The following is a 288358-nucleotide window of genomic DNA, read 5'->3' as shown; positions in this document are numbered from 1 at the left end:
TCCCGGAGATGGCGCAGGCGGCTCGGGCCTTGCTGCTCCGGAGCAGCGGCGGGTGCACTACTCGGACCTGCCTGACGATCTACCTCTGGGGGACCACCCGACCTCAGGTACTGTGTCCCCACGAACCCCAGAACCGTCCAGCCCCTCCTGTAGCAGCCCTGCCAAGTCCAAACTCAGGCTGGATGTACCAGACCGGGCCTCGACTACAGGCCACACAGGCCGCACAGGAGCCTCCCTGATGCCAGTATCCCTGTGACCATCTCCCTTTGCAGCCTTCCCCACGCTAGGCAAGCCGATCCTGGACACTGCCCTTAAGGACATGATGTTCACCCTGCACACGTCCCTACAATCGGATATAATGACACTTGCCAATAGATTCACCACAGAAATACACTCCCTGGGTGATAGAGTGCACAATGTGGAATCTTCCATGACAGCCATGGTAGATACCGTTAATGACTTAGTTGAAGCACACGAGGAAAACCTCACAGAACATCAGTGGCTTCAAGCCAAAATCGCAGACCTGGAGGACCGCTCCAGGCGAAATAATTTAAAAATCCGGTGCATCCCTAAGTCAGTCATGCCAGCAGAGCTACACAAATTCGCACTGGACTTATTCACTACACTGATCCCTGGAGCTACCCCTATAGACCTCACGATTGATCGCATACATAGGGTTCCAAAGCCACCTTTTTTATCCCAGCAAGTTCCCCGTGATACCCTGTTGAGAGTGCACTTCTATCACATCAAGGAAAATATCCTACAAAAGTCTAGACAGCTGGGTCAATTCCCAGATCCGTACTCCAACATCCAGATATTTGCCGACCTCTCCAAGCATACTTTGGACATGAGGAGGCAGTTGTCCACAATAACCAAAGCCCTCCGAAATCATAACCTCCCCTACAAGATACAAACACCCCTCCAAGATACTGGTGGATAGGAATGGCACCTCTCATGCTATCACTAATTTACAGAGAGGCTTGGTACTATTGCAATCATGGGGGATCATACCTGAGGTCCAATCTCCAGCGGGAGCCAAGAAGTCTCCAAGCAGAGTACCACAGCAGTGGCATACAGTGCCCTCCTGTGACCCAAAAGAAGCCTGAAATGGCACCGCACTACTCCTCTATGACTTAGTACCTTTTGATGTTCTTTTCAGTTTTTGTGCATACTGGATGTTAGTCCGCAATGGCGGGCATGCTTGGAGCTGATAGGCCTGATTGGCTACTTGACTGTTTACCCCCACCAGGAGACGGCTACATATGCCGCAGTTCTCCGCTTTGTTTGGTCTACATATGTTGTCCTCTTTGCTGGACTGTTTTGTTCTCTGTTCTTTGTCTCCCCCTTTCCCCGCAAGCAGGCACCTCCATCACTCCTACGCTGCATGTTTTGTACCAGCTCACCAAGAACCCTACCTGCACATGAGACAGTGGCAGCTTTCAAGATCCCTAAAACTTCCCGGCAATCACCGGACTCGGAATCATCTGGTCTCCTATAGCAAACTTGGCCTCCACCTCAACGCCTTCATAACTGTGAGTAGCTACACCACACGCAGACCCTTTGGTTAAAATCCTATCAATGAACGTTAATGGCTTAAACCACCCAGCCAAGCGAGCCTCACTATGGCGGACTGCGACACGGCACCAGGCGCAGATTATCTGCATCCAAGAGACTCATTTTTTGGACTCCCATGCACCTACCTGTACACACAAGGACTTTCCAACTGTCTTCACGGCTTCCTGCCCCAAAAAGAGGAAGGGGGTTATGATTGCGATCCACAAGTCACTAGACTTTTCCCACATAACTACCATTGCTGATCCCAATGGGAGATATCTTATCCTCGTCTGCACCATCGACGGCCTCACTATGACTATAGCCACAGTGTACGCCCCTAACATCCGGCAACTGCGGTTCCTAAATCGCACTATCAAATCGATCAGGAATGCCCAAAAGGGCCCTTTGATACTGTGTGGGGACTTCAACCTACCACCGGATACATTTTTGGACACTTCAGCAGAATCTACTAGACTGCGGATGTCCCTGCAGGGATTCATACACAAGAATGAACTATTTGATGTGTGGCGGTGCCATCATCCCTCCGACAAGGAATTTTCTCATCACTCTGCGGTTCATAATTCTTATGCACGCATAGATGTAATTTTGAATGATAGAGCGATTTTACAGAGGTCCGTGGACTCCGAGATAGCCCCTATCACTTGGTCTGATCATGCCCCAGTCATGATCACCTTTAACATCTCCCCCACCTCCCAGGCGCCCAAACCTTGGTGTGCAAGGGCTGATATCCTTAAGTCCCCAGCAAATGCGGACAGCCTTAGACGCTCCATATCAGAGTTTTTCCAAATGAATGTGGGGTCGGTATCGGGATCCGTGGTCCTCTGGAATGCCCATAAGGCATTTGGTAGGGGTATATTAATGCAGCTGCAGCATAGGATGAATAAACAAAGGTCACGAGATATTGACAGGCTTACACGGGAGATAGTGTCATTAGAATCCAGGAACCAAGCTGCACCCACGGTAGATCTTAAGCAGCAGCTAGTGGCGCTCAGGCAGGAACTCAGGAGCCACCTGTTAGGCTCTTATGAACGCAATCTCCAGAAATCTAAGGCAAAATACTACACCACTAGCAACAAGGCAGGCAAACTCCTTGCCGCCAAAATAAAAGGCCAACGTCTTAAAAGTAGGATCACCTCCCTCCAACATCCCTCCACAGGTGCTGTGCTCCAGGACCCCAGGGACATCACAAACGCATTTAGTACATACTACGACACCCTTTATAACCTTCAAGCAAACCAACCCTCCTCACCCACACCAGAACTCATAAATGCCTTTCTAGACACAATCACACTTCCCTCCTTGACCCAAGAACAACTGGCCCACCTTAACGAGCCCTTTACTGTTGAAGAGGTGCACTCTGCAATTCTGTCCTTACCATCCGGGAAATCACCTGGCCCGGATGGTATGATTAACGAATACTACAAGCAACTTAAAGACATACTAGCCCCCCACCTATGCTAAGTCTTTAATGAGGCTGCTTCGTCCTCGTCATTTCCTTCGGAAATGCTTAAAGCCACTATTATTACTCTCCCTAAACCGGGTAAAGAACCTACTGCCCCACAGAACTTCCGCCCGATATCGCTGTTAAATACGGACGTTAAAATATATGCCAAGACGGTTGCAACCAGATTAATGCAGTACCTGCCACAGCTAATCCATAAAGACCAAGCGGGTTTCACAAAGGGTAGACAATCAGCTGATGCGACGCGACGGCTCATCAACGTCATTCACTCAGCTCGCGCCTCTCGAACGCCTTCTCTACTCCTTTCTTTGGATGCGGAGAAGGCGTTCGACAGGGTGCACTGGGAATACTTGCGGGCAGTGCTCGGCCGCTTCGGTATTGAGGGCAGGATGCATTCGGCGATAATGGCGCTTTATGCCAGCCCTTCGGCCCAAGTATTGGCAGACAACACACTCTCCACCCCGTTCCTAATCACAAATGGGACGAGACAGGGGTGCCCCCTGTCTCCTCTCATTTTTAACCTGGCTATAGAACCTCTGGCCCAGAAAATTCGCTCAGACCCCAGAATCACTGGCATCCCGGTAGGTCCCCAAGAACACCGCATAAGTCTCTTTGCGGATGACGTCATCCTTATGGTATCAAACCCATCTACTTCCCTACCGCGAATCAAACAAATTCTTGCAGATTTCGGAGATATTTCCCTATACAAAGTTAACGAGAATAAATCGTATATCTTAGACCTCGGGGTGGACGGCACTACCAGGAATCTCATTGAACGTTCGTTCCCATACAAATGGTCAGATTCGGGTGTAACCTACCTGGGGATTAAGCTAACTAATACCACTAATAACTTGTTCCCGGCTAATTTTGCCCCTTTTAAGTCCCAATTGTCTGAGGAACTCCAGTCCCTCTCCAAGTTTGAATTCACTTGGTCGGGGAGACTGGCAGCCTTCAAAATGTGCACCCTGCCCAAACTCCTATACCTGTTCAGATCCTTGCCTATCCCTATTCCCATGTCTTACATAACCTCAATCCAGGGTATGGTCTCCAGATACCTCTGGCAAGGCAAACGTGCCAGATGTGCAAGGAGTATTTTAATGAGATCTACTGCTGTGGGCGGTGCAGCCATGCCAAACCTGATAGACTACTACTGGGCCTCTCTACTATCACAATTGAGAACTTGGTTCCAATCGACCCCCGACAACATTTGGGGCTCCATGGAACAGGCCGCCACCTCGCGTTTCAACCTTTGTTCTTGGCTCTGTAGTAGAAAAAGAGGTGCGGGTCTCCCCAAACACCTGTCGCCAACTGTCAAAGCTTCAGTGCTGGCATGGCTTCACTTGACGCACACTAAATGGAAAGATGCCCCGCTTATGGACATTGTCCTTCCGATCACAAGTGTCCTGCAAATAACCCCAGATATTGATCTGTCTGCTTGGCAACGAACTCCCTCTATTTACCTACACAACCTATATAGCGATGGCACCCTGAAGCCCTTCCCACAGCTTGCGGAGGAGTTACATATAGATCACAAAGAATGGTTCCGATATAAACAAATTTCTTCCTGCATCTCTCATAACCCTCAACTAAGAGCTAGAATTCCAGTGAGGGCCTGGCACTATCTCACGGCACCTCACCAGACCACGAAAGGCATATCACTTTTTTACCCTCTGCTGGGTGAAAAGAACGTGCTTCTTAAAACACGGCCTATCATGAAATGGGAAATGGATCTGGGGGAAATCTTCACCCCGTCCCAGTGGCAAAGAGCACTGACCTCGAGCTACAAAGCCACGTTAAGTGCATCCCTAAGGGAGCTCCACCTCAAAATATCCCTTAGATGGTACCTCACGCCATGCGCCATAGCAAAATTTGCCCCCTCGGCCGATTCCACCTGTTGGAGAGGCTGTGGAGCGCAGGGAACCCTAAAACATATTCTGTGGGAATGCCCTCCCATCCTTGCTCTATGGGAGGAAGTGTTCGCGCTTATGGCCAAACTTATTCAGATACCGATATCGCCATCCCCTGCTCTAGCACTGCTACACTTGTCTATTGACCGAATCCCTCTAGCATTACGTAAACTAGTTATTAATATACTGCTAGCTACCAAAATTAATATCACTAGACGTTGGAAAGATGTCCACCCGCCTTCCCTAGCGGAGGTAATACATACCATACAACTGCAAAAAAAGGTTGGAACTTCTGATGGCCCCTTCCCATGAAAGGTACCAAAAAGAGCTAATGTGGTGGAACCCGTGGACGCAATGGTACTCTATAGTTCCAAACCCATGAATGTTTAATCTGTAGATGATACTAAGCTGTGCCACTAGAGGGCACCAGAGATACATGTGTCGTGATTGTAGTTAACACTCTTACTGATGCTGATAATGGAAATGTTGCTTCCTGTTTCATCCTTGCCATTTTGTTTGAAGGCATAATTATGTATCGTACATACTTGCTTGCCCCTTTTTCCCTTCCTGTTAACCTGTTTGTTTGACAAAATGCAATAAAAACCATTTGAAAGAAAAAAAAATCTCTCCAGTGATGATAGAATCATATAAAGAAGATTTCTACCAAAAAATCGATAGAGCACTGAATGAGGGAATAATATCCCAAACTCTATGGAACTTCATGCAAACTAAGCACCCTAGGACACTAACGTTTTATGCACTGCCCAAAGTAAATAAAGAACACAAGAAATCCACCTGGAAGACCAATTATTTCAGGAAATGGCAACATCTCAGAAGCTACCAGTCAAGTAATTGACGCATATCTGAGGCCCCACGTCACCAATTTGATGTCATACATGAGAGATACAGTACACCTATTGCAAATATTAGATTGCATGGTGATACCAGATGACGCCATCCTAATAACAGTTGATGTCGAATCACTGTTTGCATATATACTGTTCTCCTCTTTCGCTAGAAAGTCCTGTTCCCAGGCTCCTTGGTAAATGTTGGCATATGAGGGTACGCAACTTGTACCCATTGCCACACCTCATGTTTGCAAGTAGTATGAGCCATCAAATATAAAGAAATTGTCATTATAACACTATTTCAATATGTTTAGTGACCCTCTTAGCCATTTAGTATGAGGCACCTACTACCATTTATCATACTTGCTCTGCTGATCCCCAGTGCAGAGCTGCCCTGTGCCTGATTTGGGACCGTTCCCAGACTATAGTTCCTCACCTCAACGACAGTTTTCAACTGTTGTTGACCCGTGACACTTTGTGTCTTTCCCCCCTACCCCTCCTCTAGCGGTAGTTTAATTCAAATTGCTGATTGAGGTCGACTAGGGGACTTCTACCTACCCTCCTCATCCTTGTGTTTTTTCCCCAGCCCCCTTTTCCCCTCCCTTCTCTTTCTGCCTGCCTCTCCCTTTTCTGATTTTTTTTCCTTTTTCTACCCTTTTTTCTCTTGTTCCCCTATTTATTTTTGTTCCCTCATCTCTCCCCCCTTCCACTTTTTCCCGTTCCCTTCTATTCTTCTCCCCCTTCCCTCCCATTCTCCCCTTTTTCCATTTCCCTTCTCCTAATCCCTGAATCAGTTCTTTTCTTGAGTGGACGCCATCATGCCTGATCCGGAAGTAATCAACACGCATTCTCTCATCCAATGCTCAGGGCTTAAACATTCCCGAAAAGCGCTCACAATTTTTAGCTGAAGCCCTAAGATTACGGGCCCAAATTCTACTTGTGCAGGAAACTCATTTCAGAACAGGTGATCCGCTTTCCTTTTCTAATAAACATTTCCCCACCACGTTTCACGCCATGTCTGAAGGCTCCAAGTCACGTGGAGTCTCTATTCTGCTCTCCAAACAAGTTGACTTCCAGCCTTTAGATGTTAGAGCGGATCCTGAGGGCAGGTTCCTTTTTGCTAAGGGCCGCCTCAACACCCGTCCAGTAACCCTGGCCAATATCTACGCACCAAATAATAAACAAGTTCCTTTTTTTCGAACAGTATGCCAAGAACTCGCAGACTTTATTGCGGGTCTCTTAATACTTGGAGGTGATTTTAACGTTCCTCTTAATCCCCTCCTAGACTCTTCGACTAATGCCTCCGTGTTACCATTCCGAGCACTGCGTCAAATCCGCCTTCAGCTCCGGTCTTTACATCTCCATGACTCCTGGAGAACACTTTTCCCTAATGATAGGGATTACACCTTCTTTTCCGCCCCCCACTCGAAGTTCTCAAGGATTGATTACATTTTTCTCTCTCAGCCAGACCTGCAATTTCTTTCTGATGCCTCCATTGAGCCGAGGGTCCTTTCGGACCATAGTCCTATAACTATGACTCTTTGATTCCCTGAACGCATTACGAGGACTAAAACGTGGAGATTGAACCCCTCTCTTCTTAAAGATGGAGTAGTTCTTTCCAGTTTGACCTCTAAACTTAAAGAATACTTTGAACTCAATGATACTCCCGATACCAGACCCCTGGTTCAATGGGAGGCTCAAAAGTGTGTGATTAGAGGCGAGTTTCTAGCTATAGCTGCATCCCTGAAAAAAACACACCAACGCGAACTGCAGGATCTCTACTCCCGACTGACCACCCTTGAGACGTTATACAAACGGTCCCTCGCTCAATCTAACACGCCTTAAGGACCTACTAGGTCTACAAGCGCATCGGAGGCTGGTATTAAGCCGAAAAGTGTTTTATGAACGCGGAAATAAGAGTGGTCGCCTCTTGGCCCGGGCCACCCGTGCCAAGACTGGCCTTTCCTCGATCCACACGATCAGAGATTCCTCTGGCTCCCTCCACTCCTCTAATGTGGATATCGCTCGCCAATTCGAGGAATTCTATAAGGACCTATACAATCTCTCCTCCACCCCAGACAGCCCTTCTCAGATTGCCTCAAGGAAAACCCAACTCGAGAATTTTTTCTCTTCCCATGGCATGTCTCCCCTCTCTGCTCAAGATGCCGAGGCTCTTGAATCTCCCATCACCACAGAGGAGCTCTCTAGGGCTCTCCGCGAGATGAAACTGGGTAAGGCGCCTGGACCAGACGGGCTCCCTCTCCTTTACTATCGGGCTTTTGCAGACATACTTAAGCCTCACTTTGTTAGAGCTTTCGGGAGTTTGGCGGAATCCCAACACCATTCCACATCACTACTAGAGGCATATATCACAGTCATCCCGAAGAAGGAAAGGACGATACGCTTGTTTCTAGTTACCGTCCCATTTCTCTTTTAAATGTGGACGCCAAACTCTATGCAAAAATTCTAGCGAACCATCTTGTCCCGCTCCTTCCTTCCCTGGTCTCTTTAGACCAAGTTGGTTTCATCCCGGGGAGGGAGGCGCGGGACAACACTACTAGGGCATTGAATATCCACCATTGGCTTACTTCCCGCAACTTCCCCGGGTTTTATCTTTCCCTAGACGCAGAGAAGGCATTCGACAGAGTGGCCTGGGACTATCTTTTATCCATGCTGGCATCTATAGGATTGCAAGAGAGAATGATACTGAGCATACGTGCATTGTACACCAATCAGATGGCCCGAGTGCGGATTAACGGCCACCTGTCGGACGCCTTCCACCTTTCCAATGGTACGCGTCAGGGTTGTCCCCTGTCCCCCATCCTCTTTGTACTCTCCCTGGAACCCTTCTTAAATATGCTCCGCTCAAACCCAAATGTCCGTGGGATCCCAGTGGGCGATACCACCCACAAAGTGGCCGCCTTCGCGGATGATATGTTGCTTTTCCTCTCCCAACCACACGTCTCCATACCCAACCTACTACAAGACCTAACACTTTTCCGCTCCCTTTCGAACCTAAAAATAAACTACTCTAAGTCCATGGCCCTAAACGTCACCCTCCCTGCTCCAGACATGGAAAGATGCAAGGCCAACTTTCCTTTTCTTTGGGCGCCAGTGTCCATTCCTTACCTAGGCATTCATATACCTCATCGCCTTGAATCCCTCTTTGACACAAATTACAGGCCTTTGCTCTCATCTATATGCCGCGATTTGCGGACCTGGAAGAATCTATGCATTTCATGGTTTGGCAGAGCTGCTCTGCTCAAGATGTCCATCCTCCCTAGGCTCCTATATCTTTTTCAGGCAGCTCCCATTCATCTTCCGTCATCATTCTTCTCGACTCTCCGGGCTAGCAGTTCTCAATTTCTATGGGATGGGAAACCTCCCAGGATCAAATTTTCCAGTCTATCGGCCCCGAAGCACAAAGGGGGTTTGGGCATCCCCGAGCTACAAAACTATCATAAGGCCTGCATCCTGACCAGACTTCTGGACTGGAATCTCCACTCCTCTTGTAAAGCGGTTGTTACTCTTGAGAACACCTTCTCGGAGATCCCGCTTCACCTCTTAGCTTGGATGCCCCTCTCCTCGGTCTCTCCGTCCCTTAAACGCCATCCTCTAATTGGCCCACCACTTTTGGCCCACGATAGGTGGAGGAAGAAACTCCAGATCAACCCGCAAGCTGGGCCCCTGACTTCTTTGAGGATGAACCCCGCTTTTCCACCTGGCAATTCACTGAACTTTCTACGACACGGTTGGCCCCATCAAGAAATATTAGCCCATCAATTCTTTAAAGATGGGAATCTCCTGTCCTGGGAGGAGATTAACCGGTCCGTGGCCCCTTACACTCTCCCACTTTGGTCCTACTTCCAGATACGTCATTTTCTCTCCACGTCAGCCGCCTCGGGGGAATGGTCAAGACCCCCGACTCCCCTAGAAGCTATTTGTAACCGAGCCAGACCCCAACGTCACCTGATTTCTGAACTTTATGGTCACCTACTCGATGCCCCTTCGGTGTCCCTGGCCCCCTTCGCACAAGCTTGGTCCTGTGACCTCCAAATCTCTCTTTCTGAGAAGGACTGGGAAATCATATGCCGTTCTGTCCATCGGGCCTCTGTCAATGTTACAACCCAAGAGAATGGGTATAAAATCCTAACACGATGGTATAGAACACCGGACAGAATTCACAAATTCCAACCAGGAGTTCCTGACACCTGCTGGAGATGCCAGAGTGAACCCGGCACCATGCTTCATATCTGGTGGAATTGTGCCATCATTCGGCCCTTTTGGGAGAGGATCCACAGATTAATACGTGAGGTCACGTCCTGTGATCTTCTCCTAACTCCTGGTCATTTCCTTCTTAACCATACCCCAGATACACACAAAGCTCGCAAGCCAATTCTCGCCCGTCATATGCTGAACGCTGCCAAGCTGTGCCTACCTTGTCACTGGAAATCGACCTCCATTCCATCGTCTAGGGAGTGGTTTCTTAGACTCAATGGAATTGAGGAAATGGAGGAACAAATTAGCATTTCTAATGACCAAATCCACAACTTCTCAGCCCAATGGATAGATTGGATCCGGTTCAAACACACTTCTACATACAAAACCATTATGGGGACCGGGAGCCCACCACCGTGAACTCAAGTAATATACCGAGGCTTGAGGCCACTTCCGTGTCCTACTCTGGTCTCTACACCCATTGTAATGCTGATCGCTGATTGCTGCTGATCATGTATCGTCCTGCTCTCCTTTCTTCCTATCCTTCCCGACCCCGTTACTTTTTTTCCCTTTATTCCCCTTCCTCTTTCCCCCCTATTTCCACTTCTTTATCTTTTTTGTGTTCTCTTTTTATTTTTTTTTTCTAGCCCCATCCCCCTCTTTCCCTTCCTATCTTCCCTGCCCAATCTGTTGTGTGTCCCCTTTATCCAGTTGCAACGACCTTCCGTTTCATACCCAGTGGGTCCTTGCCTAGTCTTTGGCCGAATACAACTCTTACTCTACATACAACCTGGCTACCGATACCCAGTATTTGTTGCCGCTGTGGCACATGATCCCTTTTCCTTGCATGCCCTCGGTTAGACGGGTTCCCCACATTAATGAGACCCCCGTCTCACAGGTTATGATAATCACATGGCCATATCTTGTATGTTTATTATTCTCCTGCACTCACCCGCTATGAACATATTGTTGTATACCCTAGTCGTTATTGCTACGTTATGCTACTATGTGATTACTATATCACCTTTCTGTACACATTTCATGTAGCTGTTCTCATGTACTGTGTATATTTTGTATGTTTTCTACTTAAAATCTTAATAAAAATTTATTATGGAAAAAAAAAACAAATATAAAGAAATTGTGGCTTAGGATGAAGTCCAGCATGAGTATAATAAAGTCATTGAATCTTCTATCATGTTGGCTTTGTTGACTCAGTGTGTTTTTGATAGTCTCCAGGCCTTTTTTATGTGAGATATTTTTATACAGTCCAAATTGATCCAAAGTGTCAATATTTTGTGTGGCCACCATTATTTCCCAGCACTGCCTTAACCCTCTTGGGCATGGAGTTCACCAGAGCTTCACAGGTTGCCACTGGAGTCCTCTTCCACTCCTCCATGATGACATCACGGAGCTGGTGGATGTTAGAGAACTTGCGCTCCTCCAACTTCTGTTTGAGGATGTCCCACAGATGCTCAATAGGGTTTAGGTCTGGAGACATGCTTGGCCAGTCCATCACCTTTACTCTCAGCTTCTTTATCAAGGCAGTGGTCATCTTGGAGGTGTTTGGGGTCCTTATCATGTTGGAATACTGCCCTGCGGCCCAGTCTCTGAAGGGAGGGGATCATGCTCTGCTTCAGTATGTCACAGTACATGTTGGCATTCATGGATCCCTCGATGAACTGTAGCTCCCCAGTGCTGGCAGCACTCATGCAGCCCCAGACCATGACACTCCCACCACCATGCTTGACTGTAGGTAAGACACACTTGTCTTTGTACTCCTCACCTGGTTGCTGCCACGCATGCATGACACCATCTGAACCAAATAAGTTTATCTTGGTCTCATCAGACCACAGGAGATGGTTCCAGTAATCCATGTCCTTAGTCTGTTTGTCTTCAGCAAACTGTTTGCAGGCTTTCTTGTGCATCATCTTTAGAAGAGGCTTCCTTCTGGGACGACAACCATGCAGACCAATTTGATGCAGTGTGCTGCGTATGGTCTGAGCACTGACAGGCTGACCCCAACCAGTGTTAATTTTGGCAGCGAATTTCAATTTAGTTTTAGTCTTAGTCTTAGGACTAAAATGGCATTTTAGTTTTAGTCCCATTTTAGTCTTCTGCAAGTGTTTTAGTTTTAGTCGTATTTAGTCGACTAAAACATCTTACATTTTAGTCGACTAAAACGTCCTACATTTTAGTCGACTAAAACGCCCTACATTTTAGTCGACTAAAACGCCCTACATTTTAGTCGACTAAAACTAATTTTAGTCATCTAAATGGTCATGGTCAGGTCAGAGAGGAAGCCTGTAATGCTTCTGCCTGCAGTCAGTGCAGTGAGTGCACAAGCAAATTTTGTGGTCTATGCACTTCAACGACAATGAAATCTGTCATCCTCGGGGAGACCCTGAATATTACCGGCTCCACAAAATTCGGCCCCTTGTAAACCACTTCAATCAGCAGTTTGCAGCCTTGTTTACCCCCCAACAAGTTGTCTGCGTTAAAGAGTCCCTGATTAAGTTTACTGGCCGCCTTGCTATGAAAAGGTTGTGTGGTTGGTTGGTGCCTCAGACCAAGGGGGGTGGGATTTTAATGGCAAGTGAGGTTATATACAAGGTATAGAGTAAAAATAGTATATTTATTTAGAAAAGAGATAATTTACATGAATCATAGATAAATAATGCATTCATTGCGCTGCGTTATAGACCCAGGGTGAATGAGTGAAAGAGGTTGGAAGTCTTGTGACATGTGTGGTATGGTGACATTTATTGGAATATTTGTCTCTGTTCTTCTATGCTTTTGGGCTTGGAAGATTGATCAGAGATAATTTCTGGCGCGTATCCAACGCGTTTCGGCTTTTAAATAGCCTTTATCAAGGATTATTGTCACCATTTCTATAACAATAATGAAATATAAATTAGTAATTAGGTATACCGCGGGTTTTAACCGTTGGCACTTAATAAATATGTATACATACATTTCTTTTATATTCTGTTCCATGTAAAGTTCATTTGTCCCTTATTTGCAATGAGAACCTTGGTGGATGTGTCCTGAAATGGTACATAATTGGGGTTTATTTGTTCTTAGACCTAATAAATTAGTAAATAAAAAGATGTTTGTAAGGGACTTACAGTTGTTGTGCTGTAAGTGGTGGGAAATGGAGCAACCAAGGTTGGTTTAGACTCCAGAGGGGTGATTTTTAATGCCTCAAAATCCCATCTTAGCCCAAAGGGCATTGTACAGGGAGAGGTATATATCCGTCTGTTTTGAAAGAAAAAATAATAATAATAGTAATAATGAAATACCATATAATATACGATTCATCAAAGTATTTATTTAAAAAAACTATGGAAGAAAAAAGCTTGGAAGTTTTTTGTCTCTCGTGGTGGAAGACACATCCCCTGTTGGACTTACATGTCTGGCAGTTTCCTGGTACCAAATTGGGCAGCACCTCCTGTGTCTTTCCTTCTCCCTCTCTGCAAGGGAAGTGAGGGTAGACGCTGGTTCCCCGGCCTTTTATGCAGGTCCGCGTGCTTGCATGTGACGTTCATCACGCGGGTGATTCCCTATTGCGCATGCGCCGCTGGTTGGCGCACACGCACCTCAGGAGGCTCATAAAAAGTGCTCGGCAGCCTGCAGAATGGTCCGTAGCAAGTGACAGCGGAGCTAGCCCCCCTCCAATGCATTTCCACTTAGGAGTCGTCCACTGGGATTGTAGCTCCATTCCCAGTAGATGACTCCTAAGTGGAAACGCGTTGGAGGGGGCCTAGCCACGCTGTCACTTGCTACGGACCATTCTGCAGGTGGCCGAGCCCTTTTTATGAGTGTTTTACATCTGTTTGTTTTGTTGTTGATGTAAGTGTTTGCCTTCTTTTTTAATAAAATTGTATTGAGGGTAATGCACCATCAGCTCCTTTTTTTCCTTTCAGCGTTATCTCCTTGGCCATTGTGCCTTGAGCCACCGGAACCTACAGTTGTGAACAGGACAAATTGTCTGGATATCCCAGTGAGAGCATATCACTCTTTGTTATCCATACATTGGATAGTCTCTCAAACAATGTTAATCTGCTGAAACTTATACATAAATAGATAAATGAATCCATGCAAAAGTGACGTGATGATAGGTGCAGATGCTGGTGTTTCACATTAACAGATGTACAGGGTGACCTTTTACCGCAAAACACTTCAATAATGACATTCAAACTTGAAGGTGACAATGTGGTGAGATGGTGACACACAGTGGTAAAGATGGATTCTTACCAGAGATCAGGGAGATATGAGCTGAGACTGCTGGAATAGGAAATCCAATGTGGTCTTCCACCTCCTCAAAGCCACCTTCCTCCTCTGACTCCTCTTCTCCAGACTCCTCTCTCTGCGTTGTCGCAGGTCCAGCAATCGACGACACTGGTGGTGATGGTGACCACAACTCTTCCTCTACATGCTCATCTACGGCCTGATCCAGCACTCTTCGCAGGGCACGCTCCAGAAAAAACGCATATGGGATGAGGTCGATGATGTTGCCTTGGGTTTGACTGACCAGGTTTGTCACCTCCACAAAAGGACGCATGGGCCTACAGCCATTGTGCATGAGTGTTCAGTAACGCGGCCAAAAAATACCCAGCTCCGCAGAGGCTGTCCTCTTTTTTTTTTTTAATTACAAAAAATCTGTTCTTACCAGTTTAATCTCTGTTTTGTCCCCTTTCAGGGGTCGTGTATGGAATAGATTTTAGGAACCGGGAGATGGAAAAAGATGGTTGGTCTGTCTTCTTACTTCAAATTTGGGGCACTGCGCGTACGCCGTGCAATGTACTGTGCCACCGTATATGAGTGGTGTGTTAAGTAGTACTATTCTTATCAGTATCCCTGTTACGTCCCCTATCAGGGGCCAGTGTATGGAATCGATTTTAGACAACCGCAAAGAGTTGTCAATAGTTGACATAAATTTTATTCTCTTTATGCGTCAATCTTGGTGTAGTGATGACTGTGCTTGTGCGCACGTTTGGGAGATTGCAGGTGATGGCGGTTTTTCAATGCCTATGGTCGTGCTGAGGTAGTTCAGTGACAGTTAAGTGACCCAGAAAACAATGATTCTGCAGTAGTTTAATCTCTATTTTGTCCCCTATCAGGGGCCGGTGTATGGAATAGATTTTAGGAACCGGGAGATGGAAAAAGATGGTTGGTCGGTCCTCTTACTTCCAATTTGGGGCACTGCGTGTGCGCCGTGCAATGTACTGTGCCACCCTATATGAGTGGTGGGCAGTGGGCACAGTACAGTCTGTGGGCCTGACACCCACTGGCAGGCAACTGCAATTATATTACAGAGAAAAAATAAAATGACTTTTTTATCTGCAAGGTACTGTGCCACCCGATATGAGTGGTGTGCACACAGTACAGTCGGTGGGCCTGTGGCCTCTCACACACGGGCAGGCAACTGCAATATACAAACCCGATTCCAAAAAGTTGGGACACTGTACAAATTGTGAATAAAAACAGAATGTAATGATGTGGAAGTTTCAAATTTCAATATTTTATTCAGAATACAATAACATAGATGACATCAAATGTTTAAACTGAGAAAATGTATCATTTTAAAGGGAAAAAAAAAAGTTGATTTTAAATTTAATGGCATCAACACATCTCAAAAAAGTTGGGGCAAGGCCAAGTTTACCACTGTGTGGCATCCCCTCTTCTTTTTATAACCGTCTGAAAACGTCTGGGAACTGAGGAGACAAGTTGCTGAAGTTTAGGAATAGGAATGTTGTCCCATTCTTGTCTAATACAGGCTTCTAGTTGCTCAACTGTCTTAGGTCTTCTTTGTCGCATCTTCTTCTTTATGATGCGCCAAATGTTTTCTATGGGTGAAAGATCTGGACTGCAGGCTGGCCATTTCAGTACCCGGATCCTTCTTCTACGCAGCCATGATGTTGTAATTGATGCAGTATGTGGTCTGGCATTGTCATGTTGGAAAATGCAAGGTCTTCCCTGAAAGAGACGACATCTGGATGGGAGCATATGTTGTTCTAGAACTTAGATATACCTTTCAGCATTGATGGTGCCTTTCCAGATGTGTAAGCTGCCCATGCCACACGCACTCATACAATCCCATACCATCAGAGATGCAGGCTTCTGAACTGCTGAGTGCTGATAACAACTTGGGTTGTCCTTGTCCTCTTTAGTCCGGATGACATGGTGTCCCAGTTTTCCAAAAAGAACTTCAAATTTTGATTCGTCTGACCACAGAACAGTTTTCCACTTTGCCACAGACCATTATAAATGAGCCTTGGCCCAGAGAAAACGCCTGCGCTTCTGGATCATGTTTAGATATGGATTCTTTTTTGGCCTATCGAGTTCTAGTCTGCAACGGGGAATGGCACGGTGGATTGTGTTCACCGACAATGTTTTCTGGAAGTATTCCTGAGCCCATGTTGTGATTTCCATTACAGTAACATTCCTGTATGTGATGCAGTGCTGTCTAAGGGCCCGAAGATCACTGCCATCCAGTATGGTTTTCCGGCTTTATCCCTTACGCACAGAGATTGTTCCAGATTCCCTGAATCTTTGGATGATATTATGCACTGTAGATGATGATAACTTCAAACTCTTTGCAATTTTTCTCTGAAAAACTCCTTTCTGATATTGCTCCACTATTTTTCGCTGCAGCATTGGGGGAATTGGTGATCCTCGGCCCATCCTGACTTCTGAGAGACACTGCCACTCTGAGAGGCTCTTTTTATACCCAATCATGTTGCCAATTGACCTAATAAGTTGCAAATTGGTCCTCCAGCTGTTCCTTATATGTACATTTAACTTTTCCAGCCTCTTATTGCTACCTGTCCCAACTTTTTTGGAATGTGCAGCTCTCATGAAATCGAAAATGAGCCAATATTTGGCATGACATTTCAAAATGTCTCACTTTCAACATTTGATATGTTATCTATATTATATTGTAAATAAAATATAAGTTTATGAGATTTGTAAATTAGTCCATTCCTTTTTTACTCACAATTTATACAGTGTCTGAACTTTTTTGGAATTGGGTTTGTATATATATATATATATATATATATATATATATTAAAAAAAAGACTGATGTACCAGCCCTAAAAAGGTCTTTTTGGGGTGCTGTCAGGTCGCTGTCCTTACAGCAGATGGGTCTTTGAGGAATGGAGTGGACACAGAACACTGGCCTAGCTATTAATTCAGCAGCAGCAGCAACAGCAGCACTCTCCCTGCTCTAACTAACACTGCAGCTTCACAATGAATCTAAGATGGATGCTGTCCTTGCTTTTTTATAGGAGGTGGGAGGGTCTGGGAGGGAGGGTATGCTGATTGGCTGGAATGTGTCTGCTGACTGTGAGGTACAGGATCAAAGTTTGCTCAATGATGATGTATAGGGGGTGGACCGAACATTGCATATGTTCGCCTGCCTCGGCGAACGCGAAGAAGCGATGTTCGCCGGCGAATACTTCGGGACATCTCTAACTGTATATAACTTCTAAACCTCATATAGCCATCTACATACAGAACACTGCCTTGGGAGACGGTAATAACAAGCTACTCCCATAATAAGACATGGCTAATCAGGAAAAACTCCAAGTTACTCATAGATATTGGTAATGGACAACTTGTGTATCATTCTCTGTGTCCCCTTACTCTCTAAGTCAGCTACTTTCTTTGCCTGTGACACGGATAGAAACAGGATTTAACACACGATAAGTTACCGATTTCATGCAATGTTCCTACTCAATATTGGAAGCTATGTACTTGGTTACACATGTTATGTTGTTTTATTCTATCTCTTTGTAAATCCCAATAAAATTCCTAGAAAAGAAAGACAGTGTATATTTATATATAGGGAAAATATTAAAATACCACCAAAAGAAAGCTCTATTTGTGCAGAAAACATGATATAAATATCATTTGGGTACAGAGTTGCATAGCTGCGCAATTGTCAGTTAAAATAATGCCGTGCCAAAAAGCAACAAAATGGCCTGGTCATGAAGAGGGGTAAATCCTCTGGAGGGCAAGTGGTTAAAGGGAACCTGTCCAAAAAAAAGTATCACAAAGATGATTTTTTGTCCTCATGTGATAAAAATGACAGTGTAAGAAAATAAAGTTACATCCAAGCGCTTAAACCACCTGAAAAAATTATGACCCCACCCCCACATACACACACATACAGAAATAAACACAGATGGAGGGGCACCTGCACACAAAAGCTTTAATTGTGCTACATATGTTCTATATAAGCACGCATGCTGGAGGGGAAGAAGTTATCTGGTATGAGTGGATTGTGGGTGCAATGTCCGGCTCCTGCAGACAAGTCCTTCAGCTTTCTGCCCATACATCTGTACAGGATTTTTGTTAGAAAGATGGAGGACTTGTGAATGGACTACGAGTGTCCTGATCACAGTCCATTGATACTACAATTCTACGATGGCAGACAGGACTTTAGTAAACAGGTAGTTTATCCATTCACAGATTTGGATGGAGCCTGAGCTGATTTTAAATATGTCTATGGTAGCAGGGGGGAACCCCTACCACTGGCGGGGGAGGGGGGTGAGGGGACATGTGCTGGAACATGTTACACCCCTAATACAGATGTGCCATGTAACATGTTCCAAAAGGTGAACTTAAAGTATTACCCATGAAAAGTTGAAGGTACTAAATTATGTCATAATTTCAGGTGCAGGCAATTTTAAAGGCTTGACATACTGGGGATCTATCTACTCAGTGCAACCTCATCTTTTATATGCGACCAATTAAGTGGGTAATATATTATATATGAATGCCCTAAAAGTAACTAACATTGCATATTTTACTAAAAATAAAAGATTGCATTTGGTAAACCATTGCACTAGTATCATGTGACAGAAAAAGATAATACAGCAAGTAGAGTTGAGCGGACACCTGGATGTCCGTGTTCGGCCGAACTTGAAAAAAAAGTCCGGACCCGGACTTTTTCCGAACTTTACCCGGACACCGAACCCCATTGAAGTCAATGGGGACCCGAACTTTCAGGCACTAAAATGGCTCTAAAACACCAAAGGAAAGGGCTAGAGTGCTGCAAATGGCAGCAAAACGTAGTTAAGAGCATGGCAAGTGCTCTGCAAACAAATGTGGATAGGGAAATAACTTAAAACAACGAAAAAAAAACCAGAAAAATAAAACAATGTTCTTCATCTGTGAAGGACGAGGCCCATATGGAGTAGGAGGGAGGTTGAGGTGGTGGTGGATATGGCGGTGTCATAGGCGTGCGCACAGGGTGTGCCGGGTGTGCCTGGGCACACCCTAATCACCTAGGGCACATTAGCATTATCGCTCTGTTTGCCAGTGAGGAGATGGGAAAGATCTCCCTCGGACCTGCTCTGCTCTATTTCACTTTGCCAGCAGGGAGAGTAATGTATCGGGGCCATGTACATGTAGGCAAACACATGCATGTGTATTTAAACTTTGGGGTGCACACCCTAATGCAATAGGCTGCGCACACCTATGGGCGATGTAGGTGGAAGCGGCGGTGGAGGAGGATGAGGTAGCCAACACTGCTTTTTTTCAGAAATTTTAAATGAGGGTACACCCCAAAAGAGTGAGAAAGAGCAAAAATGGAACAATGGCTGGGTAAGGTCGGTATCCATCTCTATTCTGCACAAGGTACGGAAAAGTCCCGTGGGATCCATGCCTGGTTCATTTTAATGAACGTGAGCTTGTCCACATTGTCTCTGGACAGGCGGCTGCGCTTGTCTGTGATAACGCCCCCAACTGTGCTAAATACCCGTTCAGATAATACACTGGCTGCAGGGCACGCCAGCACCTCCAAGGCATAAAGGGCAAGCTCAGGCCATGTGCCCAATTTGGAGACCCAGAAGTTGAAGGGGGCAGACCCCTCATTCACTACATGTAGGCGTGTGCACACATACTGCTCCACCATGTTGGTGAAATGCTGCCTCCTGCTAAGACGTTCCATATGAGCTACTGGTGCTGCTGTTTGTTGTGGCGTGCTGACAAAGCTTTTCCACATTTCGGCCATGCTAACCCTGCCTTCTGAGGTGCTGGCGGTGCCCTGGTTGCGTTGGCGACCTCTTCCTCCTCCTCCTCCTCTGCCTTGTGCTTCCACTGTGGCCCCGCTGTCAGGTGGGAATGCCAGCAGCATCGCGTCTACCAGCGTGCGCTTGTACTCGCGCATCTTGCGATCGCGCTCCAGTGAGTGAATTAAGGATGGTACGTTGTCCTTGTAACGGGGATCCAGCAGCGTGGCCACCCAGTAATCAGCACAAGTTAGAATGTGGGCAACTCGGCGGTCATTGTGGAGACACTGCAGCATGTAATTGCTCATGTGTGCCAGGCTGCCCAGAGGCAACGAAAGGCTGTCCTCTGTGGAAGGTGTATCGTCTGTGTCCTCTGTATCCCCCCAGCCATGCACCAGTGATGGCCATGAGCTGGACTGGGTGCCACCCTGCTGTGAACATGGTTCCATCTCCTCCTCCATCTCCTCCTCCTCATCCTCCTCATCCTCCAGAACTGTGCCCCTGCTTGACAATTGTGTCCCTGGCGTTTGTGTGTGCAGGAACTCACCCTCGGAGCCCCTTGCAAATGACTGCCCTGAAAGCCTTGGAAATGTTACCTCTTCATCTTCCTCCTCCTCCTCCTCCTCCCCCTCCTCCTCATCCTGTGCCACATCCTCTTCCATCATCGCCCGAATTGTTTTTTCAAGGAGGCATAGAAGTGGGATAGTTAAGCTGACAACGGCGTCATCAGCACTGGCCATGTTGGTGGAGTACTCAAAACAGCGCAACAAGGCACACAGGTCTCGCATGGAGGCCCAGTTATTGGTGGTGAAGTGGTGCTGTTCCGCAGAGCGACTCACGCGTGCGTGCTGCAGCTGAAACTCCACTATGGCCTGCTGCTGCTCTCACAGTCTTTCCAGCATGTGCAAGGTGGAGTTCCACCTTGTGGGCACGTCACATATGAGGCGGTGAGAGGGAAGGCCGAAGTTACGCTGCAGAGCTGACAGGCGAGCAGCAGCAGGGTGAGAACGCTGAAAGTGCGCACAGACGGCCCACACTTTCTGCAGCAGCTCTGACATATCAGGATAATTGTTAAGGAACCTCTGCACCACCAAATTCAGCACATGCGCCAGGCAAGGGATGTGCGTCAAACCGGCTAGGCCCAGAGCTGCTATGAGATTTCGCCCGTTATCGCACACCACCAGGCCGGGCTTGAGGCTCGCTGGCAGCAACCACTCATTTGTCTGCTGTTCCATGCTCCTCCACAACTGTGTGTGGTTTTTCCCCCAAACAGGCAAGTTTAAAAACTGCCTGCTGTCGTTTACCCCTGGCCGTGCTGAAGGTGGTGGTGAAGGTGTTACGCTGACCGGATGAGAAGGCGGTAGAGGATGAGGAAGCGGAGTAGGAGGCGTTAGAAACAGGAGGCAAACTGAAGCGCCCTGCAATCCTCGTGGTGGAAGGACATGCGCCAAATTGCTATCCGCCTCAGGCCCATCCGCCACTGCATTTACCCAGTGTGCCGTTAGGGAGATATAACGCCCCTGACCGTGCTTACTGGTCCAAGTATCGGTAGTTAGGTGGACCTTGGCACAGATGGCGTTGCGCTGTGCACACCTGATTTTTTTCCCCCACTTGGTTGTGCAGGGAAGGGATGGCTTGCCTGGAAAAGTAGTGGCGGCTGGGCACGACGTACTGTGGGACAGCCACCGACATAAGGTTTTTACAACTGTGCGTCTCCACCAGACGGAATGACAGCATTTCAAAGGCCAAGAATTTTGAAATGCTGGCATTCAGGGCCAGGGATCGCGAGTGGGTAGGGGGGTACTTCCTCTTCCTCTCAAGTGTTTGGGAGATGGAAAGCTGAACGCTTCCACGGGACATTGTGGAGATGGTTGGTGACCCAGGTGGTGGTGTTGCTGACAGATCGTCTGTTTGCGGGGTGGCAGGTGCCGGTATCACTACAGATATGGATGGAGCGGCCGAGACTGCAGCAGAAGAGGAAGCAGGATGAGCCAGAGACGTTTCTTGGTTTTGAAGGTGTCTACTCCACTGCAGCTCGTGCTTTGCACTTAGATGCCTGATCATGCAGGTTGTGCTCAGGTTGAGAAAGTTTATGCCTAGCTTCAGGCTCTGATTGGACAGGGTGCAAACCACTCGTGTCCTGTCATCAGCACATTTTCTGAAGAACTTCCACGCTAGAGAATTCCTTTGAGCTGGCTTTGCTGCGCTCCTTCCCTTGCTGCGTTGGGCAGTAGCAGCCGTAGTGTCCATGTGGGGTCGAGGACCTCATCGTCCTCCACATCATCTTCCACCCAGTCTTCACCCCTGCCCTCCTTGTCGGTCTCCACAATTCTGAGCCCCGCAGCAGTTGGCACCTGCGTTTCGTCATCATCAGAGACGTGCTGCGATGGTCCTTGCATGTACTCATCTTGAGAAATAAGTGGTTGGGCATCGCTGCACTCAATCTCTTCCACTTCTGGGGCAGGGCTAGGTGGATGGCCCTGGGAAACCCTGCTGACAGAGTCATCAAAAAGAAGAAGAGACTGCTGTATGACTTGGGGCTCAGACTGCTTGCCTGATTTGCAAGGGGATGAGGTGAAAGACGGTTGGACATTGGCTGCAGGTGCCAACCCTGACCTTTCTGCAGTAGACTGGGTGGGAGACAATGTGAAGGAACTGGAGGCACTGTCAGCAGCAAACCAATCTACAATCGCCTCTACTTGTTCTGGCCTCATCACTTCTAGAGGCGCATGATGCCCTACCAAATACTGCTGCAGGTTCTGTCGCCTACTCACACTTGAGGAAGGTGTTTCACTTGTGCGTGTAGCTGGCACAGATCGACCACGTCCTCTCCCTGCAACATGAGCTCTACCAGCAGCACCACGACCCAGGCCACGGCCCCTATTTGACGGTCTCCTCATATTTCTGTAATTTATGATCTTGCCCTAGAAAGGTGTTTATTGAATAGTGGAACAAAACAACAACAGTATTGCACGGTGTATCTCACAGTCAAATATGCAAACTATGCCGCAATTTAATGTTTTTTACCCCAAAAGGGTGTATATTGAATAGCGGAATAGGAAAAAGGATAAAAAAAACGGTGTATCTCACACGTACAAACACAGACTAGGCCCCGATTACAATTTTTTGTACCCTAAAGGCAGGATGAGGAAGTGGAGTAGGAGGAGTTGGGAACAGGAGGCAAACTGAAGCGCCCTGCAATCCTCGGAGGTGGAATGAGATGCGCCAAACAAATTTAAAAAGGTATATCTCACATGTACCGATACAGACTATCCCACAATTTAATTTTTTACACTCAAACAGGGTGTATATTGAATAGCGGAATAGCACAAATTTTACAAAACGGTGTATCTCACACGTACAAACACAAACTAGGCCCCGATTACTATTTTTTGTACCCTAAAGGCAGGATGAGGAAGAGGAGTAGGAGGAGTTGGGAACAGGAGGCAAACTGAAGCGCCCTGCAATCCTCGGCGGTGGAAGGAGATGTGGCAAACAAATTTAAAAAGGTGTTAAATTTTTTACACTCAAACAGGGTGTATATTGAATAGCGCCCTGCAAGTTGCTATTCAGTAGGAGGAGTAGGAGGAGTTGGGAACAGGAGGCAAACTGAAGCGCCCTGCAATCCTCGGAGGTGGAATGAGATGCGCCAAACAAATTTAAAAAGGTATATCTCACATGTACCGATACAGACTATCCCACAATTTAATTTTTTACACTCAAACAGGGTGTATATTGAATAGCGGAATAGGACAAATTTTACAAAACGGTGTATCTCACACGTACAAACACAAACTAGGCCCCGATTACTATTTTTTGTACCCTAAAGGCAGGATGAGGAAGAGGAGTAGGAGGAGTTGGGAACAGGAGGCAAACTGAAGCGCCCTGCAATCCTCGGCGGTGGAAGGAGATGTGGCAAACAAATTTAAAAAGGTGTTAAATTTTTTACACTCAAACAGGGTGTATATTGAATAGCGCCCTGCAAGTTGCTATTCAGTAGGAGGAGTAGGAGGAGTTGGGAACAGGAGGCAAACTGAAGCGCCCTGCAATCCTCGGAGGTGGAATGAGATGCGCCAAACAAATTTAAAAAGGTATATCTCACATGTACCGATACAGACTATCCCACAATTTAATTTTTTACACTCAAACAGGGTGTATATTGAATAGCGGAATAGGACAAATTTTACAAAACGGTGTATCTCACACGTACAAACACAAACTAGGCCCCGATTACTATTTTTTGTACCCTAAAGGCAGGATGAGGAAGAGGAGTAGGAGGAGTTGGGAACAGGAGGCAAACTGAAGCGCCCTGCAATCCTCGGCGGTGGAAGGAGATGTGGCAAACAAATTTAAAAAGGTGTTAAATTTTTTACACTCAAACAGGGTGTATATTGAATAGCGGAATAGGACACATTTTACAAAACGATGGTGTATCTCACACCTACAAACCCAGACTAGGCCCCGATTACTATTTTTTGTACCCCCAAAGGCAGGATGAGGAGTAGGAGGAGTTCGGAACAGGCAGGAGGCAGACTGAAGCACCCTCAAATCCTCGGCAGTATGAGATGCGTCCCACAAATTGGAAAGGTGTATCTCACACGTACCAACACAGACTATCCCGCAATTTAATTGTTTTTACCCAAAGGTGTAGATTGAATAGCGGAATAGAAAATATGATATCAAAAGGTGTATGTATCTCACACGTACCAACACAGACTATCCCGCAATTTAATTGTTTTTACCCAAAGGTGTAGATTGAATAGCGGAATAGAAAATATTATATCAAAAGGTGTATGTATCTCACACGTAGAGACCCAGACTAGGCCCAAATTACTATTTTTTGTACCCCCAAAGGCAGGATGAGGAGTAGGAGGAGTTCGGGACAGGCAGCACCCTCAAATCCTCGGAAGTATGAGATGCACCCCAAAAATTGGAAAGGTGTATCTCACACGTACCGACACAGACTATCCCGCAATTTAATTGTTTATACCTAAAGGTGTAGATTGAATAGCGGAATAGAAAATATGATATCAAAAGGTGTATGTATCTCACACGTAGAGACCCAGACTAGGCCCAAATTACTATTTTTTGTACCCCCAAAGGCAGGATGAGGAGTAGGAGGAGTTCAGAACAGGCAGCACCCTCAAATCCTCGGAAGTATGAGATGCACCCCAAAAATTGGAAAGGTGTATCTCACACGTACCGACACAGACTATCCCGCAATTTAATTGTTTATACCCAAAGGTGTAGATTGAATAGCGGAATAGAAAATATGATATAAAATTGGTGATTTATCAATAGCACATGTGAACAGCAGTGTCTTATATCAGTCAGCTCTGCTGCAGGCTATGGAGGGGGAAAAAAAAAAAAATTCCCCTTTTAAGTTTGTAATTTTTAACTAGATTAGTACAGAATATGCCACAATTTAATTTTTTTAACCCAAGGGTGTATATTGAATAGTGGAATAGAAAAAAGTGTATAACTTTTGAAATCACTCAATAATAGCACATGTGTGAACACAGCAGTGTATTATCACAGTCAGCACAGCAGCACTGAAGGAAAAATGCTGCACACAGTGACTGATAAAAAATACTTTTTTCTCCCTCCTTCTCAGTGGGCAAAAAGATTGTTTTCACTGCACCCCACACACAGCAAAATTGATGTGGACCACTGACACCTGCCTATCTCCAGACTCTCCCTAAAAGGATCGATAAGATCGGTCACGGCAAACCCCCCCCCCACACTGCAAAATCGATTGTTGTAGAACACTGACCCTAAATATCTCCAGCCTCGCCCTAAAATGCCTATATCTCGCCCTGCCTGCAGCACTTCAACCTGTCCCTCAATTCTATTTCGGACACAATATGATTTTTTTGCCTGTCTGTCCCTAATCAGCAGCCAGCACGTATGATGTGTGCTCTGTCCCTGTACTACAGCATAATGACGCAGCGGCGCTCGGTCTCGAACTTATAAAAACTTGGTCACATGCTTCAGATGGCCAATCACAGCTACTAATACATTTGTAGGCATGGCTGGGATGGCTTAAGGCACACCAGTTAAACGCTTGTTGATTGGCTGTTGAAAGCCCGCCATGAAAAGCGCGCCAATACATACAAAACCCAGAAATAAAATGACCGAACACGGATTTTTACCCGAACATACAGTAAAGTTTTCGGGTCCGTGTTCGGGTAACAAAAATCCAATTATTCGGTACGAACACGAATAATACAGTCCTAATAGCAAGCATTGTTCCTCCAGGGTCTCTGCTGTCATAAAATATACTGTTTGGGGGTTTTACATAATCTTGAGGCCTAAAATTATTGTATGTGTGCAAAAATAAAATAAAAAGCTCCAACAGTGAACTTATTAAACACCTCTAAACTAAACATGAACCTAAATTGGGGGTGATGTTTGTGTGGTGGAAAGACGTGTCTGGGCACATTGTGTTCCAATACTAAACTGACCGAGTATAAAAAGATACGAGTAACCTTTCATTGAACCCTCTCACCTTATACTTTATTGTGTGTGGAATTATTTCAGATTTTTTGTTCTTTATTTTAAAAGAGAAATCCATGTCATGTAATGCTTGAGCCAAAATGTAGACTGAGATATACACTCTATAGGATGATAACTCCTCAGATAAATATAAACCCAGTGGAAGTTTCTCCAAATTGCAGTTCATAGGATGTGATTTAGTTATGAGTGGAATAAGGACATTTTTCATTTTGTTTTTTGAAAAGCATCCATATTGAATTATGAGAAAATCCTCCATTAGGGGGTCATTTAAGTGGCTGGAAGGATTAAAACTTTTAAAATATTCCTGCATTCTTGTTATGTTCATATAGGGGGAAGTGAACACCAAGCTGCAGTTACTGATATGAAAAAAATACATTCCACTCATTGACCAAGAACCTGGTAGAATAAATGTTTTCTCCGTGTGATAAGGGATATTATTCATCAAAAACTGGTAATAAGTCATACTAACTGAGCCACAAATAATAAGAACTTCCGTAGTTGAGGTTCGCAGCTCTGCAGGAATTTTATTAGAATTCTTTACAGACACCAGAATCTTGAATTCAATACAAATTCCATGATTAGATAAATGTTTGCTGAGGTGTTGGATCTCCCTCTCTCCGTATTCATCATCAGATGTAAGGATCCCGACCCAGTTCCACTTCATCCTTTCCAGTAACTTTGCTATGGCCACATATTGCATCTCATCATCCGGAAGTGTCCGGAAAAAGTTTGGATACATCTTTCTATCAGTCAGTAAAGTGTCTCTGGCTCCATAACTAATCTAGGAAGAAAGAAAGACGTCTGTATAAATAATGTGTAACTCTTAATATCTAAATGGAATAAAATAATTTTTTTTTTAGAGAGCAACAAACAGAAGTTGTCATCTGAGCTTTCTATAATAGGGTTGAGTGAACCCGAACTGTAAAGTTCGGGTTCGTACCGGAATTTAGGGTTTTTGGTACCCGGACCCGAACCCGAACATTTTACTGTATGTTCGGAATCGAGTTTGGTGTTCGGCAATTTAATTGTGCATTTAAAAAAGCTGCAGGGCAGCCAATCAACAAGCGTTTAACTCATGTGCCCTTAGAAGCCATCACAGCCATGCCTACTAATGGCATGGCTGTGATTGGCCAGTGCAGCATGTGACCCAGCCTTTATATAAGCTGGAGTCACATAGAGCCGCATGTCACTCTCCTCTATCTAGTTTAGGGAATGGCTGCGGCTGCTGCTATGAGGGAGAGAATAGGAGTGGACAGAATTAGAGTAGAGCGTACACCTGGATGCTTTATTCTTTAATCAGAACTCAGCTTGCAATCTACATAGATTTTGTTGTGTGGGTGCAGTGCACAATCTTTTTACTCTGCCCTGAGCCCAGTGACAGATAAAAAAATAACTTGTATCCGTCTGTTAGATAGGTGGGCGGCGGGGGGGTCATTTTATGCAAGCTCAGTGCACCAGCACTGCATACGTGCTTTTGTGACATTGTTGACACCCTTTTTTGGCAAGACCCTCTTGCTGCATCTGTGATAAAAACAAGCTTGAAATACTTCAATAATTTTTTAGGCTATTCAAAAAACACCCATTTAGGACAATACCCTCCATCTGGGGCCTCTGCCGCATTATTCAGTTTGCATTTTAAGATATATAGCTATAATTTTCTGGGTTTTTAAAAACACCCTTTTTGGGCTAAAATCCACAATTTTATAGCCCTTGCTGCATCTGTACATGTAGAATTCAAGTGTTATATACTGCTGTCATATTGTGTTGGTAAAAAACCACCCTTTTTGGGCAAAATATACAATTCTACAGCCCTTGCTTGCTGTCTCTGTGATAAAAAAAAAAAAGCTTGAAATACTTCAATAATTTTCAGGCTATTCAAAAAACACCCATTTAGGGCAAGATCCTAAATTTGAGAAATATGAGGAGAACGTCAAATAAGGGACGTGGCCCTGGTCGTGGTGCTGCTGGTGGAGCTCCTGTTGCAAGGAGAGGACGTGGTCGATCTGTGCCAGCTACACGCACAAGTCAAACACCTTCCTCAAGTGTGAGTAGGCGACAGAGCCTGCAGCAGTATTTGGCAGGGCCTAATGCAGCTCTCCGAATGTTGAGGCCAGAACAAGTACAGGCGATAGTAGATCAGGTTGCTGACAGTGCCTCCAGTTCCTTCACATTGTCTCCCACCCAATCTCCTGCTGAAAGATTAGAGTTGGCACCTGCAGCCGATGTCAATCAGTCTTTCACCTCACCCCCTTGCAAATCAGCCAAGCAGTTTGAACCCCAAGTCATGCAGCAGTCTCTTCTGCTTTTTGATTACTCTGCTAGCAGGGTTTCCCAGGGCCATCCACCTAGCCCTGCCCCAGAAGTGGAAGTGATTGAGTGCACCGATGCCCAACCACTTATGTTTGAAGATGAGTACATGGGAGGACCATCGCAGCACGTCACGGATTATGACTAAACATAGGTGTCAACTGCTGCGACTTTCGGAATTGTGCAGACCGACAAGGAGGGCAGGGGTGTAGACTGGGTAGAAGATGATGTGGAGGACGATGAGGTCCTCGACCCCACATGGAATGAACATCATGCAGGTGACCTGAGTAGTTTGGAGGAAGAGGCGGTGGTCGCACAGAGCCACCAGCACAGCAGAAGAGGGAGCAGGGTGCAAAAGCAGAGCGACCGTCCCCTAGACAGTACTCCTGCTACTGCCCAACACAGCAAGGGACCAAGCACACCAAAGCCAGCTCCAAGGAGTTGTCTAGCATGGCAGTTCTTCAGACAATGTGCTGATGACAGGACACGAGTGGTTTGCACGCTGTGGAATCAGAGCCTGAAGCGAGGCATAAACGTTCTCAACCTGAGCACAACCTGCATGACCAGGCATCTAAGTGCAAAGCATGAGCTGCAGTGGAATAGACACCTCAAAAACCAAGAAAGTTTTAAAAGCCTTATGTTGGTGGCTGTCCCACAGTACGTCATGCCCAGCCGCCACTACTTTTCCAGGTGAGCCATCCCTTCCCTGCACAACCAAGTGGGGGACAAAATCAGGTGTGCACTGCGCAATGCCATCTGTGGCAAGGTCCACCTAACTACCGATACGTGGACCAGTAAGCACGGTCAGGGACATTATATCTCCCTAACAGCACACTGGGTAAATGCAGTGGTGGCTGGGCCTGAGGCGGATAGCAGTTTGGCGCATGTCCTTCCACCACCGAGGATTGCAGGGAGCTTCAGTTTGCCTCCTGTTGCTAACTCCTCCTACTCCACTTCCTCACCCTCTACCGCCTCCTCATCCAGTCAGCGTAACACCTTCACCACCAACTTCAGCACAGCCAGAGATAAATGACAGCAGGCAGTTTTAAAACTTGCCTGTTTGGGGGAAAAACCCCACACCATGCAGGAGTTGTGGAGAGCCATGGAACAACAGACCAATGAGTGGTTGGTGCCAGTGAGCCTCAAGCCCGGCCTGGTGGTGTGCGATAACGGGCGAAATCTCATAGCAGCTCTGGGCCTAGCCGGTTTGACACACATCCCTTGCCTGGCGCATGTTCGGAATTTGGTGGTGCAGAGGTTCCTTAAAAATTACCCCGATATGTCAGAGCTGCTGCAGAAAGTGCGGGACATCTGTGCACACTTTCGGCGTTCTCACCCTTCTGCTGCTCGCATGTCAGTGCTGCAGCGTAACTTCAGCATTTCCGCTCACCGCCTCAAATGTGACGTGCCCACAAGGTGGAACTCCACCTTGCACATGCTGTCCAGACTGTGCGAGCAGCAGCAGGCCATAGTGGAGTTTCAGCTGCAGCACGCACACATGAGTCGCTCTGTGGAACAGCACCACTTCACCACCAATAACTGGGCCACCATGCGAGACCTCTGTGCCTTGTTGCGCTGTTTTGAGTACTCCACCAACATGGCCAGCACCTCAGGAGGCAGGGAACCGCCAGCACCTCAGGAGGCAGGGTTAGCATGGCCAAAAATGGAAAAGCTTTGTCAACACGCCACAACAACCAGCACCACCAGCTGATATGGAACCTCTTAGCAGGAGGCAGCATATCACCAACATGGGGGAGCTGTATGTGTGCACATGCCTAGACGTACTGAATGACGGGTCTGCCCCCTTCAACTTCTGGGTCTCCAAATTGGGCACATGGCCTGAGCTTGCCCTTTACGGCTTGGAGGTGCTGGCCTGCCCTGCAGCCAGTGTATTATCTGAACGGGTATTTAGCACGGCAGGTGGCGTTATCACAGACAAGCGCCGCCGCCTGTCCAGAGCCAATGTGGACAAGCTTACATTCATTAAAATGAACCAGGCATGGATTATTATTATTATTACGACTTCTTCGTACCTTGTGCAGAATAAACATGTATACCGGCCTTACCCAGCCATTGTTGTATTTTTGATCTTTCTCACTCTTTTGGGGTGTACCCTAATGGGATAGTAGACAGGACTCCCTAGATTATTAATACATAACAGATAATAAACTTACAATAATGAGACACCACACAACATCTGGTTGGAAAATTTTTAAAGCTGCAGCCGTTTGTTATTTGTTTATTTAAACAAACGTGATAAAAGATTTTCAACAATATTATAAAACACTGAAAACAACCCGATCACTACGACCCAGGTTGTAAGAATAAACAAATTCAACTTAATAAAATTATCCAGAACAACATTAATACACAGAACAAATTGTGTATATATATATATATATATGTATATGTATATGTATATGTATATATATATATATATATATATATATATATATATATACATATATATATATATACACTGTCCCCCTTTGCATAACACAAAGGTGACCCTACAAATAATAATACTGGCCGCTAAAAAACAAGGGTCAACACCACAGCTTCGTTCCAGTGAGGTGGCTGAGCCCTTAGCTGCGGGGGTCCCTCTTAAATAGCCCTAAACCAGGGGTTTAGGCGGGATTTTTAAGCAGGAAGAGGGGAAAACTCAACTAATTTCCCCAGATACAAGGGAATTTGAGCAGGAACTGGCCCAATCTCCCCAGATACAGGGACAAATTTGAGCGGGAACAGTGGCTGAATAACCCCAGGTCATAAAGGTCAACTAAACTTTCCCCAGCAACAATTTTACCTCACCCTGTGACTGCTAATAACTAGCCTACACCAAGTTATAATCCCTGTCCACATCCCATGAGGAAAAGGGAGCACAAAATGATGCCCCTTTTCCTTTCATTAAAAAAATAAAAATAATTAAAAACCAGTGTTGGCTACCTCGTCCTCCTCCACCGCCGCTTCCACCTAAACCACTACATCCACCGCCACCTCAACCTCCTACTCCATATGGACCTCGTCCTCCTAAATCAAGATTATTATTTTTTATTTTTATGTATTTTATGTTATTTTAAGTTATTTCCCTATCCACATTTGTTTGCAGAGCACTTACCATGCTCTTAACAACATTTTGCTGCCATTTGCAGCCCTCTTGCCCTTTCCATGGCTTTTTTAGAGCCATTTTAGTGCTCAAAAGTTGGGGTCCCCATTGACTTCAATGGGGTTCGGTTTCAGGGTCAAGTTCTGATTATGTTCGGGTCCCGAACTCAAACTTTTTTGCGAAGTTTGGCCAAACCCATCGAACCCGAACAACCAGGTATCCGCTCAACTCTATTCTATAATAGATCTATAAGAAGATTGTAGTGGTGATTTTATTTCACCGGACCAACCAGATGAAGATAGAAGAGTAAATGTAATATTACATAAAGGATTACCGCCATCAGTGAAAGCTGATAATATGACATAAAGGGGGGAATTTATCAAAACTGGATCAGCCAGAATCTGGAGCAGCTGTGGATGGCAACCAATCAGACTCTATCTTCAGCTTGTTTAGTTAAGCTTTGAAGATAAAAGATAGAAGCTGATTGGTTGCCATAAACAACTGCCCCAGATTCTGGCTGCTCCAGTTTTGATGAATTCTCCTCTAAGAGTTCTTCCTCCTGTAATCCCATCTAGGGGTCCCTGCTCATCAGTTACTGGACAGACACTCCCACTGCAAGACTGATTTGGGCTTTAGCTGGAGGTGGACAACCAAGTATAAACCCAATTACCAGCTCAGCTCCTGAACCTGTATACCCTGTATGGACCAGAACAATGTTTAATGTCTATTCACCCATAACTCTCATTTCTTCAGATAACAAAGTAACATACTATACAGGTATATATATATACATATATATATATATATATATATATATATATATATATATATCAGTTTTTGGGCTAAAAATGTGAAATTGTCTTGCAAAAAATATTTTATTTAAGTTATAGACAAAACTAAAAAAAAACACTTCCATCTACTGTGATCCGACTTTTCAATACCTTCCTTGCACTGTGTACAAACATTGTATCAATCCCCAAAAACTACTTTACCAGCAACTACAGGACATATAAGATTCAGACCTACAAGGCTTGATACTCTATATACTGTATACAGTATATATGATAGAATTATGCAGTGCTTCCACTTATACTATATATCCATACCACCACCATGTGCACAGTAATCTCCCCGACTGCTCAATGGAATATGAAATAATACAAAAAATCAATAACAACAAGAAACTTGTGTCAAAATGCAGGTGGGAGGCTTATTGGAATCTGGAAGCCCCTTTTAAAAATAAGGGGGCCATATTTAAAAATAAGTTGCTGGTGTTGGTTGAGAAGGCCTGGCTCAAAGTCTCCGCTCAAATTCATCCCAAAGGTGTTCTGTTGGCTTGAGGTCAGAACTCAAGGCCAGGCCAGTCATGTTCCTCCACCCCAAACTTGCTTGTCCATGTCTTTATGGACCTTGTTTTGTGCACTGGTCCAATTAATTTGGTGGAGGGGGTATTATGGTGTAGGGTTGTTTTTCAGGGGTTGGGCTTGGACCAATGCACAAAGCGAGTTTTGGGCGGAGGAACATGACTGGCCTGCACAGAGTCCTGACTTCAACCCGATAGAACACCTTTGGGAAGAATTAGAGTGGAGACTACGAGTCAGGCTTCTCATCCAACAGCATTGCTTGACCTCACAAATGCTCTTCTTGAAGAATGGTTAAACATTCCCATAGACACACTCCTAAATCTTGTGGACAGCCTTCCCAGAAGAGTTGAAGCTTTTAAAACTGCAAAGGGTGCATTAACTCAATATTGAACCCTATGGACTAAGACTGGGATGCCATTAAAGTTCATGTGTGTGTAAAGGCAGGTGTCCCAATATTTTTGGTAATATAGGGTAAGCCAATGACATTGGTAAATTCTGCAATTCCAAGCTTCCTAAAATACTACTTCTATATATGATCAACAGGGGACTGAATTGGCAAAAGTTCAGGCATTCGTTCAAATGCCAAAACAGTCAAAGATTGGACTGAACCATTCTACCATCCCTTCACTGCACTGCCATCTTTTTTTATAACAATGTTATACTTTGTGACGCTTTGCCACAAGGGCTTTTTGTCCCCCTTTGACCCACCTCACCATAAAACGACTATCTGTCCTAACCGTATGTAAAATAGAAAATTCTGCTTTTCTTACCTGGGTGTAACCATACAGATTCAGCAGCTGTGCCATTTGGAGAGTGGTGTCAGAATGGAGATCTCCAATGAAACCAACCAGAGCCCCCCGCTCCATACAGGAATAATTTGGAGCTTCCATTGTATGTCCAGACAATATATGTAGAACATCTTTTATAGCTTTGATCACATATCCACAAGAATCATACACATGATATCCCAGAGTTATGTTGGGAAGAATATCTGGATTGCTGTTTATCTCATCAATAGCAAATATAAAAGCCCGGAGATGTCTGTATTCTCTATAACAAATCCTGCAGACAATGGATAGTTTAGCAATGGTCTAAGCACAAGAAACTCTTTATGGCAAATTGTATGACACATTTTAATTTTAGATCTATGGTGGGATTGGTGGCTGTGTGCATTGCATTGTGAAACACTATAGTGAAATTCAATCATCCCTGCACTTATATGAGGTATAGAAGTGGTTGGCAATTTAGGAGGCATAGAGAACCTCAGCTTCAGCCCCTGACATCACCAAGTAACTGCACATTATATTCAGTAGATGTAATGCTATGGAAGAGGGTCAGAGAATGCAGACTTAGTAGAGGAAAGGGTCAGAGACAGGGCTGGTTGGAGCCTGCAGACATGCCAAAGAAGACAATCAAGCACTGCAATTTGAGGGGGGGGGGGCAATATACCAATACCATAATAAAAAAAGTGTCTCTCCCTACACAGTAGTTTCAGCTCCCCATAAAAGCTCCCGCTCATACACATTATGGCTGATGTAAGCTCACCTTTTTTTTTCGTAAAGCTGGCCGGATTATTGGTTCTCTTATATTATTGGCTTTTGTGACCAGGATAATGACTAGGGAGGAGCTTCCGCTTCGGTTGCAGGTTCGGACCAAATGTTTGCTTGTTTGGATGATAGACAAACAGCTGAACTAATTTTGTGTTTGGCCCGGTCAGACCTCCGGCAAGGCTGGAAGAGATACATTTTGGTATCAGTATTACTACCACTGATAAATGTGACCACTTCCCTTCTGGCTGCTTATTAGGAAACCGGCAGCCGCCAAAATAATCCGCTCTGTCCCTAAATTGTGTTATCAGCATAAATCTGAAATGTTGGAAAAACTGATGATGGATTTAAATTGTGAGATTTTTAATTAATGGACATGTCAAAAACTGTGGTGTGGTTATTTGTTTACTTTTTCTATGAATGTGTAGGGGTACTGTGTACAGCTTACTCATTCACATAGGTGAGAGGGTCTGTATCTGGGGTTTCCAATAATCCCCCCCCAGCATGCAGAACCCCACAACCACCAGGCCAGTGTAGTGGGAAAGAGGCTTGTGTCCTCATCATTCTGGTGCTTTGCCAGTGGGACCCTCCTAGCAAGGTACCCCCCATGATGAGGGCATGTGGTCTTCTATTGTTCAGGCGGGGAGGCTGAATTCCTACTTCCCTTTTCCTGACCTGACAGGGGCTTGATCATATACAGAATGTGTCAGGTGTGGATTTTGGTTGGAACCTATTGTTTGTTTTTTTGCCTGGAATGTCCCCTTTAAATCAATACCAAACTCAAATGGTCTGGTATGAATATTTATGGGGGGAGGCCATTTTTTGGGGGTCCCCCTTGACATCCATATCTGACCCTCATTGGGGATAAGGGTCATCTATGCAACCTTAGGGGGAATTATACACTTTTTTTGTTTTGTGTGGGGTCCACCATTAATACCCATCCCAGACCCTCACCTGGGATAAGAGTCGGCCATAGATTAGGTGAATCCTCAGCTGTTTGGTGGGTGGCTGAAGCTGTAATTTTCCGGAAATTTAAACTAAATTTCTTTCATTTGTAAATGTTAATATTGCTGTAGTAGGTTGGATACACCATGCAGATGTGCCCCTTCACTGGCAGAGTCAGGGCACCCCCAAGGAGTGTTAGTTTTTTTTTCCTGTTCCCTCTGCTTATATTCCCTCAAAGAGTCTAATTAACCCCCCCCCCCCCTCCCTTTTAATCCTTTCATTGTCAGAAATGCATTTGTGTGAAATAATAAAATGTCTGATGATTAGTTAAACCCCCCAAATATTATTTATTTTATGACAGCAAAGACCCTGCAGAATACAATGGTGGTAGCTCTAAGGTTTTATGATATTAGAGGAGCTGTTTATGAAATAAACACTTTCAGTAAAAAATACAATAAAAGAAATCTTACTGAACACAAACGACTTTGGAACAACTTTTTGGTAAAATATAAAATATGAAGTTGTTCCAAGTAAATAGAAACCCAACATGTAAAGCCCTAAAATTGTGCAGCCGGTGAAAAGGTAAATGCAATGCCGGCCATCAGAAACAGAAATACTATATAATGTTATTGTGGAACCTTAAAATGCCTTTCCAACCAAAACCTTTTTCCTTTTGGACGGCCACTTTCCGGGGCTCCATTAGAGAGATTTTCCATCACTTCCTGTCCTGCAGATAACAGATTTACCAGACAGGAAGAAAGGAAAAATCTGCAATAGGGACACAGACAGAAATAAATGACTGACAGGGATTCCAGCCTTCCAGTACTTTACTAAAACTGTGTTCATTTCTGTGCTGCTATTGGAGAGATTCCCTCACTTTCTATGGTAAAATGTTATCTGCAGGACAGGAAGTGAGGGAAATCTCTTTTATGGAGCCCCAGATAGCAGTAAAAACCTGACAGGGATTCTTTATCCTTCCCCACTCTATTCAAAACTAAGAAAAAAAAAAAGGTTTGGGGTCATTAAGGGAAAAAGTCATGTCAGGTCCCATTCACACTTGTGTATTGTGGTAAAAATGCACTCCTTAACACGTAACAATGCATGGCAAAGCACCTTCTCTATGGGCAGTGCAATGCGGTGTCATTCATTGTGAATTGCACCCCAATGCATTGTACAGTAGATCCCAACAAACAACGCACCTCTAGACACCATAATACACATACCATGCACTGCGGGGTGCTGACTTATTAAAGATGGGTCATGCATGATTTTTCATCCATTGTGGTGGATTGGCAGCTATTCATAATGAATGAATGTGACCATTAACACCCGGCAATGGAAGACCTAAATGTGAATGGGCCATATGTGGTTTTCATGAACACATTCAAGGATATGCTTTGATTTTATATAAATGCAATGTAACAGACTGAATGAGTCCTGCAGATTATCACACAAATCTCCTAAACACACAGCTCTGTAGATCAGATTGGAAGTTTTACATTTCATATTTCACTTACGCTGAACACATGAGGTAATTAATAGAGTTTCCCTTCTGACTAAAACGAGCCAATGCAGAATGTACAGCGAATATCCCTCCTATAATGAGGTCTCCATCCTGAGAATACTTGTACTCAAATATATAATTCTTCTTAGTCATATCACAGGGGTGAGCAGAGTTCTGGGTGTCAGATGTGCAGGGGGTCACACACAAAGACAACAACCACAATATTCTAAGTGGATATCTGAAGACAACATGGCCGAGTCTCTGATAGACTCCAATGACTTCTTCCTCTTCTCCAACCTCATTATCACTGACAGCAGCACAGGATCCTGACACTGATTTCATGGCTCAGCTGAAGGCTGTGAGAGTGTTGGGTTTATAAAGAACAATTCTGTTATTTATTACTAATAGACTGGAATATGAATCTGCTTATAGAGAAGAAAAAAAAAAGCCAAACCTAGAATACACAGAATCCATCTTTGCCAGCACTGTAGAAAGTGAAGGTTATAAAAATACCATTATAACATATTGTACATGAAACAGTAAAAATGAGAAGTTTGATGGCCAAGAATGCTATATTTATTATTAATATTCATATTATTATTATGTAGCACCCAACATGTAGGTGCTAGGTAAATGCATAGTGGGCCTTGTCTGCCTAACAGCAGGGCCATGATTGCTTTTTGGTTAGGGTGTCATGGCTTCCAGGTGTGTCTGCTGAGAGGGGAGTCTCCCCACTGGCTCTGTGAGAGGCTTCTCATAGGGCAGTGGAAAAAACCCAATCAAGGACACATTAAGGCTTGTAACTACCCCAGAAGGCAGATTCTGCTGCAAAGGATTCTGGGAGTGGGTATAAGTCTGAGGGGAGTGCATGACTCAGCATCTTTGGTGGGAGCAGAGTTCCAGGAGAGAGAGAATGGCTGTCTCTCCTCCTGTTAGAGAAAGCGGATGTCTCAGGGTGCTCTTTGAGAATCCAGAGGATGCTGAGTTGAGCTGCGGGGATCCGGGGTGCTGAGAACCAGCTGAGAGAAAGAAGGGTCCAGTCCCAGGAAAACCTACACAGGTCGTGAGTACTGTGGATTTCCCCTGGGGGTCTGCCTAGTGTGACCGACAGCGGGATGCTACTCTTGCTGAGCAAGGAGGGACATCTGGCTTCAGTAAAGGAAGGTGCAGTTGTGGCCCTAGTGCAATTGAGATGGGCGGATGCATGTCTAGCAAGTGACATGGTCCGCTTAGCAGCTATTTCCCAGAGACTTGCAGTGAAGAAGCATGGCAGGGGAAGAGTTACAGTACCATGCAGGAAAGTGTGCCACATGCAAATCTGCCCAGTAGGAGGAGCCATTGCCCAATATGGTGAAAGGGTGGAGACAGAGGGAACATTCGGCCAATCAGGAGTGACTCAGGGGACTGTGACAGGAGTCACTTTGGGCATGGGGGTTGTGGACTCCAAATTCCTTTAGAGAGGTTGGGGGACACCATGCCCAGCCTTATGGGGCTCTCTTATGTTTAAGTCACCCTGCGTCTATTATGGATGCAGGGTGACCAAGAGGGTGGTGAACACTGAGAATATGGTTTGGACTAATCCACATGGGACAGTGATATTCAGGAATGATGTCTTTCTTGAAATATGAAGATTTTATTCCCTGTACAGTATGAGGTCCATGACCAGGAAGTACAACTCCTAATATGGTCATTCCAGGAAGTTCAATGTGGAGACAGACTGTCTAACAATGTTGCTTTTGTCTGAGGTGGCTTTCCATTCACCTATTATCAAGTGTGCTAATGAACTCACCTGTTGTTTGCTAAAGGATGTATTGACACTCAGAGTAATGTGTATTGGGGGCTCGTTATGAAACCATTGTGTGATGTGGTGGGTGGATCTGTATATTTAAATCATGTCGTATCCTCAAAGTGTATATAAAAGTCTGAAAGTTGGTTCAATAAACAGTTCATTCTGGTTTCACTCCAAAACTTGTACTGTCAAGTTATTGGGGTAACTATAGCCAGAATCACAGATCCCGTGTTCCAGAGCTTAGGAAGCAGGTTACTGGCGGAGATACCCAGTCAGTGGTGCCCTGTTCCCTCACAGGGACCCTATTAATATTCCCTTCCTTCGGGTGTGGCCATGCGGGAGACACGTTTAGGAGAGAAAGACATGTAGTTTTTGAGAGGAGCGAAGAGTGTTCCCGCTATTACTGCCACCATGGGCAAAGATCCAGTGAAGCTGAGCCAGGAGCATATCCACCAGCCTGATCTCCCTCTAGTCTGGGATACCGGTATCCAGATGATACCGGACAGTGGACTCACGCTGTGCACCGGAGGCAGCCGAGAGTTCCTGGGAGTGGTATGTCCTAAATATGCCACTGTGTAACGCTCATGCGTTTTTGTTAGTGGATGGATTTGCAGCTGCAGAATTGTCACACTCAGTAGTCATGTAGAGATTCTGTTGAACAAACATCCAACTCTCAGGACTTCATCACTGTGCACAGCCTGTTTATGCAATATACATACACTCAATCTGATGTTAATGGAGGGATAGAATATGTGAGAGTATATAGGTGAGAGACAGGCTATAGTATGGTGAGCACCTAGGAGTAGTATTAGGAGATGGTAGTAAGCAGATAGGTTCTAATGTCAAGTATAGTGCAGATGGTAGGGGACAGCAGATGGAGTATACAAGACAGAGTAACCTAGTGCAAGGATAGTTGATGGTAGTCCCAAGAGCTAACAGTCTATGCAGATGATAGGAAATAGCTTAAATAGAGATAGTCCTGGTATATGCAGTAGATGACAGTAGAAGTGCAGGTTAGTAAGGAATCCCCTGTGGGGTACTTATCACTAGATAGGTAGTAGTAACAAAGTTCAGTAGTGAGAGGTGATCCAGTAACGAGATACGGATCGGCAGCGAGGTTCCGGTTCAGTTCAGGCAAAGGGAATAGCCAGCAGCTCCAACTTCACAAGAGAAGGTGCGGTGAACATGCGGTTTGAACGAGCAATGAGTGAGAGAAAGCCGGCGATTGAAATAGCCGCTCATAGCGGCGCTCGGCGATGATGTCATTGCCCTTAAAGGTGTATGCGTCCCATTTGGATAGCAAGATGGGATGCAATATTAAGAGAGAAATGTGGAAATAAGGGTACCAGAGGTACCAGAACATTACAGTACCCCCCCCCCCTTAAGGCCGGCTCCGGAAGGCCTCTAGAACTGGTTTTCCCATGTATTTTGAGTGGAAATTGCGAATCAGTCTAGGGGCATGTATATCGGAGGTATCCAGCCAGGTGTCATCTTGGGGCCCATAGTTCTTCCATCGTACTAGATATTGGAGTCTTCTTCTATGGATACGGGAATCCAGAATCTCCTTTATCTCAAATTCTTCTCCACCTTCAACTTGTACAGGAGGTGGAGGTGATATGGTAGGCCTTATTCCTTGGTTAGGAACATGGGGCTTTAGTAGCGACACATGGAAGATGGGATGTATCTTGAGGTCTGCTGGTAATGTGAGTTGTACTGCAGCTTTTCCAATAAGCTTCTTTATTGGGAAAGGTCCCAGGAATAGAGGTCCAAGTTTTTTACTAGGGATCTTTAATCTCAGATTTTTTGTAGAAAGCCAGACAAGATCCCCAATGGCATATTGGGGAGAGGGTTTCCTACGGAGGTCGTAGTACCTCTTTTGTTGGCTATGAGCCTGTGAGATGGTATTGTTGAGTAATCCCAGAGAATCCTTTATCTGGGCAAGATAATCAGAGGCCACTGGATTACTTGATGGCAAGATACGTGGTGGAAGGAGTGTGGGATGAAACCCATAATTTAAGTAGAATGGACTTTGTTTAGTAGTGCTGTGGGTCGCGTTGTTATAGGCGAATTCCGCCAGCGGGAGGAGGTCCACCCAATCGTCCTGTAGATATGAAGTATAGCAACGTAGATATTGCTCAATGCACTGGTTAACTCTCTCTGTCTGTCCGTTGGTCTGAGGGTGGTAAGGAGAAGTAAGTTTACGCTCTATTCGTAGTATCTGACATAGAGCTAGCCAAAACTTTGAGATGAATTGTGAACCACGGTCAGACAGAAGTGTTTTTGGAATACCATGTAACTTAAAGACATGTTTCACAAGTAATTCCGCTGTTTGTTTGGATGAAGGTAGTCTTCGGATAGGAGTGAAATGTGCCATCTTGGTCAGATGGTCCACTGATACTAAGATGGTGTTGAATCCTTTGGAAGGTGGTAGTTCCACTATGAAGTCTAAGGATACCACTTCCCACGGAACCTGGGGTATCGGTAAACTACAAAGTAGACCCGATGGTTTCGTATTGTCAATTTTAGACCTTGCACAGATATCGCAAGATGAAACGAACTTTTTTACGGTTGTCTTCATGTCTGGCCACCAAAACTGCCTAGTAAGTAGATTGAAAGTTTTAGTCATACCCATATGTCCTGCCATAGGTACATCATGCGACAATTCCAAGATCTTGGTTCGCATAGTAGGGGGTATTTATAATTTATCGTTGTAGTAAAGGAAGCCTTCTGCGTCAGCATTTAGTTGCGGTGGAGGTGAATCCAGTCCTATGCTGTGCAAAATCTCCTCCTTCAGGGAACGAACGACGCCGACAATACGTTCATGTGGTATTATAGGAACTGAGGGAACCTCGGTGCAATCATTCTCGGCTAATCGTGAAAGCGCATCCGCTTTTTTATTTTTGTCTGCAGGTGTGTAGGTTACTAAAAAATTAAATCTCAAAAAGAATAACGACCACCGTACCTGCCGGTGGGAAAGAGTTCTATTAGTCTGAAGGTATTGAAGGTTTTTGTGATCAGTATATATAAGGATTGGCAATTGAGTGCCCTCAAGTAGATGTCGCCAATTCTCTAGTGCCAGTTTTATGGCTAGCAACTCTTTCTAACCTACTGGGTAATTCTCCTCGGGGCTGCTTAATGACTTTGAGAAGAAAGCAACTGGGTGAAGAGGTGAGGTGTTTGTTGGTCGTTGTGAGAGAACTGCTCCTACTGCCATATTTGACGCATCTACCTCCAAGATGTATTGAAGGGATGGGTCTGGATGGCGTAGTATGGGAGCAGAAGTAAAGCTTGATTTGAACAGACAGAAAGCTCCATTTGCTTCTTCTGACCATTTGAATGATTTTTTTGTGCTTGTGAGTTGTGTGAGAGGTTTCACAATCGCAGAGAAGTTCTTAATGAACTTCCTATAGTAGTTAGAGAATCCGAGGAACCTTTGTAATGCTTTGCGAGTGGTTGGCACAGGCCAATCCAGAATGCAGGATATTTTGCTCATGTCCATTTTGATTCCATTTTTAGATATAATGTATCCTAGGAATAGTACTTCCTCTTTATGGAATAAACATTTTTTTGATTTAACATATAAGTTATGTGCAAGTAGTCTTGACAACACAAGTCTTACATGTTTTATGTGCTCAGGTAAGGTATGGGAATAGATAAGTATATCGTCCAAATATACTACAACACAAACATCAAGCAAGTCTCTGAATATCTCATTTATAAAACGTTGGAAGACTGGAAGGGAGCATTACATAGCCCAAATGGCATTACAAGGTACTCAAACAGTCCGTATCTGGTTCTGAATGCTGTCTTCCATTCATCCCCCTCACGGATTCGAATTAAGTTGTATGCCCCTTTTAGGTCCAATTTTGAAAAGTAGGAAGCTCCACGCACCTGTTCGATAAGTTCAGGAATAAGAGGTAAAGGATAACGATCCTTTATTGTAATGGTATTTAATTGTCTGAAACAGGGCCGGAGTGGGACTCATTTTCAGCCCTGGAGTTTCATGACTTAGACCGGCCCACTTTAGTTCATGACTGACTATATTAAAATAATGTAATTAACACCTCAGAATATAAGTTTGCAAAGGTGCACTGTTCTCTATTCTCTACAGCGTTGTAATTCATTGTATTTTTCAAAAAATATTTACAATTCAGTGCAAATTCAGTAGCCTAATGCCCCATACACACGTGCAGATTATCTGAAGACTTTTGTCTGCAGACTTACCTTTTCTATGTAGTGCAAGAGCCTGCCGGATTGCATACAAATTGAAAGTGTTTAGGTTTGACCTCATATTATATGGTTTTGGCAAGTCTGCAGACAAAAGTCTGCAGATAATCTGCACGTGTGTACGGGGCATAAGTCCTCTTTCACACGGCCGCTCCGGTTTTTTTGTCCGCTGTGGCACTTTTTTTTTTTTTTTTTACGGACACGGATGACACTTGTGTCATCCGGTCCGTATGTCTGCATATCATCCTATCCGTTTACGGATGATATACGGACATAATGCATGTCTATGGGGTACAGGGAGAGATGGTTAGAGGCTGTGGACATGGTACAGGGAGAGATGGTTAGAGGCTGCGGGCACGGTACAAGGGGAGATGGTTAGAGGCTGCGGGCACGGTACAAGGGGAGATGGTTAGAGGCTGCGGGCATGGTACAGGGGGAGATGGTTAGAGGCTGCGGGCACGGTACAAGGGGAGATGGTTAGAGGCTGCGGGCACGGTACAAGGGGAGATGGTTAGAGGCTGCGGGCATGGTACAGGGGGAGATGGTTAGAGGCTGTGGGCATGGTACAGGGAGAGATGGTCAGAGGCTGTGGGCATGGTACAGGGAGAGATGGTCAGAGGCCTTGGGCATGGTACAAGGGGAGATGGTTAGAGGCTGTGGGCATGGTACAGGGAGAGATGGTTAGAGGATGTGGGCATGGTACAAGGGGAGATGGTTAGAGGCTGTGGGCATGGTACAGGGGGAGATGGTCAGAGGCTGTGGGCATGGTACAGGGAGAGATGGTCAGAGGCTGTGGGCATGGTACAGGTAGAGATGGTTAGAGGATGTGGGCATGGTACAAGGTGAGATGGTTAGAGGCTGTGGGCATGGTACAAGGGGAGATGGTTAGAGGCTGTGGGCATGGTACAAGGGGAGATGGTCAGAGGCTGTGGGCATGGTACAGGGAGAGATGGTCAGAGGCTGTGGGCATGGTACAAGGGGAGATGGTTAGAGGCTGTGGGCATAGTACAGGGAGAGATGGTTAGAGGAAGTGGGCATGGTACAAGGGGAGATGGTTAGAAGCTGTGGGCATGGTACAGGGGGAGATGGTCAGAGGCTGTGGGCATGGTACAGGGAGAGATGGTCAGAGGCTGTGAGCATGGTACAGGGAGAGATGGTTAGAGGCTGTGGGCATGGTACAGGGAGAGATGGTTAGAGGCTGTGGGCATGGTACAGGGAGAGATGGTTAGAGGCTGTGGGCATGGTACAGGGAGAGATGGTTAGAGGCTGTGGGCATGGTACAGGGAGAGATGGTTAGAGGCTGTGGGCATGGTACAAGGGGAGATGGTTAGAGGCTGCGGGCATGGTACAGGGAGAGACGGTCAGAGGCTGTGGGCATGGTACAGGGAGAGATGGTCAGAGGCTGTGGGCATGGTACAGGGAGAGATGGTCAGAGGCCTTGGGCATGGTACAAGGGGAGATGGTTAGAGGCTGTGGGCATGGTACAGGGAGAGATGGTTAGAGGATGTGGGCATGGTAAAAGGGGAGATGGTTAGAGGCTGTGGGCATGGTACAGGGGGAGATGGTCAGAGGCTGTGGGCATGGTACAGGGAGAGATGGTCAGAGGCTGTGGGCATGGTACAGGTAGAGATGGTTAGAGGATGTGGGCATGGTACAAGGTGAGATGGTTAGAGGCTGTGGGCATGGTACAAGGGGAGATGGTTAGAGGCTGTGGGCATGGTACAAGGGGAGATGGTCAGAGGCTGTGGGCATGGTACAGGGAGAGATGGTCAGAGGCTGTGGGCATGGTACAAGGGGAGATGGTTAGAGGCTGTGGGCATAGTACAGGGAGAGATGGTTAGAGGATGTGGGCATGGTACAAGGGGAGATGGTTAGAAGCTGTGGGCATGGTACAGGGGGAGATGGTCAGAGGCTGTGGGCATGGTACAGGGAGAGATGGTCAGAGGCTGTGAGCATGGTACAGGGAGAGATGGTTAGAGGCTGTGGGCATGGTACAGGGAGAGATGGTTAGAGGCTGTGGGCATGGTACAGGGAGAGATGGTTAGAGGCTGTGGGCATGGTACAGGGAGAGATGGTTAGAGGCTGTGGGCATGGTACAGGGAGAGATGGTTAGAGGCTGTGGGCATGGTACAAGGGGAGATGGTTAGAGGCTGCGGGCATGGTACAGGGAGAGATGGTCAGAGGCTGTGGGCATGGTACAGGGAGAGATGGTCAGAGGCTGTGGGCATGGTACAGGGAGAGATGGTCAGAGGCTGTGGGCATGGTACAAGGAGAGATGGTTAGAGGCTGTGGGCATGGTACAGGGAGAGATGGTCAGAGGCTGTGGGCATGGTACAGGGAGAGATGGTCAGAGGCTGTGGGCATGGTACAAGGGGAGATGGTTAGAGGCTGTGGGCATGGTACAGGGAGAGATGGTTAGAGGATGTGGGCATGGTACAAGGGGAGATGGTTAGAGGCTGTGGGCATGGTACAAGGGGAGATGGTTAGAGGCTGTGGGCATGGTACAAGGGGAGATGGTCAGAGGCTGTGGGCATGGTACAGGGAGAGATGGTCAGAGGCTGTGGGCATGGTACAAGGGGAGATGGTTAGAGGCTGTGGGCATGGTACAGGGAGAGATGGTTAGAGGATGTGGGCATGGTACAAGGGGAGATGGTTAGAGGCTGTGGGCATGGTACAGGGGGAGATGGTCAGAGGCTGTGGGCATGGTACAGGGAGAGATGGTCAGAGGCTGTGGGCATGGTACAAGGAGAGATGGTTAGAGGATGTGGGCATGGTACAAGGGGAGATGGTTAGAGGCTGTGGGCATGGTACAAGGGGAGATGGTTAGAGGCTGTGGGCATGGTACAGGGAGAGATGGTTAGAGGATGTGGGCATGGTACAAGGGGAGATGGTTAGAGGCTGTGGGCATGGTACAAGGGGAGATGGTTAGAGGCTGTGGGCATGGTACAGGGAGAGATGGTTAGAGGATGTGGGCATGGTACAGGGAGAGATGGTCAGAGGCTGTGGGCATGGTACAAGGGGAGATGGTTAGAGGCTGTGGGCATGGTACAGGGAGAGATGGTCAGAGGCTGTGGGCATGGTACAGGGAGAGATGGTCAGAGGCTGTGGGCATGGTACAAGGGGAGATGGTTAGAGGCTGTGGGCATGGTACAAGGGGAGATGGTTAGAGGCTGTGGGCATGGTACAGGGAGAGATGGTTAGAGGATGTGGGCATGGTACAAGGGGAGATGGTTAGAGGCTGTGGGCATGGTACAAGGGGAGATGGTTAGAGGCTGTGGGCATGGTACAGGGAGAGATGGTTAGAGGATGTGGGCATGGTACAGGGAGAGATGGTCAGAGGCTGTGGGCATGGTACAATGGGAGATGGTTAGAGGCTGTGGGCATGGTACAGGGAGAGATGGTTAGAGGATGTGGGCATGGTACAAGGGGAGATGGTTAGAAGCTGTGGGCATGGTACAGGGGGAGATGGTCAGAGGCTGTGGGCATGGTACAGGGAGAGATGGTCAGAGGCTGTGGGCATGGTACAGGGGGAGATGGTTAGAGGCTGTGGGCATGGTACAAGGGGAGATGGTTAGAGGCTGCGGGCATGGTACAGGGAGAGATGGTCAGAGGCTGTGGGCATGGTACAAGGGGAGATGGTCAGAGGCTGTGGGCATGGTACAAGGAGAGATGGTTAGAGGCTGTGGGCATGGTACAGGGAGAGATGGTTAGAGGCTGCGGGCATGGTACAGGGAGAGATGGTCAGAGGCTGTGGGCATGGTACAGGGAGAGATGGTCAGAGGCTGTGGGCATGGTACAGGGAGAGATGGTCAGAGGCTGTGGGCATGGTACAAGGAGAGATGGTTAGAGGCTGTGGGCATGGTACAGGGAGAGATGGTCAGAGGCTGTGGGCATGGTACAAGGGGAGATGGTTAGAGGCTGTGGAGGGGTCTTACCTGGCCGTGATGAGAGGCGAGCACCACTGCTGGGCCACTGCAGTTTTTTTCTTTCGATTTAAAAATGGCGCCCCCCCGGCGTCATTAGGTCACTGCTGACAGAGGAGGCGGGACAGATTACTTAGCTGAGACAGGAGGCCGGGCGGAGGCGGGACAAAGTGCTTAGCTGGGAGGAGGTGGGAGGGAGAGAAGACATCCTCGGGTCTGAGAGGAGGCGGGGCGGAGGCGGGACGAACTGCTTAGCTAGGAGGAGGCGGGAAGGAGGTCGAGCATAATTGTAATAATGCAGAGCTTGCTGATTACATTTTTTCTCTACCTCCGTCCCGCCTCCTCCCAGCTAAGCAGTTTGTCCCGCCTCAGCCCCGCCTCCTCTCAGACCCGAGGATGTATTCTATCCGTGCCGCCTCCTCTCTGCTAAGCAACCAGTCCTGCCTCCTCTCTGTCAGCTGTGTTCTAAATTTTAGAACACCGGTGTCACCGGCCCTCAACCCGACCAGCCCACCGGGAATTCTCCCGGTTCTCCCGATTGGCCAATCCGGGCCTGGTCTGAAATCAATGATAGGCCTAAGACTAGAATCCTTATTGCGGACAAAGAAGAGTCCAGCAGCAGTGGAGGAAGTAGAAGGTCGGATGAATCCTTTTGCCAAGTTTTCATCCAGATATTCCTTGAGATGAGAGAGTTCATCTTGTGAAAGAGGATAGACGTGACCGAAAGGCAACTTACTATTAGGGAGTAGATCGATACAACAATCATAGTCCCTATGTGGAGGCAACACGTGAGCGTTTTTCTCAAGGAAAACCTCCGATAAATCCTGATAACATTTTGGTATAATGTCATCCGGCACTACAGACAGGATCCTACCATATGGGGGGAGATTACACGTAGTTTCGCAATAGTGAGAAGAGAAGGCTAGCGTTCTTGTTTTCCAATCGATGATTGGTTGATGTATGTGTAACCAGGGAAGTCCCAAAATAATGGGAAAATGTGGTGAGGTTAATACATCAAAGGTGGTGGTCTCCACATGAGACTTGTCAGCAGTTACAAGGAGTGCCTGTGTCTGATTGGTGATGGGACCGGAGGATAAAGGGGTACCGTTAATAAAACTAACAGAGACAGGTTTGGGTTTTGGAACAATAGGTATTTTATTTAAGGAGACAAAACAAGTATCAATGTAGTTTCCACAAGATCCTGTGTCGACCATAGCCTTGGTGGTGATCCTAATTTGGTCCCACTGCAATGTCAATTGAACAAAAAAATAAGGATTAGAAAAGGAAGTTGTTAGTCCCCCTAGCAAGACATTTGAACACTCACCCTCTTTTTTGCGGACAAGGGGACAGCCGCTTATCAAATGATCCGAGGATGCGCAGTACATGCAGAGATGTTCGGTTTTCCTCCTGGCATGTTCGGAAAGGGTCAAAGGTGGGCGTATCATTCCTACCTCCATAGGAGTAGGGTCAGCAGGCGACATCCGAGAAGGACTGGAAAATGGTAAGCCCATCTTCTCAGCCTTTCTTTCTCGCAGTCGTCTGTCAATATTGATACTGGTCTGCATCAGGCCATCCAAAGTGCCAGGTAAATCCACTCGGGTGAGCTCGTCTTTAACGGCCTCTGATAGGCCGAGTCTGAACTGCGTTCGCAAAGATGTGTCGTTCCACCCTGAATCAGGGGACCATCTTTTGAAATTTCCCACGAAATCTTCAACAGGTCTCCTTCCTTGTTTTAAAGCCCTCAATTGGGTATCAGCAGTACTCTGCCTATTGGGGTCTTCATATAAACTAGCGAGTTGCGCTAGGAATAAAGGATAGGAGTTAAGGAGTGGGTCATCTTTCTCAAAGAGAGCGTCTGCCCAGGCCCGGGGTTCACCCGTCAGATAGGAGATAATGGTACAGACTTTAATTTGGTCAGTGGTGTAGGTCAGAGGTTTTAACAAGAAAAGCAATCAACATGCGTTTCTAAATTCACGAAATTTACTCCGATCACCAGTAAACACTAGAGGAGGGTTTATCTTAGGCTCACGGGGCTGAGCAGCAGAAAGCTGCGTGAGACGGCCAACCTGCTGTCTTAAAGCCTGATTTTCGTTTTTTACCTCTGTAAGAGCAAGGATCAATGCATCTACTTGCTGTTTTACTTGTAGTACATGAGTGGGTAATTCTGCTGAATCCATAATTTTTTTAAGGCCCGTTCAATCTGTAACGCTTATGCGTTTTTGTTAGTGGATGGATTTGCAGCTGCAGAATTGTCACACTCAGTAGTCGTGTAGAGATTCTGTTGAACAAACATATCCAACTCTCAGGACTTCATCACTGTGCACAGCCTGTTTATGCAATATACATACACTCAATCTGATGTTAATGGAGGGATAGAATATGTGAGAGTATATAGGTGAGAGACAGGCTATAGTATGGTGAGCACCTAGGAGTAGTATTAGGAGAGTGTTTAGGTGATGGTAGTAAGCAGATAGGTTCTAATGTCAAGTATAGTGCAGATGGTAGGGAACAGCAGATGGAGTATACAAGACAGAGTAACCTAGTGCAAGGATAGTTGATGGTAGTCCCAAGAGCTAACAGTCTATGCAGATGATAGGAAATAGCTTAAATAGAGATAGTCCTGGTATATGCAGTAGATGACAGTAGAAGTGCAGGTTAGTAAGGAATCCCCTGTGGGGTACTTATCACTAGATAGGTAGTAGTAACAAAGTTCAGTAGTGAGAGGTGATCCAGTAGCGAGATACGGATCGGCAGCGAGGTTCCAATTCAGTTCAGGCAAAGGGAATAGCCAGCAGCTCCAGCTTCACAAGAGAAGGTGCGGTGAACATGCGGTTTGAACGAGCAATGAGTGAGAGAAAGCCAGCGATTGAAATAGCCGCTCATAGCGGCGCTTGGCGATGATGTCATTGCCCTTAAAGGTGTATGCGTCCCATTTGGATAGCAAGATGGGACGCAATATTAAGAGAGAAATGTGGAAATAAGGGTACCAGAGGTACCAGAACATTACACACTGTTACTTTGCGGGTGCAGGTGTGGGTTCAATGTGGGCAATGTGGTGATCTGCTGAAGAGCGAGGGCCGCCCTAGGAAGCTCACCGTTATGTGGGAGACAGGCCTGACTCAGGAGGTGACTGGGAACAAGTCAAAGTTCCTCCGTGGAGCCGGGAGGTGCATGTTCAGACTCATGATGCAGCTGGAGGCCCTGCCAGCAGTCAGTGGGCCTGTAGTCTGCGGGAAGGGGGCTTGGTCGCAGAACTCCATAGGGAGGGGATCCGTGTCCACCCAGACAGTTGGAGAGTGGCCAGAGAAACCTACCTCAACAGCCATAGCTGGATCCACTCCCATTAGTGTCCCGCAGTCTGTTAAGCCAGCAGTCATCCAGGCATCACCGTCCTGTACAAGCAGTGAGGGTGAGAGGTGCCCTGTAAGAATTGATTCCCCTTCCTTTTACATGTGGTATGGATCACTGGAAGAAGAAGTGGATGATTGGGGATCTATTGATGAAACTGAGTGGGAATGGGTGTCAGAAGCTGGGAGCAGCTCCCCAGGTCCCGAAGTGACTGTGCCTTTGGATCAGGAAGCCCAGGAGGCTTTAGAGAGGGGGGAACTAGCCCAAAAGCTGGGGTTCTGCGATGTTTACGTTGCCAGGGTCCCAGACCTCACCCCCCCAGGTAACATTGCTAGGACCAGAGACCAAAATGCGGCCTATGAGGAGATGATACAGAAGGTATGTACCCCATTTTCTCCACCAGGGAGAGGAAACAGGAGGACTCTCCCCCGTTTGTCCAGGATGCAACGGTGGATGCAGAAGAAAGTTGCACTGGAGTATGGCTTTGACTACCCCTACACACCCAAAGGAGGTAATGCTATTGGTGGAAAAGTTTAGGGATTTCTGGTGTGACAAACTAATTTGGGATTTGCTGTTCATCCCAAAACCCTACAGAGATTCTCCGGAGGAGGGGCTTAAGGAGAAATTCCACAAAGTCAAGACTCAATGGTACTATGGGCGCTCCATCTATATAGACAGGGTGTAGGTCCGCCCCCCAGATGGGTCAAGACACGCTTGGTCCATCCGGGTCAAGAATGAGCAAGGGGAATATATTCCAGTGCCTCACCCTGAGTATTACATATGAGGACTGCAAATATTCCTTTCAAAGAAGATTCAAGAGCAAAAGACAAACCAACAAACAGTGTGGCCAGCTGGCTACCACAAGTGACCAAGGAGACTTTAACCACTTTACAACCGGAGGATTTTGCTGTCTTCCGTCCAGGCCACTTTTTGCGATTCGGCGCTGTGCGACTTCAACTGACAATTGCGCGGTCGTGCGACGCCGTACCCAAACGAAATTTACGTCCTTTTTTTCCCACAAACAGAGCTTTCTTTTGGTGGTATTTGATCACCTGTGCGATTTTTACTTTTTGCGCTATAAACAAAAAAAGAGCGTTTATTTTGAAAAAATAACAATATTTTTCACATTTTTTTATATGAAATTCCCCCCAAAAAAGATGTAAAAACCAATTTTTTTAAAAGTTTTTGGCCAATTTGTTTTATGCTACATATGTTTGGTAAAAAAAATCGCAATAAGCGTATTTTGATTGGTTTGCGCAAAAGTTATTGCGTTTACTAACAAAGGGAAAGATTTCTGTCATTTTTGGTGTTTTTTTTTTAACGCGTAATGGCGGCGATCTGCGATTTTTTTTGCGGGACTGCGACATTGCGGCGGACAGACCGGACCCCTGACTGACATTTTTGACACTTTTGGGGGTACCAGTGACATTACTGCAGTAATCAGTGCTATATATATGCACTGTTACTGTAAAAATGACACTGGCAGGGAAGGGGTTAATTTTATTGGAGAGGGAGGGGTTAATGTATGCCTGGTGCTTACTGACGTGTGTGGGGGGGAGGTGACTGTGTGATTCATGGACAGATCGGATGTCCAGCTATGCTGAACAGTCCGATCTGTCACTCCCTGTCACTATGGAGATCCGCCCGCTGTGTTTACACACAGCGGGCGGATCTCCAGACTCGATCCCCGACGATCGGGTAAGAGCAGCGGCGATCGCCGCTGCTCCTCCCCTGGCCCGACTCCCGCTGTGAATGAAAACAGCGGGAGCGAGCCTCCGGCGGCGCGCAAGCGCCGCCCAGAAGGGGAGGAGTCCAGTCACGTTAATACTACGTGACTGGACGGGAACGAGCCACTCTGCCGCAGTAGTATTACTGTGAGCGGTAGTAGAGTGGTTAAAATGATATAATGCTGAATTAAAGTTGCAAGTGTTTAAAGTTTAAAGCAGACCCCTTGGGCCATCGGGCCAGGGTCTTTTGGAAGTCAAGTGTTGCAGTTGCAGACCTTTTAGGGCCATCGGGAAATGTTTGTTGTGCTAGATACCTTGGGCCATCGGGCCAGGATCTTTTGTGGATTACAAGTGGCTGTGTGGGACGTCATCCACAGTCTTGACAGATGAAGATGTTGCTACAAAGTTCAAGTGTGTCCAAGAACTTTGGTGGGAGGTGCCCTGCAAGACCCCTGTGATGTTTTCCCTGACTCATCAGGACTGTAGGTCATGAAAGAATGTGACCTGTCCTGTTTCCTTACTGAAGTGCTTGGAAGGACAGCAGAGGGTGTTGTGCCCCAATTCAACAAAAGGACTCTGTCTAGACAGCTAGTGTTAGGGGACAAGCTCTTCCATGAAGGAGAGGACCCTGGCGTGTCAAGACACGGGTTGGCAGAGACAGTCAGGGAGGGTGTCAGGGATACCACATGCAGGCATCCAGTAAGGGTGATCAGATCAGTTGGCTGCACCAAGGAATCAGGACCCAGATGGATAAAGGTGTAAATAAGTTTATTAAGAAAAATTACACACTCAAATACCAACACCAGTAGACCATAAACAAGTAAACAAAATATAAATGATAAAAGTAAAAAACCCCAATAGAACCTAACAAACTATATACAAAAGGATGGAGCAAACAATAGCAGGACAGGACAGGGACAGGAGGCAAGGGAAGCAGGGAGCCAGGTACAGGAAGCAGGGTACAGGGAACAGGACTCAGGATCAGAATACAGGTTTCAGGATGCAGGTTTCAGGATCAGGCTCAGACAGGGACACGGCTAGCAGAGAAAATACTGAAGCCCTGAGCCCCAGTGAAGGGCGGGCTTATATTCCCTCAGCAGTCCTCCTCAGGTGCAGCTTAATTAAAAGTATAGTCCAGCTGCTGGGAGACACCCGCTGGTGGGTCCTGGAACTGCGCCCCTCAGTTCCAGGAACAACAGTGCCACCAGCAGGTGACCCAAGTAATGACCCTTTGAGGAGCGGCCTCCAGGCGCTCCATTGTGCTTCTACCCCGAAAGCCCAGAAAGGTATCAGCTCCATGTCTGTGGGTATTCTAGCACTCTCTAGGCCAAAGTCCTTTAACTTGCCGGAAGGCGTGCCACCAGAGTCCAGCAATTGATCATGCGCCCCACCACCAGGGTCTGGAGGCCGTCTAGGCACCCCACAGGTCAAGTTCCTGAAGAGGCGTAACATTAGGGATACACCCGCCCTCATTGCAGCACATGTCCCAACACTGGGACTGAGGCAAGCTGGACATTAAGCAGGGGAGCACCAGCGGCATGCAGGGTATCCGACAGTGGCACACCAGGCTGGGCAACAGACAGTGGCACATCAAACAGGGCAGCAGACCATGGCACATCAAACAGGGCGGCAGACCTTGGCACATCAAACAGGGCGGCAGACCAAGGCTCAGCAAGCACTGGGTCAGCAGGCACCGGAACAGCAAGCACTGGGTCAGCAGGCACCGAAACAGCAAGCACTGAGTCAGCGGGCACCGGAACAGCAAGCACTGGGTCAGCGGGCACCGGAACAGCAAGCTGAGTAGGAGACACTGGATCAGCAAGCACAGGAACTGAAGACACTGGATCAGCAGGCTCAGTAGGAGGCACTGGATCAGCGGGCACTGGAACAGCAGGCATCGGAAAAGCGGCCACCGGAACAGCGGGCTGAGAAACAGGCACTGGATCAGCAGGCTGGGTAGTGGTCACTGGAACAGTGGGCACTGGATCAGCAGGCACCGGGTCAGCGGGCTGAGTAAGAGACACTGGATCAGCAAGCACTGGAAATGCGGGCACTGGAACAGTGGGCACTGGATCAGCAGGCTCAATAGGAGGCACCGGATCAGCTGGCAATGGAACAGCAGGCACTGGATCAGCAGGCTCAGTAGGAGGCACCAGATCAGCGGGCACTGGAACAGCAGGCATCAGAACAGCGGGCACCGGAAAAGCGGGCACTGGGACAGCAGGCTGAGAAACAGGCACCGGATCAGCAGGCTGGGTAGTGGTCACCGGAACAGCGGGCACTGGATCAGCGGGCACTGGATCAGCGGGCTGAGTAAGAGACACCAGATCAGCAAGCACTGGAACTGCGGGCACCGGAACAGTGGGCAATGGATCAGCAGGCTCAATAGGAGGCACCGGATCAGCTGGCACCGGAACAGCAGGCACTGGATCAGCAGGCTCAGTAGGAGGCACCAGATCGGCGGGCAATGGAACAGCAGGCACTGGATCAGCAGGCTCAGTAGGAGGCACCAGATCAGCGGGCACTGGAACAGCAGGCATCAGAACAGCAGGCACTGGAAAAGCGGGCACTGGGACAGCAGGCTGAGAAACAGGCACCGGATCAGCAGGCTGGGTAGTGGTCACCGGAACAGCGGGCACTGGATCAGCGGGCACTGGATCAGCGGGCTGAGTAAGAGACACCGGATCAGCAAGCACTGGAACTGCGGGCACCGGAACAGTGGGCACTGGATCAGCAGGCTCAATAGGAGGCACCGGATCAGCTGGCACCGGAACAGCAGGCACTGGATCAGCAGGCTCAGTAGGAGGCACCAGATCGGCGGGCACTGGAACAGCAGGCTCAGTAGGAGGCCCCAGATCAGCGGGCACTGGAACAGCAGACATCAGAACAGCGGGCACTGGGACAGCAGGCTGAGAAACAGGCACTGGATCAGCAGGCTGGGTAGTGGTCACCGGAACAGTGGGCACTGGATCAGCGGGCACTGTATCAGCTGGCACCGGATCAGTGGGCTGAGTAAGAGACACCGGATAAGCAAGCACTGGAACTGCGGGCACCGGAACAGCAGGCACTGGATCAGAAGGCTCAGTAGGAGGCACCAGATCAGTGGACCCTGGAACAGCAGGCATCAGAACAGCAGGCATCAGAACAGCGGGCACCGGAACAGCAGGCTGTGAAACAGGCACCAGATCAGCAGGCTGGGTAGTGGTCACCGGAACAGCGGGCACTGGATCAGCTGGCACCAGATCAGCTGGCTGAGTAAGAGACACCGGATCAGCAAGCACTGGAACTGCGGGCACGGAACAGCGGGTACTGGATTAGCAGGCTCAGTAGGAGGCACCAGATAAGCTGGCACCGGAACAGCGGGCACTGGATCAGCAGGCTCAGTAGGAGGCACCAGATCAGCAGGCACTGGAACAGCAGGCTCAGTAGGAGGCACCAGATCAGCGGGCACTGGAACGGCAGGCATGAGAACAGTGGTCACCGGAACAGCGGGCACTGGATCAGCTGGCACCAGATCAGCTGGCTGAGTAAGAGACACCGGATCAGCAAGCACTGGAACTGCGGGCACCGGAACAGTGGGTACTGAATCAGCAGGCTCAATAGGAGGCACCGGATCAGCTGGCACCGGAACAGAAGGCACTGGATCAGCAGGCTCAGTAGGAGGCACCAGATCGGCGGGCACTGGAACAGCAGGCTCAGTAGGAGGCCCCAGATCAGCAGGCACTGGAACAGCAGACATCAGAACAGCGGGCACTGGGACAGCAGGCTGAGAAACAGGCACTGGATCAGCAGGCTGGGTAGTGGTCACCGGAACAGTGGGCACTGGATCAGCGGGCACTGGATCAGCTGGCACCGGATCAGTGGGCTGAGTAAGAGACACCGGATAAGCAAGAACTGGAACTGCGGGCACCGGAACAGCAGGCACTGGATCAGAAGGCTCAGTAGGAGGCACAAGATCAGTGGGCCCTGGAACAACAGGCATCAGAACAGTGGGCACCGGAACAGCGGGCACTGGGACAGCAGGCTGTGAAACAGGCACCAGATCAGCAGGCTGGGTAGTGGTCACCGGAACAGCGGGCACTGGATCAGCTGGCACCAGATCAGCTGGCTGAGTAAGAGACACCAGATCAGCAAGCACTGGAACTGCGGGCACCGGAACAGCGGGTACTGGATTAGCAGGCTCAGTAGGAGGCACCAGATCAGCGGGCACTGGAACGGCAGGCATGAGAACAGCAGGCACCAGGACAGCAGGCACTGGGACAGCAGGCTGATAAACAGGCACCGGATCAGCAGGCTGGGTAGTGGTCACCAGAACAGCGGGCACTGGATCAGCTGGCACCAGATCTGCGAGCTGAGTAGGAGACACTGGATCAGCAAGCACAGGAACTGCGGGCACTGGAACAGCAGGCTCAGTAGGAGGCGCCGGATCAGCGGGCACAGGAACAGCAGGAACAGTAGGAGGCACCAGATCAGTGGGCCCTGGAACAGCAGGCATCAGAACAGCGGGCACCGGAACAGCGGGCACTGGATCAGCAGGCTCAGTAGGAGGCACTAGATCAGCGGGCAATGGAACAGAAGGCTCAGTAGGAGGCACCAGATCAGTGGGCACTGGAACAGTAGGCATGAGAACAGCAGGCACCGGAACAGCGGGCACTGGGACAGCAGGCTGAGAAACAGCTACCGGATCAGCAGGCTGGGTAGTGGTCACCGGAACAGCGGGCACTGGATCAGCTGGCACCGGATCAGCGAGCTGAGTAGCAGGCATCAGATCAGCAGGTATCGGATCAACAGGCTGGGTAGCAGGCATTGGATCAGCAGGTATCGGATCAACAGGCTGGGTAGCAGGTATAATTGTATGTGTTGGGAAGAATCTCCTTTTCTTTTTAGGTTTAGATACAGGAATCTTGCTAGTGATTGCAGGGCTATGAATAGAGTGTGAAGTAGATGGAAGCGAAATGGCAGTATTGGGAGATGGTGGAAAAGGAGAGACGGTTACAGAGGAGAATTTCTGAGAGGTTGCTAGGGGCAACAGAGTAGTAGAGGAAGTGTTCACTGGATTAAATGCAGGAAAAGTGCAGCTAGTTGGGCCAGGATATTGTAACGCTCCGGCGTTTGTTTAGTGAACTGGATTTGCGGCTGCAGAATTTCCACTCAGTAGTCGTGTAGAGATGTGTTGAATCACCATATCCAACTCTCCAGACTCATCATTGTGGCCCAGCCTGCCTCAGCACGCAAATATACAGACACTCAGATAAGATGTTCCTGGAGTGATAGGTTGTATACGATAGTATAGAGGTGATGTGCTGAAAGGACAGGCGTGAGTAGTGATAGCAATGATAGGCACTCAATAGTAATGTTCAGGAGTGTTAGCAGATGGTGATAGATAGTATGCAGATAGGTTAGCAATCATGTACAAATAACAGGTGGTAGGGGACAGCAGATGAAGTGTACAGGAATTGCTAACTCAGTGCAAGGATATAGATGGTAGTAGACTCAAGAGCTAGCAATCTATGTAACAGTGCAGATGATAGAAATAGTAATGCATAGATAGCAACAGTCTTTAGTATGCAAGAGTAGATAGTGTAAGTTGATAGGAAGGAATCCCCTGTGGGGTACTTATCACTAGTTGGTTTAGAGAGATGAGGGGTCCGGTAATGAGATAAGGATCAGGTAGCGAGATACAGGATCAGTAGCGAGATACAGGATCAAGTAGCGAGATACAGGATCAAGTAGCGAGACTCCGGTCTATCCAGATACTGGGGAAATAGCTGGAGGCTTCGGCAGCGTCAGACAAGGCTGTGTAACAAGCGGTTTGCACGAACACCTTGTGAGTGAAAGCCGGCGATTGAAATAGCTGCTCGGAGCGGCGCCTAGTGATGACGTCATGCAGCTTAAAGAGATAGGCAGGTATATGCGTTCCACCTAGCTGAAAGGTGGGACGCAATGCGGAAGAAATGGACTGGAAGGGTACCGAAGGTACCAGAATCTTACAGATATGGACATGCAGTTGGAAGTAAACTATACTGAACTGCAGCTGTGGTTTCTACAGGTAACGGAGAGGAGAAACTTTGAGAAAACTGGTGTTCAGAGGCAGAAGTGGATTGGTGCGAGTTAGCTGAGGCTGAATCTGAAAGATCTGACAGGTTTGCAGTAAGGGCTGAACAAAACATCATTTACATGCCCCTCGCCTGATTAGCGAGTGTACAGCATTCATACAATCCAACAGGGCGTCTGGAGAATACACTGAATAATGTTCAATAAAATAGGGTTTATCATCTTCCAAGTAGGGATGATCGAACGGTTCGGGTCGACCATCGGTTCGGCCCGAACATTGGGTGTTCGAGGTTCGGCCGAATTTAGAACTTTTTGCCCAAAAAGTTTGGAATTCGGCAACCAGAACCGACCAAAATGCAATGGTTCAGGAAATGGGCTTTAAAAGCCTGTGATTGGACCAGAACCATTAGCAAAAGCCAATTGAGGGGGCAGAAGAATGCTAGGAATGTGATTGGAGTGACTAGGGGGTCCATAGTCCAATCATTAGTGAATATGCCCCCCAGTATATAAGATAGCCCCCGCCAAATTCCTAGCATTGTTATACAGGACATGGAAGAGAGTGGAAGCAGTTCTGCTAATTTTACTTTAAAAGTGTCATTTAGCATTTATTAGTGTCAGGAAAGGGATATCTAGTGTAGTTAGAGTGCTCCTTTACACTTTAGTTAGCTTCAAAAATTGAGTTTCTGTAGGGAAAGTGTTAAGTGCCAGGGTGACCGTAATGTAGTGTAGGGTGAACTGACACTGACTGCTTTGGCAGGGTGACCAAACCCTTCCATAGCAGGGTGACCGCTATAGAGAAAAGCTGGTTTCTCTCAAGTCACTTTCGCTGCAGGAATATGGCTTCACCGCCGCCAGCATTTTTGGCTGCAGGCATTGCTAGTGCTTTTTTGAGCACGTGTTTGGAGTCAGACATGACATCTGAACATGTGTATAGGGGGTATATATACACACCCATGTCTGTATATATACACCTAGACATATATAGGTGTGAAAGGAGCAGAAAAAACTACTTGCGCTAATGAAATAATTAACACCAATATAGTTCTGCTCCTATCACACCTACTGTATATATGTCTAGGTTTTTATATACATACAAGTATGTGTGTATATACACCACTATACACAAGTTCAGATGTTTTGCCTGCCTCCAAAAAAATGCCCAAAAAAACGCTAGCGTCAAAACAAAAACGCCCAGGTGTGTTGTTGCAGGCATTTTTTGGGGGTTTTTGGAGGCAGGCAAAACATCTGAACTTGTGTATAGTGAACCTGTGAAGTTTCAGCTCTGTAGCATGTCCAGAACCCCCCAAAAATTTGCATTTTTCTTATAATTTTTATTAGAACAGGAATACGGCTTCTCTACTGCGTTTTTTCTTGCAGGCATTTATCGGGCATTTTTGGAGGCAGGCATGACTTTTTTTGGATTTAGTATCTGGGGGGTCTAAAAAGTGTACCTGTGAAGTTTCAGCTCTGTAGCATGTCCAGAACCATAAAAAAAAAAAAAGATTGTTTGTATTAGAACACTTTCAGCACAGTATGTTGGCTTCTCGCTTTTCACACCTTGCCGGTTTAATAGCAGGCATTTTTTTGGGTTCTTTGGAGTCAGGAAAAACATCTGAACTTGTGTATAGTGGTATATATACCACTATACACAAGTTCAGATATTTTGCCTGCCTCCAAAAACCCCTAAAAAATGCCTGCAACACCACACCTGGGCGTTTTTTATTTTTGACGCTAGTGTATTTTTGGGCATTTTTTGGGGTTCTTTGGAGGCAGGCAAAACATCTGAACTTGTGTATATATACCACTATACACAAGTTCAGATGTTTTTCCTGCCTCAAAAGAAACCCAAAAAATGCCCAAAAAAACGCCTGCTATTAAACCGGCAAGGTGTGAAAAGCGAGAAGCCAACATCCTGTGCTGAAAGTGTTCTAATACAAACAATCTTTTTTTTATGGTTCTGGACATGCTACAGAGCTGAAACTTCACAGGTACACTTTTTAGACCCCCCAGATACTAAATCCAAAGACTTTTTTTTTTTTTTTTTAATTTTTCCAATAATTGTCTCTCTATCAAAAATGACAATTTTTAAGAACTTTTTTTTGTGTGATTGATAGTCCCTGGGGTATGACCCAGAACCGTAGGCACTTTTTAGGGGCATTTATTGGGTTTTATGGCTTCAAAATCGTGTTTTTTGATTACCGAAGTTTAGGTCCCATTGATTTCAATGGGGTTCTGAAATCCGGGCCGAACTTTCGGGTAGTTCGGATGTTCTGGCCGAACCGAACTTTTGAAAAGTTCGATCATCCCTACTTCCAAGAGCCACACAAGAGATATCACCTGAGAGACACTAAAAGGAGGAGAATAATAATCACCACCCTTAGGGATACTAGATAAAGCCAACTCTGCACAGAGTTGAATAAGTGGCTGAATCTCTCTGAACAAAACTCTGCCTTGGTCAACAAACAAGTGGGCCAGACCGATCATTCCAACAACTGCTCGCTAGTGTACGTTCTCAAAATTTGGTGGCAATATTCCCTATCTTCTGTTACAAGCTTGGAAAAATAAAAGACCTCCTCTGACTGCATCTTATTCCTAATTCCCAGGTGCAACCAATCTGATCGTTAGTGGCTTCAGTATTCTGTCAGGGATACCACATGCAGGCATCCAGCAAGGGTGATCAGATCAGTTGGCTGCACCAAGGAATCAGGACCCAGATGGATAAAGGTGTAAATAAGTTTATTAACCACTTACCGCATACTAACGTAGATCTACGTCAGTAAATTTGCGGTAGTGTACCGGGATGATGCCTCTAGCTAGAGGCATCATCCCGGTACCGTGGTTTGAAGCCGACGGTCGGCTTTCCGTCGGTACCGACCGATGCGGCTCGGGAGCCGCTCGATCGTTACCCGGGGCGGTGGGAGGGGACGTCCCGCCGCCTTCCGTGGCTTTGCTCAGGGCTCCCGTCCCACCGGGAGCCCCGAGCACCCAGCCGGCACATCCGCCGACTGGATGGAGTCCCGATGAATGCCGGAAATGGCTTCGATCGGGGTCTCCGATGACGTAACCCGGAGGCGGCGTCCATGACGTCACGTCTGGGTTACTGTGCTGCAAAAGGCGGCAAATTTGAAAAATGGCTGTATGCAAAAATGCCGTTTTCGGCGTTTTGCATACAGGGAAGTGTAGTGGAGGGGTCTAGGGTCTTTTAGACCCTCGATCCCTCCATAAAGTGTACCTGTCACTACATATTGGTGTCACAAGGGATGTTTACATTGCTTGTGACAGCAATAAAAGTGATCAGATTTTTCTCCCTCTCCCCCGACGATCGCAGAGTGAGCGGCGGACATCGGGTCCGCCGGTCACACGCGCTGGGGGGGTCCGTGGCGGCGCGTGCTCGCTCCCCAGAGCCTCACAGGCTAGTGACGTTAATTAACGTCACTTTGCCTGTGAGGGGCTGACTGCCGCAATAAATCTACTGACGGCAGTCGGCAAGTGGTTAATTGAGCACACAGCTGCAAGTCATCCACACCCAGTTTACAAATAGAAACAGCCCAGCAAAATTTCATGTATGGAGACACCACCCACAGCAAGGCAATTGCAATGGGTATGAAAAATAGAAGACAGGATAAAAGAAATAAAAAGCAATAATAACAAAGATAATGTAGAAAAAGAAAAAAAGAAGAAAAAAAGAAAAAGAAAAAAAAAAAGCAAAAGCTAAAGAAAATAAAAATAAATATAAAAATGTAGAGCAAAATAAGAAATAGGAAGCCATATCCGTAAAATGCATGTGAGTTGCTGGGATGATCTCTCCTAGTACAAATTATAAAACCTCTTTAAAGGAAAAAGAAAGAGGGAAATCCCTCGATTTAGATAATATGAAATGCATACATGCACAGCCGAAATGGCAATTAAGGAAAACATGCATCTAGGTCTCATGTAGAGGATATTGATGCATATGAAGCATGCCTCCTTAAAGTAACCATATATAAAGTTATACAGAAAAAATGCTATGAAAAAATGGATAAATGAAACAACCCTGGAAAATATAAAATAAAATAAACACTAATAAGAAATGAAAAATCATAAACAATTCATGTATATAATAAATAGCCAATATCATCACAGCTATGTGCTCCATAAATTATAGTGATCGTACAATATAGTAATATAACATCCTTGGGTATTATATACCCCAATTCTGTTACAACAAAGATACACCTTATTATAACAACATGCATTTATATAATCACATCACAGAACAGTCTAATGCATGTGGTATAAATATACAGGGAACCGAACTCAGGATCAGAATACAGGTTTCAGGATCAGGCTCAGACAGGGACACGGCTAGGAGAACAAATACTAAAGCCCTGAGCCTCAGTGAAGGGCAGGCTTATATTCCCTCAGCAGTCCTCCTATGGTGCAGCTTAATTAAAAGTACAGTCCAGCTGCTGGGAGACACCCGCTGGTGGGCCCTGGAACTGCGCCCCTCAGTTCCAGGAACAACAGTGCCACCAGCAGGTGACCCACGTAATGACACTGATCCTGACAGAGTTAGTGGAAAGGTCGCCCTTGCAGCTAGGAAGGAGGATCTTTCCACTCAACTGTTCAGATAGTTGGGCTTGCATTTACTATGTGTATGCAGTTGATTAACTTTTGCTTCCTTTTCTTTTTACAGGTGGGATCACCTTAGAGATAGACAGTCAGGATGTTTGCACTGTATTTTTCTTTGTTGTTCTCCACCAAGTGAGTTTATTTGGTGGGGGGTGCATCAGTTTTCATGCACCTTAAACTGTTTGTAAAAATGTGTACAGCAGAGTGTAAAGATCTATTTTTTCACAGTAATTTATTTGTAAATTCGTTTTTCCCTTTCCAGGTTTGTGGGATACTCCTGTTTTTTTGGCAGAATTTTGACAGGAGGCGGCTGCCTCAGAGTCAGAGGGACCTGACTCATTTTGGTGTGGGGTGGGTGTAGCACTCTACAGGTAGGTGCTAGGTAAATGCATAGTGGGCCTTGTCTGCCTAACAGCAGGGCCATGATTGCTTTTTGGTTAGGGTGTCATGGCTTCCAGGTGTGTCTGCTGAGAGGGGAGTCTGTGAGAGGCTTCTCATAGGGCAGTGGAGGAAACCCAACCAGTGACACATTCAGGCTTGCAACTACGCCAGAAGGCAAATTCTGCTGCAAAGGATTCTGGGAGTGGGTATAAGTCTGAGGGGAGTGGCTGACTCAGCTTCTTTGGCGGGAGCAAAGTCCCAGGAGGGAGAGAACGGCTGTCTCTCCTCCTGTTAGAGGAAGCGGATGTCTCGGGTGGTGCCTGCGAATCCAGAGGATGCTGAGTTGAGCTGCGGGGATCCAGTGTGCCGAGAACCAGCAGAGAGAAAGAGAGGTCCAGTCCCAGGAAAACCTACACAGGTTGTGAGTACTGAGGATTGCCCCTGGGGGTCTGCCTAGTGTCAGAGGGGACCACTCCAGAGAAGGTTCTAGGATACAGGTGTCAGCTAGCTGTAAAGGGGGTACCTAGGTTGAGGACCCTGTAGTGACAGAGGGGGTACCTAATCAGGGGACCCTGAAGAGTTAAAGGGGGCACCTGCAGTTTGGGCCCTGAAGAGTCAGTACACAGTGTGTAGTGCATCAGTTAAGAGTTGCAACTGTCGTGGCATACCTATCTCGCATTTTCTGGATACCTTATTGGCCTTTACAGGATACATTGACTGGCATTTAGAATGGTTATCTTAAACAAAATGTCTTTTGAGTTAATCTCATTTTACTTTGATTTCTTTACATGTGTCACTGAGCTTGCAAAGGCTAAGAATATATCAGATGACCGAAACAGTGGAAATTCCCTATCTCTCAGAATATCAACTCTGTCTGGACAGCTGACCACAAAGCCAATAATATCTTCTAAAAAGCCCCTTTGGAACTTTCATTGTGTGTCACCAAGAAATTTCCCTTTATGACAGAGAATCACGATCTAGATTGACATAATGCTTACTATAATTAGTTGTTAACTTTGATTGGACAAAAGATGTTAATAACAACCCATTTCTGTACGTCAGATTGTAATGACAAACCCATATTTGAGTATATATAAACTCCAGCAATGTTGTAATAAATCAGGTCACTATGATTCAGCCATCTTGAGTCTTGTCTGATCTCATTATATATATAGCTATATATTGTCTGATTTGGTATCACTGACTAACAGGTAACAGGTATTTTGTACCTGAGGAAAAATTCCACAACAATTTGGCGAGCTTGAGCCCAGGAGAGGTGACGTCATCTGCGGACGGAGTGAGACATCTGGACTGCATTGGATACACTGAAAATATCTGGCCAGGTAAGCCCATTGTCTGCTTACAATGTTTTTCAGTCCATCCAATGACGTCCAGGTAACTCTGTTTTATTTTTGACGTAATACCCTCTTAAAAAACCTAAACCCTTAGTCGGTGTATATATTGCTACTAAGTACTAAAATTTGTTCTTTGTTGCGAAAGGTGAGGTTGGGTCAACCCTCACCGCTGTGGGTGTCTTGGACACGCAGGAACGTGACCCCCAGTTGTGTTCTGGTAAAGCGGTCTCATTTCGGAGTGTCCATTTGAGACGTAGCAAGCATTGAATGTATATGACTGTTTTAGCCTGACATTTCATATACATGTAAAGGTTTCTATCTCTATGTTATAGTATATATGTAAACATATGCATATGGTAATAGGCTGATTTTAAGTTAGAAGTTAGCCTGACATTGTGTATCGGCTGGCAAGGGCCGAAGTCCAGGTCAGGGTACTTGGGGGTTAACCTGACATTGTGTATCGGCTGAGCAAGGGCCGAAGTCCAGGTCAGGGTACTTGGGAGTTATCGGTAGTTATTCTATTTTTTGGATAACAGTGAAATGGGAAACTGGGTTTCCGTAGATACCGACCAGGGGTCGATGGGAAAGGTCATTAGGACCATGGCCTTAGAGTGTATGGGTAACAGGGTTACCAGATAAATGGGGCAGACCAGGGAGTTTGCATTCGAAGATTAAATGCTCTGGGAGCATAGTCTTTGGGCTACACAGCCAATTAAAGTGTTCTGTAGTTGGACAGCTAATAATCCTAGTTGTAGGATAAGATAAGATAGGATATGACAGATTTTTGTAAAGTGTATGAAACAGATTTGGCAAGAACAAACTTAAAATCAGTTGCAGAAATATGGAAGCAGGAGAGTATGAAGTTGAATGAGTATTGATATATTATAAATGAGTTGGTGTGTGTTGAATTGTTTCATGAGAAAACACATCAAATCTTGTATTCATAAGAAAAAAGTAAGGATGCTCATTGCCCTTTAATTCATAAGCCTGTCGTGGCTACTTTTAAGACAGGAAAAAAAAAAAAAACAGGCTCTGTGTCTTTGATATAAAAAGGGGAAGTAGTTTATAAGCTGGGAGTTTGTAGCACGGAGAAAAGATTGTTTCTTTATATGATAAATGAACGGCATATGATATTTTTGGGGTTATTCTGTATTAAATTAAACTAAGATGAAAAATAATAGGTTGCCCTTTAAACCAGGAATCTTTGTTTAGACATTAAGGGTTACCGCAATTAACATGACCATAGAACCCTATTTGGCACTGAGCCAAAAGTTTCAAAATAGAATAACGTTTTATATTATTATGGTATATTAAGTGGTATTTCAGGGGCACCCTCCGTAACCAAAGAGGAACCTCTGATAAGATTTTTTGAAATTCGGGACAAAGTTCTTAGAGGTTTTTTGTTTGAAAGATAAAAGTACATTACTTCCTGTCATTATGGGTGTATAAAAAGTGACCTACTACAAATAGTGTAAAGACAGGACATTAGAGCAAAGAATTGCAGCCAGCCCCTCTCCCCCAGATAGACAGTAAATAAGGTATACAGCTAACCTGTGTCCGCATGTCCCCATCAGAAGCGTCCGAAAGGTTTACAGAAGGAATAACAGTAGCAAGGGTGAGAGTGGTTTCCTGCCTGGCTTCAAAGGAAAAGGGGAAGTCATTTTAAAAAAAATGTTTGTGTTGAGTTAAAATTTCAGTGTTCAGTTTCAAATGAAGTGCCCATTAATCCAGTATGTAGCATATGTCTCTTGCCAGCTTGACCCAGTGATAAAAGGATCCTCAGCTGTGTGCGGGCCACAGCCTGCAAAAGAGCTGCTGGGTAAAACAGGTGCAATGTATTTAAGCCAGTTTACTTCCAGTACAGGAGCAGACACTAGAGGGGGGGAGGGGAAAAAATGTTTGTTAAATACCCCCCATGACTGTTTTGAGCTGATGATGGCAGAATCTGAATTGTTGAGCCCTGCCAAAAAGGCTCCTCTCTGGAGCCCTGATGAGACCCTTTATGTAGATGGATCATGTTTATAAACAGAGGAGGGTAAGCCTGTAACTGGGTATGCAGTAGTAACAGCAATAAATAAACAAAAGGAATGCAGAGGCATTAAATCTAAAGTTCTAAGCACAAGCAGCTGATGGTTTTGGCAAAGGCCTGTGAATTTTAAAGAGTTAACATTCACATTGACATGATTTTGGTCATATTTTTGAAAGCTTGTAGCTTTTTGACCTCAGCTGATAAGCCAAGAAAAAGCATGCAGATATAATAGAGACTGTTCTTAGTCTTCCAGTGTTTCACCAAGGTGGCCATTTATTAAAAAACCAAGGCACATGCAAGAGAGGACACAGAAGAATCTGCAGGAAACGCAAGGGCCGACAGAGCAGCGAAGAAGGCTGCACTGGAACAGGTCCCTATCCGGGTACTGACACTCGTAGGAAAGCAACCAACTCCTGTAAGTATGGCAATCTTGATATCATTGCGGAAAAAGCCCCCTCACAGGAGCGTGAGAAGTGGCGGAAGAAAGGTGCAACACAGGATGTAACTGGTTGATGGAGGATGGAGGAGCATTTCTGTCTGATCTCAGGCCCTATACCCGAGGGTGGCAGCCGCAGCTCACGGATCGTGTCATATCTCAAAGACTCTAATGACCACCTTGGTAATACAACACTGGTTAGCACCAGGTTTTCCTGGAGTAGCTGCAAAATATACTGCTTCTTGTCTTACCTGTGCTAGGTACAATGTTGGTAGAGCTGTAAGCACCCCATAAAAGCACCGCCTAAGTCAGACTGTCCTTTCCAAGGAGTTCAAATAGATTACATTGATTTCCCACAGTCTGGTCCCTATGCACATGTTTTAGTTTGTATAGACATTTAGGGGTAAAGTACAAACCACAGGGAAAAGGCCTTTGCCCCAGGTAATGTGCAGGTATAGAATCCCAGAAACTATGGAAAGTGACAGGGGTACTCACTTTAAAGGAAGGGTTCTACAAGAGATCCTATCCGCACTAAATATTGAGAAAGCCTTTTACACTCCATATCACTCACAGAGTAGCGGAAAGATACAAAAGGTTGTATGGTAAAAAAAAAAAAAAAAAAAACAAGTTGAGTAAACTAATAGCAGAAACAGGTAGATTGTTTTATGTTTTTTCCTTTGTCAGGAACACTCCCAAGAGAGGTGTGGGTACCTGAAGCAGGTCTCTATTTACCACAGCAATTGCAAGCCACACACTCAGATCTCACTAGATGTGTTGCAGCGCTTTAAAAGCAATTGACAAAAATGCATAATAGTGTGTTTTCATCCCTACCAGATCCAAATGAGGATACTAAGTCATAAAGTAAGGCTACTAAGAGTGCAATTGGCTACACCAACATCCCTCAAGGTAGAAGGGATACATGGATTCACGCCAGTCATTGAAAAAAGGTGGTACAATGATTTTCTTAAAATTTTCGATATGTATGGAAATGTTGGGTATAATGAAGGGGCAGGACAATAAAAGAGACAGACAACCTAAGGCCCATAGTTGACTTCCTCAGTGTGTCACAGTAACAGGTACTACAACCTCTTTATTTCCAATGGTGTCCGCCCATCCAAATGAACACAGTCTTTTGGAGGTTTTGCCTTATCTCCTAAAATAATGAAAGTGGTGTATTTATATTGATGTTTATTATGATAATTATGATCTCTAGTTATCTGTTGAATTAAAATAATTATGTGTTTGGTTGATAAGGTTACCAAGGCCAAGGAGACAACCTATTTCAACTCTATACGAAAATGAGAAGTGATTGATGATGCTGAGTATGCTGTAATGAGAAATCTGTCACCTCAAACCCCCATGTATGAAGTAATCTCCGCCTCAGAACCTTACCAAGACTCGGACACCCCCCACTGAGGTTTGCCCTCTGGGCCAGTGTTCCAAGCGTAAGGGGCTGCTCCCTTGGATGAATCTGATAAGCGGAATAGGTAGTTAGTTAGCCTAATCAATAAATTCTCAAGAGGGGGAAGATGTCGTGGCATACCTATCTCGCATTTTCTGGATACCTTATTGGCCTTTACAGGATGCATTGACTGGCATTTAGAATGGTTATCTTAAACAAAATGTCTTTTGAGTTAATCTCATTTTACTTTGATTTCTTTACATGTGTCACTGAGCTTGCAAAGGCTAAGAATATATCAGATGACCGAAACAGTGGAAATTCCCTATCTCTCAGAATATCAACTCTGTCTGGACAGCTGACCACAAAGCCAATAATATCTTCTAAAAAGCCCCTTTGGAACTTTTATTGTGTGTCACCAAGAAATTTCCCTTTATGACAGAGAATCACGATCTAGATTGACATAATGCTTACTATAATTAGTTGTTAACTTTGATTGGACAAAAGATTGTAATGACAAACCCATTTCTGAGTATATTTAAACTCCAGCAATGTTGTAATAAATTAGGTCACTATGATTCAGCCATCTTGAGTCTTGTCTGATCTCATTATATATATAGCTATATATTGTCTGATTTGGTATCACTGACTAACAGGTAACAGGTATTTTGTACCTGAGGAAAAATTCCACAACACAACCATACAGGAATTCACAGCGAGCTACCTCAAGCCAGTGCAAGGCAGGAGGGAGTAGTCAGTGACTTTTGAGTGCAAGCATTGTCAGAAGTTCAATATTCTACAGTCCTGGATCTTCTGGACTTAAGTCAGAGTTCCAGCACAGCTTTCAGAGATACAGTGTGTTCAAAGCACCAGTGAGCGTTGGCTAGTGTCGGCTGGCGTCAAGACAGTGCTAACGGGCATTTTTGCTACAAAATTCCCGGAATTGTACTTAGTTGAGTCAAAGGAGTATCCCACTCATTCCCTTCTCCCATCCCCTAAAAATACAATAAAACAACCAAACAAAGATGTCGGAGTTGTCAGTGTCTCAGTTCTCACACCCAGGGTCACAGCTCACATGGGCTGGAGAGGTGACCGGTAACAATGGCAGACCCACATCAGGCCCAATGCCTGGAAAACCTGATAAAATTATATAAATACAAGGGTAGGGATGAGGTTCGGCAGCTACCATAGATTTGTGGTGAATCCCTGGGATTCGTTAAGTTTGTGAATCACAAACTTTTAGCTGAAAAGTTTGCAGGTTCACCACCAAAATAAGGAGCAACCTATCATGCAGGGCACACATAAAAATTGAAAACAAAGAACCCGCTGGTACTTAGTACTGTCCAGAATAACTAAATTTGTCCCCTCATACTCAGCTCCTTGTTTTCGTGGCTGTATGGAGCAAGGCACCCATATACATATTTGTTGGACCTGCTCATGGGTCCAAACCTTCTGGAACAATATTTTCACTCTCGCTTCCAGGATGTTCAAAACATAAATGCAGCCAGACCCAACCATCGCACTCCTCACACTGAGACCCGACTGCTTATCACGCATCCAATTCAAGCTTTTTGTCCAACTCCTTACAGCTGCAAAACAAACTATAGCAAAAGCATGGAAATCCCCTTCTTTAGTTGTAGCTGAGGCAAAGCACAGGGTGAATCTCACCATGATACATGCCAGGATGGCAACAATAAAAAGAGACCAGCTCTCCAAATTTGACAAACTATGGTGCCCTTGGATAGTGATGGATGAACATCTGATGGGACGGTTCGCGAACGCGATTGCACAAACTCGCTCAAATGTTTGCAAACTGCAGGTTCATGGCAGGTCCCTTTCATTTCAATGGCAGGCGAACATGAAAAACCTCCAGGTCATATTTGCAGCCACAAAATACTTACTAGCTGTGCACACATAGTCCAACAACATGGACACTGACATACCAGAAGTATTAAGCAAATCTGCGATCGACAAGCATTCTTTTTTTATCTGCGAAATTTCATCAATTCAGGAGCGCATGAAGGTCATGGAGGAGAGGCAATGCCAGGCTATGAAGGGGGTGCAGGAGGGAGATGATCCTGCTATTGGAAAAGTTGGCATAATTATTATTTTTTTTAATAGGTTATATAAATCGTTTATACAGTTATAACGTGTAGTTTGTTTTTTTTGTAATATTGCTCGGTTTTAGTGTAATAGCTCGGCCTAAATCAGCCAGAACTGACAGCGGCCGGTAAATACATGTCAAATACATATAGGGTCCATCATCTGTAAAATGGGTAAGCCTCCGTTCCACAATTTAGCGGAACGTTTACAGACCCAATGATTTTCAATTCCAGTCTGAAAAATTAGGCATTCACAGGATAAAAAAGTGAGTGTTGGCCAGTACAGGCCCCAAAAATTTGCCGACAGGTGTTCACCTGACAGCAAAGAACATTGTATTCTGTGGCTGCAGGTAGATTAGGCATTCACAGGATACAGAAGTAAATGTCGGTCATTACAGGCCCCAAAAATTAGCCCACAGGCGTTCACCTGACAGCAAAGAACTTTGTATTCTGTGGCTGCAGGTACATTAGGCATTCACAGGATAAATAAGTGTCGGCCATTACAGGCCCCAGAAATTAGCCAACAGGCGTTCACCTGATAGCAAAGCACTTTGTATTCTGTGGCTGGAGGTACATTAGGCATTCACAGGATAAATAAGTGTCGGCTATTACAGGCCCCAAAAATTAGGCATTCAACGGACATAAAAGGCCTTTTATGCCGCTATATTTACCTAAGACAGGAACCATGAGTTGTTATGGGTGGTGGCAGATTATTTGTGGGCTGTCATGAGGAATTTGAATCAAGCATGGTCTACTGGTCACATGTGTTGAATTCCTCTGAGATCCATGCCTCATTCATTTTTAGAAATGTGAAGTAGTCAACACTGTCGTGAGCTAGGCGAGTGCGGTTATCGGTCACAATACCCCCTGCTGCGCTGAATGTCCTTTTGGAAAGGACAATGGACGAGGGGCAAGCCAACAGTTTCATTGCAAATTGTGCAAGCTCTGGCCAGAGGTCAAGCTTGCCCACCCAGTAGTCCAGGGGTTCATCACTTCTCAGAGCATCCACATCGGCCCGTTAACCCGATGTAGTCGGACACCTGTCGGTCTAGGCATTCCCTGATGCTGAATCCAGAGGATAGCTATGGATGGGTCAGCTAAAAGAATGATCTCATATCAGAAGTGACCAACACATCTTCAAACCGCCCTCTTCTTGCAGGCGCTGTTGGATTGGTACCCGCAACTGTTTCTCTGTGAGTGGAAATTCCTCTGCGTGAGGTGGCAAAGATGGCTACTTAAGACAAGATGGCTGTAAAGTATTAATCTCTTCTCTCTTCTATTTGATTTCTTTCATGTTTCATGCAACTTTCCAAAAGCTAAAAATATATCTGATGAGCTGAGATATTCTGCAACGATGGAAATTCCCAATCTCTCAGAATACGAACCCTGTCTGGATATCTAGACCAAAGGACATTAATATCTTCTACAAAAGTCCCTTGGAAATTCCCTGATGAAAATCACAGACATTGCAACAAAGACTTTTAACCCTATGCTTACTATAACAAACTACTAATCCTGATTGGACAATAATATCTCAGCACAACCTACTTTTCATACGTCATATGGTATATTTAATCTCAGACACAGAAGAAATAAAAATTAGATCACTTTGATTCAGCCATTCTGATCTCTATATGTAGCTACATATTTCTGATTTGGTATCACTGACTAACAGGTAACAGGTATTTGTACCTGAAGGAAAAGGTACATCTTGGCGAGCTTGAGCCCAGGAGAGGTAGACGTCATCTGAAATGGAGTGAGACACCTGGACTGCACTGAGAACAGTGGAAACAAACTGGCCAGGTAAGCCAATTGTATGCTTACAATATTTTTTTCAGTCTTCTCAAGGACGTCAAGGTAACTCTGTTTATTTTTGTCGTAATACCCTCTTAAATGAACCTAAACTCTTAGTCGGTGTATATATTGTTGTTACTAACACTTTTTGCGAAAGGTGGGATTGGGTCAACCCTCACCGCTGTGGGTGTCTTGGACACGCAGAAACGTGACACACAATGTGTTTTGGTAAGCAGTCTCATTTCGGAGTTCCCATTTGAGATGCAGCTAGCATTACAACCATGTAACTAATTAACCTGTGTTGTGGAATTTTTCCTTTAGGTACAAAAGACCTGTTACCCGTTAGTCAGTGATACCAAATCAGAAATATGTAACTATATATATAGTGAGATCAAATAAGACTCAAGATGGTTGAATCAAAATGACCTGACTTTATTATTCCGTATCTGAGTTTAAATATGCTATATGACATATAAAAAGTAGGTTGTATTATCATCTGACGTATAAAAAGTAGGTTGCATTAAGATATTATTGTCCAATCAAGGTTAGCAATTTATTATGGTAAGCATAGGGTTAATAGTCTATATTGCAATGTCTGTGATTTTCATCAGGGAATTTTCCGGGGACTTTTGATTCAGATATAAATTGTTTTGTGGTCAAGATGTCCGGATGGAGTTCCTCTTTATGAAAGATAGGGAATTTTGGAAGTTGCAGAATATCTCAGCTTATCAGATATATTTTTAGCCTTTGAAAGCTGATGATACATGTAAAGAAAATCAAGAGAGACAAGAGATTAATACCTTCGCAGCCATTTTGTACAAGCAGAGCAGCCATCTTGCCACCTCATTTTCCCCCTCTTGAAAATTTACTGATCACCCTAACTACCTATCCACTCATCAGATCCCTCCAAGGGAGCAGCCCCTTACGCTTGGAACACTGGCCCAGAGGGAAAACCTCAGTGGGGGGAGTGTCTGAGTCTTTGTAAGGTTCTGAGGTGGAAATTACGTCTTCATACATGGGGGGGTTGAGGTGACAGATGTCTCATTACAGCATACTCAGCATCATCAATCACTTCTTATTTCTGTATAGAGTTGAAATAGGTTGTCTCCTTGGCCTTGGTAACCTTATCAACCAAACACATAATTATTTTGATTCAACAGGTAACTAGAGATCATAATTAGGGTTGAGCAAACACGGACTGTATTATTCATGTTCGTACCGAATAATTTGATTTTTGTTACCCGAACACGGACCCGAAAACTTTACTGTATATTCGGGTAAAAATCCGTGTTCGGTCGTTTTATTTCCGGGTTTTGCATGCTTTGGTGTGCTTTTCTTGGCGGGCTTTCATCAGCCAATCAACAAGCATTTAACTGGTGTGCCTTAAGCCATCCCAGCCATGCCTACAAATGTATCAGTAGCTGTGATTGGCCGTCTGAAACATGTGACCAAGTCTTTATAAGTTCGAGGCAGCGCCGCTGCGGCGTCATTCTGCTGTTTAGTTCAGGGAGAGAGCACACATCAACGTGCTGGCTGCTGATTAGGGACAGACAGGAAAAAAAAAAACATTTGTGTCCGGATAGAATTGAGGGACAGGTCGGAGTGTGTTAGGCAGGGCGAGTTGTAGGCATTTTAGGGAGAGAGTCTGCTGATTTTTAGCTTCAGTGTGTTCTACAAACTACAATCGATATTGCTGTGTGGGGTGGGGTTTGCAGTGACCGATCTACGATCTTAGCAATCCTTTTAGGGAGAGAGTCTGCTGGTTTTTAGGGTCAGACAGTGTGTTCTACAAACTACAATCGATATTGCTGTGTGTCCGGATAGAATTGAGGGACAGGTCGGAGTGTGTTAAGCAGGGCGAGTTGTAGGCATTTTAGGGAGAGAGTCTGCTGATTTTTAGGGTCAGTGTGTTCTACAAACTACAATCGATATTGCTGTGTGGGGTGGGGTTTGCAGTGACCGATCTACGATCTTAGCAATCCTTTTAGGGACAGAGTCTGCTGATTTTTAGGGTCAGACAGTGTGTTCTACAAACTACAATCGATATTGCTGTGTGGAGTGGGGTTTGCAGTGACCGATCTACGATCTTATCAATCCTTTTAGGGAGAGAGTCTGCTGATTTTTAGGGTCAGTGTGTTCTACAAACTACAATCGATATTGCTGTGTGGGGTGGGATAGGAGATAGGCAGGTGTCTGTGGTCCACATCCATTTTGCTGTGTGTGGGCTGCAGTGAACACAATCTTTTTGGGGTTCATCTCATACTTCTGAAGATTTGAGGGTGCTGCCTGTTCCATACTCCTCCTACTCCTCATTCAGCCTTTTAGGGGTACAAACAATAGTAATTGGGGCCTAGTGTACTTCTGTACGTGTGAGATACATACACTTTTTTTGATCATATTTCCTATTCCGCTATTCAATAAAAACCTTTGGGGATCAATTAAATTGCGGGATAGTTTGTGTTGGTACGTGTGAGATCCACCTTTCCAAGTTTTTAGGGTTCATCTCATACTTCTGAAGATTTGAGGGTGCTGCCTGTTCCATACTCCTCCTACTCCTCATTCAGCCTTTTAGGGGTACAAACAATTGTAATTGGGGCCTAGTGTGCTTCTGTACGTGTGAGATACATACACTTTTTTTGATCATATTTCCTATTCCGCTATTCAATAAAAACCTTTGGGGATCAATTAAATTGCGGGATAGTTTGTGTTGGTACGTGTGAGATCCACCTTTCCAAGTTTTTGGGGTTCATCTCATACTTCTGAAGATTTGAGGGTGCTGCCTGTTCCATACTCCTCCTACTTTTCATTCAGCCTTTTAGGGGTACAAACAATAGTAATTGGGGCCTAGTGTGCTTCTGTACGTGTGAGATACATACACTTTTTTTGATCATATTTTCTATTCCGCTATTTAATCAAAACCTTTGGGTATAAACAATTAAATTGCGGGATAGTCTGTGTCGGTACGTGTGAGATACACCTTTCCAATTTTTGGGGCACATCTCATACTGCCGAGGATTTGAGGGTGCTTCAGTCTGCCTCCTGCCTGTTCCGAACTCCTCCTACTCCTCATCCTGCCTTTAGGGTATCAGTACATGTGAGATACACCTTTTTAAATTTGTTTGGCGCATCTCCTTCTACCGCCGAGGATTGCAGGGCGCTTCAGTTTGCCTCCTGTTCCAACTCCTCCTACTCCTCTTCCTCATCCTGCCTTTAGGGTACAAAAAATTGTAATCGGGCCTAGTTGGTGTTTGTACGTGTGAGATACAACGTTTTGTAAAATTTGTCCTATTCCGCTATTCAATATACACCCTGTTTGAGTGTAAAAAATTAAATTGCGGGATAGTCTGTATCGGTACATGTGAGATACACCTTTTTAAATTTGTTTGGCGCATCTCCTTCTACCGCCGAGGATTGCAGGGCGCTTCAGTTTGCCTCCTGTTCCCAACTCCTCCTACTCCTCTTCCTCATCCTGCCTTTAGGGTACAAAAAATTGTAATCGGGGCCTAGTTGGTGTTTGTAACTGTGAGATACACCGTTTTGTAAAATTTGTCCTATTCCGCTATTCAATATACACCCTGTTTGAGTGTAAAAAATTAAATTGCAGGATAGTCTGTATCGGTACATGTGAGATACACCTTTTTAAATTTGTTTGGCGCATCTCCTTCTACCGCCGAGGATTGCAGGGCGCTTCAGTTTGCCTCCTGTTCCCAACTCCTCCTACTCCTCTTCCTCATCCTGCCTTTAGGGTACAAAAAATTGTAATCGGGGCCTAGTCTGTGTTTGTACGTGTGAGATACACCGTATTATAACATTTTTCATATTCCGCTATTCAATATACACCCTTTTGGAGTGTAAGAAAATTAAATTAAGGCATAGTCTGTATCGGTACGTGTGAGATACACCTTTTAAATTTGTTTGGCGCATCTCCTTCCACCGCCAAGGATTGCAGGGCGCTTCAGTTTGCCTCCTGTTCCCAACTCCTCTTCCTCATCCTCCCTTTAGGGTACAAAAAATTTTAATCGGGGCCTAGTCTGTGTTTGTACGTGTGAGATACACCATTTTTTTATCCTTTTTCCTATTCTGCTATTCAATATACACCCTTTTGGGGTAAAAAACATTAAATTGAGGCATAGTTTGCATATTTGACTGTCAGATACACCCGTGCAATACTGTTGTTGTTTTGTTCCGCTATTCAATAAACACCTTTCTAGGGCAAGATCCTAAATTACAGAAATATGAGGAGACCGTCAAATAGGGGCCGTGGCCTGGGTCGTGGTGCTGCTGGTAGAGCTCCTGTTGCAAGGAGAGGACGTGGTCGATCTGTGCCAGCTACACGCACAAGTGAAACACCTTCCTCAAGTGTTAGTAGGCGACAGAACCTGCATCAGTATTTGGTAGGGCATCATACGCCTCTAGAAGTGATGAGACCAGAACACAGAGAGGCGATAGTAGATTGGTTTGCTGCTGACAGTGCCTCCAGTTCCTTCACATTGTCTCCCACCCAGTCTACTGCAGAAAGGTCAGAGTTGGCACCTGCAGCCGATGTCCAACCGTCTTTCACCTCACCCCCTTGCAAATCAGGCAAGCAGTCTGAGCCCCAAGCCATACAGCAGTCTCTTCTTCTTTTTGAGGACTCTGTCAGCAGGGTTTCCCAGGGCCATTCACCTAGCCCTGCCCCAGAAGTGGAAGAGATTGAGTTCAGCGATGCCCAACCACTCATTTCTCAAGATGAGGACATGCAAGTACCATCGCAGCACGTCTCCGATGATGACGAAACGCAGGTGCCAACTGCTGCGGCGTTCAGCATTGTGGAGACCGACAAGGAGGGCAGGGGTGAAGACTGGGTGGAAGATGATGTGGAGGACGATGAGGTCCTCGACCCCACATGGAATGAACGTCATGCAGGTGACCTGAGTAGTTTGGAGGAAGAGGCGGTGGTCGCACAGAGCCACCAGCACAGCAGAAGAGGGAGCAGGGTGCAGAAGCGGAGCGGCCGTACCCTAGACACTACGCCTGCTACTGCCCAACGCAGCAAGGGAACGAGCGCACCAAAGTCAGCTCAAAGGAGTTCTCTAGCGTGGAAGTTCTTTAGAAAATGTGCTCATGACAGGACACGAGTGTGCAATCAGAGCCTGAAGCGAGGCATAAACCTTCTCAACCTGAGCACAACCTGCATGATCAGGCATCTAAGTGCAAAGAAGGAGCTGCAGTGGAGTAGACACCTTCAAAACCAAGAAACGTCTCTGCCTCATCCTGCTTCCTCTTCTGCTGCAGTCTCGGCCGCTCCAGCCACATCTGTAGTGATATCGGCACCTGCCACCCCGCAAACAGACGATCTATCAGCAACACCACCACCTGGGTCACCAACAACCATTTCCACAATGTCCCGTGGAAGCGTTCAGCTTTCCATCTCCCAAACACTTGAGAGGAAGAGGAAGTACCCCCCTACCCACCCGCGATCCCTGGCCCTGAATGCCAGCATTTCAAAATTCTTGGCCTTTGAAATGCTGTCATTCCGTCTGGTGGAGACGCACAGTTTTAAAAACCTTATGTCGGTGGCTGTCCCACAGTACGTCGTGCCCAGCCGCCACTACTTTTACAGGCAAGCAATCCCTTCCCTGCACAACCAAGTGGGGGAAAAAATCAGGTGTGCACTGCGCAACGCCATCTCTGGCAAGGTCCACCTAACTACCGATACGTGGACAAGTATGCACGGTCAGGGGCGTTATATCTCCCTAACGGCACACTGGGTAAATGCAGTGGCGGATGGGCCTAAGGCGGATAGCAATTTGGCGCATGTCCTTCCACCACCGAGGATTGCAGGGCGCTTCAGTTTGCCTCCTGTTCCTAACTCCTCCTACTCCGCTTCCTCATCCTCTACCACCTCCTCATCCGGACAGCATAACACCTTCACCACCAACTTCAGCACGGCCAGGGGTAAACGACAGCAGGCAGTTTTAAAACTTGCCTGTTTGGGGGACAAACCACACACCGCGCAGGAGTTGTGGAGGAGCATGGAACAGCAGACAAATGAGTGGTTGCTGCCAGCGAGCCTCAAGCCCGGCCTGGTGGTGTTCGATAACAGGCGAAATCTCATAGCAGCTCTGGGCCTTGCCGGTTTGACGCACAACCCTTGTCTGGCGCATGTGCTGAATTTGGTGGTGCAGAGGTTCCTTAAAAACTACCCCGCTATGTCAGAGCTGCTGCAGAAAGTGCGGGCCGTCTGTGCGCACTTTCGGCGTTCTCACCCTGCTGCTGCTCGCCTGTCAGCGCTGCAGCATAACTTCGGCCTTCCCACTCACCGCCTCATATGTGACGTGCCCACAAGGTGGAACTCCACCTTGCACATGCTGGAAAGAGTGTGCAAGCAGCAGCAGGCCATAGTGGAGTTTCAGCTGCAGCACGCACGCGTGAGTCGCTCTGCGGAACAGCACCACTTCACCACCAATAACTGGGCCTCCATGCGAGACCTGTGTGCCTTGTTGCGCTGTTTTGAGTACTCCACCAACATGGCCAGTGCCGATGACGCCGTTGTCAGCTTAACTATCCCACTTCTATGCCTCCTTCAAAAAACGATTCGGGCGATAATGGAAGAGGAAGTGGCACAGGATGCGGAGGAGGAGGAGGAGGATGAAGAGGTAACATTTCCAAGGCTTTCAAGGCAGTCATTCGCAAGGGGCTCCGAGGGTGGGTTCCTGCACACACAAACGCCAGGGACACAATTGTCCAGCAGGGGCACAGTTCTGGAGGATGAGGAGGAGGAGCTGGAGGAGGAGATGGAAGCATGTTCACAGCAGGTTGGCACCCAGGCCAGCTCATGGCCATCACTGGTGCGTGGCTGGGGGGATACAGAGGACACGGACGATACACCTCCCACAGAGGACAGCCTTTCGTTGCCTCTGGGCAGCCTGGCACACATGAGCGATTACATGCTGCAGTGTCTCCACAACGACCGCCGAGTTGCCCACATTCTAACTTGTGCTGATTACTGGGTGGCCACGCTGCTGGATCCCCGTTACAAGGACAACGTACCGTCCTTAATTCACTCACTGGAGCGCGATCGCAAGATGCGCCAGTACAAGCGCACGCTGGTAGACGCCATGCTGCTGGCATTCCCTACCTTTATATAGGCCCCAGGTTGGCCATATTCACTGTTACCGCTCTTCTGTCACTTGTAAACACAGAAGTCTGGCTTCTATGCTCGCTTCCCCAGGCAGCTCCCTCAGAACCTCCCCACACAGCACGAAGGCCGGACAAGGAGGGACAGTTGCCGATGCATGGATGTGTTTATGGGCTTCAGAGACAGCATCCCATGTGGAATTAGGCATGCATGGCTGCACCCTTCCTCCTCTGGGTGCATGCCAAGGCACGGCCCTTAAGGCCCTTCAAAATCCTCAGCACCAAGCCCATGATGCTCTTAATCCGGCCCTGGTCCTCCTCCACCGCCGCTTCCACCTACACCGCCCATAGGTGTGCGCAGCCTATTGCATTAGGGTATGCACCCCAAAGTTTAAATACACATGCATGTGTTTGCCTACATGTACATGGCCCCGATACATTACTCTCCCTGCTGGCAAAGTGAAATAGAGCAGAGCAGGTCCGAGGGAGATCTTTCCCATCTCCTCACTGGCAAACAGAGCGATAATGTGCCCTAGGTGATTAGGGTGTGTCCAGGCACATCCGGCACACCCTGTGCGCACGCCTATGACACCGCCACATCCACCACCACCTCAACCTCCCTCCTACTCCATATGGGCTTCGTCCTTCAGAGATGAAGAACATTGTTTTATTTTTCTGTTTTTTTTTGTTGTTTTAAGTTATTTCCCTATCCACATTTGTTTGCAGAGCACTTGCCATGCTCTTAACAACGTTTTGCTGCCATTTGCAGCACTCTAGCCCTTTCCATTGGTGTTTTAGAACCATTTTAGTGCCTGAAAGTTCGGGTCCCCATTGACTTCAATGGGGTTCGGTGTCCGGGAAAAGTTTGGCAAAAGTCCGGGACACGGACCCGGACTTTTTTTTATAGTTCGGCCGAACCCGCCGAACACGGACATCCAGGTGTCCGCTCAACTCTAATCATAATTATTATAAACATTAATATGAATACCCCCACTTTCTTCATTTTAAGAGATACTTAGGATAAGGCAAATCCTCCAAAGGACTGTGTTCATTAGGATGGGCGGATATTATTGGAATTAAAGAGGCTATAGTACATGTTCCTGTGGCACACTCAAAGTCAACTATGGGCCTTATTTGCCACAGACATAATAGATTCCCAACCCCAAATGTGACCACCCTGGGGTGAAAATGGGCATTAATACCTTTTCTGCATAATACTCCAGTTGCTGTCTGAACAACAGAAACCTGAGGGCTTCTCCCAGGTGAAAAATGTCCATATTGTCATCTAATATGGCTTATATTTTATGTTTAACAGTTTCATTTCTGTAATGCATGCAAGTTTCATTTTATGGGCTGTTCACAGTCAGCTGTGGGCAGGATATGTTTATCAGTGCTTGTGAACAGTCCACCCTCCCTACATCAGTTTTATTTCCATAGAACGCTATACACACTGTAGGATTCTTGATTAGACCTGCAACTTTCAGGGGAACTAACATGTCCTTTCTGTGCGGTGGAAATGTTCTTATAGGATTTTGAAAACTCAGTTTGATTTGTTTGATGTCTAATGTGAGTGGGTTTACCAGTACAGGTATAGTATGGGACTCTGGGTGTAATTTTGAACATACCTAGCACCCTGGGTATTCTGATTTTCTGGCTACCTGGTATTTTAAACTTTAACAGCGCATTAGGCCTTGGGTTGTCTGTCCCTTTATCGTCCTGCCCTCTTATTGTACCAAACATTTCTATACATATCAAAAATTGGAAGAAAATCATTGTGCCACCTTTTTGCAATGACTGGTGTGAATCCATGTATCTCTCCCTTCTACCTTGAGGGATGTTGGTGTAACCAATTGCACTCTTAGTAGCCTGTCAAACCGAGAGTCGAGACTCCTTCTGACGTGTCTCCTGATTACTACCCAAACATCAAGCCTTACTTAATGACTTTTAGTATCCTCATTTGGATCTGGTAGGGATGAAAAAACACTGTTATGCATTTTTGTCAATTGCTTTTGAAGCGCTGGAACACATCTAGTGAGATCTGAGTGTGTGGCTTGCAATTGCTGTGGTAAATAGAGACCTGCTTCAGGAGAGCACCCAAAGAGCACCTACACCTCTCTTGGGAGTGTTCCTGACAAAGGAAAAAACGTAAAACAATATATATTGTATAACAATATATACCACTATACAGAAGTTCAGATGTTTTGCCTGCCTCCAAAGAACCCAAAAAAATGCCCAAAAAACCGCTAGCGTAAAAAAAAAAAAAAAAACGCCCAGGTGTATCTGAACTTGTGTATAGTGGTATATATACACACACCCTTATATGTATTTCACACTTAGACATATATAGGTGTGATAGGAGCGTAACTATATTGGTGTTACTTATTTCATTAGCGCAAGTAGTTTTTTCTGCTCCTTTCACACCTATATATGTCTAGGTGTGTATATACATATAAGTATGTGTGTATATATACCACTATACACAAGTTCAGATGTTTTACCTGCCTCCAAAGAACCCAAGAAAATGCCCAAAAAAACGCTAGCGTCAAAAAAAAGAAACGCCCAGGTGTGTTGTTACAGGCATTTTTTGGGGGTTTTTGGAGGCAGGCAAAACATCTGAACTTGTGTAGAGTGGTATATATACACACATACTTGCATGTATTTTTACACTTAAATATATATAGGTGTTATAGGAGCAGAGCCATATTAATGTTAATTATTTAATTAGCGCAAGCATATATTTCTGCTCCTATAACACCTATATATGTGCAAGTGTAAAAATACATGCAAGTATGTGTGTATATATACCACTCTACACAAGTTCAGATGTTTTGCCTGCCTCCAAAAACCCCCAAAAAATGCCTGCAACAACACACCTGGGCGTTTTTTTTTTTGGCGCTAGCGGTTTTTTGGGCATTTTTTGGGTTCTTTGGAGGCAGGCAAAACATCTGAACTTCTGTATAGGGGTATATATATATACACACACACTTATATGTATTTTACATTTACACATATATAGGTGTTAGGAGCCTAGCCATTTTAGTTCAAATTATTTAATTAGCGCATTGTGGCATAACACAATGGTGTTTTTTGATTACCGAAGTTCGGGTCCCATTGATTTCAATGGGGTTCTGAAATCCGGGCCGAACTTTCGGGAAGTTCGGATGTTCTGGCCGAACCGAACTTTTCAAAAGTTCGATCATCCCTACCTGTGAATGCCTAATGTACCTCTAGCCATCAAATACACTACATTCTTTGCTGTCTGTTAAACCCATGTGAGCTCATTTTTGGAGCCTATACAGGCCGACACTTACTTCTTTATAATGTGAGAATGCCTAATGTACATCTAGCCATCAAATACTACATTCTCTGCTGTCAGTTAAACCCATGTTAGCTATATTTTGGATCCTATACAGGATGACACTTACTTCTGTATACTGTGTGAATGCCTAATGTACCTCTAGCAATCAAATACACTACGTTCTTTGCTGTCAGTTAAACCCATGTGGGCTAATTTTTGGGGCCTATACTGGCCGACACTTATTTTTATATACTGTGTGAATACCTAATGTACCTCTAGCCATCAAATACTACGTTCTTTGCTGTCAGTTCAACCTATGTGAGCTAATTTTTGAAATTTATACAGTTCGACACATACTTCTTTATACTTTGAATGCCTACTGTACCTCCAGCCATCAAATATACTTCGTTCTTTGTTGTCAGTTAAACCCATGTGGGCTAATTTTTGGTGCCTATTCAGGACGACACTTACTTCTGTATACTGTGTGAATGCCTAATGTACCTCTCGCCATCAAATACTATGTTCTTTGCTGTCAGTTCAACCCATGTGAGCTAGTTTTTGGAGCCTATACAGGCCGACACTTACTTTTGTATCCTGTGAAAGCCTAAAGTACCTCTAGCCATCAAATACTAAGTTCTTTGCTGTCAGTTCAAACCATGTGAGCTAATTTTTGGAGCCTATACAGGCCGACACTTACTTCTGTATACTGTGAATGCCTACTGTACCTCCAGCCATCAAATACACTCCTTTCTTTGCTGTCAGTTAAACCTGTGGGCTAATTTTTGGGGCCTATACAGGCCGACACTTACTTCTGTATACTGTGTGAATGCCTAATGTACCTCTAGCCATCAAATACTATGTTCTTTGCTGTCAGTTCAACGCATGTGAGCTAATTTTTTGGAGCCTATACAGGCCGACACTTACTTCTGTATCCTGTGAAAGCCCAATGTACCTCTAGCTTCAAATACTACGTTCTTTGCTGTCTGTTCAACCCATGTGGGCTAATTTTTGGAGCCTATACAGGCCGACACTTACTTCTGTATACTGTGAATGCCTACTGTACCTCCAGCCATCAAATACACTACGTTCTTTGCTGTCAGTTAAACCCATGTGGGCTAATTATTGGGGCCTATATGTAACGCTCCGGCGTTTGTTTAGTGAACTGGATTTGCAGCTGCAGAATTTCCACTCAGTAGTCGTGTAGAGATGTGTTGAATAACCATATCCAACTCTCCAGACTCATCATTGTGGCCCAGCCTGCCTCAGCATGCAGATATACAGACACTAAGATAAGATGTTCCTGGAGTGATAGGTTGTATGTGATAGTGTAGAGGTGATGTGCTGAAAGGACAAGCGTGAGTAGTGATAGCAATGATAGGCACTCAATAGTAATGTTCAGGAGTGTTAGCAGATGGTGATAGATAGTATGCAGATAGGTTAGCAATCATGTACAAATAACAGGTGGTAGGGGACAGCAGATGAAGTGTACAGGAATTGCTAACTCAGTGAAAGGATATAGATGGTAGTAGACTCAAGAGCTAGCAACCTATGTAACAGTGCAGATGATAGAAATAGTAGTGCATAGATAGCAACAGTCTTTAGTATGCAAGAGTAGATAGTGTAAGTTGATAGGAAGGAATCCCCTGTGGGGTACTTATCACTAGTTGGTTTAGAGAGATGAGGGGTCCGGTAATGATATAAGGATCAGGTAGCGAGATACAGGATTAGTAGCGAGATACAGGATCAAGTAGCGAGATTCCGGTCTATCCAGATACTGGGGAATTAGCTGGAGGCTTCGGCAGCGTCAGACAAGGCTGTATAACAAGCGGTTTGCACGAACACCTTGTGAGTGAAAGCCGGCGATTGAAATAGCCGCTCAGAGCGGCGCCTAGTGATGACGTCATGCGGCTTAAAGAAATAGGCAGGTATATGCGTTCCACCTAGCTGAAAGGTGGGACGCAATGCGGAAGAAATGGGCTGGAAGGGTACCGAAGGTACCAGAATCTTACACTATACAGGCCGACACTTACTTCTGTATACTGTGTGAATGCCTAATGTACCTCTAGCCATCAAATACTATGTTCTTTGCTGTCTTTTCAACCCATGTGAGCTAATTTTTGGAGCCTATACAGGCCCACACTTACTTCTGTATACTGTGAATGCCTACTGTACCTCCAGCCATCAAATACACTACGTTATTTGGTGTCAGTTAAACCTGTGGGCTAATTTTTGGGGCCTATACAGACCGACACTTACTTCTGTATACTGTGTGAATGCCTAATGTACCTCTAGCCATCAAATGCTATGTTCTTTGCTGTCAGTTCAACCCATGGGAGCTAATTTTTGGAGGCTATACAGGCCGACACTTACTTCTGTATCCTGTGAAAGCCCAATGTACCTCTAGCTTCAAATACTACGTTCTTTGCTGTCAGTTCAACCCATGTGAGCTAATTTTTGGAGCCTATACAGGCCGACACTTCTGTATACTGTGAATGCCTACTGTACCTCCAGCCATCAAATACACTACGTTCTTTGCTGTCAGTTAAACCCATGTGGGCTAATTTTTGGGGCCTATAGAGGCCGACACTTACTTCTGTATACTGTGTGAATGCCTAATGTACCTCTAGCCATCAAATACTATGTTCTTTGCTGTCAGTTCAACCCATGTGAGCTAATTTTTGGAGCCTGTACAGGCTGACACTTACTTCTCTATACTGTGAATGCCTACTGTACCTCCAGCCATCAAATACACTACGTCCTTTGCTGTCAGTTAAACCCATGGGGGCTAATTTTTGGGGCCTATACAGGCCGACACTTACTTCTGTATACTGTGTGAATGCCTAATGTACCTCTAGCCATCAAATACTATGTTCTTCGCTGTCTTTTCAACCCATGTGAGCTAATTTTTGGAGCCTATACAGGCCGACACTTACTTCTGTATACTGTGAATGCCTACTGTACCTCCAGCCATCAAATACACTACGTTCTTTGCTGTCAGTTAAACCCATGTGGGCTAATTTTTGGGGCCTATACAGGCAGACACTTACTTCTGTATATTGTGAATGCCTACTGTACCTCCAGCCATCAAATACACTACGTTCTTTGCTGTCAGTTAAACCCATGTGGGCTATTTTTTGGGGCTTAAACAGGCTGACACTTACTTCTGTATATTGTGAATGCCTACTGTACCTCCAGCCATCAAATACACTACGTTCTTTGCTGTCAGTTAAACCCATGTGGGCTAATTTTTGGGGCCTATACAGGCCGACACTTCTGTATACTGTGAATGCCTAATGTACCTCCAGCCATAAAATACACTACGTTGCCTTGCTGTCAGTTAAACCCATGTGGGCAAATTTTTGGGGCCCATAAAGGCTGACACTTACTTCTGTATACTGTGTGAATGTCTAATGTACCTCCAGCCATCAAATGCTATGTTCTTTGCTGTCAGTTCAAACCATGTGAGCTAATTTTTGGAGTCTATACAGGCCGAAACTTACTTCTGTATTCTGTGAATGTCTACTATACCTCCAGCCATCAAATACACTACATTCTTTGCTGTAAGTTAAACCTGTGGGCTAATTTTTGGGGCCTATACAGGCCAACACTTACTTCTGTATACTGTGTGAATGCCTAATGTACCTCTAGCCATCAAATACTATGTTCTTTGCTGTCAGTTTAACCCATGTGAGCTAATTTTTCGAGACTATACAGGCTGACACTTACTTCTCTATACTGTGAATGCCTACTGTACCTCCAGCTATCAAATACACTACGTTCTTTGCTGTCAGTTAAACCCATGGGGGCTAATTTTTGGGGCCTATACAGGCTGACACTTACTTCTATATACTGTGTGAATGCATAATGTACCTCTAGCCATCAAATACTATGTTCTTCGCTGTCTTTTCAACCTATGTGAGCTAATTTTTGGAGGCTATACAGGCCGACACTTACTTCTGTATACTGTGAATGCCTACTGTACCTCCAGCCATCAAATACACTACGTTATTTGCTGTCAGTTAAACCCATGTGGGCTAATTTTTGGGGCCTATACAGGCCGACACTAACTTCTGTATACTGTGTAAATGCCTAATGTACCTCTAGCCATTAAATACTACGTTCTTTGCTGTCAGTTCAACCCATGTGAGCTAATTTTTGGAGTTTATACAGGCCGACACTTACTTCTTTATACTTTCAATGCCTACTGTACCTCCAGCCATCAAATACACTACGTTCTTTGCTGTCAGTTAAACCCATGTGGGCTAATTTTTGGGGCCTATACAGGCCGACACTTACTTCTGTATACTGTGTGAATGCCTAATGTACCTCTAGCCATCAAATACTATGTTCTTTGTTGTCAGTTCAACCCATGTGAGCTAATTTTTGGAGCCTATACAGGCTGACACTCACTTCTCTATACTGTGAATGCCTACTGTACCTCCAGCCATCAAATACACTACGTTCTTTGCTGTCAGTTAAACCCATGTGGGCTAATTTTTGGAGCCTATACAGGCCGACACTTACTTATGTATACTTTGTGAATGCCTAATGTACCTTCAGCCACAGAATACTCCGTACTTAGCTGCGAGTTAAACCCATTTGGGCTCTTTTTTGGAGCCTATACAGGCCGACACTTACTTCTGTATACCGTGTGAATGCCTAATGTACCTCTAGCCATCAAATTCTATGTTCTTTGCTGTCAGTTCAACCCATGTGAGCTAATGTTTGGAGATAACACAGGCCGACACTTACTTCTGTATCCTGTGAATGCTTAATGTACCTCTAGCCATCAAATATTACGTTCTTTGCTGTCAGTTCAACCCATGTGGGCTAATTTTTGGGGCCTATACAGGCCGACACTTACTTCTGTATACTGTGTGAATGCCTAATGTACCTCTAGCCATCAAATACTATGTTCTTCGCTGTCTTTTCAACCCATGTGAGCAAATTTTTGGAGCCTATACAGGCCGACACTTACTTCTGTATACTGTGAATGCCTACTGTACCTCCAGCCATCAAATACACTACGTTATTTTTTGTCAGTTAAACCCATGTGGGCTAATTTTTGGGGCCTATACAGGCCGACACTTACTTCTGTATACTGTGCGAATGCCTAATGTACCTCTAGCCATCAAATACTACGTTCTTTGCTGTCAGTTCAACCCATGTGAGCTAATTTTTGGAGTTTATACAGGCCGACACTTACTTCTTTATACTTTCAATGCCTACTGTACCTCCAGCCATCAAATACACTACGTTCTTTGCTGTCAGTTAAACCCATGGGGGCTAATTTTTGGGGCCTATACAGGCTGACACTTACTTCTGTATACTGTGTGAATGGCTAATGTACCTCTAGCCATCAAATACTATGTTCTTCGCTGTCTTTTCAACCCATGTGAGCTAATTTTTGGAGCCTATACAGGCCGACTGTAACGCTCATGCGTTTTTTGTTAGTGAATGGATTTGCAGCTGCAGAATTATTACACTCAGTAGTCATGTAGAGAATGTGTTGAACATCATATCCAACTCTCAGGACTTCATCATTGTGTACAGCCTGTTATGCAAATATACATACACTCAATATGATGTTCCTGGAGTGATAGAATGTATATGATAGAATAGAGGTGAGAGACAGGCAATAGAATGGTGAGCACCTAGTAGTAGTATTCAGGAGAGTGGTAGGTGATGATAGTATGCAGATAGGTTTAACAATCATGTATAGTAACAGGTGGTAGCAGATGAAGTATGCAAGAGAGAGTAACCTAGTGCAATGATAGGTGATGGTAGTCCCAAGAGCTAGCAATCTATGCAGATGATAGAAATAGCTTAGATAGTAATAGTCCCTTTAGTATGCAGTAGTAGATAGTGAAAGTTATGTTGAGGAAGGAATCCCCTGCGGGGTACTTATCACTAGATGGGTTAGTAGTAGCAAGGTCCAAGAGTAATGGAGTAATCCGGTAGCGAGATACTGGATCGGTAGCGAGGTTCCGGTCTTGTTCAGGCAAAGGGAATAGCTTGAAGCTCCGGCAGCATAGGACAAGACAAGGCAACATGCGGTTTGAACGAGCAATGAGTGAGAGAAAGCCGTCGATTGAAATAGCCGCTCATAGCGGCGCCCGGTGATGACGTCATTGCCCTTAAAGGTGTATGCGTTCCATTTGGATAGCAAGATGGGACGCAATACCAAGAGAGAAATGTGGAAACAAGGGTACCAGAACATTACAGTACCCCCCCCCCTTAAGGCCGGCTCCAGAAGGCCTCTAGAACTGGTTTTTCCTGGTATTTCGAGTGGAAATTGCGAATCAGTCTAGGGGCATGTATATCGGAGGTATCCAGCCAGGTGTCGTCTTGGGGCCCATAGTTCTTCCATCGTACTAGATATTGGAGTCTTCTTCTATGGATACGAGAATCCAGAATCTCCTTTATCTCAAATTCTTCTCCGCCTTCAACTTGTACAGGAGGTGGAGGTGAGATGGTAGGCCTTATTCCTTGGTTAGGAACATGGGGCTTTAGTAGAGACACATGGAAGATGGGTTGTATCTTGAGGTCTGTTGGTAATGTGAGTTGTACTGCAGCTTTTCCAATAAGCTTCTTTATTGGGAAAGGTCCCAAGAATAAAGGTCCAAGTTTTTTACTAGGGATCTTTAATCTCAAATTTTTTGTAGAAAGCCAAACAAGATCCCCAATGGCATATTGGGGAGAGGGTTTTCTACGAAGGTCGTAGTACCTCTTTTGTTGGCTATGGGCATGTGAGATGGTGGTGTTGAGTAACCCCAGGGAATCCTTTATTTGGGTAAGATAATCAGAGGCCACTGGATTACTTGATGGCAAGATACGTGGTGGAAGAAGTGTGGGATGAAACCCATAGTTCAAGTAGAATGGACTTTGTTTAGTAGTGCTGTGGGTCGCGTTGTTATAGGCGAATTCCGCCAGCGGGAGGAGGTCCACCCAATCGTCCTGTAGATATGAAGTATAGCAACGTAGATATTGCTCAATGCACTGGTTGACTCTTTCTGTCTGTCCGTTGGTCTGAGGGTGGTAAGGAGAAGTAAGTTTTCGCTCTATTCGTAGAATTTGACATAGAGCTTGCCAAAACTTTGAGATAAACTGTGAACCACGGTCAGACAGAAGTGTTTTTGGAATACCATGTAACTTAAAGACATGTTTCACAAGTAATTCCGCTGTTTGCTTGGATGAAGGTAGTCTTCGGATAGGAATGAAATGTGCCATCTTGGTCAGATGTTCCACTGACACTAAAATGGTGTTGAATCCTTTGGAAGGTGGTAGTTCTACTATAAAGTCTAAGGACACCACTTCCCATGGAACCTGGGGTATTGGTAAACTACAAAGTAGACCCGATGGTTTTGTAGTGTCAATTTTGGACGTTGCACAGATGTCACAAGATGAAACAAACTTTTGTACGGTCGTCTTCATGTCAGGCCACCAAAATTGCCTAGTAAGTAAATTGAATGTTTTAGTCATACCCATATGTCCTGCCATAGGTACATCATGAGACAATTCCAAGATCTTGGTTCGCATAGTAGGGGGTATGTATAGTTTATCGTTGTAATAGAGGAAGCCTTCTGCATCAGCATTTAGTTGTGGTGGAGGTGAATCCAGTCCTATGCTGTGCAAAATCTCTTCCTTCAGGGAACGGACAACACCGACAATACGTTCATAGGGTATTATAGGAACTGAGGGAACCTCGGCGTAGCTATCTTCGGTTAATCGTGAAAGCGCATCTGCTTTTTTATTTTTGTCTGCAGGTGTATAGGTCACTAGAAAATTAAATCTCAAAAAGAATAATGACCATCGTACCTGCCGGTGGGAAAGAGTTCTATTAGTCTGAAGGTATTGAAGGTTTTTGTGATCTGTGTATATAAGGATTGGCAATTGAGTACCCTCAAGTAGGTGTCACCAATTCTCTAATGCCAGTTTTATGGCTAGTAACTTTTTTTCACCCACTGGGTAATTCACCTCGGGGCTGCTTAGTGACTTTGAGAAGAAAGCAACTGGGTGAAGTGGTGAAGTGTTTGTTGGTCGTTGTGAGAGAACTGCTCCTACTGCCATATTTGACGCATCTACCTCCAAAATATATTGAAGGGATGGGTCTGGATGGCGTAGTATGGGAGCAGAAGTAAAGCTTGATTTCAACAAGCAGAAAGCTCCATTTGCTTCTTCTGACCATTTGAATTGTTTTTTTGTACTTGTGAGTTGTGTGAGAGGTCTCACAATAGCAGAGAAGTTCTTGATGAACTTTCTATAGTAGTTAGAGAATCCGAGGAATCTTTGTAATGCTTTGCGAGTTGTTGGCACAGGCCAATCCAGAATGCAGGATATTTTGCTCATGTCCATTTTGATTCCATTTTTGGATATAATGTATCCTAGGAATAGTACTTCCTCTTTATGAAATAAACATTTTTTTGATTTAACATATAAATTATGTGCAAGTAGTCTTGACAACACGAGTCTTACATGTTTTATGTGTTCAGATAAGGAATGAGAATAAATAAGTATATCGTCCAGATATACTACAACATAAACATCAAGCAAGTCTCTGAATATGTCATTTATAAATCGTTGGAAGGCTGCGGGAGCATTACACAACCCAAATGGCATCACGAGGTACTCAAACAGTCCGTATCTGGTTCTGAATGCTGTCTTCCATTCATCCCCGTCATGGATTCAAATTAAGTTGTATGCCCCTTTTAGGTCCAATTTCGAAAAGTAGGAACTCCGCGCACCTGTTCTATAAGTTCAGGAATAAGAGGTAAAGGATAACGATCCTTTATTGTAATGGTATTTAATTGTCTGAAATCAATAATAGGCCTGAGACTTGAATCTTTATTGTGGACAAAGAAGAGTCCTGCAGCAGTGGAGGAAGTAGAAGCTCTGATGAATCTTTTCGCCAAATTTTCATCCAAGTATTCCTTGAGATGAGTGAGTTCATCCTGTGAAAGAGGATAACCGTGACCGAAAGGCAATTTGCTATTAGGGAGTAGATCGATACAACAATCATAGTCCCTATGGGGAGGCAACACTTGAGCGTTTTTCTCAAGGAAGACTTCCGACAAATCCTGATAACATATTGGTATAATCTCATCCGACACCACAGACAGGATCCTTCCATGTGATGAGAGATTACACGTGGTTTCGCAGTAGTGAGAAGAGAAGGTTAGAGTTCTTGTTTTCCAATCGATGATTGGTTGATGTATGTGTAACCAGGGAAGTCCCAAAATAATGGGAAAATGTGGTGAGGTCAGTACATCAAAAGTGGTGGTCTCCACATGAGACCTGTCAGCAGTGACAAGGAGTGCCTGTGTCTGATTAGTGATGGGACCAGAGGATAACGGAATACCGTTAATGAAACTAACAGCGACAGGTTTAAGTTTTGAAATAATAGGTATTTTATTTAAGGTAACAAAACAAGTATCAATGTAGTTCCCACAAGATCCTGTGTCGACCATAGCCTTGGTGGTGATCCTAGTTTGGTCCCACTGTAATGTCAAATGAATAAAAAGATAAGGATTAGAAAATGAAGTTGTTAGTCCCCCTAGCAAGACATTTGAACACTCACCCTCTTTTTTGCGGACAAGGGGACAGCCGTTTATCAAATGATCCGGGGATGCGCAGTACATGCAGAGATGTTCGGTTTTCCTCCTGGCACGTTCGGAAAAGGTCAAAGGTGGGCGTATCATTCCTACTTCCATAGGAGTAGGGTCAACAGGCGACATCTGAGAAGGACTGGACAATGGCAATCCCATCTTCTCAGCCTTTCTTTCTCGCAGTCGTCTGTCAATATTGATACTGGTCTGTATCAGGCCATCCAAGGTGTCAGGTAAATCCGCTCGGGCGAGCTCGTCTTTAACGGCTTCTGATAGGCCGAGTCTGAACTGCGTTCGCAAGGATGTGTCATTCCACCCTGAATCAAGGGACCATCTTTTGAAATCTGCCACGAAGTCCTCAACAGGTCTCCTTCTTTGCTTTAAAGCCCTCAATTGGGTATCAGCAGTACTCTGCCTATTGGGGTCTTCATATAAACTAGCGAGTTGCGCTAGGAATAAAGGATAGGAGTTAAGAAGTGGGTCATCTTTCTCAAAGAGAGAGTCTGCCAAGGCCCGGGGATCACCCGTCAGATAGGAAATAGTGGTACAGACTTTGATTTGGTCAGTGGGGTAGGTATGAGGTTTCAACAAGAATAGCAATCGACATGCGTTTTTAAATTCACAAAATTTACTCCGATCACCAGTAAACACTAGAGGAGGGTTTATCTTAGGCTCACGGGGCTGAGCATCAGAGAGCTGCGCAAGACGGCCAACCTGCTGTCTTAAAGCCTGATTTTCGTTTTTTACCTCTGTAAGAGCAAGTATCAATGCATCTACTTGTTGTTTTAATTGCATTACTTGAGTGGGTAATTCTGCTGAATCCATATTTTTTAAGGCTCGTTCAATCTGTAACACTCATGCGTTTTTTGTTAGTGAATGGATTTGCAGCTGCAGAATTATTACACTCAGTAGTCATGTAGAGAATGTGTTGAACATCATATCCAACTCTCAGGACTTCATCATTGTGTACAGCCTGTTATGCAAATATACATACACTCAATATGATGTTCCTGGAGTGATAGAATGTATATGATAGAATAGAGGTGAGAGACAGGCAATAGAATGGTGAGCACCTAGTAGTAGTATTCAGGAGAGTGGTAGGTGATGATAGTATGCAGATAAGTTTAACAATCATGTACAGTAACAGGTGGTAGCAGATGAAGTATGCAAGAGAGAGTAACCTAGTGCAATGATAGGTGATGGTAGTCCCAAGAGCTAGCAATCTATGCAGATGATAGTAATAGCTTAGATAGTAATAGTCCCTTTAGTATGCAGTAGTAGATAGTGAAAGTTAGGTCGAGGAAGGAATCCCCTGTGGGGTACTTATCACTAGATGGGTTAGTAGTAGCAAGGTCCAAGAGTAATGGAGTAATCCGGTAGCGAGATACTGGATCGGTAGCGAGGTTCCGGTTTTGTTCAGGCAAGGAGAATAGCTTGAAGCTCCGGCAGCATAGGACAAGACAAGGCAACATGCGGTTTGAACGAGCAATGAGTGAGAGAAAGCCGGCGATTGAAATAGCCGCTAATAGCGGCGCCCGGTGATGACGTCATTGCCCTTAAAGGTGTATGCGTTCCATTTGGATAGCAAGATGGGACGCAATACCAAGAGAGAAATGTGGAAACAAGGGTACCAGAACATTACACCGACACTTACTACTGTATACTGTGAATGCCTACTGTACCTCCAGCCATCAAATACCCTACGTTATTTGCTGTCAGTTAAACCCATGTGGGCTTATTTTTGGGGCCTATACAGGACAACACTTACTTCTGTATTCTGTGTTAAAACCTAATGCACCTCTAGCCATCAAATACTATGTTCTTTGTTGTCAGTTCAACCCATGTGGGCTAATTTTTGGAGCTTATTCAGGCTGACACTTACTTCTGTATATTGTGAATGCCTAATGTACCTCTAGCCTTTAAATACTACGTTCTTTGCTGTCAGTTCAACCCATGTGGGCTAATTTCTGGGGCCTATACAGGCCGACACTTCTGTATACTGTGTGAATGCCTACTGTACCTCTAGCCATCAAAAACTAGGTTCTTTGCTGTCAGTTAAACCCATGTAGGCTAATTTTTGCAGCCTATACAGGCCGACACTTACTTTTGTATACGGTGAATGCCTAATGTACCTCCAGCCATAAAATACACTACGTTTCCTTGCTGTCAGTTAAACCCATGTGGGCAAATTTGTGGGGCCCATACAGGCCAACACTTACTTCTGTATACTGTGTGAATGTCTAATGTAACTCTAGCCATCAAATACTATGTTCTTTGCTGTCAGTTCAAACCATGTGAGCTAATTTTAGGAGCCTATACAGGCCGAAACTTACTTCTATATACTGTGAATGCCTACTGTACCTTCAGCCATCAAATACACTACGTTCTTTGCTATAAGTTAAAATTGTGGGCCAATTTTTGGGGCCTATACAGGCCGACACTTACTTCTGTATACTGTGTGAATGCCTAATGTACCTCTAGCCATCAAATACTATGTTCTTTGCTGTCAGTTCAACCCATGTAGGCTAATTTTTGCAGCCTATACAGGCCGACACTTACTTTTGTATACGGTGAATGCCTAATGTACCTCCAGCCATAAAATACACTACGTTTCCTTGCTGTCAGTTAAACCCATGTGGGCAAATTTGTGGGGCCCATACAGGCCGACACTTACTTCTGTATACTGTGTGAATGTCTAATGTAACTCTAGCCATCAAATACTATGTTCTTTGCTGTCAGTTCAAACCATGTGAGCTAATTTTTGGAGCCTATACAGGCCGACACTTACTTCTATATACTGTGAATGCCTACTGTACCTTCAGCCATCAAATACACTACGTTCTTTGCTATAAGTTAAAATTGTGGGCCAATTTTTGGGGCCTATACAGGCCGACACTTACTTCTGTATACTGTGTGAATGCCTAATGTACCTCTAGCCATCAAATACTATGTTCTTTGCTGTCAGTTCAACCCATGTGAGCTAATTTTTCGAGACTATACAGGCCGACACTTACTTCTCTTTACTGTGAATGCCCACTGTACCTCCAGCCATCAAATACACTACGTTCTTTGCTGTCAGTTAAACCCATGTGGGCTAATTTTTGGAGCCTATACAGGCCTACACTTACTTATGTATACTTTGTGAATGCCTAATGTACCTTCAGCCACAGAATACTCCGTACTTAGCTGCGAGTTAAACCCATGTGGGCTCTTTTTTGGAGCCTATACAGGCCGACACTTACTTCTGTATACCGTGTGAATGCCTAATGTACCTCTAGCCATCAAATATTACGTTCTTTGCTGTCAGTTAAACCCATGTGGGCTAATTTTTGGGGCCTATATAGGCCGACACTTACTTCTGTATACTGTGTGAATGCCTACTGTACCTCTAGCCATCAAATACTATGTTCTTTGCTGTCAGTTAAAACCATGTGAGCTAATTTTTGGAGCCTATACAGGCAGAAACTTACTTCTATATACTGTGAATGCCTACTGTACCTCCAGCCATCAAATACACTACATTCTTTGCTGTCAGTTAAACCTGTGGGCTTATTTTTGGGGCCTATACAGGCCGACACTTACTTCTGTATACTATGTGAATGCCTAATGTACCTCCAGCCATCAAATACTACATTCTTTGCTGTCATTTCAACCCATGTGAGCTAATTCTTGGAGCCTATACAGGCCAACACTTACTTCTATATATTGTTTGAATGCCTACTGTACCTCTAGCCATCAAATACTATGTTCTTTGCTGTCAGTTCAACCCATGTGAGCTAATTTTTGGAGCCTATACAGGCTGACACTTACTTCTGTATCCTGTGAAAGCCTAATGTATCTCTAGCCATCAAATACTACATTCTTTGCTGTCATTTCAACCCATGTGAGCTAATTCTTGGAGCCTATACAGGCCAACACTTACTTCTATATATTGTTTGAATGCCTACTGTACCTCTAGCCATCAAATACTATGTTCTTTGCTGTCAGTTCAACCCATGTGAGCTAATTTTTGGAGCCTATACAGGCCGACACTTACTTCTGTATACTGTGAATGCCTACTGTACCTCCAGCCATCAAATACACTACATTCTTTGCTGTCAGTTAAACCCATGGGGGCTAATTTTTGGGGCTTATACAGGCTGACACTTACTTCTGTATACTATGTGAATGCCTAATGTACCTCTAGCCATCAAATACTATGTTCTTCGCTGTCTTTTCAACCCATGTGAGCTAATTTTTGGAGCCTATACAGGCCGACACTTACTTCTGTATACTGTGAATGCCTACTGTACCTCCAGCCATCAAATACACTACTTTATTTGCTGTCAGTTAAACCCATGTAGGCTAATTTTTGGGGCCTATACAGGCCGACACTTACTTCTGGATTCTGTGTGAATGCCTAATGTACCTCTAGCCATCAAATACTATGTTCTTTGCTGTAAATTCAACCCATGTGAGCTAATTTTTGGAGCCTTTTCAGGCTGACACTTACTTCTGTATATTGTGAATGCCTACTGTACCTCCAGCCATCAAATACACTACGTTCTTTGCTGTCAGTTAAACCCATGTGGGCTAATTTTTGGGGCCTATACAGGTCGACACTTACTTATGTATACTTTGTGAATGCCTAATGTACCTTCAGCCACAGAATACTCCATACTTAGCTACGAGTTAAAACCCATGTGGGCTCTTTTTTGGAGCCTATACAGGCCGACACTTACTTCTGTATACCGTGTGAATGCCTAATGTACCTCTAGCCATCAAATTTTACGTTCTTTGCTGTCAGTTAAACCCATGTGGGCTAATTTTTGGGGCCTATACAGGCCGACACTTACTTCTGTATACTGTGTGAATGCCTAATGTACCTCTAGCCATCAAATACTATGTTCTTTGCTGTCAGTTCAACCCATGTGAGCTAATTCTTGGAGCCTATACAGGCCAACACTTACTTCTATATATTGTTTGAATGCCTAATGTACCAATAGCCATCAAATACTATGTCCTTTGTTGTCAGTTCAACCCATGTGAGCTAATTTTTGGAGCCTATACAGGCTGACACTTACTTCTGTATCCTGTGAAAGCCTAATGTATCTCTAGCCATCAAATACTACATTCTTTGCTGTCAGTTCAACCCATGTGAGCTAATTTTTGGAGCCTATACAGGCCGACACTTACTTCTGTATACTGTGTGAATGCCTACTGTACCTCTAGCCATCAAATACTATGTTCTTTGCTGTCAGTTCAACCCATGTGAGCTAATTTTTGGAGCCTATACAGGCCAACACTTACTTCTGTATACTGTGAATGCCTACTGTACCTCCAGCCATCAAATACACTACATTCTTTGCTGTCAGTTAAGCCCATGTGGGCTAATTTTTGGGGCCTATATAGGCCGACACTTACTTCTGTATCCTGTGAAAGCCTAATGTACCTCTAGCCATCAAGTACTACGTTCTTTGCTGTCAGTTCAACCCATGTGAGCTAATTTTTGGAGCTTACTGAGGCCGACACTTACTTCAGTATACTTTGAATGACTATTGTAGCTTCAGCCATCAAATGCATTACATTCTTAGCTGTTTGTTAAACCAATGTGTGCTAATTTTTGGAGCCTATACAGGCCGACACTTAGTTCTGTATACTGTGTGAATGCCTAATGTACCTCTAGCCATCAAATACTACGTTCTTTGTTGTCAGTTCAACCCATGTGAGCTAATTTTTGGAGCCTATACAGGCTGACACTTACCTTTCTATACTGTGAATGCCTACTGTACCTCTAGCCATCAAATACTATGTTCTTTGCTGTCAGTTAAACCCATGTGGGCTAATTTTTGGGGCCTATACAGGCCGACACTTACTTCTGTATATTGTGTGAATCCCTAATGTACCTCTAGCCATCAAATACTATGTTCTTTGCTGTCAGTTAAACCCATGTGGGCTAATTTTTGGGGCCTATACAGGCCGACACTTACTTCTGTATAGTGTGAATGCCTACTGTACCTCCAGCCATCAAATACACTACGTTTTTGCTGTCAGTTAAACCTGTGGGCTAATTTTTGGGGCCTATACAGGCCGACACTTACTTCTGTATCCTGTGAATGCCTAATGTACCTCTAGCCATTAAATATTACGTTCTTTGCTGTCAGTTCAACCCATGTGAGCAAAATTTTGGAGCCTATACAGGCCAACACTTACTTCTGTATACTGTGTGAATGCCTAATGTACCTCTAACCATCAAATACTATGTTCGTTGCTTTCAGTTCAATCTATGTGAGCTAATTTTTGGAGCCTATACAGGCCGACACTTACTTCTGCATATTGTGAATGCCTACTGTACCTCCAGCCATGAAATACACTACATTCTTTGCTGTCAGTTAAACCTGTGGGCTATATTCTGGGGCCTATACAGGCCGACACTTACATCTGTATACAGTGTAAATGCCTAATGTACCTCTAGCCATCAAATACTATGTTCTTTGCTGTCAGTTCAACACATGTGAACTAATTTTTGGAGCCTATACAGGACGACACTTACTTCTGTATACTGTGAACGCCTACTGTACCTCCAGCGATCAAATACACTACATTCTTTGCAGTCAGTTAAACCCATGTGAGCTAATTTTTGGAGCCTATACAGGCTGACACTTACTTCTGTATCCTGTGAAAGCCTAATGTATCTCTAGCCATCAAATACTACATTCTTTGCTGTCAGTTCAACCCATGTGAGCTAATTTTTGGAGCCTATACAGGCCGACACTTACTTCTGTATACTGTGTGAATGCCTACTGTACCTCTAGCCATCAAATACTATGTTCTTTGCTGTCAGTTCAACCCATGTGAGCTAATTTTTGGAGCCTATACAGGCCAACACTTACTTCTGTATACTGTGAATGCCTACTGTACCTCCAGCCATCAAATACACTACATTCTTTGCTGTCAGTTAAGCCCATGTGGGCTAATTTTTGGGGCCTATATAGGCCGACACTTACTTCTGTATCCTGTGAAAGCCTAATGTACCTCTAGCCATCAAGTACTACGTTCTTTGCTGTCAGTTCAACCCATGTGAGCTAATTTTTGGAGCTTACTGAGGCTGACACTTACTTCAGTATACTTTGAATGACTATTGTAGCTTCAGCCATCAAATGCATTACATTCTTAGCTGTTTGTTAAACCAATGTGTGCTAATTTTTGGAGCCTATACAGGCCGACACTTAGTTCTGTATACTGTGTGAATGCCTAATGTACCTCTAGCCATCAAATACTACGTTCTTTGTTGTCAGTTCAACCCATGTGAGCTAATTTTTGGAGCCTATACAGGCTGACACTTACCTTTCTATACTGTGAATGCCTACTGTACCTCTAGCCATCAAATACTATGTTCTTTGCTGTCAGTTAAACCCATGTGGGCTAATTTTTGGGGCCTATACAGGCCGACACTTACTTCTGTATATTGTGTGAATCCCTAATGTACCTCTAGCCATCAAATACTATGTTCTTTGCTGTCAGTTAAACCCATGTGGGCTAATTTTTGGGGCCTATACAGGCCGACACTTACTTCTGTATAGTGTGAATGCCTACTGTACCTCCAGCCATCAAATACACTACGTTTTTGCTGTCAGTTAAACCTGTGGGCTAATTTTTGGGGCCTATACAGGCCGACACTTACTTCTGTATCCTGTGAATGCCTAATGTACCTCTAGCCATTAAATATTACGTTCTTTGCTGTCAGTTCAACCCATGTGAGCAAAATTTTGGAGCCTATACAGGCCAACACTTACTTCTGTATACTGTGTGAATGCCTAATGTACCTCTAACCATCAAATACTATGTTCGTTGCTTTCAGTTCAATCTATGTGAGCTAATTTTTGGAGCCTATACAGGCCGACACTTACTTCTGCATATTGTGAATGCCTACTGTACCTCCAGCCATGAAATACACTACATTCTTTGCTGTCAGTTAAACCTGTGGGCTATATTCTGGGGCCTATACAGGCCGACACTTACATCTGTATACAGTGTAAATGCCTAATGTACCTCTAGCCATCAAATACTATGTTCTTTGCTGTCAGTTCAACACATGTGAACTAATTTTTGGAGCCTATACAGGACGACACTTACTTCTGTATACTGTGAACGCCTACTGTACCTCCAGCGATCAAATACACTACATTCTTTGCAGTCAGTTAAACCCATGTGAGCTAATTTTTGGAGCCTATACAGGCTGACACTTACTTCTGTATACTGTGAACACCTAATGTACCTCTAGCCATTAAATATTACATTCTTTGCAATCAGTTCAACCCATGTGAGCAAATTTTTGGAGCCTATACAGGCCGACACTTACTTCTGTATCCTGTTAAAGCCTAATGTACCTCTAGCCATCAAATACTATGTTCTTTGCTGTCAGTTCAACCCATGTGAGCAAATTTTTGGAAATTATACAGGCCGACACTTACTTCTGTATACTTTGAATGCCTACTGTACCTCCAGCCATCAAATACACTACATTCTTTGCTGTCAGTTAAACCCATGTGGGCTAATTTTTGTGGCCTATACAGGCCGACACTTACTTCTGTATACTGTGTGAATGCCTAATGTACCTCTAGCCATCAAATACTATGTTCTTTGCTGTCAGGTAAACCCATGTGAGCAAATTTTTGGAGCCTATACAGGCCGACACTAACTTCTGTATCCTATGAAAGCCTAATGTACCTCTAGCCATCAAATACTACGTTCTTTGCTGTCAGTTCAGCCCATGTGAGCTAATTTTGGGAGCCTATACAGGCCGACACTTACTTCTGTATACTGTGAATGCCTACTGTACCTCCAGCCATCAAATACACTTCGTTCTTTGCTGTCAGTTAAACCCATGTGGGCTAATTTTTGGGGCCTATACAGGCGACACTTACTTCATTATACTGTGTAAATGCCTAATGTACCTCAATCCATCAATTACTATGTTCTTTGCTGTTAGTTCAACCCATGAGAGCTAATTTTTGGAGCCTATACAGGCCTACACTTATTTCTGTATACTGTGAATGCCTACTGTACCTCCAGCCATCAAATACACTACGTTCTTTGCTGTCAGTTAAACCCATGTGGGCCCATTTTTTGGGCCTATACAGGCCGATACAGGCTGACACTTACTTCTGTATACTGTGTGAATGCCTAATGTACCTCTAGCCATCAAATACTATGTTCTTTGCTGTCAGTTCAAAATATGTGAGCTAATTTTTGGAGCCTATATAGGCCGACACTTACTTCTGTATACTCTGAATGCCTACTGTACCTCCAGCCATCAAATACACTACGTTCTTTGCTGTCAGTTAAACCCGTGTGGGCTAACTTTTGGGGCCTATACAGGCCGACACTTACATCTCTATACTGTGTGAATGCCTAATATACCTCTAGCCATCAAATACTTTGTTCTTTACTGTCAATTTAACCCATGTGAGCTAATTTTTGGAGCCTATACAGGCCGACACTTACCTCTGTGTACTGTGAATGACTACTGTACCTCCAGCCATCAAATACACTACATTCTTTGCTGTCAGTTAAACCTGTGGGCTATATTCTGGGGCCTATACAGGCCGACACTTACTTCTGTATACAGTGTAAATGCCTAATGTACCTCTAGCCATCAAATACTATGTTCTTTGCTGTCAGGTAAACCCATGTGAGCTAATTTTTGGAGCTTATACAGGCCGACACTTACTTCTGTATACTTTGAATGCCTACTGTAGCTCCATTCATCAAATACACTACATTCTTTGCTGTCAGTTAAACCCATGTGGGCTAATTTTTGGGGCCTATACTGGCCGACACTTACTTCTGTATACTGTGTGAATGCCTAATGTACCTCTAGCCATCAAATACTATGTTCTTTGCTGTCAGGTAAACCCATGTGAGCAAATTTTTGGAGCCTATACAGGCCGACACTAACTTCTGTATCCTATGAAAGCCTAATGTACCTCTAGCCATCAAATACTACGTTCTTTGCTGTCAGTTCAGCCCATGTGAGCTTATTTTGGGAGCCTATACAGGCCGACACTTACTTCTGTATACTGTGAATGCCTACTGTACCTCCAGCCATCAAATACACTTCGTTCTTTGCTGTCAGTTAAACCCATGTGGGCTAATTTTTGGGGCCTATATAGGCGACACTTACTTCATTATACTGTGTAAATGCCTAATGTACCTCAATCCATCAATTACTATGTTCTTTGCTGTTAGTTCAACCCATGAGAGCTAATTTTTGGAGCCTATACAGGACTACACTTATTTCTGTATACTGTGAATGCCTACTGTTCCTCCAGCCATCAAATACACTACGTTCTTTGCTGTCAGTTAAACCCATGTGGGCCCATTTTTTGGGCCTATACAGGCCGATACAGGCTGACACTTACTTCTGTATACTGTGTGAATGCCTAATGTACCTCTAGCCATCAAATACTATGTTCTTTGCTGTCAGTTCAAAATATGTGAGCTAATTTTTGGAGCCTATACAGGCCGACACTTACCTCTGTGTACTGTGAATGACTACTGTACCTCCAGCCATCAAATACACTACGTTCTTTGCTGTCAGTTAAACCCATGTGGGCCCATTTTTTGGACCTATACAGGCCGATACAGGCTGACACTTACTTCTGTATACTGTGTGAATGCCTAATATACCTCTAGCCATCAAATACTATGTTCTTTACTGTCAATTTAACCCATGTGAGCTAATTTTTGGAGCCTATACAGGCCGACACTTACCTCTGTGTACTGTGAATGACTACTGTACCTCCAGCCATCAAATACACTACATTCTTTGCTGTCAGTTAAACCTGTGGGCTATATTCTGGGGCCTATACAGGCCGACACTTACTTCTGTATACAGTGTAAATGCCTAATGTACCTCTAGCCATCAAATACTATGTTCTTTGCTGTCAGGTAAACCCATGTGAGCTAATTTTTGGAGCTTATACAGGCCGACACTTACTTCTGTATACTTTGAATGCCTACTGTAGCTCCATTCATCAAATACACTACATTCTTTGCTGTCAGTTAAACCCATGTGGGCTAATTTTTGGGGCCTATACTGGCCGACACTTACTTCTGTATACTGTGTGAATGCCTAATGTACCTCTAGCCATCAAATACTATGTTCTTTGCTGTCAGGTAAACCCATGTGAGCAAATTTTTGGAGCCTATACAGGCCGACACTAACTTCTGTATCCTATGAAAGCCTAATGTACCTCTAGCTATCAAATACTACGTTCTTTGCTGTCAGTTCAGCCCATGTGAGCTAATTTAGGGAGCCTATACAGGCCGACACTTACTTCTGTATACTGTGAACGCCTACTGTACCTCCAGCGATCAAATACACTACGTTCTTTGCTGTCAGTTTAACCCATGTGGGTATAATTTTTGGGGCCTATACAGGCCAACACTTACTTCTGTATACTGTGTGAATGCCTAATGTACCTCTAACCATCAAATACTATGTTCGTTGCTTTCAGTTCAACCTATGTGAGCTAATTTTTGGAGCCTATACAGGCCGACACTTACTTCTGCATATTGTGAATGCCTACTGTACCTCCAGCCATGAAATACACTTCGTTCTTTGCTGTCAGTTAAACCCATGTGGGCTAATTTTTGGGGCCTACACAGGCCGACACTTAATTCTGTATCCTGTGAACGCCTACTGTACCTCCAGCGATCAAATACACTACGTTCTTTGCTGTCAGTTTAACCCATGTGGGCTAATTTTTGGGGCCTATACAGGCCAACACTTACTTCTGTATACTGTGTGAATGCCTAATGTACCTCTAACCATCAAATACTATGTTCGTTGCTTTCAGTTCAACCTATATGAGCTAATTTTTGGAGCCTATACAGGCCGACACTTACTTCTGTATATTGTGAATGCCTACTGTACCTCCAGCCATGAAATACACTTCGTTCTTTGCTGTCAGTTAAACCCATGTGGGCTAATTTTTGGGGCCTACACAGGCCGACACTTACTTTTGTATCCTGTGAACGCCTACTGTACCTCCAGCGATCAAATACACTACGTTCTTTGCTGTCAGTTTAACCCATGTGGGCTAATTTTTGGGGCCTATACAGGCCAACACTTACTTCTGTATACTGTGTGAATGCCTAATGTACCTCTAGCCATCAAATACTATGTTCTTTGCTGTCAGTTCAACCCATGTGAGCTAATTTTTGGAGCCTATACAGGCCAACACTTACTTCTGTATCCTGTGAACGCCTAATGTACCTCTAGCCATCAAATATTACATTCCTTGCAATCAGTTCAACCTATGTGAGCAAATTTTTGGAGCCTATACAGGCCGACATTTACTTCTGTATCCTGTTAAAGTCTAATGTACCTCTAGCCATCAAATACTACGTTCTTTGCTGTCAGTTCAACCCATGTGAGCTAATTTTTGGAGCTTATACAGGCCAACACTTACTTCTGTATACTGTTAATGCCTACTGTACTTCCAGCCATCAAATACACTACGTTCTTTGCTGTCAGTTAAACCTGTGGGCTAATTTTTGGGGCCTATACAGGCCGACACTTTTTTATACTGAATGCCTAATGTACCTCTAGCCATCAAATACTATGTTCGTTGCTTTTAGTTCAACCCATGTGAGCTAATTTTTGGAGCCTATACAGTCTGACACTTACTTCTGTATATTGTGAATGCCTGCTGTACCTCCAGCCTTGAAATACACTACGTTCTTTGCTGTCAGTTCAACCCATGTGAGCTATTTTTTGGAGCCTATACAGGGTAACACTTACTTCTGTATCCTGTGAACACCTAATGTACCTCTAGCCATCAAATATTACATTCTTTGCAATCAATTCAACCCATGTGAGCAAATTTTTGGAGCCTATACAGGCCGAAACTTACTTCTGTATCCTGTTAAAGCCTAATGTACCTCTAGCGATCAAATACTACGTTCTTTGCTGTCAGTTCAACCCATGTGAGCTAATTTTTGGAGCTTATACAGGCCTACACTTATTTCTGTATACTTTGAATGCCTACTGTACCTCCAGCCATCAAATACACTACATTCTTTGCTGTCAGTTAAACCCATGTGGGCTTATTTTTGGGGCCTATACAAGCCGACACTTACTTCTGTATACTGTGTGAATGCCTAATGTACCTCTAGCCATCAGATACTATGTTCTTTGCTGTCAGGTAAACCCATGTGAGCTCATTTTTGGAGCCTATACAGGCCGACACTTACTTCTGTATACTGTGAATGCCTACTGTACCTCCAGCCATCAAATACACTTCGTTCTTTGCTGTCAGTTAAACCCATGTGGGCTAATTTTTGGGGCCTATACAGGCCGACAATTACTTCTATATACTGTGTGAATGCCTAATGTACCTCTAGCCATCAAATACTATGTTCTTTGCTGTCAGGTAAACCCATGTGAGCAAATTTTTGGAGCCTATACAGGCCGACACTAACTTCTGTATCCTATGAAAGCCTAATGTACCTCTAGCCATCAAATACTACGTGCTTTGCTGTCAGTTCAGCCCATGTGAGCTAATTTTGGGAGCCTATACAGGCCGACACTTACTTCTGTATACTGTGAATGCCTACTGTACCTCCAGCCATCAAATTCACTTTGTTCTTTGCTGTCAGTTAAACCCATGTTGGCTAATTTTTGGGGCCTATACAGGCGACACTTACTTCATTATACTGTGTAAATGCCTAATGTACCTCGAGCCATCAATTACTATGTTCTTTGCTGTCAGTTCAACCCATGAGAGCTAATTTTTGGAGCCTATACAGGCCTACACTTATTTCTGTATACTGTGAATGCCTACTGTACCTCCAGCCATCAAATACACTACGTTCTTTGCTGTCAGTTAAACCCATGTGGGCCCATTTTTTGGGCCTATACAGGCTGACACTTACTTCTGTATACTGTGTGAATGCCTAATGTACCTCTAGCCATCAAATACTATGTTCTTTGCTGTCAGGTAAACCCATGTGAGCAAATTTTTGGAGCCTATACAGGCTGACACTAACTTCTGTATCCTATGAAAGCCTAATGTACCTCTAGCCATCAAATACTACGTTCTTTGCTGTCAGTTAAACCCATGTGGGCTAATTTTTGGGGCCTATACAGGCGACACTTACTTCATTATACTGTGTAAATGCCTAATGTACCTTGAGCCATCAATTACTATGTTCTTTGCTGTCAGTTCATCCCATGAGAGCTAATTTTTGGACCCTATACAGGCCTACACTTATTTCTGTATACTGTGAATGCCTACTGTACCTCCAGCCATCAAATACACTACGTTCTTTGCTGTTAGTTAAACCCATGTGGGCCCATTTTTTGGGCCTATACAGGCCGATACAGGCTGACACTTACTTCTGTATACTGTGTGAATGCCTAATGTACCTCTAGCCATCAAATACTATGTTCTTTGCTGTCAGTTCAAAATATGTGAGCTAATTTTTGGAGCCTATACAGGCCGACACTTACTTCTGTATACTCTGAATTCCTACTGTACCTCCAGCCATCAAATACACTACGTTCTTTGCTGTCAGTTAAACCCGTGTGGGCTAACTTTTGGGGCCTATACAGGCTGGCACTTACATCTGTATACTGTGTGAATGCCTAATATACCTCTAGCCATCAAATACTATGTTCTTTGCTGTCAATTCAACCCATGTGAGCTAATTTTTGGAGCCTATACAGGCCGACACTTACTTCTGTGTACTGTGAATGCCTACTGTACCTCCAGCCATCAAATACACTACATTCTTTGCTGTCAGTTAAACCTGTGGGCTATATTCTGGGGCCTATACAGGCCGACACTTGCTTCTGTATACAGTGTAAATGCCTAATGTACCTCTAGCCATCAAATACTATGTTCTTTGCTGTCAGTTCAACCCATGTGAGCTAATTTTTGGAGCTTATACAGGCCGACACTTACTTCTTTATACTTTGAATGCCTACTGTATCTCCATTCATAAAATACACTACATTCTTTGCTGTCAGTTAAACCCATGTGGGCTAATTTTTGGGGCCTATACAGGCCGACACTTACTTCTATATACTGTGTGAATGCCTAATGTACCTCTAGCCATCAAATACTATGTTCTTTGCTGTCAGGTAAACCCATGTGAGCAAATTTTTGGAGCCTATACAGGCCGACACTAACTTCTGTATCCTATGAAAGCCTAATGTACCTCTAGCCATCAAATACTACGTTCTTTGCTGTCACTTCAAGCCATTTGAGCTAGTTTTTGGAGCCTATACAGGCCGACACTTACTTCTGTATCCTGTGAATGCCTAATATACCTCTAGCCTCAAATACTATGTTATTTCCTGTCAGTTAAACCCATAAGAGCAAATTTTTGTAGCCTATACAGGCCGACACTAACTTCTGTATCATGTGAAAGCCTAATGTACCTCTGGCCATCAAATACTACGTTCTTTGCTGTCAGTTCAACCCATGTGAGCTATTTTTTGGAGCCTATACAGGATGACACTTACTTCTGTATACTGTGAATGCCTACTGTACCTCCAGCCATCAAATAAACTACGTTCTTTGCTGTCAGTTAAACCCATGCTTGCTAATTTTTGGGGCCTATTCAGGCCGATACTTACTTATGTATACTGTGTGAATGCCTAATGTACCTTCAGCCACAGAATACTCCGTACTTAGCTGTGAGTTAAACCCATGTGGGCTCTTTTTTGGAGTCTATACAGGCCGACACTTACTTCTGTATCCTGTAAACGCCAAATTTACCTCTAGCCATCAAATACTATGTTCTTTGCTGTCAGTTCAACCCATGTGAGCTAATTTTTCGAGCCTATTCAGGCCTACACTTCTGTCTTCTGTGAATGCCTACTGTACCTCCAGCTATCACATACACTACGTTGTTTGCTGTCAGTTAATCCCAAGTGGGTCAATTTTTGGGGCCTATATAGGCCGATACAGGCCGACACTTACTTCTGTATACCGTGTGAATGCCTAATGTACCTCTAGCCATCAAATACTATGTTCTTTGCTGTCAGTTCAACCCATGTGAGCTAATTTTTGGAGCCTACACAGGCCGACACTTACTTCTGTATCCTGTGAAAGCCTAATGTACCTCTAGCCATCAAATACTATGTTCTTTGCTGTCAGTTTAACCCATATGGGCTAATTTTTGGGGCCTATACAGGCTGACACTTACTTCTGTATACTGTGAATGCCTACTGTACCTCCAGCCATCAAATACACTACGTTATTTGCTGTCAGTTAAACCCAGGTGGGCAAATTGTTGGGGCCTATACAGTCCGACACTTCTGTATACTGTGTGAATGCCTAATGTACCTCTAGCCATCAAATACTATGTTCTTTGCTGTCAGTTCAACCCATGTGAGGTAATTTTTTTAACCTATACAGGCTGACACTTACTTCTGTATACTGTGAATGCCTACTGTACCTCCAGCCATCAAATACACTACGTTATTTGGTGTCAGTTAAACCTGTGGGCTAATTTTTGGGGCCTATACAGACCGACACTTACTTCTGTATACTGTGTGAATGCCTAATGTACCTCTAGCCATCAAATGCTATGTTCTTTGCTGTCAGTTCAACCCATGGGAGCTAATTTTTGGAGGCTATACAGGCCGACACTTACTTCTGTATCCTGTGAAAGCCCAATGTACCTCTAGCTTCAAATACTACGTTCTTTGCTGTCAGTTCAACCCATGTGAGCTAATTTTTGGAGCCTATACAGGCCGACACTTCTGTATACTGTGAATGCCTACTGTACCTCCAGCCATCAAATACACTACGTTCTTTGCTGTCAGTTAAACCCATGTGGGCTAATTTTTGGGGCCTATAGAGGCCGACACTTACTTCTGTATACTGTGTGAATGCCTAATGTACCTCTAGCCATCAAATACTATGTTCTTTGCTGTCAGTTCAACCCATGTGAGCTAATTTTTGGAGCCTGTACAGGCTGACACTTACTTCTCTATACTGTGAATGCCTACTGTACCTCCAGCCATCAAATACACTACGTCCTTTGCTGTCAGTTAAACCCATGGGGGCTAATTTTTGGGGCCTATACAGGCCGACACTTACTTCTGTATACTGTGTGAATGCCTAATGTACCTCTAGCCATCAAATACTATGTTCTTCGCTGTCTTTTCAACCCATGTGAGCTAATTTTTGGAGCCTATACAGGCCGACACTTACTTCTGTATACTGTGAATGCCTACTGTACCTCCAGCCATCAAATACACTACGTTATTTGCTGTCAGTTAAACCCATGTGGGCTAATTTTTGGAGCCTACACAGGCCGACACTTACTTCTGTATCCTGTGAACGCCTAATGTACCTCTAGCCATCAAATATTACGTTCTTTGCTGTCAGTTCAACCCATGTGAGCTAATTTTTGGACGACACTTACTTCTGTATCCTGTGAAAGCCTAATGTACCTCTAGCCATCAAATACACTACGTTATTTTCTGTCAGTTAAACCCAGGTGGGCTAATTTTTGGGGCCTATACAGTCCGACACTTCTGTATACTGTGTGAATGCCTAATGTACCTCTAGCCATCAAATACTATGTTCTTTGCTGTCAGTTCAACCCATGTGAGCTAATTTTTTTAACCTATACAGGCTGACACTTACTTCTGTATATTGTGAATTCCTACTGTACCTCCAGCCATCAAATACACTTCGTTCTTTGCTGTCAGTTAAACCCATGTGGGCTAATTTTTGGGGATGTTCCTGCTCTTTTATGGCTGTCCTTGGAGAGATTCTCTGGTGGAGTATTGCAGTCCATGGGTGCTGCTGCAGAGTGGGTAGGGGTCTGAGAGGAGGCTCGGTTAGCAACCGGAGGAGCTGTTCTATGTCTCGAGCTGGCACCATCTTGGAAATTTTGGGGCTGCGAGCCGCTGAAGAACTCTGTTAGTTTGTGGGGCCCAGCGGGTGGATTTTGCTTTCTGGATATGTCGGCATTGTTGCCAAGGGTCAGTGCTCTGCCAGTGGTATTAATTCGGTGGCTGGTGTGGGCTGTGAACACTATTTGTTCCCCCATGGCTGTAGCGAGGAGAGATCACGTGGCCATCTTGGTTTGCTGCCAGACTCTGCCCCAATCTTATTTTTTTAATTGATTGGCGATATCCTGGGAGTGAGTTAGTGGATGGAGGACGATAATAATAATAATAATAATAATAATAATAATAATAATAATAATATTAACAATAATAATAATAATAATAAATAAAGCATTCTTGGCCATCAAACTTCTCATTTTTACTGTTTCATGTACAATATGTTATAATGATATTTTTTTAACCTTCACTTTCTACAGTGCTGACAAATATGGATTCTGTGTATTTTATGTTTGGCTTTTTTCTCCTTCTCTATAAGCAGATTCATATTCCAGTCTATCAGTAATAAATAACAGAATTATTCTTTATAAACCCGACACTCTCACAGCCTTCAGCTGAGGCATGAAATCAGTGTCAGGATCCTGTGCTGCTGTCAGTGATAATGAGGTTGGAGAAGAGGAAGAAGTCATTGGAGTCTATCAGAGACTCGGCCATGTTGTCTTCAGATATCCACTTAGAATATTGTGGTTGATGGCTTTGTGTGTGACCCCCTGCACATCTGACACCCACAACTCTGCTCACCGCTGTGATATGACTATGAGGAAATATATATTTGAGTACAAATATTCTCAGGATGGAGACCTCATTATAGGAGGGATATTCACTGTACATTCTTTTGTGTCAGAGCGGCATCAGATGGGAAATCTTGACAATCTTATGTGTGCACCGTAAGTGAAATATGAAATGTAAAACTTCCAATCTGATCTACAGAGCTGTGTCTTTAGGAGATTTGTGTGATAATCTGCAGGACTCATTCAGTCTGTTACATTGCATTTATATAAAATCAAAGCATATCCTTGAATGTGTTCATGAAAACCACATATGGCCCATTCACATTTAGGTCTTCCATTGCTGGGTGTTAATGGTCACATTCATTCATTATGAATAGCTGCCAATCCACCACAATGGATGAAAAATAATGCATGGCCCATTATTAATAAATCAGCACCCCGCAGTGCATGGTATGTGTATTATGTTGCCTAGAGGTGCGTTGTGTGTTGGGATCTACTGTACAATGCATTGGGGTGCAATTCACAATGAATGACACCGCATTGCACTGCCCATAGAGAAGGTGCTTTGCCATGCATTGTTACGTGTTAAGGAGTGCATTTTTACCACAATACACAAGTGTGAATGGGACCGAAAATTACTTTTTCCCTTAATGACCCCAAACCTTTTTTTTTAGGTTTGAATCGAGTAGAGAAGGATAAAGAATCCCTGTCAGGTTTTACTGCTATCTGGGGCTCCATAAAAGCAAAAGGATCTGACTGCAGACTGGAGCTCCATTGTTTCCAGGAAACATGTGACTTCTACAAGGAAGAAGAGATTTCCCTCACTTCCTGTCCTGCAGATAACATTTTACCATAGAAAGTGAGGGAATCTCTCCAATAGCAGCACAGAAATGAACAGAGTTTTATTAAAGTACTGGAAGGCTGGAATCCCTGTCAGTCATTTATTTATGTCTGTGTCCCTATTGCAGATTTTTCCTTTCTTCCTGTCTGGTAAATCTGTTATCTGCAGGACAGGAAGTGAGGGAAAATCTCTCTAATGGAGCCCCGGAAAGTGGCTGTCCAAAAGAAAAAAGGTTTTGGTTGGAAAGGCATCACAATAACATTATATAGTATTTCTGTTTCTGATGGCCGGCATTGAATTTACCTTTTCACCGGCTGCACAATTTTAGGGCTTTACATGTTGGGTTTCTATTTACTCGGAACAATTTCATATTTTATATTTTACCAAAAAGTTGTTCCAAAGTCGTTTGTGTTCAGTAAGATTTCTTTTATTGTATTTTTTACTGAAAATGTTTATTTCATAAACAGCTCCTCTAATATCATAAAACCTTAGAGCTACCACCATTGTATTCTGCAGGGTCTTTGCTTTCATAAAATAAATAATATTTGGGGGGTTTAACTAATCATCAGGGATTTTATTATTTCACACAAAAGCGGCTCTGACAGTGAAAGGATTAAAGACAATGCAGTCACAGAAAGATTCCCATCGATCGGTTCCTGTTGTGGGCTGACAGCTCTGCACTATAGAATGTCTCCCCTTCTCCTCAACTCTACAATATGGGAGGATTGCTTTGCTGTCAAAGATAAAAACCAAAAACTGTGGTGGCTGTGGTAGTGATGATGGTGGTGGTTGGGGGTTGGGGGTTGGGGGGGGGGGTGATTAGACTCTTTGAGGTAATATAGGCAGAGCAAACAGGAAAAAGAAGAAAAATAACTAACCCTCCTTGGGGGTGCCCTGACCCTGCCAGTGAAGGGGCACATCTGCATGATGTATACAACCTACTACAGCAATATTAACATTTACAAATGAAAAAAGAAATGAAGTTTAAATTACGGGCAAATTACAGCTTCAGCCACCGACCAAGCAGATGAGGATTCACCTAATCTGTGGCAGACTCTTATCCCAGATGAGGGTCAGATATCAAGGGGGACCCCCCAAATATGGCCTCCCCCATATATATCCATACCAGACCTTATATAAAACAATATTTAATCTCAGTATAAATACAGCTGTTCTCTGAAGCCCTCAGAGGTTTGTTAGAGAACCTTAGTGAACAAACAGCATTATGAAGGCCAAGGAACACACCAGACAGGTCAGGGATAAAGTTGTTTAAAGAAGTTTAAAGCAGAGTTAGGTTATATAAAAATATCCCAAGCTTTGAAGATCTCACGGAGCGCTGTTCAATCCATCATCCGAAAATGGAAAGAGTATGGAACAACTGCAACCCTACCAAGACATGGCCGTCCACCTAAACTGACAGGCCGGGTAAGGAGAGCATTCATCAGAGAAACAGCCAAGAAGCCCATGGGAACTCTGGAGGAGCTGCAGAGATCCACAGCTCAGGTGGGAGAATCTGTCCACAGGACAACTACTAGTTGTGCGCTCAACAAATCTGCCCTTTATGAAAGAGTGGCAAGAAGAAAGTCAATGTTGAACGAAAGCCCTAAGAAGTCCCATTTGCTGTTTGTGAGAAGCCATGTGGGGGACACAGAAAACATGTGGAAGAAGGAGCTCTGCTCAGATGAGACCAAAATAAACTTTTTGGCCTATAAGCAAAATGCTGTGTGTGACAGAAAACTAATACTGCACATCACCCTGAACACACCATTCCCACCGTGAAACATGGCGGTGGCAGCATCATTTTGTAGGGATGCTTTTCCTCAGCAGGGACAGGGAAGCTGGTCAGAGTTGATGGGAAGATGGATGTAGCCAAATACAGGGCAATAGTAGAAGAAAACCTGTTAGAGTCTACAAAAGACTTGAGACTGGGGCAGAGGTTCACCTTCCAGCAGATCAACAATCTGAAACATACAGCCAGAGCTACAATGGAATGGGTTACATCAAAGCATATTCATGTGTTTAGAATGACCCAGCCAAGGTCCAGACCTAAATCCAAGTGAGAATCTGTGGCAAGAGTTAAAAATTGCTGTTCACAGACCCTCTCCATCCAATCTGACAGAAATTGAGATATTTTGCAAAGAAGAATGGGCAAAAATGTCCTCTCTAGATGTGCAAAGCTGATAGAGACATCCCCAAAAGACTTGCAGCTGTAATTGCAGCGAAAGGTGATTCTACAAAGTATTGACTCAGGGGGCTGGGGCGGGGCAGGGGGTTAAATAAAAATGCACGCCACACTTTTCAGGTATTTATTAGTAAAACATTTTGAAAAACCATTTATCATTTTCCTTCCACTTCACAATTATGTGCAACTTTGTGTCGGTCTATCACATAAAATCCCAATGAAATACATTTATGTTTTTGGTTGTAACATGACAAAATGTGGAAAATTTCAAGGGGTGTGAATACTTTCTCAAGGCACTGTATGTTCGTCTTAGTAGCCAAAAGGGAGAAAAAGAACCCAAAGTCCCCATTTAAGGAGCCTGGAGGGGGGTGCTTGGTGTGTCATATAATACACAGAAAAGTAAATATCTAAAATGTTACAAAATGTTTATTAGTGTATAAAATATACAAATCCTGATAAAAGATTGATCCACATATATATATACTGTATATACACTATATTACCAAAAGTATTGGGACGCAAAACCAGGGTTCATAAAGACATGGAGGAGCGAGTTTGGGGTGGAGGAACTTGACTGGCCTCCACAGATTCCTAAACCTCAAACCAACAGAACACCTTTGGGGCAGTGTCGGCTGGTGCTCCATGGGCCTGGGGGGTGGCAGATGGACCAGACCTTACCTCCTGGACCACACCAGCTCCAGCACGCACTGCCCCCCCCCCAGTCCCCCACCAGCTCCTGTCCGCACTCTCCCCCCGGTTCCCGGTCCGTCCCCCACCAGCTCCAGCCTGCACTGTCCCCCATCCCCCACCAGCTCCAGCCCACACTGTCCCCCCCGGTCGCTGGCTCACTCACCCTGGCTAGGCAATGGCGGTGGCGGCTTCTCCCTCAGTCTCCTCCCTCCTCCTCCTCCAATCCTTGGCCATTAGCATGGCTTTTCCTTTCGGCCAATCGGGAAATGGGTCTCCAGGACCCGCTTCCTGATTGACCAGGAGGAGAATCAGTGTGGCATTAGCGAATATTCACACAAGGGAGCCTACCCTTTTTTGAAGCCTATTAGAGTCTCTGGCTCTAATCACGTGCTTCAAAAAAAAAAAAAAAACTAATTGGAATCCATGCGTCCAGTGCCCTGCATGTAGATTAGGAGGCCGGACACATGGATAGGGGAGGCGGTGCCCCTGCGCCCCCAATGCATCAGCAGCCACTGCTTTGAGATGAATTAGAGTGGAGACTGTGAGCCGGGCCTTCTTGTCAAAGATCAGTGCCTGACCTCACAAATGCACTTCTGGAAGAATAGTCAAACATTCCCATAGACACTCCTAAACCTTGTGGACAGCCTTCCCAGAAGAGTTGAAGCTGTTATAGCTGCAAAGGGTGATCCAACTCAATACTGAACCCTACAGACTATGACTGGGATCCCATTAAAGTTCATGTGTATGTAAAGGCAATCGTCCCAATACTTTTGAAAATATAGTGTATATATAATATAGGTTTGTAAATTAAAGAATGTAGAGCCTAGTGGACCATTTTGACACATTTTGTAATCCCAGGTGAGGGTCAGATATCAAGGGGGACCCCCCAAATGTGGCCTCCCCCATAAATATCCATACCAGACCTTATATAAAACAACACTAATTTAGTAGCCCACCTACGTGGTAGCCTCTTAAGTGATCCTATGCGCTTCGGAGGATTGATCAATATTACAATTGCTGCTACTTAAACAAAGAAGAATAAAAGAAGAAATAAAGAAATGACTGCACAGAGCAGCAGTAGATTTCTGTAGCGCAGGGATGGTGGTACCCTCTACCTACCTCCAATGAAACATGCACACAGGCTAATGAGCTGAGATCTAATACTTAACCAATGTAGCAATAAATCATTAGGCACATAGACCTGTCACTTGTGCAAAGTAAATACCACAATTGAATGTACAACTGAGCATCAATAAAAGTTCATTAAAAAGTCCATATGAAAAATAAATGATCATAAAAAGTCCATGTGCTAAATAAATGACTGGCAAATAACTTTACGCTTGACAGCAGGATAGATGAGTATATCGTAATTATAGGAGGGGTCACCAACAATCTCCACCACCACTGTGTCGGGACAGAAGAAATGGGCACTCACCAAATCTCCATGCCTATCCACTATCATGGACTAGGCTCACCCAGCGTAACACCAGCAGGTTCAAATCAATGGGTCCTCCTTAATACTCCTCAGGTGTGGGTCTCCCTCTAATAGATGTCCTCCATTGATAGTACTCCCTTTATGTGTATAAGAAAAAAGGGGACCGCCAATAGCGTAATAACGTTTACCACATATATTTATTAAAACCAAAAAAGTATTGCACTGACTTGTAAAAGTACATATAAAAGCATAACGGTGTCACACCGGCAGGATGAACAGTCTGCAATTGTCCAGTGCTAGCTCCATGCTGAACGCTGAACTCCTGGGCTGTCTCTCCTCTGTGTGTGATTACGATGTGGAAGCTGTATTGCCAGGCCCCGACGTGTTTCGTCACTTCCTGGTCCAGGTCTTTTTGCTATCCTTAGCTGTTTTTTTAAAACTTGTATTTTCAAGCACTATAATTTGCTGCATTTTGACCCTAATATGAGGCTATCATCTGTTGGCATATAACCTACATTGAGTTTAAATGTGTTTATTGGAGCATTTAAATTATGAACCTGGTCACAAAAGCCAATAATATAAGGGAACCAATAATCCGGCCAACTTTATGAAAAAATTTAGGTGAGCTTACATCAGCCATAATGTGTATGAGCGGGAGCTTTTATTGAGAGCTGAAACTACTGTGTAGGGAGAGACACTTTTTTATTTTGGTATTGGTACATACCCCCCCATATTGCAGTGCCTGTTTGTCTCCTCCTATCCATGTGTCTGGCCCCCTAATCTACATGCAGGGTGCCGGATGCATGGATTCCAATGGGGGATTTTTTTTGTTTGAAACACGTGATTGGAGCCAGAGGCTCTAATAGCCTTCAATAAAAGGGTGGGCTCGGGGCGCAGAGCACTGCACCCCAAGCCCACCCAGTTGTGTGACAATAGCGAATTAATATTCACTATTGTCACACAGATTCTCCTCCTGGACAATCTGGAAGCAGGTCCTGAGACCCGTTTCCCAATTGGCCGAAATAAGAAGCCATCCTATTGGTGAAGTAGGAGAGAGGAGATGCAGGGGAAGCCCGACCAATGAAGGGGGACACAGAGGAGACTGGAGGGGAAGCCGCCACCTCCACATGTCAGTCCAGGGGCAGCACAGGGTGAGTGAGCTAGCGATCAGGGGGGGGGGTTTGGTGTGTGGTGCAGGCTCAGGTCCCTCTGCCGCCCCCCCCCCCCACACCATGGAGCATCAGCCCCCACTGTCTGCAGGCTCCGACCAGCCCTGTCTCTGACCCTTTCCTCTACTAAGTCTGCATTCTCTGACCCTCTTCCATAGCATTACATCTACTGAATATAATGTGCGGTTACTTGGCAATGTCAGGGGCTGAAGCTGAGGTCCTCTATGCCACCTAAATTGCCAACCACTTCTATACCTCATATAAGTGCAGGAATGATTGAATTTCACTATAGTGTTTCACAATGCAATGCACACGGCCACCAATCCCACCATAGATCTGCAATTAAAATGTGTCATTCAATTTGCCATAAAGACTTTCTTGTGCTTAGACCATTGCTAAACTATCCATTGTCTGCAGGGTTTATCTCAGAGAATACAGACATCTCCTGAGTTTAAAATTTGCTATTGATAAGATAAACAGCAATCCAGATATTCTTCCCAACATAACTCTGGGATATCATGTGTATGATTCTTGTGGACATGTGAATAAAGCTATAAAAGATGTTCTACAGATATTGTCTGGACATACAATGGAAGCTCCAAATTATTCCTGTATGGAGCGGGGGGCCCTGGCTGGTTTCATTGGAGATCTCCATTCTGACACCACTATCCAAATGGCACAGCTGCTGAATCTGTATGGTTACACCCAGGTAAGAAAAGCAGAATTTTCTATTTTACATACGGTTAGGACAGATAGTCGTTTTATGGTGAGGTGGGTCAAAGGGGGACAAAAAGCCCTTGTGGCAAAGCGTCACAAAGTATAACATTGTTAAAAAAAAAGAATGCAGTGCCGTTAAGGGATGGGCCAATGGTTCAGCCCAATCTTTGACTGTTTTGGCATTTGGACAAATGCTTGAACTTTTTCCCATTCAGCCCCCCGTTGGTCATATATAGAAGTATTATTTTAGCTTGGAATTGCCAAAGTCACCAATGTCATTGGCTTACACGGTTGTTAATCCCCGGCTATGGCTGTATTTGGTCAATGATGTCATTGCAGTCTCCATCTCTTCCATGTTATGTGCACCGAGTTTGTTGGATTTGGAGTTTTGACAAGTTCTCAGGCGGCAGACATCAGAAATAATAATGGCTTTACAATGAGTGGCTTTTCTTGGGTTCTTCTCTTTTTTTTTTTTAATAAAGAACTTGTCAAATATTTGGGTGTCTTTATCTCTAGGTTACTTTTTTTGTGAATGAGTAATGGTACTACAGTGCCCCTACTCATTCACAATGAGTGAAAAAGTATTCATATCCCTTGACATTTTCCACCTTTTATCATGTTACAACCAAAAATATAAATTTATTTTATTGGGATTTTTTTGATAGACTGACATAAAGTGGCCATAATTGTGAACTGGAAGGAAAATGATAAATGGTTTTCAACATTTTTTACAAATAAATATGTGAAAAGTGTGGCGTGCATTTATATTCAGTCTCCTTTACTCTGATACCCCTAACTAAAATCTAGTGGAACCAACTGCCTTCAGAAGTCACCTAATTAGTAAATAGAGTCCACCTGTGTGTAATTTAATCTCAGTATAAATACAGCTGTTCTCTGAAGCCCTCAGAGGTTTGTTAGAGAACCTTAGTGAACAAACAGCATTATGAACGGCAAGGAACACACCAGACAGGTCAGGGATAAAGTTGTTTAAAGAAGTTTAAAGCAGGGTTAGGTTATAAAAAAATATCCCAAGCTTTGAAGATCTCACGGAGCGCTGATCAATCCATCATCCGAAAATGGCAAGAGTATGGCACAACTGCAACCCTACCAAGACATGGCCGTCCATCTAAACTGACAGGCCGGGTAAGGAGAGCATTCATCAGAGAAACAGCCAAGAAGCCCATAGGAACTGTGGAGCAGCTGCAGAGATCCACAGCTCAGGGGGGAGAATCTGTCCACAGGACAACTATTAGTTGTGCGCTCCACAAATCTGCCCTTTATGGAAGAGTGGCAAGAAGAAAGCCAATGTTAAAAGAAAGCCATAAGAAGTCCCATTTGCAGTTTGTGAGAAGCCATGTGGGGGACACAGAAAACATGTGGAAGAAGGAGCTCTGCTCAGATCAGACCAAAATAAACTTTTTGGCCTAAAAGCAAAATGCTGTGTGTGACAGAAAACTAACACTACAAATCACCCTGAACACACCATTCCCACCGTGAAACATGGTGCTGGCAGCATCATGTTGTGGGGATGCTTTTCCTCAGCAGGGACAGGGAAGCTGGTCAGAGTTGATGGGAAGATGGATGGAGCCAAATACAGGACAATAGTAGAAGAAAACCTGTTAGAGTCTACAAAAGACTTGAGACTGGAGCAGAGGTTCACCTTCCAGCAGATCAACAACCCTAAACATACAGCCAGAGCTACAATGGAATGGGTTACATCAAAGCATATTCATGTGTTTAGAATGACCCAGCCAAGGTCCAGACCTAAATCACATTGAGAATCTGTGGCAAGAGTTAAAAATTGCTGTTCACAGACGCTCTCCATCCAATCTGACAGAAATTGAGCTATTTTGAAAGAAGAATGGGCAAAATGTCCTCTCTAGATGTGCAAAGCTGGTAGAGACATCCCCAAAAAGACTTACAGCTGTAATTGCAGCGAAAGGTGATTCTACAAAGTATTGACTCGGGGGTGGGCGCGGTGGGCGGGGGGGGTTTGAATAAAAATGCACGCCACACTTTTCAGGTATTTATTAGTAAAACATTTTGAAAACCATTTATCATTTTCCTTCCACTTCACAATTATGTGCCACTGTGTGTCGGTCTATCACATAAAATCCCAATGAGATACATTAGATTATGTTTTTGGTTGTAACATGACAAAATGTGGAAAATTTCAAGGGGTGTGAATACTTTTTCAAGGCACTGTATGTTCCTCTTAGTAGCCAAAAGGGAGAAAAAGAACCCAAAGTCCCCATTTAAGGAGCCTGGAGGGGGGGGGGGGGGGTTGCTTGGTGTGTCATATAATACACAGAAAAGTAAATATCTAAAATGTTACAAAATGTTTATTAGTGTATAAAATATACAAATCCTGATAAAAGATTGATCCGCATATATATACTGTATATACTCTATATTACAAAAAGTATTGGGACGCAAAACCAGGGTTCATAAAGACATGGAGGAGCGAGTTTGGGGTGGAAGAACTTGACTGGCCTCCACAGATTCCTAAACCTCAAGCCAACAGAACACCTTTGGGGCAGTGTCAGCTGGTGCTCCATGGGCCTGGGGGGTGGCAGATGGACCAGACCTTACCTCCTGGACCACACCAGCTCCAGCACGCACTGTCCCCCCCCCAGTCCCCCACCAGCTCCTGTCCGCACTGTCGTCCCAGTACCCGGTCCCCCACCAGCTCCAGCCCGCACTGTCCCCCGTCCCCCACCAGCTCCAGCCCGCACTGTCCCCCGTCCCCCACCAGCTCCAGCCCACACTGTCCCCCCCGGTCGCTGGCTCACTCACCCTGGGCAGGCAGTGGCGGTGGTGGTTTCCCCCTCAGTCTCCTCCCTCCTTCTCCTCCACTCCTTGGCCATTAGCATGGCTTTTCCTTTCGGCCAATCGGGAAATGGGTCTCCGGGACCCACTTCCTGATTGGCCAGGAGGAGAATCAGTGTGGCATTAGCGAATATTCACACAAGGGAGCCTACCCTTTTTTGAAGCCTATTAGAGCCTCTGGCCTTCCCAGAAGAGTTGAAGCTGTTATAGCTGCAAAGGGTGACCCAACTCAATACTGAACCCTACAGACTATGACTGGGATCCCATTAAAGTTCATGTGTATGTAAAGGCAGTCGTCCCAATACTTTTGAAAATATAGTGTATATATAATATAGGTTTGAAAATTAAAGAATGTAGAGCCTAGTGGACCATTTTGACACATTGTGTAATTTACAAACCTATATCATATTTTATACACTAATAAAGATTTTGTAACATTTTATGTATTGATTTATTTATTTATCTTTCTGTGTATTAGATGACGCGCCAAACACCCCCCTACTCCAGGCTCCTTGATTGGGAACTTGGGGTTCTCTTTCTCCCTTTTGGCTATTACAATATAACGGGGGATGGGGGTCAGGATTTTTTTTTATTTGACTGTGACACGTTCTACCCCCCCCCCCCCCCGCATAAATATTTACTACTATGTCCCTCTTACACATTCACATGGGGGGGAGGGTATCTGGAGGGCCCCTTATTTTTAAAAGGGACTTCCAGATTCCAATAAGCCTCCCACCTGCAGACCACCAAAACCACCAGGCCAGGGTTGTGAGGAGAAGACTATCTATCGGAAGATCTTTGAATCCCACATATAATTGAAAGAGGACTTTTTTGACTTTCAAAATGCAGTTTATTGAAAAACATTAAACAGAATAACACAATAAAGCAACATAGAAAATAGAAGGCATAAGAATTTACCATATACATGCATCAGAGTAGGTACCAACAGGATTGAATATTAGACTTCAACACAGCTATTGTCCATATAACATAGGGATGAGAATAAGTAGCCCAATCACACCACAGGGCCCATCAAGGAAAGGTATAGCAAGTCCGTGCAGGGTTCACATGTGGGAAGGGTGCCCAACCATGACTCCCATCACACATATAAAGGTCTGCAGGGGGCAGGGTGCACTCACGGCTGACCGGTACATGTGCGAGAGTTCTCCAACCAACAACCCCATAACCGATCATACTTTTTGGGGCATCCTCCATGGAGGATATACTAAGCGTTTATATGGGAGGGTAGAATTTATCTCAGCCATCCACTGTTTTAGGGTGGGAGAGTGTGCTCGCATCCACAACTTCGCAATAAGCTTACAGGCATGAAAAAGCATCTCATGTAGGAAAGTAACCAGGAATTTATCAGCTAAGTCATTAGAAAAGAGGGCAGGGATGCAGGGCTTAACATCCAGCTGCAGTGGAGAACCCATGTGATCATGTAAAAATGTAACAACCTGTAACCAGAAGGTTTGCACGTCAGGACAGGACCATAGGGTATGCAGGAATGTGCCTGGATGAGCGTGACAACAGGGACAGTTAGTATCTGCATCCTCCCGATATTTGGCCAGGCGGAGAGGGGTGAGGTAAAATCTGTGTAAGATACTGTATATATCTGTGTCAAACGGTCCCATAGTTTAGGGGAAGACAGTTTGGGACCCTCCAAAATAGCATCCCAGTCTGAGTCATCCAATTGGGGAACGTCAATACTCCACTTGTGCTGTAAACCCTCCACCACTCGTTCTACAGATCGGGAGCGCAACTCCAGGTACATGGCTGATATTAATTTAGTCGGGTCATCGCCCATGAGAATGGTAAGGGCAGGAGTAAGTGGTAGGTCTGCATTTTGGTCAGAGAATTGGGCCAGGAGAGCATGTCGCATCTGGAGGTAGCTAAAGTACATATGGGGCGGGAATTGTCAAATTGTACTGACAGGGAGTGAAAGGATTTTACCCCGGCACCACCAAGGAACAGCACGCCTGTAGCCGCCCACAACTCTGCCCCCGGGAGGGCACACAGTTCAGGCAGGCAGGAGTTGCACCACAGGGGAGTGTAAGCATGTAGCTGTGTCAGTCTCAGATGTTTAAGTGACAGTTCCCAAATACGTCTGTGCAGGGTCACCAGGGGAGAGGAGGTAATCGCCACAGACGCTGGTCCATGGCCTCGCAGAATGATTTGCATCGGTGTGTGCATTTCTCGGGTCGAACCAGTGCATATTAATGCCCGGTACCGGTCGGCCTCCGATCCATGAAGATAGTAGAAATTAGATAGTTGTGCCACCAGATAGTAGGTGTGGAAGTCAGGTACCGCTATACCGCCGCGCGTGGTCACGTTTTTTAACGTCATCCATGAGAGTTTTTGGTGACTCGGTCTACCGATAAAGGAGTTGAGTATAGCGTCAATCACCTTAAACAGTTTCAGAGGGATGAGAACGGGTATTCCAGAAAACATACAAAAACTTAGGGAGCAGAATCATTTTAACAATTTCACCCTGCCCATCACCCCCAGGGGGAGTCTAGCCCACGATTGTACCCGCTGTTTCAGCATCGGGATAAGGGGTTCCAGGTTGTCAGGAATGTAGTCTGACGGTGTCCTAGTAGCCAGGACTCCCAGGTACGGGATTCGAGAAACTCTAGTTAGCGGGAGACGAGCAGAGTCGGCCTTGGGAGGAGAGGGGTCCAAGGGTAGTATCTGGGATTTGTCCCAATTGATCTGCAGACCCAAGTGATGTCCAAAGTCATTAATGATATGGAGGGCAGCATGTAATGATGGTCCAGTATCTGTCAAATATAGCAACATATCATCTGCATATACTGTAGGCCCACCGTCTCCGTGAGAGGTCCCGCCCGAAGACCCTGAACTCCAGGATGCGTCCTAAGTGCAATGGCCAAGGGTTCCACCGTCAAAGCATATAGCAGTGGGAACAGTGGGCAGCCCTGACACGTACCTCGAATTAGTGGGAAGGGGTCAGAGAGCCAACCGTTAACAGCAACCTTGGCCATTGGGCGGTAATACAACAAACGCACCCATTTTATAAAGGAAGGGCCGAACCCATAACAGTATAAGCATTCCCAAAGGTAACTTCACTCAACGGAGTCAAACGCTTTAGCGGTGTCTAAAGCAACCACCGCCCTGGTCCCCATCTGTGTGTGTTGTGCTTGTATGTTTAGAAAGAGGCGTCTGGTGTTCATGGCCATGTTCTTCCCAGGCATGAAACCTGTCTGGTCAGGGTGTATGAGCAAGAGGATAATTTTACCAAGACGATGGGCCAGAACCTTAGCCAGTATCTTCATGTCCGCCTGCAATAGGGATATTGGTCGGTAAGATTCTGGAAATCGGGGATCCTTACCAGGTTTGGGAAGTACAATAATTGTGGCCTCTCTCATTGAGGTGGGCAAAGTCTCAGTTTCTAATGCATGAGTATAGGTCACTAATAGCTCGGGGGCTAGCACGTCATTATCAGAGATGGCCTTGCGGTTCGCCCGGCGGTCGGTTCGCGGCGAATTTTGCTTGTTCGCTACCCGCCAAATTTGCAAACACATGGCGTCGTTCGCGGCGGCCATATTAGTTTACATTGGGGAGAACTTTGACCCATGACACAGCCGTCAGGTGGAACGGGACAGCCAAATGAAACATTCCACCACATGGACAGTCCCCCTACCCTATAAATAGACCTGACCTGGCAGCCATTTCACATTCCGCTTTCTGCCAGTGTAGGGAGAGGTCTGCTGTGCTCATGAGGGAGAGTTTGCTAGAAACATATGGCGCTGTGTAGATCCACAAAAGTCCTTTTCAGGGCTGGTATTTCGGTATAGGCCTTCTACAGTCTCTTTTCATGTTAGGGACATGAATCCAGTCAGTGCTTTAGGGGCAGTTAGAGATTGGCTGCAGTGACACAAATCGCTATGTTAATGTCCACAAAAGTCCTTTTCAGGGCTGGTATATCGGTATAGGTCCAGTCTCTCTTCATTATAGGGACAGGTTATCCAGTCTGTGCTGTAGGGGCAGTTAGAGATTGTCATCTGCAGTGACACAAATCGCTCTGTTAATGTCCACAAAAGTCATTTAAAGTGCTGCAATGTCGGTATAGGGTCTAGTACAATCTCTTTAGTATAGGGAGAGGTATCCAGTTGTTGCTGTAGGGGCAGTTAGAGATCATCAGTAGAGATGGACAAACATCGGTCGGGGCGGTTCGCGAACAACAGCCGCAAATTTTCTCAAAAGTCAGCGAACCGCGAGTTCGCGGCAGGCCTCTTTGACTTTAATGGGAGGCGAACTTTAAAAACCTTTAGGTCAGATTTGCAGCCACAAAAGACGTACTAGCTGTGCACAAATAGTCCCAGCACATGGACAATGTCATAACAGAAGTATTGCAATTGAAAAAGTTGCCCTAAATTTTTTTTTTTTACAGCAAAAAATATATTTTTTTTTCATAAATCAGCCAGAACTGACAGCAGCCGGTAAATACATTGTCTAAAACATATAGGGTCCATTCACACATCTGGAAAATGGGTCCGCATCCATTCCACAATTTGGCGGAACCTTTACAGACCCAATGTTTTTCATTTCCAGTCTGAAAAATGAGGCATTCACAGGATAAAGAAGTAAGTGTCGGCCATTCCAGGCCCAAAAAATAAGCCCACATACGTTTACCTAACAGCTAAGAATATAGTATTCTGTGGCTGAAGGTACATTAGGCATTCACATTATACAGAAGTAAGTGTCGACCATAAAAGGCCCCAAAAATTAGCCCACAAGGGTTTAACTGACAGCAAAGAACTTCGTTTTGGATGGCTAGAGGTACAGTAGGCGTTCACAGGATATACATAAGTATACAGGATACATATCCTGCTCACGGATATAGAAATACGGGGCAACTTAGGAAACAGTGACCATAGGTCAATAAGTTTCAGTATTCATTACAGTAATAGGAAGCAGATGGGTAATATAAGGACGCTGAATTTCAAAAGAGCCAATTTCACAAAACTGCGCTCGCTGCTAGAAAATATCAAATGGGATAGAAACAAAGAACACGGAGGAAAAATGGGAGTGCTTCAAGAGCATACTAAACAAGGGGATTGGCCAGTGCATTCCAAAGGGAAATAAATTTAAAAGAGCAAAACTAAACCCTGGGTGGCTAAACTCCAACATAAAAATGCATATTAGTGCTAAAGAAAAGGCCTTCAAAACATACAAGACTGAGGGGTCATTGGCAGCATTTAAGCAGTACAAAGAGTGTAATAAGAAATGTAAAAACGAAATCAGGGCGGCTAAAATAGAACACGAGAGACATATAGCGCAGGAGATTAAAAAGAACCCCAAGAAGTACTTTAGGTATATAAACAGTAAGAAAGCGAGGCCAGAACACATTGGCCCCATAAAAGATGACAAAGGAAATATGGCCACTGAGGACAGAGAAAAGGCGGAAGTGTTAAATAATTTCTTCTCTTCAGTCTTCACAAAAGAATCGGGGGGCTACACAAACCCAGCTTGTAAGGCCAAATTAAACAACACACCTCAGGAAATACCGCCATGGCTAACAGAAGATAGACTTAGAACTAAACTAGAGAAACTTAACATAAATAAATCACCGGGACCAGATGGCTTGCACCCGAGGGTTCTTAAAGAGCTCAGCCAGGTGATTGCCAGACCATTATTCTTGATCTTTAAGGATAGTTTACAGACAGGTATGGTGCCAGCTGATTGGAAAAAAGCCAATGTGGTACCAATATTTAAAAAGGGGCCGAGATATATCCTGGGTAACTACAGGCCAGTCAGCCTAACATCAGTAGTCTGCAAGATTTTGGAGGGGATGTTAAGGGACCACATACAAGACTTTAGTAATGAAAACTGTATTATTAGTAGTAATCAGCATGGATTCATGAAAAATCGTTCTTGCCAAACCAATCTATTACCTTCTATGATGAAGTGAGCTGCCACCTAGATAAAGGTAAGCCTGTGGATGTGGTGTACCTGGACTTTGCAAAGGCCTTTGACACCGTTCCCCACAAACGCTGACTGCACAAACTAAGGAAGGTAGGTATGGACCATAAGGTGAGTACCTGGATAGAGAACTGGCTCCAGGGGAGAGTCCAGAGGGTGATGATTAATGGGGAGTACTCGGATTGGGCGGGTGTGGAAAGTGGGGTCCCCCAGGGTTCTGTCCTGGGACCAATCCTGTTTAATTTATTCATAAATGATCTAGAGGAGGGGATATCTAGTACAATCTCAGTATTTGCGGATGATACTAAACTAAGCTTGCCAATATCTTCTATGCAGGATGTGGAAACCTTACAAGCGGACCTGAACAAAATAACGGGGTGGGCAACTACATGGCAGATGAGGTTTAATGTTGAAAAATGTAAAGTAATGCACTTGGGGGCCAGAAACCAGAAAGCAAGCTACTCACTAGGGGGGGAACCTCTGGGTGAGTCTAGGATGGAAAAAGACTTGGGGGTACTGGTAGACAACAGGCTTGGCAGTGGCATGCAATGCCAAGCCGCTGCAAGCAAAGCCAACAGAATACTGGGATGTAAAAAAAAGGGGATTCACTCCAGAAATAAAAAGATTATTCTCCCGCTCTACAAGACTCAGGTCCAGCCACATCTGGAGTATGCTGTCCAGTTTTGGGCACCGGTCCTCAGGAAGGATGTGCTGGAATTGGAAAGAGTCCAGAGAAGGGCAACAAAATAATTAGGGGAATGGAGGACATCAGTTATGAGGAAAGACTACAAGCACTGAACTTATTCTCTCTGGAGAAGAGACGATTGAGGGGGGATATGATATCAATGTACAAATACTGTACTGGCGACCCTAGCATAAGGAACAAACTATTCAGAGAAAGGAGATACAATAAGACACGTGGCCACTCACTAAAACTAGAGGAAAGGCGGTTTAACCTTAAAATGCGTAAGGGGTTCTTCACTGTAAGAGCGGTAAGGATGTGGAATTCTCTTCCACAAGCAGTCGTATCAGCAGGGAGCATTGATAGTTTCAAAAAACTATTAGATGGGCACCTTAGAGACCACAACATACAGGGGTATACAATATACAGTTAAAAGCAAACACACACACACATCATAGGTTGAACTGGATGGACTGATGTCTTTTTTCAACCTCACTAACTATGTAACTATGTAAGTGTCGGCCTGTATAGGCTCCAAAAATTAGCTCGCATGGTTTGAACTGACAGCAAAGAACTTTGTTTTTGATGACTACAGGTACAGTAGGCGTTCACAGGATACATAAGTGTCGGCCTGTATAGGCTCCAAAAATTAGCTCACATGGTTTGAACTAACAGCAAAAAACTTCATTTTTGATGGCTACAGGTACAGTAGGCATTCACAGTAGACAGAACAGTAAGTGTCGGCCTGTATAGGCTGCAAAAATTAGCTCACATGGGTTGAACTGACAGCAAAGAACGTAGTATATGATGGCTAGAGGTACAGTAGGCGTTCACAGTATACACAAGTAAGTGGCGACCTGTATAGGCTGCAAAAATTAGCTCACATGGTTTGAACTGACAGCAAAGAACTTTGGTTTTGATGGCTAGAGATACAGAAGGCATTGACAGTACACAGAACAGTAAGTGTCGGCCTGTATAGGCTGCAAAAATTAGCTCACATGGGTTGAACTGACAGCAAAGAACGTAGTATATGATGGCTAGAGGTACAGTAGGCATTCACAGTACAGAGAACGGTAAGTGTTGGCCTGTATAGGCTGAAAAAATTAGCTCACATGGGTTGAACTGACAGCAAAGAACTTAATATATGATGGCTAGAGGTACAGTAGGCGTTCACAGTATACAGAAGTAAGTGGCGGCCTGTATAGGCGGCAAAAATTAGCTCACATGGGTTGAACTGACAGCAAAGAACGTAGTATATGATGGCTATAGGTACAGTAGGCGTTCACAGTATACACAAGTAAGTGGCGGACTGTATAGGCGGCAAAAATTAGCTCACATGGTTTGAACTGACAGCAAAGAACATAATATATGATGGCTAGAGGTACAGTGGGCATTGACAGTACACAGAACAGTAAGTGTCGGCCTGTGTAGGCTGCAAAAATTAGCCATTCAATGGACATGAAATGCCTTTTATGCCACTGTATTTAGCAAAGACGAGGACCAGGAATTGTTGTCTGTTGATGGCGGTCTGGCAGATATTTGTGGCCTGGCATGAGGAATTGAATGAAACATGGTCTACTGGTGGTCACATGTGTTGAATTCCTCAGAGATACATGCCTCGTTCATTTTTATAAATTTGAGGTAGTCTACACTGTCATGAGCTAGGCGAGTGCGCTTATCGGTCCTGATCCCCCTGCTGCGCTGAACGTCCTTTCGGACAGGACACTGAACGGGGGGCAAGCCAACAGTTCCATTGCAAATTATGCAAGCTCTGGCCAGAGGTCAAGCCTGCCCACCAAGTAGTCCAGGGGTTCATCACTCGGGTTGTTAACCCGATGTAGTCAGACACCTTTTTTTTTTACGCTCCAACATTTGAACAACAGAAGCCTGCCTTTTTCCAGAACAACGTGACGACGGCATCATGGAAGGTGGAGTGTTGGACAACTGTGAGGAGACAGGAGAAGGAGAAGAGGCTGGATGGTGAGAGAATGGAGTGTGGCTTTGTGGGTTCTGACCTTGTTGCTCCTCCTGGGCTTGGTGATGGTGGATTTCAAGTGCCTTCTTAAGGCGGTTGTCCCTAGGTGAGTGTTGGGCTTACCGCGACTTATGCGTTGACTGCAAAGGCTGCTGATGGCAAAACTGGTGTCAGCAACGGACACATTAAAAAAAGCCCACACTGCGGAGCCATGTTCCGGCATCCTGGGAGCGCCAGATGTGACTGTACATGGTTGATGGCTCACTCATGATACATTTGCAGTCTGCTTTGTACCTCTTGTGCAATGCAAGTTCTGCCTGCCTCTCCTCCTTATCTGCCGGTCCGCCAGTTCTGTAAATAATTGGCCAGTAACTGTTGTCACTGTGTGTAGCACAGTTAACACAGCAAAAGAGGCCACATTTTTGCAGGACTAAAATACAATCTTAGAAAAGTATACTGTTAAATAACACCTCACTTCAATCTGTGGTATTGGGGGGGGGGGGGGCACAGATTTATCACACCATTTCTACAAATAATTGGCCAGTAACTGTTGTCGCTGTGTGTAGCACTGTTTACACAGCAAGAGGCCAAATTTTTGCAGGACTAAAATACAATCTTAGAAAATTATACTGTTAAATAACACCTCACTTCAATATGTGGTATTGGGGGGCATTGGTGTATCACACCAATGACCAGTTCAAAAAATTGGCCAGTGAGTTTGGCGCTGTGTGTACCAGACTTCACTCAGCAAATGAGGCAATAGTGTTGCATGACACAAATACACTTGTAAAAGTTTACTCAGATAACACCCCTCTTCAATATGTGGTATTGGGGGGCCACAGGTTTATCACACCAGTTCTACAAACAATTGGCCAGTAACTGTTGTCACTGTGTGTAGCACTGTTTACATAGCAAGAGGCCAAATTTTTGCAGGACTAAAATACAATCTTAGAAAATGATACTGTTAAAAACACCCAACTTCAATATGTGGTATTGGGGGGGGGGGGCAATTGGTCTATCACACCAGTTATAATACATTATAAGTGCTGTTGTCACTGTGTGTAGTGTTGCTGCAGAAACGCTCAGTCTCACCACCACACCTGTCACAATGGTGCACAGTGCACAATAATACTACTAATCTATATTAATAAAATACAAGTGTCCTTTCGTCCAGACACCAGATTCCCTGTGTCCATGGAATAGCGCTACTGCGCATGTTTTTTTTTTTTTTTTTTAAGCCCGTGGTGTGTGAAACACACTCAAAAGACTTACACCCGGTGCATAAAAAAGTGCACACACGCAAAACGTGAGACACACAAAAAGTGCACAAGGCGTACACATAGCCCTCCTCTGAAGAGGAAGGGCCTAGACCCTGATCCCCCAGGCCGCGAAGTTCCTGACGGGGACTGAGATACTCACTATGGTCCACCCAGCCGAAGCCAGGCAGACCCCGTTCTCCAGGGGGACTGCCGAATCAGCCCACCCCAAGTACTTGGTGGGGCTCCCCCAAAGGGAGACCCCATGAGAGAGGGCGAACTAAGCCAAAAGGCCATATCCACCCCCTCCCAAGACTTTCAGGGCAGGCCCGAGGACCTACGCCATACCAGTCGTGCAAGTGACAGTACAACCAAAAAGGGACAAACGTGAACACACGACAAAGAAAAACAGAGTGGGGAAAAGGGAAGTGGAGAAGTGGAGAAGTGCCAAAGTGCAAGACCTTGACAGGCCCCCCCAGCCAGGAATGAAAAATTCCTCTGGTGCTGGCCAAAAGGCCCGTCCCAAGAGGCAGGTGCAGCAAAAGTGTGATGGTGCAGTGACCAAGATGCCAAAAAACTCAGGTGAGCTGCCCCTCACCAGTGAGAATTAAGGCACCCCAGGGGCACATACACCACGGGCTTTTTCGGTCTCTGCCCCCGGCCAGACCCAGTGTAGCCCATCCTACCAGGAGGCATCAGAACTTTAGACAGCTTAGGGAGAACCTGCCTTCAACTGGGGACAAGCCTTTTGCAAGGCCAGATTCAACCCAGGAGGAAAGGGCCCCCCACCACCATCCGCCATTCCTTACCAATCACATCCAGGAGCAGTACTAACCGGAAAACTGGCGAAACCGGCTTTCTTGCTCCCTTCAAACTGATAGGGGCGGACCCATTCAAATCAGAAGGCAGTGGACCCATCTGGCTTTCTCTGACAGTGCCTACTTCCCGGTCCTCCAGTTACGCCCAGAGCGCCCCGGTTCCTTTCAGCCCCTGCCGATACTAACCATCAAGGTCCATACCAACTGATAAGAACAGATACTACACTTGATCTTAGCCAAAAGGCCGAGAAGCCTTACTGGAACAAGTCTGTTTTTACAAATGTTTGACCACATATGTTCTAGCGCCCGTTAATTTAACGGGCTTAATGTCTAGTCCACTATAATATGCTTTCTACAAAGTATATTAAACTGTGGATTACCCCCCCCAGCCCCTCCCCCCCTTTTTAGTGCACTGCACAGCAATACCAAAAAATTTTCAGCCCTTTAAATGACTTTTGTGGACATTAACAGATCGATTTGTGTCACTGCTGACGATTAGAGATGGCCTTGCGGTTCGCCCGACGGTCGGTTTGCAGTGAACTTTGCTTGTTCGCTACCCGCCAAATTTTTGGACACATGGCGTAGTTCGCGGCGGCCATATTTGTTTACACTGGGGAGAACTTTGACCCATGACACAGCCGTCAGGTGGAACGGGAAAGCCAATTGAAACATTCCAGCACATGGACAGTCCCCCTACCCTATAAATAGACCTGACCTGGCGGCCATTTCACATTCCGTTTTCTGCCAGTGTATGGAGAGGTCTAGTTAATAGTTTAAGAAATTACCCCTGCGCTATCACTTAGTAACAGAGAAATCTCTTGCAGGAATCAGGTGTGAAGGACAGGATCTGCTGCAGCTCTCAACTCAGCCTTTCAATTAAAACCGAATCAATCAAAGTAGGTATATAATAATAAAGCCGCGCTTATCCTAACATAATTAATATCTAAAATCAATAAATATAAGTGAATAAACAATAGATAGTGTGCTTGATCAAATAATAAATGATTAATATATTCAAAGTGCTCCTAGTGCCATCCAATGTGTAAAAATAAAATATATAATAGCATGAATAGTCCGTGAAGTGCAAACTGCTGTGACAGAGGTGCTAAGTGCAAGAAAATTATATATAAATCCAGGAACGTCAATACATATACACTCTTCATCCCAGTGTGATGGCTAACTGTACCTCCAAAATATATATAGTGAACAAAGTGACAGGTGCACAACAGCTGCGTTACAGTAGGATGATAGTATGATGTATAAAACTAATGAACAATGAAATCAAAAAAATCCTATAGAACAAGTCCATTCAGTGATCTGTAGCAGCTTCAATCATCATGCAGTGAAAGTGGCATCAAATCAGGTGGTGTAAAATCAGGTGAGTGATTCCAGGAATCAACCAGTGAGGTGTGATAGGGAGATGTGCAAAGTTTCTGGGTGTGCTACACCCTTACCTTACTGCTGTAAGGTTACAGCATTTGGATGGTGTCAATCCCGTGTTCCTGTGTGTATCCAAAGGGGATGCTAGGAGGGGGTATTTAAATTGGATCCTATCCGACTTCCACCTTCCAGGGGTGAGGGAGGGAGCTGTTTATGTCCTGTGTGCTTCCAAATGGGGGTAGACAAGCAGAAAAACTTCCTCTGGTGTAGTATTTCACAACATTTATTGACCAAAAAAATAGCAACTTACATTTAAATTCACAGTAGTCGGTGTATACAGCTGTCCGTTATGAGCGGTCAGTGATGCCGCACTTCCGCATCCAGTCTCTGTCCCTGCGTCTCTACATGTATCGTCACGGCCCACGTGACTTCTTCAGGAGATCTCCCTGGAAGGTGGAAGTCGGATAGGATCCAATTTAAATACCCCCTCCTAGCATCCCCTTTGGATACACACAGGCAGTGTTGTATCTTGGCCTAGGCCGACAAGGCCCAGGACTAGGGCGGCACTTTTCAGGGGGGCAGCAAAAAAGTGGCACCCTGCACGGAAAAAAAAAAAAAAAGCAGCCTCCTCCCGCCTCCCGCACGAAAAGGGTCCCCCCTTATACTTTTAGTATAGTGCCAGTATTATGGGGCCAATTGGACCAGAGGGCAGGGTCCAGGAGGCAAATCATTCTGGCACCCACATAAAGCGGTCACACAGCTACCTGCCACTATGATAATACAGGCGGGTGAGGACATTAGGACAGACCACAGGCCTCCAACCACACTTATTAGCATTGAGGGCCATTGGACCAGTTGTATTAAGTGTGGCACTGCAGCCTAATGCTCCGCCTACCCTCCTCCGCCCCTAGGGATGGCAGGCTTCATGTCGAAAATATAATTTCCAATTCTTTAAACATCCTTGTCCTTGAGCGAGCATATTGAATTGCATCATATACAATTAAGACTTCATTGTATATGATGGCAATAATATTTTTGACCTGCTCACCTCATATGTGCTATCACAGTATGTCACTGGATTATTAAGAATACTCCAATCTTATAAAATATTTGGACATATGTTTGCTGCCACTGATTATTTCACTTAATTGTATAATGACTCCGGACTTCCTATTTATTATACAAATAAGTAAAATATTCCTATAATTACAATCAGTGGCAGCAAACACAAGTCCAAATATCTTAGGCTGCACTAATGGGCAATGATAGGCTGCACTGGTGGCCACTGATGGGGCTGTACTGATATGCTGCACTGATGAGGTTGCACTGATGGGCAGTAATGAGGCGACACTGATAAGGCTGCACTGATGGGCACTGATACACTGTAGTTGTGGTCTGTGGTTTACACAAGACAGAACGGGTCATAAACAGGAAGGGGTGTGGCCCTTACAGGAAGGGGTGGGTCATATTGTAAATTATGGGGTGCACAAGTTTAGTCAGGCCTAGGGCAGCACAAAACCTAAATACACCACTGCACACAGAAACACGGGATTGACACCATCCAAATGCTGTAACCTTACAGCAGTAAGGTAAGGGTGTAGCACACCCAGAAACTTTGCACATCTCCCTATCACACCTCACTGGTTGATTCCTGGAATCGCTCACCTGATTTTACACCACCTGATTTGATGCCACTTTCACTGCATGATGATTGAAGCTGCTACAGATCACTGAATGGACTTGTTCTATAGGATTTTTTTGATTTCATTGTTCATTAGTTTTATACATCATACCATCATCCTACTGTAACGCAGCTGTTGTGCACCTGTCACTTTGTTCACTATATATATTTCGGAGGTACAGTTAGCCATCACACTGGGATGAAGAGTGTATATGTATTGACGTTCCTGGATTTATATATAATTTTCTTGCACTTAGCACCTCTGTCACAGCAGTTTGCACTTCACGGACTATTCATGCTATTATATATTTTATTTTTACACATTGGATGGCACTAGGAGCACTTTGAATATATTAATCATTTATTATTTGATCAAGCACACTATCTATTGTTTATTCACTTATATTTATTGATTTTAGATGTTAATTATGTTAGGATAAGCGCAGCTTTATTATTATATACCTATGGAGAGGTCTGCTGTGCTCGTCAGGGAGAGTTTGCTAGACACATATAGCGCTGTGAAGATCCACAAAAGTCCTTTCCAGGGCTGGGATTTCAGTATAGGCCTTCTACTGTCTCTTTTCAGGTTAGGGACAGGTATCCTGTGGTTGCTTTAGAGGCAGTTAGAGATCGGCTGCAGTCACACAAATCGCTCTGTCAATGTCCACAAAAGTTCTTCTCAGGGCTGGTATTTCGGTATAGGCCTTCTACAGTCTCTTTTCAGGTTAGCGACAGGTATCCTGTGGTTGCTTTAGAGGCAGTTAGAGATCGGCTGCAGTCACACAAATCGCTCTGTCAATGTCCACAAAAGTTCTTCTCAGGGCTGGTATTTCGGTACAGGTCTAATATCTTTTGAGCTTAGGGAGAGGTATCCTGTGGTTAGAGATCGGCTGCAGTCGCACAGAAATCGCTTGGTCAATGTCCACAAAAGTCATTTAAAATGCTCCGATGTCGTTTTAGGGTCTATTACAGTCTCTTTAACATTAGGGCCAGGTATCCTGTGGTTGCTTTAGGTACAGTTAGATATCGGCTGCAGTCGCACAGAAATCGCTTTGTCAATGTCCACAAAAGTCATGTAAAGGGCTGCAAATTTTTTGGTATTGCTGTGCTGTGCACTAAAAAGGGGGTGGGGGAGGGGGGTAATCCACAGTATAATATACTTTGTAGAAAGCATATTATAGTGGATTAGTAGTATTATTGTGCACTGTGCAGCATTGTGACAGGTGTGGTGGTGAGACTGAGCGTTTCTGCAGCAACACTACACACAGTGACAAAAGCACTTATTTTATTTTATTATAACTGGTGTGATAGACCAATTCCTCCCCCCCCCCCCAATGCCACATATTGAAGTGGGGTGTTGTCTGGGTAAACTTTTTCAAGTGTATTTGTGTCATGCAACAATATTGCCTAGCTTGCTTAGTGAAGTCTGGTACACACTGCGCCAAACTCACTGGCCAATTTTTTGAACTGGTGTGCTACACCAATGCTCCCCTCCCAATGCCATAAATTGAAGTGGGGTGTTATTTAACAGTATAATTTTCTAAGAGTGTATTTTAGTCCTGCAAACATTTGGCCTCTTTTGCTGTGTAAACTGTGCTACACCCAGTGACAACAGTTACTGGCCAATTATTTGTAGAACTGGTGTAATAAACCTGTGCGCCCCCCCCCCCCCCAATGCCACATATTGAAGTGGGGTGTTATTTAACAGTATAATTTTCTAAGAGTGTATTTTAGTCCTGCAAAAATTTGGCCTCTTTTGCTGTGTTTACTCTGCTACAAAAGTAATATGAGGAAGTATTACTTTACTGAGAGAGTAGTGGATGCATGGAATAACCTTCCTGCAGAAGTGGTAGCTGCAAATACAGTGAAGGAGTTTAAGCATGCATGTGATAGGCAGAAGGCTATCCTTCATATAAGATAGGGTCAGGGACTATTCATAGGATTCAGATATATTGGGCAGACTAGATGGGCCAAATTGTTCTTATCTGCCGACACATTCTATGTTTCTATATGTTTCTATGTTTCTACACACAGTGACAACAGTTACTGGCCAATTATTTGTAGAACTGGTGTAATAAACCTCTGCCCCCCCCCCCCTAATGCTACATATTGAATTGAGGTGTTATTTAACAGTATACTTTTCTAAGATTGTATTTTAGTCCTTCAAACATTTGGCCTTTTTTGCTGTGTTAACTCTGCTACACACAGTGACAACAGTTACTGGCCAATTATTTGTAAAACTGGCGGACTGAGGGACCGGCAGATAGGGAGGAGAGGCAGGCAGAACTTGCATTGCACAGGAGGGACAAAGCAGACTGCAAATGTATCAGGAGCGAGCCATCAACCATGTACAGTCACATCTGGCACTCCCAGGACGCTGGCACATGGCTCCGCAGTGTGGGCTTTTATTAATGTGTCCGTTGCTGACACCAGTGTTGCCATCAGCAGCCTTTGCAGTCAATGCATAAGTTGCGGTAAGCCCAACACTCACCTAAGGACAACCGCCTTAAGGAGGCACCTGAAATCTGCCATCACCAAGCCCAGTGGGAGCAAAACTGTCAGAACCCACAAAGCCACACTCCATGCTCTCACCGTCCAGCCTCTTCTCCTTCTCCTCCCCCTTCTCCTTCTCCTGTCTCCTCACACCCATGTGAGCTCATGTTTGCTGCCTAAACAGGCCGACATCAACTTGTGTATACTTTGAACACCTACTATACCTCTAGCAATCATATACTATGTTCTTTGCTGTCAGTTTAACCCATGTGAGCTCATGTTTGCAGCCTAAACAGGCCACCACCAACTTGTGTATACCGTGAATGCCTACTGTACCTCTAGCCATCATATACTACGTTCTTTACTGTCAGTTAAACCCATGTGAGCTCATGTTTGCGGCCTAAACAGCCCGCCACCAACTTGTGTATACTGTGAACGCCTACTGTACCTCCAGCCATCAAAAACAAAAAAGTTTTTTGCTGTCAGTTCAAACCATGTGAGCTAATTTTTGGAGCCTATCTTAGTATACTTTTAGAAGTATATTTGTGTCCTGCAACAATATTGCCTCTTCTGCTGAGTTAGGTCTGATACACACAGTGCCAAACTCACTGGCCAATTTTTTGAACAACTGGTGTGGTAAACCAGTGGCCCCCCCAATACCACATATTGAAGTGGGGTGTTATCTGAGTATACTTTTACAAGTGTATTTGTGTCCTGCAACAATATTGCCTCTTTTGCTGAGTGAAGTCTGATACACTCAGTGCCAAACTCACTGGCCAATTTTTTGAACAACTGGTGTGATAAACCAGTGGCCCCCCAATACCACATATTGAAGCGGGGTGTTATTTAACAGTATACTTTTCTAAGATTGTATTTTAGTCCTGCAAAAATTTGGCCTCTTTTGCTGTGTCAACTGTGCTACACACATTGACAACAGATACTGGCCAATTATTTGTAGTACTGGTGTGATAAACCTGTGGCCCCCCAATACCACATATTGAAGCGGGGTGTTATCTACACAGACACATGGTCTAGCAAACACGGACAGGGAAGGTATATCACTTTTACTGCCCACCGGGTGAACCTTCTGACGGCCGTTAAGCATGCAACCCGTGGCATTCGTTTAGATTTAGTTGTACCGCCATGGATTGCAAGCAGGCCAGCCTCTTCTTCTCCTCCTCCTCCATCCTCCCTCTCCTCCTAAGCTTACTCCTCCTCTTCCACTGCTACCGTCTCTTCTCCTGCGCTGCCCAAGATCCCCAGAACCTAGTCAGCATGCCAGGTGAGACGTTGCTTGCCATGCTGTGCTGTGCCTGTTGTGCTTGGAAGCCAAGAGCCACACTGGTCCTGCACTCCTTTCAGCTTCGAGTTCACAGGCAGTTCAGTGGGTGACACCGCTGAATTTGTCAGTTGGTAAAGTGGTGTGCGACAACGGTGCCAATCTGCTGAGAAACTGGTCAGTCACGGCCAGTGCGCCATAAGTAACATCATACCTTACACCTTCTTCCTGGAGCGTGCATTGCGTCGTGTCATTGATCAAGCCGTCGAGGAGCAGGGGCAGGAAGAACAGGAAGTCGCAATGTTGGATGAATTCCCAGGGGGTGCTACTCCATCTGAGACAAATCAACAGCAGGAGTCTGAAGAGGAGTCAGAGGAGGAGGATGGTGCTTGGGGGGGGATGAGGAGGAGCAAGAAGAGCATGCTTTAAACCTTTCTGGGATCCCTTGTGTTATCCGTGGATGGGGGGAGGCGAACGAGGACGACATTATCCTGGATGATGAGCTGGAAGCAGGCCACTATACCGCTTCCAGTTTAGTGAGAATGGGGGCCTACATGCTGCAGTGTTTTAAGGGGGACCCCCGTATAAAACGCATAAAGGCCAAGGACCAGTAGTGGGTGGCAACGTACTTAGACAACCGGTGCAAGCACAAAATGGTGGAAATGTTACCACAATCACAGAGGGCAGTCAGAATGCAGCACTTCCAGGCCTTGCTGTGGGAAATGCTGCATTCTGCTTTTCCGTGCACTGGCAGAGGAATTTCCAGTCACAGAGAGACAGTTGCGGGTAGCAATCCAACAGCACCAGCAAATAGAGGGCGGTTGGAAGATGTGTTGGTCACTTCAGATATGAGATCCTTCTTTCAGCCGAACCATCGACAGCTGTACTCCCGATCCAGCATGAGGGCACGCCTAGATCGACAGGTGTCTGACTACATCAGGTTAACGGCCGATGTGGACGCTCTGAGGAGTGATGAACCCCTTAAGTACTGGGTGGGCAGGCTTGAACTCTGGCCAGAGCTTGCACAATTTGTAATGAAAATGTTGGCTTGCCCCCCATCCAGTGTCCTGTCGGAAAGGACGTTCAGCGCAGCAGGGGGGATCGTGGCCGATAAGCGCACTCGCCTAGCTCATGACAGTGTAGACTACCTTACATAATAAAAATGAATGAGGCATGGATCTCTGAGGAATTCAACACATGTGACCAGTAGACCAGGTTTCATTGAAATTCCTCCACCCACAACAATTCCTGGTCCTTGGCTTCACTATATACAGCGGCATAAAATGCATTTCATGTCCATTGAATGGCAAATTTTTGGGGCCTTTCCGGGCCGACAATTATTTTTTCTGTGAATCCCTAATGTACCTCCAGCCACCAAATACTAAGTTCTTTGCTGTCAGTTCAAACCATGTGAGCCAATTTTTGGAGCTTATACAGGTTGACACTTACTTCTGCATACTGTGAATGCCTAATGTACCTTCAGCCGCAGAATACTACGTTCTTAGCTGTCAGGTAAACGCACGTGGGCTAATTTTTTAGGCCTGGAATGGCCGACACTTACTTCTTTGTCCTGTGAATGCCTAATTTTTCAGACTGAAAATGAAAAACAATGGATCTGTAAAGGTTCCGCCAAATTGTGGAATGGATGCGGACCCATTTTACAGATGTGTGAATGGCCCTATATGTATTAAACAATGTATTTACCGGCTGCTGTCAGTTCTGGCTGATTTATGAAAAAATATATATATTTTTTGCTGTAAAAAAATAAATAAAAAATTTAGGGCATTTTTTTAATTTGTAATACTTCTGTTATGACATTGTCCATGGGACTATTTGTGCACAGCTAGTATGTCTTTTGTGGCTGCAAATATGACCTAAAGGTTTTCAAAGTTTTCCTCCGATTAAAGTCAATGGGGCCCGCCGCGAACTCACGATTTGCGGACTTTTGAGAAGATTTGCGGCTGGCGTTCGCGAACCGCCCCGTCCGATGTTCGTCCATCACTACTGACGATCTCTAACTCCCCCTACAGCAACCACTGGATACCTCTCCCTATACTAAAGAGACTGTAGTAGACTCTAAAATGACATTGGAGCACTTTAAATGACTTTTGTGGACATTAACAGAGTGATTTGTGTCACTGCTGATGATCTCTAACTGCTCCTACAGCAACCACTGGATAACCTGTCCCTATAATGAAGAGAGACTGGACCTATACCGATATACCAGCCCTGAAAAGGACTTTTGTGGACATTAACATAGTGATTTGTGTCACTGCAGCCAGTCTCTAATTGCCCCTAAAGCAACCACTCGATACCTGTCCCTAACCTGAAAAGAGACTGTAGAAGGCCTATACCGAAATACCAGCCCTGAAAAGGACTTTTGTGGATCTTCACAGCGCTATATGTGTCTAGCAAACTCTCCCTGATGAGCACAGCAGACCTCTCCCTGCACTGGGAAAAAGCGGAATGTGAAATGGCCGCCAGGTCAGGTCTATTTATAGGGTAGGGGGAATTTCCATGTGCTGGAATGTTTCAATTGGCTGTCCCGTTCCACCTGACGGCTGTGTCATGGGTCAAAGTTCTCCCCAATGTAAACTAATATGGCCGCCGTAAACGACGCCATGTATTTGCAAATTTGGGGGGTAGCGAACGAGCAAAATTTGCCGCGAACCGACCGCGGGTCGAACCGAAAGGCCATCCCTAATCGTCAGCAGTGACACAAATCGCTCTGTTAATGTCCACAAAAGTAATTTAAAGGGCTGCAAATTTTTTGGTATTGCTGTACAGTGCACTAAAAAGGGGGGGGTAGTCCACGGTATAATATACTTTATAGAAAGCATAATCTAGTGGATTAGTAGTATTATTGTGCAGCATTGTGACAGGTGTGGTGGTGAGACTGAGCGTTTCTGCAGCAACACTACATACAGTGACAAAAGCACCTATAATGTATTATAACTGGTGTGATAGACCAATTACCCCCCCCCCCCCCAATACCACATATTGAAGTGGGGTGTTATCTGAGTATACTTTTACATGTTTATTTGTGTCATGCTACAATATTGCCTCGTTTGCTGAGTGAAGTCTGGTACACACAGCGCCAAACTCACTGGCCAATTTTTTGAACTGGTTTGATACACCAATGCCCCCTCAATACCACATATTGAAGTGAGGTGTTATTTAACAGTATAATTTTCTAAGATTGTATTTTAGTCCTGCAAATATTTGGCCTCTTGCTGTGTAAACAGTGCTACACACAGTGACAACAGTTACTGGCCAATTATTTGTAGAACTGGTGTGATAAACCTGTGGCCCCCCCCCAATACCACAGATTGAAGTGAGGTCAGAACCCACAAAGCCACACTCCATGCTCTCACCGTCAAGCCTCTTCTCCTTCTCCTGTCTCCTCACAGTTGCCCAACACTCCACCTTCCATGATGCCGTCGTCACGTTGTTCTGGAAAAAGGCAGGCTTCTGTGGCTCAAATGTTGGAGCGTAAAAAAAAGGTGTCCGACAGGTGTCCGACTACATCAGGTTAACGGCCGATGTGGACGCTATGAGGAGTGATGAACCCCTGGACTACTGGGTGGGCAGGCTTGAACTCTGGCCAGAGCTTGCACAATTTGCAATAGAACTTTTGGCTTGCCCCCCGTCCAGTGTCCTGTCCGAAAGGACGTTCAGCGCAGCAGGGGTGATCGTGACCGATAAGCGCACTCGCCTAGCTCATGACAGTGTAGACTACCTGTGACAAAATGGAAGTTTTGCCTGTAAAGGAGAGGTATAGTTATCAACACTGTCTCTCCAGAGGTGTGAAGATTTTGTTCCAAGTTGCCATGCTGCTGTGTACTTCTTGTGACAGATGCTAATGTCATCAGCTCAACCCTCTGTCTTCTCAGACATCATTGAATATGCTGATTTACTCCTCTGTTTAATAATGCATGTTGTAGTTCATGAGCTCGAGGACGGCCGTCTTCCAGGTAATTGGCTCAGGTTGATTGAGTCATTGTCATCTGTTAAGAATGCTGTTTGTGGTCGTTATTCCTTAGAAATGTTAATGAACTCCCATTGCTTCTGTTCAGAGGGCTAGATAATTAGTTGAGTTCTTGTATACAATTTCATCTACATGTTATAATGTAATCATTCAACCCCTGACCTGTGTGTAGTAATTTGAGGAGGAGAGGGATGGGTCCATGCTGTATATAAATTGACTGTGTGTGAGTTTAATAAAACAGTTCGTTTTATCCCGTCATGAAGTCTGGACTCATGCTTGGGGGGGATTGGGGAGCTATTTTCACTTCTTAATGGTATTTTCACTGGGATTTCGGGAGAAGCTGCACGGATCTCTCTCATAGAGACTATAGGATCCGTTACACTGGTGGCAAGCGGTGGGACTTTTCTCCCGAATGGATATCCTGAACTGAAAGAGGTCGAAAATGGTGCTTATATACGAACGGCTGAAACGAACGACGCTTAAGGAACTGCTGGAAGCTCGAGGCTTAAGGGCGAGCAACAAGCCAAAAGCCACGATAATAGCTGAACTACTGGAGAGCGACCGAACCAGCAACCTGCAAATGGCAAACACAGAAGAAACAGAGTTCCAAAGGGATGTAAGATGGAGACTAAGTATGTTGGGACCTAACCCCTCACAAGAAATTGTGGTGCAAATCATGGCACAAGCTACTGAAGCACAGAGTATCCGAGAAGCTCGGGAGGCCAGAGCCAGATCACCACAAGGGGATATGTTGTCGCTACCTGGATCTACAATAGGACGGCCACATAAGATCAACTATGCTGCATTTAAAAGCTTCACAGAGGGTGAGATGGATATTGATAATTATTTGCAGGACTTTGAGAGACAGTGTGTATTAGAGGATCTGGAAAGAGCTAACTGGGCTGCGATATTGAGCAGCAAGTTATCAGGCAGAGCAGCAGAAGCCTTTAGAGCAGTGCCTGACGAGGACATTCACAATTATGACAAAGTAAAAGAAATTTTGTTGGCTCGTTATGCTGTTACACCGGATGCACACAGGAGAAAATTCCGGGCCCTCAGGAGACAGGGCAAAGAGTCATATACAGAGTGGGCATTCCGCATGCACCGCGCCGCCAGCAATTGGATGCAGGGATGCCAGGCGACTACATTAGCGGATGCCATACATTTGCTATTGCTAGAGCAATTCTTCGACTACACTCCAGCAGATGTCAGAAACTGGGTCAAAGACAGGAAACCTCAGACAGTGGAGGAGGCAGCCAGGCTGGCGGACGAATTCTATGAGAGCAGGCGGGTCGACCTTCACAGAGGATCATCAGGATTATGTCCCCTGTACTATCCTCAAGCGCCAGCACCACAACAATCAGGACTAATCCCTAACCCCCCGGCAAATCGATACCATAGGCACAATGGAGTGCAGTGCCATTTGTGCAAGAAATGTGGGCACTATCAGAGACCCTGCACTCAGAAACGGAACCACGCTTCATGGATTCGAACAGGGCCACCTTCCCCAGCGCAAGCAGCAGTTCACTACTACCACACCCACAGTCGGACACCCAGATACCGGTCCCACAGTGGGGTACAGTGCCACAGGTGCAAGCAGTTTGGCCACTATCAGCGAGACTGTACCCAGAGCAGGAACCAAGCTACATGGATCCGACCAGGGTCACCCCCTTCAGCACAGACAATGGTCCCCCACTATCCCGCAGACGTTTCCCCAGTCATACCCAGGTTTGAACCCACTGAGGAGCAATTGGGTACCCTTCACGAGGCTAACCCAGTGCAAGCAGCTGAGGACAACAGGGCTCACCACAGACAGACAGTGAGACTAAATGGACAAGAAGCCAGGGGACTGAGAGACACTGGAGCCACCATAACCCTGGTACAACCGCACAGGATTAAACCCTCACAGCACACTGGGCGTGCTGTGGCAGTAAGAGTGGCAGGGGGAGCCATCCACAAGTTACCCGCCGCCAGGGTGCATATTGATTGGGGCACCGGGGCTAAGTCAGTGGAAGTGGGCATCATGCCAGATTTACCAGCTGAGGTCTTATTGGGGAATGACTTGGGGTGTTTAACCTCACAATTTATAACCCAGACTTCGAAAGGAGCACTTCCAGTCACCACCAGACAGCAGGAATGAGCTATGAATGCCTCACCCTCTCCAGATACCCAGATGCCTCAATGTTTGGACTGGGAGCTGTTTAAGCCAGGTTGGGGAGGATGGCATGGAGCATCTGGTGGCATATCTGAGCAGAAAACTTCTACCCAGGGAGATCAGTTATGCCACCGTTGAAAAGAGTATTTGGCCCTAGAGTTTGGCACTCAAGAAACTGCAGCCGTATTTGTATGGACGTTCCTTTACAGTAATGACGGACCATAACCCACTTATTTGGTTCAACCGAGTAGCCGGAGATAACCCCAGACTGTTGAATTGGAGCTTGGCACTGCAGCCTTAAAACTTCACTATACAATACTGGCCAGGGAAGCAGAACGCCAATGCTGATGGGTTATCCCAGCAGACAGAGCTGGAGAAATAGACTTTACTACCCGGACATCCCCAAGCCGACCCGTTAGGTTCTAGGCAGGTATGCCGTCCCATGGAACTAAGGGGGAGCTATGTGACAAAATGGAAGTTTTGCCTGTAAAGGAGAGGTATAGTTATCAACACTGTCTCTCCAGAGGTGTGAAGATTTTGTTCCAAGTTGCCATGCTGCTGTGTACTTCTTGTGACAGATGCTAATGTCATCAGCTCAACCCTCTGTCTTCTCAGACATCATTGAATATGCTGATTTACTCCTCTGTTTAATAATGCATGTTGTAGTTCATGAGCTCGAGGACGGCCGTCTTCCAGGTAATTGGCTCAGGTTGATTGAGTCATTGTCATCTGTTAAGAATGCTGTTTGTGGTCGTTATTCCTTAGAAATGTTAATGAACTCCCATTGCTTCTGTTCAGAGGGCTAGATAATTAGTTGAGTTCTTGTATACAATTTCATCTACATGTTATAATGTAATCATTCAACCCCTGACCTGTGTGTAGTAATTTGAGGAGGAGAGGGATGGGTCCATGCTGTATATAAATTGACTGTGTGTGAGTTTAATAAAACAGTTCGTTTTATCCCGTCATGAAGTCTGGACTCATGCTTGGGGGGGAATGGGGAGCTATTTTCACTTCTTAATGGTATTTTCACTGGGATTTCGGGAGAAGCTGCACGGATCTCTCTCATAGAGACTATAGGATCCGTTACACTACCTTACATTTATAAAAATGAATGAGGAATGGATCTCTGAGGAATTCAACACATGTGACCACTAGTGATGTCGCGAACCTAAATTTCGCCGTTCGCGAACGGCGAACATCGGCAAATGTTCGCGAACCGGGCGAACCGCCATAGACTTCAATAGGCAGGCGAATTTTAAAACACACAGGAACTCTTTCTGGCCACAATAGTGATGGAAAAGTTGTTTCAAGGGGACTAACACCTGGACTGTGGCATGCCGGAGGGGGATCCATGGCAAAACTCCCATGGAAAATTACGTAGTTGACGCAGAATCGGGTTTTGATCCATAAAGGGCATAAATCACCTAACATTCCTAAATTGTTTGGAATAATGTGCTTTAAAACATCCAGTGTGTGAATACGATCAGGTATGATGTTGTATCGGTCAAGTAGTGTAAGGGTTACGCCCGCTTTACAGTGACAGACCAAACTCTGATAGACCAAATTCCCCGTTTAACAGTCAGTCAGTCAATTTGCACAACCGCAAACTCCCCATTTGCACAAGGTTGGATACCAAGCTAGCCATGCCCCGTTCCTTGTCCTCACTGACATCATTGAAGGTCTCTTCCTCCACCCAGCCACGTACAACACCAAGGGTCCCCGAAAGGGGACAACAAGCCCCCTGGGACGCCTGCTGTGGCTGGTATTCCACCTCCTCAAAGCCACCTTCCTCCTCTGACTTCTCTTCTTCAGACTCCTCTCTCTGCGTTGCCACAGGTCCAGCAATTGACAATGACAAGGCTGCTTCTGGTGGTGATGGGGACCACAACTCTTCCTCTTCATGCTCATCTACAGCCTGATCCAGTACTCTTCGCAGGGCACGCTCCAGAAAAAACGCATATGGGATGAGGTCGATGATGTTGCCTTGGGTTCGACTGACCACCAGGTTTGTCACCTCCGCAAAAGGACGCATGAGCCTACAGCCATTGTGCATGAGCATTCAGTAACGCGGCCAAAAAATACCCAGCTCCGCAGAAAGAATGAAAGAAAATGAATGTTTTTTCTATGAAAAATTATCCCGCGGATCGCTTTTGGTCTGTTCACAATGAAGCAATGACCTTATCATCTGGGGTGTGCCAACACACTCCTAGAGGTGATCGCTTCATTGTGATACGCAAGCCCCTTCACCACGACAAGGTAACGATCACAAAGGGGAATTGACACATGTATGTGCCTTTTTTTTTGTTTTTTTGCAGCCACAGTGTAGCACCAGAGGACAGAAAAATTAGGCATGTACACATGCATGAAAAAGTAGGTATTGTTGCAGCCACTGATTTAGCAGCGGCCTGAAAAATTGAGGTTTTCAAGGCAGAAAGTGCACTAAAACATTGCGGCTTGAACCGTAGTTGGTGGCGGAGACGTCACGTAAGTCATCCGGCATGCAGAGAATGATTAAATACAGCAGCGTGTGGACCATTTTTAGCCCAAGGCATCTCAGTCATCACCAGGCCTTTTTTAGTCAAATGCATCCCCCACTGTCAGTCCCTTCGGGATCCATGCCTCATTCATCTTAATAAACGTGAGGTAATCAAGACTTTTTTGACCTAGGCGACTTCTCTTCTCAGTGACAATACCTCCTGCTGCGCTGAAGGTCCTTTCTGACAGCACACTTGAAGCGGGGCAGGCCAGAAGTTCAATGGCAAATTGGGATAGTTCAGGCCACAGGTCAAGCCTGCACACCCAGTAGTCAAGGGGTTCATCGCTCCTCAGAGTGTCGATATCTGCAGTTAAGGCAAGGTAGTCTGCTACCTGTCGGTCGAGTCGTTCTCTGAGGGTGGACCCCGAAGGGCTGTGGCGATGCGTAGGACTAAAAAAGCTCTGCATGTCCTCCATCAACAAGACCTTGTTGGCGTGGTTGTGGTGGTAGGAGGAGGATTACTTTCACCTCTTCCTCTGTTGGATTCCCGTTGTGCTGTGACATCACCCTTATATGCTGTGTAAAGCATACTTTTCAACTTATTTTGTAGCTGCTGCGTCCTTTGCGCCTGCCAGTAATTAGGTAACATATCAGAGACTTTCTGCTTATACCGGGGGTCTAGTAGCGTGGCCACCCAGTACAGGTCGTTCTCCTTCAGCCTTTTTATACGAGGGTCCCTCAACAGGCATGACAGCATGAAAGACCCCATTTGCACAAGGTTGGATGCCGAGCTACTCATGTCCAATTCCTCGTCCTCACTGATGTCATTGAAGGTGTGTTCTTCCCCCCAGCCACGTACAACACCACGGGTACCAGATAGGTGACAACGAGCACCCTGGGATGCCTGCTGTGGTTGGTGTTCCTCCTCCTCAAAGCCACATTCCTCCTCTGACTCCTCTTCCTCAGACTCCTCTTCCAGTGTTGCCGCAGGTCCAGCAAGCGATGGTAAGGCTGTTTCTGGTGGTGATGGTGACCACATCTCTTCCTCTTCCTCTTCATGCTCATCTACGGCCTGATCCAGCACTCTTCGCAGGGCACGCTCCAGGAAGAAAACATATGGGATGATGTCGCTGATGGTGCCTTCGGTGCGACTGACTAGGTTTGTCACCTCCTCAAAAGGACGCATGAGCCTACAGGCATTGCGCATGAGCGTCCAGTAACGTGACAAAAAAATACCCAGCTCCGCAGAGGCTGTCCTAGCACCCCGGTCATACAAATACTCGTTGACCGCTTTTTCTTGTTGGAGCAGGCGGTCGAACATTAGCAGTGTTGAATTCCAACGTGTCGGGCTGTCGCAAATCAAGCGCCTCACTGGCATGTTGTTTCGCCGCTGAATATCTGCAAAGTGCGCCATGGCCGTGTAGGAATGCCTGAAATGGCCACACACCTTCCTGGCCTGCTTAAGGACGTCCTGTAAGCCTGGGTACTTCTGCACAAAGCGTTGTACAATCAGATTCAACACATGTACCATGCACGGCACATGTGTCAACTTGCCCAAATTCAATGCCGCCAACAAATTGCTTCCGTTGTCACACACCACTTTGCCGATCTCCAGTTGGTGCGGGGTCAGCCACTGATCCACCTGTGCGTTCAGGGCGGACAGTAGTGCTGGTCCGGTGTGACTCTCTGCTTTCAGGCAAGTCAACCCCAAGACAGCATGACACTGTCGTATCCGGCATGTGGAATAGCCCCTGGGGAGCTGGGGGGGTGCAGTTTGTGTGGAGCAAGACACAACAGCAGAAGAGGACTCAGCCGAGGAGGTTAGCAAAGAGGATGGAGTAGGAGGAGTAGAGGAGGTGGCAGCAGGCCTGCCTGCAAGTCGTGGCGGTGTCACCAACTCCTCTGCAGCAGAGCCACGCATTCCATGCTTGGCAGCCGCCAGCAGGTTTACCCAATGCGCAGTGTAAGTGATATACCTGCCCTGACCGTGCTTTGCAGACCAGCTATCAGTGGTCAGATGGACCCTTGCCCCAACACTGTGTGCCAGACGTGACATGATTTCATTTTCCACAATAGAGTACAGGTTGGGGATTGCCTTTTGTGAAAAATAATTTCGGCCGGGTACCTTTCACTGCGGTGTCCCAATAGCGACAAATTTTTTGAAGGCCTCAGACTCCACCAGCTTGTATGGTAAAAGCTGGCGGGCTAAGAGTTCCGACAAGCCAGCTGTCAGACGCCGGGCAAGGGGGTGACTCTGTGAGATTGGCTTCTTACGCTCAAACATTTCCTTGACAGGCGCCTGACTGTAGGCAGATGAGCAGGAACTGCTAAAGGTGAGAGGCGGAGGGGCGGGTTGTTGATAGGGGCATGGAGGACAGCAGTGGTTGACGTGGCTGAAGATGCTGGACCAGGAGGAGGATGGTGGGTTTGAGTTTGTGTGCTGCTTTTACTCATGTGTTGATCCCATAGGCGTTTGTGATGTGAGATGTCTGACTGCGCCACTAGCTCCTTGCGATGACCTCCTCCCCCTGCTTCCAACTCGTCTCCTCCTCCTCCTCTCTGTCTCCCCATCTGAACTTTCCCCCTCTTCTTCTGCTCTTCGAGCAGGCACCCAGGTGACATCCACAGACACATCGTCATCATCAGCCGCTTCACTTGACAACTCAGCAAAGGCAGCAGCAGCAGGTACAACATCATCATCATCATCATCACAATGTACGTCCATGTGTATAATGCTGCCTGATTGAGACATATCCCCGTTATCTACATCCTCTGGCACTAATAGTTGCGCATCACTTATTTCTTCCAACTGATGTGAAAATAACTCCTCTGACGGATCAAGTGAAGCGGCTGTGGTGCTAGTGTTGGTGGTGGTGCCGGCGGGCTGGCGAGTGGTAAATTGAGAGGTGCCCGAAGCTGAGCTGGAGGAGGATGGTGCATTAAGGTTCTGAGCGGAAGCTGTAGACGATTGGGTGTCCTGTGTAAGCCAGTCAACTATGGCCTCAGAATTTTTTGAGTTCAGGGTCTGTGGTGGCCTCTGAACACTGGGCATTATTCTAGGGCCTAAGAAAATCACAGCACCACGACCACGACGGCCCTTGCGGGGTGGCCTACCTCTGCCTGTCATTTTTTTTTTAATGCGTTGTACTATGAGTGCAAGGTGCTGTGCCACCCTATAGGAGTGTTGGGCAGTGGGTACAGTACACTCTGTGGACCTGACAGTCACTGGCAGCCCAGGCAACTGCAATTATAAAAATATATATATATATTTAATTTGCAAGCTGCTGTGCGACCGTATATATCAATGGTGGGTGGGCAGTGGCACAGTACACTCTCTGTGGACCTGACAGTCACTGGCAGCCCAGGCAACTGCAATTATAAAAAAATATATATATTTTTAATTTGCAAGCTGCTGTGCGACCGTATATATCAATGGTGGGTGGGCAGTGGCACAGTACACTCTCTGTGGACCTGACAGTCACTGGCACCCAGGCAACTGCAATTATAAAAAATATATATATTTTTTTACTTTGCAAGCTGCTGTGCCACCGTATATATCAGTGGTGGGTGGGCAGTGGCACAGTACACTCTCTGTGGACCTGACAGTCACTGGCAGCCCAGACAACTGCAATTATAAAAAAATATATATTTTTTTAATTTGCAAGCTGCTGTGCCACCGTATATATCAGTGGTGGGTGGGCACGCAGTGGCACTGCAGTGGGCACAGTACACTCTGTGGACCTGACAGTCACTGGCACCCAGGCAACTGCAATTATAAAAAAAAATATATATTTTTACTTTGCAAGCTGCTGTGCCACCATATATATATCAGTGGTGGGTGGGCACGCAGTGGCACTACAGTGGGCACAGTACACTCTGTGGACCTGACAGTCACTGGCAGCCCAGGCAACTGCAATAATAAAAAATATATATATTTTTTTTTTGTTTGCAACAAGATGCTGTGCCACCGTATATATATCAGTGGTGGGCAGTGCACTGCAGTGGGTACAGTGCACTCTGTGGACCTGACACAGCACTCACTGCAATTATGACAGAGGAAAAAAAAAATATTTTTTAAAATGCAAGGTACTGTGCCTGTGCCACCCGAAATGAGTGTGGTGTGCACACAGTACAGTCTGTGGTAGGTCTGTGGCCTCTCACACACAGCGGGCAGGCAACTGCAGTGTACAATAGATATATATATATATATATAAAAAGAAAAAACTCAATTACCAGCCCTTAAAAGGGCTTTTGGGGACACTAGATATATATATATAAAAAATCCTCAATTACCAGCCCTTAACCGCTTGCCGCCCGCCCGCCGTCATATGACGGCGGAGCGGTGCGACCATTATCCTGGGCCGCCGTCATATGACGGCGGCACTTTAAACAGGGCAGGCGGGCGATCGCGTGCGCGCCGCCCTGCACTGCCGGTGTCGGGGTGTCCCCGGGACACCCCCCGTCACCGGCAGGGGGGAAACAGCCAATGGGCGTGGCTGTTTCCCACGTGATCGGCTGTGTTCCAATGACACAGCCGATCACAATGAAGGCGCCCACAAGATGACCGCGCATGCGCGATCGGGAGCGCGCAGCGCGGTCATGTCGGTGGCACTGTGTTCCGTAGGAACACAGCTGTCACCGGCGGTAGTAAACAGTGAACGTAGCCTAAAGTTCACCGGTCACCAGAGACTGCCATCAGTACCGCCGTGCACCATCGCCCGTCACCTGTCACCCATCAGTGACCATCGCCCGTCACCTGTCACCCCATCAATCACCGTCACCTGTCACCTCATCACCCCTAAAGTTCACCGGTCACCAGAGACTGCCATCAGTACCGCCGTGCACCATCGCCCGTCACCTGTCACCCATCAGTGACCATCGCCCGTCACCTGTCACCCCATCAATCACCGTCACCTGTCACCCCATCAGTCATCGTCACCTTTCACCCCATCAGTCATCGTCACTTGACACCCCCTCAGTGATCGTCACTTGTCACCCCATCAATCATCGTCACATGTCACCCCGTCAGTGATTGTCATCTGTCACCCCCATCAATCATCGTCACCTGTCACCCCATCAATCATCGTCACCTGTCACCTCATCAATCATCATCACCTGTCACCTCATCAATCATCGTCACCTGTCACCCCATCAGTCATCATCACCTGTCACCCCATCAGTCATCGTCACCTGTCACCCCATCAGTCATCGTCACCTGTCACCCCATCAGTCATCGTCACCTGTCACCCCGTCAGTCATCGTCACCTGTTTGCCATATACATGCAATCACTTACTGACCGCCTAACGACTATATGCGTCGGCCATTAAAAGCTAAATACTGGGGTTATGGCAGCAGATAGCCCCCATAACCCCGGTATTTTTTTGAAACGGTGGGCGGTCGGCTTTCAGATAAGGGTGGTCCCAGTGGCGGATTCGCCGCGGAATTACCCTTACGGTGCAGGGGAAGAGGTGCCCCCCCCCCCTCCTGCCACGTCCCTGACGTTTTCCCAGCTTACCGGACCCGCCGGCAGCGGGGAAAACTATCCGGTCCCGGATCCTCAGAGACAGGAAGTCGAGTGAGGGCAAAATGGCCCTCATTCAACTCTATGGTCTTGGAGGACCGGAGCTACGTCAAAAGACGTTGCCTAGCAACCGGTTTAAAGGGCCGCTTTTTTTTTGGCTTTTTTTTTCCTCTTTCAACAATTTTTTTTTTTTTTTCTTTTTTAGTGTAGTTGTGAGGTGTGAGGTCTTTTTGACCCCAGATCTCACAATAAAGAGGACCTGTCATGCCTATTTCTATTACAAGGGATGTTTACATTCCTTGTAATAGGAATAAAAATGATCAAAACATTTTTTTTTTTAAAATGTGTAAAAATAAAAAAATAATAAATAAAATAAATAGGAAAAAAAAAAAATTAAAGCGCCCTGTCCCCGTTAGCTCGCGCGCAGAAGCAAACGCATACGCAAGTCCCGCCCACATATGTAAACGGTGTTAAAACCATACATGTGAGGTATCGCCGCGATCGTTAGAGCGAGTGCAATAATTTGAGCCCTAGACCTCCTCTGTAACTCTAAGCTAGTAACCTGCAGAAATTTTTAAAATGTTGCCTATGGGGATTTTTAAGTACCAATGTTTGGCACCATTCTGTGAGCATGCGCAATTTTGAAGCATGACATGTTGGGTATCTAATTACTCGGCGTAACATTATCTTTCACATTATGGAAAAAAAATGGGCTAAATTTACTGTTTTCTTATTTTTTAGTTCAAAAAAGTGAATTTTTTTCAAAAAAATCGAATTTGGAAGACTGCTGCGCAAATATGGTGTGATAAAAAATATTGCAACGATCTCCATTTTATTCTCTAGGGTCTCTGCTAAAAAAAAATATATAATGTTTGGGGGTTCAAAGTAGTTTTCTAGCAAAAAAAATGATTTTAGCTTGTAAACACCAAGTGTCAAAAATAGGCCCAGTCTTAAAGTGGATAAATGGACAACTTTGTGTAAAGCGCTACTTGGATGTGAGGCCTATGTATGTGGCCAGGCTGTGAAAAAGTGTTACACATGTGGTATCGCCATACTCAGGAGGAATAGCAGAATGTATTTTGGGGTGCAAGTTTTGCTATGTACATGCGATGTGTTAGAAATATTGCATAAATGGACAGCTTTGTGTAAAAAAAATGTGTTTTCATTTTCTTTCCACATTTTCCAAAAACTTGTGGAAAAAAATGACATATTCAAAAGACTCATTATGCCTCAAAAATTATACGTTGGGCTGTTTGCTTTCCAAAATTGGGTCATTTTATGGGGGTTTCCATTGTCCTGGTGCTCCAGGGCCTTCAAAAGTGCGATAGGTTGTCAGGAAATGATATGTGTAATTTGTGCTCCTAGAATGCCGGACGCTGCTACTTGGATGTTAGGCCTCTGTATGTGGCCAGGCTGTGAAAAAGTCTCACACATGTGGTATCGCCATACTCAGGAGGAGTAGTAGAATGTGTTTTGGGGTGTAGTTGCAAGTATACATGTGCTGTGTGAGAGAAATAACCTGTTAATACGGCAATTTGTAAAAAAAAAAAAATAAAAAAAAAAAATCTTCATTTTGCAAAGCATTGTGGGAAAAAATTACAACTTCAAAAAACTCATCATGCCCCTTATTAAATACCTTGGAATGTCTACTTTCCAAAAAGGGGTCATTTGGGGGGTATTTGTACTTTCCTGACCTTTTATTGTCTCAAGAAATGAGATAGGCCTTCAGTACATCAGGTGTGATCAAGTGTGATCAATTTTCAATAATTCGCACCATAGCTTGTGGACTCTATAACTTTCACAAAGACCAAATAATATACACTTATTTGGGTTTTTTTTACCAAAGATAAGTAGCAGTATAAATTTTGGCCAAAATTTGTGAAGAAAAATTACTAATTTGCAAAATGTTATGACAGAAACAAAGAAAAATGTGTTTTTTCACGATATATTCAGTCTTTTTTTATTTATAGCACAAAAAATAAAAAACCCAGTATTGATCAAATACCATCAAAAGAAAGCTCTATTTGTGTGAAAAAAAGGACACAATTTTTGTATGGGTACAGTGTTGCATTACTGAGTAATTCTCAGTCAAAGTGTGAGAGCGCTGAAAGCTGAAAATCGGTCTGGGCAGGAAGGGGGTGAAAGTGCACTGAAGGCAAGTGGTTAAAAGGGCTTTTGGGGACACTAGATAGATATATATTTATATATATAAAAAAAATCCTCAATTACCAGCCTTTTGGGGACACTATATATATATATATATATATATATATATATATATATATATATATATATATAATTACACAAATACCAGCCCTTAGAAGGGCTTTTTGGGGTGCTGTCAGGATGCTGTCCTTACAGCAGTAGTGGACCAAGAACACTGACTAGCAAGACCAGGAACACTGACAACTGTCCCTAGCTATTAACAGCAGCAGCAGCAGCAGCTCTCCCTGCTCTCACTAACACAGACTGCTTCAGAATGATCTAAGATGGATGCTGCCCTTGCTTATTTATAGGAGGTGGGAGGGTGTGGGAGGGAGGTATGCTAATTGGCTGGAAATGTGCCTGCTGACTGTGAAGTTCAGGGTCAAAGTTTGCCTCAATGATGTATTATAGGGGGCGGACCGAACATCGCATATGTTCGCCCGCAGCGGCGAACGCGAACATGCTAAGTTCGCCGGGAACTGTCCGCCGGCGAACAGTTCGGTACACCTCTAGTGACCACCAGTAGACCATGTTTCATTCAATTCCTCATCATAGGCCACAAATATCTGCCAGACCGCCATCAACCCACAACAATTCCTGGTGCTTGTCATCGCTAAATACAGAGGCATAAAAGGCATTTCATGTCCTTTGAATGGCTAATTTTTGGGGCCTATACAGGCCGGCACTTACTGTTCTGTGTACTGTGAATGCCTACTGTACCTCTAGCCATCATATACTACATTCTTTGCTGTCAGTTCAACCCATGTGAGCTAATTTTTGGAGCCTATACAGGTCGCCACTTACTTCTGTATACTGTGAACGCCTACTGTACCTCTAGACATCATATACTACATTCTTTGCTGTCAGTTCAACCCATGTGAGCTAATTTTTGCAGCCTATACAGGCTGCCACTTACTTCTGTATACTGTGTGAACGCCTACTATACCTCTAGCCATCAAAAACAAAGTTCTTTGCTGTCAGTTAAACCAATGAGAGCTAATTTTTGGGGCCTATACAGGTCGCCATTTACTTGTGTATACTGTGAACGCCTACTGTACCTCTAGCCATCATATACTACGTTCTTTGCCGTCAGTTCAACCCATGTGAGCTAATTTTTATAGCCTATACAGGCCGACACTTACTGTTCTGTGTACTGTCAATGCCTACTGTACCTCTAGCCATCAAAACCTAAGTTCTTTGCTGTCAGTTCAAGCCATGTGGGCTAATTTTTGCCACCTATACAGGCCGCCACTTACTTCTGTATACTGTGAACACCTACTGTACCTCTAGCCATCAAAAACGAAGTTCTTTGCTGTCAGTTCAACCCATGTGAGTTTATTTTTGCAGCCTATACAGGCCGACACTTACTTCTGTATACTGTGTGAATGCCTAATGAACCTTTAGCCATCATATACTAAGTTCTATGCTGTCAGTTCAACCCATGTGAGCTAATTTATGCCGCCTATAAAGGGCCGCCACTTACTTCTGTATACTGTGAACGCCTACTGTACCTCTAGCCATCAAAAACGAAGTTCTTTGCTGTCAGTTCAACCCATGTGAGCTAATTTTTGCAGCCTATAAAGGGACGCCACTTACTTCTGTATACTGTGAACGCCTACTGTACCTCTAGCCATCAAAAACGAAGTTCTTTGATGTCAGTTGAACCCATGAGAGCTCATTTTTGGAGCATATACAGGTCGCCACTTACTTCTGTATACTGTGAACGCCTACTGTACCTCTAGCCATCAAAAACGAAGTTATTTGCTGTCAGTTCAACCCATGTGAGCTAATTGTTGGAGCCTATAAAGGTCGCCACTTACTTGTGTATACTGTGAATGCTTTCTGTACCTCAAGCCATCATATACTACGTTCTTTGCTGTCAGTTCAACCCATGTGAGCTAATTTTTGCAGCCTATACAGGCCGACACTTACTGTTCTGTGTGCTGTCAATGCCTACTGTACCTCTAGCCATCAAAAACTAAGTTCTTTGCTGTCAGTTCAAACCATGTGAGTTTATTTTTGCAGCCTATACAGGCCGACACTTACTTCTGTATACTGTGTGAATGCCTAATGAACCTTTAGCCATCATATACTAAGTTCTATGCTGTCAGTTCAACCCATGTGAGCTAATTTATGCTGCCTATAAAGGGCTGCCACTTACTTCTGTATACTGTGAACACCTACTGTACCTCTAGGCATCAAAAACAAAGTTCTTTGCTGTCAGTTCAACCCATGTGAGCTAATTTATGCCGCCTATGCAGGCCGCCACTTACTTCTGTATACTGTGAACGCCTACTGTACCTCTAGCCATCAAAAACGAAGTTCTTTGCTGTCAGTTCAACCCATATGAGCTAATTTTTCTAGCCTATAAAGGTCTCCACTTACTTGTGTATACTGTGAATGCCTATTGTACCTCTAGCCATCAAATACACTATGTTCTTTGCTGTCAGTTTAACCCATGTGAGCTAAGTTTTGCAGCCTATACAGGCCGACACTTACCATTCTCTGCATTGTGAATGCCTACTGTACCTCTAGCCATCATATACTATGTTCTTTGCTGTCAGTTCAACCCATGTAAACTCATTTTTGCAGCCTATACAGGCCAACGCTTACTTCTGTATACTGTGAACGCCTACTGTACCTCTAGCCATCAAAAACTAAGTTCTTTGCTGTCAGTTCAACCCATGTGAGCTAATTTTTGGAGCCTATACAGGTCTCCACTTACTTGTGTATACTGTGAACGCCTATTGTACCTCTAGCCATCAAATACACTACGTTCTTTGCTGTCAGTTTAACCCAAGTGAGCTAAGTCTTTCAGCCTATACAGGCCAACACTTACCATTCTCTGTACTGTGAATGCCTACTGTACCTCTAGCCATCATATTCTATGTTCTTTGCTGTCAGCTCAACCCATGTGAGCTATTTTTTGCAGCCTATACAGGCCGACACTTACTGTTCTGTGTACTGTGAATGCCTACTGTACCTCTAGCCATCAAAACCTAAGTTCTTTGCTGTCAGTTCAAATCATGTGAGCTAATTTTTGCCGCCTATACAGGCTGCCTCTTACATCTGTATACTGTGAATGCCTATTTTACCTCTAGCCATCACAAACGAAGTTCTTTGCTGTCAGTTCAACCCATGTGAGCTAATTTTTGCAGCCTATAAAGGGCCGCCACTTTTTTAATTTAAATTTTTAATAATTTTTCAATACAATAATACATACAGTAAAATATATATACAAACAAAACAAAAATACAATACACATCCCCTGTTCTCCAGCTAGTAAATTACACATAGGTAAATGAAAAAATATCAGAGATTTTCACACGTGCTCCAATACAACAATTGTGCAATGTGGTCAGAAAAAGTGTTACCCCTAAAACACGCAAAAAAAAAAAAATCCACACGTGTTTCAAAACTTCAATTGTGTAGTAATAGCTTAAGTGATATTACAAACAAAAAGAAAAAGAAACACGAGTGATCAGATGCATCTAATATGCAATATATTCCTTAAGTGAGGAAAAAAGATAAAAAAAAAAAAAAAAACTCATGGGTGATCAGATGCATCAATTGTGCAAAATACTCATTAAGTGATAAATAAAGAAAAAAAAGAAAAAATTCCACACGTGTTCCAAAACTTCAATTGTGTAGTAATTAGGGATGATCTAACTTTTCAAAAGTTCGTTTCGACCAGAACACCAGAACTTCCAGAAAGTTCGGCCCGGATTTCAGAACCCATTGAAATCAATGGGACCCGAACTTCAGTAATCAAAAAACACCATTTTGAAGCCCTAAAACCCAATAAATGCCCCTAAAAAGTGCCTAGGGTTCTGGGTCATGCCCCAGAGACTATTATTCACACAAAAAAAGTTCTTAAAAATTATCATTTTTGATAGAGAGCCAATTATTGAAAAAATTATTGAAAAAAAAAAAAAAGAGATTTCTTTGGATTTAGTGTCTGGGGGGTCTAAAAAGTGTACCTGTGAAGTTTCAGCTCTGTAGCATTTCCAGAACCAGAAAAAAAAAGATTGTTTCTATTAGGTCACTTATAGAACAGGGATATGGCTCCGCTATTTTCACACCTTGCCGGTTTTGTAGCAAGCATTTTTTTTGGGCATTTTTTGGGGGTTATTGGAGGCAGGCATAACATCAGAACTTCTGTGTAGGGGTCTATACACACACACACATGTATGTATATATACACATACACATATATAGGTGTGAAAGTAGCAGAGCACTATACTTGCGCTAATGAAATAATTAACACCCATATGGCTTCTCTCCTTTCACACCTATATGTGTGGATGTGTATAAATACATAGAAGTGTGTGTGTATATATACATATAAGTGTGTGTGTATATATACCCCTATACAGAAGTTCAGATGTTTTGCCTGCCTCCAAAGACCCACAAAAAATGCCCAAAAAAAAACACCTGCAAAAACACACCTGGGCGTTTTTTTTTGGCGCAGGTGTTTTTTTTGGGCATTTTTTGTGGGTCTTTGGAGGCAGGCAAAACATCTGAACTTCTGTATAGGGGTATATATACACACACACTTATATGTATTTATACACATACACATATATAGGTGTGATAGGAGCGGAGCCATATGCCTGTTAATTATTTCATTAGCGCAAGCATAGTGTTCTGCTATTTTCACACCTATATATGTGTAGGTATATATATACATACATGTGTGTGTATATATACCCCTATACAGAAGTTCAGATGTTTTGCCTGCCTCCAAAGACCCCAAAAAAACGCCTGCGCCAAAAAAAAAAAAATGCCCAGGTGTGTTATTGCAGGCGTTTTTTGGGGGGTCTTTGGAGTCAGGCATGACATCTGAACTTGTGTATAGGGGTATATATACACACACACACATGTATGTATATATACACATACACATATATAGGTGTGAAAGTAGCAGAAACCTATGCTTGCGCTAATGAAATAATTAACAGGCATATGGCTTCTCTGCTATCACACCTATATATGTGTATGTGTATAATACATATAAGTGTGTGTGTATATATACCCCTATACACAAGTTCAGATGTCATGCCTGACTCCAAAGACCCCAAAAAAATGCCCAAAAAAAATGCCTGCAATAACACACCTGGGCGTTTTTTTTGGCGCAGGCGTTTTTTTGGGCATTTTTTTGGGGTCTTTGGAGGCAGGCAAAACATCTGCACTTCTGTGTAGGGGTATATACACACACACACTTATATGTATTATACACATACACATATATAGGTGTGATAGGAGCGGAGCCATATGGGTGTTAATTATTTCATTAGCGCAAGCATAGGGTTCTGCTATTTTCACACCTATATATGTGTAGGTGTATATATACATACATGTGTGTGTATATATACCCCTATACACAAGTTCAGATGTCATGCCTGACTCAAAACATGTCCTCAAAAAAGCCCAATAAACGCCTGCAGAAAAAAGCAGGGTGACAGGTGAGAAGCCATATCACTGTTCTGTAAGTAACCTAAGAGAAACGATCTTTTCTCTATAGCGGTCACCCTGATATGGAAGGGTTTTGTCACCCTGCCATAGCAGTCAGTGTCAGTTCACCCTACAATACACTACAGTCACCCTGGCACTTAACACTTTCCCTACAGAAACTACATTTTTGAAGCTAACTATAGTGGAAAATAGTACCCTAACTACACTAGATATCCCTTTCCTCACACTAATAATTGCTAAATGACACTTTTGAAGCAGAAGTAACAGAACTGCTTCCACTCTCTTCCACGTCCCTGTATTAAAATTCTAGGAATTTGGCAGGGCTATCTTATATACTGGGGGGCATATTCACTAATGATTTGCCTCTGGACCCCCTAGTCACTCCAATCACATTCCTAGCATTCTCCTGCCCCCTCAATTGGCTTTTACTAATGGTTCTGGTCCAATCATGGGCTTTTAAAGCCCATTTCCTGGCCCATTGCATTTTGGTCGGTTCTGGTTGCCGAATTCCGAAATTTTTCAGCAAAAAGTTCTAAATTCAGCCGAACCTCGAACAGTCAATGTTCGGGTCGAACCGATGGTCGACCCGAACTGTTCGATCATCCCTAGTAGTAATAGCTTACGTGATGTTGCACAAAAGAGAAAAAAAAATATATAACCCCTATGAGCACACCACACATGTTGCTTCCCCTCATATTATATATTACAACCAATATTATATTGTGTGTCTTAAACCCAAGTGCATCCTACAATTATTCCCTATGCTGTTGGAGAAACATCGGGGGAAAATATAAAAAAAAAACGACATTTGATTTCCCTATTGGGTTTCCCCTTACATCCTATCTCTTATGGGAGTGGCGTTGTGCTGAGTGATATCTATCATAGCGAGACACGGGGAGCCAGCCCCTCCGTCTCCTGTTGATATACATCAGTTCCTGTATAATGTATCCATGGTAGCCATCGTATTCTAGTCTGTTCCTCCGTACCCCTCAATGTGGCAGTCAATTCTTCCATTTTATGGATCTCATTAACCTTTGAATACCAAAGCTTAATTGGTAGTGGCTAGTGTTCAGCGAACAGGGACTGTATTATTCGGGTTCGTACCGAATAATTGGATTTTTGTTACCCGAACACGGACCCGAAAACTTTACTGTATGTTCGGGTAAAAGTCTGTGTTCGGTCATTTTATTTCCGGGTTTGTATGTAGTGGCGCGCTTTTAATGGCGGGCTTTCAACAGCCAATCAACAAGCGTTTAACTGGTGTGCCTTAAGCCATCCCAGCCATGCCTACTAATGTATTAGTAGCTGTGATTGGCCATCTGAAGCATGTGACCATGTCTTTATAAGTTTGAGACCGAGCGCAGCTGCGTCATTGTAACGCTCCTGCGTTTTTAAAGTAAGCTGGATTTGCAGCTGCAGAATCTCCACTCAGCAGTCATGTAGAGATGTGTTGGAATACCAGATCCAACTCTCCAGACTCATCACTGTGGGCCTGTCTGCTTCAGCATACAGATATACACACACTCAATAAGATGTTCCTGGAGTGATAGGATGTATATGGCAGTATGAAGGTGATGTGCTGAAGGGACAGGTGTGAGCAGTGACAGTAATGGTAAGCACTTGATAGTAATGTTCAGGAGAGTAGTATATGGTAATAGGTAGAATGCAGATAGGTTAGTAATCAGGTATGGTAATATGTGGTAAGGACAGCAGATGACATACAGGATAGACTAACCCAGTGCAAGGATAGATGGTAGTAGACTCAAGAGCTAGCAATCTATGTAACAGTGCAGATGGTAGAATTAGTATGCATAGAAAGTAACAGTCCTTAATGTGCAGTAGATGATAGTGTAAGTTAGTTATGGAGGATTCCCCTGTGGGGTACTTATCACTAGGTAAGGATTAGTAAGTAGAGGGGTCCAGTAATGAGGGAGTGATCCGGTAGCGGGATACGGGATCCGTAGCGAGGTTCCGGTCTGTTCCAGGTAAATGCAAATAGCTGGAGGTTCCGAATGCAAGACAAGGCTGGTAAGCATGTGAACACACAGTCACATTGAACGAACAATGTGAGAGAGAATGCTGGCGATTGAAATAGCCGCTCGGCGGCGCTCAGTTATGACGTCATCCGTCTTAAAGGTATATGCGTTCCACCTAACTAAAAAGGTGGTACGCAATATTATAAGGAAAATCGAAAATAAGGGTACCAGAGGTACCAGAATCTTACAGTCATTCTGCTGTAGTATAGGGACAGAGCACACATCATACGTGCTGGCTGCTGATTAGGGACAGACAGTAAAAAATTATATTGTGTCCGAAAAGAATGCAGGGTCAGGTCGGAGTGCAGGCAGTGTGAGTTATTGGGGCATTTTAGGGCGAGGCTGGAGAATAGGCAGGGTCAGTGTTCTACATCGATTTTGCTGTGTGTGGGGTGCAGTGAACACAATCTTTTTGCCCGCTGAGGAGGAGGGAGAAAAGAAATCTTTTTTATCAGTCAGTTGTGTGCAGCGTTTTTCCTTCAGTGCTGCTGACTGTGATAATACACTGCTGTGTTCACATGTGCTATTATTGAGTGATTTTAAAATGTATACACTTTTTTCTATTCCACTATTCAATATACACCCTTTTGGGTTAAAAAAATTAAATTGTGGCATAGTCTGTACTAATCTATTTAAAAATTACAAACTTAAAAGGGGAATTTTCTTTTTTTTTTCCCTTCATAGCCTGCAGCAGAGCTGACTGATATAAGACACTGCTGTGTTCACATGTGCTAGTGATTTTAAAATTTATACAGTTTTTTCTATTCCACTATTCAATATATACACCCTTTTGGGTTAAAAAAATTAAATTGTGGCATAGACTGTACTAATCTATTTAAAAATTACAAAGGGGAATTTTCTTTTTTTTTCTCTTCATAGCCTGCAGCAGAGCTGACTGACATAAGACACTGCTGTGTTCACATGTGCTTTTGAAAAATCACCAATTTGATATCATATTTTCTATTCCGCTATTTAATCTACACCCTTGGGGTAAAAATAATTAAATTGCGGGATAGTCTGTATCGGTACGTGTGAGATACACCTTTCCAATTTTTGGGGCTCATCTTACACCGCAGAGGATTGCAGGGTGCTTCAGTTTGCCTCCTGCCTGTTCCGAACTCCTCCTACTCCTCACCCTGCCTTTGGGGTACAAAAAATAGTAATCAGGGCCTAGTCTGGGTCTGTACGTGTGAGATAGATACACCTTTTGATATCATATTTTCTATTCCGCTATTCAATCTACACCCTTGGGGTAAAAAGAATTAAATTGCGGGATAGTCTGTATCGGTACGTGTGAGATACACCTTCCAAATTTTTGGGGCGCATCTTCCACCGCCGAGGATTGCAGGGTGCTTCAGTTTGCCTCCTGTTATGAACTCCTCCTACTCCTCATCCTCATCCTGCCTTTAGGGTACAAAACATTGTAATCGGGGCCTAGTCTGCATTTGTACGTGTGAGATACACCTTTTTATAAAAATTTTTCTATTCCGCTATTCAATATACACCCTTTTTGAGTGTAAAAAATTCAATTATGGCATAGTCTGTATCGGTACGTGTGAGATACACCTTTTAAATTTGTTTGGCGCATCTCCTTCCACCGCTGAGGATTGCAGGGCGCTTCAGTTTGCCTCCTGTTCCGAACTCCTCCTACTCCTCTTTCTCATCCTCATCCTCCCTTTAGGGTACAAAAAATTGTAATCGGGGCCTAGTCTGTGTTTGTACGTGTGAGATACACCGTTTTATACATTTTTTTCTATTCCGCTATTCAATATACACCCTTTTGGAGTGTAAAAAATGAAATTGCTGCATAGTTTGCATATTTGACTGTGAGATACACCCGTGCGATACTGTTGTTGTTTTGTTCCGCTATTCAATAAACACCTTTCTAGGGCAAGATCATAAATTACAGAAATATGAGGAGACCGTCAAATAGGGGCCATGGCCTGGGTCGTGGTGCTGCTGGTAAAGCTCCTGTTGCAAGGAGAGGACGTGGTCGATCTGTGCCAGCTACACGCACAAGTGAAACACCTTCCTCAAGTGTGAGTAGGCGACAGAACCTGCAGCAGTATTTGGTAGGGCATCATGCGGCTCTACAAGTGATGAGGCCAGAAGAAGTGCAGGAGAAAGTAGATTGGGTTGCTGACAGTGCCTCCAGTTCCTTCACATTGTCTCCCACCCAGTCTACTGCAGAAAGGTCAGAGTTGGCACCTGCAGCCGATGTCCAACCGTCTTTCACCTCACCCCCTTGCAAATCAGGCAAGCAGTCTGAGCCCCAAGTCATGCAGCAGTCTCTTCTTCTTTTTGATGACTCTGTCAGCAGGGTTTCCCAGGGCCATCCACCTAGCCCTGCCCCAGAAGTGGAAGAGATTGAGTGCAGCGATGCCCAACCACTTATTTCTCAAGATGAGTACATGGAAGGACCATCGCAGCACGTCTCCGATGATGACGAAACGCAGGTGCCAACTGCTGCGGCACTCAGAATTGTGGAGACCGACAAGGAGGGCAGGGGTGAAGACTGGGTGGAAGATGATGCAGAGGACAATGAGGTCCTCGACCCCACATGGAATGAAGGTCATGCAGGTGACCTGAGTAGTTTGGAGGAAGAGGCGGTGGTCGCACAGAGCCACCAGCACAGCAGAAGAGGGAGCAAGGTGCAGAAGGGGAGCGGCCGTGCCCTAGACACTACGCCTGCTACTGCCCAACGCAGCAAGGGACCGAGCACACCAAAGCCAGCTCAAAGGAGTTCTCTAGCGTGGAAGTTCTTCAGAAAATGTGCTGATGACAGGACACGAGTGGTTTGCACCCTGTGCAATCAGAGCCTGAATCGAGGCATAAACCTTCTCAACCTGAGCACAACCTACATGATCAGGCATCTAAGTGCAAAGCACAAGCTGCAGTGGAGTAGACACCTTCAAAACCAAGAAAGGTCTCTGGCTCCTCCTGCTTTCTCTTCTGCTTCAGTCTCGGCCTCTTCATCCACCTCTGTAGTGATACCGGCACCTGCCACCCCGAAAACAGACGATCTGTCAGCAACACCACCACCTGAGTGACCAACCATCTCCACAATGTCCCGTGGAAGCATTCAGCTTTCCATCTCCCAAACACTTGAGAGGAAGAGGAAGTACCCCCCTACCCACCCGCAATCCCTGGCCCTGAATGCCAGCATTTCAAAATTCTTGGCCTTTGAAATGCTGTCATTCCGTCTGGTGGAGACGCACAGTTTTAAAAGCCTTATGTCGGTGGCTGTCCCACAGTACGTCGTGCCAAGCCGCCACTACTTTTCCAGGCAAGCCATCCCTTCCCTGCACAACCAAGTGGGGGACAAATCAGGTGTGCACTGCGCAACGCCATCTGTGCCAAGGTCCACCTAACTACTGATACGTGGACCCTTAAGCACGGTCAGGGGCGTTATATCTCCCTAACGGCACACTGGGTAAATGCAGTGGCGGATGGGCCCGAGGCGGATAGCAATTAGGCGCATGTCCTTCCACCACCGAGGATTGCAGGGCGCTTCAGTTTGCCTCCTGTTCCTAACTCCTCTTACTCCGCTTCCTCATCCTCGACCGCCTCCTCATCCGGTCAGCGTAACACCTTCACCACCAACTTCAGCACAGCCAAGGGTAAACGACAACAGGCAGTTTTAAAACTTGCCTGTTTGGGGGAAAAACCACACACCACGCAGGAGTTGTGGAGGAGCATGGAACAGCAGACAAATGAGTGGTTGCTGCCAGCGAGCCTCAAGCCCGGCCTGGTGGTGTGCGATAACGGGCGAAATCTCATAGCAGCTCTGGGCCTAGCCGGTTTGACGCACATCCCTTGCCTGGCGCATGTGCTGAATTTGGTGGTGCAGAGGTTCCTTAAAAATTACCCCGATATGTCAGAGCTGCTGCAGAAAGTGCGGGCCGTCTGTGCGCACTTTCGGCGTTCTCACCCTGCTGCTGCTCGCCTGTCAGCGCTGCAGCGTAACTTCAGCCTTCCCGCTCACCGCCTCATATGTGACGTGCCCACAAGGTGGAACTCCACCTTGCACATGCTGGAAAGACTGTGCGAGCAGCAGCAGGCCATAGTGGAGTATCAGCTGCAGCATGCACGCGTGAGTCGCTCTGCGGAACAGCACCGCTTCACCACCAATAACTGGGCCTCCATGCGAGACCTGTGTGCCTTGTTGCGCTGTTTTGAGCACTCCAACATGGCCAGTGCCGATGTCGCCGTTGTCAGCTTAACTATGCCACTTCTATGCCTCCTTGAAGAAACGATTCAGGTGATGATGGAAGAGGATGTGGCACAGGAGGAGGAGGAGGAGGAGGAAGAGGGATCATTTCCAAGGCTTTCAGGGCAGTCATTCACAAGTGGCTCCGAGGGTGGGTTCCTGCACCCACAAACGCCAGGTAGACAATTGTCCAGCAGGGGCACAGTTCTGGAGGATGAGGAGGAGATGGAGGAGTTGATGGAGCCATGTTCACAGCAGTGTGGCACCCAGGTCAGCTCATGGCCATCACTGGTGCGTGGCTGGGGGAAACAGAGGACACAGAGGACACAGACGATACACCTCCCACAGAGGACAGCCTTTAGTTGCCTCTGGTCAGCCTGGCACACATGAGCGATTACATGCTGCAGTGTCTCCACAACAACCGCCGAGTTGCCCACATTCTAACTTGTGCTGATTACTGGGTGGCTACGCTGCTGGATCCCCGTTACAAGGACAACGTACCGTCCTTAATTCACTCACTGGAGTGCGACCGCAAGATGCGCGAGTAGAAGCGATGCTGCTGGCATTCCCACCTGACAGCGGGGCCACAGTGGAAGCACAAGGCCAAGGCAGAGGAGGAGGAGGAGGAGGAAGAGGTCGCCAACACAACCAGGGCACCGCCAGCACCTCAGAAGGCAGGGTTAACATGGCCGACATGTGGAAAAGCTTTGTCAGCACGCCACAACAAACAGCAGCACCAGCAGCTCATATGGAACGTCTTAGCAGGAGGCAGCATTTCACCAACATGGTGGAGCAGTATGTGTGCACACGCCTACATGTAGTGAATGACGGGTCTGCCCCCTTCATTTTCTGGGTCTCCAAATTGGGCACATGGCCTGACCTTGCCCTTTACGCCTTGGAGGTGCTGGCGTGCCCTGCAGCCAGTGTATTATCTGAACGTGTATTTAGCACGGCTGGGGGCATTATCACAGACAAGTGCAGCCGCCTGTCCAGAGACAATGTGGACAAGCTCACGTTCATTAAAATGAACCAGGCATGGATCCCACAGGACTTTTCCGTACCTTGTGCAGAATAGAGATGGATACCGACCTTACCCAGCCATTGTTCTACTTTTGATCTTTCTCACTCTTTTGGGGTGTACCCTAATTTAAAATGACTGAAAAAAAGCAGCGTTGGCTACCTCGTTCTCCTCCACCGCCGCTTCAACCTACACCGCCACATCCACCGCCACCTCAACCTCCCTCCTACTCCATATGGGCCTCGTCCTTCACAGATGAAGAAAATAGTTTTATTTTTCAGTTTTTTTTGTTGTTTTAAGTTATTTCCCTATCCACATTTGTTTGCAGAGCACTTGCCATGCTCTTAACTACGTTTTGCTGCCATTTGCAGCACTCTAGCCCTTTCCATTGGTGTTTTAGAGCCATTTTAGTGCCTGAAAGTTCGGGTCCCCATTGACTTCAATGGGGTTCGGTGTTCGGGTAAATTTCGGAAAAAGTCCAAGACACGGACCCAGACTTTTTTTTCAAGTTCGGCCGAACCTGCCGAACACGGACATCCAGGTGTCCGCTCAACTCTAGTAGTGGCATATTTTGCCTCCAAAATGCCGGTATACATGCTTTTGCTGCATTGAGGAGTCGGAGTGTCAACGACTTTCTATACGTCTTAACTGAACTCTATGTCAGATGGAGCAGACATAATGCAGGGTCGTCCAGTACCTCCACATTAGTCAATTGTTTAATGATTGAGGCAACCTTTATCCAAAAAGGCCGCAGAAGGGAGCACTCACAAAAAATATGTAACATGGTGCCCTCCTTCAATCCACAGTGCCAACACTTATCTGAACCGCTCGCATCCATTTTATTTAGTACTACTGGAACCCAATACCATCTGGTCAGAATTTTATATCCTGTTTCCTGTATTTTACTATCTAATGAGGATTTGTGTACCAAGCTCAATATCTTATTTATTTTTTCTGGTGTCAATGTAATCATAAGATCCCGCTCCCACTTTCGTAAAAATTTCAAATACTGTTCTACCGGGTCCTCTAATAACATAGTATAAAGCCGAGATATTAGGTGTCTAGGCGCTTCTCCTGATAAACATAAAGTTTCAAATTGAGTCGGATCTCGTGGTATATAGTCTTTTTGCTGGAATGACCAGATAAAGTGTTGCAATTGGTAGATACTAAAATAATCTAATGACACTCCAGGCCACGCCTTAATCTCCTCTTGAGAAGGCATATGGCCTTGTTGCCATACATCACACACACGTTTTCTTCCCAATTGCGCCAACTTACATATCCTGGCATTCATACAGCCAGGGGAAAATCTGGATTGCCCAAGATAGGCGTTAAAGGCGAGGGATAGGGTGCTATCTTAGGATGGATTTGCATTCATCGGGATTCTCTCAGCGTTACCCCACTGTTGGGTGTGCCCAGATTGCATCCGTAGATGCAAAGACCGACCATGGAGCTGGCGGGGTTGGCTGTCCGGCCTCTTCTACCTCTATCCCAACCCAGCGTTTAGTGGCTTCAGTGCCAATCGACCACTCTTACTAAGTGTATAACCCTATATTACCAAAGAATATCAGGTAGTCCGACTCCTCCTCTTTCCTTGGGCAGAAATAAGGTCTGTAGCCTGATCCTAAGTGATTTTGGTTGACCATATAAATGTTCGAAAAAAAAACGTTAATTTGATGAAAAAATGAAGAGGGGATGGCAATTGGTAGAGCCTGTAGCATGTACAATATCCTAGGAAGTACATTCATTTTAATTATACTACACCGACCAAACCATGTTAAGGCCAAGGGTTGCCACGTGCATAGATCTGCCTTAATTTTCCCCACTAATGTAAGGTGATTCCTTCTATATAAATCTAGTGGATCTGGTGTAATTTGTACCCCCAGGTAATCCAGTGAGCCATTAGCCCACTGGAATGAGAAGGACCTTCGCAAACAGAGTTCTTCCTGGGAAGATAGGGATATATTTAGAGCCGCCAATTTTTTAAAATTAACCTTAAAGTTAGATAGATTACCATAAACTTGCAGGGCGTTTAAGATATTAGGTAATGTAATAGATGGATTGGTGGCGAAAAACATAAGGTCGTCCGTAAAAGCGGCCACCTCATGTTGATCGTCACCATACGACACCCCCATAACATTATGGGACTTACGTATTCAGCACAGCAGTGGTTCAAGACTTAAAATGAATATAAGAGGAGACAATGGGCAACCCTGGCGTGTACCATTAGAAATTGAAAAATAGTCTGATCTCCACTCATTCACTCGCACAGCAGCCGATGGTGCAGAATAGAGAGCCAATATATATTGCCGCATTTGGGGGCCCAATCCAATATATGACAGCATGGCCCATATAAAACACCAGGCCACCCTGTCAAAGGCTTTCTCTGCATCAGTCGACAGTAATACCAATTTGCTCTGTGTAGTTCTGGCTGAGTGTATAAGATCTATTACACGTGTTGTGTTATCACGTGCCTCCCGGGACTGTACAAAGCCCACCTGATCTACATGTATCAAGTGGGGAATATGGGGCATGAGGCGATTTGCAAGGATCTTCGAATATAGTTTAGAATCAGAATTTATGAGGGATACGGGTCGATAATTTCCACATACCAGGGGATCTTTCCCTTCTTTATGTATTAAGGTAATATGTGCCCTTAACGAGTCAATTGGTACTGTATTGAAATGTGCTAATAGAGGCTGATTAAGACGCATACTAAATTTCTGATAGTAAGATAGGGGAAACCCATCAGGGCCAGGCACTTTATGTGATTTAGATTGTGTAAGGGCTAGCATCAATTCCTCTTCCGTAATTTCCCCCTCAAGTTTTAATGCTTGTTCCTCAGATATAGTAGGCATACCAGAATCACATAGGTATGTCTCTATTTGTTCTGCTTTTTAATGGAGGGGTATTTTTTGCCCAGAGTTATGTAAATTATACAAAGAATGGTAAAAGGAACGAAACTCATCTACAATATCCTTAGAAGTATGTACTATTCCTCCTCCCTCCTTCTGAATTTGTGATATATATGTTTGACGTCTCAGTCCTCTTAATACCCGAGCCAACATCACCCCTGGTTTATTTGAGTACTCATAATAATTAGTGTTGAGCGAACACGGACTGTATTATTCGTGTTCGTACCGAATAATTGGATTTTTGAACACGAACACGGACACTTTACTGTATATTCGGGTAAAAATCTGTGTTCGGTCGTTTTATTTCCGGGTTTTGCATGCTTTGGCGCTCTTTTCATGGCGGGCTTTCAACAGCCAATCAACAATCATTTAACTGGTGTGCCTTAAGCCATCCCAGCCATGCCTGCAAATGTCTCAGTAGCTGTGATTGGCCGTCTGAAGCATGTGACCAAGTCTTTATAAGTTCGAGGCAGCCGCAGTGGCGTCATTATGCTGCTTAGATCAGGGACAGAGCACACATCAACGTGCTGGCTGCTGATTAGGGAAAGATAGGCAGGAAAAAACCATTTGTGTCCGGATAGAATTGAGGGACAGGTCGGAGTGTTTAGGCAGGGCGAGTTGTAGGCATTTTAGGGATAGAGTCTGCTGAATTATAGGGTCAGTGTGTTCTACAAACTACAATCGATATTGCTGTGTGGGGTGGGGTCTGCACTTAGTTCTCCTGATCTACGATCTCTTCTCAATCCTGTTAGGGACAGAGTCTGCTGAATTTTAGGGAAAGTGTGTTCTACAAACTACAATCGATATTGCTGTGTGGGGTGGGGTCTGCACTTAGTTCTCCTGATCTACGATCTCTTCTCAATCCTGTTAGGGACAGAGTCTGCTGAATTTTAGGGAAAGTGTGTTCTACAAACTACAATCGATATTGCTGTGTGGTGTGGGATAGGAGATAGGCAGGTGTCAGTGATCCACATCCATTTTTCTGTGTGTGGGCTGCAGTGAACACAATCTTTTTGGGGTGCAGTGAACACAATCCTTTTGGAGTGCAGTGAACAAAATCTTTGGGGGGTACAGTGAACACAATCTTTGTGGGGTGCAGTGAACAAAACCTTTGTGGGGTGCAGTGAACACAATCTTTGTGGGGTGCAGTGAAGACAATCCTTGTGGGGTGCAGTGAACAAAATCTTTGGGGGGTACAGTGAACACAATCTTTGTGGGGTGCAGAGAAGACAATCCTTGTGGGGTGCAGTGAACAAAATCTTTGGGGGGTACAGTGAACACAATCTTTGTGGGGTGCAGTGAACAAAACCTTTGTGGGGTACAGTGAACACAATCTTTGTGGGGTGCAGTGAACAAAACCTTTGTGGGGTACAGTGAACACAATCTTTGTGGGGTGCAGTGAACAAAACCTTTGTGGGGTACAGTGAACACAATCTTTGTGGGGTACAGTGAACACAATCTTTGTGGGGTGCAGTGAACAAAACCTTTGTGGGGTACAGTGAACACAATCTTTGTGGGGTGCAGTGAACAAAACCTTTGTGGGGTACAGTGAACACAATCTTTGTGGGGTACAGTGAACACAATCTTTGTGGGGTGCAGTGAACAAAACCTTTGTGGGGTACAGTGAACACAATCTTTGTGGGGTGCAGTGAACAAAACCTTTGTGGGGTACAGTGAACACAATCTTTGTGGGGTGCAGAGAAGACAATCCTTTTGGGGTGCAGTGAACACAATCTTTGTGGGGTACAGTGAACACAATCTTTGTGGGGTGCAGTGAACAAAACCTTTGTGGGGTACAGTGAACACAATCTTTGTGGGGTGCAGTGAAGACAATCCTTTTGGAGTGCAGTGAACACAATCTTTGTGGGGTACAGTGAACACAATCTTTGTGGGGTGCAGTGAACAAAACCTTTGTGGGGTACAGTGAACACAATCTTTGTGGGGTGCAGTGAACACAATCTTTGTGGGGTGCAGTGAACAAAACCTTTGTGGGGTGCAGTGAACACAACCTTTGTGGGGTACAGTGAACACAATCTTTGTGGGGTGCAGTGAACAAAACCTTTGTGGGGTACAGTGAACACAATCTTTGTGGGGTACAGTGAACACAATCTTTGTGGGGTGCAGTGAACAAAACATTTGTGGGGTACAGTGAACACAATCTTTGTGGGGTGCAGTGAACAAAACCTTTGTGGGGTACAGTGAACACAATCTTTGTGGGGTGCAGTGAAGACAATCCTTTTGGAGTGCAGTGAACACAATCTTTGTGGGGTGCAGTGAACACAATCTTTGTGGGGTGCAGTGAACAAAACCTTTGTGGGGTACAGTGAACACAATCTTTGTGGGGTGCAGTGAACACAATCTTTGTGGGGTGCAGTGAACAAAACCTTTGTGGGGTGCAGTGAACACAATCTTTGTGGGGTGCAGTGAACAAAACCTTTGTGGGGTACAGTGAACACAATCTTTGTGGGGTGCAGAGAAGACAATCCTTTTGGGGTGCAGTGAACACAATCTTTGTGGGGTACAGTGAACACAATCTTTGTGGGGTGCAGTGAACAAAACCTTTGTGGGGTACAGTGAACACAATTTTTGTGGGGTGCAGTGAACAAAACCTTTGTGGGGTACAGTGAACACAATCTTTGTGGGGTGCAGTGAACAAAACCTTTGTGGGGTACAGTGAACACAATCTTTGTGGGGTGCAGTGAAGACAATCCTTTTGGAGTGCAGTGAACACAATCTTTGTGGGGTACAGTGAACACAATCTTTGTGGGGTGCAGTGAACAAAACCTTTGTGGGGTACAGTGAACACAATCTTTGTCGGGTGCAGCGAACACAATCTTTGTGGGGTGCAGTGAACAAAACCTTTGTGGGGTGCAGTGAACACAATCTTTGTGGGGTGCAGTGAAGACAATCCTTGTGGGGTGCAGTGAACAAAATCTTTGGGGGGTACAGTGAACACAATCTTTGTGGGGTGCAGTGAACAAAACCTTTGTGGGGTACAGTGAACACAATCTTTGTGGGGTGCAGTGAACAAAACCTTTGTGGGGTACAGTGAACACAATCTTTGTGGGGTGCAGTGAAGACAATCCTTTTGGAGTGCAGTGAACACAATCTTTGTGGGGTGCAGTGAACACAACCTTTGTGGGGTACAGTGAACACAATCTTTGTGGGGTGCAGTGAACAAAACCTTTGTGGGGTACAGTGAACACAATCTTTGTGGGGTGCAGTGAACAAAACCTTTGTGGGGTACAGTGAACACAATCTTTGTGGGGTGCAGAGAAGACAATCCTTTTGGGGTGCAGTGAACACAATCTTTGTGGGGTACAGTGAACACAATCTTTGTGGGGTGCAGTGAACAAAACCTTTGTGGGGTACAGTGAACACAATCTTTGTGGGGTGCAGTGAACAAAACCTTTGTGGGGTACAGTGAACACAATCTTTGTGGGGTACAGTGAACACAATCTCATACTTCTGAAGCTTTGAGGGTGCTGCCTGTTCTATACTCCTCCTCCTCCTCCTCATCCATCCTTTTAGGTGTACAAACAATAGTAATTGGGGCCTAGTGTGCTTCTGTACGTGTGAAAAACATACACTTTTTTTTGATCATATTTCCTATTCCGCTATTCAATAAAAACCTTTGTGGCTCAATTAAATTGCGGAATAGTCTGTGTCGGTACGTGTGAGATCCACCTTTCCAAGTTTTTGGGGTTCATCTCATACTTCTGAAGATTTGAGGGTGCTGCCTGTTCCATACTCCTCTTCCTCATCCTCCCTTTAGGGTAGGAAAAAATTTAATCGGGCCTAGTCTGTGTTTGTACGTGTGAGATACACAGTTTTTTATCCTATTCCGCTATTCAATACACATCCTTTTGGTGTAAAAAACATTAAATTGCGGCATAGTTTGCATATTTGACTGTGAGATACACCTGTGCGATACTGTTGTTCTTTTGTTCCGCTATTCAATAAAGACCTTTCTAGGGCAAGATCTTAAATTTCAGAAATATGAGGAGAGCGTCAAATAGGGGCCGTGGCCTGGGTCGTGGTGGTGCTGCTGCTAGAGCTCCTGTTGCAAGGAGAGGACGTGGTCGATCTGTGCCAGCTACACGCACAAGTGAAACACCTTCCTCAAGTGTGAGTAGAGGAACCTGCATCAGTATTTGGTAGGGCATCATACGCCTCTAGAAGTGATGAGGCCAGAACACAGAGAGGCGATAGTAGATTGGTTTGCTGCTGACAGTGCCTCCAGTTCCTTCACATTGTCTCCCACCCAGTCTACTGCAGAAAGGTCAGAGTTGGCACCTGCAGCCAATGTCCAACCGTCTTTCACCTCACCCCCTTGCAAATCAGGCAAGCAGTCTGAGCCCCAAGCCATAGAGCAGTCTCTTATTCTTTTTGAGGACTCTGTCAGCAGGGTTTCCAAGGCCATCCACCTAGCCCTGCCCCAGAAGTGGAAGAGATTGAGTGCAGCGATGCCCAACCACTTATTTCTCAAGATGAGTACATGGAAGGACCATCACAGCACGTCTCCGATGATGACGAAACGCAGGTGCCAACTGCTGCGGCGTTCAGCATTGTGGAGACCGACAAGGAGGGCAGGGGTGAAGACTGGGTGGAAGATGATGTGGAGGACGATGAGGTCCTCGACCCCACATGGAATGAAGGTCATGCAGGTGACCTGAGTAGTTTGGAGGAAGAGGCGGTGGTCGCACAGAGCCACCAGCACAGCAGAAGAGGGAGCAGGGTGCAGAAGCGGAGCGGCCGTGCCCTAGACACTACGCCTGCTACTGCCCAACGCAGCAAGGGAACGAGCGCACCAAAGTCAGCTCAAAAGAGTTCTCTAGCGTGGAAGTTCTTTAGAAAATGTGCTGATGACAGGACACGAGTGGTTTGCACCCTGTGCAATCAGAGCCTGAAGCGAGGCATAAACCTTCTCAACCTGAGCACAACCTGCATGATCAGGCATCTAAGTGCAAAGCACGAGCTGCAGTGGAGTACACACCTTCAAAACCAAGAAACGTCTCTGGCTCATCCTGCTTCCTCTTCTGCTGCAGTCTCGGCCGCTCCAGCCACCTCTGTAGTCATACCGGCACCTGCCACCCCGCAAACAGACGATCTGTCAGCAACACCACCACCTGGGTCACCAACAACCATATCCACAATGTCCCGTGGAAGCATTCAGCTTTCCATCTCCCAAACACTTGAGAGGAAGAGGAAGTACCCCCCTACCCACCCGCGATCCCTGGCCCTGAATGCCAGCATTTCACAATTATTGGCCTTTGAAATGCTGTCATTCCGTCTGGTGGAGACGCCCAGTTTTAAAAAGCTTATGTCGGTGGCTGTCCCACAGTACGTCGTGCCCAGCCGCCACTACTTTTCCAGGCAAGCCATCCCTTCCCTGCACAACCAAGTGGGGGAAAAAATCAGGTGTGCACTGCGCAACGCCATCTGTGCCAAGGTCCACCTATCTACCGATACGTGGACCAGTAAGCACGGTCAGGGGCGTTATATCTCCCTAACGGCACACTGGGTAAATGCAGTGGCGGATGGGCCTGAGGCAGATAGCAATTTGGCACATGTCCTTCCACCACCGAGGATTGCAGGGCGCTTCAGTTTGCCTCCTGTTCCTAACTCATCCTACTCCGCTACCTCATCCTCTACCGCCTCCTCATCCGGACAGCGTAATACCTTCACCACCAACTTCAGCACGGCCAGGGCTAAACGACAGCAGGCAGTTTTACAACTTGCCTGTTTGGGGGACAAACCACACACCGCGCAGGAGTTGTGGAGGAGCATGGAACAGCAGACAAATGAGTGGTTGCTGCCAGCGAGCCTCAAGCCCGGCCTGGTGGTGTGCGATAACGGGCGAAATCTCATAGCAGCTCTGGGCCTAGCCGGTTTGACGCACATCCCTTGCCTGGCGCATGTGCTGAATTTGGTGGTGCAGAGGTTCCTTAAAAACTACCCCGATATGTCAGAGCTGCTGCAGAAAGTGCGGGCCGTCTGTGCGCACTTTCTGCGTTCTCACCCTGCTGCTGCTCGCCTGGCAGGGCTGCAGCGTAACTTCGGCCTTCCCGCTCACCGCCTCATATGTGATGTGCCCACAAGGTGGAACTCCACCTTGCACATGCTGCAAAGACTGTGCGAGCAGCAGCAGGCCATAGTGGAGTTTCAGCTGCAGCACGCACGCGTGAGTCGCTCTGCGGAACAGCACCACTTCACCACCAATAACTGGGCCTCCATGCGAGACCTGTGTGCCTTGTTGCGCTGTTTTGAGTACTCCACCAACATGGCCAGTGGCAATGACGCCGTTCTCAGCTTAACTATCCCACTTCTATGCCTCCTTGAAAAAACAATTCGGGCGATGATGGAAGAGGATGTGGCACAGGATGAGGAGGAGGAGGAGGAGGATGAAGAGGTAACATTTCAAAGGCTTTCAGGGCAGTCATTCGCAAGGGGCTCCGAGGGTGGGTTCCTGCACACACAAACGCCAGGGACACAATTGTCCAGCAGGGGCACAGTTCTGGAGGATGAGGAGGATGAGGAGGAGGAGGAGCTGGAGGAGGAGATGGAACCATGTTCACAGCAGGGTGGCACCCAGGCCAGCTCATGGCCATCACTGGTGCGTGGCTGGGGGGATACAGAGGACACGGACGATACACCTCCCACAGAGGACAGCCTTTCGTCGCCTCTGGGCAGCCTGGCACACATGAGCGATTACATGCTGCAGTGTCTCCACAACGACCGCCGAGTTGCCCACATTCTAACTTGTGCTGATTACTGGGTGGCCACGCTGCTGGATCCCCGTTACAAGGACAACGTACCGTCCTTAATTCACTCACTGGAGCGCGATCGCAAGATGCGCGAGTACAAGCGCACGCTGGTAGACGTGATGCTGCTGGCATTCCCATCTGACAGCGGGGCCACAGTGGAAGCACAAGGCAGAGGAGGAGGAGGAGGAGGTCGCCAACTCAACCAGGGCACCGCCAGCACCTCAGAAGGCAGGGTTAGCATGGCCGAAATGTGGAAAAGCTTTGTCAGCACGCCACAACAAACAGCAGCACCAGCAGCTCAGATGGAACGTCTTAGCAGGAGGCAGCATTTTACCAACATGGTGGAGCAGTATGTGTGCACACGCCTACATGTAGTGAATGAGGGGTCTGCCCCCTTCAACTTCTGGGTCTCCAAATTGGGCACATGGCCTGAGCTTGCCCTTTACGCCTTGGAGGTGCTGGCGTGCCCTGCAGCCAGTGTATTATCTGAACGGGTATTTAGCACGGCTGGGGGTGTTATAACAGACAAGCGCAGCCGCCTGTCCAGAGACAATGTGGACAAGCTCACGTTCATTAAAATGAACCAGGCATGGATCCCACGGGACTTTTCCGTACCTTGTGCAGAATAGCAATGGATACCGACCTTACCCAGCCATTGTTCCATTTTTGCTCTTTCTCACTCTTTTGGGGTGTACCCTCATTTAAAATTTGTGAAAAGAAGCAGTGTTGGCTACCTCGTCCTCCTCCTCAGGGCCAGATTAACGTAGGGGCTATGGAAGCTGCAGCTCCATGCAGGCCCCTACCTTTTATATAGGCCCCGGGTTGGCCATATTCACTGTGACCGCTCTTCTGTCACTTGTAAACACAGAAGTCTGGCTTCTATGCTCGCTTCCCCAGGCAGCACCCTCAGAACCTCCCCACACAGCGCGAAGGCCGGACAAGGAGGGACAGTTGCCGATGCATGGATGTGTTTATGGGCTTCAGAGACAGCATCCCATGTTGAATTAGGCATGCATGGCTGCACCCTTCCTCCTCTGGGTGCATGCCAAGGCACGGCCCTTAAGGCCCTTCAAAATCCTCAGCACCAAGTCCATGATGCTCTTAATCCGGCCCTGGTCCTCCTCCACCGCCGCTTCCACCTACACCGCCCATAGGTGTGCGCAGCCTATTGCATTAGGGTGTGCACCCCAAAGTTGAAATACACATGCATGTGTTTGCCTACATGTACATGGCCCCGATACATTACTCTCCCTGCTGGCAAAGAGAAATAGAGCAGAGCAGGTGCGAGGGAGATCTTTCCCATCTCCTCACTGGCAAACAGAGCGATAATGCTATGTGCCCTAGGTGATTAGGGTGTGCTCAGGTACACCAGGCACACCCTGTGCGCACGCCTATGACACCGCCACATCCACCACCACCTCAACCTCCCTCCTACTCCATATGGGCCTCGTCCTTCAGAGATGAAGAACATTGTTTTATTTTTCTGTTTTTTTTGTTGTTGTTTTAAGTTATTTCCCTATCCACATTTGTTTGCAGAGCACTTGCCATGCTCTTAACTACGTTTTTCTGCCATTTGCAGCACTCTAGCCCTTTCCATTGGTGTTTTAGAGCCATTTTAGTGCCTTAAAGTTCGGGTCCCCATTGACTTCAATGGGGTTCGGTGTCCGGGAAAAGTTCGGTAAAAGTCCGGGACACGGACCCGGACTTTTTTTTAAAGTTCGGCCGAACCCGTCGAACACGGACATCTAGGTGTCCGCTCAACCCTAATAATAATGCCTTCTGGTCCACATCATGCTTCGTATCGTCTTTTAAAAGAGGATGCGATTAAGCTCCTCTCTAGCACAGCCAGATGCACCTCTGCTAAGGTTCTCTTATGAAGCTTACTGAGAGAATCTATTTTGGAAAGAAGATCTCTTACAACCGATTCTTGATTTTTTTTTTTACATTGTGTGGCAATCCAAATAAAAACCCCTCGTATTACACATTTATGTGCCTCCCAGGTAACTGATGGTGATATAGATTCATCGTTATTTTCCCGGAAATAATTAACCATTGATTCATCTACCTCTGTTACCGCCTCTGGGATTTGTAGAAGAGATTTGTTTAGACACCAGGACGCAGGTCTAGGGGGTCTTGCCTCCCATTCTAAAGGCATATGTACAGATGAATGATCTGAAATGGAAAAATCATCTATATCAGACGAAGAGACCAAAGGCAGATCAGACTGTGTTATAAGGATGTGATCAATTCGAGTATAGGCGCCATGGATTGAGAAGTAATATGTATACTGTAATTTCTCTCTCCAGGATGCATCAATCGCCATGGATCAGTTAGCTCCAATAACTAAATTTCTCGTTGTAACCTCCGTAGTCGGGCATTTGAGATACTTGAGGTTCTCCTAGAGGCATTCAGTAATTGCTCAGGGACATAGTTAAAATCCACCCCCCCCCCCCCCATCACAAGGTGCCCCTCATGGAAACCCAATATAGCCAATATCAATTGCTGTAGAAACACCAAATGGTCTGAATTAGGGAAATATACATTCAACAGTGTTATGTCTGTACTCCCCATACTCCCTTTGACCATTAGGTATCTACCCATAGGGTCAACTAATTCCTCTTTGTAAATCCAAGGCATAGATTTAGAAATAGGGGATGGAGCATGGTAAGACCACGGAAAATCCTTATTATAAAATTTGGGTAGGTACTCTCTACGGAAATATGTCTCTTGTACAAATGCTACATGTGTGGAGTAACGTTTTAGATCACTTAATAGACGTACACGTTTTTGTAGGGTAGACAGCCCTCTAACATTATATGTAGTAATCTTACAACCTGTAGTCGCTTGCAGCAACATAGCAACCTTGGATGCCCTATTTGACATCCCTCGTCCCATAGGGCAGCAAAAAAAAAAGCCCCCAAAAAGGGGCAGAAATCCCTATAAATTGGTTAAACATGCGCAACCAGGCGCCTACCTAATGTAGAGAAATGTGGTTGCAATAACCCCCGGTGGATAGATAGAAAAAAAAACAAAAACAAATTATGATATAACTACATATATATAAAAAAAAAGAAAAACAACAATGAGTCTATCCACAAAGAGAGAAAAAACAAAAAACAAAAAACAAAAAAAAAAAGGTTCTGGGAGACATGATTGGTATATACCAGCTTCTCATAATTATTGCGGTCAAATCCTGCCAAAAAAAAACAAAACTGGCAGGCATATTTGATCGCATATATACCTCTATCCCTCCTTCATCCTCCCCCGCCCTTAACCCATTCCCCCTCCATCTGTCTTCCCCATCCCCTCGTTTTAAAATATATTCCCATCTCCCTAATATCCAGAGAAATGGGATCACCTTAGGCTGGCCATACATGTTCAACCTCTGTTGCCCAATTCTCTGCTAGATCTACCACAAGCCACATGATGTGAGGTCAAAGCTAAACAACACATTCACCTGCATCCAATTAGGCAGGCCCTCGCACTACACACCTGAAGGCAAAAAAAAAAAATGGACAGAAAATTGCATGAAAATTGTATCATGTATGGCCAGCCTTATGCCTCGTACACATGCAACGATTATCTGCCGACCGATCGGCCATCTTTTGTCCAGTGTTGTTGTGTTGGTTGAAATGTGCTCTAGACTTGCACTGGACTTTTGTTGGCTGACAGAAAATGACGTCACTACGTTCGACGCACGTCCGACGCTACAAAAGAGGAAGTGAGTTTTTGGCCGTGACCCTTCTAGGCATCTCGCGCTTATTTCGGTAGCATTTGTTTGGTTGACGACATTTCGCTATTTTCCGAGACATCGTTAGAGAATTTATTATGGAGACCGAAGATTCGACTCTTGCTGTTGTTGGGCTGGGAGTTATGGCTCTGAGGTGAGTTATGAGCAAGAGGAAGAAGAAGCGGACCTCCTGGACGAAAAATTGGTTGCTTAACCATGATCAATTTTCCCACATGTCCTTGCTGAGGGAGCTCCAGGAAAATAATCCTGATGACTTCAGGAATTATTTGAGGATGACCGATCCCATCTTTCACCGTCTTCTTGCCCTGGTGTCCCCCTATATTATCAAGCAGGATACGTGTATGCAGGTTGCGATTACTCCTGAGCAAAGGTTAATTGCAACTTTGATATATCAACAGGGAGAAGCCTGCAGGATCTCACGTTCACCACAGGCATCTCCCCCAAGCTCTTGGGAGTCATCATCCCTGAGACCTGCTCTGCTATCATCAAAGTCTTGCAGAAGGACTATATCAAGGTATGTTTTATTTTTTACATTGCATTATATGTATTAGTTATCACACCCGAATTATGCTGTTTTTGGATGTACATCAATTTACAGATGTCATTATTTTGTAACTACCCTCTGTCCGCATGCACATAATAGTAAAGCTTTATATTATCTTAACCATTTGTAAAATGACACAGTAACCACCCCAGCATTCTCTCCTATGCGTCCCTAAACGCATTGCCGGTTAACAGTATATTGAATCTGTGTCATTTTCTGACTTTTCCTGAACCAATTATTCCTTTGCAAATGTTTTAGTACCTAGTTTATGATTTATCTTAAAGACATCAGTCCATCCATTCCAACCTATGATTGTGTATATTTATGTAATGATGTAAAAACGTTCATTGGCCACAAGCCCTTATTGATGTATAAATGCATAGTTTTACTTTACACGTCCGCATTGTCCCCCCTCCGAATTCTGTCTCATTTTTTTATAATTATAAAGGTTTTTTTAGTATGGTAATGCTAGCCATAGTTAATGCTAACTATGAGTTCCTTTTTTTTGGATATTGGCAAAAATGGCCGCAATTCGGATGGGGGAGTTATTGAACAGACGGAGTTCGCTCGTCGCCTTCATAACCGCACTCTGAACCTGCCATCCAGGGAGCAAACCATTGAGGGGCCGAGCTTTGTATTTGTGGCAGATGATGCTTTTGCGCTTGGGGAGCATCTTATGAAGCCCTTCCCTCAGAGGAACCTCACCCCCGGGCAAAGGATCTACAATTACCGGTTGTCCAGAGCTCACAGAGTGGTGGAGAATGCCTTCGGAATAATGGCCAACCGTTTCCGTATATTCCTGGCTTCCATACACCTGGCACTCTACAAAGTAGATCACGTGGTCCTCTGTTGCTGCATTTTACACAACTTTTTACGCAGGAATGCTGAGAACTATCTAACTTTGCAGCAACTGGATACTGACCCTGCCATGCAAGTGGAGAGGCACAACCATTTGAGCAAGTGGAGTCCATGACCTCAATGGAAGTCGGCCGTTCTGGATTGGCATCCCAAAGAGCCTGTGAGATCCGTCAGCAATATCTAGAATATTTTGTGGGGAGAGGAGCAGTTTCGTGGCAGGAATTACTGCCAGACACAAGATAATTTTGAGAGATCTAATAATATTTCTGCAATAAAAAAAATTGCAATGATTCTGTATTGTGTATTCTAATAATTTGGGCACATATCAAAAACAACATTTTTTTGGTTCACCATGTGTTATATATGTGTGACTTTAGAAGGGTTAATACATTCATCAGTGTGTTTATCTACTGTTGTCTCTCCCCAGCTTTACAAATGTGATTATGGCCATGTGTGTTTTGTTTACCAGTGGTGTAAATACAAGGGCCTTCTGCACCCCTTTTAATTTCTACAAACCCTCTCACATTGAGAAGTAGGTCACACCCAAGGTTCATCCAATGTCACCTTACATTGGTGGTCATTGGCCAGAAGGTGCCCATACTATATATTTATTCTAATACATTAGTGTACTAACAACTTACCTCCACCTGTTATGTTTTGTTCATTTATGACATCCTTCTCACTGCCCACCAATGTAAGGAGTTGTCAGTGTTATGTGAAACTTGCTCAGTGTTGAGATAGAAGTGTTATATATAGGTAATGTAAAGTGAAATAGACAAACGAACCAGCAATGCACTATATATTACACTGATCGCCCTACACTGATTGCTAATGCCCATCTCAATGCCATATAGAATCCTAGGAGTGCTAGTAAATAGAACCTGTATTTTGGTAGACTGATTGCCACTCAGTTCACAGATATAATTGTGCATTCAGTGTACTAGTGAATATCACTTGTTAGATGTCCACTGGTACTGAAGGCACAAACATTTTGGCCGGCTGATAATTATACACACAATCAAAAGTGCTTTAATTAACATGCAAATATGTGAATTGGACAGCCATCATAAATTTTGTATATATCATAGGTAAAATGGCGCTGGTAATCTTAATATATCACGTGTTATAAAAATTAATAGGTGATTTAAAGTGTAATATATGTGATTAAAAATTGCTACAAATATATATATGATCTACTATTGGTGCAATTAGCAAAGAAAAGTGCATACCAGTGCAATTTCAATTCAGAAGTGTTTGTGCTTCTCAAAGTAAATTAATCCACAAAGGTGTGGATCAGTGAACCAATAAATAGATAAATAAAGAATTCCATACAAAAATCACATAAGAATATATAAAAATATAAATATATAAATGTGCTCCAAGTAGTGTTTAAAAGTCCAGGCAATAGCATGCAATCAAAATTGTGCTTGGTGGATTCTTATTAATCCCTTCACAGTGCTCCAGGTGCTGGGATGTGACAACCGTCAATTAAGAAGTGCTTGTGCTTCTCAAAGTAAATTAATCCACAAAGGTGTGGATCAGTGAACCAATAAATAAATATATAAAGAATTCCATACAAAAATCACATAAGGATATATAAAAAAGTATAAATATATAAATGTGCTCCAAGTAGTGTTTAAAAGTCCAAGCAATAGCATGCAATCAAAATTGTGCTTGGTGAATTCCTTATTAATCCATTCACAGTGCTCCAGGTGCTGGGATGTGACAACCGTGGCCTCTTACCAGCTAGCAGCAGGTCACAAGGACCCCCAACGCCTGTGATCCCTTTATTGGGTGGATCAGACCTCTCCTCGATTGCTTGGATCTCTGGCTCCTATATTACTCGAGTTGGACCATGTAGTCCCCCCATACACATAAAGATATAGAAGAACAAATAGCCTCCAATAGTGAAATACTGTTTTATTCTCCAAAAAACATACACTATAAGGTGACAATTAGCCTCTTACTATTTGTTGTGCCCTCCTGGCACTGGGCAATTCGGCAGTACAAAATCGTTTTTTTGGGTCTTAGGAAGATATTCTCCGGGGATCTGCAGCACCCTGTATCTCCTTTCCCCCTTTCTTTGTATTGCGGAGGTGGATGTGTATCCCAGCCTCTGTTCCGAATGCCTCTGTGTGTTACTTCCGGGTTAGCATTGACCACAATGCATTTCGCTTAACGAGCGTCCTCAGGCAGTCTATGCTGGCCCTGTCAGTCACATCTTAAGTATCGCTATCTCTATTATGATTGGCCGGTGTTTAATTTTGCTTTTGTAGCGCCATTCATTTATTTTTATTGACATTAAGTGCCGATCTGTATATTTAACAGGATGGTATCGATTTATTACGTGACCCTTTTATTTTATGTGTATTTGACATTTGCTGCAAATCGCCCGGGTATATTCCTATTCCCCGCATTATACAAACAGCAATTCACATCCAATAATTCTTAAAAACACATAATGTATTTCCCACAATTATAAAACTATTTATATCTAGTATTAAATCTTTATTAATAAAACATTATAAATTAAAATTGAAATTAGACATTATAAAATAAAAAAATATATATCTTTAATTGACGCCATCTAGTGGTCATCTCATTTTTCCTACATTCTTTTTAGTGTAATTCGGGACTATAACTCCATCTAGTGGCCATATATAGGAACAATTATTTTTTATTTTATCATTCTTATGGACATAGATATTAATTTATAGGGACATATGCTTATTAAAAGGTACAGTGTACATTATACATTTTTTTAAAATAATATTATCTATATAAAAATCCATAATTTGTATTAAAATATATATATATAAAATGGATATATAAAATATAAATATGAGATATATTATCTAAAGGCAAGGGATATATTCAATTAAATTCCTAAAAATTATTTAAAAAGCAATTAAGGTCTATGTCTGCATTTAACCCCATGGGTTTTAATGTTTTTAGTCTATGGATCCATGCGGTTTCGTTCTGCGATATCATTTTTCGCATATCTGAGCCTCTCCAATGACTGAATATTTTGTCAATTCCACAGAACCAAAGGAGGGAGGGATCTTGGTTGTGGAAAATTCTGAAGTGATTGGACAGGCTGTGCTTTTTGAAGCCTTTCTTTATGTTATCGACATGTTCTCCTATCCTAATTGCTAAAGTGCGGGTCGTGCGTCCGATGTATTTTAATCCGCAAGGGCAAGTACACATGTATGTAACAAATCTAGTATCGCAGGTGATGAATTTTTTAATCTCAAATTCCCGATTATCCGCGGAGAAGAACTTGTGTTCAATCCTTTTCTTAAATCTGCTTGTCCTGCATGCTTTACATCTTCTGCACCTATAGAAGCCATTTTTTGCAAAAAACATTTGTGGTTTTTTTGGTGGGTCTGGAACATTTTTTGATAGGATATTCCGTAGTCTCGGGGCTCTTTTATAAATAAATTTTGGATTCTTTGGGAGGAGTATTTTTAAAGTGTCATCCCTTAATAGGATGTGCCAATTTTTCTTTATGCATTTTTCAACCTCTTTGTATTGGGTGTTGAATCCCGTAATAAAAGCTAGTTCAAAGTTTGGGTTTTCTTTCTTCTTTTTCTTCTTATTCTTTAGGAGGTCTTCTCTCTTCAATTCGGATATTTTCTTTTGTGTGATTCTCAGGTCTTTCTCTTTGTATCCCTTTTCTCTGAATCTTTCTATTAATTTATCTGTCTGTGTATTGTAGTCTTTTAAATCTGTACAATTCCTTCTAATTCGGGTGAATTGCCCTTTTGGTATCGCTTGTATCCAAGCCGGGTGATGGCAACTCCTCTTAGAGATGTAGCCATTAGTATCCACCTTTTTAAAGAAGGTTCTGGTGTTTAAAGTGCCGTTGTGCTTAAAGATCTCCAAGTCGAGAAATTGCACTGTATTTTTGTCCATATTACCTGTAAATTTGATCTGATATTTGTTTTTATTCATTTTCTTGAAGAAATGTTCCAGGGATTCTTGCGATCCTTCCCACACAACCAAGATATCATCAAGATATCGGCGGTAATACTTCAGTTGTTGTGGAAGTTTTGAGTAGATATCCTCCTCTTCCCATTTGGCTAAAAATATATTTGCTACGCTGGGAGCATAACGTGCTCCCATAGCTACACCCTTTATTTGGATATAGTACTCATTCTTATACCAAAAATGATGATTTGACATAGCCATATTCAGGCCTTCCAATAGGAAATCTCTTTGTGGTTCCTTTAAATTGGTGTATTTTTCTAAGGCCCATTTGATAGCCCTTGATGCATCCTTCTGTCTGATGTTTGTATATAATGATTCCACATCGATCGATGCCAATATTGTGTTTTCGGTGATATTTATGTCCACTAGTGAGGTTAATGTTTCCTTGGTATCCTTTAAAAAGGATTTTCCAATAGCAGCTATAGGCTGAAAAAATGTATCCAAATATTCACCCATCCTAGCATATAAAGATTCTATGCCACTGATTATGGGTCTTCCCGGTGGCTGCTGTAGATTTTTATGAATCTTGGGGATTTGATATATCACCGGCATACGAGGGGCTTTAATATTCAGGTATTTTCCTTCTTTTTTGTTCAGGAGGCCCTTTTTCATCCCTTTATTAATCCACTGTATCATTTTGGCTTTCAATTTATTTGTAGGATTTCCAGGTAATTTAACATATGTATCTTCATCATTTACAATACGATCCAGTTCCTTGATATAATCTTCTTTTTTGAGAATCACTAGACCCCCTCCTTTATCAGCTGCTCTAATAATGATATTCTTCTTTTCTTCCAAACTTCTGATGGCTTCCCAAACTTCCTTTGTATTTTTAGTTGGCTTCCTTTTCATCATCTGTACCTCTTTTTGAACAATATTCCTGAACACTTGGATATATTGGTAGGTACTGGATTTAGGATTAAAAACTGATTTATTCCGAAGTTGGGTATGTTGGTATTCTGTTTCTTCCTCTCCTCCTATCCCTTTCTTGTGTTGTTCCGCAAAAAATTTCTTAATATTAAGTTTTCGTGTAAACTTTTCTAGATCGAAAAAAGTCTCAAAATGATCTAGAGATTTAGCAGGGGCAAATTTCAGTCCCTCTTGTAATATTTTCAATTCTGATGGTGTAAGTTCCACCCCTGCTAAATTGAATATCCCTTGCTCTAGACGTCCCTTTTCCATTTTCTTTCTCCCTCCTCTACATCCTCTTTTTTTGCGTTTTCCCGCATGTTGGCCCAATAATTGTCTTTCCAAGACCTCTCTTCCCCCTGTTGCTTGAATTGTCCCGAGGGACCTGGCTTTTGTCCATCATTGGGATGAGGGTAGATGTAGTGTTCTGAAGGTCCTGGTCTTTGGCCATCTGAGGGGTATGGGTAATGATGTTGGTTGTTCCTATATTCCTGATTGGAAGGGAGTCGTTCTCTCTCTATACATTCCCGAGGGTTCCTGTCTTAATCTGCCCGGCGGTTGATAATATTCTTGGTCATTTCTATATGTTGTCTGTCTTTCTCCTCCTCTTTGTTGTTGGTAATTGTTATAATTATCATATTGATAGTTATTTTTCTTATATCCTCTCCCTCTTCCCCGTCCTCTTCCTCTCCCTCTGCCTCTCCCTCTCACCGGCTTAAATTGGGGTTGTTGGAAGGTATGTTGGGGTGTATAGGGTGTAGAGTTGGAGTTCCTCCGTTCATAGTTATGATTTTCCCTTATTTTTGGGTGTTCCATATATCTAGGAGTAGAGAATTCTTCTCTATTCCTTAAGGGTGAGAATCTATTACTTGTGGGTATCAAGATGGTATTGGCAGTAGTGTCCCCCTCGTCATCTTCACAAATGATGGGAGTCATCTCTTCTCTCCTTATATTTCTATGTGGTGTTACCCTGAAGTCTTTCATAAGGTTTTATCTTACGTCCAGGCTATTAGGTTCCCTTTCTGGGGATGATTCCCTTGAATTAGTACCTATTACTTCTTGCCATTTGTAAACCACACCCTTTTTGTAATCTTCTATGTCACGTTGGTATTTCTTTATTTTTTTCTTTTTTATCTCAATGTCATATTGTGCGATATGTTTTTGCATCATTGTTATTTTATCTTTATATTCTTGGGTCTCGTTGAGTGGAGCTAGTTTTTCTTTAATATTTTGTATTTTTGATTCTATAATACTGAGTTTGGTTTTCCTCCTTTTAGTTAAGAGTTCCATTAGTTGTTTCTCTTTATTATTGAAAAATTTGAACCATTCCTCCATAGAGGTTTTGTCCTCTATTCCATCATTGGGATTGACATCCCATCTAAGGCGTCTGGGGGTAATATCTTCCTCTATGTACCTATCAAAGGTAGTGATATCCCACCAGGTTCTTATTTGTCTCGAGTAATATAGGAGCCAGAGATCCAAGCAATCGAGGAGAGGTCTGATCCACCCAATAAAGGGATCACAGGCGTTGGGGGTCCTTGTGACCTGCTGCTAGCTGGTAAGAGGCCACGGTTGTCACATCCCAGCACCTGGAGCACTGTGAATGGATTAATAAGAATTCACCAAGCACAATTTTGATTGCATGCTATTGCTTGGACTTTTAAACACTACTTGGAGCACATTTATATATTTATACTTTTTTATATATTCTTATGTGATTTTTTTTATATATCCTTATGTGATTTTTGTATGGAATTCTTTATATATTTATTTATTGGTTCACTGATCCACACCTTTGTGGATTAATTTACTTTGAGAAGCACAAGCACTTCTTAATTGACGGTTGTCACATCCCAGCACCTGGAGCACTGTGAAGGGATTAATAAGAATCCACCAAGCACAATTTTGATTGCATGCTATTGCCTGGACTTTTAAACACTACTTGGAGCACATTTATATATTTATATTTTTATATATTCTTATGTGATTTTTGTATGGAATTCTTTATATATCTATTTATTGGTTCACTGATCCACACCTTTGTGGATTAATTTACTTTGAGAAGCACAAACACTTCTGAATTGAAATTGCACTGGTATGCACTTTTCTTTGCTAATTGCACCAATAGTAGATCATATATATATTTGTAGCAATTTTTAATCACATATATTACACTTTAAATCACCTATTAATTTTTATAACACGTGATATATTAAGATTACCAGCGCCATTTTACCTATGATATATACCTATTTATTGTTTTATTACAATTAAAAGGGCAACAGGTTCAACAATCTTTTATTTAAAGGGCCAGGCGCCTTCTCTTTTCTTTTTATATCATACATTTTGTGCTACTTTACCCAGCTTTAGACCTGCCCCCCCACCGAAAGTCAAAGAAAGAATCGAACACACATTGTTGAATATCAAAATTTTTTATTAAAACACATTCACAGGGTTAGGGTTAGGGTGTTGTAAAGTGCTTCATATGCATAGGAGCCCTGTCTAAAACTGTATAAAAACTTGGGGACACCTTTTACAGATGACGATGTATGTATTGGCCAAAAAATAGGCCATAAAATTTAAAACGAAAATCAGGCAAAACAAAAACATCCCAATTAAAACCAATAAAATATCTAAAAAAAGAAGATTAAAATTTTGCAAGCATGTCAACAAAGTCACGCATTTTTTTTGTAAGGCTGTAGCAGCCTCCTTCATTTTCTCAAGCTCAGAGCAGCATTGTAGAGCCTCAACTGTCATCCTGGCTATAGTGCAACTAGGAATAACATGACCTGTTAATAAAAAATCATATATTAAGTACATGCCAAGCAACTAGATGAGGTTATAATATCTAAACATTTGGGGTCAAGTTCATCTTAAACTAATGAAGAGTTAATACCTACCCTGTTCTTCGGATCTTCTCCTCTTCGCTCTTCTGTTGTCCGCTCTTCTGCTATTTTTCCCTAGGCTCTTCTTCTTCCTCCTCCAATACTGTCCCCGATAATTAGGCCGCTCTCCGGTTTCTGCAGCTTATTATATATCCATTAGGGGCATGACCGCCCGATGACGTCATTGAGAGGTCACGCCCCTAATGGATATATATTAAGCTGCAGAGACCGTAGACCGGCATAATCATCGGGGACAGCATTGGAGGAGGACAGGAGGAAGAAGAAGAGCCTAGGGCAGAAGAGCAGACAACAGAAGAGCAGAAGATTGGACAGCAGAAAAGCGGAGAGGAGAAGATCTGAAGAGCAGAGTGGAGAAGATCGGATGAAGATTTTTAAAAAATGTTTATACACGTCTCCTGTCGTTATTCACATACACTTCCTTTTATGGGGTGAATGGGTAGGGGTACTATGTACCCCATACCCATTCAGATAGGGAGGGGGGTCCAGGATTGTTAAAGGGGGCTTCCAGATTCCTATGAGCCCCCTGCCCGCACACCCCCATCAACATGGGGGCAAGGTGCTTTGGGGTGGGGGGTGCATGTGGTCTGCTGTGGTCCAGGGGGGTGGGGCTGCTCGCTTGTCCCCTCCCCTTTCCTGGCCTGCCGGGCTGCATGCTTGGATAAGGGTCTGGTATGGATTTTGGGGGGGACCCCACGCCATTTTTTTGGTGTGGGGCTAACCTCAAATTCCATACCAGACACAAAGGGCCTGCTTTGGAACCTGGGGGGGACCCCCACGCCGGTTTTTCCCATTTTGGCGTGGAGTTCCCCCTCAACATTCTCACAGCGCAAGTGGCCCCTCAAGTCGGATCATCCTGATCCGACTTGCGGTGCGACTTTGATTCAAATCAATAGGCTCCCATAGGGAAGAATTGATTTGGAATGGAGGCTGGAAAAAACGCTGCTAAAAGCAACGTGGCAAAATGTGCAATAATGCAAATGGAAAAAACTACTGAAAGCTTGTTTTTCCAGCTGCTTTTTCCAGCGTCAGAACTAGCTTTGACACGCGTTTTTTCTAACGCCCCGTGTGCATGGAGCCTAAAAACCTGCAAACGTCGAAAAAATATGTTTGGTCAAAAATGTGAATCAGGTGCGCCGATAAATTAAATCATGTGTCAAATATATAATCATATAGTGACAAATCTACACAAATGGAGAAAACTTTAGAAGATTTGACGGGGGCCGTGTCCGACAGCCAGCGGGATCAGACGTGAGAGGAGAGAGCTCCGCCAGCGACATCTGCAATCGGCTTCCATCCGCCGAATATTCGAGTTCCCGGAGCACCATTTAATCCCTGAGAGGCTCCCCTAACCATCAGGGCTCGATACCATCCATTGCCGAGGAAATCGGAGCCCGTTTTGAGGAGCGACGGTTTGAGGCCTAACACCCGGGTGAAGCCGCGGGCTTTCCTGCCGGGGAGCGCAATCGCGCCTACAGAGCTCCGGTAAGACGAACGGCGCTGATATCATCCAGGCTCACTCCGGACACCCCCTTATAGACAAGTCTTCCTCCCATCCCCAGGGGGGATATCGATCTATCGATCTTGATTGTTGTTTTTTTTTTTTTTGGAGCCTGACCGGGTCACTGTGAATAATGCAAGCCTAGTTACCTCGCACTGATCCACCACGGTCCTCCCAGCTCTCACAAAGGGTGACAACAACACCATGATGGGGAAGTCTGACCACACTGCATCCCCACTCTGCTCTAGATCCCCAAGAGACCCCTCAGTACAAAACTCCTGCACCATTCCTGAAATGTTCAGGTCCAAATCCCATGAGGGGATTTCGCCTCCACAGGCCGCAAGCAGATCCAGGGCAGTGAGTAGAAGTCCTAATCGACATACTGATGATAATTTACACCAACCTCACCAATCTCAGAACCCCAGACCTCTGTGTATGGACGATCTGAAAATAATCACAGCTGACATTAAAGACACATTGTCGGCAGCTATCTCAGACCTTAAATTAGAAGTGCAGTCGCTCACTACAAGAATTGACAAAGTGGAAGAGGTTTCAGAGCAACAAGAGGTAGCTATACAAGATAACTCTCATGCCACAGACTCACATACCATACAAATGAGAGAAATGCATAGAGCCCTTGAAGACCTTGACAACCGAGGACGCCGTCATAATATCCGAATCAGGGGGGTCCCTGAATTGATTGACAATCCTAACCTCACTCAAGCAACTCTTTCTATATTTAATGACCTCTTGGGGAGGCCTTTAGACACTCCGATCGATATAGAACGCCTGCATCGTGCTCTCCGCCCTAGGGGCAGAGAGAATGACCCCCCACGAGACGTAATTGGTTGCCTGGTCAATTTCAGAATGAAAGAAGAAATATTGAGACAAGCTAGGCTTAGGAGGCGCATTCTATACCAAGGCATGGAAATTAAATTATTTCAGGATCTCTCGCAAACGACCTTACAAAAACGGAAAGCCCTGAAGCCCCTTCTTGACGTATTGAAAGAACGCGAAATACCTTACAGATGGAAATTTCCATTTTGCCTCTCTGCTGGCACTGCAGGCCATACTGCAACCCTGAGATTTCCTGAAGATTCCTCCTCCTTTTGTGCCACTTTAAATATTCCTTTTGTGGAAATCCCTGATTGGCACACACACAATAACTTTTCATCCCATCGCTTGATTGAACATATGGACGCTCAACCGTCAGGAGAAGCATCACGAAGATACCGAAGATCTCTTTACCGCTCCTCTACTCCTCCTGCTAACAGACGCCCCTCAGGAGGAGACAGCGTTCCTGCTTCACCCGCTCATAGGAGGGCAAGAAGAGAATAGACACAATAATTAACGAAACTTGCTTTCTGGAACTGACCTCTTTAAGCTACACATTTGCCAGGTATTCATACTTAATCTGGGCTTAGCTAGACAATAGCGGCCACTCCTGACATCTATGATACCACATTAGGCAAGCTCGTGTTTTCTAGAAGTTAGGATTCAACACAAGCATAACACTACTACTACCTATAATGTTATTATACAATGTTAGCCATTTTATGCCGGGGTTACCCCTCCGTCGCCGGTGCAGCGGCCCCTTCACTCCCATTGGATTGACTTCATAGAGGTCTGGTTTAGCAAAGTTTGCTAGTTAAATTGTTAATTAATGAGCTTCTGTGCTCATTCCATTTACACTTCCATAACCGAAAGCCTATGCCTCTCTGGTATGGCTTGTGGGAAGGGGGGGGGGGTGCTGTACGATGGTGGGATCCCATTGTTTCAAAAGTTATGAATGATTTAACGCAATAACTCCTTTGTTTATTGTTTTTTTTTTTGGTTATTGTGTGACACACATTATCTTGCCAGTGAACACTTTCTCTGACACGTGCACAGACTCAAGGTAAAATCCATGTTGCCTTCATTTATTATCCTTTCGTGCTTTTTTGCATTTGTATTAACCTTACACCCATAACCACACCATTGCTTCACAATAGGGTTCTGAAATACTCTACCTACTATATTTCCCTGTTCTATATTAAATACTATATTCACTCACCCTTTAAGCAGCCCTTATAATATTGCTCTCTAATGGAGGACCGTTGGAGGATTGGTCACATTGACTCCTCCACTCTTTATTGTATACAGCAGTCCTATCAGGCTCTAACACAGCACGGCCTATTTTCCCGTGCTGAACTCATCCAACACACCACTCATCTGAGCCAAATAGCTGGTCTATTTTGGCAGTTGGATTATATTCTTACCCGCATCCTTGAACTACCCTTATACTCACTCTTTCCCCTCCTTCCTACTCAAACAATCTTCTGACAAACACGCTCTTTTCAGACAAAAGTAGTGCAAATAACGACTTAAGACACAATGACACAATCAAGACACACATCCAAACTGAATTCTCTTAAATGCATCTCCTTGAATTCTAAAGGCTTAAACATTCCGGAGAAGAGATCTCAGCTCCTCCTCTATCTTAGAAAACTTCAAGCTGATGTCGTCCTATTACAAGAGACACATTTCAGATCAGATAATATCCCTAAATTAACGAACAACCAATACCCAACAGTGTATCATGCAACAAACTCACAGGCAAAAACGAAAGGTGTTACTATATTAATCTCTAAGCGTCTACCCTTATCTATTTCTGATACCCTTATAGACAAAGACGGTAGATACTTATTTATCAAAGGCACAGTTTGGAACAAACCAAGAACTATAGCTAACATCTATGCGCCTAATTCCGCACAAGTGAGTTTTTTCCGGGAAATATCTACATCTTTGTCAGCCTTTAAAACGGGAATACTACTCTTGGGAGGTGATTTTAATGTCCCTCTCAACCCGCTCCTAGATACCTCCACAGGTACATCCTCTCTTCCATACAAAGCCCTCCGCCAAATTAAAACCCAATTACATGATTTACTTCTTCATGATACTTGGAGAACTTTACACCCAAATACAAAGGACTACACCTTCTTTTCTCCTCCACACCGTCGCTACTCCAGGATCAATTTCATATTTCTTTCCCAAAAGGATCTATCCTACCTTGACCAAGCATCCATTGAACCCTTGGTTTTATCCGACCACCACCCAATTTCTGCCACCATTACTTTCCCTGAACAAACCAATTTTCCAAAAACTTGGCGCTTGGATGCGTCTCTACTTACAGACCCTTCTAACTTAGCCGCCCTCACACAAAGCATATCTGATTACTTTACATATAATGACACGCCAGATACAGACCCAATTACTCAGTGGGAAGCACACAAATGTGTGATTAGAGGTATTCTGTTAAAATTTTCTGCTCAACGTAAAAGAGCTAAACAACTTCACATTAACTCCCTCCTTAATAAAATTAAAACACTAGAAAGATTACATAAAATGACAATGGCACAAACCCACCAATTGGAATTGGAACATACACGAGACTTATTAAAAGAAGAACTGGGGAAAAAGTCCAGAAGAAACTTCGCCCTATCTCAAAAACTCTTTTATCAACATAGTAACAAGAGCGGAAGACTACTAGCTAAAGCCCTGCAAGCCAAAAAGGCTAACAATACTATACGCACGATACGCTCGACTTCGGGTCAGCAATGGTCCAAATCTGAAGACATTGCTGAACACTTTGCCCAATTCTACACCAATCTATACAACTTACCCCAGGAACCAAAACCCCCAGGTGCTAACAGCCCACGTCAAACTATCATAGATGATTTCCTAAAATCGTATTGTCCCAAACCCCTAAACTTATCACAAACCAAATCAATTGATGGCCCACTCAATGCAGAGGAATTTAAAACTTCCATTTCTCAGATGAAATCGGGTAAAAGTCCTGGCCCCGATGGATTCTCAATGGCCTACTACAAAACCTTCACTGATCCCCTAGTAAAACCATTTCTAAAAGCCTTCAACCAACTCGCAAACTCGGACACCCCACCAAACAATCTCTTAGAAGCCTATATATCGGTTATACCAAAACCTGGAAAAGATCAGGAAATAGCATCTAATTACAGACCCATCTCACTTCTCAATAATGATATAAAAATTTTTGAAAAAATACTCGCAAACAGAATATTGCCCTTCCTCAACAATTTGATATCGACAGACCAAGTTGGATTCATCCCTGGCAGGGAGTCCAGGATAATACGATAAAGGCCCTGAACATCCACCACTGGCTCTCTAATAACAAAGTTCCTGGATTTTTTTTATTATTAGATGCTGAAAAGGCGTTTGATAGGCTGGCCTGGGACTATTTACTTTCTGTTCTACGCTTCCTAGGAATAGGTGAGCGTCTTCTACAATTCATTATGTCCTTGTATGGACATCCTACCGCTCGAATACGAGTTAACGGCCTCCTATCAAATGCCTTTTCCATAAAAAACGGAACCAGACAAGGGTGTCCTTTATCCCCAATGCTTTTTGTCCTCACTCTAGAACCACTACTTAACCGCCTACGCGACAATACCAATATTAAAGGAATCCATATAGCCAACAAAAACTATAAACTTGCTGCCTTCGCAGATGACATCCTCCTATTTCTGTCCGACCCACACATTACCATACCTAACCTCCTAAAGGATTTCAAACTTTTTCAATATATCTCCAATTTTAAGATTAATTTTGAGAAATCACATGACCTCAACATATCGCTTTCCCCCGATCAAGTCGACTCCTGCGCACAAAACTTCCCATTCTCCTGGCAATCTCAGTCGCTAACCTACTTAGGGATCCGCCTACCATCAAAACTTGAGAATCTTTATAACACCAATTTTAAACCACTTATTGCTAATATAACCTCCGATCTTGATAATTGGAACAAATCGCATTTTTCATGGTTTGGGAGAATAGCAATTCTCAAAATGAATGTCTTACCCCGCATCCTGTATGTTCTCCAAACCATTCCTATTAAATTACCAAACTCATTCTTCCTCTCACTTACTAAATTGTTCAGATCTTTCATTTGGAATCATAAACGTCCCAGAATACAATTCGAGCAACTTACTAAACCTAAAAGTAAGGGGGGTATTGGCCTCCCCAATCCCCTACACTATTACTGGGCATGTCATCTGCAAAGGATAGTAGAATGGCACACACATTCACATCTTAAAGATTGGATCTCATTAGAGAATTCCTTCGCATCTCCTCATATCAGCACCATCCCGTGGTTAAAACGCACACATACTCCCACTGACCTACTATCACACCCCACCATAGGCCCCACTTTAGAATGTGCATTCAAAGTTCTTCCAAAACTTAAATTGACGTCTTCCCCAAGCTTACTCGCTCCGTTGCTGTCTAACCCTGATTTTCTACCAGGCATGACTCACCACCCTCTATCATCCAAGCAACCCTCGACGGGTCTTCGTTTACATCATCTACTTAGGTGCGGTAAATTTAAATCACAAGTGGAAATAAATGAACAATGGGCAGAACCACATTTCAATTTCCTACAATTCCAACAAATTAAACATTACACCACCAGCATACTTCGCACCTCAGATTCATCCAATTTATCCTCTTCTTCGACTCCATTTGAAAAACTGTGTCTTTCAAAAACACCCCAAAGACATCTCATATCTCTAATCCATAATATGTTATGGCACAACACCAAACCTGCTGAAGGGAAAGCTTGCTCAGGCTGGTCCCGTGATCTCCAAATCCACTTAACTGATGAACAATGGGAAAGGATCTATAAACACATACTTAAAGGATCGATCAATGTTTCCATACAGGAAAACAATTATAAAGTTCTATCTCGATGGTACCGCACTCCTCATATTGTACACAAATATAATCACACAATCTCTGACCATTGTTGGAGATGCAATCAACCTAAAGCCGATCTTTTGCATATTTGGTGGACGTGTCCTATTATACAAACCTTCTGGAACAAAGTTCATGACCTAATACAGAAAATCACCTCAAGTATTCTACCTTTTACTCCTGCACAATTTTTGCTCCATCATTATCCCTCCTATAATCCACTCTATTTCAAATCACTTACTATGATGTTAATTAACGCAGCCAAGATGTGCATAGCTAAACTCTGGGGAACAACAAGAACCCCTTCTACACGAGAATGGTTCACCCGCATCAATAAAATCGCTGAAATGGAAGAACTCATATCCATTTCATCAGACAACCCCAAAAGATTTACTACCGTATGGTCCTGTTGGACTCACTTCAAATCCTCCCCTGAATATCTAAAGACCTACGAATCCTGATATCCAAAGCACTTTTTTCTACTATTGCCCGCTTCCTAAATTATTCACTTCATCACATGATAGATTTATCATTAGATGTGTCTCTTAACACCAGTATATACACTCAGCTATATTGACTCTGATTGTGTCAACTTTATCATCATTAGACTGACTCCTATCCCCAACACCTCCCTTTGTTTCCCTGTCCCCTCCCTTACATGTCCCTACTTCTTGCATTTAGATGTCCAATCTGATACAAGGCTGGAATTACCCAGGTATTGGTGCTGGTCACCAACACCCTTTCATTCAAACGCTCTAACAATATGATACTTAATAATATTCATCTCTAAAGTCATTCCTCCTTAATGCAATATACAATCTGCTCGAGTTAGTTTACAGTTATGGGCTATATAATCTTCATATGCCAACTTCTTCCAGATTTGTTGAAAAGCCCTTTGTTTATTCTAGTGTTATGTTACAACCGACAATTTGCTTCCATATCCTTTTTCTTTTTGTTTCCTTTATTCCTTTACAAGTATTTTGAACTGTTTAACATGACAATATGTGATTGTCTTACCTGATATTGTAATTTCAGAATTGTTGCCAAACCTTGTACTCTTTGATTTGCTAATTGAAATAAACTTGTTTGGAAAAAAAAAAAAAAAAGATTTGGCACTATATGATTATATAATTGACACATAATTTATAAGTTTAGCGCACCTGATTCACATTATTTAACAAACAGGTAGTTTCTTTGAAGCATTACATCAAATACACCAAACGAGAAATACACTTGAAAACACATTAAAAAAATACTTACTAGGGCACAAAACTGGCTCCCCAGCACTTGTTTCCTGATCAGGATCATTTGCAGAAGAGCTTGCAAGTCTGGTCGGAATGCTGGCAGGAGATCTTGCATCAGAAATGTCAACATCCGATCCAGCTGGAGGTGACACATCACATACATCAAATGAGGGAACCTCTGCAATGTACATTTTTTATGAAATACAACCATATAAGGTTAAACAATCATCGCAAATACACATATTTTTAGTGTCCCACTACAAAAAAATCTGGGCCTACCAACCTTGCTGTTGCTGTGGTGGCTGCACACTTGTTGGCTCCACCATGCTGCCCTCTGGACTACTGTCTTTATCTACATAATAATAAAAATGTGTCCTGTAATAAAATTCACAGGAGGTAAATTTGTTAGGACATGGTGCACTGCTTGACAGCTATTTTCATAAAAAATATTCACATTAATGTTTGACTCAGCATAGGAAACAATTACCTTTTTGGGAATGTGTGACAGCATCTGGGCCCATGTCCTCTGGGTCTTCATCCAATGTGGATGGAGCTGACACAGTCGATGCACTTCTCCACCTCTTTTCCTATTCTTTTTGTTTTAATTTTCGTTTTTTTGCCCTATTTAAAGGTTACAAAAAGAATATGGGAATAATATGATTTTTTGGATAGAAAATTTGTTGCTATAAAGAAAATTTGTTGCAATCAAATGCATATATAGTTTACTGTGGATTCCTCTCTTTTAATGTAATATACAAATAAATCATCAATAGATCTATCAAATCAAGACGTGACCAATAAAATTAAAAAATTGAAAGTTTTCATATACATTATAATCTATACATTTCTATACAACATACACCAAATCGACCCAAAACATATTGCTTGATAAAAAAAAAATTACTTTTTTTAAGAATATGATGTATGTGACCAAGCTGTTCTTGCTCACGATGCTTCAAATCAGACCATCTTTTTTGGATTTGGTCTTTTGAACGCTCAACACCATAAATTTTATTTAAAGATGCTACCACCTTGTCCAGAATCCGGTCTTTTCTTGAGTTGGGCCTTTCATAGTTATCCAACCTGCCATCATAGTCATGTTTCTCCAGTATGGCAACCGTCTCCACCATTTCACCCTTGCTCATAGGTGTTGCTTTAGATTTTTTTTTTTTAGTCCAACCACTTCGGCCTTCACTTGTGGAACTCTGAGATTCTGCCATCTCTGCAACAATCCTTCTGCCGCCTCACGTGTGTGTCGCATGCAGCCTAATATTCACAACGTACACACCCCTGCGTCAGCGCGCCACTGGAGGCGGAGTTGAGGCATGCGCTGTCTTTAAAGGACGCCAGATCTTTCAGTCGACGAATCGCTATTGGACAAATCGTTTGGAGGAGCACGATCGATCGGCGAACCACGATCCTTCCGCGCAAACAAAGGTACGACTTTAGATTCAAAAGCGGGTGTTTTTGGCCCTATACAGCTTATATTGGGCCTATCTTTATTATGTGACAAAATACATGCTCTTTTACTATGTTTTGTGTTGTGTTGTGTTGTGTCTTGCAGGCATATACTGTACATCAGCATCATGGTGGATAAATTCACCACTCCAGAATTCTTACAAACTTTTATAGATGAGTACAGGAAACTGCCCTGTTTATGGAAGGTTAAAAGCAAAGCATATTCAAATAGACAAAAAAAAAAATGATGCCTATTTGAAATTAGTGGAGTTGTGCAAAACTATTTATCCAAAGGCCAACATAACCTATGTCAAACAAAAAATTGCCAACATTCGCACAGCTTATAAAAGGGAGCTAAATAGAATAAAAACAACTGAGAGGTCTGGAGCTGCTGCCGAGGAGATATACGTCCCTTGGCTATGGTATTTCAAGAGCCTGCAGTTCCTGACGGAACAGGAGGAATCCAGGCCATCCCTCTCCACACTCCCTTCCACATCGGCAGAGGCCTCATGTGATGTCAGCCAGGAGGAAGATATCCTGGAGCCAAACTTGACACAGGTATAGCATTTCACAATATATTGTCTGCAATAAATATAATGATGGAACCAAATAATTCACAAGACAATAATTGACCCTTTATGTAAAGTCTGCTATTTGGTTAAAAAAATACAACAAACATGACTTTTTATATACACTATAACATTATAATAAATTGTTAATTTCATCAACAGGAAAGTGTCACTGAGGAGGAGGCAGGTGTCAGCCAGGAGGCTGTGGAGGCATCTGGATCCACACTACCTCCGGCAAAACGGTGCCAGAAGGTAAAAAATGTGGACCAGATCACAACTGAGTTTCTCAGCCAGGCCTCCATAGCCCTGAAGAGAAAGCCGGACAAGGAGGAATCCTTTGGCCTTCTGACGGCAAATAAGCTAAGAAAAGTGACGGTGCCACAGCGCCAAGGGCAGAGCTCCTCATCATGCAGGTGCTGCATAGAGCTGAATTGGAGGAACTAGAGGAACACACCCACCTCTCCAATTCGCACCCATCCACTCCACCTTTACCACAGCAACTCCAGCCAACACCTCCACCACAGCCACAACTGCCACATGGCAGTCAGTGGCAATATGGCCCTCCTTTATGTCCACATCCCCTCATGGCCCCATGATTACCGTTATGCCCAATTGTAATTGCCCCTAATTTCGAACCTTGTTATTTGTGTTACCCCTTTTTATTTATTTATAGTTTATATGAGGCGGAAATGTCCTTTTTTATTTTAATACGGAGAGTATTTATACATTTAAATTGGATTTTATTCTTTTATAAAATAAATATGAAGATAAAAAAACTACTTGCCTATCTTTATTTTTTAAAATGTAGAATATTGGGAGTAAGCAGCAATATATGTTTTATACATTAATTCAAAAATGAATAAAGGGACACATCAATAGTTAGATCTTTGCAGTAAAAATACAAAGAGAATGGTGAAGAGTTTAAAATATTTAATTAGAAAAATACATGCACCATATAGAATAGCCAAATCATTAGCATCATCATAACAGAACGCATGCCTTTTTAATTGTAAAGTATAGAATTATGAGCAGCATCTTCCTTCTTCTCACATTAACCAAGATGAGCATGTGCTCCGCATTTCATATTTTTTGGACTGCCGCGAGACGAAAGTTCTTTCTTGATAAAATGGCTAGTTTTCTTGAGAATATTCTTCCGGGTCGTTATTTAGTTCCGATCATACGTGTTCGGATTAGTAGATTTTTGTCTGCCGAAATCTGTACTGACTGATGGAAAATCGGCCGTTGTGTTGACGGCCAACAAAAATTTTATAGCCTGCACACCAGATTTTATTCGGCCGAAAAGTCAGAGTCGGTTGTCGAAAGCATCATACTAACAAGCCGAAAATCGGGCGATCGGACGTTGGCCGAAAATTCACGGCCAACTATCGATGCGTGTGTACAAGGCATAACTCAAATAGGGGAGACAACGGATTTTTAGCAGTTTGTCTCTAGGATATCTATGTGAATGTCCATCATACAAACATATATGTCTTTTTTTACATCCTAACTGGACTAATTGGTTTCTTCTGTGACTGACTTGCTGCGCTTTCTCCAACGTCGGTAGGGCCGATTTAATCTTGTATCCCATATGCCTTGATCACCTAATATTTTAAGCCAATCCATTACAGGGATAGGAGAAGTCTCCAGAAAAATAAAAAGATCTGGGAGTTGATCTGGCCATTTCAACTTAAACAACCTTCCATTTCTCTGTACCACCAGATGGAATGGGTGACCCCAATGATATATCCCCCCAGTATTTCGTATAACCTCCAAGAGAGGTTTCAACATGGACCTCATCCTAAGCGTATTACGAGATAGATCTGGTAGAAGTTTTATAGGTATGCCTTCAAATTCAATCAGGCCCCTTGTCCACGCTCTTCTCATAATATCCTCTTTAAAGAGGAAGTAAACCCTCCTCTACAACTTGTACCTATAGGCAAGCCTATGATGAGGCTTACCTATAGGTACTGTAAATATCTCCTAAACATGTACCGTTTAGGAGATATTTACCTTACATGTCGCCAGTGACGTCACTGGCGCATGCGCTCTGAAGGAACGGCCGATCGTGCCGTTCCTTCAGAGCCCCGTGCCGTGACTGTCGGCTCCCGCGCGCGTGCGCGGGAGTGACGTCACCGCGGCTCCGGCCAATCAGATGGCCGGATGCCGCGATCCCGGAAGACGGGCGACTAGACATGTCGCCCGTCATAGAGGTGAGTGAGCGGCACGGCGGGGGCTCGTTCTGAGGTAAGTATTGCATAATGAGCTAATATGCGATGCATACTAGCTCATTATGTATTTCTTTTGCAGGGTGTAAAAAAAAAAAAAAAAATTATACGAGTTTACAACCTCTTTAAGGGAGTATAAGTGAATCTTAATCAAGACATCAGATGAGAGGCCTGGGCCATACTTATGTGGGGGTTTAACCCTATGAGCTCTATCAATTTCAATATTTTCAGTGGGGGGTCGTTCCAGCACCCCATTCAAGATCTTTATCACAGTAGACTTTAACTCCGGGCTCCCTATAGTTTCTGGTAGGCCGCGTAGCCGTATGTTGTTCCTACGGCTGCGATTCTCTGTATCATCTAATAGGAGTTGCATTACCACCAATTTTTTTTGAAAGCATGCTTGTAAGGCTCCATGTACACGGGACATTGTAAATGGCAGTTTAGGAGTAGTTGGGCATTTTTTTCAGAAGCCCCTGAACCCACCTACATGTTATCTTATCTGTCCATGTACACAGGGTCGTTTACAGTCATTTGTAGGCAGTTAAGTTCAGGGACATTTTTTTGGAACGCAATTATTTGCGTTCGAACGTGTGTTTCCCAGCGTTTCAAACGCAAAAACGGGATCGAACGTGATGAAGTACGTTCAGCCACATTATACGTTTTTTTTTCCTTCCATTCAAAATCAATGGTTCCCTATGGGAGCCTATTGATTTGAATGGAAGGCGCACCGCAAGTCGGATCAGGGTGATCCAACTTGTGGTGCGACTTGCACTGTGAGAATCTTGAGGGGGGACTCTATGCCAAAAATGGGAAAAAAAACTGCGTTGGGGTCCCCCCAAGGTTCCAAACCAGGCCTTTCGGGTCTGGTATGGAATTTGAGGGTAGCCCCACGCTGAAAAAACGGCGTGGGGTCCCCCCAAAATCCATACCAGACCCTTATCCGAGCATGCAGCCCGGTAGGGCAGGAAGGGGGAGGGGACGAGCGAGCGGCCCAACCCCCCCTGGACCATACCAGGCCACATGCCCTCAACATGGGGGGGTGTTGGTGCTTTGGGGCAGGGGGAGCTATGCACCCCCCATCCCAAAGCACCTTGCCCCCATGTTGATGAGGACAAGGGCCTCATCCCCACAACCCTGGCCGGTGGTTGTGGGGGTCTGCGGGCAGGGGGCTTCTCAGTATCTGGAAGCCCCCTTTAACAAGGGTGGCCCCCTCCCTATGTGAATGGGTATGGGGTACACTGTACCCATTCACCCCATAAAAGGCAGTGTATGTAAATAACGACAGGAGACGTTTTGGAAAGTTTATTAAAAATCTTCATCCAGTCTTCTCCGTTCTGGTCTTCTCCCTCTCCGCTCTGGTCTTCTGCTCTTTTGCAAAATCACCGGAGACATCGTCTGTGGAGGACCGGAGGAAGAAGAAGAGCCGAGGGCAAAAGAGCAGAAGAGCGGACAGCAAAAGAGCAGAAGACCAGAGCGGAGAGGGAGAAGACCAGAACGGAGAAGACTGGATGAAGATTTTTAATAAACTTTCCAAAACGTCTCCTGTCGTTATTTACATACACTGCCTTTTATGGGGTGAATGGGTACAGTGTACCCCATACCCATTCACATAGGGAGGGGGCCACCCTTGTTAAAGGGGGCTTTCAGATACCGAGAAGCCCCCTGCCCGCAGACCCCCACAACCACCGGCCAGGGTTGTGGGGATGAGGCCCTTGTCCTCATGAACATGGGGGCAAGGTGCTTTGGGGCCCAACACCCCCCCATGATGAGGGCATGTGGCCTTGTATGGTTCGGGGGGTTGGGGAAGCTCGCTCGTCCCCTCCCCCTTCCTGCCCTATGGGGCTGCATGCTCGGATAAGGGTCTGGTATGGATTTTGGGGGGACCACACACCATTTTTTTGGCGTGGGGCTTTACTTAAGTTTCATACCACACCAGAAGGGCCTGGTTTGGAACCTGGGGGGGAACCCCACGCAGTTTTTTTTCCCATTTTTGGCATGGAGTTCCCCATCAAGATTCTCACAGGGCATGTCGCACCGCAAGTCGGATCATCCTGATCCGACTTGTGGTGCGCCATTCCATTAAAATCAATAGGCTCCCATAGGGAACCATTGATTTTGAATGGAGGCAGAAAAAACGCTGCTTAAAGCAACGTGGCCAAACGTGCAATAATGCCAATGGAAAAAGCTACTGAAAACACGTTTAACAGCTGCTTTTTCCCGACGTCAGAGCTAGCTTTGCAGCACTTTTTTCTAACATCCCGTGTACATGGAGTCTAAGTCCTCTAATTCAGAGATCTTAGAGACCTGTATAGAATTAGCTGCTTCTATAGCACTGATCCTAGTGTTTGTTAATACATTTTCTGTTTAAGCAATATAATTTCAGTTTTAATGTCACTCACGATCGAAGCAGCCATCTCGCTGATATCCTATTTAGTTGGAATCTGTGCTATGAAGTCTTGCCAAGCTGCCGCCGGCGGGGGTTGGAGTTGCGGGTGTTGTATGGCCAACTCGCAGTCTCCTGCATGGACAATCTTTTCTGGGGTGTCCGGGTGGGGAGGGCTCCTTTCTGTTACAGGATCGTCCACCGCCTGATTCAAACCTCCTTTAGCGTTTTTTTTCAGCGCTGTTGAGCCCAATGGAGCCGTTGGACGCATCTTCGCCATCTTTGGTCCCGCAAAGCCCTGTGGACGCCAAAGAAAATAGGACGTTATGTCCAGCCCTCTACCGCTTGCTAGAGCCTATTCAATGCTGTCAGCTGCGGACATGTGGGCAGGTGGAGGGAGGAGGTTCAGACACTGGCTTCAGAGACTGGAAACTGGAGCTCCCATACTGTGTGTCCTCACTGCTCCATTTCTAGACTACACCCTCCCCCGAACATCAGAATTAGTCTGTGTGAGGGGCCGCCACTTACTTCTGTATACTGTGAATGCCTACTGTACCTCTAGCCATCAAAAACAAAGTTCTTTGCTGTCTGTTCAAACCATGTGAGCTAATTTTTGGAGCCGATACAGGTCGCCACTTATTTGTGTATACTGTGAACGCCTATTGTACCTCTAGCCATCATATACTACGTTCTTTGCTGTCAGTTCAACCCATGTGAGCTAATTTTTGCAGCCTATACAGGCCAACACTTACTTCTGTATACTGTGTGAACGCCTACTGTACCTCTAGCCATCAAAGACAAAGTTCTTTGCTGTCAGTACCGGCTGCTGTCAGTTCTGGCTGATTTATGAAAAAAAATACTTTTTCAATTGCAATACTTCTGTTATGAGGTATAGAAGAGCTGCGCTAAATTGAAACTGTTTGATGGTAAATCAGACAATAGAATAAAACGGACAATATGCTACAATAATAGTAGATGTTATATCACACAATACAAGTCCATATAGTACGGTATGAGTCCCAAAAAGCAGTAGTAAAGCAGGCAGAAAGTGTTGGGTGTAGAAAGGAATCCTCCACCAAATCAGTGTGCCTTCATCCACGTCAGGTGCTGCATGCAAAGGGCTCACACAAGGCTTACCAGAACTCCATTGTATGTAGACATAATAACAAAGATGAACATCAATGGGTCCACGCGGGAGACTGGCACCTCATCTCAACTAATCCCATGATCTCTATAGTATGGCAGGGAACCGCACTATGCACCAACACCATATGGAACACTGTACTCCAACACCATAAGACTCAATCCCGTCCTCACACCAATCCTCACAGCGGGTATGCAAGAAAGGGGAGCAACAATGGTGTAGTATGCAAAAACTGTTTATTCCAAAATAAGTTAAAACAGATTCAAAAGCGCTATACACAGATCGTTGCAAAGAACGCTTCCGCCCGACTTCTGGGTTCCTCGTGGTGACGTCAGCACCTTGGGAAGGCGTGCTGACGTCACTACCAAGAGTAATATACTTAGCAGAGAACAGTCAATGTCGGAGAAAACAAAGAGGGAGTGGAGAAGTAAAAGAAAGGATGAGGGGAAGCAGACGAGAGAGAAGGGAAAAGTAGAAGGAAAGAAGAAGGGAAGGAAGGTGGGGTGAGGGGAGGTGAGGGGGGGTGAGGGGAGGTGAGGGGAGGTGAGGGGAGGTGAGGGGAGGGGAGGGGAGGGGAAGGGAGGGAGTAGGCTACGGGTGATGAACATGCAATATGGGAGATACAAAGAAGTTTTCACAAAGAGCAGAGACCAACAACAGAGTATAATCAACCCTTAGAGGCGTCAGCTGCAAGCAAGGTAATGTAGGACAAAGTAGTCTTATAAGACGACCAAGGGACCCAAATGGACCTGAATCTCTCCACTTTTCCTCGCGCGATAAAAGTAAGTTCTTCAAATTGGCATATCTCATCCACCCTACGTATTGCCGTATCGTGGGTATGGTAGAGGTGCCCCAGTAGACAGGTATCAGGGCCTTAGCAGCGTTGAGCATGTGGGGTATCACTGAGCGTTTGCTCTCCTTCAGTGGTGCCATGAAGGAGAGCAATCCATGGGTCCAGTGGGATGGAATCCTCCGTGATCACTTGGATAAGGCGAAGAATCTCCAACCAGAACGGCTGTATCTCTGAGCAGTGCCACCATATGTGTGCGTGAGAAGCTTCATCTCCGCATCCCCTCCAACACAACGGGGAGATGGCCGGAGACATGATATGCAGTTTCCGTGGCGTGTAATACCACCTGGAAAGAGGCTTATAATTGGATTCGGCCACTCTGGTGGAGACAGAGGAGACATGTGCCAAGGCCAAGATCTTATCTTTCCGAGCATCAGAGATCTGGGTACCTATGTCCAATTCCCATTTGCGAATAAAGTCCAGGTAGGCTTGATCTTGCAGGGAGATAAGTGCTTTATAAAATTGCGACGTGGAGTGAAGAGGAGGATCCTTAGGGTATAGTATGGCCTCAATAGGATTGAGGTCCGTGGAATCCCGTAATGGACGGGGTAGAGAGTTCAAGAAAGTACAAAGTTGCCTATACCACCATTGGTCCATAATGGTAGCTGGTCTGGAACCCAGTATGTGGCATAAGGGTTTCATGGTATTGGATTGTAGCACATGATGAAGCAGAAGGAGGGTCTTAGGGGACCAACTTCTAAAACCAACATCCATGGAGCCGGGAACGAAGTAGCTGTGATTCAATAGTGGCAAGAGAGGAGAATTGTAAGGCCATGAGAACTTTTTGTGAAGGGAGTCCCAAACCGACAAAGTGGAGAGAGTCAGGGGGGAGGAGGTCGGAGAAAGGGCTCTGGCCCTCGCAGGAATCCAGGGAGCAGTTGACAGATCTGTATCACATAAATCATATTCTAGTTGAACCCACAATTTAGAATCAGAGGAATACTTCCAGTCGGACACTCGAGTAAGTGAGATCGCCCAAAAGTAATCCCTAATGCTAGGGAGTGCAAGCCCCTCAGAACACTTTGAACGAAAAAGCGTCGTCCCAGCGACCCTGGGGCGCCTACCCTGCCAAATGTAGCGTGAAATCAGAGATTGTAGAGTCGTGAAAAGACCAATAGGAACACCCACCGGTAACATTTGCAGTATGAATAAGATGCGGGGAAGTATGTTCATCTTAACCACGTTGGTCCGTCCCAGCCACGAGTGATGTAGGGAGGACCATTTCCTTAAATCAGTTTTAATAGTATTCAGGAGAGGCAGATAATTATGTTGAAATAAGGAATTCAATCGGGGTGTTAAATAGATCCCTAAGTATTTTAATTTAACCGGACACCACCTAAAGGGAAAATGCGGGGCGAGGGAGGCTACCACTGTACGGGGGAGATTGATATTCAGTATTTCGGACTTAGTCAGGTTTATCTTAAAATTAGAAAGCTGGTGAAAATCTGTAAAAGCTCGCATTAGGACTGGCAGGGAAATGCGTGGTTGTTGAATAAAAAAAAAGGATGTCATCCGCGTATGCGGCATATTTATGCGTCTTGCTGCCTACTTTAACACCGTGGATGTCATTGGAGTGCCTGATAGTAGCTAAAAAGGGTTCCAACGATATAGCGAACAGCAGGGGTGACAGCGGGCACCCCTGCCGTGTGCCATTATGGAGGGTAACGGGGGAGCTTAAGATGCCATTAACGAGTACTTGCGCAGTAGGATGGGCATAGAGGGCCGCTATACAGTGCAAGGATCTTGGCCCAAGGCCAAAAAAACGCAACGTAGTTAACAGATAATCCCAGCCCACCCTGTCAAATGCTTTTTCAGCATCAGTTGAGAGGAACAGGGTGGGTTGGGATCTCGAACGAACGCAGTGGATCAGAGAGAGGGCCCGCAGAGAATTATTAGGAGCCTCCCTCCCTGGGATGAAGCCTGTCTGGTCAGTAGAGATCAGCGAGGGAATCAAGGGCAAGATCCTATTAGCTAAAACCTTAGAGTATAATTTGAGATCAACGTTTAAGAGGGAAATCGGGCGGAAACTGGCGCATTCCGAGGGGTCCTTTCCTGGTTTGGGTAAAACCGATATATGAGCTGGCAATGATTCTGCCCGAAAACCGGAAGATTTAGAGATGGAATTAGCATAAGAAGTCAGGTATGGGAGTAGGATGTCCCCACATTTTTTAAAATATGCCACGAATACCCGTCGGGGCCAGGGGCTTTACCTATTGGAGGGGTTTTCAGTGCCAATTGAAACTCCTCAACAAAGAAGTCTTCCTCTGATTACTTCAGGGTACGTTTAGAAAGACGTGGGAGATTAGCTTGTTTGAGATAGGCCCAAATGCGCTTGCGTTTCTCGGTAAGTGGCAGGTGGCTAAGGTCTCCTTCCACATGGTGGAGGCTGTTATAGAAATCTCTAAAAGCCCCAGCTATATCAGGAGAGGAGTGTACCATGGACCCATTAGTAAAGGAAAGGTTTGGGACATTGAATGAGGTGGAGACCAGAACGCTGGGAGACATGGGTAATAAAAACATTTTATTACTGTACACCATCAATAGACAAAGTACAACATATAAAATAGCAATTCATGTATAAACAGCATATTACAAACATGTGGGTCAGTCTGATGCATTTGCAGGTACACAAAATATGCATAAAGAGTATAGGGACTATGGCAATTCGTATTGGCCACACAGTCCAAAGTTGCTACATTATTGCCATACTGTAGGCGGTCTGCAGGGTGCACCGTGGTAATGAATGTTGAATCAAAAACTTGCTGCAGCAGTCTTGGACCTAATATATATCATGTGTTGAATCACATAAAATTGCAATATACGTTCAGTTTGTTAATGCCAGCTATCTTGTAAGTAACCATAGGATTGGATAACCCTTTCCTCCCTCATTTTCATGTATGCGATTTTAGTCGATCAACAGATAGTTACATTTATACTTTTTACAGAGTTTTTGGCATCCGCTCCTGAAGAGTGGTATTTAGCCATGAAACGCGTAGAGCTACAAGGATGTCATCAATTTTGCTACTATACAGGAATTAATCGCTACTCAATCAATTTTAACAGTTACTTACCTATTGACCGTATATTGCAATTTTATGTGATTCAACACATGATATATATTAGGTCCATGACTGCTGCAGCAAGTTTTTGATTCAACATTCATTACCATGGTGCACCCTGCAGACTGCCTACAGTATGGCAATAATGTGGCAACTTTGGACTGTGTGGGCAATACGAAGTGCCATAGTCCCTATACTCTTTATGCATATTTTGTGTACCTGCAAATGCATCAGACTGACCCACATGTTTGAAATATGCTGTTTATACATGAATTGCTATTTTATATGTTGTACTTTGTCTATTGATGGTGTACAGTAATACAATTTTTTTATTATCCATGTCTCCCAGCGTTCTGGTCTCTACCTCATTCAAAGTCCCAAACCTTTCCTTTATTCATGTAACCAGGGATGGGGGCACTATTTTCGGTGCTCCATTTAAAGTCCCAACTTTTGCCTTTTTCTAGATGGACCCATTAGAGGATTTCACTTTCTGAACGAAGGCCGCCGACTTTTGTGCCCGCAGAGATCTAGCAAGCATTGCACCAGGCTTATCACCCCACTCGTAATGTTTGTGAGCGATGTAATGAAATTTACGCTTAGTAGCCTTATCCAGCAAGGAATGCAAAGACTCTCTAGCCTCCGTTAGAGCCTGTAGGTGGGATATATGGAGGGACAATTTATAGGATCTCTCCAAATCTGTCACCCGGGCCAGTTGCTCCGCAATCAATTGCCCCTGCTCTCTCTTCCGCCTAGCCCCAAGTTCTAGTAACTTGCCACGCATAGTAGCCTTATGAGCTTCCCACAACAGGGAGGGGGAAGTATCCTCAGAGGCATTGTCCTGGAAATATTGAGTAATCGCGGTAGACAAGAAAGCCACATCTGCTGGGTTCGTGAGAAGAGAGTAATTTAGCTTCCAGTTGGCAGAGCGTGGCGGTAGAGAGGGAAGGAGAACAGTAGCCGTGACAGGAGCATGGTCCGAAATAGTCGCACAGCCAATGGCGGCAGACTTCAAAAAGGGTAAATGAAAATGGTCAATAAAAATATTGTCAATCCTAGAATAACAACCGTGGGTTTTGGAGAAATGGGAGAAGTATACTCCAGACATCAACTAATTGGAGGGACTGGATATTTTTTTTTAACCCTTGCTATCTGTTTAAATGGGATATTGGAGTGGCCCCTAGAGGTGTCAAGAACAGGGTCTAGGACCATGTTAATGTCACCGGCCACAATAAGTAGGCCTTCCGCAAATTCCGCCAGTTCAGCGAGTGTTTTAAGCAAAAAGGTGGATTGAGCTTGGTTCGGTGCATAAATATTAGCAAATGTACAGCGAGTGTTACCCAGTGATCCCCTCAGGAAAAGAAACCGCCCATTGATATCAGCAACCATCTTATCAAGTTGAAAAGGAGTGCCCTTATGAAACCCGATAGCGACCCCTTTAGTCTTGTTAGAAGGAGACAAACTGTAGAACCAGGTGGGGTAGTGCGGGGAGAATAATTTGACATTGATAGTATGTGTGAGATAAGCTTCTTGCAGAAACGCAACAGAGCAAGATTCACGCTGCAGTTCCCTGTAAACCTGGTGTCTCTTATAAGGTGTGTTTAAGCCCCTGACATTATAGGACAAGACTTTTATGGTCGCCATAGAGCATCAGAAAGAGCACCTCTTCTAAAATTGGAACACCGGGGCCTACAAGTGAGAGGGAGGGAGAGAAACGGGAGGGAAGAGAAGAAGGAAGGAAAGAGGGAAGGGAGAGAAGGGGGAGAAGAAAAGAAAAGAGACATAAAGAAGGCACAAGGAAAAAGTCCAATGGGACAATCTGCATAGTCAAGCAGCGAACTGCGGTGGTCCCTAGGGGGAAGAAGGACCCCAAGGACAGGGCAACGCATGAGGGCAGAGCCCCCGGAGAACGGAGCCCTGGCCCCAGAGGCCTGCACCCCCAAAAGGAGAAGGGGTAGCACGGCAAGCGGATGGAACATCATCCTGCAAGACCGTCCAGAAGGGAGCCAGCGGCGGCATCCCGACACAGCAAGGCAATATACAATACATGTAAATAATACAGCAATACAACATTATGAAAATGCCTCCCCCTGGCAAAGGGGAAAATAATCAACCTAAAATCCAGCGGGCAGAAAAAAGAAAAAAAAAAAGGAAAACAAACCCGTGAAATGGCAGAACAAACAATAAGATAAAGAAAAAACTGTAAACTGTAATCAGGAAGCATGGAGCCCCCAAAGAAACTGCACTGAAGGACATTGAGATGAGGAGACCCCCTTCAGGAAAAAGGGAGCAAAATGTACGTCTGTAGACAGGCAAAGAGAGTACCTCACAAGGGAGCTATCCCAGATTTCCGAGCAGAGGATGGTGCAGATGTGCGCTGCCTTTTGGAAGGCGTTTTGCGCAAGGAGACCTCAGGTTTAAAAGAAAAGATGGGGATACAATCATTCCATCCCGGGAGGTCCAGGGGAGGGAGGCCCACATCCTGCAGAAAAGCGGGAAGGTCTTCTGGGAAGCGTAGTGTAGAGGAATGGCCATTTTTAGTGGCAATGAGGCATGCTGGAAAACCCCAGCGGTAGGTGAAGCCATTTGCTCTGAGTTGTTCCAATAATGGTTTCAGTGCTCGGCGGCATTCCAAAGTCTCCTTGGATAAATCTGGGAAGATGCTGAGGGAGGCGCAGTCAAAATCTATAGTCTGTGTGCCTCGCAGCTTAGACATGATGGTGTTTTTGTCCTCAAAGTAATGTAGACGACAGATGACGTCTCTGGGTAGATCAGATGATAGATTACGAGGCCTCAGCGCCCAATGAGTACGGCCAAAGCGCAGTGGGTCTGTGGGTGCTTTCCCCAAAATAGAATTAAAGATACCTCTCACAGACGCTTCCAAGTCATCATCCCTGGTGGCTTCCGGGGGGCCGCGGATGCGAAGATTATTCCGCCGATTGCGGTTCTCGAGGTCCTCCATTTTGTATATGGCCGCACGGCGCGCAACTGCTAACTGCGTGACCTTGTCCTGCAGTTCACGGATGGAGTCCTCCTGGGTGTCGTGTCTGCGTTCCTTCCATGTCCTCAACTCTGGTGAGTATATGGGACATATCTGACCGAACTGCGGTAATCTCCTTTTTAAGCGATTTCTCCAAGTTTCGGAACATGCCCCCGATTTCCTGCTTTAGGCCATGCAATAGTGAAGACATGTCTGATGGAGCAGGAGTGTGGGGGTCCTCTAATATGTCAGAGAAGAAGGAGGATGCCGGGGAGTGGTCTTGTGGAGATGCGGAGCGGGCGGATGACATTTTACCTGACACCGAGGCTTCGATCCTCTCTCCGCGTGTGTGCGAGCCCGAGCTGCCCGTGGACAGGAAACGTTTGATGGTGCCAGAGCCGGATAGTTTAGGTGCCGATCCTTTGCTGGAACGTTTGCCCGACATGGAGCGTAGGTTGGGAGCTTTAGATGGCATTGCAAGGGGTTAGATCACCGAGATGCCGCCGGAGCTCAGTCTAGGCACATCTGCTCACCGCCGTGCAGAAGCCACGCCCATGACCAAGTAGTTAATAGGAGATGAATAGGGGCTGTGGTGCAGCAAGATGGCCGACCGTGCTGAAGTGAAACTAAGCAGCTGGTCACTGATAAAATCAAAGTAACGTCACTTGAGGGGTCAGGCAGTATAAAGAGGAGCCAGAGGGTCCCACAGTACCTTTAAAAGGAGAGTCGGGCATCTGGAGGATCAAAACAGCTCAAAAAATGATTGAGTGGGTGTACCAAGATGGCCGCCGACTTCCAGGAGTAGGCTAAAGCCGGGGACTCACCTAGATTGTGTATCCGGCCGAGAAAATCGTCCGTTCGCACCGGTCGCCGCCCTGTTCAGGAGCCTTTCCCTTGGATTGGGGTATGTGTGGGAGCACTACCGGAGCCAGCTAGGTCAGCCCATGGGGATTTCGGAGCACAGGATGGGTCTATTAAGGAGTAATGTGCAGAGCTCAGCTCACTTGTGTCTTACTCCATGCTGTGCCAGGCCACGCCCCCGGGCAGGCACCTATGAGTGAAATACCTGTAAATGCAACAATAGCATGTAAAATTAGCATGTTCTCTGTATAGAAAAACAGCAAAAGCAGTTTAAAGACCATTAGAAAGTCAAACAATAAACCCCAATAAACCCCCCTCCCCCACTCCGCTCTCCACCCCCAAACTTGGCGGGAGCACAAAACCCAAAACCAGTACAGAGATCAAGGGCGGTGAAAACAAGCCAGACTACCAGTTGGGTGGTCCGGACCCCAATGAAAAATAACAGGAAAACAAAGGTCATCTCTGAAACATGTTCTGTGAAGGAGTAGGAACAGTAGAAAACAAAATAGCAATGGCAAGCGCACTGCTCATAGCAGATACGACAGCCACTAGTGCACGCAATCGGTCATCATATAAAAGGAAACTAAGAAAAACAGTATGACCCGGTATATAAGGGGGGAACGGGGTGGTACCCAGCATAGAAAATAAAACAAAATAGCATATTTCAAGTAGTGATGTCACGAACCTAAAATTTGCCGTTCGCGAACGGCGAACGCGAACATATTCAAATGTTCGCGAACCGGGCGAACCGCCATAGACTTCAATAGGCAGGCGAATTTTAAAACCCACAGGGACTCTTTCTGGCCACAATAGTGATGGAAAAGTTGTTTCAAGGGGACTAACACCTGGACTGTGGCATGCCGGAGGGGGATCCATGGCAAAACTCCCATGGAAAATTACGTAGTTGACGCAGAGTCAGGTTTTAATCCATAAAGGGCATAAATCACCTAACATTCCTAAATTGTTTGGAATAACGTGCTTCAAAACATCCAGTGTGTGTATGATGTTGTATCAATCAGGTAGTGTAAGGGTTACGCCCGCTTCACAGTGACAGTCTAACCAAACTCTGACAGACAAAACTCCCCATTGTCATGGACATGCAATAAATGTCTGTTTTTTTTTTGTTTTTTTTTGTCCATCTCAGTATGGACTACAGCACACCTATACCACTTGTACATGGTGACCGTAATCTACACATCATTTGACAACCAGAAACCACCACAATTATTCAATTAACACAAAGTTTCTCATTTTTGCATTACAAGCAGCTTCCATTTATCCTTCTTCCAGTAATTCCCAGCACCCTCCTCCCCCATCTCTCTTACATCAAAAAGATATACAATATGAGGGGTGTGGCCTGCGGCGCTGTAAGATGGACGCTTAGACCGGCAGCTCCGCTCGGCCATCCGGGACTTCAGCCCACAGCAGCCTACACAGCGGGTATACTCACCTCCACGACACTCCCGTAGCCCCCAGGAAGGATGAAGGGGAAGAAGGGCTCCTCGCAGGCGAATCGGCTGGACGGATTCCTCGTTTCTTCCGTCGTGGGCCTCCGCCAGCATGGCGCGGGTAGGCCGCAGCAGCATGCCTCTCATATCTCCGGCGAGCGGGAGCATCGCGGTCAGCCACTGAGACAGGTAGCGAACCCGGACAGTGGAAATTCGTCCGGCTCCTCCACCCCTCCCTCACCCTCTGCCAGGAGCCCTGCCAAGCAAAAGCCCAGATGGAGCTCCCCACCACCAGACCTTGACCAGGCATGTGGGATGGACCAAACTGCAGCTTCTCCCCAGAATGGTGCGATCCCTGCACAGCCATCCATGGACCCCTTTGCAGCATTCCCCGCAGGGGACCAGCCAGTGTCAGCTTCTCTACTAAAAGACATGCTACACTCCCTGTGGTCCTCCCTCCACTCGGATCTCTTCCAAGGCCTCACTCAGACCAAACAGGAGGTGAAGCAACTGGAAACCAGGGTGGAACATTTGGAAACCTCCATGGAAAAATGCACTCTCTCACTCAACACTGTGGTTGCTGCTCACAATGGCCATGTTGAGGACATTGCATGGCTGAGAGACAAGGTGGCGGATCTTGAGGACAGATCCCGTCGGAACAATCTGAAGCCGAGGGGGATCCTAGAGTCGGTCCAGCCACAACACCTCAGGCAAGTAGCGACTGACCTCTTCTCTGCTTTGGTCCCTTCCCTCTCAGCCTCTGACCTAGAGATTGATCGAATTCATAGGATCCCCAAGCCGGGCTTCATAGCCCCTGACTTACCCAGGGATGTCCTTCTTCGGGTGCATTTTTTCCAGGCGAAAGACAGAATCCTCCAAGCTGCCCGTCAACTTCAAGCTATGCCTGGTGACTTCCCCAATATTCAAATCCTACCGGATCTTTCCCGGCATACGCTCCAGAAACGCAGAAATTTAGCCACCATCACCAAGGCTCTGCGCAATCACCGCATACCTCATAAATGGAAGCACCCTGCCCTGCTTACCATTACGCACCAGAATTCTACGGTGACCATCTCCTCACTGGAAGAGGGTATGTCTCTGCTGACTAGATGGGGAATCCTTGCGGACAATTCTACCCCTCCTGTGGCTCCCTTGACCGCCTCGGCACCTTCTGGAGATTGGCAAGTCTTCTCCCGCAAGAGATCCAATGCTAGGAACATTTCTCCTGGGGGTGAGAAAGGCACCCCGCTGGCATAGCCTTTGTCCCTGGCCTAGTTAGTGTCTCTGACCTATATGGCCCCTGTTCTTTTGTTGCAGGCATGGCCTGCCCTTGGACTGTTTCTTATGTTCTACCCTGCGCTTGGCGCACTTTGTACCTTGACTCTCTCCCTGTTCCACTGTTCCAGAGTTCACTTTTTGTTCCGGTTATTTTGTACTATTGATCACCTGCTCACTGCACCTCTGTCTCCTGGCTCACACCCCCAGCAGCCTCCGGATTATCTCAGGTACCCACCATGACCATCAAGTTTTTATCGCTGAATGTTAACGGTCTCAACCACCCGGCCAAGAGGTTCTCCTTGTGGACTGAAATGTGCCACAGCAAAGCGGACGTTGTCTCTATCCAAGAGACCCATTTCAAACTTGGCAGCCAACCAAACTTCTCTCACAAGAACTTTCCTGCTCTGTTCTTCTCTAGTGCTCCGGAAAAGAAGAGGGGAGTGATGATCGCAATAAGGGACACTGTGGCGTTCCAGCTCCACTCGCTCACCCAGGATCCTGACGGACGGTTTCTTATTCTTCAAGGTGACTTCAACTCCACTCCCCTGACCCTGGTTGCTGTTTACGCTCCTAACTGTCATCAAAAGTGTTTTCTCCACAGGCTTCTGAAAAAGGTTACTTCAAATGTTTACGGTAATTTGGTTGTGTGTGGAGATATGAATATGGTGGTCGACCCCGGGCTTGATGCTTTGGCGCCCGCCCATGGCCGACAACTCTCCCTACACTCCCTCTTACTGAGGGAACAGCTTTATGATGCTTGGCGGTGCCTACATGGCTCCGAAAAGGACTATTCCTATTACTCCCATAGACACGGTTCATACTCGCGAATCGACTTGTTTTTGACAGACCTCCCTTTGCTGGGTAAAGTCTCTTCCTCCACCATTTGGAATATCACCTGGTCTGACCACGTGGTGGTTGAAATGGTGTTGGAGGAGGCTGGCCCCAGGGAACGGACCTCGATTTGGAGATGTGATCTAAGAGTGTTGCAGGACCCCTCTTCGGGTAAATTTATCAGGGACCAATTGTCCGCTTACTTTGAACTAAATGCCCCTTCTGTCTCGGATCCTTGGATTCTGTGGGGTGCACACAAGGCATTTATTCGCTGTGTCTGCATCCAGCAGTCTGCAAGGATGAGAAAAACCTACAACAAAACGCTAACCACCCTCTTGGCAGACATTAAGGACCTCGAAGCCATACACAAGACCTCGCCCACACAGACTGTGCTCTCGCAACTTTCCCAAAAACGGGAATCCCTGAAATCTCATCTTATGTCTCGTTATGACCGCCACCTCAAAAGTCTTAAACTTAAATATTACGCCCACGCCAATAGAGCCGGTAAAACCCTGGCCCTTCGCATTAAGCAATGCCGAGTCACCTCCTGCATCTCCTACCTTTCCCACAAAACTACCGGCGCAAGACTGTCGCACCCTCGAGATATAGCCAATTAGTTTGCGGACTTCTACAGCTCCCTGTATAATCTGGCCCAGGACCCCAGCACGGTGCACCCCACCCCGGAGCTTGTCCGCGAGTTCTTGGACAAGCTGAGTCTTCCCATTTTGTCCGAATCCCTCATGTCTTCCTTATCTACCCCCTTCACGCCGGAGGAAATCTCCAAGGCCATTCGAACGCTCCCAACCGGGAAGTCCCCTGGACCTGACGGTCTTTGTAATGATTATTACAAATTACATGCCTCCCTCCTTAGCCCTACCCTTGCGGATGTTTTCAATAAAGCTGCGTTGACGGCGCATTTTCCCCCTGACATGTTGTCAGCATACATATCCACTATCCCCAAGCCAGGTAAGGACCCCAGTCTACCTGCCAACTATCGGCCTATATCCCTCCTCAATAGCGATGTTAAAATCTATGCTAGGATATTGTCTGCCCGCCTCCAGCCTATTCTCCCCCATCTTATCAATCAGGTTCAGATGGGCTTTATGCCCGGACATCAGACGTCTGATGCCACTAGGAGAATCATTAATCTTGTTCACCTGGCCGAGACCACACGAATGCCTTCTCTGCTCCTCACATTGGATGCAGAGAAGGCGTTTGACAGGGTCAACTGGCTGTTCATGAGGATGACGTTGGAGAAGTTTGGCTTCTCTGCCCCGTCTCTCTCACCGATCCTTGCGTTGTATTCCTGTCCTTCTGCCCAGGTTCTTACTTCATGTACGACTTCGATTCCGTTCAGCACCTCGAATGGCACCCACCAGGGGTGCCCTCTTTCCCCCTCGATCTTCAATTTGATGATTGAGCCCCTGGCGGAGGCCATTAGGTCACACAGGGGTGTGGTGGGCCTCCGAGTAGGTGATGTGACACACACGGTGAATCTCTTTGCGGACGACATTGTAGTAATCCTCACCAAACCCTTGCAGTCCCTCCCGGTAGTACACCACATTCTGGTTGACTTTGGGGCTGTCTCCTACTACAAAGTCAACACGACTAAGTCCCTGGCACTCAACTTGGGTATAGATGAACGTACGCTTGCGACTCTCCAGTCCTCTTTCCCTTACCCCTGGACGGATGAACATATTCCGTACTTGGGTATTAACATTACCCCCCGAGTCTCGTCACTCCTCTCGACGAATGTTGACGCTCTCCTCAAAAAGACTACCAAGGAGATGGCCTCCATTGCCAAGGTTGAGCTATCTTGGAGTGGTAGGATGGCAGCGTACAAGATGACAATACTGCCCCAAATCCTGTACATTTTTAGAGTAGTTCCCCTGATCTTCCCTAAGACATGCCTAGACGCCTTAACGAGAGGAATGCGCCAGTTTATTTGGTGCGGAAAGAGTGCCTGGGGTGGCCACCTCAGTCTTGACGCAACCTAAGTGTTTGGGTGGAGCGAAGCTGCCCGACATCTCTCTCTACTACTGGTCGACTAGACTGGACCAGCTCAGGCCCTGGTTCCTTGACTCTACCGACTTCCCCTGGACGCAGATTGAGAGACAACTCCTCCTGGGCGACCTCTGGACCCCCTGGAGTCTTTCCGGAATCTCCCCTCCCATGCGGGCCTCCCTTATGGCGTGGCACAGGTTGGGAGCGGCGCAGGGGGATCGGGCAGGCCTTGTTCCCTACGAATCAACATCCCTGCCGCTACACATCCTAGGGGCTCACCTACCTTCCCTCAACCTGTCTCAATTAAAACTGAAGGGAGTGACTACGCTATCCCACTTCTTCCTGTCGGGTTCCCTCCGCTCCCCATCCTCCTTGCTGCAGACCTATCAGATCCCTGACACCTCGACATTTGCGGTACTCCGGGTACACAGTTTCCTGTCCAAGCATCCTATGACGTCTAGACCCTTTCCCCAAGGTATATGGGACTACCTGCACAGTGTTGTCAATCGGGGCAAAGGCATATCACTCTTCTACGAGTGCCTCTTGGGAGGGCCCCATCCCTCTAAAACATCTCCTATGCTGCGTTGGGAGAGGGATCTGGCCTGCACGTTTACCGCTGTGCAGTGGTCACAAGCCTTTATGTCCACATACCGATACTCCCATTGTACCTCTCATTGGGAACAGATGCTCAAGATTTCTAATAGATGGTACTACACCCCCATCAGACTCTCGAAGATATTCCCTGGTGTCTCGGATCAGTGCTGGCGGGAGTGTGGCGGTACGGGCACGTTGACCCATGTACTCTGGGAGTGTCCTTCACTCACTAGCTACTGGTCCAGGATATTTCGCTGCATAGCGGAATGTACAGGTATCCTCCACCCACCCAGGAAAGCTATGGCCCCACTGAACATTGACATTGACAATTATCCTAAGTGCTTTCGGCGCATGGTCACACACATTTTATTAGCTTCCAGGACGCTAATACTCAGAAACTGGAGGTCCCTAGTGATCCCGTGCTTCACTGACGTAATTAAATTAGTAAACGAGAACTACCTATGTGAACGGGTGTTGGCAGTCAAAACCCTTACTCTCTCTAAATTTGAGGACGATTGGCAATACTGGAATTACCTACCTAGTTAGGCTCAAAGTGGTCTTCTCCTTGAGAACTTGGGGTGATGGAGGCGGGACGGTGCTCCTTCCTGTGGTGAATATGTTCCCAATTGGGGGCCACAATAGGGGGGGGGCGCTGTCCCCTTCCACCTCCCACTTCTCTTGAACATTTATACCCTTGTGCACCTCTTGGCTCTGGTGGTACTTATGAGTTGGGTGATTCAGTGGTACAGCATTCTGAATTCGGTTTGTTGTTGTTATTGTAGCTATAAGTTGCATGTACGGTATCCTTGCTGTGGAACAGCACCCCCCCTCCCCTACTCCCCCCTAGTTGGGCGCTAATGTATGCTGTAAGTTATACCTTGTCTTATTGTGATTATTAATGTACATTATTGTCCTCTGTACTCTGTTGAATATTCAATAAAAAACATTATTAAAAAAAAAAAAGATATACAATATGCTACCTAGCCAAAAAGATGTTAACTGTTTCTTCAGCAGAAATTAACTTCTTCCTCCCCACCCAGAGATTCCTGACATCCCAGATAACTTCTCTGAAGATTACTGAAAAACACCACGCTTTCCTCACTACACCTCTTCCAGCCCTTAGAGAACCTAAAACCACCAACTCCTCCCTCACATCCACCACTCCTATCACCTCTTCCAAAAAAACCCTCAACAATCCCAGCACTTCTCTCACAAAAACACATCCCCAGAATACATGAAAAATTTTCTCCACACCACCACAACCTTCTCTTGGGCATCTCTCAGACCTTACCAAGTCTCTACTCTTCAGGAAATGCATTGTCATTAAGCATCCCATAAAGGTCATCCAAGAGATATCCTTTTGACGATTGGTGACACCTCTAATTTCCATCCGCTTCCAAACCTCCACACTCTCCTTTTCTCTTAGGTACTGTATGCCATTTGGAATTATATGTCCCTCAATCCATGCCTTCAGTTTCTTCTTATCCCCTACCTCCATACCCAGACCCCCCAGCCTCCAGCCCTCCCAGATTTTAGAGAGAACCAAAAGATAATGTGGGACCACCCACGCCTGTGGTTTATTCAGGCCTCTACTATAGAGTCCCCACCTTGTAAACAGCCTTCCCCCAAGATATCTCATCATTGCAGCTCCAGTGTTTTCACGTTTCACAACTCTCACTGTTGCCAGCCAGTACTGCATCATAAGGAAATCTGCAATCCTTGGGAATCCAAACCCCCCTTTTCCCGGTGGTTTGGTAATCTTATCCCTTGCACACTTCTCCATCCTCCCTCCCCAAAAAAACAGAAACAGCAATCACGTCATCTTCTTCACCCAACCTTCCGGTGGGGGGAAAACAACTGAGATGTACAGTAAAATGGGAAGGATCACTGACTTAATAATTAAGATCTTTCCCATGCAGGACAGATCACGCATCCTCCACATGCTTACATTTTTCTCCACCCTCACAGACACTTTTTCGAAAGCTGCTCCTCCCTCTCAGTTCCCTATCAAAATACACCCCTAAGACTTCCATCCGCTCCACTTTCTGCCCTTGACCCTCATCCACTTTCACTCCCCTCCCAAGACTACACACCTGACCCTTACTGCAATTCACACTCATCCCAGACACACTACAAAACAAACTAACTTGTAACCTCCCACGCCGCACATCAGACACCCCACTAGCCTCCAACACAACATCATCCATGTAACTCAGCACTTTCACACTCCTTCCTCCACTTCCAGGAACAAACACACCCCTAAATGCCTTGTCCTTCTTCTCTGCACTCAGTAAAGTTTCCATCACGCAGATGAACATTAAGGGCGAGAGTGGGCAACCCTGTCTCACACCAGACATCACAGGGATGTTTCCTCCTAGGGTACCGTTGACCAGGATCTGGCTGGAGATGTTCCTATAAAACCCACGGATAACCTTCATCAACTGGTCCGGAAACCCTAGGACTTCCAGAACCTGAAATAGAAACTGGTGGGAAACCTTGTCATAAGCCTTCTCAAAATCAATAGACTCAAGAACACATGGCAGGTTGTTAGACTGCGCATAATATACGACATCCCTCAGTAAATGCAGATTGTTGGAAATCCAGTGGCCCGGAACTGCACAGACCTGCTGCTCCCCTATCACTCCGCTGACCACAAGCTTGACTCGGTCTGCAAGCAGCCTCGCTACGATCTTATAATCGACGTTCAGCAGAGTAATTGGCCGCCAGTTCCACAGATCTCTCTTATCGCCCTTTTTATGGATAAGGGTAATAACCGCTTCCCTTAAGGACTTTGGCAGCTCACCACACTCAAAAACCATTCTCACCAACTTAGACACCTCATTCTTCAGTAGAGATGTCCCGAACTGTTCGCCGGCGAACAGTTCCCGGCGAACTTCGCATGTTCGCATTCGCACTCGGCGGACGAACATATGCGATGTTCGGTCCGCCTCCTATACATCATCATTGAGCAAACTTTGACCCTGTACCTCACAGTCAGCAGGCACATTCCAGCCAATCAGCACACCCTCCCTCCCAGACCCTCCCACCTCCTATAAAAAAGCAAGGGCAGCATCCATCTTAGATTCATTCTGAAGCTGCAGAGTTAGAGCAGGGAGAGGGCTGCTGTTGCTGCTGAATTGATAGGAAAATCATTAGCTAGGCCAGTGTTCTGTGCCCACTCCTCTGTAAGGACAGCGTCCTGACAGCACCCCAAAAAGCCCTTTTTAGGGCTGGTATATCAGCTTTTATTTTAATTTTTTTCTATATATTTATCAGGCATTTATCGGGCATTTTTGGAGGCATGACTTTTTTTGGATTAGTGTCTGGGAGGGTCTAAAAAGTGTACCTGTGAAGTTTCAGCTCTGTAGCATGTCAAGAACCAGAAAAGAAAGATCATATAGTTATAAAAGGAGGGTTCCCACCATCCCTGCTCTACTGAAAAATTATCTTTTTTTCTGGTTCTGGACATGCTACAGAGCTGAAACTTCACAGGTACACTTTTTAGACCCACCAGACACTAAATCTCACAAAAAAAGTTCTTAAAAATTGTCATGTTTGAAAGAGAGCCAATTATTGAAAAAATTAAAAAAAAAATTATTTGGATTTAGTGTCTGGGAGGTCTAAGGGTCTAAAAAGTGTACCTGTGAAGTTTCAGCTCTGTAGCATGCCCAGAACCAGAAAAAAAAATTTGAATTAGGGTTAGGGCTAGGGTTAGGGCTAGGTTTAGGGTTATTTTTAGTGCTTAGGGTTAGAGAGTTAGGGTTAGAGGAGTAGGGGTAGGGTTACTAACTCTAACCCTAAGTATCTCACCGTAACCCTAACCCTATCCCCTAACACTAAACCTAACTCTAACCCTCTAACCTTAACCCTAACCCTCTAAGCCTAGCCATGAAAATAACCCTAACCCTAGCCCTAGCCCTAACCCTAATCCTAACCCTAACCCTCTAACCTTAAACTTGACCCCCTAACCCTAGCCCTAACCCTAACCCTAGCCCTAACCCTAGCCCTAACCCTAGCCCTAATCCATATTTTTTTTTTGGTTCCGGACATGCTACAGAGCTGAAACTTCACAGGTACGCTTTTTAGACCCCCCAGACGCTAAATCCAAAGAAATGTTTTATTTTTTTTTATTTTTATTTTTTTAAAATTTTTCCAATAATTGGCTCTTTATCAAAAATGACAATTTTTAAGAACTTTTTTTGTGAGATTTAGTGTCTGGTGGGTCTAAAAAGTGTACCTGTGAAGTTTCAGCTCTGTAGCATGTTCAGATCCAGAAAAAAAATTAGAATTAGGGCTAGGGTTAGGGTTATTTGTAGTGCTTAGGGTTAGAGGGTTAGGGTTAGAGGCATAGGGGTAGGGTTACTAACTCTAACCCTAAGTATCTCACCATAACCCTAACCCTATCCCCTAACACTAAACCTAACCCTAACCCTTAAAGCCCAGTTCCTGTCCCATTTTGGTCGGTTCTGGTCTGTTTGCGGTTGTTTGCGGTGCGTTAAACGGGGAGTTTGGTCGGTCAGAGTTTGGTCTGTCACTGTGAAGCGGGCGTAACCCTTACACTACCTGATCGATACAACATCATACCTGATCGTATACACACACTGGATGTTTTAAAGCACGTTATTCCAAACAATTTAGGAATGTTAGGTGATTTATGCCCTTTATGGATTAAAACCCGACTCTGCGTCAACTACCTCATTTTCCATGGGAGTTTTGCCATGGATCCCCCTCCGGCATGCCACAGTCCAGGTGTTAGTCCCCTTGAAACAACTTTTCCATCACTATTGTGGCCAGAAAGAGTCCCTGTGGGTTTTAAAATTTGCCTGCCTATTGAAATCTATGGCGGTTCGCCCAGTTCGCCGTTCGCGAACATTAAATTTTATGTTCGCGACATCACTATTCTTCAGCACTTCCCAAACCTTACAATAAAACTCCACAGACAGTCCATCCTTCCCAGGTGTCTTACAACGATTCATTCCAAAAATTACCCGTCGCACTTCCTCTTCAGTCACTGCCACACACAGACCCCCTCTATCTTCCTCAGACAATCTTGCATCCACTTTCTCACAATACCCCATACCTCTTCAACATTTACACCCTCACGTCCACCAGCAAACAAACCCGTATAAAACTCAGTCACCGCCTCCTCCATCCTATCACCATCCACTTCCTGTCCCTGCATGAGAAAGAACCTCAAACACCCCCGTCCTTTCAAAAGTTTTTTGAAGAAGAAACGAGAGCACGTCTCCCCTTCCTCCATATCCTTCACCTTAGCCTGGAATATTAGTTTCTTCCCCTTATCAACCCAGGCCTGTTTAATTTCCTCCCGTACCTTCTTGATCTCCTCCTCCAACTCCCAGCCCCCTTGTCTTAATTTAAGCAAAAGCCTCAATCTATTCTTCAACCTTCTTCGCCTTCTTAACACCCACCTTAATGAAGAAATTTTTTATTTCCACCTTTACCCAATCCCACCAACTTAAAAAGGACTCAAAATGCCCTTGCCTTCTCAGCCACCCTTTGTACTGTAAAGCAAAGAATTCAAGGGCCTCCTGGTCCTCCAACAAGAGATTATTTATTTTCCAAACCCCCTTTCCAAACTGAACACTCTGATCAAAAATAAACTTACCCACCAGAACTTGGTGGTCTGAAAAAGGCACCTCCCACTGCTTCCAATCAGCAACCTTTAACCCCATTGAACAACAGATGAAATCAATCCGTGATTTTACACTTCCTTTGTCTGAAAAAAAAGTAGCTGGTGCCTTACCATTACCATAATGGCATACCGCCCCATCCAGCAAACCAAAATCCTTTAACAAATTATTAAATGCTGTACTTGTAATATCTGTCCGGCTCTCCCCTTGACCCACTCTATCTCCAGCCGTCCTAATTAGGTTGAAATCCCCAGCCACGATGACCATTCCTCTTACCTTAAGATGAAGGCGCAAAATTTCTAATAGATCCATCCTGGGTGCCCTTTGGGTCGGGGCATATACACATACCAACTTAAACGTCTCCTCTAAGAAGGAAAAAACTACACTCAAAATTCTGCCTGCCACCACCTCCTCCCAGGATACAATCTTTTTTTTTTCCAAATAATTTTTATTGGTTTTAAACGACAGATACAAGAAATGCAGTCAGCGTTGTAAAATATAACGTAATGTAATTACACAAACAACAAGCGGAGTGAAATATAACATGTCAGAAAACATAAGTAGAAACAATTGACAGTCATTTATCATTCCAAGTGGTCCATGGTTCCCAGTGCTTGGTATGTTGTGGGAGAGATTGGGAGCGTAGTGCCAGTGATTTCTCAAATTCAAACGTGGTCATCACTGATGCTACGACCTCCGAAAGGTTAGGGGCTTCCGTGTTTTTCCATCTCCTAGTGATGGTGGCCCTAGCGGCCAGTAGTATGTGCGAGACCACCCACCTGTATTTGCTAGGAATCAAGTCGATGTCTAGAGTAAGGAGTGCCAGTGCTGGGTTTGGCGTAGTGGGCGAGTGTACTATAGAGGAAATAAGACCAAAGACTTGGTTCCAGAAGCTGGTGAGGTTTTTACACGTCCACAAAATGTGGTACAAGTTTCCCACCTGGCCACACTCCCGCCAGCAGAGCGGGGAGTGGGTCTGGTAGAATTGTGACAGCCTGTACGGCGTAAAGTACCAGCGGGACAAGATTTTCTGCGACAATTCCCAGTGGTTAGTGCAGCTCGACACCCCGTAGGAGTGGCGAAAAGCACAAGTCCACTGTCGTGGCGAAAAGGACCGTTGTATATCACTTTCCCACTTGACCAAGGGACTCGATTTGTGAAAGGTGGTCTTGGCATTAAATATGTTGTAAAAAAAGGAGATGCCTTTAGTCGATCCAGAGGGATTGGTAAGGAACTGGTGAACCGTAAATGGAATTGTAATGATAGGGGGTGGATGTTTGGTCAGAAACGTGGAAATGCGAGTGTAGGTATAGAGCTCTGAGCGTGGTAGTTGGTATTGTTGTGTGAGGGAAGGAAAAGGTTTCAGACGACTATCACTAAAGAGATCCTCGATCCAATAGATACCACGGTCCCTCCATTTTAAAGTGGAGAGACAGGGAATAAGGATGTCTAGCAGGCTTATAGGTAGCCTCGGCTTGTAGTGGGCTTCTCCTACATTTGTGTGTTTGCGGAGTTCCCTCCATGCATCAATAGACGTTTTGGTTGTAAGTAACAAGTCTGGCATATTTTGGGACTTCCAGCCATCCGCTAGAAGTAAAAGGTGTAGGCGATCTACTTTACTATATGCGGCTTCTAATTGAGACCAATGAATGTCAGGGTTCTCAGGGAACCATTTACGTAGCTGGGTAAGTTGGGATGCCAGGAAGTAGTCCTGCAAATGTACCATGCCCGTACCTCCCACCTTTTTGTGCTTGACAAGATGGGCCCACGAGCACCGCGGGTGTTTTCCTTGCCAGATGTAGTGTTTGAGCACCCGATTTAAAGATTTAAGTGTCGCCGATGGGAGAGGAACAGGAAGAGTTCGGAACACGTAAAGGATTTTGGGGAGGGCCATCATTTTAAAGGCTGCCAATCTGCCCAACCAAGATAGCTCCTGATAGGGTTTCCTGGCTAGGTCGGCTTGGATTTCAGCTAAAAGTGGTGTATAATTGGCCACCGCCAATGTGGATATTGAGGGAGTTAATTTTAGGCCTAGATATGAGATGTCACTATCAGTCCACACATACGGGAATTGGGACTCAAGGTGTCTTCTGGCATGGAGTGGCACTCCTAGATTAAGAATTAGGGACTTGGTGAAATTTACTTTATAGTAAGATATAGAAGAGAAGGACGTGAGAAGTTGATGTAGAAAGGGCATGGAAATTACGGGTTTTGTGATGGAGAGAATGACATCATCCGCAAAGAGAGTTATTTTGTGAGAGATTCCTCTAATGCGAAATCCGGATATGTGGGGATTTGATCGTATGTGTTCAGCTAGCGGCTCCATCATCAAATTAAAAATACTTGGGGAGAGTGGGCAGCCTTGGCGCGTGCCATTGGTGATGGAGAAGGGTTTGGAAACTACACCGGAGACAAATACGTGAGCAGATGGGTTAGAATATAGAGCCATGATGGCAGAGAGAATCAGGCCCGTGAATCCAAATTTCTCCAACACCAAGAGCATGTACTTCCAGTAAACTCTATCAAACGCCTTTTCGGCGTCAATGGATAGAAGAAGGGAGGGGGTTTTCGTCACTTCAGCGTAGTGTATTAGGTTAATAACTCGACGCGTGGCATCCGCCGCCTGTCTATTGGTCATGAAGCCCAGTTGGTCAGGATTAATTAAGGTGGGAAGGATGGTGGAAAGGCGAATAGCAATAAGTTTGGCGTAGATTTTCACGTCCGCGTTCAACAGAGAAATCGGGCGGAAATTCGCCGGGGTGTCCGGGGATTTGCCTGGTTTAGGGAGAGCCACTATATGTGCCTTAAGCATCTCTGGTGGGAAAGAACCCGATAGGGAAATGGACTGGTATAGGCGAAGTAGGAATGGGGATAGTGTGTCCTGGAATTGTTTGAAGTATTCATTTGTGAAACCGTCAGGGCCCGGGGATTTGTCGTTGGGGAGTGTGCCTATAGTGTGGGTAATTTCCTCGGGGGAGATGTGTGAGTTCAGTGTCTGGAGTTGTTCCTCAGTTAGTGTGGGGAGATTTATCTCATTCAGGAAGGACGATATATCCAAATCAGTTGGGGTGGGGCAGGAGGGGTCGTCTTTCAAGTTATATAATGCCCCATAGTAGTCTGAAAAGGCGTCTGCTATATCTTGAGGCTTAAGCAATTTCTGCTTGGTGAATGGGTGGAAGATGTGAGGAATTTTACTTTTTACCTTCCTTGCTTTCAAACGATTGGCCAGGAATTTCCCAGCTTTGTTATGTTGCGAATAGAATTTTAGTTTGAGGGATCGCATAGCTGTGTCATGGTCTCGGATTAAGAGCAAACGCAATTCGTGTCGAAGTCGGGTGAGAGTCGATGAGGTCGTGTCTGTGGGAGAGGCCTTATTGATGGTTTCCAGTTTACGGATGTCCGCCAATAAGGAATCAATAGATGATTTGTGGGATTTCCTGTCTCTGGCTTTAAGTTGAATCAGTATGCCTCTCATGAAGGCTTTGTGGGTGTTCCACAGAGTTTGGGGTGAAATGTTCGGATCGTCATTGGTCTGGAAAAAGGAAGTCAGGTGGTCTCGGATCAAGGCAGCATGTTGTTGGAGTTGGATCAGTCTGTTATCACATCTCCAGGTGGAAAAGCCAGAACCAGGCCCCCCCAACTGGAGCAAGATGGATACAGCCGCATGGTCCGACCAGGAGATGTCATGAATCGAGACCTCTGAGGTGCGATGTAATAACCATGAGTCCAACACAATAAGGTCAATACGGGAATATGATTTGTGGCGAGTTGAGAAGAATGTGAAATCTTTCTCCTCGGCGTGAAAACAGCGCCAGGCATCGAATAGCTCCTCTCGGCGTAGCAGGCCTCCCAGAGCAGCTGAGCGCCCGCCACACCCAGAGGTGGTATCGACCCGTGGGTCTGGAGGTAAGTTAAAGTCACCGCAGAGGAGGAGGTGACCTTCCCTTAGCGCCTGAGCCTTCTTGAGTAGCTTGCGGATAAAGTGTTGTTGCTTAGTATTAGGAGCGTATAAACATACCAATGTTAAGGGCACATTATCTATAACACATATCAGAATCACATATCTACCCTCTGGATCCAGATGTGACGATTTAAGGAAGAATACCACAGAGTCTCTGACAGCCACTAGTATACCGTTCTTCTTGACCGGAGCGGAAGCAAGGAAAATGTGCGGGTAGTTCCGATGTTGGCAGTACGGGGTAGCGTCCACCTGAAAGTGTGTTTCCTGGGCAACCAGGATGTCAACTTTTTGTTTAAGAGCTTCCTTCCATAATGTCCTCCGTTTGGCCGGGTGGTTCAGTCCATTGGAATTGATAGAGAGAATCTTCAGTCCCATGGGAGAGGGATTAGAGGTGATGGAGTCAGCTGACGATGAGTCTTGAGCTCGGAGGGTGGGTCAAGGTGTGTACGATGCATCAAGGGGAAGACCAAAAAAGTTATGTTCTGGCACTTTAGAAGTGTGAGGTAGAAAGGATTGATAGCACTGAAGCATGCTAGGCACTGGGAGTAGGAAAACAGCATGTTGTTCTGAGAGTCCAAGAGGCAGAGAAAGGAACGCTGCATAGTGGTGGCAACGAGCTCCAACGGGAGCAACCAAGGGGCCCATTGTTGGGCATAAAAAAGAGAATTCCTCGAAAGGGATTCGGGCAGGAAGACCTGCAACATTTTCCAGGGTACGGTACGGTGGTTTGTACCGGGGCACTGGACCAGGGAAGTCCGTTGAATATGGAGGAAGGAGAACAAGGCCTTCAATGTCTATTGCGGTGGTTTGTAGGGGGTCTAGCCCATCCTAGTGAGGTGTTCGCTTTTTGAGGTGGAGCATGCACAGGGGGTTGAGGAGGGATGATATTCCAGGTGTGTAGCAAGTCCAAACCGGCTTCCAAGGTGTGCACGGTTTTGGTGGAGCCCTCTTTGGTAATTATCAGGCTCGCCGGATATTTCCACTTATAAGGTATATCGTGGTTGCGCAAAGCTTTGGTGATGGTTAGTAAGTTGTTGCGGCGTTGCATAGTGTAGCGGGAGAAGTCTGGGAATACTTGAAGGTTCCTCGCTTGGTCAGGCAATTGATCTTTTTGCTTAAATGCTTGGAGAATGCCCTCTTTTGCTTGGTAGTAGTGCATTTTTAGCAGCACGTCTCTTGGAACATCCGCAGACAAATGGGGAGGCTTCGGAATGCGGTGTATACGATCTATGGTGACATCTGCGGGGGAAAAGCCTGGGACTGCTGCAAGGAACAAATCTTTCGCAAAGTGCGGGAGTTGATTCGGGGAAACTGTTTCAGGTATGCCGCGGATTTTTAGGTTACTCCTGCGCGACCGGTCTTCAAGGTCTGCTAGTTTAGACTTAATCCAGGAGATATCGTCGTCCTGAGCTGAGTGGGCATCCACCATGGTGTTAAAGGAAGTGGCAAAGTCAGTCATTTGGTTTTCAACATGGTCGATCCTAGATTCCACAACCTGAATGTTCCTTCTGCATTCCTTTAGACCTGACACTAAGTCAGCTTGCAAGGATGATCGCAGCAGCATTACCATTTCTTTCAGAGCCGTATCTGATATGGGCTGCCCTGTAGTTGGCAGGGCTGCTATAGGATCAGGAAGGATAGTGTCCATGTCCAGTGAATCCTCTGCCCATCCCCCGCCATGTGCAGAGTCTGCTGTGGGTGGTGAGGAGGATCTCCTCTGTTTGCTCTTTGCAGGGCTCTGAGTTGAGGGGCTAGACTGACCTGATTGTAGATCGGGGACGGCATCCGCCGAGTGTAAGGAGTCCTTTAGAAGGGCCGCCGCTGCCAGGGCACTGGCTGCGTCCTTATGGAGAGACGTTCGGGCGCCATGTTGGCTGGAGCCTCCCGCCACCGGCGGGAAGTATAATGTGAGCTTCTTTAGCTTGGGTGGGTCACGCTGCCGCCGGGACATCTCTGCTGTGTGCCCGGGTGTACCGCTACTTGATCGGTGCTGACAGGCAGAGGTTAGAGGCTCCGTAGATGTGATGTTTCCCCAGTCCAGTGCAGGAGCTCTCAGTTCATGCGGCCATACTCGTCCGCGGTCGCTCCGCCCCCCCCCCCAGGATACAATCTTGATACCAGGATTTTTAAAAATTATCCCAACTCCTTCATTTTTGTTCTCTGCCGCACAGGACCATAAAGCAGGACCTGCAGTCCATTCCTCCCGCCTTGGAACATATGACAATGCACATTCCTGCAGACACAGGACATCACACTCAATCTTTGCTAATTCAGACAACACAGCCGCTCTACGATATACGGAACCGATCGAACGCACATTCAAACTAAATACAGACAAAGCCATGAGGAGAATCAACAAAAACTCCACAACACACTTTAATCCCCTCCATCATCAGAAACTAACCTTTCACCTTTATACCCAGTACCTCTTACAAAAGACCTTCCTGATTCACTCTCAAAAAAAGGCACTACAGGAGGGCCTACTGAGCTTATTGGAGGAGTGCCTGCACTTGTGGACTCCATGACTTCCGAATCTATACTCAGGCTTGGCAGTTCACACTTCCCACCACCTGGGCTCTGACCCAATGAAAGATCCCACTTAGGCTTTTTCCTCGTCATTTCCCTCTCTTCAGTATCCGTCACCTTCCGTGCACATTGCACCTGCTCACTTACTTCCATCCCTTCCTTCCGCTTAGCTTCCACTACCTCCATCTCTTCAGCCCAATCCCCAATCTTATCTGCATAATTAGCCTCTTGCTCCACCTCCACCTGTTTAATCAAGGCATCCAATTCCTCAAAAGTATTCCCCTCCTCCCTGCTCTCTCCCTTCACTTCCTCATTACTTTCAGCCACACCTGCCTCCATCACCTCGTTAATATTCATTGCACTCCCACTCATACTCCCTTGTGGCTCCTGTCCGGCACCATCCCTGGAGCTCACAGATGGGATTTCAGCATCTGGGGGGGCGACGCCTCATCTCTCTCAGAACTGGCCATCCGCACACCCCCTTCACTTGCATCCACTGTTCCCTGCTCCTCAGGTTTACGGCTCACATTCTGTCCAAAAAGCCACTCACTCCGCACTGCTGCTGCATATGAAAACATCCTCTTCCCTCCATCTGTGGACAGTTTTTAACCATATGCGAACCTGCACCACACAAGTCACACTTTTTTTCCTCGCACTCTGCCGCGTTGTGGCCTGGTTTCAAGCACACCCTGCAACAGTGTTTAGTTGGACAATCCTCCCGAATGTGTCCACACCTAAAACAACCCCTACAATAACGGGGCTGCCCAGGATAATACACTGTGCATCGCTCCCCCGCAATTGTAAAAGCTGCAGGAGGATGGCACACACCACAATACCTTTCAGGGTCTCTCTTCATGCGAACTTTAAACCTCAACCTCCCCCTGTATATACCAAACTGATTGTACATTTTTTCCCCATAGTCCACTCCCACACAGTATCGCAGCAAGAACAACCTCACCAAATCCGGCTCCAAAAATGGGTTATAACAGTGCACAATCATTGTCTTCAAACCAGGGTTAAACAGCAACCAGGCATCAATCTTCTTTGTTAGCATATTCTCTTCCAGCCCCGCCTTTATCCAGTTCTCGTATGCAGATTGGCATGCATCTTCGGTAAAGAAAGAGACATCATATGTACCACTTATTACGAAATCCTGCAGCGCAAATATCTCACTGACCTGTAAATTCAGTAAATCCTGCAACACTTCCACCACGATAGTCCTCAGATTCACTTCACTACGGAACTCAGGCTTAACCTGTAATCTCATTGAGTTCTTTAAGCGCATTGAACCCCGCGACATGTTGACGTCCTCCTAGAAAATCTGGGGGACCCCCCAAAAAGAGCACTTTCCAGGTACACGACCAGTATACAGCACTTTCTGAGTTTACCTGTTCCTCATCCTCATGTCTGCATTAAGGGCCAGACTCTTCCTTCTGGCTGCTTTTATCATCTCTATTCCCTGTTTGGCTCCACCCCAGGCCATTCCAGGAAGTCTATATTAACCAGTGCACTGCAGGTCAGCTTTGCTGTTCCCTGTTGCTAGTTTCCTGTTTCCTGTGTGCTTGATCTACTGTTCTGTGTACCGACTTTGGCTTGTCTCTGACTGTTTCTGTTTGGCTGTTACCCTGACCTTTGGCCTGTCCCGTGGTTACCCTTGTCTGCCTGTTACCCCGACCTCGGCTTACCCATCACCATTCCGTGTGTTCTGAATGGCTGCTTCCCTTCTCTCCCTACGGAGCGTAACCTGGGGGACCCCAGGGGCCGCGACCTGGGCCCAGCTGCAGCCAAGTCCATCCTCACCACTAGAGGCTCTGGTGAATACCTGCTGGGTCTTAGACTCCCCTCTCTGGGGAATCTTGGGCTCATGTTCCGGTCCATCCGCAGCAGTCTGCTATCGGGTTCACTACCTTGCGCTGCGCCCCTGCCTCCAACAGGGTGCAGTTGTCACCTGGGATACCAAGCTAGCCATGTCCCATTCCTTGTCCTCACTGACGTCATTGAAGGTCTCTTCCTCCACCCAGCCATGTACAACACCAAGGGTCCCCGAAAGGTGACAACAAGCCCCCTGGGACGCCTGCTGTGGTTGGTCTTCCACCTCCTCAAAGCCACCTTCCTCCTCTGACTTCTCTTCTTCAGACTCCTCTCTCTGCTTTGACACAGGTCCAGCAATCGACAACGACAAGGCTGCTTCTGATGGTGATGGGGACCCCAACTCTTCCTCTTCATGCTCATCTACGGCCTGATCCAGTACTCTTCGCAGGGCACGCTCCAGAAGAAACGCATATGGGATGAGGTTGATGATGTTGCCTTGGGTTCGACTGACCAGATTTGTCACCTCCACAAAAGGACGCATGAGCCTACAGCCATTGTGCATGAGCATTCAGTAACGTGGCCAAAAAATACCCAGCTCCGCAGAGGCTGTCCTCTTTTTGTAAATTAAAGAAAATTTATGTTTTTTTCTATGAAAAATTATCCCGCGGATCGCTTTTGGTCTGTTCACAATGAAGCAACGACATTATCATCTGGGGTGTGCCAACACACTCCTAGAGGTGATCGCTTCATTGTGATACGCAAGCCCCTTCACCACTACAAGGTAACGATCACGAAGGGGAATTGACACATGTATGTGCCTTTTTTTTTGTTTTTTGTTTTTTTGCAGCCACAGTGTAGCACCAGAGGCCAGAAAAATTAGGCATGTACACATGCATGAAAAAGCAGGTATTGTCGCAGCCACTGCTGTAGCAGCGGCCGGAAAAATTGAGGTTTTCAAGGCAGAAAGTGCACTAAAACATTGCGGCTTGAACCGTAGTTGGTGGCGGAGACATCACGTAAGTCATCCGGCATGCAGAGATTAAATACAGCAGCGTGTGGACCATTTTTAGCCCAAGGCATCTCATCAGGCCTTTTTTAGTCAAATGCATCCCCCACTGTCAGTCCCTTCGGGATCCATGCCTCATTCATCTTAATAAAGGTGAGGTAATCTAGACTTTTTTGACCTAGGCGACTTCTCTTCTCAGTGACAATACCTCCTGCTGCGCTGAAGGTCCTTTCTGACAGGACACTTGAAGCGGGGCAGGCCAGAAGTTCAATGGCAAATTGGGATAGCTCAGGCCACAGGTCAAGCCTGCACACCCAGTAGTCAAGGGGTTCATCGCTCCTCAGAGTGTCGATATCTGCAGTTAAGGCAAGGTAGTCTGCTACCTGTCGGTCGAGTCGTTCTCTGAGGGTGGACCCCGAAGGGCTGTGGCGATGCGTAGGACTAAAAAAGCTCCGCATGTCCTCCATCAACAACACGTCTGTAAAGCGTCCTGTCCTTGCTGGCGTGGTTGTGGTAGGATGAGGATTACTTTCACCTCTTCCCCTGTTGGATTCCCGTTGTGCTGTGACATCACACTTATATGCTGTGTAAAGCATACTTTTTAACTTATTTTGTAGCTGCTGCATCCTTTGCGACTGCCGGTAATTCGGTAACATATCTGACACTTTCTGCTTATACCGGGGGTCTCGTGGCCACCCAGTACAGGTCGTTCTCCTTCAGCCTTTTTATACGAGGGTCCCTCAACAGGCATGACAGCATGAAAGACCCCATTTGCACAAGGTTGGATGCCGAGCTACTCATGTCCAATTCCTCGTCCTCACTGATGTCATTGAAGGTGTGTTCTTCCCCCCAGCCACATACAACACCACGGGTACCAGATAGGTGACAACGAGCACCCTGGGATGCCTGATGTGGTTGGTGTTCCTCCTCCTCAAAGCCACATTCCTCCTCTGACTCCTCTTCCTCAGACTCCTCTTCCAGCGTTGCCGCAGGTCCAGCAAGTGATGGTAAGGCTGTTCCTGGTGGTGATGGTGACCACAACTCTTCCTCTTCCTCTTCACGCTCATCTACGGCCTGATCCAGCACTCTTCCAGGGCACGCTCCAGGAAGAAAACATATGGGATGATGTCGCTGATGGTGCCTTCGGTGCGACTGACTAGGTTTGTCACCTCCTCAAAAGGACGCATGAGCCTACAGGCATTGTGCATGAGCGTCCAGTAACGTGGCAAAAAAATACCCAGCTCTGCAGAGGCTGTCCTAGCACCCCGGTCATACAAATACTCGTTGACCGCTTTTTCTTGTTGGAGCAGGCGGTCAAACATTAGCAGTGTTGAATTCCAACGTGTCGGGCTGTCGCAAATCAAGCGCCTCACTGGCATATTGTTTCGCCGCTGAATATCTGAAAAGTGTGCCATGGCCATGTAGGAACGCCTGAAATGGCCACACACCTTCCTGGCCTGCTTGAGGACGTCCTGTAAGCCTGGGTACTTCTGCACAAAGCGTTGTACAATCAGATTCAACACATGTGCCATGCACGGCACATGTGTCAACTTGCCCAAATTCAATGCCGCCAACAAATTTCTTCCGCTGTCACACACCACTTTGCCGATCTCCAGTTGGTGCGGGGTCAGCCACTGATCCACCTGTGCGTTCAGGGCGGACAGTAGTGCTGGTCCGGTGTGACTCTCTGCTTTCAGGCAAGTCAACCCCAAGACAGCGTGACACTGTCGTATCCGGCATGTGGAATAGCCCCTGGGGAGCTGGGGGGGTGCAGTTGGTATGGAGCAAGACGCAACAGCAGAAGAGGACTCAGCCGAGAAGGTTAGCAAAGAGGATGGAGTAGGAGGAGTAGAGGAGGTGGCAGCAGGCCTGCCTGCAGGTCGTGGCAGTGTCACCAACTCCTCTGCAGCAGAGCCACGCATTCCATGCTTGGCAGCCGCCAGCAGGTTTACCCAATGCTCAGTGTAAGTGATATACCTGCCCTGACCGTGCTTTGCAGACCAGCTATCAGTGGTCAGATGGACCCTTGCCCCAACACTGTGTGCCAGACATGACATGACTTCCTTTTCCACAATAGAGTACAGGTTGGGGATTGCCTTTTGTGAAAAATAATTTCGGCCAGGTACCTTCCACTGCGGTGTCCCAATAGCGACAAATTTTTTGAAGGCCTCAGACTCCACCAGCTTGTATGGTAAAAGTTCTGACAAGCCAGCTGTCAGACGCCGGGCAAGGGGGTGACTCTGTGAGATTGGCTTCTTACGCTCAAACATTTCCTTGACAGACACCTGACTATGGACAGATGAGCAGGAACTGCTGAAGGTGAGAGGCGGAGGGGCGGGTTGTTGATAGGGGGCAAGGAGGACAGCAGTGGTTGACGTGGCTGAAGATGCTGGACCAGGAGGAGGATGGTGGCTTTGAGTTTGTGTGCTGCTTTTACTCATGTGTTGATCCCATAGGCGTTTGTGATGTGAGATCATGTGCCTTCGCAAAGCAGTTGTACCTAGGTGGGTGTTGGACTTTCCACGACTCAGTTTCTTTTGGCACAGGTTACAAATGGCATCGCTGATATCAGAGGCAGACACACAAAAAAAATGCCACACTGCTGAGCTTTGCAATGACGGCATTCTGGTGGTGGCAACTAGGGTTGAGCGAACACGGACTGTATTATTCGTGTTCGTGCCGAATAATTGGATTTTTTTTACCCGAACACGGACACGAACACTTTATTGTATATTCGGGGTAAAAATCAGTTTTCGTTCGTTTTATTTTCGGGTTTTGCATGCTTTGGCGCGCTTTTCATGGCGGGCTTTCAACAGCCAATCAACAAGCGTTTAACTGGTGTGCCTAAGCCATCCCAGCCATGCCTACAAATGCATCAGTAGCTGTGATTGGCCGTCTGAAGCATGTGACCAAGTCTTTATAAGTTAGAGGCAGCGCCGCTAAGGCGTCATTCTGCTGCTTAGATCAGGGAGAGAGCACATATCAACGTGCTGGCTGCTGATTAGGGACAGACAGGAAAAAAAAAACATTTGTGTCCAGATAGAATTGAGGGACAGGTCGGAGTGTGTTAGGCAGGGCGAGTTGTAGGCATTTTAGGGAAAGTGTGTTCTACAAACTACAATCGACATTGCTGTGTGGGGTGGGATTTGCAGTCACCCGATCTACGATCTTATCAATCCTGTTAGGGAGAGAGTCTGCTGATTTTTAGGGAAAGTGTGTTCTACAAACTACAATCGATATTGCTGTGTGGGGTAGGGGTCTGCAGTCCCGATCTACGATCTTATAAATCCTGTTAGGGATAGAGTCTGCTGATTTTTAGGGAAAGTGTGTTCTACAAACTACAATCGATATTGCTGTGTGGGGTGGGGTCTGCAGTCCCGATCTACGATCTTATAAATCCTGTTAGGGAGAGGCTGCTGCTGATTTTTAGGGAAAGTGTGTTCTACAAAATACAATCGATATTGCTGTGTGGTGTGGGATAGGAGATAGGCAGGTGTCAGTTATCCACATCCATTTTGCTGTGTGTGGGCTGCAGTGAACACAATCTTTTTGGGGTGCAGTGAACACAATCTTTTTGGGGTGCAGTGAACACAATCTTTGTGGGGTACAGTGAACACAATCTTTGTGGGGTGCAGTGACCACAATCTTTGTGGGGTGCAGTGAACGCAATCTTTTTGGGGTGCAGTGAACGCAATCTTTTTGGGGTACAGTGAACACAATCTTTTTGGGGTGCAGTGAACACAATCTTTTTTGCCCACTGAGGAGGATGGAGAAAAGTCTTTTTCTATCAGTCACTGTGTGCAGCATTTTTCCTTCAGCTGTGCTGTGCTGAGTGACTGATCATACACTGCTGTGTTCAGTTCACATGTGCTAATATTGAGTGGTTTCAAAAATCATACACTTTTTTTCTATTCCACTATTCAATATACAGCCTTGGGTTAAAAAAAATTAAGTTGTGGCCTGCAGCAGAGCTGAATGATATTTGGGGTTTTTGGGGTTCATCTCATACTTCTGAAGATTTGAGGGTGCTGCCTGTTCCATACTCCCCCCTACTCCTCATCCAGCCTTTTAGGGGTAAAAACAATAGTAATTGGGGCCTAGTGTGGTTGTGTACGTGTGATATACATACACTTTTTTTGATCATATTTCCTATTCTGCTATTCAATAAAAACCTTTGGGGATCAATTAAATTGCGGGATAGTCTGTGTTGGTACATGTGAGATCCACCTTTCCAAGTTTTTGGGGTTCATCTCATACTTCTGAAGATTTGAGGGTGCTGCCTGTTCTATACTCCCCCCTACTCCTCATCCAGCCTTTTAGGGGTACAAACAATAGTAATTGGGGCCTAGTGTGGTTGTGTACGTGTGATATACATACACTTTTTTTGATCATATTTTCTATTCCGCTATTTAATCAAAAACCTTTGGGGATCAGTTAAATTGGGGGATAGTCTGTGTTGGTACGTGTGAGATCCACCTTTCCAAGTTTTTGGGGTTCATCTCATACTTCTGAAGATTTGAGGGTGCTGCCTGTTCCATACTCCCCCCTACTCCTCATCCTGCCTTTAGGGGTACAAACAATAGTAATTGGGGCCTAGTCTGCTTCTGTACGTGTGAGATACATACACTTTTTTGGGATCATATTTCCTATTCCGCTATTCAATAAAAACCTTTGGGGATCAATTAAATTGTGGGATAGTCTGTGTTGGTACCTGTGAGATCCACCTTTCCAAGTTTTTGGGGTTCATCTCATACTTCTGAAGATTTGAGGGTGCTGCCTGTTCCATACTCCCCTACTCCTCATCCAGCCTTTTAGGGGTACAAACAATAGTATTTGGGGCCTAGTGTGGTTGTGTACGTGTGATATACATACACATTTTTTGATCATATTTTCTATTCCGCTATTTAATCAAAAACCTTTGGGGATCAGTTAAATTGGGGGATAGTCTGTGTTGGTACGTGTGAGATCCACCTTTCCAAGTTTTTGGGGTTCATCTCATACTTCTGAAGATTTGAGGGTGCTGCCTGTTCCATACTCCTCCTACTCCTTATCCTGCCTTTAGGGGTACAAACAATAGTAATTGGGGCCTAGTCTGCTTCTGTACGTGTGAGATACATACACTTTTTTTGATCATATTTCCTATTCCCCTATTCAATAAAAACCTTTGGGGATCAATGAAATTGCGGGATAGTCTGTGTTGGTACGTGTAAGATCCACCTTTCCAAGTTTTTGGGGTTCATCTCATACTTCTGAAGATTTGAGGGTGCTGCCTGTTCCAAACTCCTCCTACTTCTCATCCTGCCTTTAGGGGTACAAACAATAGTAATTGGGGCCTAGTGTGGTTGTGTACCTGTGATATACATACACTTTTTTTTAGATCATATTTTCTATTCCGCTATTTAATCAAAACCTTTGGGTATAAACAATTAAATTGCGTGATAGTCTGTGTCGGTACGTGTGAGATACACCTTTCCAATTTTTGGGGCGCATCTCATACTGCCAAGGATTTGAGGGTGCTTCAGTCTGCCTCCTGCCTGTTCCGAACTCCTCCTACTCCTCATCCTGCCTTTAGGGTAGAAAAAATTGTAATCGGGGCCTAGTTTGTGTTTGTACGTGTGAGATACACCGTTTTGTAAAATTTGTCCTATTCCGCTATTCAATATACACCCTCTTTGAGTGTAAAAAATTAAATTGCGGGATAGTCTGTACCGGTACATGTGAGATACACCTTTTTAAATTTGTTTGGCGCATCTCCTTCTACCGCCGAGGATTGCAGGGCGCTTCAGTTTGCCTCCTGTTCCCAACTCCTCCTACTCCTCTTCCTCATCCTGCCTTTAGGGTACAAAAAATTGTAATCAGGGCCTAGTTGGTGTTTGTACGTGTGAGATACACCGTTTTGTAAAATTTGTCCTATTCCGCTATTCAATATACACCCTGTTTGAGTGTAAAAAATTAAATTGCGGGATAGTCTGTATCGGTACATGTGAGATACACCTTTTTAAATTTGTTTGGCGCATCTCCGTCTACCGCCGAGGATTGCAGGGCGCTTCAGTTTGCCTCCTGTTCCCAACTCCTCCTACTCCTCTTCCTCATCCTGCCTTTAGAGTACAAAAAATTGTAATCGGGGCCTAGTCTGTGTTTGTACGTGTGAGATACACCGTTTTTTTATCCTTTTTCCTATTCCGCTATTCAATATACACCCTTTTGGGGTAAAAAACATTAAATTGCGGCATAGTTTGCATATTTGACTGTGAGACACACCCGTGCGATACTGTTGTTGTTTTATTCCGCTATTCAATAAACACCTTTCTAGGGCAAGATCATAAATTACAGAAATATGAGGAGACCGTCAAATAGGGGCCGTGGCCTGGGTCGTGGTGCTGCTGGTAGAGCTCCTGTTGCAAGGAGAGGATGTGGTCGATCTGTGCCAGCTACACGCACAAGTGAAACACCTTCCACAAGTGTGAGTAGGCGACAGAAAATGCATCAGTATTTGGTAGGGCATCATGCGCCTCTAGACGTGAAGAGGCCTGAAGAAGTACAGGCGATAGTAGATTGGGTTGCTGACAGTGCCTCCGGTTCCTTCACATTGTCTCCCACCCAGTCTACTGCAGAAAGGTCAGAGTTGGCACCTGCAGCCAATGTCCAACCGTCTTTCACCACACCCCCTTGGAAATCAGGCAAGCAGTTGAGCCTCAATCCATACAGCAGTCACTTCTTCTTTTTGAGGACTCTGTCAGCAGGGTTTCCCAGGGCCATCCACCTAGCCCTGCCCCAGAAGATGAAGAGATTGAGTGCAGCGATGCCCAACCACTTATTTCTCAAGATGAGTACATGCAAGGACCATCGCAGCACGTCTCCGATGATGACGAAACGCAGGTGCCAACTGCTGTGGCGTTCAGCATTGTGGAGACCGACAAGGAGGGCAGGGGTGAAGACTGGGTGGAAGATGATGTGGAGGACGATGAGGTCCCCGACCCCACATGGAATGAAGGTCATGCAGGTGACCTGAGTAGTTTGGAGGAAGAGGCGGTGGTCGCACCGAGCCACCAGCACAGCAGAAGTGGGAGCAGGGTGCAGAAGCGGAGCGGCCGTGCCCTAGACACTACGCCCGCTACTGCCCAACGCAGCAAGGGAACGAGCGCACCAAAGTCAGCTCAAAGGAGTTCTCTAGCATGGAAGTTCTTTAGAAAATGTGCTGATGACAGGACACGAGTGGTTTGCACCCTGTGCAATCAGAGCCTGAAGCGAGGCATAAACCTTCTCAACCTGAGCACAACCTGCATGATCAGGCATCTAAGTGCAAAGCACGAGCTGCAGTGGAGTAGACACCTTCAAAACCAAGAAACGTCTCTGGCTCATCCTGCTTCCTCTTCTGCTGCAGTCTCGGCCGCTCCAGCCACATCTGTAGTGATACCGGCACCTGCCACCCCGCAAACAGAGGATCTGTCAGCAACACCACCACCTGGGTCACCAACCATCTCCACAATGTCCCGTGGAAGCGTTCAGCTTTCCATCTCCCAAACACTTGAGAGGAAGAGGAAGTACCCCCCTACCCACCCGCGATCCCTGGCCCTGAATGCCAGCATTTCAAAATTCTTGGCCTTTGAAATGCTGTCATTCCGTCTGGTGGAGACGCACAGTTTTAAAAGCCTTATGTCGGTGGCTGTCCCACAGTATGTCGTGCCCAGCCGCCACTACTTTTCCAGGCAAGCCATCCCTTCCCTGCACAACCAAGTGGGGGAAAAAATCAGGTGTGCACTGCGCAACGCCATCTGTGCCAAGGTCCACCTAACTACCGATACGTGGACCAGTAAGCACGGTCAGGGGCGTTATATCTCCCTAACGGCACACTGGGTAAATGCAGTGGCGGATGGGCCTGAGGCGGATAGCAATTTGGCGCATGTCCTTCCACCACCGAGGATTGCAGGGCGCTTCAGTTTGCCTCCTGTTCCTAACTCCTCCTACTCCGCTTCCTCATCCTCTACCGCCTCCTCATCCGGACAGCGTAACACCTTCACCACCAACTTCAGCACGACCAGGGGTAAACAAAAGCAGGCAGTTTTACAACTTGCTTGTTTGGGGGACAAACCACAAACCGCGCAGGAGTTGTGGAGGAGCATGGAACAGCAGACAAATGAGTGGTTGCTGCCAGCGAGCCTCAAGCCCGGCCTGGTGGTGTGCGATAACGGGCGAAATCTCATAGCAGCTCTGGGCCTAGCCGGTTTGACGCACATCCCTTGCCTGGCGCATGTGCTGAATTTGGTGGTGCAGAGGTTCCTTAAAAACTACCCCGATATGTCAGAGCTGCTGCAGAAAGTGCGGGCCGTCTGTGCGCACTTTCCGCGTTCTCACCCTGCTGCTGCTCGCCTGTCAGCGCTGCAGCGTAACTGCGGCCTTCCCGCTCACCGCCTCATATGTGACGTGCCCACAAGGTGGAACTCCACCTTGCACATGCTGCAAAGACTGTGCGAGCAGCAGCAGGCCATAGTGGAGTTTCAGCTGCAGCACGCACGCGTGAGTCGCTCTGTGGAACAGCACCACTTCACCACCAATAACTGGGCCTCCATGCGAGACCTGTGTGCGTTGTTGCGCTGTTTTGAGTACTCCACCAACATGGCCAGTGCCGATGACGCCGTTGTCAGCTTAACTATCCCACTTCAATGCCTCCTTGAAAAAACAATTCGGGCGATGATGGAAGAGGATGTGGCACAGGATGAGGAGGAGGAGGAGGAGGAGGAGGATGAGGAGGTAACATTTCCAAGGCTTTCAGGGCAGTCATTCGCAAGGGGCTCCGAGGGTGGGTTCCTGCACACACAAACGCCAGGGACACAATTGTCCAGCAGGGGCACAGTTCTGGAGGATGAGGAGGATGAGGAGGAGGAGCTGGAGGAGGAGATGGAACCATGTTCACAGCAGGGTGGCACCCAGGCCAGCTCATGGCCATCACTGGTGTGTGGCTGGGGGGATACAGAGGACACGGACGATACACCTCCCACAGAGGACAGTCTTTCCTTGCCTCTGGGCAGCCTGGCACATGCTGCAGTGTCTCCACAACGACCGCCGAGTTGCCCACATTCTAACTTGTGCTGATTACTGGGTGGCCACGCTGCTAGATCCTCGTTACAAGGACAACGTACCGTCCTTAATTCACTCACTGGAGCGCGATCGCAAGATGTGCGAGTACAAGCGCACGCTGGTAGACGCCATGCTGCTGGCATTCCCACCTGACAGCGGGGCCACAGTGGAAGCACAAGGCAGAGGAGGAGGAGGAGGAAGAGGTCGCTAACGCAACCAGGGCACCGCCAGCACCTCAGAAGGCAGGGTTAGCATGGCCGAAATGTGGAAAAGCTTTGTCAGCACGCCACAACAAACAGCAGCACCAGCAGCTCAGATGGAACATCTTAGCAGGAGGCAGCATTTTACCAACATGGTGGAGCAGTATGTGTGCACACGCCTAGACGTACTGAATGAGGGGTCTGCCCCCTTCAACTTCTGGGTCTCCAAGTTGGGCACATGGCCTGAGCTTGCCCTTTACGCCTTGGAGGTGCTGGCGTGCCCTGCAGCCAGTGTATTATCTGAACGGGTATTTAGCATGGCTGGGGGCGTTATCACAGACAAGCGCAGCCGCCTGTCCAGAGACAATGTGGACAAGCTCACGTTCATTAAAATGAACCAGGCATGGATCCCACGGGACTTTTCTGTACCTTGTGCAGAATAGCAATGGATACCGACCATACCCAGCCATTGTTCTATGTTTGCTCTTTCTCACTCTTTTGGGGTGTACCCTCATTTAAAATTTGTGAAAAGAAGCAGTGTTGGCTACCTCGTCCTCCTCAGGGCCAGATTAACGTAGGGGCTATTGGAGCTGCAGCTCCAGGCCCCTACCTTTATATAGGCCCCGGGTTGGCCATATTCACTGTTACCGCTCTTCTGTCACTTGTAAACACAGAAGTCTGGCTTCTATGCTCGCTTCCCCAGGCAGCTCCTTCAGAACCTCCCCACACAGCACGAAGGCCGGACAAGGAGGGACAGTTGCCGATGCATGGATGTGTTTATGGGCTTCAGAGACAGCATCCCATGTTGAATTAGGCATGCATGGCTGCACCCTTCCTCCTCTGGGTGCATGCCAAGGCACGGCCCTTAAGGCCCTTCAAAATCCTCAGCACCAAGCCCATGATGCTCTTAATCCGGCCCTGGTCCTCCTCCACCGCTTTTTCCACCTACACCGCCCATAGGTGTGCGCAGCCTATTGCATTAGGGTGTGCACCCCAAAGTTTAAATACACATGCATGTGTTTGCCTACATGTACATGGCCCCGATACATTACTCTCCCTGCTGGCAAAGAGAAATGGAGCAGAGCAGGTCAGAGGGAGATCTTTTCCATCTCCTCACTGCCAAACAGAGCGATAATGCTATGTGCCCTAGGTGATTAGGGTGTGCCCAGGTACACCCTGCATACCCTGTGCACACGCCTATGACACCGCCACATCCACCACCAACTCAACCTCCCTCCTACTCCATATGGGCCTCGTCCTTCAGAGATGAAAAACATTGTTTTATTTTTCTGTTTTTTTTTTGTTGTTTTAAGTTATTTCCCTATCCACATTTGTTTGCAGAGCACTTGCCATGCTCTTAACTACGTTTTGCTGCCATTTGCAGCACTCTAGCCCTTTCCATTGGTGTTTTAGAGCCATTTTAGTGCCTGAAAGTTCGGGTCCCCATTGACTTCAATGGGGTTCGGTGTCCGGGAAAAGTTCTGCAAAAGTCCGGGACACGGACCCGGACCCGGACTTTTTTTTAAAGTTCGGCCGAACCCGCCGAACACGGACATCCAGGTGTCCGCTCAACTCTAGTGGCAACAGCTTGCGTTGATTGGCGTGCTGTCTGGCTGACCCCGGGTGCCGAATCTACATGCTGTCTGACTGTGCCACTAGCTCCTTGCGATGTCCTCCCCCTGCTTCCGACTCATCTCCTCCTCCTCTCTGTCTCCCCATCTGAACTTTCCCCCTCTTCTTCTGTTCTTCGAGCAGGCACCCAGGTGACATCCACGGACACATCGTCATCATCAGCCGCTTCACTTGACAACTCAGCAAAGGCAGCAGCAGCAGGTACAACATCATCATCATCATCACAATGTACGTCCATGTGTATAATGCTGCCTGACTGAGACATATCCCTGTTATCTACATCCTCTGGCACTAATGGTTGTGCATCACTTATTTCTTCCAACTCATGTGTAAATAACTCCTCTGACAGATCAAGTGAAGCGGCTGTGGTGCTAGTGTTGGTGGTGGTGCCGGCGGGCGGGCGAGTGGTAAATTGAAAGGTGCCCGAAGCTGAGCTGGAGGAGGATGGGGCATTAAGGTTCCGAACGGAAGCTGTAGAAGATTGGGTGTCCTGTGTAAACCAGTCAACTATGTCCTCAGAATTTTTTCTGAGTTCAGGGTACGTGGCTTCTGAACACTGGGCATTATTCTAGGGCCAAAGGAAATCACAGCACCACGACCACGACGGCCCTTGCGGGGTGCCCTGCCTCTGCCTGTCATTTTTTTTTAGATTTGTGGTACTATGAGTGCAAGCTGCTGTGCCACCCTATAGGAGTGTTGGGCAGTGGGCACAGTACACTCTGTGGACCTGACAGTCACTGGCAGGCCAGGCAACTGCAATTATAAAAAAATATATATATTTTTAATTTGAAAGCTGCTGTGCCACCGTATATATCAGTGGTGGGCACTGCAGTGGGCAGAGTACACTCTGTGGACCTGACACAGAGTCTTGATATATATACAGTATATATATATAAAAAAAAATTACCCAAATACCAGCCCTCAAAAGGACTTTTTGGGGACAATAGATATGTGGGTCTGCGGCCTCTCACACACGGCGGGCAGGCAACTGCACACAATAGATAGATATAGATATAGATATATATATATATATATATATATATATATATATATATATATATATATATATATATATATATAAAAAATACTCAAATACCAGCCCTCAAAAGAGCTTTTTGGGGACAATAGATAATATATATATATATATATATATATATATATATATATATATATATATACTCAAATACCAGCCCTCAAAAGGGCTTTTTGGGGACAATATATATATATATATATATATAAATTACTCAACTACCAGCCCTAAAAAGGGCTTTTTGGGGTGCTGTCAGGATGCTGTCCTTACACAGCAGGAGTGGACCGAGAACACTGACTAACAACTGTCCCTATTAACAGCAGCAGCACTCTCCCTTCTCTCACTAACACACTGCTTCAGAATGATCTAAGATGGATGCTGCCCTTGCTTTTTTATAGGAGGGGGGAGGGTGTGGGAGGGAGGGTATGCTGATTGGCTGGAATGTGTCTGCTGACTGTGAGGTACAGGGTCAAAGTTTGCCTCAATGATGAAGTATAGGGGCGGACCGAACATCGCATATGTTCGCCCGCAGAGGTGGATGCGAACAAGCAATGTTCGCCGGGAACTGTCCGCCGGCGAACAGTTTGGGACATCTCTATACAGAAGTTCAGATGTCATGCCTGCCTCCAAAGACGCCCAACAAATGCCCAATAAGCGCCTGCAACAAAAACGCCCAGGTGTGTTGTTTCAGGCATTTATTGGGCATTTTTTGGGCGTCTTTGGAGGCAGGCATGATATCTGAACTTCTGTATAGGGGTATATATACACACACACATATATGTATATATACACATACACACATATAGGGGATTGGAGCGGAGCCCTATGCCTGCAAATAATTTCATTAGCGCAGGGATGGGGTTCCACTCCTTTCACACCTATATGTGTCAATGTGTGTATATACATATATGTGTGTGTGTGTATATATAGCCCTACACAGAAGTTCAGATGTCATGCTTGCCTCCAAAGATGCCCACAAAAAAGCCCAATAAATGTCTGAAACAAAAACGCCCAGGTGTGAAAGGAGCAGAGCCCCATCCCTGCGCTACTAAAAATTCTAAGAAAAATTATCTTTTTTCTCTGGCGGTCACCCTGACATGGATGAGTTCGGTCACCCTGCCATAGCAGTCAGAGTCAGTTCACACTACACTACAGTCACCCTGACACTTAACACTTTCCCTACAGAATCTAGATTATTGAATCTAAGTATAGTGGTATATAGTACCCTAACTACACTAGATATCCCTTTCCTCACACTAATAATTGCTAAATGACACTTTTGAAGCAGGAGTAACAGAACTGCTTCCACTCTCTTCCACAGCCCCTGTATTCCAGTGGTAGAGATTTGGCGGGGCTATGTTATATACTGGGGGGCGTATTCACTACTGATTGGCCTCTGGACCCCCTAGTCACTCCAATCACATTCCTAGCATCCTCCTGCCCCCTCAATTGGCTTTTACTCACGTTTCTGGTCCAATCACGGGCTTTTAAAGCCCAGCTCCTGTCCCATTGCATTTTGGTCGGTTCTGGTGCAGAATTCCAAACTTTTACCCCAAAAAGTCCAGAATTCGGCCGAATTTTGAACAGTCAATGTTCGACCCAAACCGTTCGATCATCCCTAATTTTTTGCAAGACATTTTCACATTTTTAGCCCAAAAACTGATATATATATAAACCTGTATAGTATGTTACTTTGTTATCTGAAGAAATGAGAGTTATGGGTGAATAGACAGACCCATGGTGGAAATGTAAACATTGCTCTGGTCCATACAGGGTATACAGGTTCAGGAGCTGAGCTGGTAATTGGGTTTATACTTGGTTGTCCACCTCCAGCTAAAGCCAAAATCAGTCTTGCAGTGGGAGTCTCTGTCCAGTAACTGATGAGCAGGAGACCCCCTAGGTGGGATTACAGGAGGAAGAACTCTTAGGGGAGAATTCATCAAAACTGGAGCAGCCACAATCTGGGGCAGTTGTTTATGACAACCAATCAGCTTCTATCTTTTATCTTCAAAGCTTAACACAACAAGCTGAAGATAGAGTCTGATTGGTTGCCATCCACAGCTGCTCTAGATTCAGGCTGATCCAGTTTTGATAAATTCCCCCCTTTATGTCATATTATCAGCTTTCACTGATGGCGGTAATCCTTTATGTAATATTACATTTACTCTTCCATCTTCATCTGGTTGGTCCGGTGAAATAAAACCACCACTAAAATCTTCTTATAGATCTATTATAGAAAGCTCAGATGACAACTTCTGTTTGTTGCTCAAAAAAAAAAAAAAACATTAAACATTTTCTAAGGTTTTCTTCTATCCATTTAGATATTAAGAGTTACACATTATTTATACAGATGGCTTTCTTTCTTCCTAGATTAGTTATGGAGCCAGAGACACTTTACTGAGTGATAGAAAGATGTATCCAAACTTTTTCCGGACAGTTCCGGATGATGAGATGCAATATGTGGCCATAGCAAAGTTACTGGAAAGGATGAAGTGGAACTGGGTCGGGATCCTTACATCTGATGATGAATACGGAGAGAGGGAGATCCGACAACTCAGCAAACATTTATCTAATCATGGAATTTGTATTGAATTCAAGATTCTGATGTCTGCAAAGAATTTTAATAAAATTCTTCCAGAGCTGCAAACCTCAACTACGGAAGTTCTTATTATTTGTGGCTCAGTTAGTATAATTTATTACTCGTTTTTGTATAATAATCTCCCTTATCACAGGGAGAAAACATTTATTATACCCGATTCTTGGTCAATGAGTGAAATGTTTTTAATTCTCAGTAACTGCAGCTTGGTGTTCTCATACATCCATCACAACATACCAGGATTCCAGGAATATATTCTTAGTTTTAAACTATCCAGCCACTTAAATGACCCCCTGATAGAGGAAATTCTCATAACTCTTTATAACTGCTTTTCAAATAACAAAATGAAAGATTACCTTATTCCGCTCACAACTGGAGGACTTCTTAGGAACTGCAATTTGGAGACATTTCCACCTGGGTTACATTTTTATGATGATGGAAGATCCTATAGAGTGTATATCGCAGTATACATTATGGCTCGAGCATTAAATGACATGGATTTCTCTTTTAAAACAAATTCCAAAAAATCTGAAATAAATCCACACACAATAAAGTATAAGGTGAGAGGGTTCAATGAAAGGTTACTCGTATCTTTTTATACTCAGTCAGTTTAGTATTGGAACACAATGTGCCCAGACACGTCTTTCCACCACAAACATCACCCCCAATTTAGGTTCATGTTTAGTTTAGAGGTGTTTAATAAGTTCACTGTTGAAGCTTTTTATTTTATTTTTGCACATGCAGTGCATTATGGGAAACTCAAATTTCCCGTGAATAAGCACATTTGTTCGTCATTCGAACGAATGACCGAATGTAGCCTCGACTCGAACTCGAAGCTCATTCCTAGCTTTGAGTGGATTGTGGGTGCAATGTCCGGCTCCGGCAGACAAGTCCTTCAGCTTTCTGCCCATACGTCTGTACAGGCTTTTTGTTAGAAAGCTGGAGGACTTGTGAATGGACTATGAGTGTCCTGATCAGCACAATCACAGTCCATTGATACTACAATTCTACGATGGCAGACACGACTTTAGTAAACAGGTAGTTTATCCATTCACAGATTTGGATGGAGCCTGAGCTGATTTTAAATATGTCTATGGTTGCAGAGGGGCTTCAACTCTTCTGGGAAGGCTGTCCACAAGGTTTAGGAGTGTCTATGGGAATGTTTGACCATTTTCCAGGAGTGCATTTGTGAGGTCAGCCACTGATCTTTTACAAGAAGGCCCGGCTCGCAGTCTCCGCTCTAATTCATCCCAAAGCAGTGGCGGCTGGTGCATTGGGGGTGCAGGGGCGCCGCCTCCCCTATCCATGGGGGGGAGGGAACATGTGCTGGAACATGTTACACCCTTAATACAGACAGATGTGCCATGTAACATGTTCCAAAAGGTGAACTTAAAGTATTACCTGTGGAAACTTTAAGGTACTAGATTTTATCACCATTTCAAAGGTGCAGGTTATTTAAAGGCTTGACATACTGGGTATCTATCTACTCAGTGCAACCTCATCTTTTATATTCTACAAAATAAGTGGGTAATATATTATATATGTATGCCTTAAAATAACTTACTGCATCTTTTACTGAAAATAAAAGATTGCATTTGGTAAAGCATTGCACTAGTATCATGTGACAGAAAAAGATAATACAGCAAGCATTGTTCCTCCAGGGTCTCTGCTGTCATAAAATATACTGTTTGGGGGTTTTACATAATCTTCAGGCCTAAAATTATTTTTAAAACATGTGTGCAAAAATAAAATAAAAAGCTCCAACAGTGAACTTATTAAGCACCTCTAAACTAAACATGAGAATGCTATCCCCCTCGTCAATAGTGAGATTAATGTCAAGCTGTCTTTCCCAGGTCTGGCACATTTTATTTCAATGATTTTTATTGAAGTTTTGCATAGATTAACAACACATGAAAGAGGCATGTAACAGCTGGAACTTATAACATTTCAAAACAGTATGTCAAAAGAGTACAAAAGCGTACAGTGACAAACAATTTACATAGAAGTTTGGATCTTTGCATAAACAAACAAGATATCGCAGTAAGTAAGTTCGTACAACAGCAGTACAGGGGTGTAAATGGACATGGAAGGCCGCGGGCCCGGCATGTCTAGCTTGTAAAGAGGTCACATGAGTGAGATGGAGTACAGAGCAGTGCCTCAGGAGGAGGGAGTATAATATTTGCTGTTTATCCAGGAGTGCCATTTATGGAAAAATTGGGTGCTCTGGGACCACGAGTAGGCATGGGCTTTCTCCATGGAGAAGTGGACGTTGATTATGCGGATAACCTCTAGGTGAGAGGGGGGGGGGGGGTCAGGCTGTTTCCAGTGTCTAGCTATGGTAGTCCTAGCCGCAATTAAGGTGTGAGTGTAGACTTTTCGCATATCTGTGGGAATGTCATCAATGCCCAGAGACAGGAGAGCCATGGCTGGGTTAGTAGGTTTTAGGATGCCTGTGACAGTGGAGAGGATCTCAAATACTCTCTTCCAGAAGCCCGTGAGCCTTATACAGAACCAGAATATGTGATAGATGGTACCCACATGTCCTCAGCCGCGCCAACAGAGTGGGTCCAGTTGTTTATAAAATTTAGATAAGCGATAAGGCGTGAGGTACCATCTGGTGATGATTTTTGGGATTGTTCCCAGCGGGTTACACATTTAAAGGCTCAGTATGTGCTGCGTATGGCCAATTGCCATTGGACGTCTGAAAAGGAGTCTCCAAGCTCCTCCTCCTAGGCTAGCATGTGTTTAGTCTTATAGAAGGATAATTTGTTTTGGAGGAGATTGTAAAATAATGATATTCCCCTAATCTTGGTGTGTGGAGAGGACAAAAACTGCCAGAGAGGTCCAGGAAGGTAAAGTGACGGGGGAGGATGTTTGGATAGAAAGCTCGATATGAAGTTATATTGGTATAATGCAGAAGTGGACAGGTCAAATTTCGCTTGGAGTGTATCAAAGCTTTTCAAGGAGTTTTTGGTTGTACAATTGGGAAATGAAGCGTATACCGGCGGAGGTAAATTTATAAAAAGAAGTAAATAGGAGGAGGACATTGAGAGTCTGTAGAGGGATAGGTAGTAAGGGGCCATGGGTGGCTGTGTAGGGGCGTGAGTGTATTAATCTCCATGCCTTGATTGAAGTTTGTGTAGTGATGGGAAGGGTTGATAGAGGGAGGGGTTTCCAAAGGTCCGCTATGAGCAGGTTGTGTAGATCCGTGGATTTGGATATAGAAGATTCTATGAGTACCCATGGGGAGAGTGGAAAGTGGGAGAACCATTGTCGCAGGGGGGCCAGGTGGGCTGCTGTGTTGTAGTCTTGCAAGTCCGGGAGGCCCAGGCCACCTACAGATTTATGCCGAATCATGTATGTATAGTTGCACCTGGCTCTTTTCTTTTGCCAAACCAATTGGCGGAGGAGCTTTGTGAGCGTTTTGATATAAATCGTGGGGATTTGGACTGGGAGAGTGCGGAAGATGTACAGAATTTTAGGGAGACAGAGCATTTTAAAGGCTGCTGTTCGGCCTCTCCAGGAAATTTCGGTCTGTGCAATCATTTGGGTATCGCTAGAAATGGCTGTTATGAGGGGTTTCAAATTCAGCTGGACTAGTGACGTCAATGGGTAAGTGAGAATTAGTCCCAGGTAAGAGATGTCTTGGTTCATCCATGCATAAGGTAAAGTATGTTGTAAGTGCGAGAGTGTGGAGGGGTGCACGCCCCCATATTAATTATTAGGGATTTGCTAAAGTTTACTTTGTAGTAGAATATGTTACTAAAGGTTTGGAGTACAGTAACTGATGTGCGGCTGGGAGGGAAATAATGGGGTTTGTGAGGCTGAGTATTACATCATCCGCAAAAAGGGTAATAGTATGGTGAGTTTGATGAAATCTAAAACCATGTGTTAGGGGGTGATCAAGTATAGAAGTGGCTAAGGGCTCCATGAGCAAGTTGAAGATGAGGGGGTAGAGGGGGCATCCCTGGCGGGTACCATTTGTGATCAGAAAAGGTTTGAAGAGCACCCCCGAAGAGAGAACTCTCGTCGACGGGAATGAGTATAACGCCATTACGGCTGACATAATTGCCCAGAGAAACCAAACTCGTCCAGTACCGCTTTCATATATCCCCAGTGGACGCGGTCAAATGCCTTCTCCGCATCTATCGAGAGAAGCAGAGAAGGCACTCGAGCACACTCCGCCTGGTGGATCATATTAATATCTCTTCTGGTGGCATCAGGAGCTTGCCATCCCTTGACAAACCCCATCTGGTTGGGGCCCACCAAGTCGGGCAGCACCGAGACCAATCTATTTGCTAAAAGCTTGGCATATAGTTTTATGTCTGCGTTCAATAGAGAAATGGGGTGAAAGTTGGCCGGAGTGGTGGGAGGTTTACCAGGTTTAGGGAGAGTTGTGATATGGGCTTGAAGCATTTCCGGAGGAAAACATTGAGAGTCAGTGGTGGCCAAGAATAGTTTTATGATATGTGGGGATAACAGTTCCTGTAGTGAGCGATAGTATTCATTAGGAAGTCTGTCAGGGCCTGGGGAATTTATTGAGGGGAAGGGTTTTTATGGTGGTTATCAACTCTTGCGGGGAGATGGGACTGTTGAGGAGAGAAGAAGCTGTGGGAGTATGGTGCGGGAGTTTAAGATTACGTAGGACATTTTGAATATCCAAGTCTGAGGGTTGGGGGGTAGCATCATCACTCTTCAGATTGTATAGGGAGCTATAATAGTCCACAAAGGCGTCCACAATAGCCTGGGGATGGAGAAGATTAGCACCAGTATGAGGGTGAGTGATCGAGGCGATTTTAGTCCTTGTCCTCCGCGCTTTTAGCCTGGAGGCCAGAAACGTCCCCGCTTTGTTGTGCGAGGTGTAGTATCGAAGGCGAAGACGTGCCAATAGTCTGTCATGTTTCTCCCATAGGAGCCGTAGTAGTTTGAGTCTAAGGGACGTCAGATGGGATAAGTGGGCTGGGGATTGAGATTGTTTGTGTAGTGCATCTAAAGTCTGTATATCAGACATTAGGCGTGTTAGTGCGGACGTAAAGCGCTTTTTCATTTTAGAACCAAGCTGAATTAGGAGACCTCTGGCATATGCTTTATGGGTTGTCCACAGCAAGGTTGCGGAAACATCAGGGGTGGTGTTAATGTCAAAGAACTCTTTCAGTTGGTTGGAGAGGGAGGCCAGGGAATCAGGGTCATTTAATAGGGAGTTGTTACACCGCCAAATATATGTTGAAGGGGCAGACGGACCGCTAGTGATAGTCATATGTATAGCAGCGTGGTCAGACCAAGTGATGGGGGATATTATTATGTCAGTGACAGTCTGGAGAGTTTGCAGATCTACCAATAACATATCTATTCTGAAGTAGGAACCGTACCTTGGGGAAAAGTACGTATAGTCACGTTCCATAACGTGGTGGTAGCGCCACATATCATGCATCTTCTCTTGTCTAATAAGGGAAGCGAGGGTGGGTAAACGTGTTGGCTTTTTGTTGGAGGAGTCGAGAGCGTGGTCTACCACCAGGTTGAAGTCTCCACAAACGATTAATCTCCCTTTTTTGAGTTTGTTAATTTTAACCCAGACTTTACGCAGGAAGCGCAGTTGTCGAGTGTTAGGTACATATACATTGACGATAGTATATGGACAGTTGTCGATAAAACATAAGAGTATGATGTATCTACCGTCTGTGTCCGTCACCACTTGGGAAGCAGTGAAGGAGACAGAGTCTGCAATCGCTAGCATAACCCCTCTCTTTTTGGCAGAGGCCGAGGACAGGAAGACATGGGGATATTTGGCATGTTGACATTTAGGGGTACGGTCACTCTGGAAGTGTGTTTCCTGTGCACCTATTATATCTGCTTTAGAGTGGATACCTTAAGACCAAAGGGAGAACCGTTTAGCAGGGTGGTTCAGTCCCTTAACATTAAGAGATAGGCAATTTAGTGGCATTCAGGTATTTGGGGCAACAGATGTTGGCGGCGTCTTCAGGGTGTTCTGAAGCTAAGCATAGGGGGGCAGCCGGACAGACACCGTGAAGACAGCTGGAGTGTAGATACCATGGAGCAAACAGGATGCAACTAGAAAAAGTCCACTTACATAGTCCAATGGGTGGAAAACTAACAAGTAAGGTCTTACGCAGGGAAGATTGGAGCATCTTGATAGACTGTCGGTGAAGAAGAGAGAGTGTTCTTTCACGCTGAAGAATGGAAGCGGGGATGTTTGAAAAGTTTATACTGCAAAATAAGATGTTATGAAAAGACAAAAAGAACCAGCAATACCAAAATGTGAAAAATAAAGTACATAAAAAGAACATGGTCCACAGGGACCAAATGAGCAACATAGGCTGCAAAGCCTGTGGGGGACAGAGTACGATGGGTGGTACTCTGTTACCTGAATAGGTGTTCCCGGGGAAGTAGTCCCGTGCGCCACCTAAGCCTGGCTGTGAGAGGTTTTAGACCTCCGCGGAACAACTTGCCAGTCCCGTGGGACCTGTTGGGTGGGGGCTTGAGGGGGGTTCGGTGGATCTGGTACAATCCCCCATTGGCGGAGAAGATGGAGGCCCTCGTCCATGTTGGAGACATAGGCAGTGGATCCTTGATGTGTTATACAGAGCTTGGCAGGGTACTTACACTTGTACACAATGCGGTTGTTCCGTAGAGCTTTTGTGATGGAATTGAGGTTGCGCTGGAGTTGAAGGGTGTGTTGGGAGTAGTCCGGGAAGACTTGCAGTGGAGTTGCCTGTTCTGGAAGGTGGTCCTTGCGGCGAAAGGCCTCTAAGAATTCTTTCCTTGGTTTGGAAGAAATTAATACGTAGAAGCACATCACGAGGAATTTCCTGCGGTAGGAAAGATGGTTTGGGGATATGGTGGATCCTGTCGATCGTTAAATCCGAGTTTAATAAGTCAGGGAGCACTTTTTTGAAGAGGTCACGGACAAAGTGTGGCAAATGGTTTGGTAATACGGATTCATGGATCCCTCTAATCTTAATATTGTTGCGCCTCGACCTGTCCTCGAGGTAGGCCAGCTTGGCTTGCACACGGTGCATGTCCTCTTGGAATAATGCATGTGAGTCAACCAGAGCGTTGTAGGATAAGGTAAACTCACTCATTTTGTTTTCAACAGTATGGACCCTCTCCCCTAGGTCAGTGATTTCTCCTTGGCAGCGCGTCATAGCAGAGATGATGTTAGCTTGTAGGGAGGTATGGAGCATGGTTAGCACATCCTTGATAGTGGTGTCTGACACAGGCTGACCAGTGGTTTGAAAGGAGGAGAAGAGGTCATGGGCTGGAAGAAAAGGCTGAGGAGGATTCGGGACTAGGGTTGAGCGAACACGAACTGTATTATTCGTGTTCGTACCGAATAATTGTTTTTTTGTTACCCGAACATGGACCCGAAAACTTTACTGTATATTAGGGTAAAAATCCGTGTTCGGTCATTTTATTTCCGGGTTTTGTATGCATTGGCGCGCTTTTCATGGTGGGCTTTCAACAGCCAATCAACAAGCGTTTAACTGGTGTGCCTTAAGCCATCCCAGCCATGCCTACAAATGTATTAGTAGCTGTGATTGGCCATCTGAAGCATGTGACCCAGTCTTTATAAGTTTGAGCCAGCACCGCTGCATCATTCTGCTGTGTAGTTGAGGGACAGAGCACACATCATACGTGCTGGCTGCTGATTAGGGACAGACAGGCAAAAATCATTTGTGTCCGGATAGAATTGAGGGACAGGTCGGAGTGTTTTAGGCAGGGCGAGTTGTAGGGCATTTTAGGGCGAGGCTGCTGATTTTTAGGGTCAGAGTTCTACAATCAATTTTGCTGTGTGGGGGGGGGTTTGCAGTGACCGATCTTATCAATCCTTTTAGGGAGAGGCTGGAGATAGGCAGGTGTCAGTGGTCCACATCTATTTTGCTGTGTGTGGGGTGCAGTGAACACAAACTTTTTTGCCCACTGAGGAGGAGGGAGAAAAGTATTTTTCTACCAGTCACTGTGTGCAGCGTTTTTCCTTCAGTGCTGCTGTGCTGACTGTGATCATACACTGCTGTGTGTTCACATGTGCTATTATTGAGTGGTTTCAAAAATCATACACTTTTTTCTATTCCACTATTCAATATACAGCCTTGGGTCAAAAAAATTAAATTGTGGCATAGTCTGTACCAATCTAGTTAAAAATTACACTTAAAAGGGGAATTTTTATTTTTTTTTCCCTCCATAGCCTGCAGCAGAGCTGAATGATATAAGACACTGCTGTTCACATGTGCTATTGATAAATCACACCAATTTTATATCATATTTTCTATTCCGCTATTCAATCAAAACCTTTGGGTATAAACAATTAAATTGCGGGATAGTCTGTGTTGTTACCTGTGAAATACACCTTTCCAATTTTTGTGGTTCATCTCATACTTCTGAAGATTTGAGGGTGCTGCCTGTTCTGTACTCCTCCTACTCCTCATCTTGCCTTTGGGGGTACAAAAATAGTAATTGGGGCCTAGTCTGGTTCTGTACGTGTGAGATACATACACCTTTTTTTGATCATATTTTCTATTCCACTATTCAATCAAAATCTTTGGGTATAAATCATTAAATTGCGGGATAGTCTGTGTGGGTACGTGTGAGATAGACCTTTCCAATTTTTGGGGTGCATCTCATACTTCTGAGCATTTGAGGGTGCTGCCTGTTCCGAACTCCTCCTACTCCTCATCCTGCCTTTGGGGGTACAAAAAATAGTAATTGGGGCCTAGTCTGGTTCTGTACGTGTGAGATACATACACTTTTTTTTATCGTATTTTCTATTCCGCCATTCAATCAAAACCTTTGGGTATAAACAATTAAATTGCGGGATAGTCTGTGTTGTTACCTGTGAGATACACCTTTCCAATTTTTGGGGTTCATCTCATACTTCTGAAGATTTGAGGGTGCTGCCTGTTCCATACTCCTCCTACTCCTCATCCTGCCTTTGGGGGTACAAAAAATAGTAATTGGGGCCTAGTGTGGTTGTGTACGTGTGAGATACATACACCTTTTTTTTTATTGTATTTTCTATTCCGCTATTCAATAAAAACTTTTGAGTATAAATCATTAAATTGTGGGATAGTCTGTGTGGGTACGTGTGAGATAGACCTTTCCAATTTCTGGGGTGCATCTCATACTTCCGAGGATTTGAGGGTGCTGCCTGTTCCGAACTCCTCCTACTCCTCATCCTGCCTTTGGGGGTACAAAAAATAGTAATTGGGGCCTAGTCTGGTTCTGTACGTGTGAGATACATACACTTTTTTTGATCATATTTTCTATTCCGCTATTCAATCAAAACCTTTGGGTATAAACAATTAAATTGCGGGATAGTCTGTGTTGTTACCTGTGAGATACACCTTTCCAATTTTTGGGGTTCATCTCATACTTCTGAAGATTTGAGGGTTCTCCCTGTTCCGTACTCCTCCTACTCCTCATCCTGCCTTTGGGGGTACAAAAAAATAGTAATTGGGGCCTAGTCTGGTTCTGTACGTGTGAGATACATACACCTTTTTTTCGATCGTATTTTCTATTCCGCTATTCAATAAAAACCTTTGGGTATAAACAATTAAATTGCGGGATAGTCTGTGTTGTTACCTGTGAGATACACCTTTCCAATTTTTGGGGTTCATCTCATACCTCTGAAGATTTGAGGGTGCTGCCTGTTCCGTACTCCTCCTACTCCTCATCCTGCCTTTGGGGGGTACAAAAAATAGTAATTGGGGCCTAGTCTGGTTCTGTACGTGTGAGATACATACACTTTTTTTGATCATATTTTCTATTCCGCTATTCAATCAAAACCTTTGGGTATAAACAATTAAATTGCGGGATAGTCTGTGTTGTTACGTATGAGATACACCTTTTCAATTTTTGGGGTTCATCTCATACTTCTGAAGATTTGAGGGTGCTGCCTGTTCCGTACTCCTCCTACTCCTCATCCTGCCTTTGGGGGTACAAAAAATAGTAATTGGGGCCTAGTCTGGTTCTGTACGTGTGAGATACATACACCTTTTTATTGATCGTATTTTCTATTCCGCTATTCAATAAAAACCTTTGGGTATAAACAATTAAATTGCGGGATAGTCTGTGTGGGTAAGTGTGAGATAGACGTTTCCAATTTTTGCGGTGCATCTCATACTTCCGAGGATTTGAGGGTGCTGCCTGTTCCGAACTCCTCCTACTCCTCATCCTGCCTTTGGGGGTACAAAAAATAGTAATTGGGGCCTAGTCTGGTTCTGTACGTGTGAGATACATACACCTTTTTTTTTATCGTATTTTCTATTCCGCTATTCAATAAAAACCTTTGGGTATAAACAATTAAATTGTGGGATAGTCTGTGTTGTTACCTGTGAGATACACCTTTCCAATTTTTGGGGTTCATCTCATACTTCTGAAGATTTGAGGGTGCTGTCTGTTCCGTACTCCTCCTACTCCTCATCCTGCCTTTGGGGGTACAAAAAATAGTAATTGGGGCCTAGTCTGGTTCTGTACGTGTGAGATACATACACCTTTTTTTGATCATATTTTCTATTCCGCTATTCAATCAAAACCTTTGGGTATAAACAATTAAATTGCGGGATAGTCTGTGTTGTTACCTGTGAGATACACCTTTCCAATTTTTGGGGTTCATCTCATATTTCTGAAGATTTGAGAGTGCTGTCTGTTCCGTACTCCTCCTACTCCTCATCCTGCCTTTGGGGGTGCAAAAAATAGTAATTGGGGCCTAGTCTGGTTCTGTACGTGTGAGATACATACACCTTTTTTTTGATCGTATTTTCTATTCCGCTATTCAATAAAAAACCTTTGGGTATAAATCATTAAATTGCGGGATAGTCTGTATGGATACGTGTGAGATAGACCTTTCCAATTTTTGTGGTGCATCTCATACTTCTGAGGATTTGAGGGTGCTGCCTGTTCCGAACACCTCCTACTCCTCATCCTGCCGTTGGGGGTACAAAAAATAGTAATTGGGGCCTAGTCTGGTTCTGTACGTGTGAGATACATACACTTTTTTTGATCATATTTTCTATTCCGCTATTTAATCTTCACCTTTGGGTAAAAACAATTAAATTGCGGGATAGTCTGTGTCGGTATGTGTGAGATACACCTTTCCAATTTTTGGGGCGCATCTCATACTGCCGAGGATTTGAGGGTGCTTCAGTCTGCCTCCTGCCTGTTCCGAACTCCTCCTACTCCTCATCCTGCCTTTAGGGTACAAAAAATTGTAATTGGGGCCTAGTTTGTGTTTGTACGTGTGAGATAAACCGTTTTTTAAAATTTCTCCTATTCCGCTATTCAATATACACCCTGTTTGAGTGTAAAAAATTAAATTGCGGGATAGTCTGTATCGGTACATGTGAGATACACCTTTTTAAATTTGTTTGGCGCATCTCCTTCTACCGCCGAGGATTGCAGGGCGCTTCAGTTTGCCTCCTGTTCCCAACTCCTCCTACTCCTCTTCCTCATTCTGCCTTTAGGGTAAAAAAATTGTAATCGGGGCCTAGTCTGTGTTTGTACGTGTGAGATACACCGTTTTTTATCCTTTTTCCTATTCGGCTATTCAATATACACCCTTTTGGGGTAAAAAACATTAAATTGCGGCATAGTTTGCATATTTGACTGTGAGATACACCCGTGCGATACTGTTGTTGTTTTGTTCCGCTATTCAATAAACACCTTTCTAGGGCAAGATCATAAATTACAGAAATATGAGGAGACCGTCAAATAGGGGCCGTGGCCTGGGTCGTGGTGCTGCTGGTAGAGCTCCTGTTGCAAGGAGAGGACGTGGTCGATCTGTGCCAGCTACACGCACAAGTGAAACACCTTCCTCAAGTGTGAGAAGGCGACAGAACCTGCAGCAGTATTTGGTAGGGCATCATACGCCTCTAGAAGTGATGAGGCCAGAACAAGTAGAGGCGATAGTAGATTGGTTTGCTGCTGACAGTGCCTCCAGTTCCTTCACATTGTCTCCCACCCAGTCTACTGCAGAAAGGTCAGAGTTGGCACCTGCAGCCAATGTCCAACCGTCTTTCACCTCACCCCCTTGCAAATCAGGCAAGCAGTCTGAGCCCCAAGTCATACAGCAGTCTCTTCTTCTTTTTGAGGACTCTGTCAGCAGGGTTTCCCAGGGCCATCCACCTAGCCCTGCCCCAGAAGTGGAAGAGATTGAGTGCAGCAATGCCCAACCACTTATTTCTCAAGATGAGTACATGCAAGGACCATTGCAGCACGTCTCCGATGATGACGAAACGCAGGTGCCAACTGATGCGGCGTTCAGAATTGTGGAGACCGACAAGGAGGGCAGGGGTGAAGACTGGGTGGAAGATGATGTGGAGGATGATGAGGTCCTCGACCCCACATGGAATGAAGGTCATGCAGGTGACCTGAGTAGTTTGGAGGAAGAGGCGGTGGTCGCACAGAGCCACCAGCACAGCAGAAGAGGGAGCAGGGTGCAAAAGCGGAGCGGCCATGCCCTAGACACTACGCCTGCTACTGCCCAACGCAGCAAGGGAACGAGCGCACCAAAGCCAGCTCAAAGGAGTTCTCTAGCATGGAAGTTCTTTAGAAAATGTGCTGATGACAGGACACGAGTGGTTTGAACCCTGTGCAATCAGAGCCTGAAGCGAGGCATAAACCTCAACCGGAGCACAACCTGCATGATCAGGCATCTAAGTGCAAAGCACGAGCTGCAGTGGAGTAGACACCTTCAAAACCAAGAAACGTCTCTGGCTCATCCTGCTTCTTCTTCTGCTGCAGTCTCGGCCGCTCCATCCACATCTGTAGTGATACCGGCACCTGCCACCCTGCAAACAGAGGATCTGTCAGCAACACCACCACCTGGGTCACCAACCATCTTCACAATGTCCCGTGGAAGCGTTCAGCTTTCCATCTCCCAAACACTTGAGAGGAAGAGGAAGTACCCCCCTACCCACCCGCGATCCCTGGCCCTGAATGCCAGCATTTCAAAATTCTTGGCCTTTGAAATGCTGTCATTCCGTCTGGTGGAGACGCACAGTTTTAAAAACCTTATGTCGGTGGCTGTCCCACAGTACGTCGTGCCCAGCCGCCACTACTTTTCCAGGCAAGCCATCCCTTCCCTGCACAACCAATTGGGGGAAAAAATCAGGTGTGCACTGCGCAACGCCATCTGTGCCAAGGTCCACCTAACTACCGATACGTGGACCAGTATGCACGGTGAGGGGCGTTATATCTCCCTAACGGCACACTGGGTAAATGCAGTGGCGGATTGGCCTGAGGCGGATAGCAATTTGGCGCATGTCCTTCCACCACCGAGGATTGCAGGGCGCTTCAGTTTGCCTCCTGTTCCTAACTCCTCCTACTCCGCTTCCTCATCCTCTACCGCCTCCTCATCCGGTCAGCGTAACACCTTCACCACCAACTTCAGCACGGCCAGGGGTAAACGACAGCAGGCAGTTTTACAACTTGCCTGTTTGGGGGAAAAACCACACACCGCGCAGGAGTTGTGGAGGAGCATGGAACAGCAGACAAATGAGTGGTTGCTGCCAGCGAGCCTCAAGCCCGGCCTGGTGGTGTGCGATAACGGGCGAAATCTCATAGCAGCTCTGGACCTAGCCGGTTTGACGCACATACGTTGCCTGGCGCATGTGCTGAATTTGGTGGTGCAGAGGTTCCTTAATAACTACCCCGATATGTCAGAGCTGCTGCAGAAAGTGCGGGCCGTCTGTGCGCACTTTCGGCGTTCTCATCCTGCTGCTGCTCGCCTGTCAGCGCTGCAGCGTAACTTCGGCCTTCCCGCTCACCGCCTCATATGTGACGTGCCCACAAGGTGGAACTCCACCTTGCACATGCTGGAAAGACTGTGCGAGCAGCAGCAGGCCATAGTGGAGTTTCAGCTGCAGCACGCACGCGTGAGTCGCTCTGCGGAACAGCACCACTTCACCACCAATAACTGGGCCTCCATGCGAGACCTGTGTGCCTTGTTGCGCTGTTTTGAGTACTCCACCAACATGGCCAGTGCCGATGACGCCGTTGTCAGCTTAACTATCCCACTTCTATGCCTCCTTCAAAAAACGATTCGGGCGATGATGGAAGAGGATGTGGCATAGGATGAGGAGGAGGAGGAGGAGGAGGATGAAGAGGTAACATTTCCAAGGCTTTCAGGGCAGTCATTCGCAAGGGGCTCCGAGGGTGGGTTCCTGCACACACAAACGCCAGGGACACAATTGTCCAGCAGGGGCACAGTTCTGGAGGATGAGGAGGATGAGGAGGAGGAGATGGAGGAGGAGATGGAACCATGTTCACAGCAGGGTGGCACCCAGGCCAGCTCATGGCCATCACTGGTGCGTTGGTTGGGGGATACAGAGGACACAGACGATACACCTCCCACAGAGGACAGCCTTTCATTGCCTCTGGGCAGCCTGGCACACATGAGCGATTACATGCTGCAGTGTCTCCACAACGACCACCGAGTTGCCCACATTCTAACTTGTGCTGATTACTGGGTGGCCATGCTGCTGGATCCCCGTTACAAGGACAACGTACCGTCCTTAATTCACTCACTGGAGCGCGATCGCAAGATGCGCGAGTACAAGCGCACGCTGGTAGACGCCATGCTGCTGGCATTCCCACCTGACAGCGGGGCCACAGTGGAAGCACAAGGCAGAGGAGGAGGAGGAGGAAGAGGTCGCCAACACAACCAGGGCACCGCCAGCACATCAGAAGGCAGGGTTAGCATGGCCGAAATGTGGAAAAGCTTTGTCAGCACGCCACAACAAACAGCAGCACCAGAAGCTCATATGGAACGTCTTAGCAGGAGGCAGCATTTCACCAACATGGTGGAGCAGTATGTGTGCACACGCCTAGACGTACTGAATGACGGGTCTGCCCCCTTCAACTTCTGGGTCTCCAAGTTGGGCACATGGCCTGAGATTGCCCTTTATGCCTTGGAGGTGCTGGCGTGCCCTGCAGCCAGTGTATTATCTGGTATTTAGCACAGCTGGGGGCGTTATCACAGACAAGCGCAGCCGCCTGTCCAGAGACAATGTGGACAAGCTCACGTTCATTAAAATGAACCAGGCATGGATCCCACGGGACTTTTCCGTACCTTGTGCAGAATAGCGATGGATACTAAAATACACTCTTAGAAAATGATACTGTTAAATAACACCCCACTTCAATATGTGGCATTGGTGTAGCACACCAGTTCAAAAAATTGGCCAGTGAGTTAGGCGATGTGTGTACCAGACTTCACTCAGCAAATTAGGCAATATTGTTGCATGACACAAATACACTTGAAAAGGTTTACTCAGATAACACCCCACTTTAATATGTGGCATTGTGGGGGAGCATTGGTGTAGCACACCAGTTCAAAAAATTGGCCAGTGAGTTAGGCGCTGTGTGTACCAGACCTCACTTAGCAAACTAGGGAATATTGTTGCATGACACAAATACACTTGAAAAATCTTACTCAGAGCACACCCCACTTCAATATGTGGTATTGGGGGGGGCAATTGGTTTATAACACCAGTTATAATACATTGTAAATGCTTTTGTCACTGTGTGTAGTGTTGCTGCAGAAACGCTCAGTCTCATCATCACACCTGTCACAATGCTGCACAGTGCACAATAATACTACTAGTCCACTATAATATGTTTTCTACAAAGTATATTATACTGTGGATTAAACCCCCCCCCCCCCTTTTTAGTGCACTGCACAGCAATCCCAAAACATTTGCAGCCCTTTACATGACTTTTGTGGACACTAACAGAGCAATTTCTGTGTGACTGCAGCCGATATCTAACTGCCCCTACAGCAACCACAGGATACCTGGCCCTATAGTAAAGAGACTGTAATAGACCCTAAAACGACATTGGAGCATTTTAAATGACTTTTGTGGACATTAACAAATCGATTTGTGTGTGACTGCAGCCGATCTCTAACTGCCCCTACAGCAACCACAGGATACCTGCCCCTAAGCTCTAAAGATACTAGACCTCTACCAAAATACCAGCCCTCAAAAGGACTTTTGTGGACATTGACTGAGCGATTTGTGACTGCAGCCGATCTCTAACTGCCCCTAAAGCAACCACTGGATACCTCTCCCTAACCTGAAAAGAGACTGTAGAAGGCCTATACTGAAATCCCAGCCCTGAAAAGGGCTTTTGTGGATTTTCACAGCGCTATATGTGTCTAGCAAACTCTCCCTAATGAACACAGCAGACCTCTCCCTACACTGGCAGAAAGCGGAATGTGATATGGTCGCCAGATCGGGTCAATTTATAGGGTAGGGGGACTGTCCATGTGTTGGAATGTTTCAATTGGCTGTCCCGTTCCACCTGACGGCTGTGTCACGGGTCAAAGTTCTCCCCAATTCAAACAAATATGGCCACCGCAAATGATGCCATGTGTCTGAAAATTTGGCGGGTAGCGAACAAGCAAAATTTGCCACGAACCGACCGCCGGGCGAACCGCAAGGCCATCTCTACCTGCAAACATTGTATCGGACCGGGGTGTCCAGTTTACACCCAGATTCTGGAATGCGTTGTGCAGAACTTTAAAAATTGAACTTTCCTTATCTTCAGCTTATCACCCACAGACCAATGGACAAACAGAGTGGACTAACCAAACTCTGGAGCAATATATCAGATGCTTTACCTCCTTTGTTCAAGACGACTGGGTATCGCTGTTGCTGCTGGCAGAGTTTGCCTATAACAATGCCAGTCATTCCACCACCAAGCAGTCCACATTTTTTGCTAATTATGGATTTCACCCTACCTGCTTACCTGATCTTGTTCCAGAATCCTCTGTTCCAGCCGTGCAATGTACGCTGGATTTTTTCTCCCTTAATAACTTGTTGCTACAGGAAACCATTGCAAAGGCACAAGAGGACAACAAGAGGGTGTTTGATAAGAAAAGAAGGGGAGAGCTACTCCTATGGCCAGGAGACCAAGTATGGCTCGCTACAACAAACCTGAAGTTGCCATGTCCCTTGAAGAAGCTGGCACCGAAGTTCGTAGGACCATTTCCGGTAAGGAGAAAAATTAATGATTTTTCATATGAGCTAACCTTACCAGAGTCCTTTAGAATACACCCAGTGTTCCATGTATCGTTGTTAAAACCTGCAGTGCCAGATCCCTTCCCTGATCGCATATCAGGACCACCTGCACCTGTAATTGTTAACAGGGATGAGGAATTTGAGATTGAGGCTATCCTAGACTGTAGGAAGAGAAGGGGTCACATACAGTATCTGATCAAAGGGAAGGGTTATGGTCCAGAGGAAAATTCCTGGTAACCTGTACATAATGTGCACGCCACAGACTTGATTCGTGCCTTCTTTCGCAGCCATCCCCAGAAGAAGAGCCAGTCTGGTCCATAAGGTAGTTGGAACTTCCCGCCATTAGATGGCGCCAAGCTGGCTATTTAAAGTGACTCTCTGCATGGATTCATTGCTGTTTGGTCTGCAGCTTCCTGTGTACTGTTCCTGACTCATGTGACCTCTGATCTTGATCCGGCTTATTTATTCTAACCTGCGCTTGTCTGCTTCCTACCCTGACCGTGGCTTGGCTTCTGGATTTCGCTCCTGCCTGTTGATCCTGCATTGCTGCTCTCCTGGTACCGACCCGGCTTGGGACCCGATTACTCTGCTGCCTATCGTCTATGTCCTTCCTGCCCAACCATTACCTACCCGGCTTATTTGACCCTGCACCCTGCTCATCCGGCCCGCTATAACTCCAGCTCAGCAAGCTTGCTCCCAGCAGCCTCATACCATCTCGCTCACTGCGGTCACGCTACTACTGGACTGATTATTAGCATGGCTTTGCGGTTCGCCCAGGGACAGATCGGCAGTGACGCAAATCGCTCTGTTAAGGTCCAGAAAAGTCATTTTAAGGGCTGCTATTTGGTATTGTTGTGCAGTGCACTATATAGGGGTGCAATGCATGTACAATATACTTTCTAATATAGAAAGCATATTATAGTGGATTTGTATTGTACACTATGCAGCATTATGACTGGTGTGCTGAGCGTTTCTGCAGCAATACTACAAACAGTGACAAAAGCACTTTTAATGTATTATAACTGGTGTGATAGACCAGTGCCCCCCCAATAGCACATATTGAAGTGCAGTGTTTTCTGAGTATACTTTTATAAGTGTATTTGTGTCCTGGAACAATATTGACTCTTTTGCTGCATTAACTCTGCTACACACAGTGCCAAACTCCCTGGCCAATTTTTTGTACAACAGGTGTGATAGACCAGTGGCCCCCCAATGCCACATATTGAAGTGGGGTGTTATCTGAGTATACTTTTATAAGTGTATTTGTGTCCTGCAACAATATTGCCTCTGTTGCTGCATTAACTCTGCTACACACAGTGCAAAACTCACTGGCCAATTTTTTGTACAACTGGTGTGATAGACCAGTGGCCCCCCAATACCACATTTTGAAATGGGGTGTTATTTAACAGTATACTTTTCTAAGAGTGTATATTAGTCCTGCAAAAATTTGGCCTCTTTTGCTGCGTTAACTGTGCTACACACCGTGACAACAGATACTGGCCAATTATTTGTAGAACTGGTGTGATAAACCTGTGGCCCCCCAGTACCACAGATTGAAGCGGGGTGTTATATACCTTTTTCCAGATATACTGCGATTCTCTAGAGACTTTTGTCACAGGGTAATTTAAAAAAATGACAGGCAGAGAAAGAGGTTGACACTTATGCAGGTGTGGTAGGGGTAGGGCAGGAGAAGTAGGCCGTAGCCAAAGTGGGAAGTTTCAGAAGGTGCATTCGATTACGTCAAAGGACGCACCAGACTTGGTTGAGTGGCTCACTCAGCCTTCCTCTTCTGCACCCTCTTTATCCTCTCTATCGGCACCCTCTTCATTCTTTACTGTGTGCACCCCCAAAGACACCACCATCAACACCACCACCACCTCCGCTTGAGTCACTGGAATTATTTTCCGATCCATCACAAGAAGACATTTGCGATGTACAGATATTGTTGGCATCGGATCAGGAAGAGGAGGTAGAAACAGCCGCCACTCAGCAGTCTGACAACAGTAACCAGATCAGCCCAAGGAGGTTGGTCCCCGCTGTTGCTGCCTACTCCGAGATCTTGAATGTCAGTGGTGGGGAAGGTGACATGGATGATGACATGTCTATGGAAGTCATGTGGGTGGCCACAAGAGAGGAAGAGTAGGGGAGTTCAGAGGGAGAGACGGACCAGCAGATAGGGAGGAGAGGCAGGCGGAACTTGCATTGCACAAGAGGTACAAAGCAGACTGCAAATGTATCAGGAGCAAGCCATTAGCCATGTACAGTCACATCTGGTGCTCCCAGGATGCTGGCACATGGCTCCGCAGTGTGGGCTTTTTTTAATGTGTCCGTTGCTGACAACAGTGTTGCCATCTGCAGCCTTTGCAGTCAACGCATAAGATGTGGTAAGCCCAACACTCACCTAAGGACAACCGCCTTAAGATGGCACCTGAACTCCCATCACCGAGCCCAGTGGGAGCAACACCGTCAGAACCCACAAATCCACACTCCAGGCTCTCACCGTCCAGCCCCTTCTCCTCTCTCCTGACATTTGTCCACCACTCCACCTTCCATGATGCCGTCGTCACGTTGTTCTGGAAAAAGGCAGGCTTCTGTGGTCCAAATGTTGGAGCAGAAAAAAATGATGACGCCGGATAACCCTCTTGCCCAACGTTTGACTGCTGGCTTGTCGGAACTGATAGCCCGCCAACTACTGCCATATCAACTGGTGGACTCGGAGGCCTTTCGGAAATTTGTGGTCATTGGAACACCACAATGGAAGGTACCCGGCATGAAATATTTCTTGCAGAAGGGCATTCCAAAGCTGTATGGCCATGTTCAGCGGCAAGTGGATATATCTCTGGCACACAGTGTTGGTGCCAAGATACATCTGACCACAGACACATGGTCTAGCAAACACGGGCAGGGAAGGTATATCACTTTTACTGCCCATTGGGTGAACCTTCTGATGGCCGTCAAGGATAGGGATGATCGAACTTTTGAAAAGTTTGGTTCGACCAGAACACCCGAACTTCCCGAAAGTTCGGCCCGGATTTCAGAACCCCATTGAAATTAATGGGACCCGAATTTCGGTAATCAAAAAACACAATTTTGAAGCCCTAAACCCCAATAAATGCCCCTAAAAAGTGCCTAGGGTTCTGGGTCATGCCCCAGAGACTATTAATCACACAAAAAAAGTTCTTAAAAATTGTCATTTTTGATAGAGAGCCAATTATTGAAAAAAAAAATTGATTTCTTTGGATTTAGTGTCTGGGGAGGGGTCTAAAAAGTGTACCTGTAAAGTTTCAGCTCTGTAGCATGTCCAGAACCAGACAAAAAAAAGTTTGTTTGTATTAGAATTAATATAGAACTGGGATATGGCTCTGCTATTTTCACACCTTGCCGGTTTGCAGCAGGCGTTTTTTTGGGGCATTTTTTGGGGTTCTTTGGAGGCAGGCATGACATCTGAACTTCTGTGTAGGGGTATATATACACACACACATGTATGTATATATACATACACATACAGTATATAGGTGTGAAAGTAGCATAAACCTATGCTTGCGCTAATGAAAAAATTAACACCCATATGGCTTCTCTGCTATAACACCCATATATGTGTAAGTGTATAAATACATATAAGTATGTGTGTATATATACCCCTATACACAAGTTCAGATGTTATGCCTGCCTCCAAAGACCCCCAAAAAATGCCTGCAACAACACACCTGGGCGTTTTTTTTTTTGTTTTTGGCGCTAGCGTTTTTTTGGACTCCTCACAATTTTTATCCCGAGGTACGTAATGTGAGTAGACGCAATCTTAAAAGGGGAGTGTGATTCCCACGAGCGGGACGTAGCCGACCCCAGGGGGAGAATTTCACTCTTAGAATAATTAATTTTGATGCCCAAGCATTTCCGAAACGTATCAAAGGTAGAGACGATCATGAGTACATCAGCGGAAGGGTGGGAAGTAAACAGAAGAATGTTGTCTGCGAACAGGGAGATCCGCAGGTCCTGGGATCCCACTCGTATCCCATGCAAGGGAGCTTTGCAGGACAAATATCGAGACAGGGGCTCCATCGCTAAGTTAGAAAATAGTGGGGACAGTGGGCAGCCCTGGCGCGTACCTTTGTAAAGTCTAAAGTCATCGGTCCAGGAACCACCCACGCACAGTCTAGCTGTCGGGGAGGAATACATAGAGGAGATAAGATTGACGATTGGGCCGTGGAACCCCATGGTCGTCAAGACCTTGCGTAACCAGACAAAGTTTACATTGTCAAAAGCCTTTTCGGCATCTAAGGTGACTATGGCTAGGTCTTTTTTAGGGTGTATCCGTGCGTGGTCCAACACTAGGAGCACCTTTCTGATGTTGGCAGTGGCCGATTGGCCTTTGGTAAAATCCGATTGTGCCGGGTGTATCAGATGGGGCATAATGAGCACCAGGCGAGAGGCGATGATTTTGGATAAAATTTTCACATCGAGATTGAGCAAGGAGATAGGGCGATACGAGCCTGGTTCTAATGGGTCTTTCCCTTTTTTTGCAAGAAGTTTTATGATAGCCTGGTTGCCTGTCGGCAAGTAGGGCCCACCTTCCCAGATGTATGAGTATACCGCAACGAGTGTGGGGACTATGCTGGTTGTAATAGATTTATAAAACTCACCAGAGAGGCCGTCTGGCCCCAGAGATTTATTTGATGTGAGGTGCCTAATCGTTTGCGTGACTTCTTCCGCCGAAATTGGGGCATTTATCATGGCTAGGTGGTCGGTGCTAATGACAGGGAGTCCCGTGCCCGATAAGAACATATCGTCTACTGAGCCGTCTACCTCGTCGTGGTCATATAGAGACTATTAGAAATCCCGCATAATGCGCTGTACGCCTTGTGGCGTGGAATCGACGATCCCCGTGGGGTCTCGCAGGGAACCGATATGGGTAGGTGATGCCTGACCTTTGCACATGCGCGCCAACAGCTTGCCCGCCTTGTTACTGAACCTGTGCAAAGTAGCAGAAAGGTGAGCTTTGTGGATGCGTTCCACTTTGTCAGCCCAGTCGTCCAAATGCTTCTTGGCTAGGAGCCATTCTTCCCTGTCCGCCGGGGAGTCGGTCAGTACCAAGTTCCGCTGGGCCTGTCGTAAACGTTCGCTAGCCAATTTGTATCCGCCGTTCGCATGTCGTTTGTAAGCCGCCGCGTAAGAGATGATACAACCTCTCAGGAAAGCCTTGCCTGCTTCCCAAAACAGGTGGGGGGAGGTGGAGTGCGCCGCATTGGAACTCGAGTATTCCGTCCATGCACGTTCTAGGAAAGTCCGGAAATCGGCGTTATTGGCCAGGTAGGAGGGGAAACGCCAGATAATGGGGACAGTCGGTACACCCGCCAGGTCCAGGGATACGGAGAGTGGAGAGTGATCCGAGATAGCAATGTCATGGATAGTAGCATCCTGCGTCAACGGGAGAAGGGAGTCCGAACAGAAAAAATAGTCGATTCTCGTGAAAGTCTTGTGAGGGTGAGAGTAGAAGGTATACTCGCGGTCCGCCGGGTGAAAATGTCGCCACAAGTCAGTAAGCGCGAGAGAGTCAACGAGTGTGGCTAAAGGGGTGGGGTGCCCGATCGCACGGGGCAAAGACGCCAGGGGAGAGGAAGATTTATCAAGGACTAAGTCCATAACAGCGTTATAGACGCCCCCAAGCAGGCGGGGGACATTTGGCAGGGTCAGTATTCGAGCAGATAAAGCAGAATAAAAGGATTGATAGAGGAGATTGGGGACATATACATTTGACACCACAAATTCCTTGCAGTTGAATCGGACATGTGCCGAAACATACCGGCCTTCCGAGTCCGTATCCACCGAAAGAATATCCACTGGGAGGCATTTATGAAACAGAATAAGGACCCCAGCTTTACGGCCCAACGCTGCCAAACCTACTACATTGCCCACCCAGAGCTTTTCCATCCGTGTCATATCCTCAGCTAGAAGATGAGATTCCTGGAGGAGAGCTATGTTGGCCCGGAGGCGTTTAAGGTGTCTTAAAACTTTCATTCTCTTAGCCGGGGATCTAAGACCCTTGACATTCCAGGACACTATCGTCATGCTAAACTAAACAGGGATGAGTGAATGTAAAAGCGTGTGTAGAGCTTACCCATAGTCAAAATAAGGAGAGCGATATGGAGAGCAGAAGTTGACCCGCCGGGTATTAACACGCGCACGTCGAGTAGAAAACATTGTCACCGGGTGAATGATCTCTGGGAGGGGGGGGAGCGGGAAGGAAGAAACAGGGAAACTGGATGGAAAAAAAACAGGCAAAATAAACAAAACAGCACAGTATCATGGACTTCATTTTTTTCCGCATGTGTATGTGAGGGAGCACAGCTCCCCAAGTGTGACTCCAGGGACGAAAAGGGATAATAAAAGAAGTTCATCACTGCAGAAACCTGGGTCGCGACCTACGACAGAGCCTGGTGCATCCATGGCATAAGTGTCAGACAATGGAAAAGGAGCATATGAATAGCAAAAAAACAGAAACAAATGACAAACAATCAATTAATATACAAATGAGCTCTACATGTGGAGGATGAGCTTATGATTCATGCCGTCCCAGACGGTAGGGGCCACCCGGGCGTTATGCCCGGAGGAAAGCACTCCAAGGGCCCATCAGGTAACGAAAATCAGAGTTGGGGCCCGAAGGGAATCAACAGGGGGGACCGGAGCGACCAGAGCTAACCACATCTGAGTATCGTTGTCGCTTAGGGGACTCCTTTCTGGGGCTCCGTGGAATGTCCGGTCTGGAAAAAGAAAGGGTTTTGGCAGATGTGGAGTGACCAGGGTCGCCATGGTGGAGAGAGCGAACAAATTTTTCTGCCTCTTCTGGGTCTTGAAAGGATAGTTGGTTGCCGTTTGGAGCACGAAGGCGTAGAGTCGCCGGATAGGCCAAGGTAAATTTTAAACGTTCCTGATGCAGCTTGGAACAAACGGTCTGGAAGGCTTTGTGTCTTTTTGCGACATCGACCGAATAGTCAGCAAATATAAGAACTTTCATACCTTCGATCTGGAAATGGGGAGTTTGACTGAATTTCTGCAAGATGGCAGATTTGTCCGCATAGTTCAAGTACTTCGCGATAATAGGGCGAGGAGTCTTGCGTTCTTCAGAGTAAAGACCCATTCTGTGAGCCCGTTCCACTACGCAGGTCCCTTGAAGGCCCAAGGCAGCAGGGATCTTTCTCGCACACAGATCAGGAATGGATGAGGGCGCAACGGTTTCCGGGATTCCAATAAATCTCAGGTTGCTGCGGCGTGACCTATTTTCCAAATCCTCCAATTTGTCCATAATAATGCGGTTCAATTTGTCCTGGGATTGTTCCGTGCCCTGAAATTGATAAATCTCATCCTCAACAGTAGGGATGATCGAACGGTTCGGGTCGACCATCGGTTCGACCCGAACATTGAATGTTCGAAATTCGGCCGAATTTCGAACTTTTTGCTGAAAAAGTTCGGAATTTGGCAACCAGAACCGACCAAAATGCAATGGGACAGGAACTGGGCTTTAAAAGCCCATGATTGGACCAGAACCATCAGTAAAATGTGATTGGAGTGACTAGGGGTTCTAGAGGCCAATCAGTAGTGAATACGCCCCCCAGTATATAAGATAGCCCCTCCAAATCTCTAGCACTTTAATACTGGGGCTGTGGAAGAGAGTGGAAGCAGTTCTGTTACTCCTGCTTCAAAGTGTCATTTAGCAATTATTAGTGTGAGGAAAGGGATATCTAGTGTAGTTAGGGTACTATTTTCCACTATAGTTAGATTTAATAATGTAGTTTCTTTAGGGAAAGTGTTAAGTGTCCGGGGACTGTAGTGTAGTGAAGGGTTAACTGACTCTGACTGCTATGGCAGGGTGACCAAACCCTTCCATGTCAGGGTGACCGCCATAGAAAGCCATAGAAAAAAGATAGTTTCTATTAGATCTGCTATAGAACAGGATAGTGGCTTCGCTCCTGTCACACCTGGGCGTTTTTGTAGCAGGCGTTTTTTTTGGCCATTTTGGGGGCGTCTTTGGAGGCAGGCATAACATCTGAACTTGTGTATAGGGGTATATATACACACACACTTATATGTATTTATACACATACACACATATAGGTGTGAAAGGAGCGAAGTCCTGTGGGTGTTAATAATTTCATTAGCGCAGCCATAGGGTTCTGCTACTTTCACACCTATATATGTGTATGTGTATATATACATACATGTGTGTGTGTGTGTGTAAATACCTCTATACACAAGTTCAGATGTCATGCCTGCCTCCAAACACGTCTACAAAAAAGCCCTATAAACGCCTGCAACAAAAAGCCGGGTGTGAAAATAGCGGAGCCACTATCCTGTTCTATTGCAATTCTAATACAAACAAACTTTTTTTTTCTGGTTCTGGACATGCTACAGAGCTGAAACTTCACAGGTACACTTTTTAGACCCCCCCCCCCCCCCCAGACACTAAATCCAAAGAAATCTCTTTTTTTTTTTTCAATAATTTTTTCAATAATTGGCTCTCTATCAAAAATGAAAATTTTTAAGAACTTTATTTTGTGTGATTCATAGTCCCTGGGGCATGACCCAGAACCCTAGGCACTTTTTAGGGGCATTTATTGTGTTTTTTGATTACCGAAGTTTGGGTCCCATTAATTTCAATGGGGTTCTGAAATCCGGGCCGAACTTTCGGGTAGTTCGGGTGTTCTGGTCGAACCGAACTTTTCAAAAGTTTGATCATCCCTACTCAACAGCAGAGATAAGGGTTTCTGCCTCATTGAGGCGTTTGGAGTGAACATCCAGCTCCTTCTTAATGCATGCCATGCCTGCAGCCATTGCCCGCTCCACCGAGGCTGTCATGGAGGGGGTCATCAAGGCTACTACAGCCTGAGCAATTTTATCAGTGGAGGGGTCCTGCACAGATGGGGGCACCGTGAGGGGTGGCCGGGGATCATCCGCAGGGACCCTGGAGGTGACTATCTCTGCTGTGTCCGGCGGGGTGCCGATGTAGTCCGAGACCGCAGCCTTGATTTGCGATGGGGTCCGGCCGCGGCTGCGGCACCGCCTTCTCCAGGAATCGATCCATCGTGAGGGAAAGAAAAGGTCCCCTCCGAGCCTGGGTGGCTTCACCAGCTGGATGCAGAGGTCCGAGGCAAAGAAAGAGGTCTTGGGCAGGTTTTTATCGCCGATTTAGAGGGTCACACCGCGGGAGCTGCTGCGAGCCCTGCTACTCCATGCGGCTCCGGAACCAGAAGTCTTTTTGGGGTCTTTGGAGGCAGGCATAACATCTGAACTTGTGTATAGGGGTATATATACACACATACTTATATGTATTTATACACTTACACATATATAGGTGTGATAGGAGCGGAGCCATATGGGTGTTAATTATTTCATTAGCGCAAGCATAGATTTCTGCTACTTTCACACCTATATATATGTAGGTGTATATATACATATAAGTATGTGTGTATATATACCCCTACACAGAAGTTCAGATGTCATGCCTGACTCCAAACATGTCCTCAAAAAAGCCCTATAAAGTCTTCTAATAGAAACTAACTTGTTTCTATTGCGGTCACCCTGACATGGAAGGGTTTGGTCACCCTGCCATAGCAGTCAGAGTCAGTTCACCCTACACTACACTACGGTCACCCTGGCACTTAACACTTTCCCTACAGAAACTAGATTTTTGAATCTAACTAAAGTGAAAAAAAGCACCCTAACTACACTAGATATCCCTTTCCTCACACTAATAATTGCTAAATTACACTTTGAAGCAGAAGTAACAGAACTGCTTCCATTCTCTTCCACATCCCTGTATTACAATGCTAGGAATTTGGCGGGTGCTATCTTATATACTGGGGGGCGTATTCACTACTGATTGGCCTCTGGACCCCCTAAACACTCCAATCGCATTCTCCTGCCTCCTCAATTGGCTTTTACTAATGGTTCTGGTCCAATCACGGGTTTTAAAGCCCATTTCCTGTCCCATTGCATTTTGGTCGGTTCTGGTTGCCGAATTCCGAACTTTTTGGGCAAAAAGTTCGAAATTCAGCCGAACCTCGAACAGCCAATGTTCGGGTCGAACCGATGGTCGACCCGAACCGTTCGATCATCCCTACTCCTGATGCCCTGCTCCTGCTCCATAAGGTACGGTAGTTCCTTATGGAGCAGGAGTGATCCACTTGGCCACTTAACATGTTCATTCTAAAGCTTCTACGGTTTATCTTTACCAGGAACTATTTTACTTTCATGGACAATATGTATTTGCAGATCAAGGGCGTGGCCATGGGGACCCCATGCACACCCTCCTATGCCAACATCTACCTGGGGGGGTGGGAGAGGATGGTTCTCTCTGAGGACGATTTTGTACCATATTTACAATATGTGCCCTTTTGGTATAGATTTATAGACGATCTTCTCCTGGCATGGACTGGCCAGGAGAACTTGCTACATGAATTCCTAGCCATGCTCAATGGGAATGAGTGGAACCTATGATTCACCTATTCTCACAGAAAGACCCATATTCCCTTTTTGGACCTCATGATTCTGAAATCTCCTGATGGATATCTTTCAACTGGTTTATATCGTAAACCGTCAGCCGGTAACACCTTGCTCCATGCAACTAGTTCACACTAGGGATGATCGAACGGTCCGGGTCAACCATCGGTTCAACCCGAACATTGGGTGTTCGAAATTCATCTGAATTCCAAACTTTTTGCGTTAAAAGTTCGGAATTCGGGTCACCCGAACCGCTCAAAATGCAATGAGACAGAAAGTGGGCTTTAAAAGCCCGTGATTGGCCCAGAAACATCAGTAAAAGCCAATGACGGGGCAGGAGTCTGCTAGGAACGTGATTGGAGTGACTATGGAGACCAGAGTCCAATCATGAGTGAATACGCCCCCCAGTATATACAGAGGCTTTGGAAGAGACTGGAAGCATTTGTGTTTCTCCTGCTGTGTTAAACAACGTTTGCTGCATGGCCGATTGCTGGTAAAGCTCCAGATCAGCAGAAGAGCATTCAGCTTACAGAAAGATTGTCAGTGCAGTTAGAAATACAGCAATTGTGCTGTTTGAGTTAGAAAAAAAAATTAAAGGGACAGTGTCAGTTAGAAATTATCTTCTGCTGTATGGAGCTGTTCTTTTAGTGTGAGGAAAGGGATATGCAGTGTAGTTAGGGTACTATATACAACTATAGTTAGATTCAATAATCTAGTTTTTGTAGGGATAGTTTTAAGTGTCAGGGTTCCGTCTAGTGAGCACGTTGCACTGGTGATATATCTACAGCAGGTATACGTGCTTGCTAGTCAGCTATTGTGCAAAATACATTTCAGCTATACACACATCTGCTGTATTTAGCGACAACTTTGGGTCGCATAGCAGTGTGCGTTTTGCAGGTGATTTTCACATCGCACAGTTGATAAAGCCTCAGTGACAAGTTAACGCCTGTTCTTGTTGTAAGCGTTAAGTCCACCGCAAAAGGCTTTGCTACTCTGCATCACACACATCTGCTTTATTTAGCGACAACTTTGGGTCGCATAGCAGCGTGCGTTTTGCAGGCGATTTTCACATCGCACAGTTGATAAAGCCTCAGTGACAAATATGTCAGGTAGACCAAGGAAAGGCATACGTGGCCCTGCTGCAGAAAGGGGCACAGCCTCTAGGGTGTCTAGAGGCAAGGGTGGACGTGGTGGTCAGTCCTCAGCCAGGCCACCATTTTGATTGTTCTCCCGCAGTGGCCAAGCTATACGTCCACAGTACGTACAGGAGGTGGTGGACTAAATTACCAAATCCTCCTCATCGTCATCATCAGCAACTACAGTGACCCAGGCAGAGAAAAGTGGTCAGTCTTCTGCAGTTGCAGAGCAAATAAAGATGAGTCCATGTCCACCTCAAGTCTTCCCTTAGACCCAACTTCAGACATGGCAGAGGAGTCAGCTGAGCTGTTTGACCACAGTGTCGGCCATCTACTCCTGCCTGATGCTCAGTCCTTTATGGAGTCTGATGTTGGGTCTGAGGTTCAGGAGGAGGCAGAGCAAGCAAGAGGGGAGAGCAGACGGCCCACTCCATCTAAGGCCGCACCTGTTGTCTCCCGGGCCACTATACAAACATCTTTTTGCTGGACCTTTTTTGAGACATCTCATGCAGATCGAACAGTTGCGATCTGCAAGATTTGTCATAAGGGAATAAAACGTGGCAAAAAGGTCAACCACTTGGGTACAAGCTGCCTAACCAGGCATTTGACAACCCACCACTTGGCCTGTTGGCAGGAGCATTTGAAGAACCTGCAAAAGGGCCAAAGAACGGTCAGTCAGCCTCCTAGTCTTCCTCGCGCTCCTCCTCGTGCTCCACCTGCACATCAGTCTGTCCCTGCTATAGTCACTTGTCACCTGTTGGCAGACACCACTGACAGGGATGATGATATAGCACGCAGCGTCGCATCTACCTCCAGCACACCACCAGCTGTAACATCTAGACGGCAAATTTTGATTCCACACATGCTGGAACAAAAAAAAAAGTATACTCCCCGCCACCCACATGCCCAGCGTCTAAACAGTAGTTTGGCAAAACTACTGGCTCTGCAACTCTTACCATTTAACCTGGTAGAGTCTGCTCCCTTCCGCAACTTTGCAAAATGTGCAGTTCCACAGTGGCAGGTGCCAAGTCGGCATTACTTTGCCCGTAAGGCCTTGCCATCCCTATACCAACATGTGGAAGGCAATGTAGTGTCGTCCCTGGCCAAGTCAGTCAGCCGTAAGATACACCTGACGGCTGACATTTGGTCAAGCAAATATGGGCAGGGACGGTACATTTCTGTCACTGCTCATTGGGTGACACTGCTTGCAAGCGGAAGGGATTGTGGCCAGGGCTCGGTGCTGCAGCCAGTATTGCCCCCACATCTGAAAACAGCTGGTGGTGTCGATGATCCGGGTAGATCGATCACTTCTACCCCCTCCTGCTCCTCTTCAACATCCTCCTCCATGCCCTCCTCTGCAGAATGGTCCTTTGAATATGATGAGGTACCATGTAAGCGTTCAAAAGGCTATTCTATGTCTCAGGCCAAAAGGTGTCACGCAGTGCTGCAGCTTGTGTTTCTAGGGGACAGGCAGCACACTGCCCCTGAGATTCTTGGGGCTCTGCAGGCACAGGCCCAGAGGTGGTTGACACCACGCCAGCTGCAGCCAGGAATGGTGGTTTCCGATAATGGGTCAAACCTCCTGGCCGTCCTTCGGCAGAGAAAGTTGACGCATGTGCCATGCCTGGCGCATGTCCTGAATCTCATGGTACAGCGGTTTTTAAACTCGTACCCGGGAATGCAGGATGTGCTAAGGATGGCAAGAAGGGTGTGCAGTCACTTCAGGTGGTCGTACAGTGCCATTGCGTGTTTGGCCCAAAGTGCAGCGCGTGTTTCACCTGCCGGTACACCGCCTCGTCTGTGAAATGCCCACCCACTGGAACTCCACCTTGGCTATGCTGCAGCGCCTGTACACGCAGCAGAGAGCCCTCAATGAATATCTCTGCAAGTACGGCATCAGCACTGGCTCAGCACACCTGGGATTTTTTTCGCCACGGCAGTGACTTTTGATTAAGTATGCATGCGCTGTCCTCTCGCGATTTGGAGGCAACAAGGGTGGTCAGCCGGGACAGCGCATGCATCAGTGACACCCTACAGGTACTGTTTTTGTTGGAGCACACTCTTCGTGGCATTATGGACAGGGCACTGGAGGCAGAGCAGCAGGAGGAAGAGGAGGACTTCCTTGCCTCTCAAGGCCCCCTTTATCCTGACCCCATTATGCCTAGCTCCCAGAGGCCCGAGCAGGATCCAGGGGTGGAAGAGGAGGAGGAGGAGGACGATTCTTCGGGAAATTTTGCAGGCTTTAAGGAGGAGGAAGACATGCGGCAATTTGCAAGGCCTAGTTTGACTCCCTCAGGACACTTTTGAGTAGTACGTGGCTGGGAGGAGGAGGAGCACGTTCAAGATCATGTCTTTTTGAGTGACCCCGAGGAGTCAGCTTCTCAGGCCTTTGCAAATTTGCGACGCATGGCAAACATCATGCTTCAGAGCCTGCGAAAGGACCCCAGAATCAAGGCCATTAAAGAGACTGACCACTATTGGTTGGCCACCCTACTTGACCACCGGTCAGTCAAAAGTCTCTGAGCTTTTCCCATCCACCCAGAGAGTCCACAGGATCAAATCCCTTGAGGACAGTCTCAAGAGGATTCTGGTGAACACGTTCCGGACTCCCGTAGGGTGCAGGGGCGGGGACAACCTACCATGGACTCTACTGCGGGTCACGAGAGGAGCGTTGGAGAAGGCGTGTGGTTGACGGATGCCTTTCGGTCTTTTTTTAGTCCTCACCGCCCAGGCCTCTCAGTTGCCACATCGCATCGACAGCGTCTGCATCACATGGTGGATGATTACATTAGGGCACAAAGTGACACAGAGGGCTTTTCATGTGATGAATCCGATCTACTGGCATATTGGGTCTTAAGATTAGACCACTGGCCAGAACTGGCCCAGTATGCCATGGAGTTGTTGGCCTGCCCTGCTTCCAGTGTCCTATCGGAACGGGCATTCAGCGCAGCAGGAGGATTCGTAACAGACCATCGAACAAGACTCTCCACCGACTCAGTCGACCATTTGACATTCATTAAAATTAATCAGTCATGGATGTCAAGCATTGATGTACCTGATACAGACCTTGTAGACTAGTCTATTGTTGCGATGTGGTAGCTGAGCCTCAGTTTAAGCCTGGACCAGGGTGCCACCCTCCAACCCTCCTCTCGTTCTGTTTAGGTTCACAGAACCTCATTTTAGTTTCCACTAGAAAAGATTATTTTTTTTTTGGGCTTTCTGCAACACCAGCTCTTTGGGCTTACGGTGGGGAGGCTCTGCTAACACCAAAAATACCATGTTTGCGCACCTGTTCCACAGGTACACATCTTCTTAATTTTTACTCCTTCTTCAAAACCAGCTCTTTGGGCTTACGGTGGGGAGGCTCCGCTAACACCCAAAACATAATGTTTGCTCACCTGATCCACAGGTACACATCTTCTTAATTTTTTCGCCTACTTCAACACCAGCTCTTTGGGCTTACAGTGGTATGGCTCCGCCAACACCCAAACAACAATTTTTGCGCACCTGTTTCACAGATGCATATCATTGCAATTTTATTCCTTACAAAGGCAATTATTGCCTTCATGACCAGCACTTTCATAGGGTTATGGTGTCAAGGCATCGTCGGCATCACCAAAGGCACAATTTTTAAGCATCCTTTACTTCTATTCAAAGTTAAGAGACAACAGTATTCATCCAAAACATCTCTAATCTTGTTCACTATGCACTACATTGTGGCCCCTACCCCTAATCCTAACCCTCAATGTATCCATGCATATATGTCTGTTTCTTATGAGAATTCAAGTTAAAGTGCACCGAACACCATTTTACATGAAATAAAGTGCATCTACATACATCTTTTGACTTCTTGAAAACATTTGGTAATAATAGCCCCATTGTGAAAATACACTCGTTAATTATATCCACATTTAAAGCCTTTTTCGAAAAAAAAAACTCTAATCTTGTTCCCAATGCACTGCATTATGTCCCCATCATAAACATTGGCTGTGCAGTTGATTAGGAGCAAAAGAAAGGTGCGGTTAAGCAAAAAAGTAATTTTTGAAGGTTTGGCATGCTATAATTCTCTCTTTTTTGTTTCAATAATTGGCTCTCTATAAAAAACGACAATTTTTAAGAACTGTTTTTTGCCTGATTCATAGTCCCTGGGGCATGACCCAGAACCCTAGGCACTTTTTAGGGGCATTTATTAGGTTTTAGGGCTTCAAAATTGTGTTTTTTGATTCCCGAAGTTCGGGTCCCTTTGATTTCAATGGGGTCCAGGAATCCGAACCGAACTTTCGGGAAATTCGGGTGTTCTGGTCGAACCGAACTTTTCAAAAGTTCGATCATCCCTAGTTCACACCCCAAACTACTCATCTATAGCATTCCATATGCGCAATATCTACGTTTGCGTAGGGATTGCTCCCAAGATGAGGATTTCTATGTCCAGGCAGATCTTCTGTGTGAACGCCTCCTACAGAGAGGCTATAGACGTACCAATTTGAGAAAAGCGTTCAATAAAGCCTGTGCCAGGGATAGATGCCCTTTGCTATATCCCCCCCCCCCCAAACCTTCCCAACCCAACACTGTCAACAGGCGCGGGCTGGGCCGGGGGGCAAGGTGGCAATTTCCCCCTGGGCCGATCTGATCCCCCTCAGAAAAGGCCGCTCAGTATCTTGTGTGTCAGTCGGTAGTCGGTACTCGATTGAAAATGGGAGGCGCTCACGTCGCTCAGGCACTTACAGTCACACGCAGCGCTGACAGCTGACACTGTCTGTGACTTCCTGGAAGTTCGGGTGACTGCCCTGCCCTGCCCTGGAGACCTGGTTGCTAGATCACCGCTTAGCGTCTAGCAACCAGTGACGTCACGGTCTCCAGAGCAGAGAGGAGGACCCATGCAAAGCGCCGCGGTCAGCCGTCCTCCGCGCCGATTACTGGCCCCAGCCGCTCGGCCCCACCCACCTCCGGCTCCTCCCTCCATCCATCAACATGGGGCCGATGCAGAAGAGAGGGCTGGCCTGGCCTGGTAAACTTACGGCGGCAAATCGACAATCCAGATTTAAAGTGAAGTTACCTGCTGGCTGCTGCGGTGGACACAGTATCTGTGAGGACGTGGTCGGGACTCGGAGAAGAATTTCCAGTGAGTGGCAAAAAAAAAAAAAAAAAGTGTCATGTGATGTGTGGACAACATGTGGAGCATTTTTTCCCTATACTTACCCCCTGGTACTGTATACAGCCTGTATATTGATGTCTAGCTGCTCCTGGCACTATATACCTGTCTCATACCTGTATTATACAGGTATGAGACAAGTATTTAGAGCCAGGAGCAGCTAGACATCAATATACAGGCTGTATACAGGCCAGTTAGAGAGGTAGTAAACCCTTTTTTTTTTTCTTTTTGACCCTGCAAGACAAACACATAATGAGCTAGTATGCATCGCATACTAGCTCATTATGCAATACTTACCTTAGAACGAGCCCCCGCCGTGCCGCCCGCTTAGCTGGATGACGGGCGACATGTCCAGTCACCCGTCTTCCGGGATCGCGGCATCTGGCCATCTGATTGGCCAGAGCCGCGGTGACGTCGCGCGGGAGCCGACGGTCACGGCACCGGACTCTGAAGAAACGGCACCAGCGGCCGTTCCTTCAGAGCGCATGCCCCAGTGATGTTACTGGCTGCATGTAAGGTAAATATCTCCTAAACGGTGCATGTTTAGGAGATATTTACAGTACCTATAGGTAAGCCTTAATATATGCTTACCTATAGGTACAACTTCCTGAGGAGGGTTTACTTCCTCTTTAAAGAGGAAGTAAAGTCCCCCAAAAAACCGAGAAAAAAAAAGCCCTGTAAAGAGAAAGGCATAATGAGCTAGTATGCATCGCATACTAGCTCATTGTGAAGTACTTACCTTAAAACGAAGCCCCCGCCGTGCTGCCACCTTAGCGACAGGACGGCGACATGTCCGGCCGTCCTGCTTCCAGGTTCGCGTCCTCCGGCCATCTGATTGGCCGGAGGCGCGATTACATCACTCCCGCGCCTGAGCTCTGAAGGAACGGCAGGGGTGGCCGTTCCTTCAGAGCGCCTGCGCCAATGACGTCATCGGCTGCATGTACTCTAAATATCTCCTAAACGGTGCAAGTTTGGGAGATATTTATAGCACCTATAGGTAAGCCTTAATATAGGCTTACCTATAGGTAAAAGTTTGTGAGGTGGGTTTACAACCTCTTTAAAGATGAAGTAAACCCTCCTCTGACACTTGTACCTATAGGTGATCCTATGATAAGGCTTACCTATAGGTACTGTAAATATCTCCTAACCATGTACCATTTAGGAGATATTTTCCTGACATGCAGCCAGTGACGTCACTGGCGCATGCGCTCTGAAGGAACGGCCGCTGGTGCCGTTCCTTCAGAGTCCGGTGCCGTGACCATCGGCTCCCGCGGCTCCGGCCAATCAGATGGCCGGATGCCGCGATCCCGGAAGACGGGCGACTGGACATGTCGCCCATCATACGGGTAAGCGGGCGGCACGGCGGGGGCTCGTTCTAAGGTAAGTATTTCATAATGAGCTAGTATGCAATGCATACTAGCTCATTATGGGTTTCTCTTTCAGGTTGCAGCAAAAAAAAAAAATTGTTTCATGGGTTTACAACCTCTTTAAAGGTATTGGGTCCCTGAGGTCCCCTAGGGCTCCCCCTTGTGTCATGGGAGCGTAAGCTGGCCGCAAAGGAGGAGGTCACATGTGTAGATCTCAGCCAGGGTTCATGCTGGGACTTGCAGTCCTTTGCTTTTGGGGATGTAATCCCCCCAAAAGTGAAGGACTGCAGGTCCCAGCATAAGCCCCTCAGAGCTCAGCATGTGTCACCCACCCCCGATCCCCCAACTAGTGAAGGACTACAGGACCCACTCATCCAGCTTAACCACTTCCAGACCGCCCACCGCATATATAGTGTGGCAGGGCGGCCTGGCTGTGCAAAATCACATACCAATGCGTGATTTTGTGCACGGGTTCTAGGGGACGCGACACAGTGGAAGCCAATCAGCAGGTCACCTGCGATCATGCAGGAGAATGACAGAACGGCGGTCTGCCTTTGTAAGCAAGGTAGACGGCTGTTCTGTCAAAGGAAGATGGAGATCTGTGTTTCAGCTGAGCTGAAACACAGATCTTTTTATTTTCTCTAGTACATCCATCCTCCACACAGTAAGAAAGCATTCCCTAGGAGCAAACTTAACCCCTTGATCACCCCTAGTGTGAACCCCTTTCCTGCCATTGTCATTTATACAGTAGCAGTGCATTTTTTAGCACTGATCACTGTATTAGTGTCACTGGTCCCCAAAAAGTGTCACTTTGTGTCAGATTTGTCCGTTGCAATGTCGCAGTCCCACTAAAAAGCTGGGCATGGATGGTGAGTTGATTCGGTAGTTCAACGGGCCACTTGACCGGACTTGCCCCCCAGGCTTAAGGCTGCCAGCCCTCCCCTGCCTGTCAAGCTAATCACCAAATTTTCGGCTCAAAATCAGACACTTCGGTCGGTTATCTCACGCCATTGGCATATGCTTACAGAACATCATATTATAAAAAAATATGTGAGGGACACTCCCTCACATATGTGGGCTACCTCCCTGCGTGATCGACTAACGCACAGCCATTATAATAACGGTGGTCGCCAATCAGCGGGCACCCGGGGTACCTTCCCTTGTGGGGAGTGTACCTGCTGCCCATGGATACTGGAAGGTACTACTTACCGCCTGCCTGGTGGTGACCTTTCCTCACCACATGCTCGCACAACTTGTGACACCAGAGGTGTTATTTATCTCATGATTTGCAATTGTAATGCCTACTATGTAGGAAAAACTAGAGGAGAATTACGTCAGCGTATTGGTGAACATCTGTACTGCTCCAATAGTGGTAAGCACTGGCATCAATGAGGTAAATAGTTATAAACCTTTTCTGTAATCTAATATATATACTTGGACACCCACAGTCAAGCAAAATATCTTTGCGCTTTAGGAGGAGTCAGTCAAATGACTGCTATAATACGCAAAAACTGCTGCTACTTTAACAAATACTGGAAGATATTCGAAAATACATAAACGGAAAATGAATAGCGCATTCCGTTTATGTATTTTCTGTAATCTACTTTACTATATTGGGTTATCCCTAATATAAAAAAATGTTTTCCTTTTTTATATTTCCTTTGGTATTTTTTACCCTTTTTCTTTCCCTTCCCCCCTCCCCCCTTTTCTCATGATTATCCTCTCTTTCCTTTCCCCCCTCCCCCCATTTCTCCCCCCCCCCCTTTTCTTTCCTTATGAGATGGAGCATACCCTATGGTTTATGTAGGGTTTTCCTTTATGATATGGCTCATTTCCATTACTGTATCTCTGTTGCTTCTTCATTGATTGTCACTTTATATGCCTATTGGTTTTGTACACCTGCATATGTTTTAACGGTATTTATATGTCATTATTGTTCAGTATTTCTGTAAACTATATGGGCATGATTATAATTTTAGATCATATGCATTATATTTTTGTTTTGTTTTTCCTGATGCAGAGCTTCCGTGGATCCCTTTTCGATGGGAGTGACCGTTCCTCTCACGGCGGATATGTGATCCTCTGGATGACGGTGTCTATCATGACGATCCGTCACTCTCGCAGTGTTTTAAATGGCGTTACCGCGGCCACTGTGATCAGAGCAGCTGACGTCACACGCCCCTTGTGGACGCGCTGATGTGTGCCACTAGGAGACACTTAAATAGCGTCCGCCGCCAGTCATGGCGGCAGACGCTGTTCATTTTTCCCACCAGGGTGTGTGTACTCTGGACTCTTGCTGGGTAAGAATCTTATTACATTATATTATCTGGGTTGTTACCATGGTCTCTCTAAGGGGGGTTTCTTGCCCTCTATAAGTTTACATGGGTCCCTTTTTGGTACATTTACTTATAGTATCCCATTGCTTCATCAGGTTTACCCACCGGAAGTATTATGACCTTTCCTGCCTCTACTACACCAATACACTAACTATACTGGCCGACACTTACTTCTTTATCCTGTGAATGCCTAATGTACCTCCAGCCATCAAATACTACGTTCTTAGCTGTCAGGTAAACACATGTGGGCTAATTTTTGGGGCCCGGAATGGCCGACACTTACTTCTGTATCCTGTGAATGCCTCATTTTTCAGACTGAAAATGAAAATCAATAGGTCTGTAAAGGTTCTGCCAAATTGTGGAATGGATGCGGACCCATTTTACAGATGTGTGAATGGACCCTATATGTATTTGAAATGTATTTACCGGCTGATGTCAGTTCTGGCTGATTTATGAAAAAAAAAAAAATACATTTTTTTGCTGTAAAAAAAATAAAAAAAATTTAAGGCAATTTCTCCAATTGCAATACTTCTGTTATGACATTGTCCATGTGCTGGGACTATTTGTGCACAGCTAGTACGTCTTTTGTGGCTGCAAATATGACCTAAAGGTTTTTAAAGTTCACCTCCCATTAAAGCCAATGGGGCCCGCGGCTGACTACGCGAACCACCGCCGTAGTTCATCACTACTGATTACAGGCACTCCTCAAAGAAGCAAGGGGATTCCCAGTCACTACTTACCAACCAGCCAGCGACCAACCGAATTGACCTAACAGTATGCGTTAAAAGCAGTGGTTTAGTTTCCCACATTTGCAAATACATGTGTAAGCTGCAGGCCCCGACAAGGCACTCTGATACCTGCAGACCCTAACTCTACCTTTAAAGAGTCTCCA

The sequence above is a fragment of the Pelophylax lessonae genome (assembly GCF_965119305.1).
Source record: "Pelophylax lessonae genome assembly, chromosome: 1".
Lineage (NCBI taxonomy): Eukaryota > Metazoa > Chordata > Amphibia > Anura > Ranidae > Pelophylax > Pelophylax lessonae.
The sequence above is the reverse complement of the archived record's forward strand: the minus strand, read 5'-3'. Positions refer to the sequence as shown.